The 286074-nt window shown below is 42.8% G+C and overlaps 1 protein-coding gene across 13 annotated transcripts; it reads left to right on the top strand.

Moving 5' to 3' along the window:
* The first annotated feature begins 53027 nt into the window (after positions 1–53027).
* Positions 53028–271119, top strand: FOXN3 (forkhead box N3). 13 transcript variants are annotated; one of them, XM_074868566.1, is made up of 9 exons: positions 67241–67350; positions 68394–68564; positions 133301–133857; positions 161712–161848; positions 192490–192554; positions 242065–242130; positions 253411–253519; positions 261086–261109; positions 263725–271119. In XM_074868566.1, the coding sequence occupies exons 3-9, from the start codon at positions 133315–133317 to the stop codon at positions 264272–264274; spliced, it is 1494 nt and encodes a 497-aa protein (XP_074724667.1). In that variant the 5' UTR covers positions 67241–67350; positions 68394–68564; positions 133301–133314; the 3' UTR covers positions 264275–271119. The 13 variants fall into 13 exon arrangements, with proteins under 13 accessions (XP_074724672.1, XP_074724673.1, XP_074724665.1 ...); XM_074868571.1 differs by lacking the exons at positions 67241–67350; positions 68394–68564 and adding an exon at positions 53028–53047 and having other exon boundaries at positions 133304–133857; XM_074868572.1 differs by lacking the exons at positions 67241–67350; positions 68394–68564 and adding an exon at positions 53571–53679 and having other exon boundaries at positions 242065–242127.
* Positions 271120–286074: the final 14955 nt, after the last annotated feature.

Raw genomic sequence — 286074 nt, 5'->3', positions numbered from 1 at the left:
CTGCTTACCTGCCAGTTGTTAAATTGCTTGGATTAGAGATTTCTTTTTAAACTCTCCAGAAGCAATCCCCTCCTCAAGTGAGCCCACAGACTGTAGCATATACTTAATACAGCTGTAAATAAATAGCAAATAACAAATAATAATGATCAGTAAGAGGAAGAGAGTATCAATTCTACTCTTAAGTCAAGAGAGTGTCCAATTTCTTTCAAATTTTAGTGAGGCATTCCAGAGTACAATTTACAGATGGAGTATTTATAAAATTATGTCTATATTTTCTGTTCCCATTACATGTATGTATTTCACTAGGTACAGGCAAAGTGAAACCTTTCTTTTTTTTCATTCCGAGGCAGATAATATATAAATAATGGGAGGAAGTTGGAGACACTGAATATATCAGCAGATATATCTGATTCTATATATAAGAACCAGATATCCACTAGATGAAATGAGCTGTAAGTCGTATAGAATGCTTGATGTGCTAATCAGTGGAAGTGAACTGGTGTTACCTTTGAAAGACATGCTAATATATTGGAGGTTTTGCCTTAGAAATGCCATTGCCCAATAGATGAATGTTTTCATAAGAGAATCATCACCATGGATGTTAATTAGCAATATGATCACAACCTCTTCTGAGATGCAGGAGATGACTGAATTATTATCCCACAGGGATAGTCGCCACAGGTCTAGACACATTCATGGAAAAATGTATGATGGTTTGCTGTGATATCACTTACATTGTATTTTTTTGGTCGGTAGACTTCAGTTTTTATGGTGCCCAAACCCTGTACGCTTCCTAAACACTGAATCCATGCAGTATTATTTTACTATGATACACTATTTTATTATTATATTTTATTTTACTTATTGAAAAATAATTATTTGGTTCATAAGGAGCAGTTAAAAAGTCTATGGCCTCTTGTTTATATTTCTAGTCCAGCTGTGGTTTGTTGTCTAAATATCTGACAATATATCTGCCATATTGTACAAGTATAGTCTTCTGTTAAATATTATAACAGACAGAAAAGTCTTTGTATGCATTTCATTTTAAGAAATATATGTCTTGTATATATGGCAAGGAACTCTACAGAGAAAAGTGCTCTCTATCATCTCCTTTATTTCCATATGTTCCCAATCCTCATTTTCTCAAGAACTTGAAAACTTGCTATGAACTTGAATTACTGAGAACATAAACTCCAGGAGAGGTCAATGAAATTATTTTACCATGTTGGAATTTTTTTTAAAAAAGAACAGAACTGTATTAATGCATCATAAACATTCCTGTTTCTCTTCCCATGGGGACTGACAGAAAGAAACTGCAGATGACCACAGCTGAGTGGAACTGACTAGGCCCTGGTGACACTCTTCCTACCGAATAGTTGAATAAAAATTAATTACTAGCTAGTGCTTATCTGGGTTTTGCTAGCAAACCACAGAAACACTTCAGCTCTCACTACAAATTGATAAAATAAGGAATGACATTTATTAGGTGGGTTAGGTGATGACCTATTCTCAGTAATGGTTTGGGAAACAATAAAAGTTATAGCTACCCAGCTATTGGATGAAAGAGGCCACATGCTCTTCATTTTTCTATGTTTTCTATTGCTGATGTAACAGCTCAACATGAAAAGATTGTCAGAGCTAAGAGTTATGATTGGCCTTAGCTTACAAGCTGCAACTCTGACAACCCATGTCAACTGCAGAGTGACATAAAATGGGACTGTAACTCATTAGCAGGTTATGTTCTTATCTGAGACATTTCCAAGCGTGTAAGGACATCACTGATATGAATGATATGAGCCCAGACAAGAAGTTTTATTTTGTTTTATGGCTACCATTTTTGGCACAGCCTGAGAACTAAGTTGTGACTGACCCTCCACCACTGAAAAAATGAGTTGCAGTAGCTGTCATAGCTCTTTAACTAATAATTATTCATGTACCCTATGGAACAGCACAGAGGTGGATCTTCAGGATTTGCTTACCAGAATGTTATTCTATCTTTTCCAAGTTTATGAGCACATTTACTCTCTTGTTATGTAGACTTCTTGTTGCTTTCTGACACCTCAGTTACTTACAAACAGGATTTCCTTGTTAGAAATGTCTGTAAAAAGAATATTTACTTTTCTCAAGATTTCAAGTGAGGAATCATCTGTTCAAATTATTTGCAAATGGATCCTTTATACACATATCTTATTGGTACTATTTTATAGCAAATACATAGATTCTATAACCTTAATACTATAAAAGTATACTTGTCTTGTTCCCTTGGGGCTTCTGTAATTCATTATAGCGGTTGACATCTAGTAATTTGTAATTTCCTTCTAAAGGATTTGGATAATTTAGACTTTTTGCCAAGGTCTGTAGTGGCAGGACAAGGGGCAGAGGTTTTAAACTGAAGGAGGGTAGATTTAGACTGGACAAGTTGCCCAGAGAAGTGGATGCCCCATCACTGGAAGTGTTCAAGGTCAGGTTGGATGGGGCTTTAAGCAACCTGACCTAGTGAAAGATATCCCTGCCCATGGCAGGGGAGTTGCACTAGATGACCTTTAAAGGTTTCTTCCAACCCAAACCGTTCTATGATTCTATTATTTTATCAATTGAATGAGCAGTTGTTAAACTATGGTCTTTGGGCAACGTGACATTCCTGGTAGCCTGCACAGTGTAGTATACTGAAATCTTGGGGAGCTTTGACTGAAAAACTAGTCAGAAAATTAAGCCCAATAACAAGATTGTCCTCACTGAAAGATTTTGTTTACTTTTTTTCCCTGGTGTATCAGATAGTAAGTATTTCATCCATTTATTCAGTAATCAGAAGAATGAAAAAATAAATATGTGAAGTACATCATAGAATATGCAATATGTCCCTATAAGATTCCCAAAATAAAACTTAATATAAAGTTAGTACATTAGGTTTGTGGCAGTGTTACTGTGTCTTCTATCTTTAATCAGCTGGGTGGGTGGTGGCTGACAAGTCAAACCCAGTAACTAGCTGACACACAAAATGTCACAGTTCAAAGAAAAGCTTTGGCATGATTCTCATTTACTATAACATATCAGCTTTACACTTCTCTGGCAATGAAACACAGTCTTAAAATTAGGATGAATTACAGCTGCATCCCTGCTTTGATTTCTTAACATTGTTCTTTGGGAAGGCTGCCCAAATGTGAAAGAGTCAGACCTGTCCTGTTTGTGTAACTTTTTGCATAGAGATTGCCAATAATAATTTGAGAAAATACATTGCACCATTGTACATAAGAAACAGGAATAGCAAGTGGGGTTTTTAATCACAGTTATTTAAGGATCCATATCTGAGCCTCTTATTTGCAAGAAATAAAAAATCACTGATGAATTTTAAAAGGGCCCAGAGGTTGCACATTCATTAACATTTTGACTCAAAACATAGTGTGGTTCTGAAGCGAATCCCCTGATCTTCTCCAGTTTCCGTGTATTGGTTCAGTTTGCAGAGTCATTATGGTGCATCCAAATAAAGATTTATTTTGGAGGAAAGTAAACTGGAAAACCACTCTGGGCACTCACAAAACATGTTTCAATACCTAATGGAGACATGAGTCTCAATGATGACTAGTTCATACCACCCTGAAGTTCTCCAAGTGCTCCAGCATATATCAAGCAGTCCAGCTGATCAACAGTCACAGCAGCAAGGCACCCCACTCTTCATGTCTGGTATTTCATTTGAAAGAAAAGCCAGTGTCACTGCCATCACAGTCTCCTCCTGGATTTGTTTCCATGGCTCCACACCTTCATCAGTCCCTTCAATGGGACCTTTGGGTATTGATCAAACTTAGAGTGGGGGCAGAGTTTGGCAACCAGCATCATGGCATCAGCCAGAAATGGGCAGGAACAGAAATAAAGCTGCTTTTCGATTTGAGACTGTAAGGAGACAGGACAGTGACGTACTACTGTCTTCTGCATGAGACAGACAAAAGGATGGCATGGAGTTTCCTAGGGTGGAGGATCCTGTGGACAAGAAAGCCACAGTTCTGTGACACAGCTTCTATTCAGACAACTTTGAACAAAATGTGTGATGAGAACATTTCATCTAGTAACTCAGCACCAATGGCATCATAATACTAAACTACTGCTTTTGCACTGAAGTATTTGCTAATGTAGAGTTAGCCAGGGAGTCTGGTGTTTGAAATTGCTTTGATACCTGTGCTATGGTAAAAATCTCAGCCTTAGTCAGATGAAATCTCTCAGTGACACCAAGAAGGAATATTTCTATGTGCATTTAGATATACAATACTGTTAGGTTAGAGTCATTCTAATTTAAATAAATTTAATATGTAAGTTGAAAATTCTGTTTCTTTTATCACTGACTTTACTAAATACAAGAAAATGTTGAAGAATATAGATAAAGATAGCTACAAACTCACTAGGGAAAAAAAGACACCTACAATAGCACGTCTTAGGATGAGTTGCTGCATTAAAAGACCTGAGATAGGTCTACTGAGAAAACCCTAGTAGTTGCAGAACAATTACTCTAGAAAGGAAATAACTTTGAAATACTTCATCTTTCCTGGAGAAGAAATCTGCGATAGATGTTAAATAATTGTGAAATATTCAGTGACATATTGAGATGTAACAGATGCTATGGAATCATGTCATAGTCAAACATACTAATTTTGTAAGTGTCATATATTTGTTAGCATTCCTATTCCTGGCTAAGGACAATCTTGAGAGATATTAATATGAAATTCCAGTGATAAAAGAGTACAAATAACAAGTCATTTGAAGTTCTACTTACCCACTCTGACGGGGAAGCAGCACACAGACACACTGTCTCACAAGGCATCAGAAAATGAATTACATGAAATTCTGACTTTTGACAGCATTGTTTTGGAAGAGGGAAGCCCTGTTCTAGAACTGATATGCTATGCCCAAAGAGAGCAGTCCCAAATATCCTAGATTTTCAGTCTCCACTTGGAAGATAGGATTTCTTCAAAAGAAAGATGAAAAGCAGAGTCCTGAAACTTAAGGTAAATGCCAAAAAATTGTAACTGTGTACAGGACAGACCTAAGATCCACCTCTTCCTATGTCCAGTCTCTGACAGTTGACAGTAGTGATGATTAACCCTATGGCAGTAGGGATGTAGGAGAGTGGTGCTTCCCTAGCACGCTCTGTGTTTCCAGCAGTCAGAGGTTTACAACTCCCTCCCGTTATGTTCCATACTATAGAATTGGTCCTGTCTCGAATCACACTTGCTCCTTTCTCTGTTTTTTCCAGTCCTACTATGGTCTTTTTGAGATGATCAGAACTGTGCTCACTGCTGAAGTTGTGGAAATAACCGTGGCTTTATACAGCAGAGTAATAATGTTTCCCATTTTATATTCTATAGCTTTCATAATAATAATTTGAGGATTCAGTAGTGAAATGGTTGTACAGTTAATTCAGAAATGATGTTAGGAAGCATTTAGATTTCTCTTTAGTTTTGCCATGATCTTCATTCATATGTTATATAACCTTACTATCATAAATAAAAATACATATGTATATCATAAATAAGAAAAAAAAAAGAAGTCCGATTATTTGCAATATTTAAGCACCTAAATAAATAAGTAGATGGTTCCTGTAATCTGCAAAACAGTTGAGGCAGCTAAATTCTAGCTTCTACTGGAATCTAATAGTTCATGCACTAACTACTTACATAGCTTTAAAAATCCTGCAGGAATCAGCCTGCATTTTTAGGTGTTTAAAATTAAACACTTCATGTGAATAAATAAGAAGAATTTTTAAAATTGGACACATATAATAGACAGTCTCACTCCCGCAGTTCACTAACATGAGGTAGATCTTCAGACTGGTACTTGACCACTGGTGTATTTATACACTGCAGGGCAATGTCATGCAAAATGCTGCCTAGAAGCAAGGTTTGGGTCCTCTACTCTGCTGTGCTGACACGGCTGTGCTGCTCCGAATGGTGGAGCAGTCCCCCTCAGCTTCTGCTGAGAACCTTCTGCAATGCTCTCCCGTGCTTGATCTGCCTTATTAGGCAAGTAGCATTCAGATCTTTATGCAGTGCCACAACCTGGGAGTATTATGATCAGACAGAGATTACTTCATAGAGAGATTTTCTCTGTTCACAGTGATCCATGAGAACAGCTGCGGATTTCTAAACTTAGCAAATCACCTAAATTTACTGAAGCTTAAGAAAAGTGAGTCATGCAGTTTTATTAAAAAATCATTTAATACTGGAACTTATTAGATGGCTTTGACAAAGACTGGTCAGAAACTATGTTTACAATGTTTTCATGATCATAATATTTTGTTCCTAACTGTGAAAACTCACAATCTACAAGTTGGTATGATGTATTAATATCTAGATCAGGAAAAGACCAATTCGTAGACATACAGAACTGAGGACGGTAAGTTAAGGGTGAGAAATCATGTCAGATCTCTAGTTGAGAGCTGGTCATGGCAAAAAGAACAGTAGGATCATAAAGAACATATTTGTAGCTCTCTGATTTGTACCAGCTCTCTATTGCTGTGATTCATCATTGCAATTCTCTATGGCAGTTCTCTAACTATAGTATGGAACAAAAAAATTTAGAAATGGTGTACATAGGCCAAGGGACATAAAGAAGTTCAAACACCTTTGTCCTACTGAAATCATAAAAACTTTAGAAATGCCCTAAGGGGTCAGGTCTGTGGTCCATCTAGTTCAATAGCCTGTCTCCAGCTGTGCCCATGGGAAACACTATTTAGAAAGAGCACACAGGCCTGGACACTACCTGCGGTTTAGTCCCCTCATACTGCCCCATCATCCACAGTCACCGGATTAAGAAAGTTGGAAGGCACACTGCTAGTCTTAAAGTCTTATGAGGGAAAAAAAAAACATTTATTTTACAAAAACTGCTGAACACAGGCTAAGCTAAACTTGAAATGGCTTGAACCCTTCCAAGCATCGTTGAAAAAACAAAACCTAGACTCTGTCACAAGAAAATGTAAACAGTCAAAGGCTTTCAAAGTATATTTATGATCCTTTATAGAGATATGTCATTCACTGTTCTTTTACACATGCTCCATTTTTCTAGGAAGCATACAAATGAGATTAGGTTTTAACTGCTAATTAATAGCGTTCCACAGCCTTCTGACAACAGAGGAAATTCTTCAGTGACAGCTTTGCTCTGCCTTACACCTACTTTCTTTTAAATGACTTTTATCGTGCTTTCAGCAAAACTATAGCTCTTAACAGGGACCTTGGTATCAAAGATGGAAAGATCCAAAGATGGACTTGAACACAGAAGAAGAGGCAGAAAATCCTTCAGTTATACTTTACTTCAAAACCTCTACTTATTTGGGCTGAAAAGAAGAAAATTATTTTTTCTTGATGACATATCCTTGTATTTCACAAAGATGTGCCCAATGTGGTTTGTGTACTGCATCAAGAGTTTAAATGTTGTAAAAAATTACCTGTCCACTTCATTATTTGCAAGTCTTCATTAATATACAAACTAACACAATCTTTAAAGAATAACTTATTAATAAATAACGATTACAAAATGAGTCTTCTAGAAAACAATTCAGAAAAGATTCCTCATAAACTCATAAGTGAGGGTATTTTTAGTCACTTGAATCTCTTTAGTGTATGCTGTGTTGCTTTTATACAGTAATTTCAAAATCCAAATGTTGATTAGTACTGACTCAAATACCTCACAGAGGCTGTCATATCAGAAAAACATTAATATAGTAGACTTGTAATTTTATAGGAAAATCATATCAAGTTTTTTTAACAAGATCTGATTTTCAGAAATGTGTTGATTGACATTTAGTACCATCCTGTGATTTCTTATTGACTGGGTATTGTATTACCAACTCATGCATTGTCTGCAATTCTTATTTATATTTAGGCCATTTTATGTCCTTCTCACACTGCAAAGGGATGTTAGAATGAGTGTCAATGTAGTTTGTACTCTTTTGAACATCCATTTAGAATGAACAAATGAAGAACAGAAGCATGTTTATTTTTAAGTAACTTTGTATGTGTTTAAAGTTGTGGGCTTCTCTGAGAGCTTGTACAGAGTATCTCAGATGCCAGGAAATATTACATCTTCCCAAGTGAAAGGCAATAATTGAAGTACCTATCTTCCATCTCTCACTTTAGAGGTTTTCTTCACTCTTTCTGCTACACAATGGTTATGGACGTGACATCCTGTTATTACATGAAAAAGTGGAGATTTCCCGGAGATAAAATCTCAGTTAATGCAAAGACCTTTTGAGCATATATCCCTGGGAAGTCTACCTAAAAATTCTTCTGAAGGAGAATCTGAAGCCAAGACACGTTAAACAGATTGTATTTCGGTGTTTTCCAGAGGTAGCCTGAATCTTCATATTCTAACATGAATGACTTCAAATTCCTTTCTACTTTCTTTTCTATTTACTTTTCAACAGCATGAATTTGGTTTACACTAGTTTAAGCAAAATTCAGACTTCTGTTGATTGAGTTGTTATACACAAAGAGAAGCTTAGATATGTTACTGTCTTTAAACAGTTCTGCTGATTGTGTAGCAGAAATGCTGAAAGAGACTTGTTAAGGACTCTCTTTTGAAGAATAGAACTGAAAAGGGTCCAGAAACAGACTAGACCAAGCCTGTCAGTGTCACATCAGGCTGACCAGAGCATCTCAGGAGAATTGAGAAAACCTTGGAAAATGACACTAGAAATGCACTTACAGCACTGAGGGAGACACACAAACAAATGAAAATGTGGTTTTCATACAAGAGCTGTTATATAAACATAAAACATTTTTGTTTGATATATTTTTAGTACATAGGCATGATTGTAATAGCAATATTAATTGTGTCTGCTGACTTGTAATCCATTTCACCCAATGCAAATCCAACTCTGACAGGACTACATAGACAATAGTGAAGGTGAAAGTGTTTTTTTTAAAAATATCTATGAAAATTAGTGACATGCCTCACTGAAGTTACATACAGCACATTATACCTTAGGGCTTGACTCGGGACATAAAGATACACATGAGCTAATTTATATCAGTGCAAAGTAGCTGAAGCTAAGCTGCTTTCAATATCTGAGCTAGTTCATCTACTGTTAACTGTCGATGTCTCTATATTGTGCTCCACAGGGGAGAAATACCCTTGGACATTTTTCAATATCCCATCCATAGTCAGTGGGATCAGAGGTGTCAGTGAAGAATTTATTTTGTCGGCAGACTCTTGAATTCTGATGACAGTGCATGAAAACAGTAATCTAGTTACACGTCAACTTCTGTTGGAAGTTTTGTTGGAGGATTTGCAACTATGCGAAGCATCTTTTTACTTACAACTTATAGTTGATTCAAAAATCATTGCTGCCCAATAAACAAGAAACACCACGATATCATTTTATAGTCACTTTTCAGAGCATAGCAGTTAATCTAACTCTACAGTTACACTGTTACTGTATATTACAAAATATATGTGATGTACACTTACCTGCAATATAGGGCCAAGGTTATCTTAAACTTTGTATTTTTATGACATTTAAAGCCTCCATGTTGGAAACTGCATGTAATCCAGTGTAAAATATTTTACTTCCTTTAAACACACTTGATCACTATTTCAGGAATATGTACTGCAGCAGGATCTATCCTTGCACAGGATCCCAGTAGGCAAAGTACTCCACAAACATGTCTAAATGGGTCTCTGCCTCTAAGAACAGGCTACAAAGTTCATCTTTCTTCCTTCTGAGATAATGTCCTTACTCAACTGTTTTCTGACCAATTTTACTTATCTCCAGCTACGCAAATACTGCATTTTTTGCATGTTCTGCAAAACCTGTTAGTGCCCCTTCCTGAATCAACCAACAGAAAACCTAAATATTGCACCTCTGTGAAATAGTCTCTGGTATTATCATAAAAATCACACGGGCAACAGTAGGTTGGCAAGCTATGTTTGATGTTTCTCCTCCCTGTGCCACATAATATATGTGCATAATTGCTCAAGTGCCATCTGGTTGCAACTTAAGATGTGTTGCTCATTGATAATGAAAGCACTGATTTGGTCCCACACATGAAATAGAAGTGTGTTTAATATAAGACTGCATGATTTTGTAGTACCCTCATATAAAAAAAGAGCAATAGTTTGTCAAAATCTTTTAAGAAGTGTGCATTTAATAATAATTTTCCTAAATGAAATTAAAATAAGGCTGAAAATTACCTGATTGTTTTGTGATTGAAAAATTTGATTTTTGCTATGAGCATGGAGCGGCAGTGTGGAGCCTTCAGCCCATTTTATCACACACTACTAGGGCTTCCCTGGCACAGAGAAAATGGCAGGGAAGAGCGAGGGTCAAAGATGGCTGGGGCTCAGGCCAGTGGCTGCTGCAGAAAATGGCAAAACTCCCTTTGACACAACTGTGTATTGCATTGCCCTTGTCCCTCAAAACATGGGAGTGGTGTCAGAGCAATTGGAAAAAATCCCAGGAAGAAGTGAAAACTGAGTAAGGACGTGGTAACATTATTCAAATGCACAAAAGACTTGCAGATATGAAAAAAAAAATTAAATAATCCTTTTCTTCATGTCCATTGACAGTACAAAAACTGATGTGATTTAACTGCAGCAAGTGAGATTTACTTTAAAGCAGGAAAAAACTATTTAATGATCAGGGAGTGACTGGCAGGGGTCTATTGCCTGGAGCAGTTGTCAAACATCCATTAAGAGAGGGGGGGTCTAAGAACAGGATGAACATATACCTGCCAAGAAAAGCTTAGGTATAGTCCATTCTGCCATGGAGCAGAGAGATGAAAGAACAACCTCTGAGATACTTCCAGACCCTGCTGTGGTCCTCTGTATTCTGTGTGAAGACTTCTCATCTTCCATGCCTTTATACCAACATTTGTGCATAACTTGTCATTCAAAGGAGCAATGCCCTTAGCGGTTCTTCCCTTTGACCTGTATTTGAGATGAGAAAACAGTGAAACATTATATATTTTGTTTTTTAAAATCAGTTTTAAAATTTGCTTGTCAAGCTGATAATGTCCATTTTAAACACAGATTACTGTCATTTTAAATGTGCACAAAAGTGATAAGGGAGGTGACTAGAAGCTTATTATTAATTTGCTGCTTTTATCTTTGGGAAATTAACATTCTGGCAAGGAATTTAATTGGACTTTTTTGTTAATTCTCACAGTGATGCTTTGGCTTTTCCTTTTGGGACTGGAGAGAAAAACCAGCATCTGGTGTTTGAGGATGCTAGGGATTTACACCATATTATGTGTAATATCTCTACTGTAAATAAACAAAATGAATAATTAAGTGAATAATGAGGTGTCCTGAATGAAGACTTCTCTGACTGTATCTATGGAGTGTTTTTACTCCTGTCATTTGTTCTCTGCTGGGCATCTTGGTCATTGTGCTGCCCATATGGATATTAGCAATGTATTTTTTCAAGCAGAAGCCAGAAATAATATTAATGAAGTTTGTCAGATATGCAAAGGGACTTTTGCTCCTCAGTACTGTATCTGTCTGTATGAGACGGTAAAACGTAAGAATAATAGAATTTGTGTCATGGCCCTGAGGACACTGACAGGCCTGACTGCCCCTGCCCGGCTTTCCCCAGGGCCTCCCCCACCCTGCCCACAGCCCGGGACCCCATGTCAGCCGCCCCCGGGGAAGTCAGCCCCTGCAGCAGGGCGGGTCTCCATCTCCCCACAGCCCTGCCCTGCCTGACCCTGGGCCCTGCAAAGTTGGGGTCACCTGCAGGCCCATGCCCCAGCCCAGTCTCTGCTGGTCCTTGTCCCCAGGGAGGTGCCTGATGCCCATGGCCAGGGCTGCCCCAAGTGCCCCCCAGCCTACCTGGCCGCCCTGGGATGGGCCTCAGCTGCTAGGCCCTGCCCTGCTGCCCCAGGGAGCCACCAGACCGTGCTGCCTCAACAGGTTGTGAGGTGGTTTCTTTTAAGTTCAGAAGAAATGTAGAAGAGCTACATTGGAACTGTTGTACGGTCTGTCCTGATACAAACCTGAGTTCTGTGAATTGTTGGGGTATTTTTGCTTTCTTGCCATGGGGACAGACCCAAGGGTTTGTTCACCTCCTGGATGCAGACAGTCTCCTGCACCAGGTCACCATGTGCAGTGCTGGGCGGTCACACAGCCCTGCTGTGCCACCTGAAACCATGCCAGGCCTCCTCTCGGGCAGAGAAATTCAAGTCCCCATCTTCACATTCTTAGGACTCCTGAGGTAATGCTGCCATACCCTCATCAGCTCCTCCCAAAACACCAAGACTTGGCAGCACGTTGGACATAGATGCTGTCTTCTGTACATAACAATTTTGCGATGGATAGTGGTAGGAAATATTCAAATTGTTGCTATGTTGGTGGCATGAAGGGCAGCTCTTCCCACAGTCCGTGCATCAACTAAGGACAGAGTGAGAGGCAGGAGGCGCTTGGTTCAGACACAAACCTGCCTCAGCCATTGCCAAACAATTGCTTATTTTATCTATTCCTTGCATTTTTTAAAAAATAAATTGGAGGTAATCCGATTTGCTGATTTCACTTTCTTCTGTAAAAGGTGACAACACGAGTGACTACTCAGTACCGCTGTAAATGTGTGACATTAAACAAAGTGAAGGCATGATTATTTTTTTCCTTTGAGCACTTTATTAACATGCTTGTGATTAGCACTGAACAAGCTGAGATCTGGATTTCTGCTGCTGTGCTGAAGCAACAGGAGACACTTTCCTCAGCCATATTTCAAGTGAACTTTCTGAAATTTACAATGGGGCAAAAGCCACAGGAGTCCACAGAAGAACATCCCCATCTCCTGACCGTTCCTCTTTAGGTAAATTACTGGGAACGCCTGACACTCGGGCAACTGGAAGGTGTGGCTGGAATTAATATTATCTCAATTTCAGCTTTCCACCTTGAACGTAGCTGCATATAAGTAGAATGCAAAGTGATTTTTACGTATATGTGATATGATAATTAAACTTAGCACTTTCTCAGTATTTGCTATTTAGAACTGTAAAGGAAAGCTAAATGAATTGCCAAGGAGACAGAGTGAAAATTAATGATGGGGATAGGACTCAGAAGGGCTGTTGACATCTGGGCTCAGTGCTCTGCTGAACACCCCATCATTGTTTAAAATCTGTTAATATCACCTTAGGTGAGCATCCTCAGCTTTTTCTTGACAACTCTATTGGCTGCTAGCTATGCTTTTGTGCCTTCATTTCCAGCCCAGTGCCAGACGTGCTCTTCTCCTCTCAGGGAGAAGGCTGAGCCAAATTGTCAGATGACTGTTGCAGATGTTCCACCTCCTTGATCTGTCCCCAGGAGCCTGTGCCCACTGCCAGTGGCCAAGGTACCTGGTTACAGGTGTGCAGTCCCCCAACTTCCTATCGGCTGCTTAGGGAGGATAAACTTTAACACCTATGCCAGAAAACATCCGAAGTTGTAACAAATAATGTCACTGTCAGCGACGGAAAAATGCATAAATCTCACTCTGAACCACAACTGTACAAAAACAAGTCAAAAAGCGCTGGTGCTCTGCCACATCATCACTAAGATTTGATGAAATGACAGTTCTTGAAAAAAAAAAAATTCTTATGTCTGCCTTAAAACACTCATAACAACTCATATTCCCAGTAACATGGTATGAAACCCTTAGACATCACAACTACACAAAGTATGGTTTGTCCGATGTTAAACCACCAGCAAGGACAAACTATTTTTAGAGCTGTCATATATTATTGCACCTGAGCTTTATCTGTCTTCTGATTAAAAGAGGTTTTCCTTCAGAGAAGTTCACCTGAATTTTATACTCATTTGCTAAGTCTTACATTCCTATTCAATTTATTTTAAAGCAGATTCTTTGGGGAAAATTATAAAGCTAATTTGAATTGATTCTTTGGAGATTCAGGCTTAAATGAAGTGCCATAAAATTGGCAGTCAAAGTTAAAAAATAGAATTGAATTTTATACTTGTATTACTCAATGGACACAGGCACCTTGCACTTTACTGCTGCTGAGTGTTTTGATGTAGTATATTTCAGACGATTTAAACACACCTAAGCATTAAACTTCACTGAAGTTTTGGTTACTAAGTAACCACAGAGTTTTCCTTGTTCAAATATATTTTATCAGAGTATAAATTTATGACTGGCAGGTTCACAAAGTTAGACATTCTCTCCGGTTTTTTAAAACTAATTCTATAAAGTTCTAGTAGTATTAATCCTAATTTTGGGTAAGTAAAATCAAGTCCTGTATCTGTAGGACATCTGGAAGATGGTACTTTAGCATCTAGTTGTGGACTTGTCAGAGTAATGTTCCCCTTTCTCCATTTCCAAGTCCACCGGCTAACATTTGAGTAAAAATACTGAGCTGGTTTGGGTGTTCAGCAGTTTGGGCTTCCAAATTAAAACATTTAGTAAAAGGTCTGACGTTTGGGTGGCAGATGTGTGGCTTTTTTCTGAAACCAGCATATTCTTTCAGATTTTAGGATCCCATATTACAGGCTATCTAAAATCATTAACATTTTCAGACAACTTAGGCCACTATGGTAATGCATTATCAAATGAGTAAACATTTGGTCTTACAGGTTTTCTGTCACCAGGTTAATTCTGAGGGTTTTTTCCCATAAAGCCTGTAGACATACCTAGAAAAATGAGACATTTTGCTTAACAGAATTTATGTTTTTCTGTTACTGTTTGATGCATTTACAGCTTGGGAAATTCACACAAATAATGGCCGAAGAGCTGGTTGTTCAACTTCCTGTCACATAAATTACTGGGTAGATGTTCATTACTCCATCCCAGCACTGTGCTTCCAACATAATCGGAAGCAGAAGTGAGGATATGAAAAGGCATGCTGGAGAAAACTCCAGTCTGCTCTATTATTTGCTCCACACACATGGTCCTATATTAGAAATGACTGTTATTTTGTATGAGTAAATAGATCAAGAAATACTTAAAAAAAGAAAAAAAATACTGCTTTGTTTCAGTAATCTTTAAGTGAAAACAATTTTAGTGACAGAAGCCTTCATTCCCAGGATTATTACCTGAAGTGTTTTGCTTTCCAAAAAGTATTAGTCAGGAACAGACATGCTTATTTACTTTGGCTCCCATTGTAAGTGTTGGACACCTGAAGTTAGACACCAAAGTTGATATTTAAATATGGAAATTAAAAACTCCCAATCTTTCACACATGCTAAGGTGCTACAACCCTCAACAATCTCAGTGGGAGCTGTGGATGCTCAGCATTTTGAAAATTTTGCTGTTTAAAGTGAGGTGCTAAGTGAAGGAGATGGATATCTGACTGCCTTGATAGCGCTCGAATGCTCCCTGGAACTGGATGGAAGTGAGGGGGATGCGATGCTGCTCTTGTTTGCTGTGATGCTGAGCTGACGGAAACCCACGGACTGCTGCCCCCTGTGCCTCCGGCTTTCTGAAAGCAGAGCTTGGCACCTGCTATCCAGAAAACTTTCTTCTACCCCCTTTTTGCTTAAGACATTGAGCAGAATTTGCCAAGATGCTGCCAGTTACAAGCATATCTAGTTGTTGGGCTCTGGGAAGTGGCACGTGGTGCGTTACCTCATTTGTAGGGCAGAATTTTGATAGACTGAGCCGATCTCTGGATCAGTGGAAATCCTTTACCATCTGTAATGATTACAAAAAGAATAATGCTTGCCCAAAGACAGAGACCTGTCCTCAGTTTATATGAATGGCTGAGAATCTGAAATTTTCCTTTATCAAAAATAGGATTGTTTCTGAGTGCTGCATGCATTAAGAATGTAGCAATGTGAAGGATAAAGAAAAAAATAAGAAAAGTAAATTTTATCCAGTTGTCTTTGCATTGCATTTCTGTTCTTACTCCACCAGAAGCCTGAGTCTCTCCTCTCCATGCAGAGCAGCACTTTGGGAACTAGTGCAGTGGCACATCCCTGTCTTTCTTTGAAGTGAGCATGTGAAAAGACACCAGCACTGTCCTGTCCTTAAAGCTTTGTCTTATTCATATGCTATAATATTAAACTAAAGCAGGACAACTTTTTTCAATAGATAAACTCAGCTTTCTGGCCCAAAATGGAGCACACGGTTTGGAAAACAGCCTCCCTCTTACCCCTCTCTCCCTGCAAAGTACATCCTTCCCTCAAACCTGGCTTTCCATTCCATGATTTTCAGTGGCTTTTTAGGCTGAGCAAGCCCATGAAGCTCTTCCAGTTTTGTGGGGAAACCTGTTGCTCCCTGGGTCCCCACAGCTCTGGGTCTGACCCCTGCTGCCAGCACCCCGATGTCCCCAAGGGCCCTCCTTGTGGCCCCATCTTATGCCCCCAAGCTGAGGAGGCTTCCCAGCAAACTCTTCTACCAACATGTGTAAGATGTGCAATGATTTGTTAAGGATCCTTTTTGGTTCCTGTTAAATTCAGGGTAAATTACAAGTTTCCTCATTCTACCCATTGATCTCACTGACGAATTCTTTCTTTTCCTGGAGAAGGAAGATGACTGGCAGTTTTGGTTGTTACTCGGTTGTAAATAACAATGTAAACTGTTATTTACATGATACTTATCTGCTGAAGATTAATAAAGGCCTTTTAAGAACCCTCACAGGTTTAGGGGGATTATTAAAATATATGGTAAAAGGATGGATCTATACCTGATTCTAAAGGGGCAAACTGATTTCAGTTAAGGTCTATAGAAAGTATACAAAGAGAAGGAAAGACACTTCATATTTTTTAGAAATAAGTTGCATAAGAACAGGAACTCATTGTAAACAATTTAAATAGTTTAAGCTTTTTTTCTAATTAGACTTTTATAATTTCAGTGAATTGTCCCTTTTGCATAACTGTGTCTGAGTCTCCTTTCTGATCTGAACACTGTTCCTCAAACAGGGGGTCTTGTGTCTTATTTGTCTCAGGATGAAAATTCATAGTTTTCCCAGATTTATATCAGAGTTAGGTATAACCATGTCTATCTTCTAATCATTGTTTTAAAAAGTCCCAATTGTATTTGCGTATTTATTTGATCTTGTCACCAGAAATAGTAAAAACAGGTCTGTTTATTAGCTGGTGGAACTAAACCTTAGATGATATAAGCTCAAGCAACAAAAGAGCTCACATATCTATTTAGCCTCATCCAGTCCTATGCTTTGTTACAGATTAAAATAGATAAGTTTTCTCTGTGAAGCAACAGCAGATGCAATTTACATTCTTTTAGCCAGCACAATCATTTTCTTCAGAAAACCTTTTGGAAATGTTCTTTTAAAAGGTTCTGACTTTTTTTGTTCTCATGTCTCTTAGGGGCAATATGAAAGAAATAAGGGAGGAAATTTAAGTGCAGGAGGAGAAAAAGGAAGAAACTCAGGAGAAACAGAAAAATGGAAATGGAAGAAATCTAACAAACCTTTTCATAGGAAGCTGAGCAAGTACACATTGTTTACTTCAAAACTACCTATAGAAATAGTAGCATAAATGAAAATATTTGCCATCATTACCAGTTCCGCTTAGGCAGTCTTACCGTAATTATTTTACGCCATGTATAATGCTGAGGTATCACATCATAGAGATAAGTACTTTAGATATGCCAATAGATAGATAGGCTTTTGATACTAAATCACAGAGTATTCAAGGTGAGAAACAGTACAATGGAAAGGGAATTGCCTTTATTTGAGGACTGGGAGCACGTCTCCATAGCAGAGCTGAGGGCAAAGCAGTGCATGCATTGCACAGCGCTGTGTTCTTGCTGCCCATGCTGCCCGTGAGCAAAGCGGAGAGCCTGGGTGCTGCTGGCACCAGTGTGCTACCCAGCAGCTGTGGTGTCCCACGCCTTTGCAAGAGCATTGGCAGCTCATACTCTGTGCAGACAGGGCACTTTTGCTCTCTGATGCTTTCCAGGTATAATTACAATGGGACATCAATATCCAGTTCCAGCCACAGCTACCTTCTCTCTTTTTTAATTATCTGGTGACCTTGATGACTCCATTTATTTTATTATTTTGTGTAGCTATCAAACAGAAAAGTAAAATCTGACAAATACATCTGAAGAACCAGAAAATGTAGACAAAAGCCACATTTGTAAAATCACTACAGATAATTATCTATCACAGCATTTACAAAACAAGACTTAAAAGCAAGGAAATTAATACTTAAAGACTGTGCAAGCCTCAGAGTAAATCTTGTAGGTCAATATACATAACAAACATAAAAGCACTGTCATGTCAAGTAACAAATTCCCTTTTACTCATCACATAGCAAGACCTCTGACTTGAGCTGCCCTCCAAAATAGTCTGACTTGTTCTTTGGTTGTTGACCACATTAAATCCAGCACATCAGTTTTGACTTTTAGAATTAGTTTGACATTTTATTACTAATGATAGTAAGCAGAAAACATTATCAATGGACTTCAACTTAAGTTACTTAACTTATATTGTCCTACCTGACAATGAAGACATGCATCTTTAAATAGCCAAGTGTATTCCAAGATGCAGAACATTTTTAGTTCCAGAAGTCTGTTCCCTTTCTTAGGGCTAGTACAAGTAGCTGAACAAACTGATCTCCAAGGAAGCCTGAGTCACTTCAATGGTTTTACAGTAAAGATAAGTTACAGCTTCTTCTAATCTGATACATCCTCTGAAAAGCTGAGGAGATGAAAGACATGATCCACTAGACTAAGGTAAGTGCTCCAAGGAATGTGAAAGTAAAAAAAATTATATGTTTCTGTGACAAAATGCTACACACGTCGTATTTGCTTAATTAGCAATAATAGCTTAAAGATTAGATTGATTTTATTAGATATAATTATTAGATACAAAACTAGAACAATAAAGAAATATCAGCATGTTTAATATGCTTCATTCACAGAACTAAGTGTAAGCCATGTTTGGGCATGTTTGAAAACTTGCCCTGCCTTCTGTATTTATAATATATGGAGGATCCAGGGTGCCATCACTAATACAGGTGCCATCCCCCTTAAATTGCCTGGTCACTGCACCATGTAATAGAGGGCAGAAATGGACCATGATCTGTCTGCTCGTATATGTCAGCAAGGAATTATCTATAATGATCCTTTGCCTGTTTATCATTTCGTAGAAGATTTTGCATTACTTTCTTCAACTCTTATGCATGCCCACTCCACAGTCATGTTTGCCCTGTGTTTCGTTGGCATGTGTTGAAAACAGTCATTAGCACACACTGAAGACTATCAAACGGGATGTTTGCAGCTGTCATTTCACAGGATTATCTTTTGCTGTTACCTCCCATTAGGCCTAATTATGTCTGTTGTCACCCGGCAGTTGGAGGATTGTGTAACAGGGGCCAAATGCAAGACTCTCTTCACCAGACAGTATTTAGGGGTAGGAAACTCAAGGGAAATTAATGCAGAGGACATGAAAAGAGCAAATAAGCACAGAGAAGGAATAACAGAGTTTTGTTCATAGCTGAGTGATGTTTGATAACCCCAGCATAATTTGGCTTTTTGATGAAGCTAATGCTTCATTCAATTCAATTTCATTTTAAAATTATCTACAAATTCAAAATGATCTGACTACATCATCTGATCTGACTCCTACATGGCAAATATGGCTACGAGCAACTCCACGTGGCTATGGCACTGCAGCCTGCAGCTGGGGAAGCCTGAGGCATTTCCCCAAATTCCCACTGAGGTGGCCAGGAGGTTTCCCTGAATGAGGGAAATGAAGTGCCTGTGATCAGACTATGCTCTCCAAAGCACGGGGATGTGCTGGAAGAAATACCCTGTATCTGAAGGCTTGTCAAAAATACAACCCACAGCACATGCTGTATTTCACAGCTGAGAGCCAGATGGATGCTGGATACCCTTCACCCAGTCCCCTTTCTCCACCTTTGTTTTGTCTCAGATGTTTAAGGCAGAGAGAAAAGAGTGAGTAAATAACCATACGTAGGCTGGGAGAAGTGTAGGATATTACACTCAAGGAGTAAAAATGCTCACAGGCACTTGATGACTTGCTGCACTGAGAACTACTCACAAGTTGCTGCTCCTAAAGTCCAGCCATATGTGTTAGGAAAGCTAGTGTGAAGTTGTAATGCGCAAGTAGATAGTTAGACAGGCACATTAATATTTCATGGAAAATTGTTAGACTCAGATAAATATGAAAGAGCCTTTTATTCAGATCTAAATTTGCCTTTTCTCAGGCATTGAATTCAGTAGATGAGGGGTTCAATATTTGATGCTTGAGTGTAGGTATCCATATGAATTGATGCTTCTCAGTTAGATAGTGGGTATTGCTTTAAAATAAGTCCTCAATCTAATGAAGTCAGTGTCACACAGGACATGCCGCAGGTAGGAGAGCGATAAGACAAGTATGGCTCTGCATAACATCTACTTTTTTGTATTGTACTCTTCAGCTCTTCAGATTTTGTCTGCAAGAGAAGTTTGGGGCAATCGGTCACTTACAGGACAGTTCTTACAGGAAGACAGAAATTTGTTGACACTAATAATCCTCCTTAAGACAGAGCTTTGTACCACTGCTCCCTCGTCTCCCCCTCCTCATCTGCCAAAATGGCAGCGAGCATCAGTGTAGGTTCCTGCAGGGAGCTGTTTTGGCTGGAGCCTGGCAGCACAGATGGAAGACAAGCTGCAGCCCCCGATCATCCTTGGCTGAACAACCATGCTGGGTCATCTAACGGAACCTCAGCAGCCAGCAAGAGCACCAGTTTGCTCTGAACCATGGCTCCCCCAGTTTCCTTGGGCTCACAACAACAGGCACATTACACCCTCTCAGACAAATTCTCTGCTGCCCATTTCAGGCTTGTGGCAAGTCTCATGGCTTTCTTCTCCTCTTTTTCCTCCCACACATGGAGCCATGAAAAAGCCTCTCCCCCTTGCACCCACCACTCAGCTTCCAGGTACTGGCCCTCTATACAAAGCATGGGTCATTAAGCTAATGTCCTGGGACTCCAGCTGATGATAGTACCTGCTCCTAAGAAGCCTGTGGTCATAACTGTCAGGGCAGGCCCATGGCATAGTCACAGCAGGTGCCCAGGCACTGCAGATGCCACCAGCCCACCAATATCTCCCGCTTAATGCACATGGTTAGGTGAAGGCAGCTGGAAAGGAAAAGCCATGGGAGAAGGGGCAGCAACAGGAAAGGCAGGGCTGCTGTAGAATAAGGGGGGATGAGGGGAATGTGGGCACTGTGGGAAGGCTTTTAATATGGGAAGCTTGTGACAGGGAGGGGACCAGCTGGAGAGAAGAGCAGCAAGGACAGGGAGAAGAAAGTCTGTTCAGAATAGGGGACATTTGAGTGCAGGGAAGGCCTCTGCCACAGCGGCTGCATTTCTTTCTTCCCTCCTCTCTGTTTTGTACATCTCTCCCCACCATATCCAGCCCTGCAGTCTCCTTGCCCATGCTAGAAAAAGGAGGAATCTGTGATAATAATACAAGAGTGTCTTGTGACTATGACGCAATGGTAGATGGCTCTGACAGCAAAATTATGTTGAAGACAGTGGAATTGAGCCTTTTTTATCCCACAGCTGAGAATCTGACTCCTATTTTCAAAAGATTAATTCTTTTCAGGTTTACAGAAGTCAGCCAATGTCTACTTCTTGCTGTTGCTTTTTCTTGTCAAAGCACTTTACATTTCTGCACTTACAACAATCTTTTTATTTGGAACAGTGAAAGAGTTTTATAAGAATAATGGTCTTGTGTGTGATGCTCAATCAATCTAATTTTCAAGCCTCTTCAAAGTTTGCCAAGCTCTACAGCTTAAAAATCGACACTTCAGCTTCTCACAGCAAGTGTGAGATGCTGCCTAAATTTCTGGGCAGTTGGAGCATTTGCTGTCCTCAGGCAACGTCAATTTGTCCATTACCACAATGAGCCCAAATTGCTCTCTGTGGTTTGATTCAGTTCCAGGGGCAAATTATAAGATTTAGGCACAACTGAGAAAATATAGGTGGGAATTTCAGAAGTTCCTCCAGCACATACAAGCTCAGCTCCCCTTAAAACTCACTAGCACTTGTGCTCCAGGTCAGTCAGTAACAATGTCTGCTCACATAACACTTTATTATACCTCTGCTAAGGTGTGTTAGGAGAGCCCAGCAGGCATACTTCTTATTTCTGAATTGACTGCAAGTTAGTGAATAGATGTGATTCCCTCTACTCTCCTGAAAAGCCATGCAGGTAATTTCACCTGCAGACATGCAGATGAATATTTACATGGCGCAGTCAAACTACTTACATCTGCTACATTATTTCTTTTGGTTATTTTTCTGACATTGTCAGAAAGGCCTTTACATTTATTGACTAAAGCACCTCAAACAATAATTCTGTGGATAAAATGAATATGGACAATGAGCTTGAGTGATTTGTGACCATGTTCCCAGTCAGACTAATGAGAGTGCACATTCCTGCCATATGGCCATTGCTCGTGCAGGTATATATTCTTCAGAGGTACTACAATGTGGTTTTTGCATCAAAAAAAAACCCCAACATTTTGTCATAAAACACATTAAGAGGAGCAATTCCTTAAAGTTTATGCAATGAAAAAAGAATTTTTAAAATGGTATTAAACCAAAAAGAAAAGTATGTATTAAAAAAAGACAAAATATGGTTTGCTACTGTGGAGCAGAGGGCTGGAGTACTGAATTTCAACCTAATGAATTCTAAAATAGAGGCTTCTCTGTATTTCTGTGCTATGAGAAATAATCATATCAGACAACACATTTTAGAGCTTCTGTTCTCTTTTTCTTGTGACACTGCAGCTTAGAAAACAGATCAGGTCTTAATCCCCTTTTACTTAGCCAGTTTGTTTACTCTTTTACATTTTTGCATTTAGTAACATTGCACTTCTGTTTGTATCTGTTTTCTGTCAACGTTACTTCCAGGCTTTGATGTATCAATACAATAATATTTCCCTGTTCAATTAGAAAATACTGTCGGGACATACTTATTTGTGTTTAAACACATATCAGTAGAAAGAATTAAAAAAGAAAGCCGTTAAAAGCATGGCTGTTGATCTCTGATGATGCGAAACATCTTTTAGCTCAATTGTATCTCAGATTTGTCCCTTTAACATTGCTTTTACAAGAACAGGAAAGAATACTATTCAAAATGCATTAAAGAATAGGGAAACAGCTGATATATTCTCTTATTATTCAAAAGATGTCTCAAGTATAAAACAAAAGATGAAGAATGAGTGAATATTTGAAAAGCACAGAAACACAGAATCTATCTTTTTATTTAAAATGGTCCCATATGTTGAGGTGCAGTGGGAGTCCCAGATACTGTCCACTTATGAAAATCAGACCAGACCAGTTTAACCTAAATACCCAGAAGTGGATTTGGTACTTTCACACCTTTGAAAGCTCAGCAGTAAAGTTCAGCCAGTGCCCCAGAAGGTGCCATAGGGGAGCAGCACTAATTAAGGCTTTAGCATCCTGTGTTTTCGCTTTTCCTTGTTCTTGTCTTTGGGGGTAAGGCTGAGATTTAGTGCATTGATCACATTTCATCCCTTGGCTAGAGCACCACATGTTGCATGCCAACATCTGCGGGTCCCTGCTCTGTGGGGGGATGGGAAATGAAGCTGTAGGTAGCCATGTAATAAGCACTGAGCTGCAGAACATGCCGCATAGCCTGGGATCCCCAAGAAAGCTCCCCAACACTCCTTGCCCCAGGAAGGCTTGCCGTGAACTCCTCTTTCTAATCCCACTCATGGATGTGCACTGTAGGGAAAGGTGTGGGGAAGACACACCCCAAGGCAGAGCCTGACAGTGATGGCAGTGATGCTGAGCATATGAAGAGTGACCTGGATGCCCTGCAGAAGCTGTGCCCATGTTTTTAGGGCTGAAAAGATTGAAACAGCTGTGGAGTCCTGTCTTGTAGTACCCATGCACTGGCCCTCGATGGATGATGCTAAAGCAAACATGCTCCTGTCGGTCCATTACTCACCTGTAAAGCAGCTTCCTTTTTTATTTAGTTCCCTGGGCAAACTGATCTCTTCTGCTCTGATATGGTCCAAAATATTATGTATAGGTAAACACAAGCCTGAACTCCCTTCTGTGATGGGATCACTCACCTTTGCGTTCCTCTGCTCTGTGAAACAGGGTCAGTAACACCTTCCCTCCCTAGACACTGTGCTAGTGTTTCTGAAGTGCCTCACACACAGGTGATTTTGTAAGGAAAGGTTTTAGAGTGACCATGGAACATGTCTGTTAAGGAGTATAGATCAGGTTTTGCATATCAAATACCAGTCTATGCAATCATGCATTGAACTGTTTCTGTTCAACTCTTTATGGTGTTTCTGCAGCTCTAGAAATAGCCTGAGTCAAGATGCCAGCACCTTGTGTACCCCGTGCTCCCAAGGCTGGTCTGCTGAACTACAGCTGTATCTGCTCTGAGGACCATGTGAGCCCCACATGCAGGTACAAGCTGCAGATCCAACACCTCCTCCTCCTTCACATATTTCTTTCCATGCAAAGAAAACTGGGCTTGTAGGAGGCCAGAGTGGGTTGTGGAAAACCACTGCAGTAACCCAGAGACCAGATGGCAGGGCTCACTGCAAAGTATTCATGCCCACAGAACAGAGGCTACCTTGGCACTGAAGTGTCCTTAAGAGCCAATATTTAGAAAGCGAGTTTTTTGCTTAGTTTCTGTATAAACAGTGAGCTTCTCACACCATTACTGCACTTTGTGCAATGACACTTGCACTAAGGGAATTTAGTAATAACTCCCCATCTCTAAGGGAGGAGCTCTAGTCATTCCCCTCCTTGAACACCATCTAACCCTCTTTTTCCTTCCTTGAACCCTCATCCCAGTTTAATTTCTTTGTCAAAATTAGAAGAGTTATTTTTGTGCAATATTCTTCCATGCTACTTCTTCAAGTAAAGGGCCTAGCCCTGGGTTCACGAGGAAGTTCATGTGTGTCAGGCTTAACAGCCTGGGGCTGTGGCTGTGGCACATGGCCCAAACACCTTGAGCAGGTTGCTATAACTAGATTTTTTCATGTGACCAAGATACTCAGGTTTGGAAAATAACCACTGGAGCATGCAAAGTAGGTCATTCCATACACTTTGTGTATGCAGCAATGAGCACATGCTAACTGTAGTAAAAGAGATCTTCATACACTATTACTAAACCCAGCAGGAATTTATGAACCAAATGCTTTGTCTTCAAAAGGCTAAGCGGATGAGTGGTCTCTCTGGCTACCTTTACACTTTCTTATCAGCTTGGAGTTGAACACACCCTTTCCCCACAGCCCACTTGCATTTGCCATTTCTGCATGTTTGGTTTTTCATTGCAGTATGTTTGTAAGCATCTAAACCTGTGCTGGTGTGGAGAACCTGGCTAGTGCACAAGTCCCAGCCCTAAGCATGATACAGGTGCCAGCAACACCCAGCTGGCTTGACCCAGCTCATCCACACCTTCCAAATCTGCCTTCAGAGGCAACTAGAAACACCTACCCTGTTTGTGAGTTGTTGGATGTGTAAGGGCTCCTGCTGATATACTGCCTCTTTAGTAGGGCACTCAGGGCTGAGCTTTGGTTAAGGTGGCTGTGAGCACCTCTGGTGTGAGAAGCTGGGCAGTCTGGTACTGTGATTCTCTTCATGATACTACCTGCAGCAAGAACAGGTGCTGGCTTGTGGCAAAGAGGCCAGAAGGTACTGCCACGCAATGTCTTGGCTGTATTAGAGTATGTGAAGTACCCTGGATGTTCCCCAGGTCCTTTGAACTGAGGCAAAGCAGTACATATTTTATTTTCTTTTTTGTACATACATAGCACTAGGCTCCTCTGGGCAGACTGTAACAGGTTACTGATACACGTATGATGCTGCTAACATAGTTTGCAAAGTTATGTTAAGTGAAAGCACCATGTGTTTGACAATTGTAAACACTGGGTGGAATGGTGTTGTCACGTCCCGCTCAGATGAGGGAGACAAGTGACTCAGTGTTGCAGACTTGCAAATGCATCTTTTGCAATTGTGATGGGTTTCTTCTCTCTATGCTGGGTTTTGCCAATTTGAGGGTAGTTGTGCTGCCTAGGGCAATAGCAGAGTCCTGACACGGGAGTGGCTTGTACTTTGAACCTTATTCAGAAAAAATGCTCTGAGCTGACCTCTCAGTTGGGCACCTCTGTGCTACAGGGTACCTGCTTATAAGGAAAGGGCCATCTCTGTACTGAGAGGCTAAAGTGGACAGGGCATTTGTCAGACACCATGCTGGAAATTTGGGGCATGACACATGCCAGCTGCATGTCTCTGCGTGCAGAGACAAGAGGTATGGGAGATGGGAGCCAGCCTGACAAAATACTGCATGCACCAGCTGCCAGAGTGTGTGGCATTGATGGGCTTGGGCCCCGTGGTCCAGTGAACCTGAGTCTGAACTTCGACCATTTTTATAGCCAGGAAAGATGTAACCTGTGGTGTTCCTGGGCAGAGCTATTTGCAGATTAAAATTGGTAATCTTGGTTTCTAATAATGCAGTACCTTTAAGGCTAATGTAGCAAATCTAAGCAGTGAAGATCTTTCAGGTGACACTTGCATAATGATTCCTCTTTAAAAATAAAGTATGGATTAGAAAGAACATATTAGTTCAAACATTTTGCAGCTATTTAGGACTTGACATCATAATTCTCCTGAATTAATGAGGGTTGTCTGTAATATTCTGGCAAACCCTTCCTTCCCTGTTCCTTGTTTCTCAGCTCCATTGTACCTTGTCATGTTTTTAGTCTATGCTAAGAGGCTAATCGAAAGCCAGATAAAATAGACTGAAAGATCTCTGCTGATTTCAGAGGTCTCTGGAGCAGACTGTAATACTATTAATCTCTTAGAATAGGGACCCAATTTTGAAGGCATTTATTCTGATGGAATAACTGCTTGCTTCAGGAAGTTATTCTGCATTTCCATCATTTAAACTCTTCCCCTTTTATTCACCTGTGCATCACCAGGCAACACGACCATGCTTTATAAATAAGAGCAAGTAACAGACAGTGATTGTATCCTCATGCCCTCTTACAAGGATTTTATTTTCTATTAAGTTCTAAGCAGTTCTGGATGTGTAAAAGCTTTATGCTTCAGATTTACTTTTTATTTGTGTTACTTAAATTTTTCATCTATACAAAGTCATTGTCCCTCTACAGTCCTTCCCAATCCCCTCTTGCCCCTAGCTGCTCCTCGGCATTTTAGTCAATAGGAGCTTCATTGGTGCAAGCACATAAAGAATTATCCCAAGAGCAAGTGTGTTATGAGAAAGGAAATAATAGGAAATAAGAGAAGATAAAAACAAAGGAAGGAACCAAGTATACACTGAGCAAAACAAGGACAACAGATAAGTACCGGCGCGAGGAGGGAAGATCTGTTAAACTTACATTCAACTCGGTGAAAAGAGAATGGGGCCAAGACATGTAGTCTGTCTGCAATTAGCATATAGTGCTTTGGGACAGTGATTTCCAGTCTTCTCTTTCCCATTTTGTTTAATTTTTAATTCAAATTGTGTACTAAAAATAGGAAGTATTTTGGAGCTGAAAAGATGTGAATAGCATAGGGATAAAAAACAGAAACTGCAAGAGGAATGCTGCTGCTGTTCTGCTGGGATTTCTAGCTTTGCGTCTCAGTCAGTTATAGTTACAAAATGCAGATTTGCCTTATCTGGGTCATTTTGGCTGAGAGAACACATGGTAGTCCCTCTGTGAAATAAATAATAAGCCAGAGTGAGTGGTCGTCTGTCTAACTGTTTCTGTAGCTACTGCTGTTCCCTTTTTTTGTGAAGATGTTTGTATAGCTTATTATTAATAGCAAAAAGCTTTTAATTTTGTGGAAGTTTTATAAAAAATGCTGGAGTCTCCAGTTTTCAATTACTATCACTACAGCATGGCTTGTTTGTCCAGAACTGGAAGGTCAAGAGACTTTTATCTCGATAAAATGATGAAACCTTATGGTTATGCATTAGCCTCCTCTCCAGAGAAGACTGGAGAATTTTTTGCCTGAAGTCGCAGTTCAGCCACTGCTCTGAAGAGATCCCTTAAAAAAGCAGAGATAACTCTTCCCTAGGCTAAGCAAGAAAATCAGCTGAAAAATCTGAAAGCAGCCTCATCTAATTCTTAAATAGTTGTGCTTCACAAGACTTAGAAGTCCTCCAGCATGAGTATATGTATGTGGTGTAGGAAGCGCTCTTTCTAACAGCCATTTGAGGTGATGCTGCCACCTCTGGCTTTGGGTGTGTCATCTGTTGAGACTAGCAGCTTCTGCTTTCCGTAAAACAGCAGATTTGGGGTGATAAAGACACAAACCAGGAAACTTTCAGAACTTCAGCCTTTTTTTTAGGTCCAAGTTACCCAACATTTTGTGAATTATAATATTTGTAACACCATCTCACATCTTTGCCTAAATTTCTGTGGACTTCTGTTTTGCATGATGAAATGCATTTGTCTATGTCACATATTAAATCTTATATCCAGGGAGGCTGAAAAAGTATTGATTATCCTGAATTCTGCAAAGCCCCATCATTCTTTCCAGAGAATGGGAACTGTAGAGCTTTTTTAAGGTTCTCCAACCATCCTTCCAACTGGAAGGATTGTTACACCCTAACAAAGCATCTTCTCCCTTAGAAAATACTGGCTCATTTAATTAGAGAAAAGGGTATTTTAGAAAAAATGTTCCATATGTTTCCTTTTCTGCCATTTTTAAATCTAATGATCAATTTCAGTTCAGGGTAACCAAGGAAAACTGAAGGGATCTAAGTGCTTAAAACAAGATTGGACTGTACTTTTCTGATTTACAATGACATTGATAGAAATTGGTTACCAAGAGATACCACCAAATATACCACCTCATGCCTGCTTCTGGATCCTACTTAGCTTTGTAAAATCTGTCCCCCTGAATGTTAAGACTGAGTGGAGTACTTGAAAGCCCTCCATTGCACTGCCAGCCAAGGAATTAGCTTTCTTCTCCCAGAAAGCTTAGAAGAGGTTTGTTTGGGGTTTGGTTTTTTTTTTTTTTTTCATTTTTCTTTTATCAAACTTTTCCAGTTTCTAATATGCTTTGGAGATGACAGTTGTTTTGGAGTTACAATCAACTGTAAGCATCCAGGGTCGGATGAGGATTAATTCACTTTTTAAGAGAAGGATTTCAGGTCAGAGGTGAGCCAGGTTATATTCCAGAAGCAGTGAATTACGCCCAGTCCCAGTGCGATGGACCGCTGGCATCTGAGCTGCAGTTTCTACATTACAAACATTTTGTGATTATATGTGTATAGAAAGGGGTACTACAGATAGGTAACCTTATCTTACTCTGAAATTTATATATGTCTTTATACGTGAATTGATTTCCAAACCTGAGAGTCTCTCTTGTTTTCTGTCACTGTTGGACCAGAGATACTGGGAACAACTGAAAGCAAAATACTGGTGTGTTACGTATGGCTGGAACTGAGCAGTCAGACACAAACCGAGCTTCAAAGCTGTTCCAATTGCATCCTGATTCCCCAGAAACCGCTCCATGGAGGTGTATGTTTTGACCAATACAGCATGTTGTCATTGCGGAAGAGGAAGGCAGGGCTAGGTGTGCTGCATCTGCTCTTCTTGGCATCCTGGCAGCATGATTTCTCCTTCAGTAAAGTGTGTTGGAAAGCTGAAATAAACCTTTCAGGAGCATGGCTCATGACACAGTGTTGGGGCAGTGGGGACATGGCCCATATAAGTGAGGGAAGCCTGGGATGAAGAGAAGACTCTTGAAATAATTCCTCAATCAAGTTTTAAGTTTAGCCCAAGTGGGGAAAAAATAACTTGCTGTGTAGGATCACCTGAAGTGACTGTGCCTTGCAAAGCAAGAAGTAACTCCTTGATATCCTGGTGACACATCAGGACAACAATCCTTTAACATTTACAGAGTGTTTTTTATCTTCAAAGCTTCACGAACATTAGCTAATTAATCCTCACAAAGCCTGAGGGAGTTACGTATGTATTGTTACAAGCTATGGGCCAACAAAGGACTTCACAGTTGTCACCATGCCTCATGCTGTGGCTACTGCTGGCATCAGTCAGGGCAGAAATTAAGATCTTCTTACTAAAAAGCACTCTTCTTTCCTCCCTTAGCAAGTGGCAGTTCAATGAGACTCTCCACAGTGATGTAGAAACTGGGATTCAAAATGAAGCTGGGCAACTCCTATCCACCACAGTGTAATATAGCCAGTCGCAGCTATTGCCTTTTACCTATCAGGCTGTGAGCTACAGCCCAGGGAGCTGAGGCGTAGAGCCTCCAGGGGTGTTGCACAGTCAAAATTCCAGCAAGATAGTACCAGATTTTACACTGCTGGAGCCAGGCTACAGCCCTGAAGTTTCATCTTTGCACCTCAGGGAAATGCAGAGGTAGATCCATGCTAGAGACGCACAGAGAAACTGAGCAGTGTCGTGGTAGCTCTGTAGAAACTGCAGCTGTCTGGCCTCTCTTGCTGGTTCTTCTAGAGCCATGGTACCAGGGGTGAAGCAACAGCCTTGGAGCATCTTGCTGCCACGATAGAAAGAAAACATGCTCCTCCTTAGCATAGATAAGGGCCATCTGTGCATGGCTGAAGTGAGATAATGTTTAGGTGCCTCCCAGGATACTAAAGACTGCTCTTTCTTTGATGTCTTGTGCTCTTCAAGCTCATGGCAGTGCTTCCCTTGAACTTGCTGTGTTTTATAGCCCTCCCCACCTGCATGAACTGAAATAGAATGCAATGGTTTGTATAAATAATGCGGCTCAGGGAGGGCGCATGTAACAGTATACAAGCTGATATGAGCCAGTTGATGCTTGGACATTACAGGTGTCTGTGCAGTGTACCAGGAGGTTTGACATCTATGTTGCTACATCTGTCAGTCAACAAACCCTATGCTGCTCACCTTTAGAGAGTGAGTTACATGTGGAGAACTGTTCTCTCTGTAGTCACCGGGACTGAGACAGAGCACTGGGATTGTAGAGACCTGCATGGGAACTGCTGTGGTAGACATGGCTTATGGAACAGAGCTAGATGTGGCTGCAAGGCATCAGTTTTCCACTTGACTGAAAGTCAGACTATGCACCCTGAAAGATGTTTGTTTTAGCCTGTTGTTAAAGACTTTCAGTGGTGACTCCACTGCCGCCTCAGTGAATCTCTTCCAGTGCATCTCTATCCTGTTTATGGTTTTCCTAATATCTAACCTAAATCTCTCAAATTGTCACTGTTGCAATTGCATTCTTGTCTGTTACTTCTCTGCAATTACTTCCTGTCCAATCCATCATGGGCATGGAAATTACTTTATTTTCTTTCTCTGTGCAGCAGCCTGGTTGCACTTAAAGGGTGCTGTTGTGTCCCAGCTCAGACTTCCCTTTAGCTTAAACAACTCCAGTTCATCCAGCTTGTACTTGCAGACTGTGATTTCTAGACAGCTGATCTCTTTTGATCCTGCCATCTGTTATGTCCCTGGTTGTTCTGGGTCCTCCTTGGGACATACTGGAGATGTGACCTCAGCAGTGCTGAACCAACAAGCAGGAATTACCTCATATGGTTTTAAGGTTACCCAGTGAGAGATCTCTGCTTTCTGGGTGTGTCAGTGTTTACTGGGTGCCTGGGATGGGGACAGACCCATGTGTCAAGGAAGGACAGCATTTACCAGTGATCCAGAAAATATTTCAATGATATATTTCCATCCTATTTTCTGTTCTTCCCTTTATCATTATATCAAGGGCAGTAGTAAAGGAAACTTGCCTCTGTTAAGAAATCTCTTCTCTTGTATCTTCCAAGTTTAGGATTGCTAAAATACAGCAGCACTAGTGATGATATCATAGCTGTATTAGAAAATTCATTCCAAAATTAACATACTCAAGACTCCACCAAGTGAAGCAAACTTACTGTGAGTCATGATATACTGTAGAAAAAAAGGGAGTTCAGGATATTTAGCAGAAAGACCAAAGGTCACATGAGAAAGACGCAAAGGTCAGTATGAGAATAATTATAACATCTTAACTTTTGCTCCCGCAGAAAGTAAATAATATAATTCTAATTGAAAGTTAAATACAAGTATCCTTTTGGAGAAAGACAAAACAAATCAAATAGCAAGACACAGGTACACAGAAGTATGTAATTTGTTACCAATATCCTGAACCTGGCCAAGAATTATTACACTGATAAGTGGCTGCAGCTTGATCAAGTAAAATCAAAGGCACATTTTGACTGGGAAATGTAAAAAGGGGAAAATAAACATCACTGTAAGAGATAGGTGATGGTGTTTTATCAAAAGCGAGGTGTTTTTTGGTGACCAGAAAATGTGGTACTTTGGAAAAAGTAAAGGGAATCTGAACAATAGGGCAGTGACCTCCAAGTTTCAGGTACTTCTGCCACTTTCCCGATGCTTGCCAAAGAGGCTGATGACCACTCCTCCCTACATCTGTCACTATGTGTTGCAGGAAATGAACGTAACAAAACTCACTGTAAGACCTTATGAAAAGGGAGGGTGATTTTATTTTAAACAAATCTATTTCCAGTCCCTCACACTCATGCTCTCAGATTGCTCATGTATGCACACACACGCATTTCTCACATGTGTTAACACCCACTCAAGAGCTGTCTTCTGTCTGTGCCCAGGGAGGCAGGGAAAAGGGATGCTGAGCCTTGAGCCCTCACCATGTCTCTTGGCTTTCTCTTTTCTGGCAATGATGAACTCCCTTTTGCATAGTACTTGTATACTTTCTAGGAGTTGAGAAATTACTGTGATGTAATACATCGGCCTCAGATCTTGCTCAGTCCTTGTTCCAAGGATGTAAAGTAAGGTTGCTGCCCTTTGTTTCCCCATTTTAAGATTATAATCCTCTTTCCTGTTGAGACAAAAGGAGGACAAAGGCAAAAGAGTTGTGGTATATCCTTGCTCCCATCGTGTTGTTACCAAAGCACAAGACATCTGCTGGTGAATCATCTCTGATGGGGCCTTATTGCAGAATAGCCAACTGGTCTTAATGGGATCACACTCCCCGGCATTTACAGCTCAATTTTTGCCAACCACATCCTTGGTAATCAACATGAGATATTCCTTTAAACCTTGCTCTTGTTTCTTATGGTGCTTTGGCACACGGGCATTTCTATTCATATGTCAGCTAGATTAATCTTAATATATACATCACAAATGTCCACATAGTTGATAGCCTGCAGCCAGGACCTTGCAACTTGAGAGATGTTTCTCCAGACTCCCAGAAGCTCCTAACCCAGCAGAGGCTGCCAGATGGAGAGAGCAGCCTGATACGGCCCAAACACACCTCGCATCCCAGTGAGGAGGGGAATCATTGCTGCCACAGCACTTGCTGTTGGTCTCATAACTGGATAAGATTGGATAAGAAAAGCATATGTTTATTTTATTTAGGTAAAGCAAGGGCCAAAAATGTAGGCTGGCAACAGTGAAAGCTGTTACTAAAGAAAAGAGCTGTAAGAAAGAAAAAAGCAATTCTGCATTATCAGTTAAGATCTTCCTAAATTGTTTCACCATTTCCTAGCCCAGGAGATCTGCCTCCTCACCATCCCACCCAGCCCCAGGACGGGTGCTTCCCCCAGCTTTCTTAGGGCCACAGCTTTCCCCTCCCTGCTGCTGAGGACACCTCTCCCCAGGAGGGCAGATGAAGAGCCATCCTTCTTTTCTCTTCCTCTGAGTCAGGCTATTTTGTGCCTTTTCTCCTGGCTGCCAGGCTTCTCATGTTAAGAATACAGTGGTAAAACTTTATAAATTGCAGCCCTTGGAAAAAAAAGACATTTTACAATTACTTTATTAGAGTTATCTATCCATCCTACACTGAGCTTTTCTTACAGATCAGAAATGATGTGGCTGTTTGCTAGATTAAGCATCCATCTCTGTGTACCTATACAGTTAGTTTTAGGGTGACACTCTTAGTCAGGTCCATCAGGAGGAAAAGGATAATACACTATTAAAGTTGCAATTACTGTATTAGGTCCAAAATATAAATCCATATACCAGCTGTTATAACCTAGCTAAAGAGGGGGTAGGAATCTGGCAAATTATTTTTTGTGAAGTTTTATATAGCTACTCATAACAGTGAAATTAAATGAATGCATGTGTATGTGTGTACAGCTAGATTTATAGACTCTCCTTAAAATGTAAGTATTTCAGGTCCTGATGAAGTAGCACAGAAACAGAAGCCAGGATTGTTTCACCTGCATAGCTGGCTTCAGCTCTCATGTATTCGGATATGCCTCACGCAGCCTTTTCTTGGGGCAGTTGTGAAAATTTGGGGATTTGAGCCTTGGAGCACCATGAAGCAGGAAGGAAGCTAACACTGTAAAAAGCATTTCCTTTGGCAAGTACTACCCCCTTCCCCATGCCAGGACTCCTCAGTGAACCAGAGCCTTCAGGGCACCAGTGCTAGCTACAACACAAAGCCCTGCTTAATATCTGGGTTTTTTTCATGTATTTTTTCTCCTCCATTAGATTTTTTTGGCTAGATCTCTAGCCAGGGCAAGGTAATATAGCTTTGCTGGTTTGGAGTACCTGAGGATGTAACCCTCAGTCAACAGAAATGAAGTGCCTTGTTCAGCTGCCAGTATGTTATTCAAGCTACTGGACAATGTATACCTGGAATTATGCACAATAAGCAAAATAAATTATAAATACACCAAGCTTCATTATTTGGGGTGGTGGAGAGGGAAGGGAGAGATTTCAGCCAGTGTCCAGTCTGGCCAGGGTCCACGGCAGGGCAGGTGCTGCAGAGAATCCAGCCTGGGCTCTGCAGGGCTTGTGAGCTCTGGCTCAGGCACCACTGCCTCTGTGCCTCATCCAGCCTCCCAGAGTCATTGTATCTGCACCGACACCCTCTCCGAGGGGACCGCTGCCCTGCAATGGCCCTGCACAACCACCCTGCAGGTCTTGAGGTCTGCTTGGGCTCGGCAAGACCAGCAGCAGCGAGTCCCATTCTGAAGGACTTTTCCTTGCTCCTATCATGTAGCCCTGCTGAGTCTGGATGGCTTCACCTCCAGCATTGCCCCGTGCACGACTGCTTTACTTTAATATAAGGAGTTCTCCTTCATATTTCACTTTTTTACTGTTTTCAATCCTCCCAGCTTTGCCTTTCTCTGAGCAGAGCAGCCCCCACTCCTCCAGACTCCCTGTGCAGGACAGGCAGACCTTTGGGCCTGGCTGGAGTCCTTCCCCATCTGTTCAAGTCTGAATTCCTCTTCATGTGTCACCTGCTACCTGAACAGTATGGACATCTACAGGGGACCCTCCTCAGTGTCTGCAATGGCACAGACACTTCTCCGAGGATGAGAAATAATATTTCTGAGTCCATTTACAAAAGTCTAGGAGTGCATATAATCATCTTCTAGAAGTACTCACCCTGCAACTGAGTACCCTGTGATTTTATCTTCTTTAATTAATTTTCAGCTTTCCACCTTACCACAACAGTTTTGTCACCAGCCTTTACTTTTTCAGACAAATTCAGCCTATTTCTCTTTTTCAAAGTCATCTAGGTCTTTCTGCATGATATTCTGACCCTTTGCTGCACTGGCAACACTTCCTAAATTTGTAACATCAAAACATTTTCTTAATAGAAATAAATATTCAAATACGTATTAATTTAACTTCCTTTTTTGTAAGTGCCTCTGACAAAGTTATGTACAAGAGCAGTCCATGAACATTACTTTCAGTGCTTCCCTGTGCAGAAACCTCTGTCAGCATGGTCCTTCCTTCTTCAGTAAAACCTGTGGCCCTGTTGCACTGACCAGATCATTGCCTGCTCCATGATTGTGCTGTGCATTGCACATGCTGATTTAAATGGTAATTTCCCACATAACGCTATTGCAAATGCTTAGCCAAAGTCCAGATAGTTATAATTTTTTTTTTTTTCTTTCTCCAGAAGAATATATTTTTCGGTAAGCTCAGGTTACATTTTATCCCATCTATTCTCATGTCCTCAACTTTTACTTTATTCAGAAATTGACCTAACAAGTTGCACAGAACTGGTCTCAGGCAAAGGGACATGTGATTGTCCAGATTACTTTTGATTTTCTTTCTGTAGGTGCTACCAGTGCTGTTATCCAGGGAGCCAGTGCCCCTTGACAGCATCATTTGGTGTCCTGGTTACTGTGCTGCATCGCTCAGAATCAGGGAGGGACATCAGCTACTCTCTTTCTCTCTTTCCCTGCCTGAACACACTACCTTACACTTCCAGGTAAGGACCTTCTTGCCTGTTGTCCATCCAGCTTTCTGCCATTAAATTCAGTATTGCTGTCATTACAGAAAACCAAAGTAAAGTATTCATTTAAATTTGGAACCATTCTTGAAATACCTTTAATCTTCATATCATTCCCATTTCAGAGCAGTTCCCTTTTTCCTTGTTCTCCTTTTACTTATATAGCTGAGGAGCCAGGTGTTACTTTAATTTCCTTTGCAATGCTTCACTTTCAACATTTTCCACTGTATTTCTACACTTTCTGACCTCCAAGTCAGTTTTCACTGCTGATCTGTCTCTTTTTTCATTTCTTGTAAGTGCTTTGATTACTTAGACTTTGAGTAATTAACTTTGCTTTGTTTTAAAAGGGACATGGGGTCTTGTGGCAAGAGGTACATCCCTTGTGTTGGGGTGTGTGACCTGGTGAGGGGCTGAAGTAGTCCTTGTCTTTCTGTTGTGTTGGCCTTGGGAATGGGTTTGTTCTCACTGCCTGGAGCGGACACAGGGAAAATTCAGAGTGTCTCAGAGATTTTTGCCAGGATATATATATAGGATAATTTATATATTTCAGGACAGCTCTGGCAATCTGGGATGTCTGATCTCCCTATGAGTAACAGCCATTTTGAAGTGATTATTCATCCTGTTAGATGTTTTTTTCCCCCAACTTACTTGAAGGTTTCTTTGATTTAAATGTCAAGCCCTTCCTAAATTGAAGTCCTTGAGTTATTTGGTCAACTTATTTCCACTAGTTGTTTCCTGGTAGTTAGTTCAATAAATAGTAACAGGTCTATTTTTGTTTATTCTTTGATTTAATTTTAACTGAGCCAGCCCATGCCCGCTCACTGCAAAATTCTTGTCTATGATTAGCTCTTGTGTGATGCATTCCCTGCTGACCAAAACCAGCTCTTAACTGCCGCTCTGCATATTGATTCAGTGGCTCTTTGATGAAGAAATCTGAGTGTCCTGATCCACAAGTATTTACACCGTAATATTGCTGGCAGTGTTTGTTCTGCAATTGAGGCAAGGGACATGATATTTCTGTGAGAGCATTACAGAGAATGATAACATTTTCTGATGCTGTTCCTGGGGGCCATTAGAGATGCAGTAGAACCGGCCTTTACTGTCCTTCCTCACATTATTTTAGCCTGAACAGATTGCCTTCTATCCATGTTGCCTTTTCTCTTTCCTTTATGAACTACCGCATCATGGCACTACAACGTTAATCTGCCATGATTATCTCTATTTCCACCTTTCTTGAACAGCATGTACCTTCCAAGGATTTGTGAAACACAAGCAAATCGAGTCATTTTTAGGACAGCGTTTTCCTTAGGCCTTTCAAATCTTTTAATTTGCACTAGTAAAGACTAAGTAGCACTTTCTCTAACTTTTCTTAACCTTATCTTCTGCCTTAGGCCAACAGGGAATAGAGGCACATACTTCCACCTGTGCACTGAATCATGCAGATTTTCAGTTACACTCTTTCTTTTGATTCTTGCACTGAAGCTTACTGTGAGATCCCAATAAAAATAACAATATGTTAACCATTTTTTCTCTTTCTTGCTCTCTCTCTCTCTTTTTTTAAAGCTTGGTTTCTAGATTAAAAAAAAAAAAAAAAAAAGGCAGTAAAATCTTCTCTTGGAAACCTGTTTGCCCTGTATGAGGAACAGGTATTTCAGGGTCTTTACTGGGAATACCTGAGCTGAACAGATACTACGCTAATGTTCACCGCCCTTCTGGAGGAAAGGAGTGCTCTTAGCATGTTTACCACATATCATCCCTGCCTGAGGCATGCCAGAGACACCAGCCTCCTTGGTTTTTCCTCATCCTTTATTGTGTACTACGCTATCCATCCATATGAGTCACTCATAAACCTAACCTAATCATGACAAATATGTGAAGAACTAATTTGCAGTTCATAAGATGAACTGAAGTGGATTGAATAACGAAGGCACTGATGCCACTAACTTGTTTTGATTTGTATGTGTTTAGACACATTTTGAAGTCAACAGGGAAGTATATACAACTTGCTGAGCTCAAATATTTCCTGGTTTATTATCTTCCCCTTTCTAATAATCAAATTCATTTGCAAGTAACCACAAGCAAGAAACCCAATAACAAAAGATTTATACCACATTGGCAGATGAAATGGTCATTTGATTTCCAATGGGTGTCTGTTGCCAGGTAGATCCTCAACAGTGTTTCTCATTTTCAGATCTACCTGTTTATGCAATCTTTATGATTTACCATGTCACAGAGAAGAACCCATTACAGTTCCTGCAAGTAAGCTAGATGCTACATTAGATAACCAAGTTTCCTAGAGCTATTAGCCATATACATTCCAGATAAATTGTTTTCCTTGTGTTATGAAATCAAAGTAAACCTGCTAAAACAATAACACTATATATCAATATCCTAAATTTCCTATTAAGTTCCATTTTCCTGCAGCTCCTCCAGCTGGAGGAAGACTGGGTTGAACCGCTCAAGAAAGTAACATTTCTAACATCCTAATGCAAAATAGTGCAGGGCCATAGTGTGAAAGTGAAGTTCGTGTGTCATGAAGAAAGTAATGTTTTATTGAATCAAGAACTTGATGTAAATTGTGCTTTTCAGTTGTGGAAGCCTGTTAGTTATTGCAGCAGCACATTTTGTGTAAGTTCCTTCCTGATTTATGATGATTCACATTGATAGACTTCTAGTCTATGACACTGCCATCACAAATGATAATTTATAACAGCTTCAGCTCTGCTCTTTCAGTGCTGGTTTTCAAGGACTAGAACCAAGATCTATTCACCAGAAGTAAATCTGGAAGGAAGTTCACTTACTATGAATATTAATTAATGTTTATATACTATGGTTTATTTTGTTAAGCACTGATTTAATTCAGAACATTCAAAATAGTGCTGTATGGGTGAAAGGAATCAGCAGCCATGTGCTCAATTCATTTCAGAGATAAACCTGGTTCCATTCATTTTCTTTTATAGTGAAACCTGAAAACAAGCTTTAGTAAATGTGGCAGAATGGAGAGTGCATAAGCCAGTGACAAGTGGTGCTTCTCTGTTCTCTATAATTATGCAATAAAGAGACGATGTTCAGCTTCACCTTGAAGTCCTTCTCCTGCATTGCTCTTCCTACACAATGGAGTGAACCTCTTCACTTTGCTACTTTCCTTTTATTCAGACTAATCATCTCTTTGTGGAGATAGTAGTGGAAATGATTGAGACTAAGGGGTATAGTATCATCTTGATGATGAAGAGCATTCATGGAAGCTGAGTGCATGACTCCCCAGAAGAAAGAGAGAAGAATACATAGCAGAACAATATTTTTCTTTGTCTGTAAGAAAAACAGCAATGGCCAAGTCATTACGGATCACTAGCATGCTTGTATTTTTCATGTTGTAGCATATAAAGGTAATCTCTTGTTTTACATTTTGTTAATACAAAGCCTGCAGTCTTGTGATCCCTGAAAAACTTCTGGTTTATGAGGTTATGCACTCTAAAGCACTCACATCAGTTCATGTTATGAGTAACAACCCCACTGGTGGAGTGGTAGCCCCAACAAGTCTCTTCTGGCACCAGCTCTTCTCTCCCTGGAAGTATAACCGCAAAGGCCAGTACTCCTCATTGAAGTGGGATGAGTGCGAGTGGGTGATGCTGCTACTCCCCTGCACCAGCTGCCTGTGTCGCCTTTGTGGCCAGGTTGCACTCCCCAAACAATGTAGCTGCTGCTTTCCGAGCATTCACTATGGAGTGGTGTGGCAATGCTGCTTTATAGCCTCCCTCTCTGCTCCTCGTCCCCCATCTACCAGCAGGCACGACTGGCTCTCCCTCTCCTCAGGCTGCTCCACAGAGCCACCTCCGTTCTGGATCAGCACAAAAATTCTGCACTCACACAACACAAACAGGCTTTCAGTCTAGCCACGGTCCTCCTTCACAAGCCAACCCCAAGTACAGCTGTCTGTTCAGCACCAGACAGGGGTTCCCGAGGCATGCCAGTTAGCAGAGCCTGGTGGGTCTTCTTCATAAGAGGGTGAAGCAGCTGCAGTCCCCGATAGCTGGTGGCCACTGTGCTGGGATGCCTCTCTTCCCACCAGCCCACATGCAGAGCACAGCCCCTCCTCCGACACCCCTTTGCAACTGGTTTTTCAAAGGGCCTCCTGCTTGCTGCTGCTCTGTGAAGCTGGTGTTGCTGGCTGCCCTCACCCAGCAGGCACACCAGCCTAGCGAGACCTTTCCTTGCAATTTCCATGCATGGTACATGTTAGATAAGCCTTAAATAGATTGCACCTACTTCAGTAAGTAGCTCGAAAGTGTAGCATACCACAGCAAAGAAGAAAACCCCTTATTCCACTAAATTAGGTGATAGGCATAATATGAGCTTCATTCCTCCTTCATCTACACCCAGATTTCCTCACTGAAGTCAATTGGAGCTGCACTTTTAGGATTAAGAAAATAATTTGACCCAGTTAGGTGTCACAGAACAGACTTCAGTGCATCGCACAGACTGAAGAGAGAGCAGAATGTTGCCCATTGTATTTACTATCATGTTTGTTTTGGGAGCTAAATTATTCCTCCTAATTCTGCTAGCAGTGTAATACGCTGTCTCAGTAATGGAAAGCACATGAAAGCAAGCAGATGGTGAAAGCAGAAAAAAACCCCAGCATGTCCTGATAATGTAGTAAGCAAGTTCATTTTTTTGGCATTAGGCTTTCATAACCAAGGCATGGTGATAACAAGTACAGACACATTTTTAGAGCGCAGTTCATCAAAAAATATAGCCAGTTTCACTGCAGGGCAATGGAAGATTACTTTTTGAGACTTCTATATAGATAAAAGCTAGATGCGAATGTTGTTGAATTAGATCCATCATTTATTATTGCCAGAAGATGAGTGACAGAACAGAAACTGGTCAGAGTGATTCCATCACAGCTCCTGTGATCTCTCATATCATTACAAATGTAGAGTCTTTCACCCATTGATTTGCAAATATGCAGCCATACTGCATTCCAGAAATTCCACAGACACTTTGATATAGGTTGTTATCACAGTAGGCGATATTGGAAATTCCAAATATTTTATTTTGCTTTATAAGTATTTTGAAGTTCAAGGTTGTTGCTTCTTGGATATTTGTGTGTGTTTGTGTCTCTGCATTACATGAAGCTCCCAGCCAGTGTCTCCTTGTTTATCCTATTCATATGCCCCATCCTTCAAGAGCGGAAAGCAGAACAGCCTTAGTGGGAAACTCTCCCATTTGTTTAGCAAGTCTGAGAAAACAGAGACAACCTTGAATCACTGGTTGAACAAAAGGACCTGAAATGTGGTTTCTGGGGAGGACACTATCCAGCCTGGTGATTTCCAAACTACAATTTTAAGTCTCTCAGGACAAAACATGGGCAGAAACGAGGCCAGATTCACTGCTTATCATTTTAAGATTCTTCAAAGAAGGGATAAATTAATCTTTGTTATAATTTTCATTTGAAGCAATGAAGCCATATCTTCATGTAGCTGCAACACAGACCTTCCTTCATCTTCCAGGAGTTTCAGTTTCAGACTGAACAAGGGAGGAGGAGCCATGAAAGGCTGCAGTCCTGAGAGCAAATGCCAGTGTACAACTGAGGGAATACACTCAGATCTGAACACACCAATCTCTTCTGTAGGGAAAAGGAGTGAGAAGAGAGAGCCCCATTTCCCATTAAAGCATATAATTGCTTACAATGCTCTTTTTTCACCATGCAGTAATGCAGCATGCTAAGTAATGCAAGGGTTTGGGTTTTTTGTAACATTTCATATGCATCTGGTTCATTCCTGACTTGAAGAAACAAAAGCAAAAGAGTGTTTTTGATTGCTTGATCCCTCTGTGGACCCTGTGCTTGCTGCTTCCTGAGGAAAGTTGTCTCCCTTTATCTTTTTCAGTAATGGCTTGCTGATTTAATGTCCCAGGAGATAGTTTTTTTCTCTCGGATTGCTTTTAGTATCTCTGGGAGGTGGTGGGTGGCATCATTCAGATTTCTTGACATCCCTGTGCCCTTTGTTTCATTACCTGGGCAGGACTTGTAGCAGGAAGGAAATAGGATCAACATCACATCCCCAGGTCCCAGCTGTTTTCCCACTCCTCTGCCTGTGCCACCGTCTTTTCCTGATGCCACCTATCTTTGCAGCTCTTGGGGACATGGTACAGCAGCCAGGTTACCTGGGGCCCCCTTTGCTGCCGGGTCCACACAGCTCTGGCAGCCTGAGCTGGGGTGAAGCCTAAGCCTTTCTCCCAGCAGAGCCTCAGGCAGAGACTGACCTGGGGACAGGCCCCAAAATGGCCAGATCAGCCCCAAAAGCCAGGCTGGGAGTGGGGCAGTGAGAGGCTCAGCTAAGCTGCTGGCTGAAGCGACTGGCAGGTCACTGGCAGTGGGTTGTATCAGTGTATCGATTTCATCTGCTGCTCGGCCTTTCTGTAACCCGTGAATCTCTTTTAGGACAAGAGTCTGAGGTCCCTCCTGCAGTGAAATAAGACCTTGATCCCAAAGTGCTTAGACTGAGGTCAGCAAGTCTGTTTCCAAAGCAAAGCCCTGCTCTCGTGAGTAAATCTTCCTCTTAATTTTTGCTTCACAATCCCGCAGCAAATGGTTTTAAATGCAGTGTCTGTATGTAACTGCTCTTTTTGGTGCGTTTCCCGTAATGAGCCATAACATATGTGTTGTGTCTTTACACACCTCGGAACAATGCTGTGCAAGCATTAGGAAATTTTTCTAGCAACTAGCAAATGTGCTGCTTTTCACAGCTCACCCAAGCACTTGTGGCTGATAAGCCTGGCCACCGAGGCACCGTTATCTGTATTTCTAGGATCAGAGGAAAAGCGAAAAAAGGTGGGAGGCATATCTGAGTATTTTAAACAGCTAATTCTGATGGAAACAAGTTGTGCAGAGGACACTTCTTGGACAGGGAGGCCTGAGGAGGTGTGTTTGAGGAGCCATAACACTGTCCAGAAAAGAAAGTTCAGTAAGAAGTGCAGAGCCCCAAACTCTGCTCCTTCCCAACTCTGCTTCCTTGAGTGATTTGTTCAGTTTCTTCCTCTGGCAAACACAATGCCAGTATGTCCGTAGTAATGCTCAGACATTCTAATTCACAGTAAGTGAATTAAATCCACAGTAGCACCATGTGTACCTCACATGTGTGTATAACAGTGCAGGAGCAATATTTGTCCCAGTGATGTCTTGTCTTCATTAGGGGAGTGAAGTGCAGTATGCACATGGTGAAGAGCCGTTACACACCACAGCATGAGCAGCACCTCCAGAGGTGGGCAGCTGGCGTTCTCTCCCTAAGTCTGACTGCCCACACGCTCCTGAACTACCCCTGCTAGAAATGACCTAGCCCTGGGGCTCAGAAAAATCTTTCTGAAGAATAAGATTTTTGCTGTGTTTCTGATTTTTACCTGAAGCAACCCAGCCTACACTAGCTAACAGGCATTTTTCAGAAGGAACTTTAGGCCGAGTCCCTCATATTTTGGTAACAGAGCTGCACTGTTATTCAACGCATTGCATTTTCCAGAAATAGACATTTCCAGGAAAATATAGCTGTATGGTTTTGCCCAGTGGTGCTTCTCAGATCTTTGGTTACAAGCAAAAGATCTTTCTGTAGTCCATGCTCCCAGTGAGGATGAGTCCCTGAGACATGGTGTTCCTTCAGGAGAAGCAAGAGGGGAAACCATGCCTGGCGGTGGAGGACTGCCTGGCCGGAAAGCATGCTTGCTGGGCAAAATATCATGTGCATCTTTGTTGGAAGATCATCTAAGTCCAATTCCAGCTTTGGCAGGCACACAGCATGGTCATGAATTACACCAAACCCCCAACCATGCCTGGTGCTAGCACCAACTCCACAGCCCTGCTCCGCTCCCAGCTGGACCATGTCACCCTGTGCAGAGATTTTTGTCTGGACCAAAGTCAGGAAATTCCCAGTTATAGTTCCCACACAACCATAAAACCAGGTATTCAGAACAAATACTGTAAATTAAAACTCTGAAGTTAGCTCCACAAGTGTTTCTCAGCAGGCACACAAGGGCCCCCATGGTCTGGTGGGTTGGGAGGTGCTGCCTTCAACCTCCACGCCTGCCCCTGCAAAACCCGAGCACAGTTGACGGAGGGGTTTGGGGGTAAAACCTTTCAGTGGCTGATGCAAGGCATCAGATGTTCTGGGGTAGTTGTGGAGTTTCTGGTGATCTGAGGCTATAATCCTGGTATTGAAGAAGATGGTGACCCATGCTGTATGTCAGAGCTGGTGAGCAGCAGTTGTTTGCTGAATGTTGCAGTGCCAGGGGCTAACTGGCATCCTCACACAATGCTTATCTTCTGCTCTATTTACCGCACTTAAGTGGCCTTCATCACTTTGGTAGCTGAGGGCTTCACACTTGTTAACATGTTTATCTGTGCAGTAGGGGAGAACTGTTATCCCCATTTCACAGGGAGGGACTGAACCAGCAAGAGGCCAAACATACACCCCAAGGTCTCAGAGAGTCTGCAGCAGAGTCCAGACATCCCATGTCTGAGAGTCATAACGTCATTTTCCTGTAGAGACAGAATAGGATACAGAACCAAAATTTAATGGGTTAATAAGTGCCAGCACCTGCTGGCTGATATCCACAGTCTGTGACTTCCCATCTCCCTCAGCATTGGTATTTTCCTCTGTTATTTCAAATATTTTATCATAGCATTATCTTGTCTAGACTAAACAATGGTCCCACTTGCTCTTGAGAGTTGTACTCTGCAAGGGAAAATGTTGACAGATGTTATTATTCCCAGTGTTTGGACCCAGACACAAAGGGGTGGATGCACAGAGTCAGGACCCCTCCACCCCACTGCCAGCCCCAGCCTGCATTCTGTGTGCAGCCTCAAAGTGCGAGAGCCACCAACCAGCCAAAGAGACCCTTCCCGCCCGTGTTGGAGCTGTGCTCCTTCCCCCAGCACAAGGACACTGCTATCTTTGTAGTGTGGAGGAGCTGTGTGGCCTTGGTGGCATCACTCCAGATAGATGTTAATCGAAGATAAGAAAGAAAACTGGCCCCCATGTTCCAAGATGATCCACTGTAGAGAAAGAATGAAGCTGTGATGCTCCTGGATATGCCATCTCTTAAAACAGGCAGTGGTTCGGATCTCTGGCTCCATTTCAGTCCTGTCCCTTTATAAAAATGCAGGTGCTACTGAAAGAACTATCCATGTCTGCTTTGGGATGTGAAGAATGTGTCACTTGCCTCATTGCCTTAAAAGCAATAAATCTCTCTTTATCTTGATGGTCACTTAGTAATGAAAACCAGTGGCCACATCAGTCATCTGAAAGAGGCTAAATGACAACCTGCTCCACACTCTATACAAATCAGGCAGATAGCTCCAAAGCCCTTATCGGTTCCACGTGGCTGGATATATACATAGTGGCCAAAACAGGCCAGAATACAGCGCTTTGTCATCCTGGCACCTCCTACCCCTCCTGCTGCCAGCCAAACAAGGACACATGGGGATTTCTGAGTTTCCACTGTGATTAGACACAGCGCCCTGTAACAGTTTATGAACAAACAGCAACTGTATTTAATCATTCCTTAAAATTTGGTAAATGTCCCACCCAGCTATCTCAAAGCATTTCACAAGCCTGGTCCTTCTCTTGACTCGTGTATTCATTGCATTGGGTAAGACCCTTTCACAGGGATTTGCTTGTGTTTCCATTTTCCACCTGCAAATTGGGAAGAAGGCTATTCAGCCACCTTTGCAAAGGGCTTTGGGAACTCTGCAGGGAGAATGCTATTTAGGTACCAGATATCTGTAGCAGCATGTCACATCGAATTCAGCTGAGGAATGGCTGGCTCTGTTGTTGCAACACTCGTTGAGGATTCAACTCCCAGATGTATTAAGACTCCATGTGTGACTTAGTCTTTTTGCACCTTCATGCCTCACCTGTAAAATGGAAACAGTAATGTTTCTTTGATTGCATGAACGTTGGGAAGTAGTACATTAACGGTACTGAGACCATCACCACACAAATACCTGCCATGGATAATTCTGCAATAGCTGCAGACACAGCATGCATTTGCATTTTTATTCAATGAACTATCAGAGGAACCAGACTATTAACACCCCAATTCTAGGAGGAAATGCCTGGAGACCCAGACATCCAAGTGTCACTGAACTTCATGGGGTGCGATGTCCAAACCTGGGTTTGAATGTAGATTGCACAGCTAATCCCTACTTAATTTGTAATAGCCCACACCTCAACATGAACTCCAGCCACTGACTTACTAGAAATCTGAGTCTGGATTCAGCTGCCCATTTTGTAGCTTGGGTCTACATCTCGAAATTACCCCATTGTCTGCTTCAATCTACTCTGAAGCTGAAGATTTATTTCTACAGGAGGGAGGAAAACATAGTATGTTGCCAAACTACTTCCAGTCTTTTCCAGAATTACAAGTCAGAGGATGGTGGGTAAGTCTTGTGATTTCCATCCTACAATCTAAACCAGATGGGCTACCCTTGCAGCAGAAACATTTAAGCAAGGAAAGCTAAAAATTGGCAAAAAAAGTTCTGTTTTCCGATTAACTGCATTATTATGACTTACACTATTTAATGAGATGCACATAAAGCTAGTTTACAAGATAACTTGATCATTGACTTTTATTCATCCCAATAAAATGTGGAGGTTTTGTTTTCTCAGGGACAAGGAGGTGACCATAGAACAGTATAGTGGTTGTGCTTATTAGAAACAGAAAGCTCTCAGCCTGCAGAAGGAAAGACTCTCTCACTAAAGCTCATGTTATATTAAGCCAAATACATGAACAATTAAACGTGATCCAGCAAAGCCATGTTACTAATATCAGCCCAGGTGAGATTAATAGAACAGAGCACAAACTTTGGAAAGGGTTTTTTAAAATGCCTAAGAAGTATCGAACGTGTAGCTGGCATATTGGATGAATAGGATGGTAGTAAAAATCTCTTTCCTGTCCATTTATTCTTTACGCACAGAAAAGACAAGACAGTATCAGAAGCAGAGAAAAAAAAAAAAAAGAGACCCAATGAATCAGATGCCATTCATCTCAGAACTTGAAAGCTAGTGAAATAATCAAGATGCTGGAAAAAAAATCTGCCATAATTAAAATGGCTGACTGGTGAGTGCCCTGATGAAGGCCAGTGTATAATCTGTCGGGAGCCTTGCTAAAAACATTGCTGGAAGGAGCCAGATCTACATAACTGGGAAATGCAAAGCCTGAAGATGTTACAGGGGAATTTCAAAATGCAGGCTTGCAGGACGAACGATTAGCCTCAGCAGCACACAGCAAGTTAGCACACCACCAGAGCAGACCTGAAGCTGCTCCTCCACAGCCCTGGGCACTGGTAGAGCTAAAATTGCCATCACCCACCCAAGCCAAGTCTTGGGAAACTGCCAGACACAGCCATCACTCCAGGTGCAGCCCCAAGTTTTGACAAATCCCGAAGTAATGGAGATTAAGAGATTAATGGTCTGATTTTCACTCTTTTGGCTTTATGCATGTCCCACTCTATCCAGGTCTGAGGCACTGTGGTAGCCCAAAGCCTCTGTGACGGATTTGGGGATGGGGCAGACAGATTTGCGGAGCTGGCAAAGAACTCTGGGAGGTCTGTTGGGGCAGCTGCAGAAACCACTTGCAGAAGCATGGTAACACTTTCTGTCTGCTCCTCAACCACAAAGAAATGGGATGATCTATATTTTTAATCCATTTCCGTGCTAAATAAAGTTGATTTGCTTGAACCACCTGAAAAACTGACCTGGACTTTTTGCTCTGCTGTCACACAAGGTGTGATGGTGGCTCAACAGTGTCACTTCAGAGGGGGAGCAGAGCTACACCAAGGAGCAAAATCCTTAAAATTCCTAAGTGAGATGCAGGAAAGTGCATCTGCCAGTGCTCAGCAGCACGGTGGGAGAGCAGCACGGAGGGGCAACCTGAGAAGGGCAGGAAGAAGTGGGAGAATAGGGAGAGGGGGAAAAGGCCTGGGGAGCAGATGCTGATGCGAATGAGGAGGCAGAGTGAGCATCCCTTTGCCCTAGACTAGACCTAGAACAGCCAGAAAAACTGAGTGAATCTTACCGGCATGCTTGCAACCAAAGTAACACCTGTAACTACTGTGTAAATTCCAGGTTGTTTAATCAAAGAATTGAAAAGAAAAGGAAAACTAGTTTTACTAAACTTCGCAGACTACCATGCTTCCAAGTGATCCTCTCAGACAGACAGGTAGGACTAAGTTTGGCAGTACCAGAACAGCTTCATAAATGTTTTCTGGTAGTGTTACATTATTCTAAAATCTGCCTCTGAATAGTCATCAATCTTTTTTCCGGTGGCAATAAAACAGATGCTGTCTTGGATCCTAGTTGCATGAGGTTAACACAAAACCTTATTTTTTGCTTTCAGTCTTTCAGCATTTCTGCCACTGAAGATCCTTTTCTACAGCTTCATGTTGAAAAATCTTTGCAGCAGATTTGGCATTGCCTGTAATAATTTATGAATGTGATGTGTTGACATGTTTATTGTGTGCATACATTGAGCTACTTCAATAGCTGAATTGTCAAGACGTGTACCCAGGAGAGAGAAGATGGATCCAGGCATACATTTTTGAGGAAACACTTGGGAAACAAAGTGAGCGCCCTTCACTGTGATGTTCTGGCTGGGCCCCTCCTGGGCTCGCTGGAGAGATGTCCCTGGGAGGAATGTGGGCGCCTGGAAAACAAGACATGAAAGACCCCAGAGAATTTAGAGGACCATTTAAACAGAGGTTTTTGAGAGCAAGACTCCAGAAGGGGTCAAAAGTGCTCAGATCTGTAGATGTTTAATTTAGTAGATGTTGGCAAGACTACAAGATAAAGTGGACGTGAAATATTTTTTTAACCAACATGCTTTATTTCAATGGTTAAATGGCTCTTCTGTTTTAAAAGCATTGTTTGGGTCATGCAGGAAGGCTGAAGGTCTCTGTCTTTGCATATGTGTGTGAGCTTGGAGAATGCATGGGGTACATAAGCTGGAGCTTGCTGTGAGCGCGTGAGAATCAGATTATCCCATCCATGGAAAGGTAAAAGCTCAAGGCCTGGCATAAGCAGAGGGTAAGTCAGAAAGACCACTGACAGCCAGAGATAGAGCAGTAACCATAACAACACCATCATCTTTCTTATAAGTCCTCGCACGTAATTCTACTAATGACTTTTATTAAACATTTAAGCCTTAGCATTCAAGTGATTCATATTTGTTACAAAAAACCGTCCCATTAACACAAAGTACAAGCTGAAACAAAGTTAATGAGCCTTAATACTTGCAGGATAATTCAAAGTTTAAGGGTGATATTAGCAAAAATAAAATAAGGAAGAGTAGAAAAAATCCGTTTTCATTGTCCACCAGAGAACCCGAGTTTTATCCTTTTGGTTCATAAAATCAAATCTATTGCTCAAGTGACTCTTACACTGTTATTAAAGTAGTACAAGAACACATATATGTGCATAATTAAGTACCCCTCTGTGACCATAAAAGGTCTGTCTGGCTGTCCATGGGGAATGCGAGTGGGCCTTGATTCATAAGCATGAAAGAGGGAATGTCATTACCGTAATCCCCCTGTATTTCACTACTTTGTCTGGGGCTCAGCCTTACATGGTAGGGTGGTCGGGTGTACAGCACTGGAAACAAGAGTGTTTCAGTGCAGGGTCTGGGCTGTATTCCCTGTACATCTAAGAGGCAATAGTAAATTGACCTGGAACTGCATAGGTTAGTATTTGTCCTATGAAAATTTTAAGTATAACTCAAGTCAGGCACGTAGAACACTGAGGCACCAGGTATATCTGAAAAGTGAGATGAATATTTTTTTATTTGCCTTCTGGTTTTGCACTGTCAGGTACAAATGGCAAATGGGTAAGTGGAAGAAAGTCACTGACATCTTCCTGCCCTTGAAAACATGTGATCTGGCTTAAAGCACTGGCATTTTAATCTTTGTGTTCAAATGAAGAGACTAAACATGTTCAAGAAACAAAAAGGGTAAAGAGCACAGCTCTGAAATGCCATTTTGGAAGTGATGAGAGAGAAGCTGTATGGTGACCACTTTCATATTCACGTAGCTCCCATTACGCACAATACCTGGCCTGGGAACTCCCCAGCCATCCCATCCTCGAGAAACAATTTGGGGAGTGAAAAAAGGGAATGGGTAACAACATAACACAATGGAGTTGCGGAGCAGGGCACGCACGGGAGCATTGTGCAAATCTCCTGCAACACCTCCTAACTCTGCTCCCTCATAAATAATCACATGGGGCTACAGCAAGTCCTTGAAGAGACATGAGGGGTTTTACAGCAGGACCTACAGCTACTTTGTAGATGCAGTCACGCTCCTTTTGAGCTGCCTTGCCCATGGGACTGGAGCCGTTCCCAAGAGGGATCCCTGTGGCAAAGTGCTTCACATCTGCCTGTCCCCAGAGCAAGCACCACGTTGTGTCGGCAGCAGAGAGGAGGCAGCAAGGACATTTTTTCTTGAGACAGGAGAAGAGCCACCCCAGGGCTGCTCTGGGGCTGTAAGCTCTTGGGCCAAGGGGCCAGAAATAACCCCGGAGCATGACAGCTGGAGAGCCCATATTTACAGACTCTCCAAGAAAACAAGGCTTAATGAAGAACTCAAAGGAGCCTAGACAAAATGGGCTGACATGGACATACGAAAATGTTCTACAGGATAAATCATAAATCCTCCCCCATTTGGAGAGGTAAGAATTTCAACTCCATTAATTTCATCTGGCAGATACAGATAACAAAGCAGCCCTCTAGATGGGAGAGTTAACAGTGCTAAGATTGATATGGAGATTTGAGATGCACTTGTAGACATAGGAAAAATGCATCTCTGAGAAAGTTTCCACTATTAATATTTTTCCCTTGTAAATGTGGGTCTTCTAAAACACTCTTTTCTTTAGGAAGGATCTAAATGAAAAGGAGGTGGGAAGTAGAGCTACAAAGCATGTAAGAAAGCCTCAAATACATGAGTGGGAGGAAGGAGGAAGAAATGAAAGAATAATGAAGCTTGCATCACTGGGAGCAAACAACAGAAAAAGGGAAATGCACGCACTTGTGGCTAAATTTTCCAGGAACTTAGGCTGAGGTTTAAAACTGCTGTGGTTAGCATAGATACAGGCACAGAGTAATTCAGATGACCTGATCAAAGGACAAAGAAACACTACTACGGATTTCATTAGGAAAATTACCTGGCTTAGAGTTAACGGTTAAGCACAGGAAAATCTGCCTTCTTCATAGTGTTGATACGGAGTAGCCCTGCAATGAGTAATCAACACACGTAGTGCCTATGATGATTATGCGATTTGGGGATTCCCTCAATGAGGCCGGGATTTTGCCCTTCATGGAGACTCCTGTTGGCATCTGTGGGATTTCCCTATGTGGTGATGTTGCAAACAGGTTTTTATATTTTAAAAATTAATAGATGTTTTGTTATTAACATGGTGCTCAGGGTCCCCAGCTCTAGCTGCATCGATAGTTGAGCCCAAATGCTCAGCTACTCTTGGGGTGTTTACATTGAAACTACATCAGGTGTTTCTACTTCAAGAGCATCTCTAGTGGCTTCCATGCCAATGGCTACCCATCTGAACTAGGAAACAAGCCTGGAAAAGGATCCCGGGGTTGGATTTATTCCATGCCTTCTGATTTTTTGTCAGTGCTTTGCTGTAAGAGCACTTACAGCGAGCAGGGCTGATCTCCTGCTGCAGTCTCAGGCATGTTGCAGAGCAGTCAGTAGAAAACTTTCAACTGAAGAGAACGAGGGACCTGTGTGTCTTACGTGGGATGGGAACGCCTCCATCTCCATGTCACCAAAACCAGCTATAAAAGGAAAACTGTAACTTTGCTCAGGAAACCCCAGGGTTTTATATTCACTTTAGAATAAACTGAGCCTGTCCATCCATTGAAGATGCGAGCATCAGGGAATCAACAGGAGGTTATGGCCATCTGCACAGGACGAGCAGTGCCCAGGGATATAGCTAGGACCAAGGTGGGGGCAGGGAGAAGTTTCATGCCAGCAATTTTACGAATGAAAGGACAGAGCACCTACTTCAACCTATGCTGGCTTTTCAAAATCCATCCTGAGACAGCAAGAAAAAAGGGCAGAGGAATGACATTTCTATTCCCTTCAACCAGTAAAACTGTATTTGATACAGAAAAACATTACTTCTTTTTTTCAAATCTTATAATCAAAATTCAGAGTTGCTATATTGTTGACCTCTGAAGGCTGCAATATACTGGTGCAGAATCTGGGTTTCTTTGCGTCACTCCCACACCAAAATGCATTGGGTCTGGTGTTGGGAGCCCTGTACAGTTGAGCAGTGGAGTTTGGGTAGGCAGGGAAAAGGGTTGGCAGGACACAGCTTTCCTTCTGCCCTCTGTCCAGCCTCAGTGTCAAGGAAAGGATGTATCCCTCAGGGGAAGAAAAATCTCATCCCATCCCAAACCAGTCATTCCCACATTATGGCAAAATAAATATAAAGGGACAAATCTAGGCTTTTCCTATAATCACTACAGCAGTCACACATACCTTGAATTGTCACTCTATAGGGTTGGCTGGAGAAAGGTAAATTTACAATGAATAATTAAATGCCCTTTACAGGCTTGACAGTTCCCCGGGCATGCGGCAGTGCTGGTGGCGCCAGCTCCGTGACCCTGCCAGCCTTTGCGCTCACAGGCAGGTCCCAGTTCAGCCCAAAGCTCCCTCTTCCCTGCTTTTATGGGAGCAAGGCGGGAGAGGCAGCAGGAGGAGGCTGGGATGAGGGTTGCAAAGGGGTAGAGGAGTGAGGAGGAGGAGGAGGCAGGGTGCACCCCTGGTACTGCAAGGACTCCTGGCAAGGGGGAGTTTTCTCTGTTTTCAACTGTAAAGAATCCAGTATAACGACGTGCCAGGCCTCGGTTGGAGCTCCCGGCTGGTGAGACGGTAACGAAAATAACACTTCCGCGGGTCTCAGTTTTCAACACGTGGAAGCCCGGCTGCAGGGGCACGAAGGTCGCTCACAGCTGCAACGGGAAGGCCACGGAAGGCAGCCGAGGCGTGCGGGCACGCACCGGCGGGTCGTGCCGCTCCCGGGCGGCGGGAGGGGCGGGCAGGGCGGGCGCCCCCGTGGGACAGCGGGCCCGAGCGGGGTTTCCCCAGCGCGGAGAAGAGCAGAAAGCGCGGGAGCGGCCACCCGCGCCTGCCCCCAGCCCCGGGGCAGCTGCGTCCCCACGAACCCGCAGGAAAACACCCCTCGGGGAGCAGCACCCCCGGCCCGCCCTCCGCACTCCCCCCCGCTCCCGAAGTTTCCTTCGGGGAGGCCCAGCCCGGGCGCCCGCCGCCGGCTCCGGGGGGCGGCCCGGCGGGGTGGGGCGGGGCGGGCGGGCGGCGCTAGGGCCCGGCGGGGCGCGGCGCCGCCGCCGGGGGGGGTGGGTGGGGTGGGGGGCGGCAGGCGGCGGCGCGGGCAGCGGCTGCTCCCGCCGCGGGGCGCGGAGCGGGGCCGGCCGCGGGGAGCACCCACCCCCGCGGCGGCGGCGGCGGCGGCGGCGGCGGGAGCCCAGGGCCGCGGCGAGGAGGTAACGGCGGCGGCGATGGCGTTTCGCGGTGTCATTGGGAGCGTGTGCGTGGGTGCGGGTGGTGGGTAGGTGGGTGCCAGCCAGCCAGCCCCCGCCCCGGCAGCCGCCGCGCCCCGTCCCTCCCGGGGCAGGGAGCCCCGGCCAAACTTTTGGGGCCGCTGGGCCGTCGGCTGCCGCGGGCGGGCGGGCGGGCGGCGGCGCCCCGGGGAGTTAGTCGGGGCTGCCCCGCACCGCCCGCCCCCGTCCCGCCGCCGTGCAGCACCGCCGGGCGCGCAGCACCGCCGCGCTGGGGACGCGGAGGGCGGCCCGGCGGCGGCAGCCCGGCGGCGGCAGCCCGGCGGCGGGGCAGGGCCGCATCCCGGGCGGGCTGTGCCCCGGCAGCGCCGGCCCCGGGTCCGCGGGGGCGCCCGGCCGCGGCGGGAGGCGGGGAGGGAGGCGGCTGGAGCCCCGGCCGGGCCCCCGCGGGCGCTGGCGGGGCAGCCCCCCGCCGTCTCCCTTTTGTTCCTGCGTGCCGCCGGCTGTTCGATCCGCGCCCGGGAAGGAGCCGCTCCGCACCTCAGGGCTCCGGCTGTGTCTGCACACACGCCTGAAGGGCATCCTCTGGTAGGGCTGCTCTGCCGGAGCCGCCGGGAAACGTGGTTTCTTAATTTTCACACCAGCTCCTCTTTGCTTGCTGTTCCTCAGTGCTGACTCTTAACTTATGTGGAGTTACGGTGAATTAATTTCTTCACGATATATGCGTGTGTCCCTGCGCCCTGCAGAAGGGTTTCCTTATTAACCTGCCGACTACGCTGCGGTCGGTTGTTATTTATATTATCAAAAGCGTCTGTGAAAATCTGTTTGCACGGCTACGGCACGACTGCGCTTACAACCCAGTTTACTGAAACTTTAATTGCAGCAGGCGATGTTTTACTGTGGAGCCATTTACGTCAGAGCAGACCGGTACTCCGGTGGGATAACGGCGTCTCTTAGACGATCGTTTTTCACGCAGGGAGGGCTCGTGCTGTTTCATGGGATGAATCAGAAACCAAAATGAGCAAACAATGAAAATGAGTTTGTGTGGTATTGAAAAACCCAAAGTGGTATAAAGTCTGTTATGGGCACGGTAAATCAGGCAGCAAACCCCCAGTTTTCTCCAGCGTAGCCCACGTATCACCCAGTAAACAACATAAACTGATCACTTTGCAGCTGAAAATATAAGGCCTTGGAGCCCTGGCTGCCTAAGCGTTACGTGTCATTAAAGTAGCTCTCGTGGAGGAGAGGGACTGTCCCAGGAGCTGTAAAATCTATAAACACTTTTCTGATTGGTTTAAAAATTTAGACACAGGAAGCGGATGGTATCTAATAACAGACAAGTGGAGACACTGTTGTCATGGAAACTGAGAAGACTACCCCCCCTCCCATTTATTTGAAAAAAAAAAAAATAAAAAGAAAAAAAGTCTGCATATCATCAGAAATGCCTGCATACCGCCTTGGCTGCTGTTGCCTTTCCCACAGCATCTGTTGAAACCTGAGAATGTGCCTGTCAAATCAAGGTCATTTTACAATAAAACCTCATTCCGCTGTCTTCCCTTTTCCCTCTCTGGACGTTATCCCGCACTTTCCACCCAAGGAGGAGTTTGGGCGACGGAGCCCGCCTGCCCGTGCCTAGGGGCTGCCCTCCATATGGTGGGTGTCCTGCCCCAGCCAGGCCTGCAGCTGGGCAGCGGCTGCTGCTGGGGGGCACGAGGAAAGGCTCCAAGCAGGGAGATCGCGGGGGTTAAAACCCAAAAGTAGTGAGGGATTACTTTTTTTTTTTTTTAATCAAATGACCAGGCCATGTTCCTTTTTGTGGGAGTCTGTGAACCTGGTAGAGAAAGCTGGGATTGATTAGATCTCCCTCTGTTCCTCCTTATTTCAAAGTTATATTGTAATGTAATGATTTTGACTTGAATATTAAGGCCATTTCACAACTCTGCCTCACCTGCAAAAAAAAAAAAAAAGGCAAATAGCTATGGGAAACCCTGTGCAATTGCTTTTAATAAAAAAAAAATCACCATTTGGTTATAGCGTGCTATTTGAGGACAAAAGCAGAGATATGAGAATAAAATATACTTCATTACTGATGAATGCAGCATGAGAAAAATCAGACTATTATTGTGGTAAATTGAAGTTTTACTTTGCTGGACTATTGGAAGTTTATTGTGTGTGAAGGGAGAGAGCTATTTTGCTTTTGGAGCAGGAGAGAAGTATTTCATAGCAAACTCAAGAAAGGTTTTAGTGTGTTTGCTTATTTTCTTGGGCAGCAGTCACTGATTTCAGAAGTTTGTGATGGAGAGATGTCTTTGAGTATTCACTGCATTTTCTCGGAAACATTTCATTTTGTTGCTCCCTTTAATCTTCATTTTGCAGTGACCAAGCTGAGAAAAAGCACTTGAATGCTTCACCCACTGTATAAATCATCAGTTTGAAACCTTAAATGACCGGTTTGACCTCTGTGCCTCTTTTCTTGTGTATTTTATTTTTTGCATTATTATTTCTTAAGAAAACCAGAGGCTAGTGAGCAGGTCTTGTGGATCAGGAGGTAAATCCTGTAGGGTGCTGAGGTGAAGGTGCTCAGTGCCATTTCCATCCACACCTTTGGATCTTGCCATCTGAAAAAACCAGGGCCTGGCTTTAAAATCTGGCTCTGGGCAGAGCAGCCTAAAGGGATGGTAGAGCCAGAGGGAGCAGCGCCTGCTCCTGCTCGAGGAGGCCCCGGTGGCCGCTGGGCTGGGACCACAGCGGGGTGCAGGAGCTGGAACCCCCTCCCTGTGGTGGGGAAAGGCTTAGGGAGTCGGGCAGATGCGTGTTTAATCCAGCTGACATCTGATTAGCTATATGCTGCTTTTAATTGATGTGGAGTTCAAATGGAGAAAGTTTGGCTCGGTAGCGAAAGCGTGCTTGCTTCTAGAAGTGAATTTCCTGTTGTCAGGAGCACCCTTATCTGCAGGAAGGTTCGCCGGCAGGAAGTGTGTCAGTTACTTGTTTTTACATAGTGAAGGAAATGAGCTGCATTAGGTACTTTCTAGATTTACCCTTCATCGTCCTCCGTGTCTGTGCTACTCTATTTCTCTCTAATAGTTTTAGTTTGTAGAAGTTTTATGATGTAAGTCATTCCCAAGGGAAATGCAGGAAGTTAAATGCTTGTGTTGTCCAGCCATTTTTTTGCTATTATAAAAAAACACCCCACCAACCTCTCAGGGCCACTTTTTCAAAAGTATCCAATTTGCAATTTATACCTTTTGAGCCTCATTAATGATACTCAGATAGGCTTTTTTTTTCTTCCCCCGCCTTAGAATGAAAGATCAAAAAATGCACCAGTTATTTTACTAATAGGAGCAGTCCTTACACTTCTGAACTGCCTTTCATCATGGATCATAAATCACTTTACAGAAATTAATTTTTTAATATCCACAGAAGTTGTATGAGCATAGGAAGCCCAAACGTAGCATTTCACATGGACAGCCCAAAGTTGCAAGGCAAATTAGGAGCAGAGCTTGGAGTCAAATTAATTGCCCCTTAATTAGCAATTGCTAATGCATTAAAACTTTGAAAATGTGTCTGCCTTTCCAGAGTGCGCTCATGCTAATGCGCAGTGCAGCGTGTATGTACTTGGGATGTGGGGTTGGGGGAGAGAATATAAGCAGTGGTTCCAGAAAATACCAGTCATTTACTGGTCCCTGTCCAGCCTGGTGTGGCTGGGATGCCAGGTTGAAGGCTTGTAGGATTAGGCATGGCTTTGGACGAAGGTCCAGACTAAAGCTGAGGTCTGGGGTTTAGATCTTTGTGTTCTAGTAAGCAGGGAGGTTCAGGGAAATAAACATTATTTCTCTGATGTCGGCTCACAACAGAGTACTTATGGTGTTAAGCTGAACTTTCACAGAGCGTTTTGAGGGGGAGACATGGAAAAGTTACATAAACTTGTAAGAAGCTGCCTGGCACGCTGAGCAGCTTCAAGTAGTGATTTTTGGCATAGGAGATGTCTTGGTGTTAAGAGCTGTTCCTGGCAGAAGAGGCTGCCAGGGCTGTCCAGAAGCCTAAGCTCGGCTGGAATGGGACCATCCTGGCTGATGCCGGAATTTGCCAGTTCATGACTTCAGATGTAACAGTGCAGCACAACTTTGGCCACAATTTTGAAATATTTCTAATGAAACTGCATTTGGCTTGTTACCTGCTCTCATGGCCAATCCAAAGTAAAACTGTAACAAAATAAAGAAGGAAGTTAAAAAAAAAAAGGACTCCAACAAAACGGCATTTCATTTAAATGTAAAACTTATGGCTGTGTTTTTTCAGAAGCGATCAGCTGGTTCTGGGAAACCAGCCTGAAGCTCTGGAAGGCAAGGTAGTTTTTGGGAACCGACTCTCTCCTAGGCACTGGAAATCCTGCTCCATTTAAAGTGGCCGAAGTTGAGCTGCCAAGCATCAGGGCAACTCAAACCCTCTTTAACTTCACTGTAACAGTTGAGGTGCCTTTAGGAGCCTTGGGACTTATAATTGATCTGGACTGAAGCTGGTTGTCTAGCCTAAAGTTTGCACCTTGGCTGCCTGCATAGCCAATGAAGGAGTGAGGCTCCCTGTGCCCCTTGAGGCTGGGCACAAAGCATTGGGATAGCCCTGCTCTGGAGGTGGGTGGTGAGAGGGGCCTGGGGAATGGCTAAAACTTGCCACAGCTGGACACATGACTTTCAGGTGGTTCAGGTCATGTAGGGCCACCCTCACATTAGCCCAGGTGCTGGTGGTCACTTGCTTGTCGGGGGTCAGTTTTCCCCCACCTCTCTTGGGGAGGAACAGAAGTGACATGTTACGCTCTTTCAAAATTCTCCCAAAAGCTCATCTATTCAGTAATGTCTGCAAAAATTGGACATGCTAAGTCTGCTGGAGGTGAAACCTCCGTTTATTATGCTGGACAGTATCTTGTTGCTCTTTCCTTTTATTTCTCCGTCTGTAGTCTGAGTCTCTTTGCAGGAGATGGTCCTTCTCTGTGACAGCACTGACTGCAAGACAGACAGATGGCAAGCCTGTGACCTGTGGTCAGGGTTGGTAGGTGCCACTGAATGGAAAGATCTTCCTAGCTGTGTGACACTTGTAAATTCCTGCTAATGTAGGAAAAAACCATCAATGCTAGCCAATACAATAAAATTCCCAACACTGGATGTTTTTATCTTTTACTGAAAATAGGTTAAAAACAAATAAAGATAGGTATTATTTAAAGACTGGGATGGTTTTGGCCCACACTGACTTCTTCCTCTGCCAACCTCCCATGTGCTGGGTTGTGGTGGGACCCTGTACGTGAATTCTGTTTGCTCCGGCTGAGTGCAAGGTTCCCTGGCAGGAGCCTAATTGCAAACTGCTTACCTGTCACCTATTTGCTGAAATGGCCCACTCACAATGTCTGGGCGTACTTACTTTTGTTGCAAGGAAAACACACCAGACTTCCTAACAGACGGGGTTTTACGTACAAGGCAATCCAAGCTAGATTCTGGAAAGCATTTCACAGAATGCCAGCTTTATTGGAAATTGCTTCTTAATACTGTACAGCAAAGCTGTTGCTCTTTTTAGTGTAGTTCTTTGCAAGACCTGCACCCACCCCGCTGAACCGAGCAGCAGCCTCATGTCTCCTGTGACCCTGCCTCCTGTCTTGCTCATCAGGCTCCCCTCTCCAAGCCCTGGCAGCTCTGTGGCTTCCCAGTACAGAGCTTCTTTTTGTTTTTTCTCTTGGGCTTTGTAGAGAGGCCAACCTTTTCCCTGGATAAAGTCGGCTTCTGGCACAGCAAGCAGATGTGAACTCCCCAGCCCGACCCATCCTTGCAGAGCTGCGCTTGGTGTTACTCCCCTCAGTAAGATCTTCTCATTGCCAATTTAATTGCTGGCTGTGCTTGCCGTGGAAAGCAGCAGAGGCATTAGAGGGGTTATGAGAGGTTATTAGAGATGGGAGGAAGCTGAAGGTCTGACCCATCCAGATTTAACTAGATTAAATTTCATTTTACCCCCAACTCCAACTTGTTTTGATCTGGATTTTACAGTAGATAATTTGTAGAAGCTACTCAATTAATATGTTAATTTTAACACCAGATTTTGTAAAGCTTTTTTGTTGGAGGTGGAGAAGGGATCCAAATGTTTTGATCCTATTTTTATCATTTTCTTCACTGAGTTTTTCTCACTCTGTGCTTTGCAGAGAGGAGCGAAATTTTAATAATTCACTAATATACTTTCACTTCATTAACATTTTATCATTCTGGCATTGTGCATATGGTGAACTTCTTAGTGCTCTCATTAAGGGCCTGATCTTGTCCCCATAATCTCACGTCCCTCCAGGTGTGGAAAACCCTAAATGTAGGCACTGTTCTGCATTTTGGAAAGAGCTTTTCTCTTTTTCCAATAGATATAAACTGAACAAAGCATGCAGGTTTTTTTGGGGGGGATTGTTTGTTTGGTGTTTTTTTTAATTACAAAATGGAAACATTTATACAAAGATAGCAGCAATGGAACCACTAAGCGCCAAGCCTCCAGCCATTACAAAACTTAACGGTGTGGTCTAGAGAGCGTGAAGACACCAGATGTTGGGGTGTCTTTTGCATCATTTTACACTGTGGTATGTTTGGTTTAAGCAGAGGTTTATACTGGTATTAAAATGGTTATGAAACTTTCAGGTGCCTTACCTGGGTTAGCACAGTGCTTGGTATTAGCACTGTGCTAATGGCACAAATAACATGTAACACTTCATGCAATCTTGGTGATTAAGTACATAAGTTTGCAGGTCTGTGCCCACACTGTGTTAAACAGGTGCTTTTTAATTGTGTCCTAATCTGAAATTGGGTGTTGAACTTCCCTAGAGACTCTCCTTCTTTTTTTTTTTTTTAACATAAAATAAACCTCTTGAATTAGTACATGATTTGTTTCTGCTAATTAATACTGTTAGCACACCAAATTACTTCAGGTGTATTCAGATGACATAAGAAGCTAATCATGGCTGAGAAGTGGACAGTGGGTAGATACAGGAGGCTTGAGAGTGGAAGGGAAACTTCTGGGTTGTGAGCAGTGGAGAACTAAGGGCCAGGTAAGAATTTTGGAAGGTTATGTGTATTGAAAAGAGTGTGGCTATTGAGAGATTGAAGGACAAAAGATCACAGTAATAAATACAGGAGATGTTGAGGGACCTGACTGAGGGTTTTTACTTGTCATATAGAATATATTTGCTTTTAGAGTCACCAGGACAGAAACTCATCTCTTGTAAATTGGTGTCCTGGTTTCAGCTGGGATAGAGCTAATTTTTTCTTATTAGTAGCTAGAATAGTGCTGTGTTTTAGATTCAACATGGGATTTGGTATGAGAAGAATGTTGATAATACACTGATGTTTTCAGTTATTGCTAAGAAATCAAGGAGTTTTCAACTTCCCATGTCCTGCCCATGCGCAGGTGGACAAGAAGCCAGGAGGGAGCATGGCCAGAGCAACAGACCCAAACTGGCCAATGGAATATTCCATATCATACAGCGTCATGCTCAGTATATAGAGGAGGGTTGGTTGGGAAGCTCTTGCTCTCTCTTCCAGGATTGTGGTTTTGGGATTTTCTGCCCTCTGGGATCACTAGCAGGAAAGGGGCTGGGCATCGGTCAGTGGCTGGTGAGCAATCACATAGTGCATTACTTGTTTGTAGATTCTGTTATTACTATTATTTTTTTTATCATTATTATTTTAATTTTATTTTATTTCAATCATTAAACTGTTTTTATTTCAACCTACAAGTCTCCTTACCTTTACCCCTCCAATTATGTCTCCCATTCACCGGGGCGGTGGAAGGTGAGCGAGTGGCTGCGTGGTGTTCGGCTGCCAGCCGTGTTTAAACCATGATAGTTGGTATAATGCCATTGGAGTTAGTGGAATTACACTGACTTACACCAGCTGATGGTCTGTCTGGTGGTATTACAAGAACAATGAAGATATGAAGGATGTGGGAACTGGAAGAGGTTATAGGCTTGAGCAACAGGGAGAGTGAAAGTTTATTCTGAAGTGATAGAGAGGCTGGGCAAGTAAAGAAAGATCAGAAGGTCCATTGCAGCTATATTGGGTTTGATTTGATGACAAGACACCCAGCCAAGAGATGTCAGCAAGGCAGGCTGAGAGATGGGCTTGGCTGGAGAGGAGAATTGGTGACAGAAAGTACATTTCTCATTGGCACGGTAGTGATTGGTGTGTGAGTGAATAAGATCACGCACGGGGTGCGGGGCGGGGAGCAGACCAAAGCCAAGGCCACAGCAGGAGCTAGGGAAGAGGGTGTGGAGATACAGAGCAATTGTTAGACAAGGAGGGCCAGAACATAGTGTCTCACAAATCCAAGGCGGGACAGAAGTCCTTCAGTCTGGAAAGAGGAATAGAAAAAACAAACATTATTTAGGGTTGGGAAGAGAAAGGGAATGACATTGACTTTAGAGACTTGAGCTGTAAATAATCTCTACTACAATTAGTAAACTTTGAAAAGCTGGGCTATAAATGATCTATGTCTTAACTGGTGTGTCTAATTTTTTTCCCCCTGCCTTCTGTTGGTGCAAAGTAGTCTCAAGTAATGGTGCAGCAGACCTTAATGTTCTGGGGATGGTTACGGCAGGATCGTTAATTGACACTGTGCTGTACGGTGCTGCTGTGGCTGCTCTGTGCAGAGCTTTGCTCCTCCCTATTCCGGGGGGTGAAGTGGCCATGTCAGCCCTGGTTTACCCTGGGGGCCTCCAGCTGGGTGCAGTTGGGGTCCCAGGGGAGATGTTGCAGTTAGGTTATTGCTTAGGAAATTCAAACAGGTGCCGGGAAGTCACTGGGTTTTGCTTAAATATACCGGCATTGTAGCTGCGGTTACCATACCCCAGTTACTAGGCCCCATGTGGGGGAGCGGAAGAGTGTTGAACCACCCATGGGCATGGGAGGAGCAGGGGGGAGGCGGCAGATGGGTTCCCCTCTGGTCTGTGATATCTGGTAGGAGCAGGGCTGGGGTGTGATGAAGAAGGTCTGAGGAAAAAATCTCAGCTTCAGCTTGTTTTGTGACCAAGCAGCAGATCTCACTCTGGACCTACTTTGCCATGCAGTAACTTTGTGCAAGGAGAAAGAGAACACAGATGGGGAAAAAATGAGGTAAAATGTAGGAAAAATGAGGAAAAATGTAGAAATTAGGCATGTGTGTTAGGATGGTCACCCTTGTTCACAAGCAGGTCTCATTACAGGAGCAGCTGCAACCTGTTTACAGTCCTGGGGGCCCACTGCAATGACTGCAAACAGCCTGACTAGAAATAAGACTGGGTTAATTGTACCAAGACAAGAAAATTTTAAAAAACCCAGCATCCAAAGTGGAAAGGAAAATGCATTTTAAAAATCCTTTTTGGTTTTGTAAGCCAGGGTGCCATTTCTGATGGGTGGGGACATTCCCATTCCCTGTTCATGACTCTGGTGATCTCCCTGTCCGGCACCTCAGAGGCAGCCAGCCTGAGTTGAAAAGTCAGTGTCTTTAGAAACAGAAAACATTTTGGCTTTCAAGTGGAATGATTTTTTTCTTTTATAGTTGTATCGAAAGCATGTGATGCTGCTGTTGCAGCAGTTTGAGGAAAAAAAGCCAAGCATCTGGAAGCTAAAATAGTTGTGAGATGACTCCTGGGGAAAGCAAGGAAAGATGTAGAGGGCTCAGAGGCACAGTGATGGGATGCAAAGCCTGTCACCACAGGTCGCTCAGGTGGGTTATCTCCAGAAAGCAGTAGTTACCCTCGGCAATGGCTGTTGGTGGTTGCAGAGCAAAGGGGTTCGCACCCGCTCCTGGTCCTGTGCAGCTGCTGGGGTGTTGAGGGCTTGTGTGAGCTCAGGTGACGGCCTTGCTCTGGTTCTGCATGTGCTGGCAGTGAGGCTGTGCACTCTCAGAAATCACCCACGCTGATTAAAGACCGTGGCTGTAGGATCAGGGGTTTGTGCCTGTACTGTCAGACTGAAGAGTTGTACAGAAGTGTTGAAGAGATACAACAGATGGGGGAAGGGCCAGGCACAAGTATATAGCCCTCGAGCCCCTTATTGAGGGGATAATTTCACAGTGCTAGTAGCAAAGGCTTTTTTACTGGAAAAGCTGTGTTATCTTTTATCAAGGGGCTGCATGAAAGAACCTTTGCTATGCTGATGATACTAATAGTATCGGTCTTGCCCACTTGCCCTTTCTTCCTGAGAGGGATATGTCCCAAGCTGGTGGACTCTGCCCACTCCCCATGTGGGCTGCGCTTGGTTTATTCAAGCCAGGCTTCCTCCCTTCTTGCTTTTTTGTGTGAAATGCTTTCTGCTCAAATGAGGATGCCTGTTTACAGTGTGATGTGGGCAATTCAGGAATTGCTTTGAAATCTGGAGCAGGATTTTTTTTTTTCTCATAGTAAATTTCATTCTGAGTTTGTGTTCAGTCTTGCTTACTACTATTAGCTACTGCTAACTGTGTGGGGGTAAAAGCTGGGACCACAGAGAAGCAGGGATCCCAAGCACCCTGCTCTGTCATAGACATAGCATGGAAATAAGGTTTTCTTTCTGACCCCAAAAACCTGCAGCCTAAATAAGTTATTTGGAGCAAAAAATACTCCAATATAGTAGTCTTTACACCAATATAATTATTTGTCCTGCTTTCATATTTCACATGCTTTGTTTAAGTTCCTGTCACCTGCTAATAACATATGAACATTGGGGAAATTTGGAGGGTATGGACAGTATTATTGGCATTTCTTGAGTGGCTGCTACTGGCCTGCTTATGTTCAGTAGATTTCTTACTGTCAAAAACACTTCCAGCACGTGAATGAATGGGCAGGAAACCACCTAAATATTGCCTAGTACAGACAGAAACTGCCTTCCCACCTCTTGCTCATTCAGAACAACGACGACAGTCAAGCAGCAGGATTCAGCTCAGGGACTGTTGGGAAGAGCTTGTTTTATTTCAGAATTTGTTTTGATGGAGACTCTCAGGTACTAGTGCTAGGAATGAAACTTCTGTTTCCAAATGCAAGGGACAAGAGGTTCGGCCTGGGTGCAACATCTTGTAGGTGAGGAAGCACCTCGACTTCTACAAGTGTTGAAGCAAGCAGCATGACACTTTGGAAAATTTAGCCAGTTGTCCTTTCTGATGCCAACATGAGCATGAATGCTGGCAAAAATTGAAGCTAGTCTCTTTCATGCCAAAATCTATTGACTCTGATTGTCTTAGCTGATTTCAGTGAAGATTTTGCCTGAACAAATAGCTCCGTATTTAATCATATAGGTGGTTGATGTCTGAAGTCCACCTTCGTGTATTCATGGGAAGCCCCCATGGGATGCAGTGACAGTTGTGTCTGATTTTATGGATGGAAAATTTGATGCTCCTTTGCCATCATTGACATAATGATGGTGATAATGGTTTGTTTATTTGTATTCCAGTGGTAGATAAAGAGTGTTAATATTTGGCTCTTCCCCAGACATCCTTGCTCTCTCAAGTGTGTCCTCCATTGTTACCAAAAGTGATTTATGTGAGTATTCCCACTCTGGCAGTGAGAGTTATGCACATACAGCTCTTTGGAGCCAGCAGATGAGAAGACCTCTTTATACACAGATATGCTGCAACATAGATTTATATTGCTGTAATGGTGAAATCTATATCTTGTTATGAGCAACACGCAATCCATTACTTGTTTGTGCAAAATTCAACATTTTACCAGCCATTGAAGTGAGGAGCAGAGGGCCAACCCCAGCCTCCTGGGTGCAATGTCTTGGCCTTTACTGACTTGCAGACCCTTAAGCCCATAGACTGATCTCAAAGTCTTGTGACTATGGGAGCAAGTGAAGATGGGTTGTCAACACATTTGTCTTGTGGTGATAAACTCTGACGTCTAATGACTGAACCCAGGTAGAAGCTTTTCCCCGAGTTAGCGTACTCATCAGGTCTCTGTCTTGGACACTGTGCTTTACAGAACTGCAAGAAGCTAGTTGTCTTTAAATTTAATTGGCTAAACCTGTTAAGGAGGAGACAGACAGGCAGACAGATGTGGACACCAAGATGATTGAAGCCTTTCCTAATAGCCAACAAAGCTAGCCTTCTTCCCCTAAAATGCCTAAGTAACAGCCTAAAGAGCTGTTTTGTGAGCTGCAGAAGGAGGAAACAAATGCATGTAATGAGTTTATTACAATGCGTTAATTAGCACTGCCAATAGTTATCCTTCATTATTAAAGCAACTTCCTTTAAGATAAAATAATGAACCATACATTTTCATGTATCTTTGTCAGTCAGAAGCTCAAGAAGAGACTCCTGTTCCACTTCTGTCTTGTGGTATGAAGTAACGCAACTCCACTGAAGTCAGAGGTAGATAGCTGGGGAGAAGGCAGCTTCCTTTTTTACTAGAGAGCTTTAATGCAACATTGTTTTATTTCTTCACATTAAAGTTAATAATACAGCAAGTGTATTTTGAAGTTAAGTCTTTCTAGGATCTCGATATGTTAAATAACTGCGAACAAACTTTATAGTCACTCTGTAGGCCCTCATGATATATCATTTTGAGCTGCCTTCTATCTATTACGTTTTATCTGCCTGCAAAATCCATTTCTAATTCTGGCCATATCTCCTTTGCGATCACTTGCCAGAAATCTATTCCCAGGATTCTCCTTATTTTAGTGAAATATCTCTGCTTCAGCACCTTTCCCAAGGTGGCTGATCTAATCACGGCACTATCAGTTATCACTTCTCATTTCCTTTGCTAGCTCTGTCAAATGCAATGCACAGCCTAACAAAGTGACATTCAAATACTCTCAGTGACCAAGGCTATTTCCCTCTCTTTTCCTCTGCAAAACTGAAATTGTATGGGGCTTCTTAAACATATGCCCTTCGCTCTAGGAATGTGACTTGTAAAGCGCACTGTGAGAAGAGTTAATATTAAGCAGATGAAATAGCTGCCTCTTTATTTATCACAGATAGGTTCCATTTATAGTGACCATCTGGATATTAAACCCCACATCCATGACCTCTTCTTTTCAGGTAGAGGAGAGCAGTGCTTCATTCCTGCCACCTGGCAAGAGAGCCCTACCTTGCCATCAGAGAAATAAAATTTGTCATCTCCCTGTTCCTAACCTCCATTCTTGTCTGTTTATATATACATGTTTCTCTTTTAAATATGAGTGTGACTGTATGCAAAGGTCAGCATATACCAAACAGGGTGCTTGTGTTTCTCAAGTAAGGAGTCACCTGCATAGCGGAATCCTCTGTTAGGGTTAAATGTGGTTTCTATGGACACAGGTTCAGCAATAGCATCTTTTTTTTGGCCTCCATTTTTTTTTTTTTCCTTGGGTGACAAACCTCTTAGTGTTATCTTAGATTGCTATCACAGACTAATACTTGTTTTAATAAGTGTGTGGCTGACTACTCCATCCGCTCTGGAAGATAAAGTTATCCACGTGTGTCCTCACAGCCCTTTCTGCTTTGCACCATTTAACACATGCTGTCATGAGCCCTGCTTTGCTGCAGTCTCATTTCTCCATTGGTTTTTGCGAGGGCTGAAGCCTAAATCTATCTTTTTCAGAGAAAGCAGGGAGCAGGCTTTCACCCGACTGGCTAGGAGTGTTGGGAGAGCCCTCTCCATGCACCTGTCCCAGCTCCAGACACGAAGTGCAACCTTGCATGGTGCTGGGAGTTGACCCTGAGCAGCACGGCTCTGGATTTCTTCTGAAATCGTACAACCTGTTTTTTGTTTTTGCCCCTTCCCTCCCCCCGCCTGCTGCCCACCGCCTGAATCAAATAAACCTGTCTTGCAGTCTGCACAGCAGATCAACATGCATATTTTCCCTGTAGCCTGTTACGGGTTGCAGAGTTGAGTTTATTTGTTTCAGAGTGAGGGGGAAAAATTAGGAAAACAAGTTTTAAGCTGACAGAAAGAACCAGTCTGGTTTGTTGTTTATGGCCCAAGGTACAACCAAACCAGGTGCTGTGCATTTCAGTTCTTTGGCACATATTTTGATGAGCTGTGTCACAGCCTGGCAGCTTCCAGGGCAAGGTGTTTGCAGTCCCTCCTGGCTGTCCCTTGGATGCTGTCCCTCTGGTTGGCTGCAGAGGTGCAAACCGGGGAGTATCTGCCCTTACAGGGGATGGCAGAGAAAGCTTCTGTGTGTCCTTAAATGGTAATTTCCAATATGGCTAAATAACAAGGATGGTGTCTAATGGCTTAAAAAGCTGCTCGTTGCTGCATTTTTTCCTAGCTATTTCTTCACTGTAGGAAGGTAGAGAAATCTGTGTTAAAATAATAATTAAATGCTGACAGTACTAAATTTCTACCCAGCGTGAGTTGGCAGCAGTTGCAAACCAAAACATTAGGTCATTAAAGAAAAAAAAACCTGATTAAATACCTCTGTATGTTTTTCTGATTAGCTATTCTTAAAAAGAGCATGTGGCTGTAATAGAAGGGTGTACTTGACAGCAGCAATTGCTTTTTTGGGGAAAGGTAAAATACTCAAGTTTTAATATGTATATATGTGTGTTTGAAAGGATTTCTTGCTGATCTTAGCTATGGGGATTTATATCTTACTAATCATCCATTTTAAAAAGCCACCATGAAATCTCCCTGCCAGGAAATATGTGAAATCCCCTCAATATTATGTTTCTGGAAAGAACAGTTAACAGTGACTAATGCGCTCGGGGTTTTGTTTTGGTCTCTTTTTTCCTCTTCTCTGTCTAGACAGAGCTGATTTTGCACTTGAGAGTTGAACAGCCGTGGTGGACCTTACTGTAGCATTGATGGTGTTGAAGCACTACGAGACTTGGGCTGGCTGCAGTGCGCATCCTGCAGACACGCAGATAAAAGGGTTTCTGCCCCAAAGAGCTTGCTGTGATGGGGAGGTATGTGAAGTCAGGTGAGGATTTGGAAGGGGGAAAGGGAGTGGTGTTGGGAACAGAAACCCCCATTTACCCCATGCCATGCTTGTGGCCAGAAGTCCACTGCTCTCAGAGGCAGGCTGAAGCTGGCTCTCTTGACTATATTTTATTAAAGCACTGTTGACTGAGGAGACTGTAATGTAAAAATTGTCAAAAGGTGCATTTATAGCCTGCTACTTTTTACCACCAGTTTCTTCCTTCGATGCACTCTACTATATATTTGCTCCAGTGTGCTCCATAGCAATGTTCTAGGGCTGATACCTACAGTACACATATGTCTGGAGCTCCTTCCAGGTCCTCTTTTAAGGGTTGTTGCTGGAGCTAGTGAGGAGGTGAAGATCTGGTGCTGGTGGGGACTTGTGCCACTGCAGGAGAGTTGTGGCTGCCACTGACCCTGTGGGAAGCCCTGGAGCTTGAGAGTGGTCGGTGGGCTGCTGAGCGTCCCCTCTCCGAGTGTCATGAGCATCTCTGAAAGCTGTATGACCTCTGTGGCCAAAACACACTTCCCAAGCGCATGCTGAGTGTGGAAGGATGGCCTGGCCGCTGTGGCTCCTGCTCCCTTTGTATCAGAGCAACTCATGGTCTGTGGTGTGCGTATTATGGTGTCAGCCCTGCGAGGCACAGCAGAGTCATCCTTCCTCCTCCCCTTCTTGTGGCCCTTCTTTCCACACTTACATTTGAGAAACTGAGGAACAGAGTGGTTGAGAGAGATTTTGTAAATTATTTCAAACTATTTGTTGTTTGAAGATGTGGTGTAGGGTAATAAAACATTTTGTTGTAGTAATATATTCCTGTCTGCACCCCAAAGTTGCATATGAACAGTGGTCTCACAAACATAATTTCTGCTACCTGAAAGACAGGGAAAAGGTTTGTCTGAAGGAGTTTGAAGGAGGCTCAGCATCATGTGCTTAGAGATTTACTCAGCACTTTTAGTGGACTCTTTTAAGGGCAACTGGGATATTCATTTTTCCCCTAGGAGCTGTATAAGTTACATACAGGTTTTTTTCTTCACTATGCATTCCAGAAAGCAATTTCTGAGGAAGAGTAGTTCAAGTTTAATCTCCAGATTATCTGTTGTTTCTTTTTCCCCCAAGATAAAGCATCTGAATAATCAGCTAACCCTAATTCAGGCAGAGCTGGGAACTATGTATGGGCATATGTGTAAAGATCCAGATTTGAGGAGCACTGCTTTAGGTTGCTGTATAGCCTGAGTGCTCCAGTGAGCCTGGCCACTGCTCAGGAGTTGGGTCCTAAGCCCTCTGGAATCACCCCGCATTTGAAAAGCAGAGCAAAAGGCATATTTCTGCGAATGTTAGAGTGGTGATTTTTTTGCAATTAAATGCAGTGACCAAGAGCAAGAGAAAATTTTGGCCTTTATTTCTCTCTTGTAGGAGGATGTGCCAAGCAAAGAACAGATGGGGTCAGGGGGCTGCCTGCATTTGAGTCTTGGGCTGTCTCCATCCTGGCCCTGGCCGGAGACAGAGTGGCCTGCTCTCACTTACGTTGAAGCTCCCGCCTCAGTCATGGTCCTGCAGGGTGGCATGTGCGACATGCCCTGGCTGAGAGATCCCTCTGCAGTGTGCTGTGGGGCAGCTAAAGTCCCTCTGCGTGGGGACCCTTCCTCATGAGAACTGGCCACCACTATACCTTGGTGGCAGAAAGTGACTCTGAGAACCTGGCCCTCATAACTCCGAGTTCATTGGGTCCTTGTAGTACTAGCACTGGGTTGAGACAAACTGTTTCTCTGCTGACATTAATGTACTTGACCCTGTAGAGTGCAAGGTAGCCAAGCAGTTACAGGCCATTAATCTCCAGTTGCTCTTGTTGGGTGTTATATTCATTAATCCAGGGCCAAACAGCGGTTTAGTTGTCAGCATAGACCATGATAAGATTTTTTTTAGCTCCTGGTTAGTGCCAAGTTAGTATCTAGTTAGTAGTTTTTGCAACTGTGTGGACAGGTGCCCTTGAATTTCACTGGTTGCTACACCAATGCTAGGGCTCAGCACTGATTCATCCACTAAATGTGCTTTCAGAACCAGCCCCTTTTCCTGTGCTTGGATGGCTGGTTAAGTGATAGCTGGCTGCTGCTCAGGTACCTGTAATAGGGGCTGCCCGCTTTCAGGTCTCCTATGTAGTCCACCACATAGCCCAAGATACCCAAGAGGCAGCTCCCAGAATGGCTGGGCTGCTTTTTCACCCTGTGACCTCTTTGGGCACAAATAGGATAGGGAAGGTTGTGTTATTTCACTACACATTCACACACTGATTTTATTGCCTCGTTTTGCAGAGGAGGAGCACTCCTGGTACCCTGTGGCAGAAATTCCCCTTATTCTTGGAAACCTCTCAAGGGTTACTCATCAGAACAATAACTGCTAAAAAATAACAGTGCTGAGCACCAAGACTTATGGAGTGCTTTGGTATGCCAGGCTGTGATGATTGTGTATAGAGGAGTGTCCTTTTGTAGGTTGAATTGCTATAAAAGGCTTCAATAGCCTTTCTCTGGCAAACTGCTGGTACCCATAGTCAGGAATTTGTCTGAGCAAGTTTTGCAAGCTCAGTGCTCTGTACACATATTGATCTGCAGCTGCTCCTGAGGTGAAAACTGTTTATGTATTAATACATTAAGTTTTGCTTGCACCCTTCTGTATGGAAGTCTTGTTTTGAAAGTAGAAGAAAACCAAGAAGAAAGAATATTGAGATGTTTTAACACAGCAAAAAGCATTTCCTTCCTACACAGTGCCATTTCAGAGAGGGAACAGCCTCTCCTCCAGTTCTGTTTTGGTCTTGGTCTCTCTCTTCTGAGATTTAAACATATGCTTATATCAGTTCCTCAGCTGGTGTGTATCTGTTGACATAATGCACTTTCTGTGTTTACACCTGATGTTTTTGGTGTGGGTCTTTAAACTTAGTAGATTCCTCAGGTTTTAAACATGGTCCTTAACAAAGCTGTGACATGGGGGCTTTAGGTTTTTTTGTTTTCATGAGAAGAACATTGACATAATTACCAACAGGAAAAGAAAAAAGACTAGGAAGTTGCTTTTTATCCTGATGTCTGTAGAATTTCTTAATGTCCCATGAAGCAACTGCTCTTATTCAGCAGATGGGGACCGTGATGCTCCAGGTGGCTGGATATCACCTGGCAGCTTGTGGCACACCTGGAGCAAAATCCAGATGTGCTGGGTGTCTGTAAATTGTTGTCACTGCAAGGTTTACCTTTCTCTCAGGAAGCTGTCGCAGCTGGAGACAGGTCCACACTGGTGAGGCACACAGCATGCTCTGGCTTTGCAGCTGGTGCCGCTTCAGATCTGGCGCAAAGCAGGGATTTCCCAAAGTGCATAGGTAAAGCTGGAGCACAAATCCATTGAAAATCCATGTGTGTCCAGGTAAGCCACTGAGATCACTCGCAAACTGTCACTCTCCTCAGCAGAAACAGAATGGAGCATGTTTGGGAACTGTTGGGGCTGCTGTGCCTGGCTGTAGGAGGCTTTGCTTTCAGATTTTATTTGTTCGTGGGATTTTGTCCTAGCTGAAATAGCATTGAAGGAGATAGAGTAACAACTTTAACCTCTGTTCAGGCCATCTGCAGAAAAGTTGTTAATTATCGGAGACTGAGATAAAATCCTGGTCCTAATGAAGGATCTCAATGACTTTTGAGGATCTTGACCTCATCACCTCTGTTAGATACTCTGAAAGAGACTGGCAGGCCACAGGAACATAGTTCTCTAATTTTTGTTCTCTTGATTGCTCCTGTTGTCCTGATTTTGTTTTTTGTTTTCCCCTAAATCTAAGCATTATTGTGTTTTTCATCCTATGTCACACGCATACATTCTTCCACTAATGAAGGAAAGGAAATGGTCATGCTCAGATTTCGGTCTTCAAAAAACAAGAGCATCTTGATTTTGTTGTTTTTGAACAGACCACAAGGGATAAAGTTGAACTTGTCTGAGCATAAATGGATACTATCATACTGGAAGTTTACTAAGTTGAAGTGATTTAAAAATAAGTGGGTTTTTTCCTATAAAAATTAAAAGCATCAAATAAGCTGAAGTGATTTTTCATGCAGCGCTTGGGATTTTTTTTTTCCCAGTTCTTCAGTTCTGTGTTACAGAAGAGCCGGTTTTTGAAACTATGTTGAATGGAAATAAGGAGTGCCTAAATTGTGTAGTTTCGGTATAAGACTTTAAGTAAGTTCAGCTGTTACTAGGACCACTCTTAAATAAGTCCTTTAGGCTGATGTAGGTGACTTCCTGCCATAAATACCATGCAGTTTCTATTTTATGTGGTTTGATTTGATTACAAACTTTCCACTCATTCATCTGCCTTACTGTGATTTCTTTGTGTGTTGTTTAAAGGAACATCCATCGCAGTTTTTTTGCAGGCCAATACAATATTAACTTGGTGGTTGAGACCTGCCCTCATGCCACAGTTGTTCCGCTCTTAGGGTAAGGCAATCATGGAGGATTCCCATCCCAAGGGTGTGTCTTCTGCTACTGCAACTTGGGGACTGCAGTCAAACAGGGTGATTTCACCTGGCTGGGTCCATGGGGGTGCACTGACTTTGGTTACAGTACTGGGGACTCTGCGATTGGCAGTTGTGGTAATGAGAATAAGTTCTAGGTGTTTTGTCAAAGCTGACAGTGAGTTGCCTGCTGCTTGCTTTTTGTTTGGCAATTCATTGTAAAGCCGTAGCTACAAGTTTCACTTTCCACAGTCATGTTCCTTTTTTTTGCCTCTCCCAGGCAAGATAAGTAGAAATCGTTGGAGCCTGCTCCTATCTGTGGCTCATATCTATCATCATGCTGTAGACAGACATCCTCTCCTCTTTGAAAATATGCAAGATTTCCAGTTAATTGTGTGGAAAGAGGGGAGGGGGCGGGATTTTTTCCTACCGTCATCTTGTTACTCTCTCATGTACAGCTCCTCATTGTTTTGCATTAACTGTTCATACTTGAAGATTTCTGAGAAGAGGATTGATACTGTGAACCCTTAAAGAACAAGATTAGACGAGGTGGAACTGGCTTTGATTGCTGCTTTGGTCTATGATGCTGTACTCTTTTCACTGCAGCACAGATGAAAGTGTATGTTTATTCCTAAAATAAATGATAATCTGATGCTCACCTGAGTTTAGCTATTTACCTGGAGGAAAAAAGTTTCCTTAGAAATGAGAAGGCTATTCAAAAATCTGTGTTGGGCATTTTAATTGCAGCATGCAATGAATCCTTTGAAGTTTTATTACCTATTATATCCTTGATTCAGAAGTTGCCTTTTGCAGTAGCTTAAGGTTTTTTATTTGCCTGAGAATATTAACATTTCTGTTTCAAGCTTTGAAAGAACAAACTTTTTGAGCATGGTTATGAACATTAGGTTAATGCATAATCCCCACTCAGAGGTTCTCCTAGATTTCCATGTGCTTGTTTAGAGGCTGTTCAAAGGTGCTTAGCTTTAATTGCCATTATGTGAGCACATAGAAATAAGGACCCAAGAGTCTTATCAATTATTCTGTTCACAAATTCATTTTTAGATCGTCTCAGAGTTGTTCTAAGTTGAATTTACATTGAAGTTACTGGGAGGTGTAAAGGTTTTCATAGAAATGGGGAAAAGGTTCTTTTGTCTCCTTATTTAAATGCTCAGCGGTTATACCTTTTTTGGTCTTAATGTAATTGCTGAGGATTTGTTTTGTTTTCTGTGACATTGTTTTTTGCAGGTATTTTACCTGCCTTGCATATGCATGTGCAAACTTTTAGCTGCCCACATAGAAATAATAATACAGGTCTGTTTAGAAATGGCATGAATGACCAAGTTTCTGTGGCTTTCAATCAGCTATAAGATCTTAAATACTTGAGCTGGAATGGAAAAAGGACCTTGCCTCTTAACAGCCTTTGAAAATGCTACTTGGAGGGCCAGAACTGGGGCAACAGAACTGAAAGGTGGCTGGACCTGCATTTTCCACCATTCAAGAGAAGCCTTTCTGTAGTCACAGTTCCCATTTCATCATCTTATCTAAAGAACGGTGAAGTCCACAAGGGAATTTAGAGTGAGTCATTGTCGAGTGAGAAACTGGAAGTGTGTTTCTAGAATGCAGGAAAGGACTGGTGTGTGGGGAAGAAGAGCTATTTGGTGCAGCCTGCCCAATACCAGAAGGTCACAATATGACCGAGAGAAGAAAAATCAACCGTCTTGTGAATTACACTGCAAAACAGAGTAGAAAAAATATTTTTACATGGTTGTATTACAGAATCAAGAATTGACTTCTAGAGATCATACAGAAATACCCTTTACTTAATGCTGTGGGTTACCCAAATTATGAACAGCTTTCTGGCACTGAAGATACTAACACCAGCATCAATAGCAATAAAACACAACAGGCTAAAATCTGTTGCATTAGAACAGTTCAAGTGGTCTCTGACCATGCTTGTCCCACCCATGTGCATCAGCTGTACATGGGGTACTCCAGAAGTCGGGCTACACGGATCTGTTGTCGCTTAGCTAACGAGAGCCAATAGTCCCCTTATATGTATATTGAAATAAATAATGTGTGCTGGCGAGGAGTACAGAAACACTGTTCTGAGCCCTGCCACAACCAGATGTTAAGAGCACGAGAAATGCCCCAGTCAATTAAAATGAGTTTGTTGAGCCCAGTGCACTGCCATCAGCTGGGTGGTGGGAGGTGCCGCCCGGGATCCTGCAGCCCTGTCCCCACTGGTGGCCCCAGCCCTGGTGGTGGGTGTTCATGGTCCCCCCCAGCCCAGTACCAGCAGTAACGTCCCTGCTGCTGCCTGGGGCCACTTGCACTGCACCTGATGCCAATCTTGGAGAAATAAATAATGCACGTGTGGTGTGGTTATCCTCATCAGGTTCCTTGGCCTTCCTTGCAGGCCTGAGTTTCTTGTCCTTGAAGTTACCAGGTTCTGCCCAGCTCCTTATTTGTACCTGCCTAAAGCCTTGTCCGTTACTGTATCCTCGGCATGGCATTCACCCTGCTGGCACAGTCTGCTGCCTTAATCTCCAATTCCGATTCGGCTCTTAGGTAGTTTTCCATTTTGCCTTTCCATCTTTTTTTTTAAGAACTTTTTTAAACTCAGGGATAACTAACCATTTTATGTTTCTTTTTTTTACATTCAATATTTTTGGTTTAGTTAAAATTCTCCCCCTTCCTGACAAAACACCCTGTGCGTCTTCTTTGGAAGAAGGTTGGTCAGTTTTTCAATAAAAAATTTCAGTTAAATAAAGCTTTTCACTTGCAAAAAACCTTAAGGTTCTGTTTTTTGGTTTGCAAGCTTGGTACACATTTCCAGGGTATCATAAAAAGAGTCACCACCAGATTTTCAGAGTTCTCCAGGAAAAGCAAGTGCAGTTTGTCATGAATCCTAGTTAATTTATTCCCCATTCCATGAATGTTATCCCCTACCAGTCCAAAGGCTGTCATTACACTGCTGTCATCAACCATCTGTTTAGCATGTAAAACTCCTCGGGGCAGGGATCATATCTTTGCTTTGTACTGTGTAAAGCTGAGCCCATAGCTGACACTTGAGAAACAATTAATGATAATGCAGCTCAGTAGGGTACTTGGATACCAAGCTAATAAGAGTGGTATAAATGCCTGGCTGGATGGGATTAGAGGGAACTTCTGTGTCCCAGTGGTGAGTCTCCAGCAGGTGAAGGGAAATAGTCTTAAAACATCATCTGACAAGGAACAGTGGAAAAAATAGATGGCATTTCTGAAGGATGTGAAAGAGTCAAGGATGCAAGAGAATCACAATTTGGGCATGTATCTGTGCTTTGCTTTATTATTATATTATGAGGTTTTACCAACTAAATATTTTTCTCCACTATAGCATAGGGGATCACTTCAGAGGATTAATCTTATTAGTGCCTGCATTTTCCTTTGCACGGTCTTCTGCACGCATTATAAGTCGATGCTTTATCGTATTTTCCTTTGTATCTTAATGATCCCTGTGTGTCGGGGGGAGAGGGAGAGAGAGGGAAGCGCAGTAGATTTTCATCTTATGTTAATCCATCAAAATCAAGTTAGTTGCGAGTGATGGAGGAGGCGCGTGTGTGCGTGCAGACGTCAGCGCCCAGCCGAAAGCTTGCCAGTTGCCCAGCAACCTTCCTGGAGGAAGATGGATGTCCTGCCACCCGCTCCGCTTTTAGCTGAGCCGCAATATATTCCTGGTACCTCATCCTCCGCACACACAGGGGATGGGCGCGCGGGTTCAGCTGGTGGGGGACGTCGAGTCTCTCAATAGTTGGCTCTCGGGGCAGGGCTGGATAAAATGTGTTTCATGCTATCCTTGTTAAAACTGTTAATTCAGTTGACTACATCACGTCGGTTTGGGAGCAGGTGCTGCGAGCTTGTTCACATCGCTGGCGTTGCTCTTCCCCTCCCTCAGGCTCTTAAAGCCATATTGCCAGCATCATTTCTCCCTCCTTTTTAGAAAGGCCCTTATCTCTAATAACAAATAAAAACACGGGCTGTAGGAGCTCAGCAAGTTCTGTGTGTGGCACTGACCTCTTGCTCTTTGGTAGTTTCTTTAGTTCCTGAATCGGTGGCAGCTGGGGCAGGGTGAGGTCTGACCTCCACTTCAGCTGTGCTTCCCTGTTCTGTGGTTGTCTGGCATTAGGACTCCCAGCCATGCATGCAGTGGGACAGGCACTGTTGGGATGCAGCCTGAGAAACCTCTGGAGAAATCAAAGGGCTCTTTCTGTTGGACAGTGTTGTGTAATGCCAATGTTTTGAAGCCAAATAAGACCTGATGATGTCTCTTTAATTTTATGGAATATTTAATTATTATAGGATGCATTTATTCACTGTTTGGATTTCTTTAGAAGATGTACCAATCTTGCAATCTAGGATGAATTTTAAATTCTTGCACATTTACAACAGTTGGAGCTAAATCATACTGAAAAGCTCACACAAAATCCTACCTGTGTAATCACAGATATCTTTCATGGTCTGGCTCTGGTGCCTTTATTTATGTTGACAAGCTCTTTACTTAGGGCTTGATTCAGGAAAGCAGTTATGAATCTACTTGACTTTAAATCTTTTAATAGTCCCGTTGAAGCTAATGAACCTCTTGACTGGTTTAAACTCGAACATGTGCTTTGCTGAATCTGGATCTGTGTGAGCGGTGTCAGTGAGCCAGCAGGACCTGGGAGCCCAGGGAAGACAGTAAGGGCTGTGTTGACTTGGGTGCCATTGGACAGGTTCTTTAACCACTGCAAATTAGGGTATAGAAACACGAAATGTGTTTCAGGGAAAGCACCAGCTGCCCTAAGGAGAAAAAAAATTTGCAGCTACATGATGCAGCCAGCCCCTTAAACTGACATAAATCTGCTCCAGCCCAAGAAACATTGCTCCGGTTTCCCCTGTGTTTCTCCCTCCATCGCCCCACCAGGAGCAGCTGTTTGTGGTCACGCAGCTGCTTTGAGGCTCTTCCTTGCACCCCTGTCCTGGGGGTGAGGCAGTCCATATGCCCGTGACCTTAGGGGAGCAGGCACTGCCTCTGAGAGATGGTATTTGTACTAGCAGGCAGGGAAAATGTGCAGCAGCAGTGAGCTGCATGTGGAACGTTCAGCATGTCTCTTGCTTACTCTGTGCTTATATATGTGGCAATTACATGCCGTTTCGAATGCACTTTCTGGTGGCAAGCTATTTATCAACTGACTATTGAACTTGTTATTTCCTAAAGCATATGGTGTGTGGCTCCTGATTGAAAAGCTGCTGTTCTGTCTCCTCGTTCTTCCACCTTACATGGATTCTTTCCTATTCGTTTTGTTAAAGTCCTTCAACTCTAGATTGATAACTTCCATCACCTGGATAGTGGAGCTTTGTTCAATGACAGTGCTGTTGTTTTTGTCTGTGCTCTTTCTAAAATGGCTGTACACAGGGTGGCAGAGAGAAGTACCTGGAAGCAGAGCATCAGATGTCTGAAATTCAAAAGGAGGAATGTTTTCAGAATGCTGATGTGCTTATTTGTTGGGAAATGAATAAGGACTATGAAAAACTAACATTATGTATACCAGATGGGAGCCTGGATGGGAGCGAAAGGCTACATACTAAGGTTTTAATTGAATGTATCATGGGTTGTTGGTGAGAAACATTTCTTACGATAGAAAGTGTGATCAGTGAACAAGTGGTCTTGCTCCTGTCCCAGTCCAAGCAAAGCTGTTGCCGTATTCACTCTTAATTATGAGAGATTGCTGTCTGTCTGGTCCTCTCTTTAGCTGAGTCCAGCAGGGATGAGTCCCACTCCTTTTGACAGAGGTAGTGGTTTGATGCTCATGGGTTCCCATTTCAGGGAAAGGTCAAAGAAAGACTTTCCTTCCCATGGTTAGATCAACTTTTTTTTTTCCCCCCCTCACTGAGGAGTCAGATGGGAATGTGCTGTAAGCTGCATACTGGGGAGAGTGTCGGTCGGGGTCTCTGCAGGGGAGTCTGCTCATCCTTAACAGTGCTGATAGTAATGAGTACATCATTCATTTGCATTGTAAAGATTCCTGATGAGCCTGCTTCTGACCTGTGATCCTGCCATTACTCAGTGCTGTGTTCACACAAACCGAAAAGGACCATTTTCCACCTTAAAATATTTACAGTGTAAGAAACTACTGTGTAGTACGAGCAGCTATAGATTAGAGCCTTTATTACAGATGGAGGAAGAGTCTCAGCTGTGCTTTTTGTCCTGTGCAGTGGGACTCACCTGGCAGGTGTGGTGTTGATGCCCTACATGCTGCAAGCAGCCACCCCTCTGTAGTCCACAGATAGAAACAAGCTCTTGGGGTGCAAATCAGCTAGCGGAATGAGTGCTTCTGACCAGGTGATTGCCTCCATGAATGCTGCTCTGCCTCTCTTCTGGAGCTGAGGCGACCAGTGCAGCTGTAGGCAGAGGTCAGCACTTTGCAGCATCCTAGATTACCTGATACGGATCACAGATGTAACACCAAAACAGGCCCACAGCGTCATTTCACTTAACTGGGGTATGTGCAGAGCTTGATTCTGCTTGATGCTGGGCATTTCTACTTTACCTTAGGACAAGGAGGAATTGAGGTCACCCTCTGCCATCCAGTGTGGTGTCCTAGGGAAGCATGGAGGAAGGGTAGAGAAGCTAGGTAGCTGATCACAAAGAGCTACTAAAGCAGCGACAAGAATATCTTCTCTTATTTGAGACCATTTAATCTTTCTGAGTGAGTAATATAATATTTATAATATTATAGTAGCTGTAATAACTTACTTAAAAATTAAAAATAGTTAATGGGTGAAGTGGAATAAGTGTGTTTAATGCTTCTCACTGAACTGCTGCTGTACCTCCTGCTAGAAGAGTTTTATCTAAATGCATAATTTTCTCCCATTTTAACAACACTGACTAGAGCAAACACACTGGCTCTGTATTCCCTTCTGGATGCACATCAGGCTGATGGTATTTATAAAGCTCCCTGTCTGGTATGTGTCCTAGCTATCTGGAGCACCACCTCCTGCTGCCAGCTGAATTATCCCAAGGCAGAGGAGGGCATTTCAGCAAAATGCATTGATCTGTCAGGTCCCTTTTTGGGATGCAATATTAGGTCTTTTGTGATAGGTGAATTTTGTGTAGTATTTCATGTATTATTAGGTAAGATTTCCTTAATTCCTAGGGGGTTAGCACCAGACAGCCCAGCTCTCAGGAAAGTTCTGTTTCCTGCACTGCTTTCCCAACGCAATAGAAAGTTCGGCTGTGCTTGAAGATCCAAACTGCTGACCACAGCCCTCAGTTGGGCACTGTTGGAGATACTGTAGACAGCTTGGACCCGTTCTGCAGCGGAGTTGGTAAACAGGAGAAGGCAGTGATCTGGATTTGATATAGTTGGGTGGTACAAAGCTTACAGGACACACATCTTGTGTTGCTGAAGAGGTGCGCCAAGGCATTTTGTACAAGTAGTGGCAGTCTTCATAGCACTGAAGGCTTTATGCCTGGGTAGGTTGCATGGCTATTGCTAATTGAGAGCTTATAAAACACAAAAAACTGCAGCAAGGTCATCATCTGCTAGAATGGGGTGGAGATTCCTACCCAAAGTTGATAGAAGTATTTATTGCTCATAAAGATTGCTGTGGGATAGTTGTCTTGGTGTGAAATGTAGGCCTGGCTACAGACTGGTTTGACTGAGGGGGATGTGTTGCAGAGCAAGGGAGAGCCTTCCTTAAAATGAAGGGACCTGTTTAGTGTGAGCAAACTCTTGAGAGCGCTGTCCTCCCACCAAACTCATCTTTGCCTTCTCAAATCTTTGTCTGGTCGGTCTTAGCGAATCAACCCAGCTGTGCATGTGTCGCATTTAAGGTGATGAATTGATTTGGTAAGAGATGAATCCCCTTGCGTTCTAGCCGGTTCTGAGAGATTAGAGGGGCTAGGGGTGGCTGGACTTATCCCTTAATAGGTATGCCAGTTGGGGCCATAACTATAGGTCTGACCCAGACGCCCGAACAGCCTGTATGCTGTAGGTCCGGTGGCATTCAAAAGAAGCAGTCAGGTTCACGAATAGTATGTTTTATTCTTATGCAACACCTACAGATTCTTTTAGATTGCCTATGATAAATGCCCAAACTGCAGGTTGACTGTATAGCACTACAGACAAAAAAGACTGCAATCACCCACTTAATTCCTGGGTAATCACTCAGCATAGCTGAGGGCACTAATCTTACTAAAAGGCATCCCTTGTGGGGGGAACGGCAAGAAGTGCAAACCCATCGATCTGTCCCTCCAATTTGATACCAGATTCTCATCCTTCCAAGTTAGGTAAGTACTACCCAAGTTTGTATCTAAGTGTGTATGTGTGAGTGGGTGGGGCTGTGGTCAAGCCACTGTTTCTTGAGTAATGACACAGCACATTCCTTGGTGCAATGTGTGCGCAGTTGTTGTGGGAAAAGAGGAAGAACGGGAGATAATATCCACAGAGTTGTGCAAAACATTCCTTGAGAAAAGCGGAAGAGCAGGAGATAAGTCTATATAGTTGTGTCAGATATTCCTTGAGAAGAGTGGAAGAACAGGACCACGCGGCCTCCACCTCGGTTCGCATTCCTCCTTGGTGCCATGGCAACACAAATCACCGGATCTTCACCCCGTCCTGTGTTTGTTCTGGGCACCATGTGTTAAGGAAATGTGTGTTTTGCAGTTTTTTTGCTATTTTGCATTTCCCACACTTCCAACACTTCCACCCCGTGACTACAGTCCCACCCACTCACGCATACACACTTAGATAAATACTACCCTAGGTTTGTATCTAACTTGAAAGGATGAGAATCCAGTACCAAATCGGAGAGACAGATCGATGGGTTTGTGCTCCTCACCCCCTCCCTCCCCAGAAGGGACACCTTTTGGTAAGATCTGTGCCCTCGGGTATGCTGAGTGATTACCCAGGAGTTAAGTGTGTGATTGCGGTCTTTTTCGTCTGTAGTGCTATACAGCCAACCTCCAGTTTGGGCATTTATCGCAGACAATTCAAAGAATCTGTAGACGTTGCATAAGAATAAACCGTACTGCTCATGAATCTGACTGCTTCTCTTGAATGCCACCGGACCTACAGCACATGGGCTTTTCGTGCATCTGGTGTCAAGCCTATAGTCACAGCCATAATTGATATACCTATTCAGAGATAAGTACAGCCGCCCCTAGGACCAGCAAGAATGCAAGGGGATTCATCTCTTACCAAATTAATTTGTCACCTTAAATGCAACGTTAAAGCGTGGTGAAGGCTAGATAGAGCTATGTGTCGTATTCACAGCATGGGCAGTGCAGTTTGTACAACATGGTGAAGTGAGATAGAGTTTAAACGTTATCTGATGACTGGGGCTGGATAACTTGTAATCAAAAATCCTAAAAGAAGTTGATGCAGAAGGTCCTTGGTCTGCTTCTGTTAATTTCTTACACCTCTTGGAAATTCACGACGAGTGAATGTGCGCAAGAGGAAGATCCTGAGTAACTGCAGGCAGCTTAGCCTGACATCAATCCCAGGCAAAAGAATAGAAGAACCGATAGAGGATTTAGAGAATTAAAGGTAGGGAATATAATTAATGCCATTCAACATTCTTTATTGGAGAATATGTCTTGTCAAACAAACCTGATTTATCTGATGAGATTGCAAGTTTGGGGGATAAGATAACTGTGTAGATATAATATACTTAAACTTCTCTAAGGCGTTTGATTTTATTCCACATGACATTATGATTAAAATATTAGTACTATATACTTTCACTGAAGCACATGTTAAATGTATTAAGAACCTGGTAACTGACAGAGCTCAAAAAGTAGTTGTCAATAGGGAATCATCACTGAATGGGAACATTTTTAATGCAACTCTGCAGGGATCAGTCAGAGCCCCCATGCTATTCATCATTTTTGGCAGTGATCTGGAAGTAAATATAAAATTATTTCTGATAAAAGTTGTGGGTGACACAAAGATTGATGAAGTGAGAACTAGGGCAGTAGGATACAGTGCTCTTTGTCGCTTGGTTAATTGTTCCTATTGAAACAAAATTACAAAATTCCTTTAATTAAATGAGAAAGTTTTCGTGCATCTGGAGAGGAGTGCAGCACAGAGCTGTTGCCCAGCCTGGAAAGCAGAAGGTTTATGAGAACCCTTTCAGTCTGCTGGCCTCTCTGGAGAAATGGAGCATCCCTAGGGAAGAGGCTGTTTGCCTGCAGGATTCCTCAGCCTCTGTGTGACAGTGGTGGTGGTCCATAGCTCGGCAGTGCTGCTGTTTAAGGAGCCTCCCTTAGGATGATGCTGATAAGAAACAGCTCTTCATCCATGGTGCTGTGGAAGGCCTAAGAAAAATGCAAGTTTGGGACTGGTTGAACTTCTGTGTTCAGCTGTGTATGTGTGAGATCTTGAGTACATTTACTCATTAACCTTTGTCCACTGGAGGTATTTGAAGACACCCCTGTGCCTGTATCACAGAAACACAGGAACCAGACTTATCAGTAGATAGTCTGAATATGGGGCAGGGTCCATCCTGGTGGGACTGGCTTGTAATTCTCTGTTAGCACGTCCAGACTTAAACTAGACAACAGCAGCAAAGGGCATACATACAGCAGTGAAATGAAAACATAGAGGTATTGCATGCCCGTATCATGGCTATAGTACATTAGTGGTTTAGCTTGTAACAGAGGCTCTTCTTAAAGTGCATAAGCTCCTTGCATCCATGGTTACTTGCCCTCCACAGGTGCACATGTGTGCATGCTATGACATGCCAAGGCTTTTCCACCTGGTGAGACCGAGAGAGAAGTTGTGAACCTGGGTGCTGTGTAGTGCACCCCATAGGGGTGTAAGGTACCACATTATGAAGACAGCCATACCAGTGCCAAGGGCCTTCAGCAGGGCCAGAGATAAACGCACAAGAATAAGATTCTGGAAACGTCTTCAGGTTTGTTACATTAGAGATTTGAAAAGGCAGAGGAAGTAACAACTCTTCTGCTACACCTTTTGACTTTGGCTGAGACAGATCTACTTGTGCATGTAGCGCCGGGACCTCCCTTATTTTCAAAACCTGAATATAACATCGCAGAATTACAGAGTCATAATTTAGACTGGAAGGGAGTTCTGGTGGTGATCTGGTCCAACAGCCTGCTCAGGGCCAACAAGAGCCCGTTGCTTCCAGGTGGAGATTTCACAGCTTCTCTGGGTGGTCTGCTCAAACACTTGACTACCCTTTTTTGTATTTTTTTTTTTTTTTCATGATCCAACTGGAATTTTCTATGTTCAGCTTGTTTCTGTTGTCTTGCCCTGTTCCTTTAGACCTCCAAGGGAAATCTGGCTCAGCCTCTTACACCCTCCCATCAGGTAGTTGTAGACGGTCATAAGCTCTCCCCAGAGCCTTGTCTTGTGTAGGCTGAAGAAGCCCTGCTTTGTCAGCCTCTCCATGTTTGTCCTGTCCTCCAGCACTCTGACCTTCTTAGTGCCCCTCCACAGGAGGCTCCAGTATGTCGCTGTTTCTGCACCCAGTGGTCTAAGGTGGTCTCACAGGTGCTGAGCAGAAGCAAATGGTCATTTTTGTCAACCTGCTGTTATGCTTTAAGAGGAGAGAAATGAAGGAAAAAAATTGGCTTTATTGCTGTAAAGCTTAGCTTTTCTCAGCAGGATCCCAGCATGTGGCTGTTTTAAAACCCCTAGAAGGAAAGTGAGGTTCAGTCAAACCAGAACAGGGTGAACCTTGGGGCCAACAAACCAGCAGCGAAGTGCCCCCTGGCGAGGTCCACCTCAGAGTCAGCTGTGGCTCAGCCAGGCCTCTGGGATCCTCAGGTGCATAATTACTTTGCACCAGAGGTACAGTGAAGATAGAAATGCCTGTGATGATAGGAACTTCAGGTCCAAATAACAAAGTGCATCAGGTCATGGTCTGTCCTTCCCTGTACTACACCGCTGCTTAATGTCTGATGCACACAGTTTCTCCATCACCATTTGAAGAACTGGGAGCCATTCATAAACAGACCAAATTTTAGTGTAGCTTTCCAGCCACAAGTTTCCCTAAGCTAAAAGTAAACAGTGTATCTTGCTAAATAAATGATTAGACGTCAATGATTTTCTGCCTTCTAGAGCAGAGTTATTTGGAAGCATGAAAGGAAATTGCTGCAGCAGTATAAAACCACTGCCCTTTGCACTTGCATCTTTCCCACAGAGTAATCCTTCATTCATTGTTTACTTAATGAGAAAAGAAAGAGGTTAATTTATAAAACCAAATAAAAAACAGACAGAAGACTTTATTTGTGGAACAAAAAACTGAATTAAATGAATAGTCTGTCCATTAATGCTGCTAATTGTGCCGTGTTCCACTGAGGAAAATACACAGGTCTGCTAGTATTTTGCTCTTGCTGGTGGAATCCACAGGCCCTCTCCAGTGAGGGTCCAAGCCAGCACTCTGGGGCAAGAGTTTCCTAAAAACTTTTCTTGCTTGGTGAATTAATTTCAGCTCCCAGTCTGTGACAGGCTCAACTTCTCAGGGGTTTCTTAAATTTAATGGATAGGTGTAGGAATAATTGGCAGAGCTGATCTTGCTGGTGAATACTACTGTCTGAATCATTTGCAAATTCTCGTGAATATCCGCAGAGAGCTGCTGCAAGGAAGAGAAAGAGGGACTCCTTAATTCATTTTCCCTGCTCCTGAGAAGTCTGTTATACCCATGTTATAATTTAGCAGTTTCTAGGGTATTTCTGTTGACTAAAGGAAGTTGCAGAGGTTGGAATGAAACCCAAGTGGGGGACAAGTTTTGCATTTCACCCGAGTCTCCCATGGTAGCCGTTTGTCTTTGCTAGTTGGTGCAAGTCTGAAATCTCCACCACTGTGATTGGGTAGAGAAAGTTAATGGGGAGGGGAGCAGGGTAGCTGTGTCATGATCTAGGTGGGGGTGGGTTATATCTGCATGGATGATGGCTACTTGATGTTGAGGCCAGCTGGAGGCTAAATCTTCCTCTCTTTCCTGAGTAAGCCTGCAGAGGAGCCAGGGGGGCAGGGGAGACCTGGGCAAGGGTGGGTCTGTAATGGCTTGGAAAGTTCATGAAAGATGTCTAGGAGTAGTTCATGAAGACACCTAGGAATAACATTTGATTCCCATTGGGAAGCTGGGGATTACTGTGAAGTGTAGATGAGGAAAAACACATCTGGAAAAAAAAAATTAAAGTTGTTTTGCTGGAATTCTCTATGATGGTTTAGATTTTGTGTTGGAAAAGGCACTTTCCTCTGGACTGTGACTAAAACTAAAGGAAATACATAAAGAAGGTTAATCTGTTTACTGAACTTTACCAGCTACCCTGTGAATATTGAGGCTTCATGGTCTGTTTTTACCTGATGGGGCATGAGGGCTTGTAAATCCCAGCCGCTGACCTGCTGAAAGGATCCTGGGAGAGTTTGTTGTTCACTAACTTCTCATCACTTTCGTCAGCCAGTCCTAAACCTTGATTTTCAGATTGTGATAGCAAGAGTAAAATGCTAATTGTGAAAACAGTAAAAATTTAAACCAAACTGGTACCACAGAGCATGTGCAGATTTTAATGCAAATTCCTTCCTGTCAGGCAGATTCATCACTCTTGAATTTAATCTACAATTTGTTTTATTTCTGAATTGATAAAATTCTACTTCTTAACTTTGAACAAGACTTGTTTCTATATATATGTATTTTATGTGCATATATAATATATATGTATAAAGTATATGTGTTTATAAAATGAATCTGTATGTATTATGAGTATATATATGAAAAAATATGTAGTTGTTGCTCTGACATAGTTTACTGGCACACAGAATTATATGCAGTCTTTGGAAAGTAGATTTTTTGAAATGCAGCCGTCTCTTTGTTAAGTATTCAAAGAACATTGTAATTATTGCTGTGAATATCTTTTAAATGCTCAGTGGAAAAAGTTGCAAACACTTTCGTTAGAACATGTATTTGTTTGTAACCTGTTCAATACATCACCTGTTTTATGCCAGCTGGCTTCCTTTCAAAAATGTACTATTGAGAAGATTTTTTTTTTTATCATTGTGATATATTTTTACGCTATTGTCACACTTCAATGAAGAACCGACCCTTCCATAGTATCTTCTTGAAATATTTGAGAAACATAAGACTGTGCTTTTTCTGGATATATTGGCAAAATTGTTCTTGGCTTCAGTTTGGGCATGCAAGTGATTTTTTTCCTCCCAAATCAAAGTAACGTAGTCGTGCTTGCCAATGGTTACATTAACACGACAGTGTTGTTCATTTTGTCTAGAAGGTACGTAAGCTGTAATGTCTTCATGTCTGAAACATGTAATGTCTTTAATGGCTTTAAACTCCAACGGGGGAGGTTTAGACTGGACATTAGGAAAACATTTTTCACAGAAAGAGTGGTTAGACAGTGGAATAGGCTGCCCAGGGAGGTGGTAGAGTCACCATCCCTGGATGTGTTTAAGGGTGGTTTAGATGAGATGCTGGGGGATATGGTGTAGGGGAGAACTTTGTAGAGTAGGGCTGATGGCTGGACTCGATGATCCCAAGGGTCTTTTCCAACCTGAATGATTCTGTGATTCTATGAAACTGTGGCTCTGGAATGGGTTTGGGTCCTGGGTATGGACTGCTGGGCAGGTGTTGTCTGTGGCTGATGGCAGCTTACAGAGTGAGCTTTGGGTTGAAGAGATGCCTCCAAGCACTGTGTGCTTGCTGACTTCTCTTTGTCTTCCCATGGAGCAACCTGTGGTTGTGGTTCTTCATTTGATGACACTGCAAGCTGCTTGTGCCACACTTGAGGTTTTGAACATTTCAGGACACTTGGCATTTTCAATGTTCGTGTTTAAACACAAGGCTGCAAGTTGGGAGGGAAGAGTCATTTTACAGTATAACCACCTTCTGTATGTGAACATCATTTCGAAAAAAGGTCAAGGGTTGTGTTGATAAAGCTGAACGCTCTCCTGGTCAGCAGTAGCCTCAGCTTCTGCAGCCTGCCCCCCTGCCTGCCTAGCCCCTTCCTGCTGAGACATGGGCCACCACGTGGTGTGACTGGGCGAGACCTTATTCTAGTGAAGCCCAAATCAAAGTTAGGATCTGTAAGGAATCTCCACTGGTTCCCCAGCCTCTGGGCTGGGGCAGTCAGCTGCTTTGTCCACTCAGTTTTGGTTCTTAGCTTTTATGGTTCATTTCTGAGAGCAAGGACAATGCATTTTTTAGTGGAAGCTGAGATTCTTCTCTGTATTGTCCTTCCTGCAGAAGTCCTCCAGGGCTGGAGGCTCTCCAGCGCCAGAGGTTGTTTGACTGGTAGCTCTTCCCCTTTTTCTGGTTTTCCCTGCTCACTTAAAAAGTGAAGCTGGCCCCTCTTGGAAAATCACCTTTTCCGTGTTAAAAAGACATAGCTGTGCTTTCATGCTTGTGTCCTTCATGGTTGTTCAGAGCAACCTCTGAACAGGGACGAGGAACACACCTCTGTGGGGGGCTCAGGCACGTCCCTTCTCCTGAGCTCTCCCTGGACTGTGTTGTAGTCTCGAGAGGGAGGCCATGGTGTTTTACAGATGCATTTAAAAATGGCTCAATTTTTTTGTAGGCTATTCTGCTTATATTTGGGAGAAAACCGTAGTAGATCAAAGTAGCTAAAATTGCCTGCCTGTAGTTAGCGTGGCAGGGGCTGTGGGCAGGATATCCTCGGCCCCCGCTGGCCGGGCTGCGTCATCCTGCCACAGCGAGCAGCCGGAGTGAGAAGAGAAACCCGAGATACACAACATGTAAATACTCCATAAATACTAGGAATTTGGCAAGGAGGCAGCAGCGGCTTCCTCTCTCCCTGAAGATACCGCCATATGCCCAGAGATGAATCCGGTTATTTCAGCAGCGTTGGCAAAACTTAATTTTGACTTCCTGCTGCTCCCAGGCTGGCATGAGCACCGACCCTGTCTTTGCAGGGCCGGCGGACTGCAGGGTAAGGGAGGACCAGAGAGAGCAGGGAAAAGCACTGCTGTGGGAGTGCCAGGACTCTGGTGATGGTAGCCAGGGTGTGGGGCAGGCAAGGTGGTGCATAAAGCAGCAGGCTTGAGTGAAGGGTAGTGCATCCTCACACACGCTGCTCCCCCGACCAGGTTTTGGGGTGCAGGGTCGGGGCTGATGGCGGGGAGGTGAGCAAGTGCTGGCGGCAGGATGCGTGCCCAGGCGCCTCCTGCTCTCATCCTGCGCCGCCTCCTTTGGGTTTTGAGATCTGATGGGATCATGGCATGAGATGGAATAGCTGCAGGCAAATCATTGTTATGACAGATATATTACTGCAATAAAATTATAAATTTATGGCAGTCAGAGATCTAGGCATGTGCCCATAACTTTTCCTCACTTCTGTGTGTTGTCCCAGTCAGGTGGTATGTAAACTAAACTGAGCCGTAGAAGAAGGAGGTGATATTGGGTTCACTGCGCCCTCCTGCTTAGCGCCTTGGGCCCTGGCACTGAGCCCCGGAGCGTGGCACTGAGAAGGGCTGCTGGAGCGCCGAAACACAATGGGGGCTTTTGTGTGGGTTTGGATAGTGGGAAACAAGCTACTTCTACAAGCACCTCTTCTGAAAGACGTTATTTATTGGCCCGTGGCAAACCTCAGGCTCATGCTCTTCAATGGCAGCACTTTTCTAGCCCCACGTTACTGCTACAAATGTAAGGTGCAAGCCATGGGTTTTGTTTTGGGGCTTTTTTGTGGTTTTTAAAATTTTTTTTTATTTTCTCCTTCATGAGGGGAGGAGCTATTTCAAAGGGTGGAAATGTCAGGGGTAAAAAATTCATCCAGCTCCTGGCTCCACTCTTCTGTACATAGCCCTTCTCTCTCCACACCATCTGTCTGTTGAAATTAATGCTTTCATAACCTCTGCAGGGTATCGCTGCTATTTATTTATTCCAATGTTTAAGTTTCTTTTTGACTTCTGGGATTAAGCTGGAGTGCCCAGATGTCCTTGTGGACTATGAAAATCCCCAAGCTGGAGCGTCACAGGCTCTTGAAAAGGAGGAGAATGTGGGAGATGGTGGTTTCTCCTGTGTTTTACTTGGCTTGCCTTCCTAGCTACAGCTCCCAGGGCAGGGGAGGGGATCGAGGCCCTAGTCCCTGTGGTGTCACCCAAAGCAGAGGCAATACACAGTCTGTGATGCCCTGGGTTCCTGATGGATCCCACCTTGTTGCTCTTCTGCTCCTGGCAGCCCTTCTCTGCCTGCTGCTTTCTGGAGTTCAAGCACAGTCTCCCTGGAGTAACCCTGGAGCTGCAAGTCTTCTGATTTACATGTTTGGGTTTTTTTTCTTCAGAGGTAATCAGAGCCTGAGACCACTCCACAACAGTACATCTTTAACAGCAGAAGAATTAAAAGTATCATAACCCAAATATCAACAGGCCCTGCATTTCTCATCTTGCTCTGCAACTGGGAGCATCTCCTGTGTTGGGCTCGGGGTTGTCTGGATCCCGCCTGCATCTGCAGTGCGTCCCAGGAAACCTCTTCCTTTCTACTTTCCATAGTTTGTTGTATCCTGTTTTCTATCTGGGGGCGGGGGGGTTGTTTGGGCTTTTTGGCTCCAGTCTAGTACATGACACAGCACTGCTGCCTGTTTTGTTCTGCTTCTGGTCTCTGCATCTCGGAAACCTTGTGGCACTTCCAGCTGATACCACCAAAGTGTCTCACTCTAAATCCATGGCTGCGATCTTCCTACAAACCACCACCATCCTTTGCCTTCTAAGGTCTTCCCTCGGCCATGCCAGCCCATGGTGGATACCACGTTTGTCTACAGACCGGTGTGCTCGTTAGCCAGTGATTGTCACACTAATCACTGTGTGATAACTACAAGGTATCCAGCGGGGTTCACACAGACAGATTCCTCTGCTTATCCCACACCTTTGTCTGTCCTGGCATCCTCTGGATGTCCACTCGGCTGCCGGGGAGCTTACCTCCTACCGTCGGTTTGCATACTTGGAAATGGTGCTTTCGTTCCCATGTGTGTGGATAGAGTATGTCCTTTTTATTTTGCATCCTGGAGCCTTTAATTACTCTCAACAAGTCCCTTTCACACTTTGAAAATCCTGTAGCAATTTCAGTTTGAATTGCTTTCTCTGAGGTTTCTGTTTAGATGAGTGCACCTGCTCTGGGGTCCCACTGGTGATTGGGCTGTAATAGTTATGATCCTTTAAATGCACTTAAGGTACCATGAGCTTTAAGAATTGATAACGATGCAATCTGGCATCTCAGCACCAGTTTCATCTTGTCTCCGAGCTGAGCATTTGGTTTTAATTGTATTGTTTTGACATTCGTGAAGATTACAAATATTCGCACATTGTAGAACTTGGACATATTTAATTAAATGCTGCCCTGCGCTCACATACCCATCCCACAGTCTGAATCCTGGGCTGCTCCTCAGTTCCCGCTCTGCCAAACCCCTGCTGAGCTCAATGGGAGTTTTGCCAGAACAAGGCCCTAAAAAAGAAGTGTGGCTCATCTGAGCAGTTGTGCTCATTTGTGCACCAGCCTAGGCTAATGTTAAAAGGGTATTAAATAAAAAATACTAAAGAACCTACTTGTCTTGTCCTTGCCCAGAGCAAACCTTTATCCTGGGACTGGTCCAGCAGGTTAAAGATGGAGTTTCCTCTGGTTCATGTATTACCTAGGATTTTGTATTGTGGATACCATGAATAGATCAAAGCTTTTAAAGTTCTCTGCTGCCTTAATTCCCCTCTAAGGAGAGGGGAAAAAAAAAAAAGATAAAGACATCTCTCTCAGGCATGTCTCAATACAGTAGCAAGAGGTGTGTAGCCTGTAGCCTGCTGCTGCACAGAGAATATAAAATTTCCAAAATTACAAGTTGCAAGTGTGATAATGAACTGAAAGTAAATATGGTTCAGTTTGCTATGAATCATTCTTTGGGAGTTTAATTGGACTCAGATGAGCTGGCATTGTTGCGGAGCAAGTTGTTTCAGAATTAGACAGGCATCGTTACTCAGCAGACCAGAGCTGCAGCATCCGAGTGGCACTAGGGAAACCTTGCCCTCAGAGAGGCTTCCCAGGACGGATCAAGGAAGGTCTCCAGGCGGGGAAGGAGCCAGCAGCTCCCGCCAGCCCCTGAGATCCAGGAATTCGCCTGCTGGTACCAGAGGCTATCTCAGCTCTTTGTATTGCTATTAGATGAACACTGTGAGTTAAGGTTGTTGCCGTGAGATGGAAGGCTTTATTTCACCCTAAAAGCCCTCTGAACTCTTCTGTCAGTGAAAAGGGGGCATGAAATGATAGTAATTGGAACCGCTATGATGGGACATTACAGCAAATGAAAATAAGCATTTTGTGCTCTTCCTTCCGGCAGGAATTTAAGATCCCAAAGCAGAACCATCAATAGCTCAGACAATGTGTTGCGTCTGGGTGGGGTCAATACTTTCCTTAGGAAAACATATGCAGTTTGGCTCCATGAGAAAGAGAGAGAGCTGGGATGGTACCCTAACTTGGTGTTTGACTACCGTAGCTTGACTACACTGGGGATGTACAGAGAACTTGAACATAGGAACTGTCCTGTAATGGGGAGAGATAGAAATTGTGTATTGCCCTCTTTAAAGCCATGATCATGATTGTGGGATGAGGTTCTTAACCTGCTGCAAGGAGATTTATAGAAGCGATTCTCATTAATGCCAGTGGGAATTACTCAGAACACTTGTATAGACAAGTGCATCACAATAAGAAATGTGCCTTGGCAGTTCACTGTTAGTATTTGAAGACAGTACAGACAAAGTCTCCTCTGAGTCAATTAGGCAAAAACTAGTTATAAATTTGGGGAAGAAAAACCAAAACCCCTTATTTTAGTCTTCTGAGAGCTTATAGGAAGGTGAACCATTCATACTTACAGGTCCTCAAAAATAGGGAATTTCTTATATATGTGGCACGTTAACTATTTCCATGATTATAACTGGAGATGCTTAACTACTGTCTGCTGGTTACTGATGGGCAACAGCCCAGCTTTGTTTTTAGGTGCCGCTGACCATCTCTGATGACCCACTCAGTCCCAGGTCTTCGGTCCCGTCTGTTGCTCGCCATGGGACAGGAAATGTTGGTCCCATTCTGCTTGCAGTTACATCCTGTGATAAAAAAGGATGGGGAGACTGCAGGCAGCAGAAGAAAGGCATAAGCAAAATCAGAATTTGTGATTTTAGTCTAGTGAAATATCTCAAAGAGCTTACTTCTTTTGAAGTGGCCATTGAAGTAGGTAGAAAGCACTGTGTATTTATGTGAGGTACAGAGAGAGGCAGACATTGACCTCTACTTGATGTTTCCGAGTTAGTCATTATTCCTCTGTTCGGTTTGTATCAGTAACAAGCTTTCAAGTTCGTTTCTTCAAATTTTGGCTTTCTGGTTTTTTGGCTAAAGGTAGCATGAAGTTTGAATCTTAAAATCTGAGTTCCAGCAGCAAGTGCTATTTTAGGTATGGGTCCTGTCCTGCATTGTACCAAGTATGGCTCCACAGCCTTCACCTCTGGTTCACCTACCTCCCGTGGACAGCAGGGCCTGGGCTGTATCTCTTAGCAGCGTGTTGCTGCAGTGCTTGTCCAGTCCCCCTAAGACCTGCAGCTAATTGCTGCCATGATGTTTCAGCTGATTTTCTTCATTATTCTTAGCATTATTTACATAATTTTTCATGAAAGCCCATTTCACTTAAATGAAAGAAAGTAAAATTTACTATTCCTGACTGATGTCAACAGCTTTGGAACAATGCAGGACATGGTGATTGCGTCCCAGCAATGTCACTGGCTTGCAAGAAGGTTCATCAAAGCAGTTGAATCTTGCCTCTTGCCCTACAGATGATAAATGCCAAAGCTAACCTTTATAACAGCACATTGCAGGTGATGGTCCACCCTGAAGCCCAGGGTTCCCTGCTGAGAATGTCCTTGCTCATGGCTGCACAAGTTGAATGTAATCAGTTTTCATATTCCCAGCAAATAACTGGTGAGGTAGAAGTTGGTGTTATGGATGGTGCAAACCTTCTTCAGGATTATTTTGAAAAGTTGAGGGTCTTGGAGATCATCAGCTGCTAGATTAGTAACACCGAGGATGGCGGTATATGCCCTCAGGGTATACTTCAAGTCATAAGGGGAGCGTGGAGCTAGAGGACAGCTACAGGGAAAGTGCATTTCAGTTTTTCAGCTGAGTGGTGGCCAAATCCTGGCCCAGTATGTATACATCTTACCACCCCTGTATGGGGCAGGTACCGTGATAGAGGGTTTGGCATTACAATGGTATGTGCTGTTTTAATACTTCAAGAGAGACAGCAGAATACCTAAATAAACCCTGTTTGATGCTTAGATAAGGATTTCATCCTGCTATGTCTGTAGGCAGATACCAGAGTTTATAATTCACTGTCCAAGGAACTGATCGTTTCTTTCACTCTTTCGCATTCCAACTTACAGTATTTTAACTGCATAGAAATTACTGGAAGGAAATAAAGAACATAGTCACATAATAGTTGCACAGAATGAAGTCAGCAGATAATAAGGCATTGGGAACCATGGACCTAGGAAGGTCTAGTTACTTGCTTAACCTAAATTTTGTATTGGACATTAAAAAGCAGAAATTCTTGAGTGTTCACTGCTTTCCCATCGTTAAAAAATAATCAAACGTGAGACCAAGTGAAGGTACATGTCTCCCCTGCCCTGCTATGTGACAACAGTTATGGGGTGTTTTACAAAAAATTCCCAGAAGACCCTACCACTGTTATAATCTCTGCTGTTTGACAACTGTTAGCACCAGCCAGGCCCAGCCAGGAGCACTGGGCTCCTAAGGTCAGGGCAACTTTTAGACTACTGTGCTAGGTAAACCTGACTGAAGCTGAGCCTAACTGCGGGATGGGTATGGCCTCAGGAGCCTAGCTGAAGTGTGGTTTCCTCCCGAGTGCAGGCGTGGGTTGGTGGTGGCAGCTGGGGACAGCTGTAAGCACCAGGAAGGGAACTCAGGCGAGGGCAGCTGGGTTGTTCGAAAGGGAAAAAGATATTTTTATTCCAGCAGCTAAAACCCTTTTGCATTTTGGTTTCTCTTAGCAGCTATTTATCCAAAACATTTGGGAGAGAAGCTGTCTCTTTATTAAATATTTAACACCCTTGCCTTCAGCTGTGGGCTGAGAAAGCTCCCAATCCACATGTGAGTCACCAAGAACTCCTCCGACAAAACCAGAGGAAGTCCAGATTGGAGATCGCTACAGGAAAAAAAAATGTTTGCTGATTTGGAAAAATCCCAGAATGTTTCACATCTTTCATATATCATAAAATGAGCACAGCAGTCACTGTCATTACATGGATGAGGACTTGCAGAGTCCCAGATTTTAAGTGGAGAAGATCTCAATATGCTAGATAGATTCACACCCTGTACAGCACAGACAAGTATTGCACCCAACGACTGGTCTTTTGTTAAACGCTGTTCGGATTCATGTACTGACATGTTGGAGATGACAAGACATAGATCACTTTCCCTTAGTAGTTTGTTCCATTGCTAAATTATTGCTATTTTTAATCTCAGTCTACTTAGTTTTCATCTCCAGCCATCAGTTGACATGCATCTCTCTGCAAAGCAAGTAGATCCATGTTTTGAAGGTGCCCTGCTCTCTCAAGATGACATCATGGGACTTGTCTCAGAGAGCAGGAATGCAGGCTCCTGCAAAAACAGTGTATGGTAACAAATTGTGATAAAGTGAATAACAAAAAAGGTTACTGCTAAAGTTTAAGCTATCCTAACACTACTGGTGGTGAGTAGTATTGTGCACTGTGCTTACATGCGCTATGGCATGTTTCTCCCTTTGGCCAAATTACTTTTCAAACATCCAAATGAATTATTTGCTGTAGAGATAGGTGGCAATCTGTCCCTTAGCCAGTTACAGAGACATGTCTAGAAGGGGTTTTACACTTCTTTCCACTGTGGACCACTTAAAAATTTTTCCTGGTGATGGGGGTTCCTTGTATAGCAAACATATACCTACTGATAAGAGGTTTACTCCTCCTCATTACTACTTGCACATACCTTAAATGGGGTTCACAATATTTTTGCTGATAGAAAATCGTTAGTCTGTGACACAGGTAGTTTCTGTGCACTCTGAGATCACTTCTACAGGGAAGACATAGATGTAAACCACTTTTTTAGGCTATATGCTCTGAGTACTTTTAAAAACAACTGGTGGGCCTGATTCTGATTTCAAAGTAGTGTTTATATGTCAACTTGTGGTAAGGTTATTCCTGATTTAAGACTATGAAAGTAAGATCCTTTTTTTCCCAGATGTTGAGCTTAGAAATACAAGCCTTACAGCCTTCTCTGCCTGCTCCAGCATGGTGCTTATTGGAAGCTGAGAAGTAACATCAGTAATGTCTATTAATGACACATCACCAGGTGAGCAGCACTAATTGGCCAACGTATTATGCTACAAGTCACTTGGCCCCTTTGCTCCTTTGATCTGCCCTGCCTTGTGCAGGTCGGACCTGAACAACTGTGTTTTGTATGTGCCTGGCTTTGGGTAGCCAAGGTTAATGGATATGACTCTTTTTTCTGTAGTTGGCCCATGCTGTCCCCCACTTTGTGGGAGGCAAGAATGAGATTGCTGAAAGTCAGTTTGAACATTAAGTACTGAAAGCAGTCAGATACCCCTTTGATGGGCATTCTGCAAATACCTGGAGACAAGGCAGCCTGGGGACAGTTTGTACCACCATTATGGAAAATGTTAAGACCCTTTTTAAAACTTGTTGCTCAGATGTGCTGCAACATGTACCTGGATGAACACGTGCATAAGGGCTCCTCACCAGGAAGAGGTGGCATGGCTATCCACCTGCGCATGAGCTGGCTGATACAGCTGCCAACCTTACTCCCTACCCATTGCTCAAATTGCCTAATATTCCAATTGCCAGCATCTTTGATGAAAGGCAGGTTCATATATCAGGTTGTTGAGCATTAGGGATTAGATTTGCAGTGTAATCTTCCAGTAACATTCCTCTTGATCCAGAGACCGTGCTTTATAAAAGAGCTGTTTTCTCTCTGACATTGTGATGGCCTGCTAAGGGATGACTATCTTCTACCTTCATTTGGAGATAGTAAGGCTGCGACTGACCTGATGTTCATGAAGGTCACAGCTGCACCGGGCAAAATTAGTTCTGTGCAGGACAGTTAAGTAGATTAGATTTTCTCAGTTGTAGCTGATTTGCTTTCATCTGGGTTCCTCTTGCAGAGCCATTTAAAGTCCATTTCTCTCTGCCCCCCACTGCCTGTCTCTGGGAAAAGACTGAAAGGGGGAGATTTCTGCCTGGGCTTCGATTCTGCTTCAAGCCCTGTTCTCACATCTTTCCAGGAAGGTGTCTGGACAGAGGCTGGGCTGGACTTGGTAGTTGTTCTGAAGCCTCAGACTGTATTTCATCTTGTCACAAAAGTTGTAGGGCCAGTAGGGGTGGTCTTCCCCTGTGCCAGTTGACTGTAGCTTTGCACTGTCTGCTTTGGATCCAGGACCCCGTGGGGACCCTTTGGCAGATTCCTGGTCATGTCACTGCAGCTGTGGCTGAGCCCCTTTCCAGTCCAGATTTTTTCTTCTTGTGGCTGAATGTCCCTCCAGATTTTGGAGCCTGATGGAGCCAGTTAATTTGGGTCAAGAGACAGGCAAAGCCCGTGACTTCTAATCAGGGAAAAAAGCTTATGCTGAAGTCATTTGAGCACCAGATTTGGCTGGTTAAGTCTGGTCACTAGGAAATGTGTAAGATAGCTGTCTGTATGGGCAAAACATAGCATATGGCTGTGCATGAGGAGGCCGTTCATTGTGAGCATGGTGAGACACAAGAGGGAGAGTGATTTCCACCCAGGTGCATTTCACTTCAGTGACTTTGCCAGCAGGATGTTAATTATGGTGAAGCTTTGCCTGTTGCCCTGGGTTGCAAAGCAACCACTGATGGAAAAAGCCTCTCATTTTCCAGGCGTCCTCCTGGCTTCACTCTCTTTCATTGTATGTTGTGGTGAAACCTGAAGTCTGCAGCAATTGCTGCCTGATGAGTTTGGGAAGTGATACTGGAGGTTGTGGCAGACAACTGATGGAGAGAGGTCTATGTGATAACTGGTGATGGACTGTGTGATCCCAGTTCAGCTCTGCAGTGTGAATGGGGAAGATTCATAGGGAGATTTGCTCAAGGGCCTGAACAGGGGTGTATGGCCTGTGAAGGCCGCCTTCCCAAAGTCACCTTCAGCTTGTATCAAAAATCTATGCTGCCTGGGACTATGAAAAGGGGATATGGCTATAATTGAAGTAAAAGAGAGCTGCTGTATGATATGTTCCCTCCTCCCCAAAACTGTAGCTGATGCAGAGTTAAAAGCAGATGAGCCTTAGCTGCTCCCAAAGCTCTGTGTCTCTCCTCTCTGGATAGCAGAGCTGCCCTGGAGCAGCGCTGGCACCACCGCTGGGTCCTGCGCAGCAGGGTCTGGCACACCCGGGGGAGCCAGGATGGCCACAGAGAGCAGATCTGTGTCCCTGTCCCCGGGCCCCTGCGTGTTGTGGTCTCCCCATGCCAGGCAGGTCCCCTTGCCTTGGTCGTGCTGGTCAGCTGGAACACAGAGTCTGTCTGACTCCAGGATCATGGCATGCTGCAGACCATCCCATAACTGATGCTGCGATGTCCTGGGGTAGAAACTGTTACAAAGGAGAAGCACCAGATCACTTGATTATAAATGCAGCCAAATCAAGATTTTTGGGTTCCATTTTCTTTTCTAAAAGCTTTGGTAACTATCATTTTCCCGTACTGCACCGAAAACATGCAATGACCCTGGTTTGTCTTTGGCATTTTCTATTACATCTTATTGACATCTCCCTTTATATTGTGACAGTATATCCTGTACTGGCTTACAGGTATAAATGTTGCTTCGGGGTTTGGGCTTTTTAGTCAACACACATTTGGGAAAGGTGCTAGCGACTGTCAAGGGGTCAGTGTGCAGCATGTGAACGTGCAGTCATTGGAAACATCAGCATCCTTTGAGTCTGTGTTTCAGAACAGGTCTGAGGTGTGAGGATTTTGGGTTTTCAACCCAGACAGCATTACATTAGGGGTATGAAGTATTTGACAGTTTTTACCTTTACTCTTAATGTCAAAATGTGTCACATCTGGTATTAATTGCTGGAAAATTATGGCTCTAATTTACCAATTTGATTGTCTGGGAAAATTGAAGAGTGTAACATAATAAATGAATGCCTATTAATCTTTTAAATTTGTCTGTTTACCACCAACTACTATCTGCTAAAATGGCTTGTTATGCAGTGCTGTAAACAGCTTTTCTGAAATACTGGTATTCACAGAGAGGAATTACTACCTGGGAGGGCCGTGGCTGATGCATTCCAGACTCGTTAAGGTGAGGATGGGGCCCAGAGAAGTCCTGGGACCAGTGGTGGCTGAGATCCACCTGAGGCAGGGTCTCCTCCAGGCTGTCCTCTCCTCTGGGGGAGGAAGGAGGCTGCTATTCGATAATAACCCTGGGGGTGTGACGGCATGGAGTCCCCATTCCTGCATGCATGCTGGTCCCATCCCCTGCTGTCCTGGGTGCAGGGACGGAGGAGCAGCCCGTGGGGGACATGGCCTTTGCTCTTCTCCTTCCCTCACCTGGGGCTGTCTTCTATGTGTGGGTTTCTTAGTCCAGGGCACAGGCTGTCACATTGTTGATGCACATCACAAATAAGCTTATTTGCCCACTGTAATTGTTTTAATAATTATTAATGAACATTCATTATTTCCAACCAGAGCACTCCAAAGGCCGTCATTTTTTCAGACTTGCAACAGAGAAGCATAGGCAAAAGAAGTTGGGTTGTTCTTCCTGGGGTTGCAAATGAAAAAGTTTGTCTCTCAGGCAACATGTGGATCAAACCCAAACCGCTGATAAACTTCGGCAAGGCACTGTCACTGTCCTGACAACCCCAGCTCTAATGAGACGTGTCGCCGCTGCCTTTCCAACTGAAATGTGGACAAAGCAAAGGAAGTCGGTGGCCGTGCACTGTTATTTGGGTAGCGTGTGTGAATGGTGACAAGCCTGGTAGCTTTTCTATCAAAAGACACCTGTGTGTTTGTGAAAATACATTTTTGGAGGATCAAATACCAGGTGCTTATTTTAGTATCAGAAAGCCCTGAAACATGCCAACTCTGGAATAAGCTGATTCTGAAAACTGACATATTCTGTATGATTATTCCAGTATATGCCATCTGTCAGTAGCATATCCAAATATTTATGTATTTTGATTATTCTAACTGTTATGAGGAAACTGAAGCTCATAAACAATTGCATTTTCAGCCATCATTTTATTACTTTTCCATGGTTTGATAATAACGTTTTGGATGTGCCTGTTCAGGCTCTGACACAGGGGACAGAGTGACAGTGTGGCTATGCAGGTGACACCCTTCACACAAAAAGCCTGTGGCCGGGGGACGCCTGAGCCCATGTCCCCTCCAGGTCTGCACCAGCTCTCACTCACTTCATCCCCTTGGGCTTCAGACCGCGCTGTGCTTTCATTCAACTGCATCCTGCCTTGTCAAGTGACTATGCTTAGATTGGCAAATGATATAATATGACTAATTATGTTTAATACAGATAATGTCTTATAATCAAAATAAAGAGTGGATTGCAAACAGATCCTTAAAGGGCACCAGGCACAGAATTGACACCGTATTTATTACCAATAACATCGCTGAAGTGCTAACAGCTGCTTGGCTCCAGCAAGTGCAGCCCCTTTGCAGAGTTTTCCAGAAGAAGGGCTAAGTGCATCGGAAGCACGTTATTGCTGATAATAGTAATTAGTTCAGTAGAGCTTGAAATGTTTTGTAAAATACTATTATCCTGATTTTGCAACTCTGCAAACCCCAGCACGGAGAAACAGCCTCCTGGGCTCAAAGGAGTTGCTGCTGGCTGTGGGGATGGCCCTGGCCCTGGGTGCAGGGCTGCTGCCCCTCTCCTTGGACCACGTTGCTCTCTCCAGCTGACTCCAGAAGTAGAAGGGATGTCCCCTCCGTACGTCCACCTTCATTTTCGCAAGCGTTAGCAAAGAGACTTCAGTAGATGGAGAAATGCACTGATGTGAAAGCAGATTTGGGTGTTACATTTTTGAAAAGCCATTGTTAAGCTAAAAAAGGAAACCGCAAGCTGTAAAGGTTGACGAAGCTCCTCTGTAAGGGACTCTTATTTTGCTGTGTACATTTGTTTTCTCTTGCTTACTAAAGGGATAAAGTGCAATCTAGGTTTCAGAGAGAGATGGCTGATTAATCTGTCTGCCAGGTACATATGGAAATAAATTAGCAAATGGTGCATCTGGGATTAAACTACTGCAGAGATGATAAATTATTGCCATCTTCCATGGCTGTATTACTGAAGCTTCACTGGGTTCCCAGTACTCAGTTACTTGCTATTCACACGGTATCACCGTGGCTGTGGAATGGAAAGCCTCTACATTTGAAGCAATTTCCTATGATATGCTAGTTTGAGAACAGATCTGGCCAGACCTATAAGGATATGCAGTATACTTAGATTAAGTATAAGTGAAGAGATTTGATTCGGTCCTTCTGCTCTGCATGAAATTCTGCTGGTTTCTGAGGGCACGAGTGCTCAGGAAGGGGAAAGGCAAGATGTGCAAGAGGTTTTTCCACTATCTGCAGTCACCTCCCACCCTTTATCCCAAATAGCAGAGAGTTATCTATGATAGCACAAAGTTGTGAGAGCCTGGAGGTAAGCATCCTCTGGCCTGAACCTCTCCCACACCCTCGGTTTGACTCAGATGTAGCTCCAGATTGCACAACTCCAGCTTATCTCTGAGATCAAGACTGAGATGAAACACCACAGGGGCAGACAGTATTTGCATTGAATCCTGATACAGGCTTCTCAGCTGTGTCTCTGCTTCTGCTGCATTTTTCATGCCCATTTAAACTGATGTATAGCTGATGGGCTGGCAGCTGAGTCATGCTGGTGATGCCTACAACACGACATGCAAGTGGAGTAAGTGTAACAGCAGGCACATGGTATGCCACATTTCTGGAGGAAGAAAGGGTCATGCAGATGTTCTCATCAAGGCTTCTGCATTATAATACTTAGCAAGATTATGACTGTGTCCGCAGTGCTTGTTGGGAGCTCTCTGTGGATCATCTATCATTTTCTTTCCCATCCATGTACCTGGGTTTCATTTCAAAAGAAACAGGGACAACTGCAGAGATGGTACAAAAAACAGCAGCAGTACTTGTTCAGCCAGGAGAGGTGGTTCCTTACCTACACAAAGAGAATCTATGATAGCAGTGCAGAGTAACAAAAGTTCTTGTTCTGGTTTCCTTAATTCCTGAGGCCTTCACTTGGGTGCTTAACATTTGCTCTGGGGTTGCTCTTCCCTAGAAGGGAGTTGAGGGAATAAAGCAACCTCTGCAAATGGTCACAAAGAAGTTGAGGAGGAGGCAGGTGGGAACAGTGTTGGACACAGAGATAAATCAAAGATGAGTTTTGCTTAATGTGCCTTGGGTTTAAATGCTTGTATTTTAGTTTGAGAGCATATCAAAAGAGTAGCTCGGCTTGTCCTAGGGCAGGTCTGCATTGTGTAGCAGCTGTGGTGCGGAGGGGCTGGATCCTGTGGCACGCTGGTGAGCTGTGGGAGTGGGGGCAATGTTGCTGGAAAAACTGCAGCCAGGCTTTCGCAGGGAGTCTGCAGCCTGGCATGGAGAGCTGGTGTCTCCACATCGACCTCCCTGGTCCTGCATGGGCCTGCCAGGTCTCCTGAAATCAGTCGCTGCGCAGGGAACTCTGCTGAGGATGAATGCTGCCGACTGACCCAGGGGTGCTGGGTGGAGGTGTGCGGGATGGAACGCTTGCAGAACTGGGAGCTGCCAGGCACTGATGGCCCGTCAGCTCCCGTCGGTGGCGATGGTGAGCGGACGCGAGCCTGTTAAAGGGCACGGACAGCCATGCGACGGGTCCACTGTGTCTTCAGGCTTGGCAGTCAGCAAGAGCTGGGCTTGGGGGACAGTTATTGGGTGACTGTGCCCTCTGGTTTTATTCTCCGAGTCACTTGTCATAGTCCGTGAGTCAAGCACAATTAGGATATATGAGTTCATAATTGAATAATACTAATGAGAACAACGTATTGAGTTACAAGATGCATGGGTAGATGCTAGGCTGTAAATTTCAGCTAGCAAGGACTAGCTCTGTTCAATTAATCCAAACACAGACATATTTACTAGAAATAAATATATCTTCCAATGACTTTATTTGCAAATTTTGGTTAACAACAACAGTTTGCTGGTAATATAATCATGTCAAGCAGCAAGTGGGACTTACTGTCGTTCTTGGCCTTTCCCTTGAAGTGTTTGGAGCAGAATGCGGAGTGAGTCAAAGGAAGCACCAGCTGATGGATGAACAGATTGCGGCACAGTCATCTATTCAACTGCGCACTTCCAGGGAAACCCCTGCAAATTAGATGTGTGGTTTTTAAATGTACAGAGAAAACTAAAGAAATTACATTATGAATGAAAAATTAGATGGAAATGTCTATTCCTGTCTCATAAACAGTTCAGGAATAACTCCCTCTAAAATATTCTGCTTTAAGCACACATTTAATTTGTGCTCTGGGAGCAAAATAAAGTTGCTAAGATAAAACATTCTAATAATGATTTATGTAAATTTATTTGAACAAAGCAATGATGTAGTTGCCTGTAGCAAATTGTTTGGAATGTGAAATGGTATTTACGAGCTGCTTCTCTCTATATGAATACAATAGATGATAGGAGATGCTACATAAAGAAAACATAATTGTATGTTCAAAATGGACTCTGATGCCATGTTTAGTAAGCAGGAAAGCCAGTTGAACAGATTGCTGAGTGTCTGATAAAATAATCTCCAGCTTGATTCTTCCTAGGCTATTTATAGCATGTGTTTAATTTAAAATTTAGATATGTGCCACAGATGACCGTAACAATCATACCAGGGCCAGGTATGATAATACAAGTTGTTTGCCTCACGTTGCACATATGCAAAAACCTCAAGTTGCTTTGCAAGCAGAAAATCAGGCTCCATATCCTCAAAATATGGATGCAAAGAGGAAAACAATTGTAGTCCCCAGCTGCTACGGGCATATGGGGCCAAATTTATCCTGTCTGTTGAAGGTTATGGAGTTCCGCCAGGGATGACTTTGATCCCGTATGTCTAGCAAAGTGGAACCAATATGTCAATATAAGACATCCTGCTACTTCTGATGTTCTCCCAATAAAACAACATCATTCAAAGTGGCTTGAATTTCCCAAGTGCCTGAGTCACAAATGTGATCAAGGAGGATATTTCAAAAGCATTCTGATTCTTGCTATGTTGATGTTAAAGCAGTGAACAGCAAATTGTCTTTTTTGTCAATGAAGGCTTAAGCCTAGGAGTTGCTGGTATAAGTGAGTGTCCATCAGCCCTAGGCAGAGAAGACCAAGGGCCATTTGAAGCACTTTAACCAAATACTTCAGGATAGAGTGCTGTTTCTGCATTCAGGTAACACAAAGCACGTTTCACTTGAAAAGCTTTTTTCAAATCAGGAATGAGAATGCCATGTAGAAATAATAGGGTTATTTACTGTATTTGCTTTGTGGCATACTAAGTCATCTCTAGATACCTGGTGATGGGCTGAACCACAGAGTTTGCATTCAGCTCCAGCCATTTACAAGTTTAAGAGACATTTGAATCCCTTGCTTTGAGCAGGACTGGTTTCCTAGTCCCCAGCAGCTACTCTCTTGGGGACATAAGGTGCTTGTAAAGTAAATTCAGGTGATCACCATGTGAAGATACGCACAGCTGGCCATTGTACAAGAGTTGAAATGTCTGTGTGCAAAATTGTGCCTGTGGGAATCCTAGAGGGATTCAAGTAAATAGTGCTCTGTCATCTGGTTAGGGTTCAGGCAACATTTTTGCAGAGTTAAGTTCTTCCAGGTTTATTCTAGACTAGCACTAAGTGCCCAGTGTAAGAATGCTATGGCTGCTGCTCAGGACTTCACTGGTGTCGATAGAATGGTCTGTCCAGCACCAGACTGGCATATTAAAGGCAATAATGAACAGAAAGTAACTCTCTTTGGTTCCATGCTTACAGCTGTTCTTTTGGGCCCTGCATGTGTGTCTGAGTGAGGCTAGGAAAATCATATAAACACTGGCGTGACGAGCCTGCAAGTGAGAATCTCTGACCAAGCTGGTGTTTATTTCCAGCGATGCTACATTGGGCTGTATGAAAGGCAGATCTTGGTAAACACAGTTCCTTAGCATAACTGACAAAATTTTACATAAAATGATCCTGGGAGTCGATTGTAGAGTTTAAAATTTAGCTGCTGACATTTGTAATCAAATTACTTTGTGCCCATTCAGTATATAGTGCCTTGTCAAGAGGATTTTGAATGGCTGTGGACAGAGACACTCCAGTCTCTGTTTATAAAGCACGTAGGCACTGTTACCCCAGAGTGAAGAGGTATAAAGGTACAGTACACTCGCCACCCAAGCAGCAACTGGAAGATATCTATTTTGCTCTATTTATTCCTTTTTGACCACTCTCCTCTGCCTTGGGCTTTCTCATCTGCACACTCTGCATTACTTATGGACTGCCAGGCCAAATTGCCAAAGACATCTGAGAAAGCCTAACAGGTTCACTCTCGAATCTTGATCAGTGCTGGTGTGATCTCCAAATCAGAATTAACTGCGCAGTCCGTAGCCTGTGGAAATTGGGGTGAAGCCATATGCGCCTTTCTTTTTGCTCTTTGGGAAGCCATTCCTTTACCACAGGAGCTCAAAACCAGGGAGATCACCAAGTCACTTACTGAGATGGCACATCTTCCTTCAGAAATGTGTAGGACTCGGTTAATTTTAATAGCTCGCCTGTTTAATGTGCTGGGTTATAGCTAACACTGTCTATTACATGTAATGAACTAAATTGGGACATCTCTGTCGCTTGAGGGTGCTACAACTGCAAGGAGGGTTTTAGAAAAAGCTCTTCATCTGTCAGTGGCGACCACAGCTCAGGCGTTTTCAGCTGAGATAAAAGCTTTGTTTGGTTAACAGGATTGAATTTTCCTCAAAGAAATAATTGAAACAATAGGAGAATCACCCAAACCTGTGCTGAGCATTAGCAGATGAGCTGTTTTGAAATCGATCCATTTGGAAAGGAAATAATGTGCAGATTGGTCAAGGTAATGATGGTATTGGATGATAAAGTAGATGCAGGGGTGGAGAAAGCTTGTAAGGGATATAGTGTCACCTAAAAGCTTTGCAGAAGTGCTTTTATTACCCTGAATCAGCTTGGCTTTGCACTGACACTTAGCTGTTTGCAAAAGAATTATACCTGCTTCTGAGATAAATACATCTGACAGTGAACTCTTAACCCCTCTTTTGCAGGCCCCTTCTGGGTAGTAGCCGTGGAGAACTAGATGCCTTCAATTTTTTTGAATACAGAGTTAGACAAAATGGGGTGCAAAACTATGGTACATAATTTTCTAGTGAGCAGAACGCTTCAGGAAAATTACAGTCATTATTGAATGTAATGAAACCTGACAAATTAGAGTTTCATAGGCCCTCCTTGAGATTAGCGTGATCCATTAAACATGCTCTCTGACTGCTAAATGGCATTGTCCTATTTCACCATAAGAACTTGAGAAATCCTGAGGTAGCTCTGGCTAACAGCTGATTGAAAGCACCCAATCAAGAGCTCCTTAAAGTAAGAGGAGAAATTATCCTGATTATTTCCAAGAAGGTACTCTCTGAGTAGGCTGTAAATTGTGTTAGAAGCATTTGGATATTGCAGGGAAGACCAAATTTGACACTGAAGTGGCCACAAAGTAATGTACGAAGTGGAGTGATCAAGGGAAGAACATTTTGTTGATTGTGGTGGGAAAATTGAGTTACTCTCAGTTTTATAGCTGTTCAGAATATGTACATTAAAGTGAATGATACTTAGTTTAAAAGAAGAGCAAGCAAATATGAAGAGCAGAAAAAGCCCCTATCCCAAATCCTTCTTGCCTCATGATTTATATTTTAAGAATGTTTTCACAGGGAATAGCATGTCACGCTGGTCATGAATACGTTATCCATTATGCTAAGACATCGCAGTGATGCAAACTAAATCAATACAATAGTATTCCTTAAAATGATTGCTTTTTCCTTGACTGATTGTGCATTAAAAGCAACCTTTAAATGATGGCCATTAGCACCTGAGACCTGGCCACTGGTGCTGACTGAGCTGACATGAGATAAATTGCAAAGGATCTATGTGATAGTTAGAGTTGCTATAACCCTTCTGAATTTCACAATGGAGCCTTCAAACTGGGAGTCAGTGAGAGCACGTGTAAGTCGCCAGTACGGGATAGAGGGTCTTTATCCTGTGGAAGAGGTAGCACATAGATATATGCTAGTGCCCAGTCCTTCAGGGCACTAAGACCACCTTAGTTTTTATAGGTATAGCCACAGACTGTAGGTGAGCATGGTAGCATTCCAGCAACAGATTAACCTTTCCCTCAGTAAACTGTCTAAAAATCCAACTCCCGTTTCTAAAAACAGTGTATAGCATATGTGCACTGGAGTGATAGAACTGCAATTTAGTTTTGTTTGGTTCCGTCTCTTGGTCTCACCCATCAGCTGTCCATGTCCCAGTTTGGGAGGTGCTGCACACTACTAGGCACAGTCTGCAATATCTTTCTGAAGCTTCCAGTGCAATGATGCATGACACTGAAATGCAATAAAAATTAAAATCTGGAATAATGGCAGGCATTAACAGATATTTCTGTAGTTCTGAGGCAAAGATTTAAATGAAATTCTAAATGTCAAATTAAAAGAGCCACCTGACTACAATTTAATGCTAGGAGCTGTCTAGTCTGGTAATGTCATCTCATTTCATGACATCCTCAATGCTGATCCAGAAGATTGATTATTGGTATTTTTCCAGGATCACTTATTAAAAATGGCTCAGTAAGTGGTGCTTTGGGTGGTGTTTCAGCCAGAGCAATGGGCACTGGTATAGTGGTAGAGTGCCATCATGGCATATAAAGAAGAGTTGAAGCAAGAAGCATTGAAAGGTTGGAAAGGAAAACAAGCACTTGAAATACAAGTAAGATTCCCATAATCTTACCTCTCCTAGAAGAAGAAGTCTGTCAGCGTGGCTGATGTGGTGCAGAGCAGAACGTGATGAACATGAACGCAATCCCAGAGAAGTTGTTTATTTCCCCCTAATCTAACTGCTTATAAGCATTTACGGTGCCCATCCCTGTAATACCTGAGCTATATTTGACATTGTTGTTCAGGACTGGCAGCTCATGTCTGCTATCTGGAGCAGATCTTTAAGGAAGATCTCTTTTGGTTATGATGTAGCTTATACATAAAAATATTTACGGTAGCTGCTTACATCTGTCCTCTTCTGAAAGATAGAGCACTTGAGTGCACACTGTATGCCTGCTACCTTCTTATCTCCCTGACATTCATTATAAACTGAGAAGCTAAGTTTTTTAAAAGCTATTTAGATGTTTTGTGCTGTAACTTTCTCTAATAGATATATTCCTATTGATTGCAATGAAACACACAAAGTAGAACAGAACGGATCAATTGAAAAGTAAAGTTAAGACAGCAAGTACACTTCTTTTCCACTTACCTTAATGGAAACAGTTACGGCTGGATCTATCCCAGGTGTAATGTTGCTGAAGTCAATGGAGTTGTATCAGCGATGAATTTGGCTCCTAGTGTTTTGTTTTGACCTTTTCAGAAGGTTGCTCTGCAGGAGTGAAACTATTAAACACAGCCAGCAATACCTTAAGTCGAAATATAGAAAAGGCAAAGCTAGAGTGCATAGCACCTTTTTCATTAAGGAAGAGGCCTGACTTTTATAGAGTGAGGGCGAAAGAATTGATTCCAGATAAGTGCTAAACTTAGTTTCAGCTTTCCTTGGTGAATAACAATCCCAAGTTGGCCTCAGACTTGGACATCTCCACATTCACACATGGCTCTCTGGAAGGGACTGCATGGTCTTTCTGTACATCTGTGCATCAGGATGGTTTTGAGTTAGACGTCAGTTCCTACAGATACACTATTCATCCAGTCGCCTAAGATCCATGTAAACCAACTGAACATACTAACAGTTCTAGCGTCCTGAAACTGCCTGGCAGTGCTCTGTGTGATGATCTTTATTTAGCAAGTATTTTTGGATTTCATTAGTCAACACAGATCCTTCTCATGCTGCAATTGTCTCAGGAAGGCAGAGAATAGCGCCGTGACTTGGGAGTATTTTCAGCCTCAAGCCATTCTGGTTTACACCTTTGGGTGCACTAATCCAGGCTAAGAGACAGCAGCGAGTTGTATGGCAACTGACAGGCAGCAGTGCAACTGAGCATGGGCCCTCAGTATTGGCACCATCTCAATCCCGCAGCAATGCCCTTTCGTTCTCCACAGAAATTTCCAACGATCTCTGAAAGCAGTAACAGTGAGCCATCCACGACGGGGGCAGAGGCTTTGCTGACAAGGAGGGAGACAGTCAGAAAAGCTCCGTTTCTTCCTCAGATAGCTGAATTTGGAAGGATAGCACAAGTCCAGAGAGGTATATCAGAGGTGTGCCCCGGGAGGTCCCCTGGCCTGCAGCAGGGCTCAGGGCATATGGTGCTCCCCACCTGTGTTTAAGATATTGTTGGCACCAACCTGACGTTTGCAGACTGCCAGTCTGCTCATGCAGGGTGCTGCTGTCCTCAGCCCTAAGGTGGACTGTGGGCTTTTGGGGGCAATGTCTGATCTCGCCTGGCTCAAACAGACCAATGCCTCCCCTTCCCCTTAGTTACCTGTATAGTAAATAAACTGTAACAACTCCTGATTTTCCTGGTGGGAGAGGGAGGAGGGGTAGGTCTAAAGATTCCTTGAGTCACTTGCACCTACTTACCATCCTGCACATGTAGGTAAGGTGAGAGGATTTCAATGCTGACAACTTAGAATAAGGCTGTTCATGTTAATGGGAAGTTTTATTTATGATATTGCTCACTGTTTTCCATGCTAAATTTTGTTGTTTTTTTTAAAAGTCAAAACAACCTCAGATTCCTCATTTGCCCTAATCCTTCCTTGAGGCTTGAGTCCCTGTCGCAGCAGAGGTTTCAGAGCGGGAGGCCACAGAGCAGTCTCCCACAGCAAGGGCTTTCTTACTTTTGTAGAGTCTGCTGCACTATGTTTACTAGTTTCTTCTGAAGTGTTATCATAAATAATTAAAGCTAAATTGTGCTTGTTAAATAAGTGAGGAACGCACATGTTCAGATGCATTATCTATGCTTTAATTGCACTCATTTGTTGAGGCCTTCCTCCTGCAAGGAGGCAGGAGCCTTCTGCCTGAGCAGAGGGCTGCGGCAGCTGCAGGATCTGGGCTGAAGTACTGGGCCTTTGCTTGTTTGCCCAAGAATTTTTAAAACACATTTTTAGCATAGTGTTGAACGTCATCAGTTGTGGCAAGATGATGTTCCTGGAGGCAGGTGATGTCCTTTTGCTATGGGCTTCAAAAATGTGGAGAAACTATTTCATGGGGTGAAATCTCTACAGAGGGAGTTTCTTCCATCCAGGCTGCCGTTCAGCATGTACGGGACAGCAGGGGAATCCAGCGTCTCTCGCATTTACAGCCACACAGGTTCGTGCTGAGCGCTTTGCAGTGCACGCTGCCCATGCCTGCCCTTATTAGCCTCCCTGGGGCTGGGCTGCAGGGCTCCCCGATGCATTTCCCATGCCACTTCCTGCACATGGGTCTCTGGTTGTTTTAATTTTTCCTTAAATCTTCTCGGGTGCTTTTAGTCCGTCTGTGCTTACATAACACATACACGCCAATGCACATGCTGCATATGACCTAATAGGTCCCCGTAAGTTGCCACTGCACAGCTGTAGGCTGTAGCATCCCTTGCACAAAGCAGTCCAACTAATTGCTGCATGGAGTCTCACAGCCATCCTGATTAGTGATTTAAAACTTCTGGATTCAGTAACTCTATCTTCATTAGGAAGATCTGTTTTTATAATAATTGTCTCTAAAGAGGACCTGAGGGATTATTAAGAGATGGCATTCATTATCAGTAAAAGTACTATGAAGAAATTTCCTAGACGAATGTTGATGTTCCGAACAATGTTAATTTTTTTCCACAAGAAAACAGAATTTTATTTAAAAAGCATAATTATCTTAATAACTATCTTGAATGCTAAATTGGATTTTAAGGCTTAGTCTGTGATTTAAGGCTTGGTCAGTGATTTCTAGTTGGTTGACACCTGCAGAGCTGAGCAGCTGGGAGAGGCTAAGGCTGGTTATTTGGGGAAAAATACCAAACAAAAACCAACAGAAAAAAAGGGTGAGGAGGAAGAGAAGTAGTAGTGTCATTGGCAAAGAAAGGCTTTGGTAAGATCTGATATTTAGGAAGCAGGCTGAGGTGGAGAGAAGTGAACTCAGGCAGCAGAAACCAACTTTGGACCTTGAGGGCTGAATGCTGGGAGAACATAGCAGATGGAGAACAAAGGGGTTTTTGGGATTTTTTTAATTTATTTTTTTTAACTAGGAGGGTTACAAGAGAGGCTAGTAGCTAGAAGATCTGCTAGAAGACCATGTGATGACTCAGCAATTAGCAAGAGAACTAGCTGGTAGCAGGAGTGAGGCTGGTAGGTGGAGGTGCAGTAAGGCTGTCCTGGCTTAGGAAGAGATGGGCAGACCAAGATGATGAGCAGAAGGAATGGTGGGTGCTGAATTTCTGTAGGTTTTCTGACTTTACAGAAACCAGATTTGGTGCAGATCAAAAGCAAGAGCTATACTGATAGAAGGCAGCTGTAAGATCAGAGTCAGATGTCCGTCTCTACGGTCACCAAAGGAACATAGGTATTGCTTAGATACTTCTTACAGCATCTAAAATGTTTTTTATTGAAAGACTTTTGTCTGTATAGAGGACATGGGTATAGAGCAAGAGGGAATGAATAGATTTGCTTTTTTTCCTATACCTCAACTTTGCCTTCTTGATGTTTACTTTGGCTATTGTGGCTTCTGTGGCTTTTAAAATTAGTGTTTATTTCTTAAACAGAGTGCCAGTGAATGGTCCAGAATCTCATGTCCGAGGCTTCAGAAAATAATGTTTTAGTGAAAAGGAGTAGGAAAGTGAATTGACATAAGTTTTTGAATGATTGTTTGTATCTGCATCTACAAGAAAGGAAATTAATATTTCTTATGGCAGCTGAGAGATGGTCATGAGGAAAAGGAAGCCATTATTAATTAATCATCAATTATTATTTTAATATTTATGTAACACTGTGTGACTGGTGCCCCACAGGGAAAGAGGATCATCTCTCTGCTTGAGGAGCCTACATTCTAAATTTAACCATGGTGAGGGCTGCTCATGGCAGATGATGTGTTTTCATCATTCCCTGCTCTGCTTCAGCTCTTCAGTTGAATCCCATTTTAATTCCCCGTCCCCAACAGAGGAGAGCCTGAGCTAAGCAGGAATGGCGAGATCAGAGTCTAAAAGAGCACAATCAATGCAGTAAACAGAGAGGCAAGATTAGAGGTCTGATCTCAGAGTTACATCTTGCAATCCTTACCCAGAATTGCAATAATGTAAATAAAACCTTTCCAAGAATAAAGAATGCAGGATTTGGTGCCAGTTTGGAAAGACCTGCCCTTCCTGGGCCCTCAGACTGACATCCAAGTAAAGTTTTCTGTTTTTTTGTCAAAGTCTTTAAATTGACACACTTAATGGTGAGATCTGGCCTGCATGGGACTGGTGACAGCAATACGGGGATGTTTCTCTTATGGATGTTTGCCCTGACCTTACCTCTTGCTGAAGTCCCATTCTTATTTCTGTGCTTTGAAGCAATTGTTTCTAGATGCTGTGCCTGTACCTGACTATGCTCATCTGGAAGCAGTCAGCAGGGTGATGAACTCTGATAGATGTATTCTGATAAAACCCATATATTTAGTTCCTAGTAATTAGCTGATAAATCACAAGGGTTGTATTGTAAGGAGGTAGTTCTGTGAAGTGTCAAACTGAACCTTTTGATTCGAAGAATATGTATATGTTGCAGCGCACTTGAAGTGGATTTGAAAGGGCAACTGAAAATATGTAATACTGAGAGAAACCAACGTTTATGTAAAGTATCTATGATTGTCAAAGCATGGTGTAGTGGCTACAACAGAAAATGGGAGTCAGTCTAAGGTCTATTTTTGGCTCCAGCATATCTTTACTGAAGTCAAATTAATTGAAGCTAAATACAGAGATCTCTCCTTATATAGGATTTTTGATCCACTTTCAGAATTCTGTAACAGGGTTGTGCTATTTTGTTTTTCTAGAAGATGATCTAAAATCATGGAAGGAAGTAGCTATATTTTGTATTAATGTATGCAAGATTTTTCCCTAGCATCTGAGTTAGCATCAGACATATGACTTCTGTGCTGTGAGGGATGAGTCTGTGGAAATCTATAGCTATTGCCAGATGCCAGTCTTGATCAGAAATCTGTTGGCTTTACTGAAACTTGCACAGATATTTTCCCATCAGGTGGCCTATTTAAATAGAAGAAATACTGTATAACAGTCTTACAGAGGTTTCTGGGCAGAGAATCCTTCTTTTGCAGTGTAGAAACCCAGAACAAAAAGACAACTTTTCATTTATTAGTACATTTTCCTTTCTTTAAATAAAAATTAATATTTTGAATGTGACTTATGCTTGTTAAGAAAGATTCTTTAAAAAACCAAACCAAAACAATCTGTTGTCTCCAGGGGCATGCCTGTCTAGTGCTCTGTAAAGGTACCTGAGTGCTGTCTGAAGGTATCCCAGTGAACGCCAGAGGAGCTCTCTCGAAGAAGTTCAGCCACCTGGACTGTGAGTTTATCTTGATTCTAGCGTGGGGGCATTGTTTACAGGACATGCTGTAGTTTGACTGTCCCTACACCGTACTGCGCAGGGGGTAACAGATATATCCTTAGAGATTGCCACATAAGAAGACATTGTGATTCCCCTTTGTTTCAACTAGCTTCCAAATCTAGATGATTGCTCATATGTGCTCCCAAGAGTGGAGGCTTGCTAATAGTTGTGGAGAAGAGACAGTCTAAGCGTACAGGAAATGTACTCTGCAGAGACATGATTTGGCAGTGGTTTCATCCTCTGGACTGGCTCAGGTCTCCATCACACTGAGCGTGCTCTCTCAGTCCACACAGAGCTGGGCCCGTCCCTTTTAGGGATCAGTACCTCCTAGGAGTAGGACCTAAACCAGTACTTGCAATGAACAGTCCTGAAATAATTCAGAGAAGAAACTACATAACAGGGTGTGTTACCATCTCATCTATCTGAATTAGAAATTAAAAGTAGAGGAGAGGAGGAGGAGGGAAATAAAAATCAGAGGAGAGGGAGACACCAGTTCGGTTGTCTGCATTGCTGTCTCCTGCCAGCTGTGGAACAGGACAGGTGCAAGACTTAGCAGCCACAGGCAGTTTGGCCATACTGTTTTTTGTAATGTCTGAGAGCCAAATATACCCAGGATCACACTCATTTCTGTGCAGGATGTTGCCCTTGGGCAAGGCAAGCATCTTGTAAGATGAATATCCCGCTATATTTGCCCTCTCCTCTCAGAGGCACACTGTTTCGGTGGGGAGAGACAGACAAACCTTTAGGCAGGATTTTAAGATGAAAGTACCTGAAGGCTGTAGCAATACTAACTTCACTGAAAGTCAATTAAAAGTCAGTGAGACTTGGGCTTCTAAATCTTTCCAGCACTCTTCTTACAAGTTACCATCAGTACTTGAAAATCTAATCTGTTGGCTATGCCTCCATTGCACCATCCATCTGAAGATCTCTAATCAAAGCTGTAAATATCTATAAATCTCTAATACTGTATGAATTCTCTATATTGACTTGAGTTTTGGGATGTTTACTGTATGAGTATATTGATTTAGATTAATAGGAAAAATAACCCAGTCAGTAATAAAAGCTGATGATAAATCACTTTTCCAGGAGTGCAGTTTGGGTGGGTGACAGGCTGTGTGAGGATGGAAGGATCCTGCAGGCAAAGGCCAGCAAGTTGGTGTGAGCGGCTTGTGTGGCCAGTCTTTCACTCACTGTGGCAAGGGAGAGTCCAAGGGAGACTTGCTTAGGGGAGAGCAGAGTCTCCTCAGGAGTTTGTGAATGAGTTGGATATAGCCACGTTACCATCGGGTGACACAAGATACACCTGCCTGCTCTTCTTTATCTGGCTGTTAAGTAACAGCTTGGATTTAAAGGGACTGTTGTTACCGCTGTCACAAGCCTCTGACAGAAGTCCAGCGGAGTCCTCGCAGTTTGTTAGATAAGCAGGGTTCGTGCTCAGGGTGCTGCTTCTCAGGGCTGCCTCTCATGGTGGGAGCACCTGCAGGATTGTGCCCTGGGAAAGAGGGTGATGCCTCACATCCGAGGAAGGTGCAATCAGAACAGCAGATGTATCTCTGACTGCAGCACGCTTCACCGATATCCCATGCTCATGGAGGAAAACACCTGTAGGTTATCCCATCCAGCAGCTGGTATGGATCTGTACCATTTTGCCTGAAGCCATTCTGTAGACTGCAGGGAAAAATATTAGTGATCTGCAGGAAAAGCCAGGCTGTCTGACGTGGATGTATCGTTAGGCTTAGCCACAAGACTGGGAGCAGTAGAATTTGTAACCAGAGTATGTTTTTTCTGGTCAAGCTCCTTAGGATATTAACTCACATTGTTCTAACTCAGTCTCTTGTCCTTGTGGTTTATAAAGCAAAAGAGCTTTTTTTTCCCTGTTAATTTCCTGAAGCACAGTGTATTGCTTTCTTGTTTTAAATAAAGCTCCTGCTCTATTTTTGAATAACATAATGAGTGAAAAATGACTTTATCCATCCTGGTGGCAGGACAGCAATTTGTTACGCTGCCAGCTGGAGGACCTGGATCAGAAACAAATTTGGGTTCCCAGGCTCTGGGCCAGAAGAGCTGAGACATATTTTTGAGGTGATGTACTTGGACTCTAGGGGGAGATTGTTGACTGAACTGAGCTGCTTTCAAAAACATCCTGCCAGCTGAGCTGCAAAACACTGCTGGTCTTTGCCTCAAAATGGACAGGTCTCCTGCCCCACACTGTGCGTGGTGGTTAGGAAGTGCTCCCAGTAGCTGGAAGAGCAGGTGAAGAATTCAGCATACTTTGAGTGGAAAATAAGTTTCTGCATGTATGTTCACTCTTGGTTATTATTATTGCATCGATCCAAGCACAAGGAGGTAATGTATAATGATGAGTGCAGGTTGTTGGAGGGTGTGTTGCCCTTCTCACATGGGGCCAGAGCTGAAACTTGAGTACAAGATGATGCAAGGCCATTGCTTCCTATATTACCACCTTGGACTCGACCTAGCCCCATGCCACTCTTTGAAAGTACTCTGTCCCTTCCCTATAGCCCTTCTCACCACACTCCATGGTCCTTCCTCATCTCCCAGGTCATTTCCACCTTGGCCGTGCTCCTGCTGTCTTAGGCAGGTGCCAGGTGTAAGCCAGAGGCTGTGACTTGCACTGGAGCCCCCCTGAGAAGTTTGGTAACTCTGAAGCTGCAGCTTTTTTAGAGGACTGAACCTGCATAGAGCCTGATTCATTACAGCTTGTTTCTGTGTGAGGCAGCATCTTCCAGCTGTTGTCCTCTCCATGGATAAAGATATCGTCAGCTGGAATGATCTGCTTCCACATTTTGTATGGACATACTAAGTGCTTGGAAAAGCTCCAGGTACTTCAAGTGAGACTATAAAGGGAAAACCACAGAGTGAGACAACAAGGGAGAGCATGTGGTAAGGACCATTTTATTGAAAAAAATACCCTTTTCTCCTATCTGGGTAGACACAATATAATTATGACTGTATGATTAGATGGTCATTGATAGGTATGTTTATGTGTTATGTTTTATTGTTTATGTATACCTGTAGTCACTTCAATGAATGAAATAGAATTAAGTGTACTAGTAGCACTGCCTGAGCAGTAAAAAGGCACTATAAAATCAAGAGAAGTCTACATAGACATGAGCCCATGTCCTAGATATACAATAATTATCATAATGTGAGAAATGGGGGTTTCAGTAAAGCTACCAGGTGGCAGGTTTAAAGCAAAGGAAGAACTTTTTTCACAGTAATTAAAACATGGAACTCCTTGCTACAGGCTGTTGTTGATACTGAAGCTTACATGAACTTTTTTTAGACAAGTCAATAGAAGAAAAGTATCTTGGGCTCATAGCATAACACAGCATCTAATTGCATCTTGAGCTGAAGCTTTTAAGCAGCAGGACTCTGTAAACAGAAGAATACTGTAGGGCATCACTGTGCGTTTGCCCTGCCCTTCCTTAGGATATGGCTGGAACCAGGATGTGGGCAAGAGGAGCTTTGGTCTGACTGTCTTCTTCAGCTCTTACAGTAAAGGCTAAATGGAGTAATGTGACAGGGGCATAAAAGGAGTCATAAAGGTAGAGGGTTGGATGCTTATTTAGTTAGCACTGGCATAAATCTGTGGGTGCTATCAAATAGTGCATGAGAGCCACAGTGCACTGGGGTACCTGAGAGCAGCTTCAGCCCACCTCCCTAAGACTCTGTAGGCACTGGTATTGCACTTCCCACTCCATAAGGCAAGCACAGGCATAAATTTGTCTGGCCACTTTCAAGATCTTGTTCCATTTGCCTGACCTATGAAAGAAAAAACCCTGCTCAAGTAGAACTTGTTCACTTTGGAAAGGACACCCTCTGGGTACTTGACAACTAAAATCCCAGTCTTGAAGAGACTTGTGCACATACTTGCCATGGCGTGCATGCACACACACACCTCCCTGCACACACGTGCTTGCTCACTCACGCAGATCAGCTGCTTAACCGGGGCTGTTCTGCAAGTCCGGAGGGGTTTGTAGATGCCAAGTCAAAGTGTATATGTGTGTTAGGAGAGCCATCAACAAAATCCAGTAAAAGTACACAGTCCTTGTCCAAATTCAGTGTTGCACACCTAAGTGGCTAAATTTGCCTTATTGTCCTCTAGTTTTCCTGTTGTCTCTTGAAAACTTTGCTGATAAGCATTTGAGGTGAGTTGACCCTGGCTGGACACCAGGTCCCCACCAAAGCTGCTCTATCACTCCCTTCCTCAGCTGGACAGGGAAGAGAAAGTATAACGAAAGGCTCATGGGTTGAGATAAGGACAGGGAGATCACTCAACAATTACCATCACGGGCAAAACAGACTCAACTCGGGGAAATTAATTTAATTTATTACCAATCAAATCAGAGTAGGATAATGAGAAATAAAAAGCAAATCCTAAAACAACTTCCTTCCACCTCTCCCTTCTTTCCAGGATCAACTTTACTTCTGATTTTCTCTACCTCCTCCCCCCAGTGGCACAGGGGGGCAGGGGATAGGGGTTGTGGTCAGTTCGTCACACACCTCCAGCGTGGGTCCCCCATGGGGTCACAAGTCCTGCCAGCAAACCTGCTCCAGCATGGGCTTCTCTCTCCACAGGTCCAGCCAGGAGCCTGCTCCAGCGTGGGCTTTCCACAGGTTCACAGCTTCCTTTGGGCATCCCCCTGCTCCATTGTGGGGTCCTCCCCAGGCTGCAGGTAGAGATCTGCTCCACTGTGGACCTCCATGAGCTGCAGGAGATAGCCTGCCTCACCATGGGCTTCACCATGGGCTGCAGGGGAATCTCTGCTCTGTCACCTGGAGCACCTCCTCCCCCTCCTCCTTCACTGACCTCGGTGTTTACAGAGTTGTTTCTCTCACATATTCTCACTCCTCTTTACCGGCTACTGTTCCCCAACAGTTTTTTTCTTTCTTCTTAAATATGTTATCACAGAGGCCCTACCACTGTCACTGGTTGGCTCAGCCTTGGCCAGTGGCATTACTGGACATAGAGGAAGCTTCTAGCAGCTTCTCACAGAAGCCACCCCTGTAGCCTCCCTACTACTAAAGTCTTGCCACACAAACCCAATGCAGCATTTTGATGCAGAGACAGTTGCTCTTTCTTTGCTTGCTCAGTACATTATACCACAGGCCCTTGGTACATATCTAGGGGGCATGTGCTGGGATTACTTTCCCAGAGCAGCTCATGTGCCAGGGACCCCTTCCCACGCTGGATTTGTGGGGAGTCTCCAGACAGAGAGTGTCTTTAGGCCCAGTTGCAGTCCCATGTTTCACGTGTGAGTGCAGCATGTCTCTGTCTCCCTAAATCTGATGGGTGTATATGAGAATCCAGAGTCAACCATGGCTGTGTACAAGGATTGTGCAACACCAGCACAGAAGAGCAAGTAGTAAGTTACTGATGGCACTGCTTGTTCAAGCCCATCTGTTTTGCCTTCTCCACTACTGCAGTAGTTGTGACAATAGAGAGAAATAAGTAAAAGTAAGGGTAATAAACGTATTATTCTCTGGCCTTATCTGGCCAGCGCTTAGGGACCTTCTCATTCTGTGAAGCTGCACTCTCCCACTGACTACCCTGTAGCTACTGGAGTGTGTAAGTGTTAGCTTTCTTTGGATTAGGACCTGCGTGTGGTCGTAGATGAATAGAGAAGCCTTTGAGTTGAGTATAGGAGTTTTTTGCTTTGCGAACATCTGAATTTGCTGTTTTCTGGTAAGAAATAGCAACACTTTGTTGCAATGATTACCAAAGCGCAGAGGAGCCCAACCTTCCTGACAGATGCATACATACTGGGGTCTCGAGAGCCATGAGATTATGGGGTTTGGAGAGCTGAGGGGGAGGAGGAGTTGCAGAAGCAGTTTTCCAGTAGAGGTAACAGCTGTGCATGGCTGTGGATTGGACTGAGTTTGCCCTGGTACCCAGCATGATCCAGCTGCCTTCATTTTAGCAACATCAGCTGGCCCCAGGGTGGTGGTGAGGATTACCCTGTTGACAGGCGCTGGCTGTGTGCCCTACCCATGGCATAGAGTCTTGCGTGAATTTGCTGAAACCGGTGTCTCAGGAGCGCCCCGGTGACCGCTTAGGTCAGAGCCATGCATGGCACCCTCAACAAGTGTAGTGGCATTCACCAGTCAAGAGATTCATTGGCAGTTGTAGCCAAGTGTTGGCTTTGCTGCACAGAGTTAAAAGCTGTACCGTCAGTTTGTTTGCTCATCCTCCCCCAGATCTGGCATTCCTCTGATTTTGCAGCCAACTGTAGGTTGTTTTTATTTGGACCAAATCATGCCTGGGGCAAAACTGACATCACTGCTGGGCCTCATTAGGGAAATGAGGAGCAGAGTGTGGGGAGTCGGCTGCAGGAAGCGCCTCTGTTTCCCACCACTGAACTGGGAGGTGAACTCCGCTTGCCAGACAGGTTAGTGGGGTCCAGCATGTGATGGGGTTTCAAAGCAGCCCTTTGCCAACACCCTTCAGCTATGAGAGGCTCAGGAATCTTGTCAGGTGGAGAGCTTTTGATAAGTTAAGACTTGCATGCTATGTGGTGTAGGCTGCTCCGTTGCTGTCTTGGTGTTTGTCAGGGCATTTGGATTTTTTTTTAATCATCATTTTAAAGAGCAGTACTAGCAGGGCAACAGGGTTTCTGTGAGTCTCTGGTAAATTCAGAATTGTGGATGTAAATAAATGAAGACTAGCCACATGGTTGTTGGTAGGTGGTAAAGTACTTTTCTTCAAGCAGTGCAGAAGTTCTTACTCTGCTTAGCTACAGTGTTTCCAGCTTGGAAGAAACAGAGTGATTACTGAAAATTGCAATGATTATTTCATTTGTGAATTTCCTTTGCTAGTGCCTTTTTTCCTTTGTGTTTAGATATCACTGTGATGTTGCCTTACATCTCCCACACTTTACCTTGTTTCGTATCTTACACAGTGACTGGACTTCAGCAATGTAATTCCTGGATTTCCCTTTTATCTAGTTGTTTCTGACCTTTGGAGTTGAGTTGTGTAACTAAAGGTGTGAGTAATGTTTTTCCACTGAAGATCAGACACATGTCATATAAGACTGTGTCTTTAATGTCACTTCGTAGTTGCTGGTTCAACATGCCACAAGTTACTAAACTTAACTTGTAAATATTGTGAGCAATTTATCTTCCAAAGAAAAGTACCATTTGAAGAAAGCCAGTGCCTGTTCCAGCCACCAACCACCCCAGCAGCAAACAGCACTGCTCACGCTGCTAACATTGAACTGTAACCTGGCTCCTATTTCATGCTAAATAGGATAACAAAAGTCTCCTTAGAAATAGGATGTTTCTAAACATATGTCCTGGTTTTGGCTGGGATAGAGTTAATTTTCTTCCTAGTAGCTGGTACAGTGCTGTGCTTTGGATTTAGTATGAGAATAATGTTGATAACACACTGATGTTTTAGTTGTTGCTAAGTAGAGTTTATCCTAAGTCAAGGACTTTTCAATTTCCCATGCTCTGCCAGCCAGGAGGTGCACAAGAAGCTGGGAGAGAGCATGGCCAGGACAGCTGACCTGAACTAGCCAAAGAAATAGCCCATACCATAGGATGTGCTCAGTATATAAACTGGGCAGTCAGTTGGGAGGGACAGATTGCTGCTCGGGGATTGTCTGGGCACCACTCTGCAGATGGTGAGCAATTGCATTGTGCATCACTTGTCTTTCTTGGGTTTTATTTCTCTCTCATTATATCCCTTTTCATTACTATTATTATTTTTATTTTTTTAATTTTTATTTTAGTTAGTATATGTTCTCATCTCAACCGATGAGTTTTACTTTTTTTTAAATTCTCCTTCCCATCCCACCAGGGGTTGGGGGATGGAGGAGTGAGCGAGTGGCTGCTTGGTGCTTAGCTGCCGGCTGGGGTTAAACTGTGATGACATATCAAAAGCTTGTTTGATCCAGCACCTAAAAAAATGTGTGTTTTTTAAAGTCGTCTGTTTTTATTTTGGCACAAAATCGTTGATGTTCATAGAAGTATCTATAAGCACAGGCTCTGGAGATGGGCTGCTTCTCATTAAACATGCATGTGCTGTGGTCTTCTTACTTCTTTAGACCTGGCCTTCATTTTGAGGTCAGACTTTAATTTCTGAAGAATATAATTTAAAGCTATTTATAGCACTTTGTGATTACCTGCAACTACTAATGAAAAAGACTTGGCAACAGAGAAATAAATATGTAGCAGCTGCTTTAACTCCACGAGAGGTAGTAAAAAAGAAGGCCTGAACAGCGGAGCGAGTTTAACAAGGGGCAGAAGCAAGTGAAGTGTCTGTTTGATTGCAAAAAGTTTTACAGGCAGAAGCCCACCACACAGGAGGCTCCTGATCCCTGTATTTAAAGTTTGCTTTGCTGTTTGTCTTGAGTGGGGTCAGTGTTGTAGTGAATAATTTATAGGCAGCATGAATGAGCTCATTAGTCACCTTTTCAGAGCTTAAATGAGTTTTGCAGTTGTCATTACATGGGCCTTCTGTTCAACAGCATGGCAAAAGGATGGCTCCTCGGCTGCTGGCTGGCTTGTGGCAGGACAGCCTGTCTCCTTCCAGCCTTGACTGGCCTTTGTCTTCTACTGAAGCCCCCACTCTGCTGCCCAGTGCTGGTCTAATCTGCAGGCGTTTCTCCAGTGGTAGTTTGGGTTGGGGGTTTTTTGTTATATATGACGTTTGGTTTGATATTGGGTTGATTTCATGTTGTATTTCTTTTTTCCATTATGGAAAAAAATACTGAAGGTTATGTGACAAGTGATGTGGAATAAGTAAAACCCTCTACCTGCATACAAGCAGTAAAAGTGACTTTTCTCCTCAAACATGCTTCAAAATTTTGTTATAGGCATAGCATTTTTTTGTCCTTGAAATGCTTATGGAAGTGCTAAACTCTGCTGGAACTACCTGAACCTTAGAGGGAGGCATAACTATCAGTGTTTACAGGACTGCAGATTTAAAGAAAAAAAATTGCCAAGATTGTTTCCTAGTGTTTTGGCTGCCAAGGCCCACTCCATTCTTGTGGCATCCCTGTGAGAAACCTGTGGAATGACAAATTTGCCTGCAAAAAATCTGTGAGGTGTCAGATGCACCGTACCTCCCAGATGACCGCAGCTGTTAACTGAAGTTACCTGTTGCCCAAAAGACTGGAGCAGTGCCAAAAGTCCCAGCATAAATTAATGCCCCAGTGGATGAGTCAGCCATAATCATAATGAACTTCTGTCACCATGGAGAAGCCAAAAGCTACTTGCAGGGAAACCCACCTCACAGGACATGAATGTGGCAGCCAGAGGGTGGTTCTCTGGCCATAGCTGGCAACAGAAGTTGCTGCTGGGTTGCAGGTAATTTAGTTGTGCTTTTTTTTTTCTGTGCCAGCTTTCCTCCTTCCTTCCCAAATCTTGTTTATCTGTTCTGCCTGGCGGCTACTCTCTGGTTCAGCCTTGGAGCCGGCCCTGCCTGTGGCTGTGGAGGGGGGCACAGGACAGCGCAGAAGCCTTCTGCAGGTGCTACTGAGTCGTTTTAGTCCTTCCACTGCGGTTTTTCATTGCTTTACATTTCTTGCTCCCTGATGTGTTTGGTAGGCTGATATGTAGTACTAAAACCACACCAAGGATAGAAGTCTGCTTAATCATTTTATGACACTTTGTTTGTTTCCCAAAACCTGCATCCTCTCAGCATGCCTTTGCAGACACAACTGTAGGGTCAGCCTTGCTTGTGCTTCATCACTACATCACCTCAGACAGGCTCTCGTAGCTGTCTCTGCATTGCCGCAATCTGGGAATCTGGACCCGCATCTTACAGGATTTCCTCTGGGAACAGTGTTCAAGAAATGTACGGAAGAGTAGCACCGAGTGGTGAGTAGAGGAAAGCACCCTGGAATATGCTGTGCTACAAAGAGCTGGAAATCAAGCTGGGACCCAGTACCATTGTGGCTAGGAAACCCACCTGAGGCAAACAAATGGTCAGAGGAGAATAATCGCCTACTAGCTTACAGCTCTAGTGATACCAAATTGTGTTTAGTGTCAGGTCCTGAGGTCCTCAGCTGATGAGATGTGAACACAGACTTCACTACCTGTGAGGCCCTGTTGCAACTTAATTTTTTGTGCGTAGATACACAAATAAAGAACAGACTCCTGAAGTCTGTGACGAAATGAATAGCTTACATTCAGGAAACCTGAGGCAGGACTTGAGATGTTGTCCTGAAAGAATTTTGTCTTAGTTTTAGAAATACAATTTGGCAGTACCGTTTGGGAACTTTATAAAAAGAACTTGGTTCTCCATTATAGTTTTCCCCCAAACTTCTGATCTTTACTTCTGTGTAGTGTTGGCTGCTGCTTTTCCTCCACCTTGCTTTTAAGAACAAAAATTCAGTTGATTTCTGGTTCTGCTGATTACTTGTATGTTTGACTTCAGCTGCCAAATGGTGAATACTAATGTTGAGATAATTCAGGCCACATTTTGCAGCATTACACCTGTACAACAGATAGCAGGGTCTGCGCACCAAACCCCAGAAAACAGTTCTTTCTTTTTTCAGCCTCTTCAAACGCTGCAACAGTACCAGAAATACTGGCTTGTATTGAAATGAATGTACCAGCTGTGTTAGGTTAGGTGTGATTTCAGACCAATATAGCCATTATAGCTAAAGACTCCAGTAAAGATATGTTTATCCCAGCAACGTTTTACTTCCCACTGGCTGGGCTACTAAAATAAGCTGCACTGGCAGAAGCTTCCGTTTACCACTACAAGCCTCGTTTGTGCTTGGGGTGCTAGTATGTTGGTGTAATTACAGTGGAAAAGCATCTCTCATATGGACTTCTGTCCTGGCTTCAGCTGGGATAAAGTTATTTTTTTTTTTTAGTAGCTGGTACAGTGCTGTGTTTTGGATTTAGTGTGAGAATAATGCTGATAACACACTGATGTTTCAGTTGTTGCTAAGTAGTGCTTATCCTAAATGGAGGATTTTTTCAGTTTTCCATGATCTGCTAGCAAGGAGGTGTACAAGAAGCTGGGAGGGAGCATGGCCAGGACAGCTGACCCAACCTAGTCAAAGAGATATTCTATACCATAGAACATCATGCTCAGCATATAAACTGGGGGCACTTGGCTGGGAGGGATGGATTGCTGCTCGGGGTCTGTCTGGGCATTGGTCAGCAGGTGGTGAGCAACTGCATTGTGCATCGCTTTTTTTTCCTCCTTTGGTTTTATTTCTCTTTTTGTTATATGCCTTTTCATTACTATTCTTACTATTAGTTATTATATTTCATTTTATTTTAGTTACTAAACTGCCCTTATCTCAACCCATGAGTTTTACTTCTTTTTCTGATTCACCTCCCCATCCCACTGGGGGGGCGGAGGAGTGAGCAAGTGGCTGCATGGTGCTTGGTTGCCGGCTGGGCCTAAACCACGACAACCTGTTTTAACAAATGTATGTAGGACAAACTAGCATGCATGATACTCTCCTCCCACTGCACTCATGTACAGAAACACACTTGTCAGCTGTATATAATTTTAGCGCTAAGTATACTCATTTGCTTAGAAGCTGCAAGTAAGTGTTACTACAAGAACATCGTAAATGTGCATACATTATTTTATAAAGGAATTATTTCATTAAAACTCTGGATTTTTATTGTAAGAAATTCATTACATTTTAGCCTGTAAAACAGAAATGCTGTAGACACTTTTGTTTGCTTGCACTTCTGACAAAGCTTCATGGTGCTTCTTTTCTCACCTATTCAGTTCTGTTTCTGTTGGGTTTTGCCAGCTGGGGCAAATGAGAACTTGAAGAATAATTAAATGAAAGGTTGGAAAAATGCTTTGTAAATCTGATTCCATGGTCCCAAGTGAATAAGCAAAAGATAGAGATCTCTCATCTGTAAGCTGGGCCTTCATTGCGTGTGCAGCTTATATCTTTAGCTAGTGCGTGGGGTGGGAGAAGAAAGGGGGAGCGCATGCTTGTAGAAGACATGGGGCAGGAAGGCAGGATACAACTGCGCTCAGAGCAGCTGCAAGGCAAGAGCTGCTCTTTTTTTACGGGAGCAAGGCACTGTTTGTCAGCAGGTTAGGTGTGTTACCTCTGGCCGCGGCAGAGACTCTGGCTGTTCAGGTGGGAATTCAGATACGGCTGTTTCTCTGCCCCAAAACTGGGCATAGTGCAAACAACAACGGCAGGTTGCTCTGCCGTGGTTAAAAATAAAGAAGTGTTGATACTGCTGGTTCTGTATGAGGGACTGGAGAAGAATGCTGGGAATGGGAGTTGTGAAAGAGGAAATGAGCAAACACATACTATATTCATGATTTAGTTCTTAGTAGTACCCGAAGGTGGTCCACGTGCTTCTGCTCTGTACAAGATTAAATCCATTGCCTCAGAGAAAACAGAAGTTTAGAAATGGCAAGATTGATTGGGGGACACTGGTCATTCTGCGTGGGGGAAGAACGGGAACAAAGCAAGATGGCCAGTGTAAAGTGTTAGAGCCTGGGATGCATCGCACTGGGGAGATCTGATCACTGATCACAAGGGGCAGCAGCCCTGTCCGCTTCAGTCTATGAAAGGTACCTTGCACCCTTTCAGAATTGGGAGGGTTTTGTGTACAGCTGCATGTCAAATTATAAATTCTAATGAGCAAGCTTAGTTGGCAAACTTGCAGCAGACTTCAGGGAAGAAATTTGACTCTGATGTAGAAAGAATAAACGTTGATAAGGATGCCAGTCAATGAGAACATGACAATTGGACATCAGGTTAGGAATGGGGTCTTAAAAGTGAGGATAAGAAGTGCAGGTCTATTGAATGGTGAGACTGGTGAGGTCAGAGGGCAGAAAGCAGAAATATTAGCAAGGTCATGTGCCATGGTCGTAATACTAGCAAAGGAAGATGTTTCTAGCAGAGATGGAGATGGAGGGGGGAAGATGAGCTTTGGAGGATTGGTAAAGAGCCTGTGACCCTTGCTGTGCTCATGTGCTCGATGGCTTGTGGGAGGTTATCAGGGATTCCAGTCTAGAGGAGGATAAGAGATAAAGGAGTATAGGGAGATGGCTGGAAATCCTCATTAGATACTGCAATATCTGCAGCTGGTATTCTGAAATTTGAGTGGAAAGATTAGACTGTTGTATATTAGCCCACAAGGCTAAAGTGCAGCTCTACAATGTTGGTACTTCTAATCAGCCTTCGGTACGGCAAATACTTTGGTCTTGATGTACAAACAGTTTTCATCTGTCAGTGTTGCAAATCTTTTCCTAAATGAGTTAGTATTATTGCTGTCTTAGAAATGGGGAAATCAACAGCCTAATAAATTTGGTGGCTTGCCTAAGATTACAGTGAGTTACTTGATGGCTGTATGTCAGATGTTCTGATGCTGCTGTAGTCTCTAAGCCAGCAGTTAATGATCTTTCAGTGGTGCTGTATGAGACTGTATTCTCCTTTCTTAGTCATATTAAGTATTCCAGCAAAGAGTCAGAAGAAGCTGGGGGACAGTCTTCCCAAGAGGGAAGATACCGGTGTTTACCTTGCTGCTGGTATTTTACTGCTCTGCAAGTCAGCAGCTGCAGTTGCTGTTGAGCTCAGGGGTGAGTGGGAGCCAGTGAGAGGCCGCTGCCCCTCAGGGGGTGCTTCAGTAGGGAGCACCGTGCCAGCCCTCTGACCCGGCCTGTGGTCTGTCCCCCTGCTCTCCTAGGCTTCTGCATCACCCGCTGCTGGCTCCTGTGCTTGATCATGCTGGCTTTTCTGCCTACATGGCAAATGTCTCGCAGTGGTCCTTCACTGTAAACCTTAGTGTGCACTCTGGGGAAATTCCTGCCCACCATGGAAAAGATATAAAACTCTGGAACTGGTCTTATTCCACCAGTATTGACGGGGAACTGATTTTGAACAGAGCTGAGCAGTGTACCTGAACAGAATGTGTACATAAGATATTCAAGGTGTAATATTCTTTGCATGCTACCCTCCATCTCCAGAGGCATCCCCCTTCTGACTTCAGAAATACTTCTCATTAGCTGAATTCTTCTTGGTAGTCTGTTCTAAGACACTTGACTTTTACAAGTGATGATAAATGCAATAAATCTTGCTTGCTGATAAAGACACATGTTGATTCACTCAGAAAAACGTCTAAAGCATTTGGAGTAAGTTCAGGTGGGTGGAGTTATGACTTGGTAATTTAGTTTGGCTTTGAAACCAAACGGCCATGAGATAAGAACTGTGTAAACTAATGGTCTGCTGACTGTTGGAGTGTTCGCGCTGGTGGAGTCACAGGGCTGGGTTACCAGTGGGTAGGGGTGATACTCTGCTGCCTGATAGGTATTCTACCCATTCTTCAATCCAGCTGCTGGCATGTCTTCTTGAAAATATGCAAGAATGTGAAAAAGGAGTTCACTGGGTAGGAGAGGGAAAGCTATGGGCAAAAGAAGGTCTTAGCAAGTTATGACAGGAATTTCTAGTCTGAGAGAATCAACGAAGCACTTTTCAGCCCTGCACTTTGAGAATGAGGTAGCTGCCACTCTTGTCTAAAAACATGAATTTCGCAAGTGTCAGAGAGATTAAAAGAGGTAACCTATGCCTTGGGAAATGACTTAAGTACAGACACAGATACGCAGGAGGATACAGTGGTGATCCTGGTTAAGCAGGGTAATATTGACTGTGTGGGCCAGCACAGAATTCCTGCAAGGTCTTGAGACAGCTGTCCTAACTTTTCTAAATAAAATGGCTAAAATGCTTTTCTTCTTGGCTTAGGGATAATTTCTGTGTCCAGAGCTGCATTGGAAACAATTTACCAATATACCTGTATTTCTAACTGGTGTTGTTTATACATTTCTGCAGTAGATCTTTTCTGTACTGAAAGGAAAATTAATTTTGAAGTACGCTAAATCTGCAAGCCTTGTTTACCCAGAGCAGAAAATCCTTGATTTTTGTGGATCAGCTACAAAACAATTTCATGTACTTGTTTTGCGAGTGAACAGCCATACCTTAATTCTGTGCTGCGAATCACTGAAGCTGCTTGAGATCAAGCACATTGCATATGAGAGACTGCACGGCTAACTAGTGCTGTCTAGACTGGGCAACTTCTTTTTAATTTTTAAATCAAGTTAGTTCCCTCCAATTAATTTAACTGATGGTAAGCTTTTTTTACTCAATACTAGTTGTGTCAAGGTATGGTAGCAGAGGAGAAAATGCACCATTCTTCCTAATTAAACCAGGCCTTATTTTAAGGCAAATTTCCTTAGATTGAAGAAATAAACTGGGTTTTTTTTCCTTAGCAGTTACTGCAGATTTCTGTAACGCCGTTCTATCCAGCCCAAGTGAAGGCAGACCCTCGGCGGAGGCCCCAGTTCCGCGGTGCAGCGGGCGGGCAGCGGAGGCCCCTGGCATTGTCCCGCTGGCGGCCGCCCGCGGGCGCGCTGCCCCGGCCCTGCCGCCTCCCTGGCGGGTCCGGCTCCTCACACCGCAGCAGGGCAGCGGTGCTGGAGACCGGCTGGCGGACGCTCCCGGTACCGGAGGCTCGAGTCGTGTGTCGGTGGTGGGCGTGCAGGCTTTCCCCTCCCCGGCAGGGATTCATCGCCTGCTGGGAGGCGTGCGGGACCGAGCCTGTGGTTCGGTGTTGAAAGATGTCTCCCCTGCCCCTGCTGAGGGCGGAGGCAGAAGCAAGGCTCCGGTGTGTTCATCTTGGGACTTCTGGTGCTTGGCGGTGCCTTCAGCGGCCACCGCGTAGTCAACTGCGGTTCAGCCGAGCTCGGTCGGGCCGGGCCGCCCGTCACGCCGCGGGCAGGGGGGAGAGACTCGTACAAGTGGGAGCGCCGCTGCCACCGGCGGGGACCGGCCGCGCTGTCGCTTCTCTCCGCCGCGGGGACTTCTCCCCGGGCGCTTCCCGCCGCCCTCCCCACCCGGGGAACCCGCCCGCCCCCGGCACACGCCGCCGGCCCGGCGCGACCCCGGCGCCGCTAGGCCCGCGGCGCCCGCCTCGGAGGCGACCCCGCGCCGCGCCGCCGGGCGGGGGCTGCCGGGCCGGGCCGGGGCGGGGCGGGCGCCCCCGCGGGAGGACCCGTCCGAGCAGCTGGCGGCGGCGGGCGCCCCGCGGGGGTGGCGGCGGGCCGGGGTCCCCGCGGCCTGCCGTGAGGAGCGCCGCCCGCGCCGCCGCCCTCCCCCACCGCCGGCGGCCCTCCCTTCCGCGGCTTCTCCTGTCTCGGCTGGCCCAGCCCACGTTTTCCCTCTCTCCCCTCCCTCCCTGGTCATGTGTCGCCTTTTTTGTTTGCAGTGGAAACAATTTCTCGCTCTTCGGCTCGCACCGAGGCGGACCGCTGCCCGTCGGGAGCGCGGGGCGGGCGGGGGGCGGGCGGCGGCCGGGCCCCATGCTGGCGGCGGGGCCCCCAGCGCCGGGACCCCCGCGGCACCCTCGGCGCTCGGGCTGAGGCGGGGGGCGCGCGATGCCCGGCTCCGTCAGATGAAAGTTTGCGCCACAGCCATGGAGGGACCGCGGTGAAACCACCGCCCCCCCCCCCCCGCCAGGTAAGTTGTTGTTGCTGTTGTTGTTGGCGGGGATTGCGCAAGGCGCCGGCGGGCCCGCCTGGGGGGCGGCGCGGTCCTGCCCGGCCCGGCCCGGCTCGGCCCGGCCCGGCCCCGCGGCCGTTCCGCGCCACAACTTGGCCAGGAGTTGGTGCGCGGCCGCGGCGTGCGCGCCGCCGAACCCGGCCGGCCGCGCCGCGGGGCCGAGCCGCGGGGCCGCCTCCGGCCCGAGGTGGTCCCGCCGGGGGCTTCCGGGAGCCGCTTGGGCAAGGACTTTTGAATACGCGCACACAGCCGCGCGCACACAGCCGCGCGGGTGTATCAGAAAGAGGCGGAAGGAGGCGCCGCGCGGTGCGCAGGGCGGGCGGCCGGCGGCGGGGCGGGCGCGGGGCGAAGTTGCCCTCTCGGCGCGGCGGGGCCGGCGAGGGCCGGTGACATCTGGCCGGCATTGGAGGTATGCGCGCCGCCGGCCGCCCGCCCGCGCCCGCCCAGCCGGAGCAGTCCCAGTCTCCTAGCAACGGCATTGATTGGCTGCGGCGGCGGCCAATGGGCGCCCGTCCCCCGCCTCCCTCCCCCCCCCCCCCCCCCCCCCCCCCCCCCCCCCCCGGCGCGACAAGTACGGTGGGAGCGCTGCGCGGGGGGGCCGCCCGGTGTGCCCCCTCCCCCCGCCGGGGCCGCCGCTCCCGCCGGGCAGCGGGTGAGGCGGGCGGGCGCGGGGGCCCCGTCGGGCGGGCGGCTGGCTGTGCGGATATCTGGTGGGGCACCCGCAATTGGCAGCGGATTAAAAATGTTCGCCCAACTGCGGGCTCTCATGTGACCGGCGCTCCTTTGTCTGGCGACGGGGCGCCGCGGCAGCCGCCACGGGCCTCGTTAACACCGCCTCACCCCCCGGGCGCAGCCACGGCCGGGCCCCGCCGCCGGGGGGGCAGCTCCGGGCACCCCTCCCGCCCGCCCGCGGCGGCCCCGCTGGGACCCGCGCTCCGCCGGGCCTCCCCGCAGGCGGCGGTGGCCGGCCCGAGGGGGCTCCGCGGGGGCCGCGGCCGCCCCGTCACCCGCGGCATCCGTGAGGACCGCTTCCTGGAGAGGGGGAAAAAGAAAGAAAGAAAGAAAGAAAAAGGGATAGTATGATACGGCCCTCTGGGAGGATACTGGCAAATAAGCAAATTAAACAGAAAGAGAGCAGCATGTTGTCATAGCAACAGTGCAATTAAATTACTTTACTGTCAGCCATCAGATAATTTTCCTGTTTAGAAGCTCATGGGACATAACTTCCATTTGGAGTCAAAGTTGAGTGTGTGGTGTAGGTAGGCGATGCCGGTGCCCCTGGACGCTGGTGATACTCATATTTACCTTCAGGCTGTGCTGGACGCTGTTTTGAAAGCTAGGAAGTGGGACCTACGTAAGTTTGGCCTCCCGGTGTTTATATCTGCCTCGGTATTTTTTCCTCTTCCAGATTCTTGTGTAAAACCACACATGTTCGCTGAGCCTGTTGGGTGATGGTGTGTGTTAACGGGCTTCTGTGCATAAAAGTTCTGTATGTTCCTTTTTTAGCAATGGCTGCTTTGGTATAAAGTGTTTATAGGAAGACTGAGGAACTCTCCTCTTTCATTTTTGCCCTTTTGTAACAGCTAAAATAAAGTCCATTATTTCTCTTTCCCAAAATATGACTATCTTGCTCTTTTTTCCCTGTAGATTGGCGATACGTTTTGTTGTTACCTGTAGTTTTTTTGCCCTTCATTTACAGTGTCAGCTGTGTGACTGCATGACTTCAGGGAACTGCTGAAGATATGTTTTAGATACAGTGAATCATTTTGCTCCTGTTCAATGTTTGTGCAAGAAGTTTCATCATTTTTAAATCCATTATTAACTCTTTCCAATTTTTATTTCACTTCTGTTCACGTCTCCAGACCTAAATCCTGGCTGGCAGTTTTACTGTGTGGAGAAGCGAAGGGAGCCTGTCTCCTGCTTCTGAAGTAGAATTGTTGGGCTCCTGTCTGCTTCTCTTGAGTTGGGCCGGTGCCCAACTTCACCTAGCTTCTGAAAGTCTCAGGTCCTCCCAAATATTACTGCTCGCAGCTGTCCCTCCAGGGCCTGCTGGTGCAGTACCCTCGGCAGCTCATCCCCCCTCTCCCAGGCCACTGTTGAGCATCACGGCAGTCTTTCTGACTCTGTTTTCTACCATGTTTGAAATACGGTTCAGCTTATGTTAAAATCTTCTCTGTTTACATACATTCTTAAAGTGCTCTATTCCTCTGGTGCTTGTTTCCCTGTGTCTTGGCCCTGGTCCCAAAACTACCGTGCATTGCTTTCCCTCCTCCCTTCTCCCTCCCTTGCTGGTTTTGAAGTTCTGCTGTCATTTCTGAGTTTTGTTGCAACTGCCACTGTAGTCAGATTGGATCCTTGTCTGCCTTAGCCTTTAACCAGAGTGACTTTAATCACGGTGCTGTTGTATTGTCCTCAAAAGTGAAACAGCTGAACTTAATCTGAAGCAACTGGCCTTAAGCCCCTTTATTTTTTTATTTTGTAATTTTTTTTTTAGTTCACATGCTTATTAAAGTGATGCAATGGAAGTATTCAATGATTTGATACACATATTCATCGTTAAAGGGACATGTCTTTAGGATTTCCTGTATGGGGCTTCATGTACAAGCAAAATTGAGGTGTATTGAGATTATCATCTTATTCCATCAACTGAAATTTCTTCCCTTGTCCTGACTTTAGATTATTTTATTCAACAGTTGTGGATGAGTGTTTATGTGAGTCTGTCATTTTTAATGCAGATGGCAAAAGGCCGAGTGACCAGTTAGGGAAAAGCTGTCAAAATGCTATGCGGTATCTTTTTACGAGCTAACTTTTCTCTCTGTTTCTTTCTCCCCTTCCTTTGGATTTGCTCTCCCAGCAGTTGCTGTCTAAATGGGTCCAGTCATGCCTCCCAGTAAGAAGCCAGAGGGCTCAGGAGTTAGCGTTCCCAGCGGATTGAGCCAACGTTACCAAGATAGTGATTTATCAAAGGCACTTCATGATGATGAGGACCTAGATTTCTCTTTGCCTGCCATCAGATTAGATAAAGGGGCCATGGAAGATGAAGAACTAACTAATTTGAACTGGTTACACGAGAGCAAGAACTTGCTGAAAAGCTTTGGGGACTCGGTGTTAAGGAGCGTTAGCCCTGTTCAGGACATCGGTGATGACACGCCGCCGTCTCCTGCCCACTCTGACATGCCCTATGATGCCAAGCAGAACCCCAACTGCAAACCTCCTTATTCCTTTAGCTGCCTCATATTTATGGCCATTGAGGACTCGCCAACCAAAAGACTGCCCGTAAAGGATATATACAACTGGATCTTGGAACACTTCCCGTATTTTGCAAATGCACCCACTGGATGGAAAAATTCTGTGAGACATAATCTATCCTTGAATAAGTGTTTTAAGAAAGTGGACAAAGACAGAAGTCAGGTAAGTTTGGAACTATGGAAACCTATCTGGCTCTGAAAATACTCACCTGCTAATCCCGGAAAGTGTCAGTAACAGTGAAATGCAGAATATGCAATGCTGTCCCTGGTAACATAATTCATTAAATTCAGAGAGCCAACATTTCTTTAGCGTGGCTCATTCTGATTTTATTAAATTCATTGTCTAGACATCTGTAAAAAAGTACTCAGGGTATCTGTGTATGTGTGTGTTTTTTCTTTTCCCCCCAGCTGGTGTCTTCATGCATAGTGGTTAAATATTGTTTTTAGTTATCATGCTGTGGTAATGGTTTCCAGCTATACTAGATGAATGTAATCATGTTATAAATAGGCTCCTTGCTGTTCTTGGCTTATACAAATGTATAGTGAAAGGGTATGCCTTATGTAAGAGTCCATCGCTTTTCCCCTGGTCTGTGTTGTAATCTGAAAAAACTTTTCTTTCTCTTAAACAGACAGAAGTAGTTCTGAATTTTGGTGATGAAGCTTTGTTCCATTTCAAGCAGGTTTTAGAGAAACTGTTCGAAGAGAGGAGATAGGTTTGACATCAAAGGTGAAAGTTACTGTTCACCGAAATTTCAATCGTTCTCTCCCAGGGCTCATGTAGCTTCTGCAACTGGTGCGGTGGTGGAAGCCTGGGGAGCACATTTTTGCTTTCAGATCTCTGTTATTGTCGCCTGGTTTCATTGCTGAATCCTCAGCGGCGTCTGCAGGAAGAGGCTGTGTGCGAGGGAATAGGGAAGCGAGCCGAGTGGTGGAGGCAGTTCTTTGCATAGCCTTCTACTGCGTCAGTCTGCCTGGGAGCAGGTATCAGTTTCTGAAGGGGACCGTCTCAAGAAACGGTGGTCTGGATGAATCTTTGGCAAAGTATGAGTATACTGATAAAAATATCAGCTTGCAGATTAATTTCACAAGCCTTCTCACAGGTTAGTGAAATAAATAGCGGGTAAAATCACATCACTGACCGTCTGTCTCTAAAATTGGCTGAAGATCAGAAAGCAGACACTTTCTCCTAGCAGAAACAATAGATGCACTCAACTTTTGTATTTCAGTGAGGTAAATGCCGTGATTGTCTTGTAACTGGTTACCCTGAAACTAGACTTCTGTTGGTGGTGCTGTTCTCTCTATTTTGTGTGCAATTTAACTTTAAATGCTGTGGAATAGGAGCTCGAGTAACTCTAGAGGAAGACTCATACATGATCCTAAACTAGCAATTTTTCATTTTAGGTTAATTAACTTCCTTTTCTCTGGAGCTTTCCTTTTTAAAATGGTTGACACTTTTTTTTTCTTTCTTTTTTAACATGTTCCCTAGAATCTGCTGTCCACATATTGCTGATCACACACTGTATGTTGGTATTTTTATAAATTAGTTGCTGTGAAAGATTGTGTGTGAGATTAAAAAACCTGTTCCTGAACTGGATCTTGTTTTGTGTAAACCAGAGTCTTAAATTCTTGTTTGGAAGTGAGACTGTAATAACAAGTGCCACACCAGACTTTTATGATCCTGTCCCAGACCATAAGAAACCTTCACACAATACACATAAAAAACCCCAAAATATTGTAACTGGCAAGGCATGTGTTTAACATTGCCATTTGTGTTTTGTTCTATACCTCTTCCTCTGTTTACAAGTTGGCTATTTAGATTACAGCTTCCTTCCTATGAGGAACTTGTCTTCATGTCAGTCTGTTAAATATCTGACAGTCTGCTGAGCTCGTATGAACAATGCCACGACGTGCTGCTTCTCCACAGGGAAGTGGCAGAGCACAACGCATGACTAGTCACCTACGTCTCGAATTTGTGATTAGAGCCATGGTTACATAGCTAGACAACAAGGTGTGGTGGGAGGCCTTGCTTGTATGAATAACGAGGTGGGGTTTTATTCATTCCTGGAAAATCCCAGGTTATGAGAAAGAATTTCTTCCATCTCCTGGAGATGCTAATAACTGCAGGTAGCCAGCATCAAGGTGAATGAGATTAGAATCTCAAACGTAAAATGCATCAAAGCAGGTCCTCTAAAACCCCTGCTGGGTTTTTCTCCCGTCCTGGCCAAGGGACAGGACGTGGCAGACAGAGTCCTGAGCGCAGAATTGGCACTTGGTCAGAGTTGCTGAATCAGGTGCTTGACAGCTAATTGTGGACTTGGAAAGCAGTAAACGTCAACTGCTGGCTTTGAAAATACCTCCGTGTGCGTGCGCACGCACACTTGGGGTTGATTCAGGTACCTTGCAGCAAGCATCTCTGCTGTTCAGAAGGAAGGTGTCCATCTGAGGGGTTCTCTGGTTTTGGGCTGGGGAAGTGGGGACTCTCCTCTTTAAGGAATCATTTCATGGTAGTTCTTCCCCTTTGCAGCCAGATTCAGCACACTGCAGGTTTGGAGTCTGCCTGTCTTACTGTTTTTATGTGGAAAAAAAAGCACTTAGCAAATGGCATGTTATAAAATGCTAACAAGATAGGCTCTGAAACATGTACAGTGTGGAGGGAAGGAGTTAATCAGTGCTGGGAATTGCAGGCATTTGCCAGTTGATGTGCGTTGACACATTGTGAAAAGCTAGAAGCTTTTCCTCTCATAGTTGTGCTTTCCAGTGTTTGTTTGTGTAGCCTTTCAGTAATCGTTTTTCTAAAAAAAGTTCTGCTGAACACTTAATTCTTTTTTGAATTCCCTTTGCATAGTAGTTTTCTCAATCTTGGGTTCCACTAATTTATATTCATGGGGCTAAGTATGTATTTAATAGTATGCAGCTTTTTCTGCCTGCATGTGAATGCTTGCATTTCCTGGTTCGAGATTGTTGTAGCGGGGAGGGGGGGGGGCGGGGGGGAAGACTTACAGGCTGCATCACTTAGTTTTTGACTTGCCCTGTCCTGGTGCTTTGAGGTCTGGTGTGGAATGCCAGGAAAAGACGTTTTTCTCCTCGAATTTGTTTATGCACTGCTGCTATTCCACTTCAGCTGCAATGCCATCAAGCTTACCTGGCAAGGCTACAGAGTGACTATTCATGTAACTTTGCGATGAGGCTGATCTCCTGGATCCAGTCAGAGAGCTGGGCTGAAGAAGGGAAAATGCTGAGCCCTTGATTGTACAAACCTCTTTGCATTGAGCTCAGCAGTTTAATAATAGTTGGCGAGAGTATGAAGGATCACATGATGGGGAGTAGATGAGGAGTTCCCTGGCTTTGTTTATACTGCTGGACCTGTGAATTCAGTCATTCAGATTAATCCTATTGTGAACATACAGATCTAAATGTCCTCTAGTGTGTGTCCCATTTAGTACAGCTAGCCCATGACTTCCCTGACTTCCCTACCATCTGGTCCTTGGCTATAGAGAGGAATTTTTCTTGTATATGTGTCTCCATAGCAACGAGTTTGCAGTTGATATGGAAAGTAAGCAGTTGCCCTAGCAACGGAGTTACTGATGTGGCAGCTTCTCTGCTTGCAGGGAAAGGGCTAAGCTAGTTCAGACGCATTATGTAGGTTTGCTGTAATTATAGCTGCGCCCACTAGTGCTGCTCTGGCTAAGGATCTGTTGAAAAATGTTGTTACAAGCCCTATTTTTTTCCCTCTTGAATATTTGTTTTATTTGTGTAGGGATTCCTGCTTTGAACAAAGGCTAGTAGGATTGTATTTTCAGGGCATGTGATATGTCTGTGCCTTTTATGAATGCAAACTTTCTCGATCATTATTATCAAATGAGTGGATGAGGGGAAAGGATATTTGACCTCGCTGGCTTCTCTGCATTTTCTTTTTGTCTCAGTGAGCAGCCCATGGTTATAGAAGCTGAGGCTCTCATCCCATGCTCCTTTCTGCTATTCTGCTGTTTTTTCCCCGGTCTGTGTTTCTTTGGGCATCCATTCTGTCAAGAGGGTTCCTCTTTGTGTCTGCTCTGTGTTGTCTGAGATAGGGAAATGCACACATGCTCCTGACTGTGTGCATGTTGAAGAAATTCAAGTCTCTTAAAGGTTTGTTTGACACTCGTGCTGAGGGGACGTCTTAATAAAAATGTAATGAGGGTAAAGGATATGTTTATGGGGACGGGAGAAAATTCTCCTCACTTGATGTGGAAGTTATTCTTAGAAGTACATGGTCCATAACTGGGTCATGGAGATCCAGCCAGGCTCCTCCTCCGTCTGGAGCAGGCTCTGAGATCTGAGGACTCCTGAGTGGTCCTTGGGCTCTGTGAGAGCTGACGTCCAACTTGTCCTCATCTAATGCACTGCCTCTCATGAGTGCTCTGCCAGGGCACCTGACGAGAGCCGTGGGGGACTCTTTGGGCACAGAAGATTTTTCAGGAGTCCCTCCTGCCAGCGTCTTTCCTCTGATGTGATAATGTCTGGGCTTTTGACAGGTAAAACCCTGCAGAAATATAAGTGCTAGCTGGCATGAGAGGAAAAGGAGCCTGCTTGTTCTTAGTTAGAATCTCCTAATCCAACCTGCATATACACAAAGGTGAGAGACCAGGGACTCTGTCCTCCCTCTTTTAAAGTTATTATTTGAGAAGATCTGTGAAAGCTCGGTGACGCTCTGGGGATAGAAATGATCTCCTCTGTTTTTGATATTGTTATTGCCTAGACTGACCCAAATAACACAAGCATCAGAATTTCACTGCATTCATAACATCTGGTGGAGCTAAAGTGTAAAAAAAAAAAAAAAAACAAAAACACACAACAAAAAACCCCCAAACCAACAATAAAACAACCCCTCAGATTCATGTTAAAGACTTTGGGTGATGTTGACTCCATTAATAATGTCCTAAATAAGCTGGTCCAACTGTTAATTTCCCAAATTGTCAAAAGGAGATGTTGTGGTTTTAAGCTGGAATTCATCTAGTTTAACTTGAAATCCATTTTCATATACCCCAGTCTGTCATACTAAAAAGCTAACTAGTGTCAGAAATTTTCTCCTCAAAGAGAAATGAGGGTCATCTCATTCCAGAGCAATCATAAAAGTCTCTAGAACCATACTGTAATATGGGTTTCCAGATATTAGATGATTTATGGAGAGCTTTTCTTGAACCCTTTCAGTTTTGTATTTGAAGTGCAAACCCAAGAAATTATACAGAATATTTAGATAATAGATTTCCTAAAGCTGTGCGTGGAAATAGCACACTTATATTTCACTGGCTTCCAGCTGGTTGATGTTACATGAGAGCTTACTCTTTGCAGTAGAGTCTGCCTGTATTAACTGGTTTAGAGCTGTACAAAGCATAATCAGTTCTTTTTCAAGTAATGATGAAGAGCTGGCAATATCCAGGGAGGTCTCTGAACCCTGTATCTAAGGTATTACATTATCTTGCTCTTGGTTAAGATGGCCTATGGGCAGGTGCCCTGCTGGGTAACTGGGGTATTAGCTGCACATTGACAGACTGTTGACCTGCCAGAGGGGATTGGCTACCTAGGTTAACTAAACTGGAGTAACTGGCCATGTCTGTGCTCCTAACTCATAGCAAAGATGGTATGAAGTGTTAAGCAGCGCTGAAGGAGCCCAGACAGAAAAGCAAGAGCGAGTTGCTCTTTACCTGTTGGGCTGGGGCTGTGGTGGGGTTGATGAGTCCGTTTTTCAGCCATGGTCACACCTCCCTTGCTCCTGGCGGTTTGCACACCTTCCTGGCATGTGAACTTTTGTGTTTCTGTGACAAACCGTGGATCTCATCAGAGATCTGATCTGGCTGGATTTTTGTCTTACCCTCTTTCTTTTTAATTCTTGAATTGCTTTTCAGCTTAATTCCCCAATTCAGGTCAGAGTGCAGTCCAACAAACAGTTGTGCTGACACAATGGAGGGAGTAGAGATGGTGGGGAGGCTGGGGAACACCTCTGGTTGGGATTGCTAAGGAGGCAAGCCATTCCTGACAAAAGAGAGGAGGCTGGCAGCTGTAGGGAGAGTCGGTGCACAACTGCTTAGTGGGGTAAATGGATGTTGTCCCTACCACAAAGTAAACACTAAGGTGGAATGAGAAAAGAAGTTTAAATACAATGGGGGGCTTTCTTCTGCTGGCAGTGTTTCTTTTGGTTTTCCCCTAGGATCAGGACTGTGCTGTTTGTTGTTCAAGTGGTCTGTGTTAGTGGCTCTTTGAGGTGTTTTAAAGCTGATTTAAAGTGATCAAAGTCTGGGCTGCCACCATCAGACGTGGTCCCTGCCCACCCTGACTGCCTGTTCCCTTTGCTGGGGGATTGAACTGATGCGGGGCTGTACTGCCCAATCCCGCTTGAGCTCATACCGGCATGTGTGTCATCACGCAATGAGCGGCCTGAAAACTATTTGTGTTTATTTTCGTTTGGGTTATTTTTCAGTGGACGAATTTAGTTGGATTAATTTTCAACTCCCTGCTTAGCTCATGGTCAGTGTGGTCAGAGGAGCACCAGTGTCAGCACAGGCCGTGGGCTCAGCTCTGTTTAATCTGGCATGAAACCATGCCTGTGGCTTTCAGCCAGCACAGAGTTGACCTGGCGGCGGCAGCAGAAGACAGGGAGGGAAAGGGGAAGGGGAAGGGGGGGATGCTTTTACCTTTGAAAGCACAGGCTGCACTGAAATCACTGAGGCTGCTTGTACAGTCAGATACGTGTTTGGTGCTGGATTGAGCCAGTATGACATGGGTGAACTTGTCCTAAGAAAACTGTGTGAGGGTGTGTGTGTGCACACACATATGTGTTCTCATCTTTGTGAGGTTTGTTTCTTTCTGTCTCCCGAAAGTCTTAATATTGGCAGTAGAGGTGGTTCTGAGTGGAGCTGTGCTGTGGATCCTCTGAAAGGCTATTATGGAAGAGGGAAGGATGTCCATAAAATCAATTCTCAGGCTTTTCTGTGCAGTTGTCTTTACGTCCCCGTGACCACCTAGGTTTCTTCCTAATTCTCGGAGACCTAATGAACTGCCATTGTCACTGCCAGCAAATGAAGCATGGATCCTGGGGCCGGGCTCTGGTTTGAGTGCAGGAGGCCTTGCTGATGATGGGATTGGAGTACGTACATACACAGGAGCACTTTACGTGTCTGTTAACCAACACTGGCCCGTGGGGGATCACTGTGAAACCCCTGTGGTGGTAGGCAAAATGTGCCCCTGAGCAGGCCCACGATGGCAGCTCTGCTACCTCCAGTTGTAGCTGAACATCAGAGATGAACTGGGCTTGGTGGTCTGGCCAAGCATGCGCTCTTCTGTCTTGTGCTTAAGTTCTTCAACAAAACATCTAAGAATCCACTTTAATTACAAAATATGTGTCCCTTAGACTTCCTCCTTCCTTTCCTAAAAGGGAAGTGGAGTGTTTTATGTTGGCTGAAAGGGCACAGTAAATTGTGCTGTGTGGCTTCTTTTCCTGGGTGAAGACCTCATGAAATAGCATTTAAAAGACTTGATCATGACTGAGCAGTTGAAAATAATTGAGTAGTTGAAAATACTCTTCAGGAAGCCTGAAGTAGCCTTTGAGTTGCCAGAGAAGCTGCCTTTCCTTGCTCTGCTTTCAGGCAGTTGCTGTGTCCCATTTGCTGACCCAGGCAGCTGAAACCTTGGCTTCTTCCTGCGGCAGCTCCACATTTCTGGTAAGTCATTTGAATGACTGGCCCGGTGGGGTCTGAAAAGCAGTCTCCAAGCTGCTCATACCTGCTCCTTCCATGTTATTTTCAGCTAATTGGTGTATCTTCATCATTAATCTGCTTAAAACGAATGGTCCAGGGTAACACAAGCTGGAATCCTTATGAAAAAGCAACCCCGTGTGACTCTCTCTTTAGTTTCTTGGTATTTGTATGTTGGTCAGTGGTGGTTTAGCATATAAAAGTAATTGACTTCTGTCATTTCAAGACCAGGCAGACCATTGCTAGATGAGGTTGTGGTGCAAGCACAGTATCTAGCTATAACAAAGCAATATGTTATGATGCAGTTAATCTTGTGAACACAGATTTGCTTAAACACCCCCCCACCCCACCCCCACCAATGTGGCTGCCTCTGCTTAAGCTTTGCTCAGTAAGCATCTAGGAAAAGACTGTGCTGCATGCTTATATGTATTTTTTAAGCTAATAAAGATTTCTGTCTCTTAAGTAGTCACTTTTGATTCATGATCTGGTATTTTGAACCAGTATAAGTCAAGTCTCATGTCTTCTAGGTAAAGGAAGATATTGAAGAAAGTTTGCTTTAATGAGATGCCTGTGAATCTTGCTAGTTTTCTGGTACTTCTGGTTTAAGTCAGTCTGATATTAAGTAGTTTAGAATCGTAGAATGGTTTGGGTTGGAAGGGATCTTAAAGATCATGTAGTTCCAACCCCCCTGCCATGGGCAGGGACACCTTCCACTAGACCAGGTTGCTCAAAGCCCTGTCCAACCTGGCCTGGAACACTGCCAGGGAGGGGGCAGCCACAGCTTCTCTGGGCAGCCTGTTCGGTGCCTCATTGTTTAAGAACAATGAGATTTTGCTTTCTTCAGTAGTAGCAACTGTTTTCTTATGATTCAGTATTTAAGTTCTGGTGTCAAGGAAAAAAACTGTTTAATTTTGCTTCCTAACATCTGTCATTCAGTCTAATTCCCACTTAGTTTCAGTCCCTCTCCCAACTGTTCCCTACCTGCTTCCGTGTCTCAGAGCTGGCCAAAAGCAGGGTACCCCCTCAGCTTCAGAGCCAGGAAATTGTTACAGGTAGGCTGAGAGAGAGAGGAGGTGCCAAAATTGATTGTCTGGCAGTGCTTAATTGACAAGCAGCAGAGAAATGCAGGCAGTCCTTTCAGGTGCGCATATGAGTCTCTGTCCTTGATGGTTGTGCTCTGATGTCTTTAAAGGTAAAGTGGATCTTCTACATCTGCTTGAACGTTTATCAGTCTTGTATCTTACTTAGTTCTTCTGACTTAATTCCTGTGTGTGTTTTCTCTGGTTTGGAAGAATTTAGGCACAATGGTAGTACTGTACATTTTCTTTAATTGTGGAGACAAAGGTGGCTCTTTTGAAGGAGCAGAAATGTTGCTGTTGGACAGTGGCCCTGTGGATGGATGCTGGGACACTTGCCGTTCAGCAGAGTCTGGCTGGCCTGGGACTAACTGGCCTCATATATGGGGGAAAGGAGCACCTTCTTCAGCAGTGCTGCTTTTAGTGAGCTTCCTAAGATGTTTTCTCTTTAGGCAAAACTAATGTTCCAGGACTGAAGTTCATAGCAATTCTCACTTTTAATTACACAAGGGAGTGCAGAATGCTTCATTCCTGCCATGCCATGGTGTCTGTGATTCCTCTTAGCCTGCCTTCAGATCTTACTGGTCAAGTGGCTGGAGCTGCTGAGATGCCTGATAGTTGAGATACTGCTCCCACACGATGCTCATCATCGCTGCCGTGTCTGGTCATTTAGTGCAGATTATTGCAATGGCAATAAGACTGTGGTTATCTTTTCTGGACAATAAGCACATTTATAACAGTCTGGATGCTGACAAGACTTATCTACTTGCTGGCAACTCCAAACTGGCTTCTAAAAGGTTGTAAATTTCTTGTAGCTGTAAGTGGTGTCAGACTCATTGTAAGATAAGCAGCAGTGAGGAGGAAGAAGTTGAGTGACCTTCCTACTCTGACATAAACTTTTTTCCTCCTGAATTTTTGGGAGGTCACTATTGGCCCTTCTTAGCCTGAAATGTTACTTGATCTCTTCTCCCACCAGTTTGGACTCCTGACTTCAGAGGGACTGCTTTTGATTTACTCTTGGGTAAAAAACAGCAGAATTGTGACTGAGGGCTGTGGAAAGTAGGAGATGTGGCCATAAGTGATGACTCTGGATCTTACTCAGTTACCCATAATAGTAATTTTGGAGACAGTACGTTTTAATTCGTTAGTTATGTTCTTTAAATTCTGTTCTGGGTGTTACAGAAACTTTGTCCTGGGCGCTGATGTAGGAATTTGCGTGAGGACTCATTCCAAGGATCGTGAATGTGAGTGGGTTTTTCCTTGCTACAGTAGAAAAGAAACCAAATTGCTGCCCTTAGCCAGTGACTTAAGATACCAAAACACTATCTACGGCGTGCTGAATTGCTATATTTTGTTGCAGCTGTGAACGGTAGCAATTTACCACTACCTGAGTACTATCAGGTTTTTGAAACACCGGTGTAACTTGGTGAAAGACGACTGTTGGTAAGCAGAGGAATGAACGGGCTTCTGTATGGGGAAGTCTCAATGGCATGGAAAAGTGTCTGTGGCAGTGCATGGAGCAGAAACTTATTGATGGGATTTTGCATAAGAGAATTTAGTTGAATGCTGAATTCACACTCATTCAAGCTATGAGCAGAGAATTAGGCTCTGCTCCAGAGCTACATTTATGAGATCCCATGGCTGCCTACTGTGGGAGGGTACTCATTGAGATGAGGCAACTATTGTAAATGTTTTTCTGAGTTTACAGTTGAAAAAAAATGCCTACAGAGCAACTTACAGAGGCTGCAGGGGTTAATGCAAGACTAGGGTTAGGTACTCATACCTTATCTCAAACTTTTGTTTACATGTTTTTATCTCTTTTCCTCACCCTTTAGGGTGGAGAGTGGGAACACACCTCTCCTTAGGTTATGTGTGTTCCAGTAAAAATGGGGAAAAAGTTTGTGAAAGGCTCTGGTTTAAGATTAGGGGGAAGGGTGCAAACATCACTGTTAAGGGTAATCGATACAGAACATCATAAACATAGCAGTTTTGCGGTTAGATCTGTTTTCTTTAAATCACTGGGGAGAGCTAAATAGTTCTTGCATGGTTCATCTTTAGGAGTTCCTTGCTATGCAGGAAAAACTGTATTTGTAAGATTCTCCTCAGTACCACTGCCTTGCACTGGCAGTCTGCATGCAGCTTTCTTCAGCCCTCGAATAACACAGAAGCACTGCACTTCAAGAGATGCTCCTGGGAGCACTTGGAAGGCTTTTGGAGAGGAATGTTTGACGGCTTTAAGAACTGCATGCTGCTGGCTCAGATGGAGCTACAATTACATGTAGACTTTGAGAGAAAATGGTGCAGAGCTCTTAGGTCAAAAGGTGTTTAGTTCTGCAGGAATTCCCTTCAGAGATTATATTTATTTATAAATATAACTGGAAATAATGATATGATTCTTACATAATTCCACCCTTCCTGAAGTACTTTAGGACTAAGGAGCTGTAGATGAATAGTGTAAGTAGTTTGTTGGCTTGCCCACATAGCTAAGGTAGGAAGAAATGCATGGTGTGCACGGGAAATGCAGGTTTTCAGTCTTTAGCTGAGAGGGATGGGAAGTTGGAGAGTCAGGATGTGGCTGAGGTGGTTCGGAATCAGACAGATGCTGGTGCTTTTAGCATTGTATGGTTTGTTTTGAAGCAGTTGGATGAACTTGTCCAAAATGTTTTTTTCCTGTTTTGGCAATTAACGTCACGCATTTATTGTTACATGATTACCTTGTTGCACTAATTTATTTGGATTTTCTCTCTCTTACCCCCTTTCTCTAAAGATGTTTTCCTCCTCAGTGCTCAGGGTTAAATATACAAACTTTGCTGTTGTAAAAGATGGTAGATTTGTTTTGTACAATTTATATCAAGTTCTAATACCTTCTATGTTTGGCTGCATGGCAGAGAAAGAGGAAAGAAGCTGTCATAGAGACAAATTGCACAGAAGACACGGTACGGTGCTAGCTCCCAGCTATTGAGACAAATGGGATTTTATTGTTCGGGCTGTACCTCCTTTTCTGCTTAAATTAATTTATTTTTGTATTTTGCTATCTGTATATGTGTGCGTGTGTACACAAATATATTTCATATATAAAAAGCGTTACATAGTCATATTGGTTTTTAGATCATCCAAACACTTTTAAGGTAAAATGGGAGTAAAAAGTAGGATGGATTTGGGTTGTCACACAAAGCTTTCTGTCTACTTGCATCTCTGCACTAGGAAAAGATGCTGTCATTGTGGTACATCTCTGCAAAATTTCTTTAGGATAGACGTGTATGTTACCACACCTGGCTACCAATTAGTCTTAAACAGGTCACTAAATTAAGAGTCTAACTAACCTGAACAGTCTCTCTCGTTTTTCCCAAAACAAACTAGCACTTAAAATTTAGTAAAACACTTCCACTTTGATTAATTTTTTGTTCTTTCAGGTTTTGTTGAAACACCTGTAAGACATCACTGCCTTTTGGGCAACACTGCTTTTGTTCAGAGGAATAAAGTTCCCTGTTCTTGGCTTAGCAAGTCCACTTTGATGTGTCATTTGCTGTTGGCTTTTAGAGCTAAGTAATTTTGAATTTGGAAAAGCAGAAATGTAATTACGACCCTTTCCATTAAGAGACAAGCTTTTCTGTCATACTTGTTTGAGAAGAAACATAAAATTTTCATTTAGAAAGCTTGGATTTTAATTTGTAGTACTGAAATTGTAGGAAAGATCTTGCTTTCTCATCCTGTTTTTCTGCTTACTAGGAAAAAAAATAGGAAAATGTCCTCCCCCCCAGCTATAATACTTGCATTATTTTAGTTTCAAAGTAAACATGCTTATGATCTAACCACTTTTGCTAATTACCATCTGCTCCTTCACCAGCACTCGAGTCCCACTCACCCTTCACTGTCTAGGATGCCAAAAATGCGTTTGCCTGGGCTTGAGCTGATGGGACAAGAGTCCGTGTCTTAATTGTGGTAGAATTATCCACTTGTGTGCCACATCAACTTCGATTTATTTCCCTCATAATTTATAAAACAGGGTTCACAAACTTGTTGGATTTGCACTCTGAATCTTTAATTTAGAAATGCATTAAAAAGAGAAGGAATTTTCTTCATCGGTAAACTCTTGGGTTTTTTTCCCTGTTTTGACTGTCGGTCTATTCCTGTTGTTGGCATCAGGCTAAACCGTAAAATGGTTCCAGAACTGGTTTAAATGGCTTTTCAGTCCACGCCATCTGTAGTCTTGGTCTTGCACTGTGTACAGAGACATGCTTTTGTTTGGAAATGGAGGGAATTCTGTAATTGCCCAAGTAAATTCTCTGTGTTTGTGTTGCATGGCTTTTAAGTTAGACCAAGTAATGTTAGTGTCTAGGGGCGGGTGTGTGTGTGTGTAATAATACAGATGGATATGATAAGGATGGTGTGTGGGGCTATTTATATAGAGATTTGGGCCTTAGGAATTAATAAATTGGCTTAAAAATCCTATTGTTATTTAAAATAATGGGGGAGGGGATGTGCGCCTTATTTTACAACCTTTAAGATCTTTTGCAGGCTCTTTTACAGAAGTGAAGACAGCTGGAAACATTTTGATTTGGTGGTGCACCCCCCCACCCCCCACCCCCCATTTTGCACCATCTCATGACTTTCTAATAGAAACACCTAGAACACCAAATATGCTAAAAATGTTATGAATCAGCAATATTAAATTCAGATTCTGGAGGTTACAATAAAGCTGTAATCTGTCAAATTTCTTTCAAACTCTTTTGGTGGTGGTGTGTTTAGTATTGCCCAGGAGAGTCGTCTGCAAGAGAAACATAGCAATTACAGAAATCCTCTTCTGTACAGTGCAGATGTCAGCATTTGTGGTCACTGGGTACAACTGTGAAGAGAAGAAGGACCCTTTGGAGGATGCCAGCCTTCTTCCATGGGCTGGTGCTTTGGAACTGGTATATCTGGCTTCCTTTTGTGAGGCAAGTGATGGTGGATTTTCACACCACCAGCATGCTCAAGGACTTGTTACTGTTTTTCAGCAGGACTTCGTACATTATGCAGCTTTGAAAGGTAAGATTGCTGCTGTCAAAGTTTTTCATCACCAGTAGGATGAATGGAGTCAATTATAAGGTGTCCCTTTTTGCTCAGTCTTTGGATAGGGCCTTTAGCAGTTTGGATCTCATTTTCTAGCTACGCATTTTTCTCCATAAGGGAGTTTGTACGTTATTTTTGGTTGCTTTTCACATTCAGGTATTCATTTCCGATTGCTATTTTTGTGGTTTTTTCCCTTCTTAGTTCTCTCTTTTCTTACTTGCATCATCTAGAAATTGAACTGTTCGTAAACATCTGAGGAACGTGTGGCAGGGGCAAGTGCTGTTGCACTGTGCTTGAAAGTGCATTTGCATTTCGGAAGAGAAAAAAGTTGCAACCTTTTTTGAAGCAAGATTTTAATTTGTAAACCATCTGCTATTTTTGGTGTGTCAAATATGAAGGCTTCCTGTGTGAAACTGATAGAGAAAAAGATCACAGGAGATCTGGAACAGTGACTCAGGTCACAGCAGGCCTGTTTGCATGACACCTGTGTCATCAAAATAGCCTTGCTTTGGCGTCCTTAAATGAGATTTTCTTTTCCTTTAGATGGTAGATCTGTTCAAAGGCATATTTGATCATGAATAATTTGGAGGAAAACAATTTTCCGTCCTTCTGAGAATATCATACATTTTCTCCTCCTTGTTACTTCTGAACTCTTCACAACATCAACATCTGATGTTGGGCAAGTTGTCAATTTTCAGTGCTGGTGTCTGCTCAGAAATTGTTTCTCCCCGTTTCCTTCAACTTCAGGCATGTTAAATCAGATAAATTCATACACAGATGTTTAATCACTGGGCACTAATCACCCTTGTGCAGTATTGATCAGCAGCCTTTTTGCAGACGATGATCAGAATGAGTAATAGCTTGCTAGTAAATGCCAAGGAGTGAGAGGATGAAGATGGTGAGTTGGTCCAATGTAGAAGTTGATACAGCTTTTTGCATTTCCAGATGTTTCTAGACTCCATCGAACAGTGTTGTCTTCTCCCCTGCTCTGAACTCCGTTTTTCTTCTTGTTTTCATGTTCAAGTCAAGCAGTAATCCATCCTTTCTGTTGATGGTGTGTCTTTTGACAAGTGCCCTGGTCCCTCTTCTCAGGGCTGCTGGTGCTACTGAGGTTGTCCACAGTCTCATTTTCCTGAGGAGCCTGTCATTTCCCTTCCTCGTCCTCCCAGTACACTCAAAGCATGTACAGGCTTCCTGTGCAGCTCTATTTTATGGGGGCTGCCTGTGAACACTGCACTTGAAAGCCACTGCTTGCGAGATAATTCAGTTAAAAAGAGACCGGGGAAAACCCAAGTAGGCAGACCTGTGGTGTGTGGGTTGAAAGCTTTATTTTTTTTCTCCCCCTTCCTCCTACTCTTTCCTTACTGGGTAAAAGACCTGGTCTGTGCCTGAACTTGCTATTCTGAATAACCTCTTCTCTGCACACAGTGACTGATGCTCACATCCTGTTTCCTACCAGTTTAGCTGAAAGAGCGCCCTGAAGAGTGACATTTCTATTTCTGTTGGGTTTGTTTCAGTGAGTTTGCAGGCTGGCTCTCTGCTGCTGCCTCTGTCACGTGCCTTTCGATTCTCTTCTGTGAATTTGAGGAAACCTGCTTTTCCTTTGCTTTTTGTATGAAATAGCAAAATCACTGTGGGATTTGGAGTCGCATCTCAAAAAATGAAGTGGACTTTAAACAGAGGAAGAATATATTTTGAGTCAGGATCCTTAAGTATTTAGAGTTTGATTAATGCTCTGCTAATGCAGAACTAGTCTGCCTGGGAAATAACGTGAATAAACCTGTGAATCCTCTTCTTGCCAAACTGGGTTTTGATCAGGGACTTTCTAGCTTCCTTGGAAAAAATGTAGATTTAAATATTCATTTTTTTGCTTTAAATCCATGCACACCAGTGAGTCTATGTCTTATTTCTCTAATGTAATCACTTTGCCATGCTTAATAAACTATCTGCACACTTTCAAATCTGTTTTACTGGTGGAGGTACTCAGGGAAGCTGAAATGCAGTATTAATTATCTGCTCTAAAATATGCTTGATTGAGTGGCTCATGCTGCAGAAGTTCCTCATGCCAAGCTTTGTTGCATCTGCTGCTTTTAGTGTTTTACTAGTTGCTGCTTGTAAAAATACAGGTACCTAAAAAACACAAGGGAACAAAAAACCTAAAATTGTCAAATTTATTTTTGAGATGCTGCATGGAGAAAAATAATAAAAAGAGTCTTCTTACAGATTTAATGAATCTTATTGTGAATAAAACTTTGAAGGCTAAGCAAGTTCATCTTACTGTTTTTACAAGCCTGTGCTTCTGCAGCAGACTTAAAGTAAAAATGGGAGGAAATGTAAGCACATCGGAATTAATTGCTGCCACAAGGATAAGTTCCTGTGTTCTTCCTTTTAACTTAACTTCACCTTGAGGATGACTTGGATGAGACCCTGCCACATAGCTTTCTTTCTCCCCCTGCCACCATACCCTTCTGCTGAAAAGAGCAGTTTCTCACCTGCTTCTCCCTCCCGGACCGTCCTGGTAGGATGCTCATCCCCTGGGCGGGTCGCAGACTCCCCAGCTATGGCACAGTGGGGGCCGGTGCTGTACACCTGCAGGGAGCGCAGGGGTGGGAGGACACGTTGTGCTTAACCCACACACCACGGTGTCTCCTGTTGCGCTTCTGGTGACCGTAGCCCTGGCTGGCAGTCTCCTGCGCTGGTGGGCTGGGGCATCTTGATAGCTGGTGCAGGAAGAGCCTTTGTGCACTTCTCCACGCAGGTGGTCAGCAGGGCAGCTGCCAGAGGAGACCAAAGTTACAGCTAGGATCTGGAGAGGGTGCTTTTTAGGGACCTGCAACGTGGTAGTGGGTGGGGCCAGGCAGGCAGCTTAGCAGCCCGCTCCCCATCTCTGCGTGGGTATCTAATTCCCTTACAGTCTTGAGGTCAGAGCCTCGCCGGAAGGCTTTAATGCAGTGGAGATGTGTTTCTGCCTCTCCCGGGAAGGGTTCTATGGCCGGCTCTCCAGGAGGTATGGGAAGAGGTTGGGGCCGAAGGTGGTGGTGCTCTTTCTCCACAGCTGTGCCTGGTAGGGGCTTGCTTGCTCCCTGGGCTGTCTGTGTGTCAATGGTGTGGCTCTCAGGTGTGATTGTATTACAATAAAAACAAGATACCAAATCCCACCAGGTGAGGGAAGTCCCTCTCCTGCAAGCACTGCTGTTCTAGTCCCACCAGGGTTCCCGGTGCCTAAGAGGGAGCGTTCTTGCTGGGGCAGCTGGGTTTTGACATCATTGCAGGAGGCCAGCTTGCTCCTGGAGTTAAACTGGTCTTGCCCTGGTTCACCTTCATTGGCTGAGCCATTGATTTGCTGACTAATTTAGGAGGTGTTTCTCCAGAGCCTTGTGACAGTACCTGGTGTTTGGGAGGAAGGAGGATTGGTGTAGGCTGCTTGCAAAGGTACTAAGTCATGGTGAAGTCCCAGGTTTTTCAGAGTCTGTGAGGTTTGGACTTGTGACATTTGGGCTGTTGAGGCTCCTGAAGCCAGGCCCTGCCCTGGTGAGTTTGTGCTGATTTGCGCTGTGTGAGCAAGGTGAAGGCTTCAAATGCAGTCAAGAAGTTGCCTCATTTTGGAGGATGTTTGCGGCATTGGGGGATGTTTTGTTTTGCTTTCTGGGGTTTCATTCAGCTGTGAGAAAGAGGAGATGGAAAGAGAAATGATAGTAAAAAGTAACTATCTCTGAACTTAGTGTAGAAATGGGACACAGGCAGAGTAGATCTTCAAGGTCCCTTCCAACCTAGATGATTCTGTGATTCTGTGTATGTACATGGCAGAAATAATTTGTGTTTGATAGATGTGCAGTAACACTGAGGTCTCTGTTGCAGGAGGACATTTTTTCTTAAGCACGCGCCTGCTGCAGGTGATGGGGGATCTGTTGAGGCTGCTGAGCAGGGCTCAGGACAGAGCGCAGCTTTGTCTCCCTAAAGAGCCCAGGGACAATTGGAAACCCTACATCAGGCAGCCTCTCAAACCATTTATCAAAGTGCCTGTTTTCCCCCCCCAGTTCATCGTGTGAACCAATATTAAATACTAAGCAAGAAAAAACCCTACCTTAAATAAACAGTTATGGGCAAAGTGGTGCAAATCCATTAGCTTTTGTCAGGTCTTCCTTATTTCTGTTTTTATTTGTCACTGCTAATGGACTAATGGATTTAGTGCAACCTACTCCTACCCATCTCTACTAGCTGTTAACCCCTTCCCCTGGAAATTCACTCACTGGCTTATTTCATCATTAAGACACTAGTAGGCAAAAAATGACCCACAAACCTTTAGCACAGATATAAGTGTTGAATAATTTTTATAGTATCTGTTGTGTGAAGGGTTGTGTTTTAAAATTGTCACTAGGTTTTCATATATACAAATATGACTATATATTTGTAAGAAAAGGGAGTTTGTGTCTTTTCCCATTGTATAATCTAGATAACATGAAAAGTATTGGATGACCAGTGGGTATTTAAATAAGTGCCCTTCTGACACGAAATTAGCACACCCCACTAAATGGGATATTGGTCTGGAGTCTCAGGGATTTTTTTTTCTCTTTTCTTTTGCCTTTGACTTTATAGGTGACCTTGAGCACTTCTTTTTTTTTTTTCTTTTGTTTCTGTGTCTCCTCAATTTTCTTTTCAATAGAGTAGGGATAATTACACTTTCCGTGTATACACAGAAATTCTATAGGCTGAAACAGCATTATTAATGCTACTTGCTACCTAATCTCCTTCAAGTATGCCATGTGATGGCTTGTCATGCTGACAGGCTTGTCTTCTGGGCTCTCCTGCCTTCCCAGCCCAGTCTCCCTGTGTTTGATCTTGCACTTTGTTCCTCCCTAGCAGTGTCACAGCCTGTTGTCTTCAGCACCTGGACTTTGTCTAGCCTGGGGTGGCTTTGGGGAATGTCTGGGGTTGCTAGGCACTAGCATGAAACAACGTACTACTTTATGTAGGAGCCAAGCATTGTTTAAGGGCAGTTAACAACACAGCTTTCTTCAGTTGCTTGCAGGATTTCCATATGGCAGCCTAATAGCTTTATAGGATGGTTTGTATATAAACTCAACAAGGAGATATTTAACAGGCTAAATACGACTCTTGAAGTTGGGTGACAGAGTGCAACACCTCCTGAGCCTGTTGGAGGAATCATTTTATGATGAGAGCAGTGGGAAACTAATGTGGTGTGGCAGATCCACTGCCGGCTGTAAGCAATAGTGCGAGCTTACCTGTGCTAATGGACTTAGATGTGCTGGTGTGCTGGAGGAGCTAGAGGAGGAGCAGTGGACCAGCTGTGCCTGTGGTATTGTCTGGCAGTGGGTCACCGTGATTGAAGTAATGATAGAGAACTGTTCCAGACCTGGTGTTGAAGTGCCCCTTGTGGGATCAGGAGCCTGGACTCTGGGGACATGGCTTGGGTTGGTAGTCTTTGGCAGCAGCTCAGGCTTGGTGGGTGTCTAGGTCATGCACTAGAAGACGTTTCTGACTTCTCTGTACTTGTGAGGGGGATTGCAGAGGTTAAAAATTGCTTAAAAGCCTGTGAACGCCTTCATTTGTGTAAAACCTGAACGGTCCATGCAGTAACTTGGGTGCTGTCTCACAGCCATTGCCATGAGATGTTACCACCGTTTCTTTGCTCTACTGTGGCAGGTAGGCAGGGCTATAGGACCTATGCCTGTAGCTCTACTTATGGGGTGCTCTGGGGGTTTGTGTGGGGGCCAGCTTCTATAGGCACCGGTGAAGGGAGTAGGGCCCTTCACTCTGATAGCACATACAAGTCCGAAGGTATAAAGAAAACTTCTAATATGTCTTGTGCTGGTGAGACTTGAACTCCTTTAGCACTGGAAGATGACTGGACAGTGTGCGTTTCAGTAGCATTTTCTCGTGTTGCAGGATCTTGCGCTGCATCTTGCCTGTGAAATAGGTTGGGTTTCTTGACTCTACCACAGCCTTTCCTCTTCTCCAGCTGTTACTTGACGTCGCTGGTCTGGCCTCTATTCCTGTAGCATTGTTTATTTGCGTGGTTGACTTCCCATTTGGTTTGGGGGGTTTAGTTCTATTTCATTTTAAAGCTAAGTAGTCCTTTTCCACTATAGCCATACTTCTCATTCTCAGTGAAGTTACTTATCCACTCAACCTCTCCAGTCGGAAGAGTAACTGCCCGTCTTGTAACTGGAAGGACACCAGAGGCATGGCAATGGTTAATGCCCGTGCACCACTTGGGGCAGAATCAGGCCACTTCCCTAAAGGCAAACCAGGGATTTAAAAGACTGATGGCTCTGATGGTGTCTGGGGTAGCTCACTGAGCAAGTGAGCTAAAATATTGAGAGATGAACATGAAAGCAGTGACTTGGACTTGTGTGATTTCAGCTAATGGATGTTTTTACTTGAAGCAAAATAAGATTTAAAAAGCCCCAATCTTTTGTTTTCTTGACGAAAGCCAGTGATTTCTTGATGCAACTGATTTACTTAGGTTGAACGGTATACTCCAGCAAGCTTCCTGTCAAACCTTGAATTTTATGCATTAAATGAGCATGGATTTATGGTCATGTAGTTGTGTTTTAGCTAGTCAGAGCTCTTTTTCAGCTTTGCGCCTGAGCTGAGCTGTGACTGCTAGCTTACTGAAAAAAGAGTTAACACGCAGAAGAAGCTGGTGTGAGGGTTTTGTTATGTTGCATGCCAGTATAATTTATCTTTCTCTTGGTGTCAAGCTGTCACGTAACATTGCCAAACTTTCCTCTGAAGAGCAGGGGACGTTTCTGACTCTTTCGAGTTCATAGGTAGGGGGGATTTTGTGTGAGGGTTTCTGAAAATTGAATGTCTATCATGTAGTTGTTACTGTCGTTAAAATTTCTGTTAAGGTCTATAGTACAGTTCTTTAAAACTAGCCATATAGAATCTCACTGATCTGTGCTAAAAATATTGGAAGAGAATGAAGAAAATCTACCCTTAAACTGCACAAACAGTGATTTGTAATTTTTATGTGAGATTACAGTGGATCTAAGGACCGTGTTTTACAATAATAGCAATCGTTGGCAGTGGCTTTGTTTTTCTTTATTTAAGAATTCCTTAGCAGTTGTATTTCTTTCTTTTTTTTTCTTAAACTAGCTGACCTCAGATGATTCAAATGCTCTATTTGTGTCTTTCAGCGAATTACTTCATTCGTTTAAAAAAGGAGTAACTAGAGAACCCACCAGTCTCACCTGTAAGGTACATACCTGTTAAAGGGGTTAAAGGTTTCCTGTTATCTGTGACCACTCATAAAAACTATTAAAAACTGGAAAACCAATGTAGGTGAGCAGAGCAAGCATTATGTCTGTCTTGGTAACTTGAAATATGAATGAGTGAAGATAACCACAGAGTTTTAAACAGACCAGCAGTCCAACTTCGGCATCTTAATCTTAAATCTTCCTATTTGCCAGCTAAATAGTTTAAAATTTGTTATATACTATCTTTGCCCATTTTTGATACTAGGCTAATTCTGCCCGATGTGAGTGAAGGAACTACAATCCTGAGTTAGTCCTATTTTAGCAGTGATGCTCTTCATTTAGAGGAGCACAATACTAACGTGCAGGATGGGCAGCTGAACTAAAAAAGTAAGGTGCACTCTTCTCGGCATTGCTGTCTACAAGTGAATAGCACAGAGCTGGCCTTTGAGTAGTGTTCCTGGTTGCACAAGTTCTTTATGGATATTGAAAAGCCTCTCTGCTGTTGCTGTTGCAGTGCTGATTCAACACAGCATCAGTCGTTGTAGTAGGCTTTCGTTTTCTGGTCTCTGTGAATTTTGTAATTGTGAGCCACTTTTTTCCCATAGTTCCTGCCCAATGTTTTCAAACCTACAAGAGTAGCGGCATATTTGGTGAAGGGTGTGTAATCTATGTTGTATTGCGGGATGGTTTTTAAGTCACTTGGCAGGTGTCTCTGTGTAGTGCAAGAAAGTTATTTAAGGATGTCATTCTTTTCTGAGGTGTATTTTGGAGTAATTATTGTGTTCCTCTTTGTGTGTTTCAGAGTTGAAGGCAGGGTGTCATGAGGTGCCACTCAGAAAGTATTTTACTTCCCTTTCTCCTGCCTCTCCATCTCCTCACAAAAATCCCTCACTTTTCTTATGAAATAGATTTTTTCATAAGGTGAGAAGAGAGTCTTTAGGAGGAATTCTTGATGTTAGGTTGCTGTCCCTGGGAACCAACCAGAAACCTGTTTTGGTCAAGGTTTCCAGCATCGCTCTGTGTTTTGGGTGACTGCAGTGTTGGGTGGTGAGTGAAATACCCTGCTTTCTTCATGGGTAGATGTTTCGATGGTGCCAGTTCTCGTGGGAGCTTGTACAGGTCCTTGCTGCCTCACAGCCCTGGGTGTGCTCTTGCCACCCCAGAGGGTTCATACGCAGAGGTGAGCAGTCAGCAGTTGTTCCAGAGACACGGCCTCTGTGAAGAGGAGGCTGATGACTTTGTGCTGCCACATTAAATGTGATGCAGACGTAGAATTTGAGAAATGTTCTTGCTTGTACCTTATGCACAGAAATCTATTTGTGGTCTAAAACAATTACTTTTTCAGATTCTGGTCCTGGCTGTAGTTACTGAAATGGTTGGTTTGAATTCCGTGGTGACATCATGGGTATTTCTATCATCCAATTCTTTTTGATCCTATAGCAACACTTCTGTGCTTGCATGGCTTACTTGGACACCTGTACAAGCTGTATGGCATTCCCATGGATAAACTTGGTGGCAAATCTGTGTGAAGGGTTTGTGTCAAGCCTACTGTTGCAGGGTAACTGGGCACAATGAGTTCACGATAAATATTTTTTTAGAGTAAGAACCTTTGATACCCAGTAATCTCTCCGCTATTACTTGCAAAGAGGTCATTTGCTGTAACAATAGTAGATTTCATCCATGAGAGCAAACCCTTAGATCAGTGATGGTGAATACTGACACAAAAAGATGTCCTTGGCGTTACTCGCAGATTGTGTTAATGACTGCAACAGTTTACACTGAGCTAGGCAGGGACTGATAAGTCACAGTGGTGTGATTTCAAGATTTGATAGCTTGGGACTGCAGATGCTAGTTGGAAATGCCCTTTTTTGAGTAATAGGAAATTTCTGGTTTTTCTGTTGGCTTTTACAGTTCCTGAAGCACCCCTGTAACCTGCGTGGCATATTTCTCAAAGACTGTGTACATCTACACCACTTCAGCCTGGGTAGCTGCCATATGCCTAATTCATATTGCTGACAGTTTTGGTTCAGGAGAGTCTAGCCATGGCCACTCATCTCCTCCCAGTTTGGTAGTGGAGAAGAAAAAGGACAGATCAACTCAGTGGGGAACTGTTGGCTTGGTTTTGGTTTTGTTCACTTGTTTGAAGTAGTAAGGTTCTTAACTCAAAGAGTTCAGTTTAATAATTCTCAGCTTGCTGGTGTAGCCTGGGCACCTGTGCAGAGCTGTGGGGTCACTCATGCACTCGTGGGTCTCTTGTTTTTGTTCCTCTCCCCCCAGTCTCCGAGCCTACACCTGTGTCAGTGCACAGCATCTCAGTGTGTCTGGTCTTGGCTGCACGCTCTCCTGGTCTTTCCCTCAGGGCCGTGTCTGCCAGCCTCGCTGCTCAGCTCACCCCAGCTCTCCCATGTACTGCTGATCTGTCACAGTGGTTTCCCCGTTCCTCTTCCCAGCTGCTTTGTATCGAGCCAGAGTCCTGGTTTTCCTGTCTTGGTGTGCTGTTCTAAGAGATGCATCAGGGTGTCACCATGGCTCCTGCTGCAGAAGGGGAGAGCTCCCGTTCCTCTCCCTGGCTCCCCGCATCCATCCATCCCCTGCTTTGCAGCAGCATTGGGTGCTCATCAGATCCTTCATGTGAGCCAGCTTAATGAGTTTAAATGACATAAAATTGTGCCAGCGAAATGGTTTTCTTAAGGAAAATGACTGAAATGGGCTTGTGGAAGAAGAGCTGGGCACAGGCAAGACAGGAGAACAGTGCAGCAAGGACCAGGAAAGAAGCAGCTCAGATACCTCCATCCCTCTCGGTGGTGGTGCTGCTGCGAGGGATGTGGGTGCCTGGAGCTGCTCGTCCCTGGTTTCAGCACACTCCCGTGTGCATTCAAAGTGAACATGTAACTGAAGCTTCAGAAGGTACAATTTGAAATTGGCCAGCGTCCCTCTGAGCCCGCGTGTTTTGCGGTGCCTCTATCTGCTCTCTTCGCAAAGCTTTATTTTGGGCAGACTGTACAGCAATGAAAAGAACAACCCTGGAAAGAAGTTGCATTCCTAACACATTTCAAATCTATGCTAAAATAACCAGGGAACAAAATTCCTCAACTAAAGATTTTTCTGGATTTTTTATATAGACAGGGTATGTATTTTTTCCCAGCCATTGGTCTTGGAAAGAGCTCATTGTACAATTTCTTTTATTGAACTTTGGGCAGACAATTGGTGATATGTAAGGCCAGGCAGTTAATTGTGAGGTATATGGAAGCAAAATCTTTATAATGAAGAGTTTTAATAGTGGATAATGCTGTTATCCCCACCTATAACAACTGAAAGAGCCGACAAGCAGCATTTTAATGATTTTATTTTTAAATTTCAAACTTTTTTCCAATTCTACTAAAAGACGACCAGACATTTTTGTTTGGATTCTAACAGGTTGTGTAAAGTAGGATTTTAAAGCTTTTATATTCAGTCCATTGGGAGAAAAGGCAATTGGATGCTGACTGTATCATGTACCTTTTTATGGCAATCGACTGCTTTTACTTCTTGGGGGTGGTGGTGGGGATCAGATTTGTGTGTTTGAGATATGAGAAAGAGCAAATGAATTAATAAGTTGGGTTTTAGTACACAATATCCTGATAGATTCTACATATATATTAAGTGATAGAAAAAGGCGCAACAATTTCTTAATAGAAAAGATAATCAGGATTTTTTTTAAAGAAGAGATATTCAGTCATAAACTTTTACGGGGTAACTCTGGGTGTTGCTTTCTCTCCCCACTAGTACCTCTGAAATACCTTACCTGCAACTATACTTTGGACAAGGTGAAGGGGACTCGTAGTAACGCTCCCCTTGTTTTTAATAACCGTAAACATGAATGCAGAAGCAGAGTAACCTGTGATCCGCAGGAGTGGGGGAGGGAGGTGGCTGTGCCTGGCCCTGGGAGGAGACGGCATGTGGGGAGGTCTGAAAGCACTCCAGTGCCGAGATGATCAGGGGGCTGTTATCCACTCCTCAGTCACTTGTTGCCTGGGAGACAAATGTAATCCAGGGATTTTTTTTTTCCCTTCCTTGCTGATCTTTGATTGGAGCCACTATTGACTTTTGGCTTGGAGGAGGTAGTGAAGCAGCACGCCAAGTGTCATAAGATGGAAATTAATCACTAACCCGTGGGTCTGAGTTCCAATGATTTCTTTTCCCGTGATTGCTCTGTATATGGTAAAACTAATGGCACATCTAAACAGACAGTTAACGAAGCTCTTCACACCTCTGACAGTCAAGAAGGACTCTTAACCAGATGACACTTCAGTTTTCTTTTTATTTCTTCTCCCTTGTGTGATTGTGGAAAAACAAAAGTAACTATCTTAAAAAAGGAACTTTGCATGGTTGGAGAGCTTTGCCTTAAATTGCATTTGTTTTTGCCACTAAATTATAAGTCAGCCTAGTTGCAGTGAAAATATAGCAAATCTGCCTTCCCAGTGTTTCTTTTAACAAGGAGTATACTTCTCAATACTTTTTGTGTGAGAGAGTTTCTGTTTTTCAGTGAGATTATTTTTGGCTTTTGCAAGAATATGGGCAAGCCAAACAAATTTAGCTTAACAGTAATGAAAGGTTTTGAAGTTACTCTTCAGTAGTGACTTCATCTTGTAAGGCCCTCAGTTTGAACTAACGCTGATAGGTTTGGGGGAGTAATCTCTTCCAGGTAGATGAAAAGTCTGTCTTGGAAGTAAATGAAAAAACAGAGAAGTTTGGAAACAATATGTTGTGTTCCAGTCAGTACAAATAAGGTAGATGGTATTTAAGTGTAACTTTTTTTTTTAAGCTTATCCCATGCTGTAAGGAGTAAGGAATCCAGCAAAGGTTTTCTCCTGAAAAAACGTTCCTAGTTTTGCGCATTGCTTGCTTAAAAGGAAATTTTATGTTCTTCTTGCCCTGGTTCTTGGATGGAGCATGGAAGTGGAATTTGAGATGTTTGGATTCTATTTTTGACTCTGTCCTTTGCCTAAAAAGTCACTGACTAGGCTTATCATGTCAAGTCTCTGGCTCATTGTCCCATGTTTAAGAGGGCTAAACATAGCAACTTCCTTTTTGCAAACTGGTTGGAGATGTGTGGTGCACAGCTTCCACCACTGACAACAGTGGTGGATCTTTCAGTCATCTGCTGTAGTGCTTTACTGAGATGAAACCTCAAGAGTCTTGCTTGTTCTCTCTCTCTCTAGCCCCTTGAATCATGGGCTTTTTGGCCATGCAAGGGCCCTGCTTCATCTCAAGGGCTGGAATATGTCTCCCCTTAGACTGTTCGGTGGCCTTCTGGTAGGGCACCTTTGGGAAGCAAGGGCGGAGATGGGCTTGAACCATGCCGTCCTGAAGAGGCTTGACCCCATGTTTCTGGTTCCACCAGAGCAGCATGCAGAAGATGGTTTCTCCTTCATCCCCTCCAGCAGATGTGCTTGTTTCTGACAGAAAGAGGTCATGGCTCCTGCAGGTTGTGCCAGCCCCTCTCTGTTTCTTTCAAGCCAAGTCTCACGTGGTGCTGTGAACTTGCTAGATGCTCTCACACAGCCATCCACTGATGTTGGGCAAGACTTTTCCCTTTTTCTATTTTTTGCGGGGAGAATGTAGTGCAGATTTGCTGTCTGTAAGCTTGGAAGGAGGTCTGTAAGTGCTTTGCATGTGCATTGTGTATCCTAAAGCCATCAGTGAGACAGAGGAGCGCTTAGGATTTGGTAGGGCTCCACAAAGATGACAAGTTTTTGAAAAGAAGCAAGTGTCTGCTTTTGGTCATCCTTGTGGCTTTAGAAAATAATATCCCTCTTTTGGTGTGATTTTTGTGTGTGTGTGTGTTTCTGTTCTTCAACACATGAAACAGAGAGCCTTGCTCCACTGATAGAAGTTGGAGCTGAGAAAAAGGATGGCCCTGGGTTGAAAAGCAGCTAGAGCCTGCCCTGCCGGTTCCAGAAAACGTCAACATTTACCATAAACCTTATCATAATGCCTTGAAAGCTTGCCAGTGGAGTTCAGTCAATAATTAGGATTGGTGTTTGTTTTTACATATGCTCAAGCAGACCAAGGCTGCTCCTGGGGTACCATTTTGTATGCTTTCATAGTGGAGGTGAGGGAAAGTTGTTTTTCTGTCTGAGAACTCACACAAAACAATTCAGAATATCTGCACCCTGACCTCTGATGGGATTGAGACAACTGAAATTGCACTGCTTGTAACTTCAGAATAATTACTTAATTTTAGTATAGTCTTCACATTACAGATTGACTGCTTGAGTTGCTCTGTGTGTCCAGAAAGGGTAATTACAGTAACTGTTGTTTTAACTGATCACAATTTCACAACACCCTTAAATGGTTTAAACTCTGATTATACTGTGGACGCTTTTTTGTTTGTTTGCTTGGGGGTTTTGGGGTATTTTTTTCCCCTTAGGGGAGAAAAGATGATTAATTTCCTCTTGTAGTATAATGGCACTGATGTCATGTGGGTTGAAGGATTAAGTCCTTTTATTTTTAAAACAGTTGCTAGGGTGTTTAAACCCCTCCTTTCTAGCCCTGTTTCTTGTTAGCGTAACAGCAAAAGGAAATCACTTTCAAAAATAATCTATTTTTCTTCAAAGTTTCCAGTTAACAGTAACTGTAGCTTCTTATTTTTCCAATATGGGGTACCATTGTCAGATATTATTAAATCATATTAACTAGTAACAAGGGAGGGGGGAAGAGCAACCAAACGTTCATTCTTACTTCCACACCCCCCCCCCCCCCGAAGTGTGATTTAAATCATACAGTTGCAATACGTTATTAATGGAGCAGTAATCTCTGGCAAGCAAACTGTGTTCACTTCTGTCAGACAAAAACCCCACACCCACTGCTTTTCCTGACAAATACTGCTAAATAAATAAGGCTATGCCATTAGATTAAATATTTGATTTTTTTTTAATTCTTTTTTCTTTGCAGAGTATTGGAAAGGGGTCCTTGTGGTGTATAGACCCAGAATATAGACAAAATCTTATTCAGGCTTTGAAAAAGACACCCTATCACCCATATTCGCATGTGTTCAATACACCTCCCACATCTCCTCAGGCATATCAAAGGTAAGAACTAGACGCATTTTACAACTCTAAATGCTTTCATCCAGTGTTGCTTGTCAATCTTGGGTAAGACGTTAAATGTAATTAAGCGATGCAGTCTGGAGACGTGCTAGCGAAGAAAGCCCGGGCGGGTGGGCGGCAGCGGCCTGGCCTGGCTGAGCACACCCCTGGGACGCCTTACCGGGATGCCTCTCTGCGCGACACCCCCCGCCCCCCCCCCCGAGCAGAGCTGCGGTCCTGCTCCTCTGTGAGCCAAAGAGCCTTTTAGTGAAAGAACGCCTGAAACTAAAATGCATATAAGCAAACGGAGCGCTCTGAAGTGCCCGCGTATCCCCTCTGCAGTAGGTGAAGGCGCAGTGCCCTCGCTTGGAGGAGGTGGGCTGGCTTTTTCCCCCCCAAGCGAGCTGCAGGGCCCGTGTTGCCGGTGCAGCAGCAGTCGGGTTTCCACGCCAGCCCAGCGCCCCGTGACTCGAACAGCCTTTGTTGTAGCTGCGCGCCCTGCGCGGGTGCCTGCCCTCGGTTATCCCACAGGGGCGCGGAGAGAGCAAGAGCCGTTTTTCTGCCTTGCTTCAGTGAAATAGGCGTGAGGCAGGTTTTTTTCATTTGCTTTGCATTTGGTTTTGATCTGGCTGTTGCTTATGTCTAACACTAGTGAAGGAAGAGAGGTAATCTACCACAGCCATCCGCCAAGCGGGGAAGCAAACACCGGGTTTTGACACAACTGCTTCCTCCTCGCTGCTAATACAGAAACTGTTTTCTTCACTTTTTCCAAATGTTGGCAGCGCATCACGGCCGGGGCAGCAATGCCGGTGGTGGCCAGCGCTGTACCGCACCCCACGAAATCAGGAGGGTGACTTGAACCAGCCGTGGCAGGGGCCAGCAGCGTCACCAGGACCAAGAAGGGACTGTGGTGGCTCTCGCGGGGTTTGGGGTATTTTTTCGCATTATGTTTTCTCCCCGGAGCCGTTTCAGCGTTAGCGGGGAGGCGGGCGGGGCGCAAGGGCCGGGCCGAGGCCGCGGGGCTGGCGCGGGAGAGGCCGCCGCCGCCCGCCCTCGCCGCCCGACGAGCGTGATGGTCGCCATAGCAACGCGGGCGTCTCCCTGGCAACGCGTAGCCCAGACAGGTGCCGTTGCGTCACGGGGCCGCGCGGCGCTGCCTGGCGAGAGGACCGGCCGTTGGGGCTCAGCCGCGCCGTTGCCGTGGTAACGGGTAATCCTGCGCAGCGGCGGCAGCCGCGCCGAAACTTTTTTGGCGATCGGGCTCCTGTACCGGGTTTTGTGTTCCGCGGAGATCGGGAGAATCGCGGGCGCCGGGGGTTCTTGGGGGGTTTCCCTCCTGTTTTGAAATGAGTGGCTGACTTGGGGTCCGCCAGCAGCGAGAGGAGGCAGGAGTTCGGGGTTTCCTGAATCAGCACAACACCAGCGGGTCACTCTGTCTTGTGGTTCATGTGGAGCTCTAGAAAAATATTTCTGTAGTACCACCTTTAGAAGGGATTTTTTCACTTTTACTTTTCCCATGCTCCCAGCAATCCCACCACTACTACTGTGCTTTGCAGAAGGACAGATAAATCATTTGATTAATAGCATTAAAATTGTAATCTGCATGTTTGAACGGGGCTTGTTTCCAGAGCCTGGCTTTATCATTTCTGTTGCCTTTTTAAGAGTATTTTAATTATGCCCATACAGATTTATTCAGAGATTCTCATATTGAGTAAAAGCGTAACGCACATCTGACATAGAAATAGAGGGATTTTGATCCCTTCTAATCCCTGCAAACAAAAAAATCCAGTGCACACATGCAGTTGAAAGCAGGAGGCTCTCTGATTTTTTTTTTTTTTTTTTTTAAATGCATGAAGTGACTGTTGACTTAATGGGTCAGGTTTTCCAGAACTGCTGTGCAGTTTGCTGGTGGACATTGCCTGCAGGAGCTCACAGGGAGCTTTTCCAGGTTAGGCTGAAGGACGCGGTGGAGCAGCACTGGCACGAGCAATCCTGGCAGGGATGAGCCCATCAAGATGCCGTGGCTGGGCGCTGGTGTCCGGGAGCCTGCCTGGGGCAGCTGCCCTGCATCCTGCACAGCTGTGTGCCCGCTGCGCTCCCCTCCTCCCTGCCTGTGGCAGAGGATCCCTGTGGAGCCGCAGACCTTGGGCAAAAGTCGTGCTGACCTCTTCTAATGGGGTGGGTGGTCAGAGCCTCATAGCTCCTTTTCTCATGTGTGGGGGAGGAGAGGTGTACTGGCACGTGCCAAACAGCATGGGATTTAAGAAAGCGTTTTGAAAAACTGCCTGCTTTCGCCAGTGCCCAGATGTAGCTGGGCAATTGACAAAGCTGTCTTCTGAGCAAGAGAGAACCCCGAAACACCCACAAGCGAGTCACAAAACTAAAAAGGAAACTTCCTCTCCTTGGAAACCATGGGATGTCAGAGCTGCTGCTACACTGCTTGTGCTGCCAAGTGCTTTCAAGTCTTCCTTGTAATGACTGTATCATAAAACAAAGGGCTTGCATGGCTGCAGGAGCAACTGCCTCGCAAAGAGAAGCCCACAGGAGGCTGGGTTTAGTATGAAGAAATTGTGGTCTCACTGCTATTTTTAGCTGGATGTCTTTCAGCATTCCGCTGTCAAATAAAAATCTTCCTATGGTCTTCTAAAATATTTATTTATTCATCTACTAATGACTGGCGAAACATCAACACGAGGCTGGTCTAGGGCACTAGTGACTGCTGCATTAATTTAATTATACATTGACAGTTACATAGCAAAATCATTTTTTCAAATATATTTCTGATATAGTCACAAGGACTTGAACATTCCCTGTGCATTTGGAAAAACAGTAATCCAACAGTAATCCCATATGTACGTGATTGCTTTCTCATATGTACAGAGACTTCGGTAACGGGTAGAAAATGTAAATCCACTCTGCCGTGGTTGGATCTCCAGAGCAATACATCGTCATAGTAACAAATTCCAAGGGAAATTTTTCTGATGAAGATAATATGTCTAGAAAAAATCCTTGGGTGGCAGAGATTTTGCTGTCTATGTCTTATATAACTGAAGCCCACAACTAAGAGAAACTATGTCACCTGATATTAATGAAATATGTCTGGAACTACATGATTCACCAATATTACTCCTGCCTCTAGGAATGGGATTAATCGGAGGAATTACAAGGTTTATAGGGATCAGTTGGTGCGATTCCACAGGGGCAAATTGACCTATTGCTTGTCTTTATCAGATGTTTTAAAAGAATAAGGATACACAAATGAATCACATGTTCTATTTAGTATCTGCATAAGCAGTTTAGGGGTGAATTGAGCACAGAGTGGAGGAATGTATTGTAAAAATATCCCAAGCAAGATGATCACTGAACAGACAAATTCTCATTTTCTGAGAAGAGTTAACTACATCAGATAATTTAGCTTTACAACTTCACTAGAGCATCCTGAATAAATGTAAGAGGCAGGACCTTTTATGAAGGAGTTTTATGATGTGAACCCATATGTTTGGATGGCTCAGTCAGTGTTACACTAGTATCATTTGAGACTAGACATATGACTCAAACCAGGAAGTTTGGATTAAACTGGGCTGCATGTATAGAAGACCATAGTTTCTGAGAAAAGAGCAGTCTTGCAAGTGTTTACGTAAGAAGGAACTTCAGACTACAGTTGTCTGAATTGCTACAGCAGTTCAGCTTGAAGATTATCTGTAAGATGTAAGAAGAAAAATAATATAGTAATGTGGATTACTTAATTTTAATTGGATTGGATGTGTATTCTTAAAAAACAATACTCATGCCAAACAAAAAAACCACCATGGTTTTTTATCTGATTCTTCTAATTGAAGTATATATTGTGTCATTTACAATGAATTTCAAGGGTGAGCTAACACTGATACACAGTGTTGTAAAGAAAAAATGCTCTCCTTGGTGTGGAAAAATTGTGCTTTAGTTTAATGTGTTTCTTTTTAAATATTTACAATTGTGTTGGCAATAGCAACCTTGAAATATATAGACACAAACTTGGCTAAGTAACTACGTAAGTCAGTGCCCTGGTATTTCATCTGTATGTTTTATTTCCAGTTTTTTGACTCTTAACTGAAGGTGGGGTTTTCTCTTCTAGTAGAGCTTCAAGAAGATCTTGGAACAGATTTTTCTTTTCTCTATATGTTTTACACGGGGCTAGTTCTCAATTCTATTTCTCCTTCTGCTGAAAACTATCAGGAAATGTAAAATAACAGAAATTATTAGTTTCACAGATGGATAAAAAATACTTGAGGATTTGGGTGACCACCTCGGAGTATTGGCTAGATCCCTTTACAGACTTGTGGAGCGTTATTGCACTGCTTTTCATTTTTCCAGTGTGTTTTGCTATTGTAGTTTGTTAAACGAGTCACAAACATTGACGCATCTGTCCTAAGTTGTTGTGTAAGTGATGAAATTGCAAATGTGCCCAAGATAGAAACTGAAGAGTGGTTTCTTTCTTGGGTTGTCCCAGCCTGCCTGTTCATAAAGGCTTCATTGGGTTCCTTGCTGGTTTGCTCCTTCCCATTGGAACAGCTCCTTGGGTGAGCTTGGTTGATACGTTCTGCTTCAGGAAGGATTGAGACCTCAGTTTAGTTCTGAACTAGATTTGTGCTCGGCTTTGGACATGGAGTCCACCTGTGCACATCAAAGCACTTTTATCAGAAAAATACCTCCTCTGGTATATACATCGCTGCATTTCAGCTGAGCTCCCCTCTGTGGAGAGGGCTTGAGCCGTGCAGGGCTGGAACAAACAGGAAGACTCAACTGCAGTGTGATTTCAGTTGTTGGAGAGCAGAGTCGATCCGCAGTCAGTGAACATGGCGTCTGCTGGTAGTTGGCAGAGTGGGTGCTGCAGAGCTGCCCGCTGCGCTGCCAGGCTCCCGGCTGGTGGTGCCGCCGCCTCGGCGGCTGGGGGGACCAGGCCCTGCAAGGAGTCAGCAGAAAACCACCTCTACTTCTTGTGGTAGAGTCACTTTCCAGAACAGTATTTCATTTAAATGAAATTAAATCAAATGGCTTCATGATCTGGTTTTCCTTTCCCCTTCCCTTGTTGAAGTGTACGGTACAGGTGCAGGCCAGTGGATCACAGAGGGCCTGCAGGTATGTGAGTGACCAAACTGTTTAGGAAACTTAACTGGCCTGGGATTTAAAAAGTTTGGAGTGGCTTCTGATTTATGGAATTCAGTGTCTCTTGCCACTATTTCCTGCTGCTGCTGGCTTCCCTAAAAATGCTATTAGCTCCTTAAACGTTCATCACTTCTCCAGTGTCTATTCTTTTGATACCTGTTTCAGATCAAAATATATTTCCTTGTTCTTTATCCTGAGTTAGAGATTAAGAAAAGGGGCCTTTTTGATTATGAACCCCTGTCTAACTTTTGCAATTCATTAACAGAGACACAATGAAAAATTCACGAAACTTGGATCTTTAGGAAAAAAGCTTTAGCCGCCAGGACCTGCCATCGCTGCAAGCCCTGTGGTGAATGGCAGGGGAGGTGGCCTGGGCACACTTACATTTGGATATGAACTAAAAAAGATTGCATTTACTTATTTTGAGACTGAAAACACACGGTCTTACCACTCTTAGTCCTAGTTTTCTGCTTCCACCTCACTAGTACAAGTCCTCCCCCCGTGCAGCGAGGAGGGTGAGGGGCGGCTGTGCGGCGGCAGCTCCCGGGGCAGTGCCTGTGCCTCCACGCACTGCTGCAGCAAAAACTCCTCGAGCAGCCACTGCTGCGTGCGCCCGGTATGCAGTTTGCATACAGCCCGCTCAGGATGGGGAACTTCGAAGCTCTTACACGGATGCGAAACAGCCAAGTGTTCCCCACCCAAGACGGCTGTTGTTGATTGACTGCTTAGGAAACTGCTGTTACTGGAACAACTCCTTCAAATATTTGCCGGTTTTGGCTTACGAGCTTCACCCTTCTGCAGTTGTTTATTGAAGCTAAACCTGCATCAAAGTCTATGTTGTAGGTTGTCTTTTTGGACAATGTATAAGCACTTCTCTTACCCGTACACTTTATAAGTTAAGATCAGAAATGTTCTTCTGTGGCCGTTTGGTGAAGCTGGTGAAACAACCTTTTCCCATTCACTGAAAACTTTGAAGCACTGAAAGATGCTGCAGGGCATCTCCCTGCAAGAAGGGACTTAGAAAATAAATTAATCGGTTGTTTTTTGCAGTCTGGAAACACGGATTTAATTCTGTGTTATTGGTTTTGCTTTCAGTAGGAAATGAAGCTGACTATAGAGCAGTCTAATATTAATTTCTGTGCATGTTACAACCCCTTTATCAAGATCAGTCTAGATATTTTACTTCCTGGATAGAGTCAGAATGAGTTTTCTTCTCTTGGTGTGGTGATAAGGCAGAGCCTTTGGGGAATTGTGTTTCACTGTTTTTGTAGTTGAGAGATCAGAGAACACAAGTTCTTCCAAATTGTGCCCTCTGACATCATAACATGTCTTGATTTGAAGAGCATCTCTACTCTGGGATTATGCTGCTTTATTTCTGTTTTCTGGCAAGTTAGAGAACATCTGTTCCGCTTGATGCCAGGTAGGAATAGCAAAGAAAAAAGAACTTTTGCTTGAGTGGATGTCTGTAATGCTATCAGTGTATAAATATTTGAGGATTTGCCCGTCCAGGACTTGTTTTCTAACATCTCTTTTCAGCTGTCTAGCCAGTAGACTTCTGTGATCTGGGAAGTATCCCACTGAACATAGTTTCAGAAAACAAAACAGATCAGCTCTTACCTCTTAAAAGGAATTTTCTTGTACATTATAGTATGAGAGAGGCAGAGGGGAGGGAGATGAATTGGGAAAGGTGGCAGCATATACTGGACAGAAAAAGAAGAGCAGAAAGTCTAAGTCTGCCCTCTTTCACACAGCAGTTTCGTGCATGCTTTCTGCAGCACCCTGGTGCTCAGCAGGAACAGCTGGTGGAAATACAAATAACCCTCTAATCATGTCTTCATTCCTCTCAAAATTAGATGAATGCTTCTGAGTCTTCTCAGCTGAGATGTTTTCAATTCCTTCTCATCCATACCCCCAAAATAGTACAAACGTCTTGTTTCCCATTTGCCAAATACATAAAGATTTGGCTGAGTCTTTGTTTTGGCTGCATGTTTACAGACCTTTGGTAAAGAACTGTAAAGCAGCATCCTTAGCCTGTCGAGTGTCTCTAGATACCGGGCAAACACCAGCTCCTTGCTTTACGTTGTTATTATTCATAGTCCTGCTTGTTGAACAGTCTTCCCAGTTCCTTGGCTTTTTCATTTTGTTTGGGTTGTGGTTTTTTTTTTTTTTGTCCCCTCCTCTGTGCCTTCTGTAGATAAATATAGCCTTATTCCAAAGATAGCTTGGAATGGTACCATAGATGTTTCCACTTCGGTTCATGGGAAAAGGAAAGTCTAGGGATGTGTTTTGAAATTTTTGTTTGTTTGTAAATCCCTCTCTAGCCCTGGGTATTTCCCTATGAATATTGTTAGAGTAGCCTCATTGACAGAGCTGTGAATTGCTGACGGCAGAAACTTGGAAGCAGGTGGGTACTGTGCTTCTGAAATTGTCTTCTGCAACTCCCCATCCTTCTTTGCTGTCCCCAGGGTGTGTTCTTGTGCAGTTAGGCCATGTGTTGTGCGGTACAGGAGCCATATGGTATAGCAAAAAGCAGAGAGCGTGGGGCACACCTCTCTTTCAGTTACTTGGTAGTGTTCAGTCCATCTCTCATTCTTCATCCTATTAATGGCCATTGCATCACTATTGCAACTGCAGCAGTTGAGTGGATGGGGAAACCTGTGTAACGCAATTCAGTAACAGTTCACTGAAATTGTCGTAGTTGAAAATTAGGAACAAGTGTTTGTGTGATGCACAGTGGCTGACATGAGCATCACGTTTGTTAATCATACAGTATTATAGCAGTGGAAATCAACTGACTTCTGCATTTGAAAACAGACTCATGAAGCTTGGGAAGCCGCAGATAGCATCATAGTGTGTCACATCTTACTGCTGTTAGATTTAGAAAAGTTTCTTTTATTTACAGAATTATTTTTTTTTTCCATTTTAGATTTTCTTCACTTTTCTATTAGTTATTGGACTTCTTTCCTTTGGTGCCTGTAGTAAGAAACATTTACAGGGGAAGTCACCTTATTTTCAGTTCTGCTTTAAGACTGGCATTCTTAGAACAGTTTCTAATGTCATATTAAACTTTCTATGGATAAAAAAACCCATAATTTCAGAATTTCAAACAGTAGGGAAGGGATGGCTTTTCTGTAATAGATACTCTTGTGATTTTAAGGCATTTTGCAGTTTAACTCTTCATTATTTATTTAATATTTGTTTAGTCTCAAAGTAGCATGCATTGAATATTTCCAAGAATTGCAGGTCTGTCTTAAAAACCTGCATGGACCTTTCACCCCTTTACCTAACACCTGAGTGTACATTGGGGAATAGAGAACATGTTTAAAGTGTGAGGGAGCTGTTGCAGTTTATGGGAAACTTCCAATATTTGTGTACCCAATTTGTTCCATGTGTAATATCCTTCTGAGAATGTCAGTTCTGCACACAGATTCAGTGGCCTTGGCTAAGGGAAGGGGCCAAGCATACTTGCTTTCAACCCCTCATCATCTTGGTACAGTCAACCTGAGTCCAAGAGCTGAAGGAATTGGCTGCAAGTGACCCAGCTTCTCCGCAGGTCATAACAGAATGTGACAACTGTACCATAAAAACACTGGTTGTCCATAGAGAAGCATCCTAGGAGATGAGCATGGCCAGTGGGAATCAATTCCTTTTTTATCTGCACAACGTTAGTGAGAAGCAGAACATAAGAGGGTCCCATTTCGTTGCTGCTCATGGTGTGACTGTGGAAAATCCTAACAAGGTGGGGTCCAGGTGATCAAGGTGGCCCATCCGGTCTTGGGTTACCCATCAGAGGTAAGAAACTGAACTAGATGGTGGACCTAAGGGTCTGGGCTCTGGGATGGCTGGCAGTGGATTAGGAGATCTTGAGCTTCAGGGGAAGCTGGACTGACTTTCAGACCTCACAAACCAGCTAGTCTTTGTCCTGAACAAAATCCTCTCTTGTTTCCTTATCTCCAGTCATAGAGGCCACTTGTGTACTAAGCCAGGCTTGTTGCAGTAGTGTTTCCAATTATTTTATACATCTAGTTAAAAGAAAAGTGCAGTTGCTTTTCATACCTGTCTTAGGTGTCCGCATAATCCCTGCCTGTGTATCTGACCCAGTATTTCTCAAAGCATCAGGCTTTCTGCAAATGATTTTTGAAAAGCACGGGTGTCCTCAAGTTCTAGAGCTTTTCCACTGCCATATTGCAGTGCTGATCTTGAAGTGAAAGCAACTGGGTTTTGTACAAATAACACTATTTTGCTAGAGTTGTTTCCTTTCACAGGAACTTCCATGGCTCGGAGGAATAAAAACTGAAAGGGCTTAAATGATATTAAAATATCTTATTCTGAAGTTTTGGAACAAAAAGCATAGTCTTTTTTTGTACTGAAACTTTTTTACACTTCGGTTTTGAATTTTGACTTGGAAAAATCAAGCTGCTTGTTTCATCAGAATGAAGTACTTAAATAAAAACTGTTGTTTAGAGGAGGTGGGGGGGAGTCCTTAGTAGAGAAATTTCCATCCTCAGCAAAGCCCTGTATGGCTGGGAAGGGGGACTGTCTACCTCACATGTTCACCTGTTTGTCCCAGAGTAAAAAGACAGGAGGTGAGAGCTATGGCTCTTTGTCTGTCTAATGTGTTTTATGCTACAGTGGCCTAATAAAATGTTCTTTCCCCTTGCAAAACAGAATTGCTCAGCACTTGCACTTCTTGTTCTTTTTCAGTAAAGCCATGGTGAAACTCTGAAGGTTGTACTTGATGATCTATATTGTATTTTTTCACAGATGTCTTAATTTTGGGAACCCCACAGTTGTTTAAAGAAAATCTGTAAAGCAATTTTGCGACATTTAAACATAAATGAGAACTAAGGGGCTGTGTTTTAGATAGATTTCAAGAAACTCTTGTTGGGTTTCTTTCCATTCCAGGTGGCCCCAAAGGCAGTGTGTATGCGTGGGGTGCTCATCAGTGGCATTTGTTCTGTTTCTAAATTATCAAACTGTTTGTAAAATGCAGCGTTTGCCTTTTTGTTTTGTTTTTTTGGTTTTTTTTTTGTTTTTTGCTACTGGTTAAAAAAAGGGGGGTGGGAGAGTTAGGCAGTGTATAAATTAGTTAGTGGAACTTGCTACCACAGGAAAATCCTGAGGCTGAAGACCAAGCCACAGTCCCCCAAAAGGTGGAGTTTTGTTTAACTACCATGTTCAAAGCTAATACAAATGCATCTGGAAGAGGATACTAGACCTCGTGTACATCAGTCTCTCTGCTATTTTAAGTCTTAGTGGGTTGTAGTAGCAAGCACAGATTTACTGTGCTATGCTGCTCTTCCACTTTCTGTGAACCTTTCATCTCTGGCACTGGGTCATAGAAACTCTGGACCAAACAGGCTGTTGGTTTCATCCAGTTTGGTGGTTTTCATGTTGTTACACTTTTGATAAGATTCCTTGTTTTGCATCTGAGGCTTTTTTTCCCTATGACTGCACATGGTTTTAGTGATAAATGTGCAAACCTCTGGGGGTTTCAGTGCACAGGTATGTATGTATACAGTGTACTTTTTATGTCAAAAGGCAGTCTGGCTGCCAGGGAAGCTGCTCTTTTTTGCACTCAGAAACAAAATGTACTGTTTTAGTGCAGGTGACCTATTTTCATTACAAAAGAGTAAATACAGCAAATGGTGATACGAGAATTGCTTGAGACAACTAGTCTGAAGTGGGTTTGTGTAAGCAGTTTGGCTAGCAAACACATCAGAGAAGTTCATGTTGATGAATAACTTGTGGATACCAGAAGAGGAGCACTGGTAAGGTGCAGCCAGCCTCTGGTGCTCGGGGTGAAGTTGGTTGGGTTTTCATGTACACTGGTGTATCTGTTTACAAAGGAGCATGGTTTCCGCCTCCATGTTTTAAGATTGTTTTTTCCTTTGTGAAAGGGGAATGACTGAGAGATTGGCCAGCTTAGATACGAGTGTGGATCAGAGTTTTATAAAAGATCTTTCTTTTCTTTTCATCCTGATTCGTTTCTGCTTTGTTGGCAGTCTCCTCCTGTTAATTGCCAGAACTTGCTCTGCGGGCTCATGTGTATGCTTCAGTTATGTATGGTAATTTTTCATTGCTCTGCTGTTACAGCATCCAGGATTGCACAGCCAATGGGTCTTGCTAATACAAATGTAAATGTATTTCTTTCTTGGCTTGCTGCAGCATGCGTGCACTTGTTAAATTTTCTTTTCATTAGCTTGTATGACATATTTTTGGTATTAGAATCAGTACTACATGGACTTTATTTGTGAAAGTGGAATAACTGTAGTTTATTATTCTGCCCTTTTCAAAGGTAGTAGTCAGTGTCCAACTTCATAAAGCTGGTGGTTTTTTGCATTTGTTGCTTATGACCCCTTATACCTGACTGCTGTTGCCAGTGGTTCTCTGTGCTGCAGTTTTTAACCTCACTGATGGGTTCTCTATGTTGTCTGCCTGGATAATATACATATAAGCCCCTCACTGCTCTTTTCTGTAACTGTTTTTATCAGGATTCCATTATATATCCTTCCAAAATAAATTCTGTTCAACCAGTGGTTACAGGCTTGATGAAAAACTTCCTAAGATTAGTTTGAAAAACTAAGATGCTTGGAACAGACTCTTTTTTTGACACTTTCACTTCAGTGTTTAGAATTCTGCATTTTAGTCTTGTGTGAGTGTGGTGATGGGGTTTTTTAAAACAGAATGTGTGAAACTGGGAAAAATTAATTGCATAGTAATGCAGATACTGAAGATTGAGTTATTAAAAAAGTAGTGATGCTTTAAAATGTCCATGCAGCGCTGGGAATTCATAACTGATGGCAGTGCAGGATGCAGGTTCCACTAAAAGTATATGAAAAAGAGATGTAAATTTAGAAAATTCGGCTTCATTTGGGTTTCATTAATTTTTATGTTTAATCTGGATTAGCAGATGAAAAATGTAAACAAAAAGGAATTGGGTTACTTTTAATTATGTATAACTTTCCTGGAAAGACTTTTTTTTCCAGGCAGCTGTCTGATCAATGGCAAAATTCATAACAGCTCCCCAAGTATTTAAGATCTCTATTAATTGGACTTCCTTCTCTGTATGAAAAATTGTTCTCTCATTAGCTGTTTTGCATATGAAAGATGAAGACGACCATTTTTCTCATGATATTAAAATAAATAAATAAAACAATTAATTAGAATGAAATAATTTTCTAAACTTAAGGGAATTAATAACAAACAAAGCTTCTGGAGCAGCCAGCTTTTATTTTGGAACTTGCAAGTATAACTATGTAAAAGGAAGACTTTATACAAACACATTTATTCCATGATAGTTTAAGAGCCATAATCAGCTATATTGCTAAAGCAATGTAGATCTTCTGGTTATTAAGTATATTTTGCTGCTTTTGCCTTCAGATGTAGAAATAGACTTGCTTAGATTTAGGGGAAAAAGAGAATGGAAATCTGTACTGGAAGTGCTAGAGCTGGTCTTTTTCTGTCTCCCTGGGGATATTACCATCAAAACCCTGCTTTGAAAATAAGGGGAAAGTTATATTGATGAGCTCTGCATTTTGTGATGATATGGAGCAAGAGCTTTAGGAGTTCAGTTTGTGTTGAGTGGCACTGCCCGCCCCCCCCCCCGGTTCATTTTTGCCTATTTCTGTGCCCATTTGCTGTTCTCGGTTTGCTATGGTGGGTATGAGATGCCCCTGAGAAGAGTGGCTAGCACTGTGGGTGGTACTCTCAGGCACTACAGTTAAAAACCCCACTAACATTTGCCATCTGATCAGTTAAACCCCCCTCGAACGAACAGAGAAACTTCACTAGCTGTTTGGATTTGCCACTGAGTTTGCCCTTTGGCTAGTCTAAGACAACAAAAGCATACTTGAGCTTTAACCATACCACATGTGACAGTGGCATGCAGCAGTCTCCAGACTAGCTCTCAAACAGCTGCCTGCAGACCCTGAGAGCAGTATCTTCTGATTGCTCAGCAGAGGCTTGGGTTTGGGTTTTTCTGTGGGTTTTTTTTCCCCCTTGTTTTTGTGTTTTCTTCTTTTTCCTTTGCAAAGTCATTTTAAGATGCTGTTGCTGCCCTTGTACAATAGCAAACTGTCCTCTCAGTTGTGCTGGTGAAGACGATTGTGTAGTTGCACTGTGAATGGGATGCTGGTGATTTTTTTTTTAAAAGGGTTTGGGGCTTTTCATGGAGAGGTAAGGGCTTTCTTAAAGCATTCATACCAGAGAGTATTTCATTGAACCATAATCTCACTGAGGCTACTTAGATGGCACAGCGCTCCGCTCGTAAAGTTATGCTCGCCTGGCTCCCAGAGCAGAGCTTCTGCACAGAAGAGCATGGAGGAGGTGAGGCATCATCATGCTTAGTGTTGACTCGGGTGTATTCTGGCAGGTGAGTGCTACAAACCTGCCTTAAAGGTTTCTTGACTTGCAGACCTGTGTTCTCAAGTTGCTCACGTGCCATAGAAAAGTTTTCCAGTGCCAGGTAAAGCAACAGGCGGGGAAAGAGGTGCTGCGCCTCAACTTCATGATTCTTCAGTCTTCACAAGCTTGGTGAGAGGGTAGTTCACGTGGCACAGTTCAGCAATCTGCTGCATCTCTCAGCCCGTGACCTAATGCAATAGCAGTAGAGCACCTGGGCTGGCACAGGAGTTTAGACTGCACCGAAGTGGGCAAACACTACCCAGGGACGCTGACCTGGGGAGAGGGGACTGGCAACAGGAACTGATCTTCACTTGCTGTCTTCTGATTTTCAGTTTTCAAACTGCAAGGTAGAAAAGGGAGATTGCTTTCATGCTAGAGGCAAGTTAACAGTATCCATCTGTGAACGTAGGTGCTCGATTTTTACGGGGGTGTCTCTCTGGCTCCGTTCTATTGCTGTCGTGAACGGACTTTGACACTTGGATGGAAAACTTGCCATTTTAATAGCGTGTGAGGAGTAGACAAGTACACAGACTCTGGCTTGTCTTTCGTTGGTCACTGACCAGGTGCAAATAATGAACTTACTAGACTGTATTAATCTCTTTAAGAAAGTGGTCTGAAATCCATCTGGTAGAGTGCTGAAAAGCAGACTCAATAAAATCCTAGAAAATTGACTGTAGGAAGTTTTCTGTTGGCAGAAAGCTGAATTGGATGACCTGAGGAGAGTCCTCTGTCTGAAATTTCTGACGCAAAGGTAAACAGAAATAAGAGATAGATCCTGAGCACAAGGTTTGCAAACTGCATTTTCAAGAGATGGAGAATTTAAAGGCACTTGTTCCAGCTGATCTTCTGTAACATGGTTCTCTGAGAGAGGTGTCATGCAGTAGGTGGCTTTAGTGTGGTGGGGAACCCTAACATTCAGAGGGTGGTAATATGCACAGAGCTAAGCATACTTATTAGCCATCTTAATTCAAAAGCCATGACACACCACCTCGTCTCAACCTATGGTGCAAATGAAGAAAAATCATCGGTAATCTCGGCTCAAACCACTATCTCAGTTCAAACCCACTATCGATTTCTGTGACTGGAGATAAATGACAAGTTCTTACTGTGCAGCTGTACCATTTCAAGAGGGTACCTGCAGTAGCAGACTGTGCTTTTTGTCTCCAGTGATAGTCAGGTGCTGGTTGAGCGTGCCAGAGAGCATGCCTGTTTACACAAAAACCTTTGGTGTTGCCTCTTTGCACTAGCAGTAGTAGCTTCCCTAAATCTAGTGAGACCTTGTGTCTTGTGTGCTGGCTTCTGCAGGAGTCTTGGCACCTGACAGCCCATCTCTTATTCATGCTCCACAAGAAGAGTTGATCTCTTAAGAGAGTGAGGTGAGTTGTGTCTTTCTCTTCTTTTAATGCTGAGGTATTCTTCATAGCATACCTGCTTGCAGATGCCTGAAGGCGTGCACTAGTGAATGAAGGTGTGGATGTGGTGGCATTTGAGTTTAAACTCCAGAGCACTCCTTGGGGGTAACATGGAAGCAGTGTATATCTCAGATGGAGATTCTTGTGTTGTCCTTCAGCTTCAAGAGAGTAGAAGACAGGGTCAAAACTTTATGTGAACTCTTGGTGATGCGGTCCTACCAGCTTGAAAAACTTTTGAAGCTTTTGGCTTATTTTTCCTGAATCAAAGCTCAAGGTTAGCCTTAGGTTTGCTGGAACTGAATGTCCATTGGAAATAGCTTTTTTGTGGTTTTGTTTTAATGCACTTGCTAGATTGAAGTTTCCAATTACAGAAAAACTAATGTTGCTTCTAAGTCTGGCTGGGAAATGGTCAACACTGATAGTCCCTTAGTAAGAGAAGTCATTGTTCCTTTTTGGCACTACCTGCAAATACAGTCATTAACTGAAAAGTAGCAGGCTTTCTTAAATCTCCTCTTTGCTCATTATTCTTCAGGGAATTGTATTCTGGAATATTTCTTAAACAAAGGCTGTCCTTTCACCACACTGACTTGGTCCCGTCACGTCGACACATTCCTTGGCGGCAGCAGTGCCGGAGGTGCGCTCTGCTGGGTGCTCCCTCGCTTCCCTCCTCCTGCCCGCTGCCGCTGGGGAAGCGCCGGCGCTGCCGGTGCCGCCCTGCCCGCTGCCGCTGGGGCTCGGGAAGCGCCGGCGCTGCCGGTGCCGCCCTGCCCGCTGCCGCTGGAGCTTCCCGAGCCAGCTGTGTGCGCGGCTGGCGGGGCTCGGCCCGGCCCGGCGCCCTGCGCGCTGCCCATCTCTCCGGCCTGCACATCGCCTGTGGTGCTCCTTGAGCAACAGTGAAGTAATTCTTTGGCTCTTCAAAATCTTGCTGCTCATGCTGTGCAATTTAAAGGCAAAATACTTCCTGCTAATTATTAACAGTTACTCTGTGGGAACAGACTCATTATAGGGGCACTGAACCCTGGCCCGCCGTCCTTTTCAGCACCTGAACAATGCGAGAGGGAGGGGGAAGAAACGGCGAGAGAAACTGGAGTGCTGGCACCAATTAGTCCCGAGATTAGTCCTGAAAGAGGATTGCAATTTCAAGGCCAAAAAAAGTAGGGAGTGGGTAAAAGGATTTGAAATGAGATTATAGGACCTAAAAGCGCCTTTCTTTTGTTAGGGAAATAATTCCGCAGTTTTGCTCGAGCCAGTGAGACAATCCAGTTTAGTGGCTGAAGTAGGAGATGTGTGTCCTGTTGCTTTTTAAGGTTCTTTAACTAAGTTGATCCCCGGTTGCATTTGTTAGTGCTTCCTGCAAAATCAAAGTGTTTTCAACAAACAAACAAAAACACGAAGGAAAGCTATTGCCTCATCAAAAGGCCCGTTGTTTATCAGGAAGCTTATTTGTATTCTTTAAAAGGGGAGCCAAGGAAAGGAGGCAAATTGAACTCCCTTTTTTTCTTTGGGGAAACTTTTTTCCTGGTGGTTACTATGAGACTGGCACCGGCGTCACCCTTTCACCACCCATCCTACAGATGAGTTTCAGTGCCCGTTTTTGTTCGCTGGCCTGCTCAGAGATGCAAATCAGGCAGTTCCTACTTTAATTAAAAGCACCATCTCCTGTCAGTGCCATAGTGGTGTACATCCTTCTTTTCCTCTGGGAGGGAAGTGGACACTAAGCCTTGTTGCCCTATTGAAGAGACCATGGTATGCACTCATGTAACTAAGCGTCTGGAGCTGAAGACTGAGCTTGCTTGGAGACAGCAGAAAGAGGTCTTCCCCCTCCTTCTCCCTCCAGAAGGAGAATTACAAAAGGGAGAACTACCGAAGAGAATTAGAGACATTGTGGATTTAATAGGAAATGTTTTGGTTTAGTCTATTCATGCAAGACTGGATGAAATGATGACTCTTTTTCTGCCCTTTCTGCCCTTCCCAAGAGAGAAGCTGTTTCTCTTGGGGTGGCTTGAATTCAGAAGGTATAGAGGGATCACGAAGGTTTCTATTATCAGATTAGTTTCTTCCTTTCTTTCTTCCTTTCTTTCTTCCTTTCTTTCTTCCTTTCTTTCTTCCTTTCTTTCTTCCTTTCTTTCTTCCTTTCTTTCTTCCTTTCTTTCTTCCTTTCTTTCTTCCTTTCTTTCTTCCTTTCTTTCTTCCTTTCTTTCTTCCTTTCTTTCTTCCTTTCTTTCTTCCTTTCTTTCTTCCTTTCTTTCTTCCTTTCTTTCTTCCTTTCTTTCTTCCTTTCCCTCCCCTCCCCTCCCCTCCCCTCCCCTCCCCTCCCCTCCCCTCCCCTCTCCTCTCCTCTCTTTTGTTTTTCAGTGGAAACACCTATGTAGGCAGGCTTGAAAGCCTTGCTTTCAGTTTGCCCACAAGTTTAGGGGAGTTTCTCGGCCTGAAGGAGTAGTGAGTTCTGCCATGCTCTTGATTTCCCTTACTGCTGCCTTTCTCACAAGCCCTTGTTAAACCTGCTTTCACAGGCAAGTGCTTAAAGCTGTCTTCCAGTGTGGCACTGAGAGGTTAGCAGGCATCATCTTGCCACTCAGGCTAGTGTAGCCTGAGTAATGGGCAAGATTGGGTCGTATGGGAAATACACTGAGAAAAACCTCTCTATTATAGAGGGTACCCTTTTCCTCTAGACAAAACCATTAGAATAGGGCATTCTGCATACTGTTCTTGGAGTTGAGTTGTTCTCTTTGGACTTGTTTATAAACAAGTGTTTTAATTCCCATCCAGAGTGCTTGTTAAATGCTAGAATTTGTTCACTTTTGTTTTTATTCCATTACACTGGACCAAGAGATGAACCCGCATCAGCAGTTTCCATGCAAATTGGTGAAGAAACACCAACTCTTGTCCTGTCTATGGGGCTTGTGTAAATTACTTTAATAAGGCTTCAGTTGTGAGGTTGTCCCATGCTGAGATGCTAAAGGCTCTCCAAAATAGCCATAAAGTTTCTGAAATAGAATAAAGATCATAAAACCCAAAAGGGATTCAACAGAGGAGCTGATGTGGAGGAGGAGACAGTTTAAGCAGGAGTTGGCAATGACAACGGAATGGCAAGTCATTTTAGGAGTAGGACAGAAAACTGGTTTGAAAAGGGTAAAGAGTGCAATGGCAACAGTTTCTACTGATGGCATCCAAGTCTTGTTTTACTTCAAGTCATGTTTCTCTGTCATCTAAAATTTAGGTGCAGGGATTTCTAAAAAAAAGTTATTGGTTGAGCGTGTTCTAGTTGAGTTAAGAACCACAGGTGGTATTTGCTGCACCTAGCAGAGGCAGCTGTCTGGATGGATTAGTGCTGCAAATAGCTGGACTTGCTGCTTTCCAATTTACGCATATTTACTTTCAGTCCTTTGTGTGTTGGCTGGAAAATTCAATGATGCACTGTACACGACATTGAAAAAAGAGACTTGACTATCAATGAAACCACCAACATGAAAATTAACTGGAGTGGTTTGGCAAAGTCGTTTGTTCCATTTTTTTTTCCCCCCATGATTTGTCAGAAGCTACATTAACACGTGAAGAAAATATTTCTGCTTAATTGGTTGTAGTAAACGGATGCGCTATAAATTAATTGCCTCTTTAATGTTTAAAAGGTTAGGTCCCGTTCATTTTATGACTGATTAGTATCATTTCACTAGAATGAGCAAGCTTGAGGTCATCTGATGTTTGAAAAGCATAGTTTGTTACTTTCTGTGATTTGCTGCTTTAGAGGGCTCAAATGCTATCTGGGGATGTCACAGTGTCAGTGTCTCTTTCTAAACACCAGTGAACCATAATTAATTGTTTCCTGTAATCTAACTCATTGATTTTCTATATTTGAGGTGATCCAAGGAACAGCTTTACTCCAGGGATTAATTACAGAGAGAGAGTGAGAGTGTACATACACTCATGAACATATTTTTGCTAGTTAATACTAATGACAATTTTCTGCAACTGCATGGCAGATACTGATTCAACTGGAAGGAGAGTTACACATTAGCTGACAGATAACCATGCACATCCTTAGCAGCTCCTTTTGGTGCCCACAAAGATTATGCTCTTCGTTAGTGAAATACCTCAATTTTTGGGGTTGCCCACCAGCAGATGGATCTCCCAGAACCTCTTGGTTAGTCGAGGAAAAAGCTTGTGGTCTCCTCCACTGGCTGTTAAACCAGAGCTGTTCAGCAAGGGGCACAGAGGATTGCTGAATTGTCGTATTTGGTTTTATTCTTTAAGTTTCTTGAGCTTTATCAAGAGAGAGTGAATGGTGTAGACTCTCTCTACGCTTCTGTGTTTTGGCACGAGGTTGTTACCAAACTGCTGTTTAGATATATCATGTGAAAACAGTAAACTTGGATATTTGCAACTTTTTGTGACCTTTTTTTCATGTTCATAACGATTTTTTTCAACCTTCCTCACATGAAGTCGCAGCAGATAAAGCAGAGGTGTAGAAACGAGCATCTCATCACAAAAGCAATTGCCCACCTTCATGTTTCTTCATACAGCCTTTATTTCTACACCTCTGCTTTCTGCTGCAAATCCCAAAGTGAAGAGCAGAGTGTTTAAGCCCTGTCTTCCTGAGTCATGTCCAATTTCTGCACAAACAGATGAGGAGAAGCAGCAAACAGAGGGGAATTTAGACCATATCACAGATTCCACCAGGGAAGCTGAGATTTTTTTAAAAAACAATGCTGTAAGACAGTTTCTGGAAGAGTAGTCTCCTTCTTGGTAGAGATACAACTTAATCAGTCATATGAGGAATTGCCAGCTTAAAGGTAGAAGGGTGACTTCTTGCTATAAATTATGTGAAGGTCAGCTTTTCCTTAGTGAGTTCCTTCATTCATGCAGGTAATACTGTAACTTGAGAGAATTATTAGAATTTTATTAAGTGCAATGTTAGTATTCTCAACAGGCTGAACAGCTGTTTGGAGAGGTAAGGATTACGGATAAAGATGCACACTGAATTTTATTTCCCATTACAGGTGGGAGGTTTATTTTTCTGCTAAGATGAAAGTGGCTAAAGATAATTTTAAAATGAGTCAAAATGAAGTCCTCCGAGTATTTGTTTATAGTTAAATTTGCAGAACGTGTGAAATTCATTATTTGATAGCTCTGCTTTGAAAATGTTAAGTCGAAGATATCAGGAGTTGGGTGCTGTGGTTATTGGTACTGTAAAAATAACTAGGAGTGCTCTCGTTCTGGAGACCAGAGAAGTACAGATCACATACAGTTCCCAACCACAGTTCAGTGAGGCTTCTTCGTATTGGCAGAGGCTGTGAAGAGGGAAGAGACTTCTGCAGTGTAAATACCTGTGAGGTCTCATCTGCCCTGCCCCTTGAATTGGAGGCTTTGTAGTTGAAGACTTTTCTGGAATAAATGAAAAATGCCCATCTTCTCCTGACTGGATGGGTTTGATAGGATGGAATTTAGTCAAACTTCTGTTGTTTGCTTTAAGTTTACTGTACAGTGGAAGACATATTATAATTTTGTTCTTAATTTCCTCTGCATCCAACCTGAGACATTTAGGAGAAACGCTGAACTCCTGTAGGTGCAACTAATGTCAGTTAGTGATGAGAAGCCCTAATATGATAGCAGGGTGTGTTGTCAACAGGGGCCTGGAACTGAGAGGTGGGGTGTCTGGGGGGCTGGTCCTGCTCTGCCACAGTTTACTGAGTCTTCTGGAGGGATGTTGTTATCTCTGTATGTTTTCCTTTCTGTGAATGGAAATGGTATCTCTATAGCTCTGTGGGTGGGAGGATTGATCTAGGTGATGTCTCTACAATGCTTCTGAATGCAAAAAATACTATATTCTCTTCCTTCTTTTGTTACCTCTGTAGACCCAGACTGCAAGGTGAAACAGCCAGGTGTTAGGTGCTGTAGTTTCATGTGTGTGTTGGTCTGTCTATCCCCCATCCCTAAAATACAGCTCTTGAGTGTTTCAAACTGAGTAATCACAGGAATGTGAATGAGTGAAAACTGATAAATTTTGATTCTAAATTTTTTATGCCATAGCAGTTTATTTCTAAAAATGTATCTCTAAGGATAACTTGATATTTATGCGTTAAACTTTTGTGTTGATGATAGAAGCACCCACAAACTGCCTATCATTCATCTTTTGAGCGCCTTGCGTGCTGTGCAGTATGATCCTCAGGCACTGATCTTCTGGGGGATAAGAATGTGACCATTCAGTGCAGGACTCATGTAGCAGATATGCATGAAGAGGTAGCATTTTGATAATCAAAATATTTAATTGGGACTTTGCAAATACATGAGTACTTCTGTTTTGTTGTTACTATCATCATGTTTTCTTCTTTTATGTAACTTCCTGACATGCAGCACTTTGGTGTGTGGCCCAGTGACTGCAAATCTCTGCACGCTGCTCTGCATCAGTGCTGCAGAGCCTATAAGCACATTAAGCTTCCCAGGGAAAAATACCCTCGGCGTCTGGGAGAGGTTAAATGTTCCAGGGGAGAGGTTAAACATTCGTTTTGTCCTCTGCTGCTGTAATTCCAGAAGCCAGATTAGTTCTGAATCATCTAAACCACATTCATTCAAGATTAATGAGAAAGACTCAAGTATGGAAAATTTCAGCTGGTAAGCGCCTTGGCTTTGAGCAAGTGATGGAGGGGGAGTTCATACTGGCAGCAGCCTGTGGGTCATGCTTAGTTTTGAGTTTCTGTAGTACTTAAATTGGTGAAATGGGGAATCGCACCATACCGGATAAACAAGATTTTCAGCAAGCAACATGAAGCATTTGTGGGGGGACTTAAAGGCCTCCCCTTCCTTTTTCCCATCTATTTCTGTTTCATTGGAGATCAGATTTGCCCTTTAGCATATGCATGTTTATAACTTTGTGCGTGTTCAAGGTACATTGGTGTCTTTAAAATTAACAAGAGGCGTATTCTCACTAATGGGTGACAGGCCATTCTAGCAGAGATGTGTGTATTGTTAATCTCAAGTCCAGTTGACTGACAGGCCATGGTTAAACTGTGGTTAGAAATGTGAGTGGGAGCCTCATGTAGAAAGTATTTATGAAATACAGGCGGGTCTGCTAGCAAAGCTGATTGAAGTTTTGCAAAAATAATAAACGGAAGATTCAGGACTACAGTAACAGAAGTCAATTGGGTGACCTTGAGCTTTTTAAAAATTTAATCAGTTTCAATTTGGAAGAAATGCATCTTTTAGTAGAGCTTTACAGTGTTGTGCCTGGGTGGCAGCTCTGCAGTTTCACTGCGATTCAGTTGCTCAGTTGTCAGTGTGAAAGTTCTCCAGGCCCTTGTCAGTGCTGTCGCATTAACTATTAGAGCAGACTCTTTACATCAAGTTGAAAAGAAGGTAAGCCTAGATATAGGCAATTGTTAGGACTCATTTATTTTCTGTAATCTGAGATTAAAGGCATTTTTCCTTCCAGCACAATTCTAATCAAGTAAAACCAAAACAGAAATGAACCTCTTCTTTCACTTGTTTTGCAGCAAACAGAGGCTTTTGTCAGAAAACTGGAGGGCTCCATTTCTGATTTTGTAGAATAGCAAAGAACCAAACTTCTCCCCACTGGCCAGGTCAGCATTTGATGTTGCTATGGCCCAAAACAGCCCACAGTCCTCTGTGGTCTCAGAGGCCAATGGCTGTCCATAAACAGGATTTTATTATTCGTCTGGGCTTCAGGGAGAAGCTGTCACAGGCACGCTTCATAGCACATGAGCAAGTTTAAATAACTGAAGTTACCCCAGCCTGATGACCACCAGTTTTTCATCCAGTGATAATCTAGGAACCATTTAATAGCAGTTGTGAAATAAAGAGAAACACAGCACTACAGCATGTGAAGTAACCTGCAGTGTTTTACCTTACTTCAAAATAAGGAAAGCAGGAACAAATAACAGTCCATGCTGTAGAAGTGAGCTGTGTTGTTCCTCCTTTAGCTATACGCACTTCAAAAGACTATTCTTTATTCCTCCCAGAGATATGTAGACTATGTCAGTAAGAACTTTTTTCTGTTTGTAACACAAAAGTAGAAGAGTAAAACTGAGACAGAAAGGATGAAATGACTTGCCTGAAGTCACTGTGTGATTCAGTGGTAGAGGCAGGATTAGAACTGGAGGCTGATAGCTGGCATCTCCCAATTCCCAAAGGAGACAAATCTTTTTTAATTAAAAGTAACATGGGACAGTTGTCTCACCATGAATTTTCAGATATATCTGGACTTCTTCCTATTTCAGTATTCAGCCTAGAATTACAGTGTGTTCACAATAAATGTGTTAAAATATTTAAACACAGATTAGTGAGAAATTTGCATTTGCACTATGTCTGGCATACCTCAAATAGCCATCTCTCAAAACAATAACTCTAGAAATTATGATCTTTTTATTTATTTAAAGAACAAATCCTCTGTTGTTGTCCATAAATATATCTTCAGCTCTTGGCAAAGATCAGAATTCTGGCTGAAGGGCTACAGAGTCTCACCAAGGGGACAAGAAGGCTTCGTATATCATGTCAGCAGTGAGAGGGGTCTTTTGAACACCACAGAGGAGTCGTTGATGGGCTCCAAAAGACACATGACCGTGTTTTTCTTGAAAGTAGGAATTACCGGTTTTATCCCTAATTTGAGAAGCTTTTTTTATTCTAATTTTGTTTTTCTCTCCCTCTCTGTTGTCTTGCTTAATTACTTATTTAAGTGGAGGCAATGGTAGGAGAATGGCTTTGGCTGTTTGGAGAATGTAGAGATTTGGCCAACTTTCCACCCCATCCTTCAAAAAGTAACATTAAATTTTATTTTCAGGCATTTCATTCATGAATAGCTTTCCTGAGCAATTTTTCTTTTGTCTTTAATAAAAATTTAGGTGTAATCCCTCTGGCAGTTTTGTCATATAGAAAACTCATTTAGAGTGCGCAAAAGATCAAAATTTTATTATTCACTTGAAAATGTGTTAGACACCCTAGAGAAACCAGGAAAGACTCCATCTAGGAGCTTAAAGTCTCGATCCCACATGTTGCAGTAAGTGAGAGATACCAAGAGACAATAAAAGAGGGAATTGCAGAGGAAAGAGAAGCATTACCAGAATATTAGATCAGCCTTCATAAATTAAAAATTACTATTGTGAATTCATAAATCTCTTTAAGAATAATGTTTTGTCAGTTATGGAAAATTCAAGAAAATGGAGTAATGGGTTTATATATTTAAAATCTCTAAAGTAATCAGTTTTCATTAAAATCAGGAAATACCTTAACACGTACCTTCCAGATATTTTCCTATGTATTGTCATTAGCCCAGGTTAGTAGAGGTTTTTTCCCTTTGATTGGAGAGGAAGCTTGCTTGCCTGTTGCTAGGTGATCGCTAATTGTGATATTAACTGCCAGCAAACTGCTGGCAGGCATTATAAATTTTTTTTCCTTGTTAACAAAACGCATGTGTTAGAGGTGCAGCGGTATCTAAATGCTTCTATATTGCTCAAAATTTATAATGGGAGTGATAAATTCTTTAATACAACTATGGTTATGTACCCAGGTATAGAGCATTAACCCCTCTTTGCAGTGCAGTAGTCTCGTTAGCCCCCGTCCACTAATGGCATTAAAGTTGAGTATAGAAAACAGAGCTGATAAGGCCATAGATCAGAGCTCTCCAGCGCAAGCAGTGTAGAGCTGACAAGCATTAGAGGAGTCCTCAGCCAGAATGAGATTCCGTGTGTCCTGTGTTCACGCTGGAAGCTTGTGGCAGTGCAGTTCGGACCAATGCCATCCAAGAGCCACTCTGCAGACCACATTTGAGCAGTGTGGGAGCCAAGAAGGCTGCTTGTTGCCGTAATCGTGAATATTTGTCATGCCTTACACAAGGTCACTGCCTTAAGGAAGTAGTATTCATCTTCCAGCATCAAGGGATGCTCTATTCCCACAGAAGTATACTTCTTAAGCTTGTTTTCTCAGTTACCACCCCATCCTAAATTTACTTCTCAAGGAATGGTAAAAATTATAATCTTCCATCTTAGCTAGTTATGCATACCTATTCCTTATGGTAGCAGTCTGAGTCCAGCTTGCATCGGGAGCTGAATGTACTTATCAAGAGCATCATTCCCTGCTGCCACTAGGTACAGTTTCATGGGCTTCAGCCTGATAAAGGCACCTACAGCTATTGTAATCTCAGCAACTTGAACATAGGAGTAGTTGTGGTTTAGTTGCTTTTCAGAAACTTTCAGAGGTGAGTTGCTACCTGCAAGATGTTCTGTTGGTTACTCTGACAGAATGGTTTGTTGTTTCTACGTTTGGTGTCCTTGACATTTCCTTCAGTTCACTATTTGTTGGTGTTGGTGAGACTAGCAGTGAAGTATTTTGCGCTGTGGGGTCGGTAATGGAGTACTTACGGCAAGGGTACAGCAATGCCTTCATTCCCTTCTGGCAGCTGCAGCTTCTGCTCCTGGGTATTTTCAATTATATTGCTGATAACTGCTGTCAACCCAGGGCAAAGGGTGGTGATTGCAGCGAATTGGGTGCTCTCCCATCCACTTGTTCTGCATTACTGTGCTTGACAGGAGGAGAGGAGTTGTATTTCTTCCTGCCACACCTTTTCGCAAGATCTGTGGGCTGAGCTGTATGTAGAGGCACTTCAGTCAGTCATCTTTGTGCCCATCATTTTTGCCACTGGTAAGGGCTGGAGAAGGGATCCTCTGTGTCACTGCAGCCTGTTTGTGGTCTAGCAGCTGTTTGCTTACCACAGTCTCTGTGTTGGGTATATTGTGTGCAACAGCTTGTTAGCTTACAGCTGACATGGTTCATCTTTCTACCCCTTACTGAACTGTCTTGCCCTATACTCCAAGCTTTCCTGAGAGCCAGGGCGTGCTTTGGCACCAGCTGTGCCCCAGCAGCTGAGCCCACCGCCTCTTGGCCTTGGTGGACTGAGGTGTGTGTGGAGCATCTTCCCTGCCTCCCTGCTGAGCCTTCCTTCTTTGGGCTAATAGCTCTCAGCTTTGGGGGGCTTTGAAGTGTGTGGTTGGGGGGTGGTGGTGGGGGAGGTGTTGGCTTGTTTGTTTGTTTTCCCCCCTTTCTGTGTCCTCCAGCTTACCATCACCCTCTGGACATGTTTGGTAACACAGTCACTGGCCTATATTTATTGCCTTTCTTCTGTGTTTTCATCATCTATTAATTGTGGTGTGTAGCCCCACACAATTGAATTTGTTTTGAATTTTTAGTTGTTTGGGTTTTTAAAATCTATTAATCAGGCCTCTCTGACAAAGAGGCCTGTGAGAGTTTTTGGCATAGTTGTGAAATACTGCAACTGCAAGAGAGAATTCATACCCTGTCTTTTTTTTAGTGCTTGGCTTTAAGAACTGCAGTCTCCTTCCTCTAATGTGAATTCCAGAAAACAAAGGATTTGTATTTCCTATTTTAAGTCTCTTGAAGCCTATGCACCTTTTAAAGATTTTTATAAATGCGTGGCATACGTTTTGGTAGGAATAATTAATCGGGGAGGCTCACATGCATTGTTGCTCTGTGTGCCCTGAGAGCTCCTGGTTGTGCTGGCTAGCTGCCACGAACCCTTGCTGGCTGGCCAGCCAGCCCTCACGTTGGCCTGGTTTCCAGCACAAGTGGTGTCCAAATCAACACATTCCCATGGAATGTTTTAGATTTCAGCAAAGCAGCATTTTCCTATGGAAAAGCTTTCCCTCAGAAAAATCCCTGCTAGCCCTCAGTCAGGTGGCTTCCCGTGCCCAGGGCCCTGTGGCGTGATGAAGTTTCCTACTGGTTGTGTCATCAGAGGAAAAACAGTTCATCACATGCCTTGAGCGGAAATCGAGTCCCACTCATCAATCAAAAATCAATAGTGAATCCCCAGGAAAGATTGTGTTTGATCAGGGGTGGCTCCTAGTTCCAGGTATCTTATTTCACATGAGCAGATGCTCATGGGTTAAACAGTTAGCTGTTAGTTCTCTCAGCTGCTGGTTTTCAGCAGGCATGTGAATACTTCATTTGCTCCTTGTGGTGGTGCACGTATGCTGCAGTGACAATGACTGTGCTTCAGCGAGAGGTGGGTCCTGCACTGGACAGACATGATCTTGCACCCCCAGATCCTGTTTTATGCGTTTGCTACAAATACTGTTGCAACCTGGATATCCCTTTGGCTGAGGGTATGCTTGAACCAATAGTATTTTCTGCAGATCAAACTAACAGTCCTTGACAGGTAACTGTTGGTGTTTCACATGTCACCTTAGCCATAAACTATACGAATTTGTGTTCTTTCAAGATGTTCATTTGAAATCTCAGCTCTTTATGATTGATCCAAGTCCATCTCCCCACCACCCCCAAGTGCCCTGTGCTCATCTGCTGGGAGTTAATTCAGTCCAAACCTGTGCATAACAAATATATTAGGCCACAAGTTTCTTCACACTGATGTAAGAGTTCAAACTAGTTACGACTTTTCTTCTATTCTAGTAGCTGTGTGGGGATTTATTAGAAATGAAATATTACTTTAGTCAGTGTGTCCAGTTGGTAAGTTTGGGGAAGAATCAATAATGCTAATTGCATAAATACTAATCTTACAGCAGATATTGATTACAAAAGGAAATGCTAAAACCAGATTCTGCATTTTTATTTTGCCAGAAGACAGAATATGCTGTTACTTCTATAGGAGAACCAGCCACTCCTCTCCACCGGCTTACAGATTACACTGAAGAAACAATTCATTTGAAAAAACACCTGGGATGGACCAAATGTTTTTTTATTATAGGTGGTCTTTAGAAGAATGAACTTCTTCAAATGGTTTCTTAATGTGGAACAGGGAGGAAGCAGCTTTTGAACACTTTAAGTTGAGAGTTTAACCCTGTCATTTCTCAACTTGAAATATGTTTTAATAATTAATACCATCTGAGACTTCGCATGCAAAAGTTTGGGAACAGAAAGAGAATTTATCCAACACAGACCAGACATAGCTAAACTTCAGCAGAGCCCTGCAAACACAGAAGTTTGTTGTTGGAAAGGCTTGACCGTTCACTGCGGTACATTATTTACATGCTTGAATTCTTTAGCTTCCTTCCCTGGGAAGGCACAGTTAATTTTTTCAGTTCATGTGGGTTTGTGCTGAATCAGATGGAGTTTTTTATGAGAGCCTTGGGCCTTTTTTCAAGTTGGAAAATAAGATAAATCACTATGGCTTTGTTTCTCTAGTGGAGACATTTTGTCTATTCAAATATATACACTTTTCCCTCATCTTTCTTTAACCCTCTTCGACCCACATACAAGCATACGCCAGCCTGGAAGTAAATTTTTTCTATGGCTTAATTTCAGAATGTCACCCTTTTTTTCTTGGCCTTTTGAAGGGCATATAGTTGCCATGTGATTTTTGTGGCAGATTTGTACAGTATGAAGACTACGCTGTGGCTTTCCACTTGTAGCTTGATGGGTCCTGTCCCAGAGATTATTCTGGACTTGGATGAGCTATAAAACTGTGAGCCTATCCTACAGGAGTGTGAATGCCCTCAACAGCTCTTGACCTTCATGTGAGTTGAGGAGCCACACTTGAAGAGCTGGCGCTTACTATAAGGAATGCAAACAATCGGTTACATTAAGCCCTATGAAGTGAGCGTGTGTATTCAGACGAGTGCATGCCCCAGCGCACTCCAGCACTTGTGAATGTAGACCTGCTTAACTTCTTTTTGGTCATTTTGCGCGTGCTCTCTCTCAACTCTGCTTTTTGTTCATGGGTATTGAAGGCTTTTATTACTCATGTAATTGCTTTGGATCCTTTTACAGTCCGTATTTTAACACAGTGAAGTTTTTATACGTTAGCACAAGGGTCTCTGCAGAATAATTGTGAAAGCAGTGTGGTTTTTTTATATATGGCATTTTATCAGAACTTTGCTAATGCTGTCAATGTAATAGACAACATCTGTTTTCCATTTCATTGCATTTTGTGTAGTGGTAGTCAACTCAAGAAGAGACAAAAGTAACTTTGAACAGAAATGGTGTGTGGGGCTTGGTTCACAGTTTGCATCCAAAGAGGAAGGTGGATTACCTTAAAAGGCAGAGTGCATTACAGTAATCTTACTGAAGGATACTTAGTCCCTTGCCTTTAATTTGTGCTCAAATTTGGGTATAGGGCAATTACTTATATATTGATAACATAGTTTCATGATACTAATTCCAATAAAGGCATAGTATATTAAAATACCTGATTGTCTTCAAACTTTAGAGGACTTTGAGACCTGTTTCATGACTACAGGAATGACCCCCTGGCAATCTGTCACTTTCACCTGTCTTGACAGTTCTGCAACAAATCTTTTCCATGTTTTCAGTTATTTCTCCTAGGTACTGTGCATTTAAAAAACACTTGCTGTGCCCGAGCCCTAGGATGCGATCAGTGAACTCCTGGAGGTAGTGTCTCTCCCACCAAGGGCTCCCCACAGCACGAGTGGCACACAGCGGCGGTGGCACTCTTGCTCTGGGCAGCACCGCCTGGGGATTTGCCTGGGCAGGGTGAGCTGTGCGGTACTGGAAGGAGGGGTGCGCTTGGCCCGCAGTCATCTGCGCTGTTAAGAAAAGAGCAAGGTTGCCTTTTATGTCCAGGAAGTTTGGTCCTTCTGCTGACAGACACAGCTGTGGGCAGCTGCCATAGGAAGGAGAGCTGTTCTGGTGTGGTGGTGCCCAGGCAGCGGTGCTCCCCTGCCTTTGCAGGAGAAGAGGGGTGTGGGCAGCCATGAGGCACTTCCTCACAGCCTCCTCTCCTCTGACTGGCCAGCGCTGCAGGTTGTTGGAGTGGGTGCTCCACAGCCCTATTGCCCACAGCACCGTGGGGCTGCTCTGGGGCACCGAAGGAAACAAGGTTTAGAGGATCATACCCATATTTCCTCCTCTTCCCTTTCCTGCATTTGGACCTGTTCTTCGCCTTCAGCCACACTTGTCACAGGAGAGGCCTCTCAGGGGCCATTTCCATCAGGCAGCCTCTGTGCGAGCAGGAGGCGAAGCAGGAGGCGGTGGCCCCAAGTTTGGGGAAGGGATTCAAGGCCAGCAGGTGCTTGCACATGGCAGGTGCCCCAGGGTCTGCTGTGGCCACCACCCTGCCGGGAGTCTCACGCAAACCGTCATGGTCACAAAGCACGTGTACGTGGCAGAGGCCAAGCTTCATTAGTGCTGGTGCTCACGGGAGAGCTCGTTGACTGTGTGTTTGCTGATGCGGCAAGGTGACCTCTGCATATGAGGGGGTTTGGTGGGTGAAGTGCTCTGGTGGAAGCACAGAAACTGCCCAGTGTCTGGCCAAGGCTTTTCCAGGTTGATGTGTTAGCTGGGGTAGCGTGTTGTTATGGCTGAGTAAAAGCCATAAAGCATTTGGTGTTTTAGCAGATGGCTTTGGGGAAAGGCGTATATGTTGCTGTACTGAGAATTCAGTGAATATTTTTGACATTGATTTGTTTTTTTTTTTAATTATTTATTCCAAATTGCTTTTTTCTCTCTTCCTCTGAGTGTGGGCGTGTGCTTTGCAGAGGAGGTTTTTCCTTGTGAAGAGAATGTGAATCTTGAATCAAATTAACCTATTTTTAATGGGAAATTTTAGACCCTTGCTTGAAGGCAAAAATGCCGTGATGTTACATCAGCTTTTAAAAACAAAATGGAATTAATGCAAATGGTAACTTATAATTGTTTAATGTAAATGAGATTTTCTTTACACTTATTTCTTATTGCCTTTAGCACATCAGGTCCACCCATTTGGCCAGGAAGCACCTTCTTCAAAAGAAATGGAGCCCTTCTACAAGGTAGGTGGTCAATACTACATCTTGGTGTAACTGTTCTACTTAACAAATACCCCTTGCAAATTGCACAGCTTTTGTAGTTTTCACTGGGCAAGAAGTAACCAAATGTTTTTTGTTTCCTTTAACCTGTCTCCTTTATTGCTCATCTGATGCCTTGAAAATGACGATTTACTACATACAGTGAGTGTAGTCTATGAAAGTTGCTGCCTTTTTTCTTTCCTCAGATTATTAATTTGCTTACTGTAAAATAGGGCAAAGGGTGGGTTGTTGTTTTTTTTCCTTTGTGTGAATAAAGAGTGCCCAGAAGGAAATGTTCAAGGAACACTGCTTTTAGCTCTGCGGATGAAGCAAGGTGGTTGTTTGAGAGAGATCCTTTCTTTTACTTCCTAATTGTGCTAATAGCAAAATGTACCCAAAGGTAGGTAGTGGTGCTGTAGTAGGGAAAACAGTGGCAGAGTATTTGTCTCAAGGAGCCTACCGTGTTAATGGTTCATAGAGGAATGTGAAACATCTTACTTCCATTGGATGGACAATATAAACAGAAGGTATATGACTGCAGTTCTGATAGGTGGAGATTTTCAGTCTGTCTTACCAGACTTTTTAAAATCATTATTCACTGCTAACTATGTTTATATTTCTGCCATTGAGTGCATAGAACTACCATTGCCCTTAATGGCAGGGTCTTGGTTACACAGAAGGCTGTTTCCCCAGACTGCATGCGTTTGTCTATGGTGCAAAAGTAACTTACACCATGTAGAATGATTTTATGGTCTTTGCAAGTATTTGCCTGTGAAGTGTCTCAGTTTTGTCTTCATTTTCATGGTGCCAAGAGTCTTCTGACCTTCTTTCTGGCAGAAAATGCTGTATAATGTTTACCAGAACATTTATCCAAATCACCTAGGATGGAGCCTTACTCACAACTAGGCTCACGAGCCAGTACTGCTCACCTTCCCCACACCAAAGTAATCCAGCATCTGTAGTTTACCCAGTAATATTTTTCAACTGATTCCTTGCACATATGTAAGAATTTGCATCATTCTGTTATCTAATATCTATGCTGAGATTTGTTCAAACAAATTTTAAATACATTAAAACATTCAGATTATTTCTTAACACTAGAAGATGGTATAAATTGTAGAGTTTGGCAGCTTTTGGCTTTAGTCTTGATAGGATAGATCTACTACCTTTGCAGTCCTTCCTAATGAAAAGAACTAGATTTTAAATTATTTTTTTTTAAGGAAAAAAAGAAACTATTGTGAATGGATATGCTTCATTCATTTTCAGTTGCTCAGCAATTCCAGTTTTAAATGTGTACCTGCACATATACAGTCTTCGCGATTTGAGTTTGTAAAATGTAAACTACTCTGTCAAGTCTGTGTGGCACAAATGTTTTACCTCTGCTTATGATACAAGATATCTAGGAATTAAGAACAACTATTTTGTAGTCCTTCCTATCTCAGTTGTTGCTTAAAGCTTTTCCCAATAGAGTATGCTGTTCTCCACCCTCTTCTCCTCTGCCTTCTTCTGCCTTACAAATTGGTGAAAAAAAATCATAAAAGCCCAAAACATTTCAGCATATTAAAGGAATAGAGAAAAAGAGTGAGATGACTGCCTTTTCAAGCAACAAAGCCTAACAGACCTTTAACAGAGTTGGCATTCTGCATTGCCATTTCAAGTGGAAAACCCAGCCAATTTGAACTCTAATATGCATGATACGACTGAGGTTGGAAGGATGAGAGAGTGTGGAGAAAAACCTCACTAAAGTAATCTTTTAACACTTTCTGGTTTTAATTCTAAAACAAGAAGATAACTCAACCAGGCCTTTCTTTTTTCTGTCTTTCATTTTTCCCTACAATGAGCTCTTTTCACATACAGGCTTCAGCAGGTTGTATGGAAATAGTGCATCCACCTATTTGCTGCTTCTGACTGTCTTTTTTCAGAAGACCCATGTAGAGGAATGTTAGCAGGTTCAGGGAGGTGTGAGATGAGGGGGTGGAGAGGTTGGTTGAGTCCTAGCTTACATGACCATCTTTAGTCTCTTTTTCCAGTGCTTATATCCAGTTTAATGCAAACAGGAGAATGAAGAATTGGCTCAATTATCGGTTTCAAGTTATAGTACTGCCTTTTGATTGGCAGAAGTTTAGATAACAAAGGGATCTTAAATTATTTTTACTTGATAAACGTTTTGCTACATTTGAAAAGAATGTTCAGCATGTGTTATAGACAATAATACAGAATAATTCTGAAATTTTAGTAAATGTGATATTCATGCACACTTGTCACACCTCATTTCTTCTGAGTTGTTAAGGAAAATGTTCTTTTTCTGGTCTGGGGAATGAAGAGAAAAAAATTCCACAATGCAAGTAGTACTTTTTTTAGCCAAGAAAGACTTGTAGACGCCCCTGCTTTCCATTCATTTTATACCTGAACTATTTGGCAGAGTAATCTTAACCATTGTAAAGCATTTAACATATCTGTCCAGAGAAAGTGACTGAGAAACCAGTTATCTGTGTACCGCAAAATAGCAAAGGAAGAGAAAGGGAAGCTAAAATTCATTATAGCTATTCTGTGTCCTTAATGTCTTTGACATGAGCAGCTTTAATTCTCTGTTCCTTTCTGTCTGTCTATGCTTGTACTTTGTTGAAGAATTTTGAACAAAATGTTTATATGCCATTTTCCTTTTGCCTATGATTTCATTAGATAGGAGATGGCTACAGCAGTTTCATCTTTTGAGGATCATGGTACTGTTGTTCCTAGCATTCTCTCTAATCAAAACAAATGAACAATAACTTTACTTTTTGTGTGAAGTCACCTGCTCAGGTGCTTTTTGAAATGTTGAGCACCTTCTACTAGGTGAGGATTGCTCCTTATATCCTTGCGGTCTTTGGTCTTCTCATGAAGTCCCATGCAGAGCTTAATATAGGTAGGACCTTCAGCCTTACCAGACTCTGATACCTTCTCTCAAAACTTGATTGTATGTCCATGGAGATTCCCAGATAAAACAGGTTTTTGCTCTTACTGCTTTGCTTTTTCTATTGGTTTTTGTAACTTGTTATTGTACATGCTGTGTTTTTGTTTCCAATCATGGCTTAATTTTTTAAACCTGCTGTATGGAAAGCCTTTGTTCCCACTATTTTTTCTGTTCTCAGCTGTCATAACACGTCCATTTTTATTTAATAAAATGTATGACAGGAAAAAGTCTTTACAGTGGAAAAGATTTAGACATATTGAAACTCTTCAGGAACTTGTGCTGGGTGAAATAGGTGGGGACATAATCACATTAACTTCAAAATCTTGAAACTGATGCCTTGTATTCAGATAAGGTCAGTTTTGTTCCTTCTGCTCTGGTCTTGGGTATTAAGCTCATGTTATAGACTTGAGGATGCAGCTGCTCCCAAATCAGTGGTAATAATAAGACTTCTTGCTCTCAGTATATCTAACGTCCTCCCTGAATAAATTAAAAATACACCTTCAAATTAACTTTAGCAGCAGTCATGTAAATTCCAACTGCTGAGTGCCACCTGTAAGATGTAACTGGACTGTGGAGGGGTTTGGTTTTGTTTCTTAAAGATATTTTGAGGAAAAAAAATTACTGAGCTTACCACTCTGTCTTATTTGCCCTCACACTTCAATAAACTAAATACAACATATTACCATGTCTTCTTGTATCGAATTTGTTCTGTCCTGAGTTGCAAGGAAGTTTATGTAGAAGGTGCTTGTGGGTATAATTACAGCTGGCACAGAAACAGTATGCCATACAGTGAAAACAGTGATCTGTATCTGCTGTTGCTGCTGCAGTGAGGATTGAAATGAGTTCAAGAGCTGCAGGAGTTGCCCCAGAAGATGCGAGAGCCCCGTGACTGGGCAGCAGCTGACATAAAAGCAAAGCCTCCCCTCTGGTTTACAGCAAGTACACATCTGCCAGGCTTAATGCCATTCTTGGGTAAGCTTCATGAGTTTCTAGTCAAAGCCTGGCAGAAGCAGGCCGTCGTGGTAGCACAGTTAGTGATTCTTCATCATCCAGGGAAGGAAGGTGAACCTGAGTCATCCAGTCCCTATTGCTGTTGGAGCTGAAGACAGAGACGGCTCTCATCACTGTGACTAGATGGTCCATCTTGGATTGCTGCTTCCAGCAGTTCCTGACCAACTGGAGGTACAGCCATGATCCCTGCCATGCTGTCCTGCTTTCTTGTGTGAGCAAGGTCCTCCGCTTCCTCTTCTGACGATCAGTGCCAGACCCAGACTTATACCTGCAAACAGGACTGCAGCAGTCAGTTAACTGAATTCAGACTGCATGGCTTTCCTTTGAAGCCACGATTTTCTTCTAATTAGGATAGCAAAAAAGATTGGTAAAAATCCCTTCCCATTTGCAGAACACAGGAGGGGAGAAGTGAGGAGTTGCATGTGGCCTCTGGTCCCTCTTGGCTGAAGGAACCTGAGAAAAAAGGGATTGTCTTCTCCAGACCTCACAAGTTGCTTTCTTCTATCTCTGCCATTGGCTGCAGGGAACAGGCATGCTTATGTTCCAGAACAGAGCAAGTGATAGGATGCTTACATGGGGATGGCTTGGCCTCTTCTCCTCTGGGAAAGCACTGTATGAGACACCTTAATCTCTGACTGATACTTCCAGCAGCCCATGTGTTATTTGCCTCGGCCTAGCTGCCATGGCTGTAGCTGGCACTGCCTGTGAGGAGCTGTGGCAGGGAAGAGTTGGAAGACACTGTCTTCACACGGTCAGGTATCACCAAAACCAGCATGAGACAGTGACTCTGCAGTTTGTTGCAGAGTGGAAATGGAAACTCTTGAGTACTGCTGCTGCATTAACCCTTGATGTCCTCAATCTAAGATGGTGTCTTCCACATTTTAGTGCACTGAAATCTGATATCTGACCATAACGTGAAACTTTCAGAAGATTGCCAAAGCACACGGATCACTTTATTCTTGGTTGAGAATGTTGATTTACTTGAGAGAGCAAGAAAATCGCATCCCTAATTCAGAAAGTTTATTTTGTACGAAATGTGGACAGACCAGACCTGAGAAGTCCTACATAAAAAGATGGGGAACCAGCTAATTTATGAACACATGCACACATTTGTACAGAGATCTTTTTCATCTCTAATAAGCTTGAGAATCCTTGAAATGATCAAACAGGCTGCTTAATCCATTGTCCATTGAGTAGCTGTAAGAAATGAGAAAGCAGATTTGAGACTTCACATTTCCAAGTGTTAGCTATTAATAGAAGCACTTGCTGAGGTGGAAATAAGCCAGCTGGGAGGAGACAGAAAGGGTGCAACTGTTTTGCTGGTTTCCCTTGAGAAGGCTAAATTAGAACCATTAGCTCTTATAAATGAAGACGTCCAGCCTGTGTTTTTATGTTAATAGTGACATTAGGATAAAAATATAACAACAGCAGGGACCGGTTTCTTTGGACAAGTATTGCCCATACCAGCTACTCAGTCTTTTCTCTGGAGAGGTTTGGGAGGAGTTGTTCTCGTTATCTTCAAGATGGAAGTTGACAAGAAATTCACAAAGATAAGATGCCTGTGTGCATGCAGCCACACACATTTTCTCTCTGATAATGTAAAAAATTGGGATGCATTTGTCAGCACCTGCCAGCAAATCCTGAGCGCCCCTGCAGGCACAGTGGGCTGCTTCTGGTGGAAATTCAGTTCATCTGCTCTTTCCACTGCACGAGAAGAACAGGTGCAAGTCCTGATTGTGTGGGGGAGAGATGCAGCCCATCCTGGAACACAAGGTATCCGTACCTGCTGGTGGTAGGGGGGTGAGGTAACGGGGATGAGGAAAGGAGGAGCAGGGGAGAGCTGAAAGATAAGAGGATTCGGTAAGTTTTGCGTGCATTTAACTTAGAGACATGCTCTGTTTTCTTCTACTACCTGCAGGTGCAAACAAAGCCCAACATGGCAAGGTAGCATATATATTACAGATATTTTAATATTATGTAGTACTTAAATGTAGTGATGACCATAAGAAGAAAGGCCAAAAGGGAGGCAGACAGTCCAGCCTTAGGATGGGTAGACTTAGGTGCTGTGATCTATAGCACAACCTTGCGCAAGACCCTTATGCCCAAATCCAACTAAACATTAGTTGCCTAGTGCGTATTTGACATCTCACATTCCCCAAGAATCTAAATACTGTTTTTGCTTTGGGATTATAATTCCTTGGGTTTTTGCTCTGTGAAATGAGTATAATAATAGTGCTTCTCTCTGCCCAGGTCTACAAAATATTGGCCCTGTATCATATTCTAGTAGTCCACTAATGGGAGAACCTTAAACAGGGGGAACCTAACTGTACAAAGCAACGGTGCTGTTCATTAGATTTTGCAGGGGATTGTGTTTCAGGTTTTGGGGTTTTTTTTCCCATTTAAGTTTTGATTAAGCTACTTACTTTGAAAGACACACTTGGAAATTGACTGTTTAACTCCATAAATGACTGTTTTGTGTGGAGAACTGGGGTTTTGAGTGTCCAATTGTGTTCCTATTTAGTTGCCTTCATCAGAAGAGCACCAAACCTTTTGACTTCACCATGTTTTCTCTTCAAATTTTGCTTCTCTGAGCTCCCGTTCCACCCTTTTTGAAACTGTGGTAACAGTCATGCTCTGTGTTTGCTGGTGACTTGTCTTTGGTCAACCTAGTGAATTAACAGCAAAGCTGCTATCGCTCCTTGTTATAATAAATCGCTTTTCATTCACCTGGCATTATTATTTAAATCAGCTTTTTTTTTTTTCCCCCCAGATTCCCCCCCTCCCGCCCATGAAGGGTACCTGACAGTCTCTTCGGGAGTTTCTTTTCAGGAAGATGATTCATGTGGTGCTTCCGTAGAGACTGAATATTTGAATAATTTATTTATTGTTAGCATTCAGTGTGTTTGTGGTGGTATTATTGAAGAAGTAAAATTAAGTCAGAGGGGTTGTGCAGTGTGTCCCTAAGGGAGTAATTTGAACAACAGAGCTTGCCTTTGTTTGGGAAAGTGGTTAAAACCCTAGTGGGGCTGCTGGGGTCCTGAGGGTGCTGGTAAGGGCTCATGTTTGTGAGAGGATTTTAAAATGGCCTTAACACCATGCATTCAATAAAAAATCCCAGTGAGAGACAGCCTTTTGCAGTGATTCATACAGAAATGGTCACTCTGGTGTGACATCTTTAGCACTGTGTTCTGTGTAGGACATTTGTATATAGGGTGCTATGCATTAGCTGTGCAGTATGTATATAGTGGTTTTATTCCTATTTTTCTAGTTCAGTGTGTAAGACAGTGGCAAAATCTGTAATTTATTAAGTGCCTGAAGTGTGGTCCTGTTGATGTTAGAGCCAGTAGTAAGGAAATGTGACTGCTGGCTGTTATAGTCCCTGTGACCAAAAAGTCTGAGCTACCTTTGGCCTCTAAAGTTGAGAAGGAAGAAAACTGAATTGTGGTAGACAGGTTTCACTAATGGTAGATCACATTGCAAAGTACACAAAGATAAGTTAAATTCCTACCATGTTTAAACTCAGTGACTTAGATCTGCATAGGTGTCTTTGGTATCTTTACCGATAACTTTGCTTGCTTTGTTTAACAGATAACTTTGCTTGCTTGCTTTGTTTACTTTCCTTGACAACTGGAGAGTGTGGGTGAGTGCTGCAAGGCAAGTCCTACTGTGGTGCTAACCTTGGGCAGAGGAGAGGATACATCTGTCTGTAGCTGCCTGTTTTACCTTCAGTGTCAGCTGCTGTGTGAGCCATGGCAGTGAAACAGCACTTTGCAATACACACTGAAGAGAGAAGTAACTGCTTCTGCTGCAAGTCCCTGCGGTGTTGGCCTGGCTACCTCGATAACTGGTGTAGAGCAGGAAAGAACAGGGAGGCTACCCAATGCATGGAGCAGGTGAGGAGTTGGATGGTCCTTGCCCAGACAGTTCAGTGCTGAGGTAATCTGCAGGTAGTGTTGCTCTAAGGATGCTGCTTAAATGGCTTCAGATATGTTCTTAGCTTCTTTTCAGGTTGGTCCTGCAGGTGATGTGGCTGTGACTTTGTGGTTTGAACACTGGAATCTACTTACTTTAAATTGTCCGTATCTGATCTCAGCTTTTTTAGGAAAAGCATTTTCTGTGACTGGCCGTTCTGTAGGTATCAGCACAGGTGCTTTTGTCCAGATATGTGTCCCTTTCCCCTCCACAAACACACATATGGGACCAACTTAGAAATGGAAAACTGTCTGTGCTGCCCTGGGGTTTCAGTTGGGTGAAGGAAAACGTAGACTAGATACAGCAACAGAAATGGCAAGTTCTGGTTCAGTGGCTTTCTTCTTTACAGGAGTGCTGTACATCTAGGATTCCTCCAGTGTTTTCCTTTCCCCACCAGGAGCTATAGTCTGCTCAGAGCATGGGGGTTGTTTGCCTCTGTCCAGGGTTTCTGGATGCTTGGTGGCACAGTGAGAGCATCTTGTAAGGGCCTATCATGTAGCTGGGAAGACCTAGACATGATCATTGCAGATTCAGAGACAAGTCTGGCAGCAGTCAGTGTCAAACCTTTTCTGTGGGTGGAATTTGGGGCCAGACCACCTCTGGCTAGGCTGGGACTTAGACTAGGAAATTTCAGTGGCCTATGACTGGGATGTAGCATACCACCAGTTAGATCTCATTTTACAACAGCAGTTCTCTGAACAAGTTACGGTTAGAAAGTAGTGATAACATTTGTATGGTAACTTGGAAAATGGTAGAGTATTGTCGTGGTTTGAGTTCAGAGGGCAACTGAGCACCACGCAGCCGCTCGCTCACCCCTTCCCCCTCAGGACTGGGAAGGTGAAAATAAAGCAAAAGGCTCAAGGACAAGGAGGGATGACTCACCCATTACGATCAAGGGCAAAAGACAGACTTGTTAGGGGAAGAAAAAGAACATCAATTTAATTCAGACACTAACAACAACACTTAACAGACGGAGTAGGACAGTGAGAAGCATTACCGCATCTTAAAAACACCTTTCCTCCTCCCTCCCTTCTTCTCCAGCTCAGCTTTGCTCCAGATTTCTCTACCATCTCCCCTGAAGGGGGCAGGGAATGGGGGTTGGGATCAGTCCTGCTGCTCCTTCTTCCTCAGGGCGAGGACTCCTCTCATTCTTCCCCTGCTCACAGGAGACAGACCTCCATGAATTTTTCTCCAACATGAGTCCTCCCCATGGGCCTCAGCCCTTCCTGAGCTACTCTGGCATGGGTCACTCCCACGTGTTGCAATCCTCCCAGCACCGAACTACAACAGTGGGGGCTTCTTTCCACAGAGTCCTGGCTTTCTTCGGGTGCAGATGCCTGCTCCAGCATGGGGTCCTCCACAGGCTGCAGATGGATATCTGCTCCACCAGTGACCTCTGTGGGCTGCAAGGGCTCAGCCTACCCTCTCACCACGGGCTGCAGGGGAGCTCTGCACTGCACATTCCCTCCCCTTCCTCTTCCTTTTTTTCAGTGACCTCGATGTTGACACAGACGTTCTTCTCGCAACTCCTTCTCACAACTCCCACTCCTCCTCCCAGATTCCCCTTCTTAAATACATTATTGCAGGGGCATGGCCACCATCACTAACTGGCCTTGGCTAGAGGCAGGTCCAACTTGGAGCTGGGGGAGCTTCAAGAAGCTTCTCACAGGGGCCACTGCTATAGCCCCCGCCACTGCTACCAAAAACCCCCACCACACACAGAAACCCAGCACAAGTATGTAGATTTATTTTCTGTAACTGTGGAATTACTGTGATTATTGCCATCAAAATCTCTGGGCTGATGAGCTGGAGCATATGCTCCGTGCTGAGAGCCTGTGAATGTTTGGCATTCCTAAAATGTGAAGGTGGCTGATATTAGAAGTAATCTCGTCTTTCATAATTCTAGAGTCTGAGAACACAACTATGAGAGAGGCGTAAGCCTGTACTTTACATGGAGATTACTAAAATAAGACTAATATTGCAGTTGTGTTGCTATGAGCCCTTTTGGTGATGTGCAGATTGCTATGAGCAAGACTAAGCTGTTGTCAAGTTGGGCTGTTCCTTGACTACATGTTATGTTTCTTGAGACAGACCTATATTGAGAGAATTAAAACAGAAGCTCTAGGAATTTTTAGGATGCTCTCTTGCTATGACCTGCTTGTGTGATGGGCACACAATGGTTTTGGATCCCTGGGAAAGCCAAAGCTTCATAACTAGTAAACAGAAGAAAATGATGGGAAAAGCAGTAATGGTGATTGAGTCCAAGCAGTGTTTGTGTCTTGTGGAGTTTTTTGTGGTCTGTGTTGATGTTGTTCATGGTTAACATTGGCAATAATTTTTCCTCTCTAACATGCTAAGGATTTCTCCCTGTTGGTCAGAGCAGATCTCTGTGCTGATCATTAAAGATTGGTAAGTTCTTGTTTGTATAAAAGGCATTTCTTAAAACGTCTAGAAGAAATGGCCAAATTAATGGAAATGGCATATTACTAAGAGAGCTTCATTTTACTTGAACAGTTGAAAAAAAAAAGAGGCTGTCTTAAATTGGAAGGGTGATCAGTGGCTTGCACATTTCACTGCTGTGCATTATTTAAGTTGGTTTCAGATATTGGAATAAATCTTACCACTAGAACGTCTTCATTTGTACACTTCAGAGTATGCAGAGCTCTGGGATGGCCATGTTTGTTCTTACAACTGTGAATGCATCACTTGATTTTCCTGCAATTTATAACAGACTCAAAAGTGAATTGGGATTTGAAGAGGGAAGGAGGCAGGATTTTTTTTCTTTATCAGTAGAAGTACCATGTGTTCAGAAACCCCCAAACCAAAGCTAGGTCTCCTTTTGAGGTAAGTAGTGCTTCATGCTACTGGTTTCAAGCTACTTGAAGTACACCTGCCAAGGCAGTAGACCGTGACTATGAACCTACTGTATACAGCACTTCTTCCTCGCATCCCCCCCCCTTTGCAAAGGAAAGATAAGTTGCATCCGGATCCTGAAGGATGAACTTTTACAAAACAGTCCTCTCTAATCAGCAGAATGGAATAAACTCTCTCATTTTCTTACAAAGGTAATCTTTGGGAAGAGTCCATAAGACTTCTAGACTGGTAAAAGAATTTATCCTCTCTTTAACGCGTTTAATATCAACCACAAATTAGCAAAGAAAACATGACTTTTCTTTAAATTATTTTAGGACAACCTCTGTCAATTTGGAAATACCATTATGGGATTCTTAGCTTCATCTTACATGTTATTTCTCTTAGTTTCCTTTCTCTTTATAGGTCAAAGTCTCACAGTGCTTGCAATTGCATACAGTAAAGGTAATAAATTCTCTTTCTCTCTGACAATATGTATTTCTATGTCTAGCCTGTCATACTGCTCTCTAGTGCACGAGAAGGTGAAATTGAAATTCAAATTGTTCATATAGTGATGGGAAATTCCATTCCTGATTTTTACATATATGCACAATTCGAACTAAGATACTAAGAACACTTCCTGCGTAGCTTTCATTTTCATATTTCTACAGTACAACCCTGCTTTGACGCTTTTAAACATAGTTTATTTTGTGTGAATACATATGTTTTTCTTTATAATAAAATAGGATATGCTGCTTTGTGAACCACATGCTGAGTTTCAGCACTCACTGTCTGATACTAATATATTAAGTTGTTTCTACTGAGAAACAAGAACAATAAGTTGTTTCTTCTGGAGATGAAAAATAAAATAGCTATGGCCAAACCACCTGATCAGCTGTATGTGTACAAGTATGTCTGTGCCTGTGTATATATTTAAATAAATGTATTTAAATATAAATATGTATGGTTATCTAATATATTGAACATGTACAAAGAAATACACAGTTATGTAGAAAAATATCCCTTTTTGTGCTAGAGACTTGATGCATCTGCCCTGTTCTCATAAACTCTGAAACCCATCCTTGGAGGAGAAATTACCTGTAAATATGTTCCAATGTTTTTCTGGGAAATCCAGGTATTTCCATTCTTGTTTGGAAATATTTTCTGTGTCTTCCAAATGCCAGGCTTGAGATAACAGTACAGCATAACAAAAATTTTACTATTTTTTTGGAACAAATATTGTCCTTCCCACTACCATGTGTTCTATGTCTCCACTTTTTTGCAATTTTTTCTCTATAAACATTTTCTTCTCTCTGGTATTTTGTGTTTCTGTCAGTCCTCCTTTTCAGTCCTTTGGAGCAAATCTGAAGTTGTTCCCTTAATGATTATTCCTCCTCTCTCCCCTTCAATCAGTTCCAGTTTTGGTCACTGCAGTTGACATTGCTAATGCTTAAGGCAACTTGCAGTTAAAAAAGTCAGGAGTATTGTAAAATTGTTGGGGTTTGGATTTCTTTAAAATAAATTAGTTTAATCTTACACTACCATCAGTTTGTGTTGACTTTTTCCCCACTAATTCCCCTGGATGTCAGTATATCAATAACAACTTACTCAATTACCAAAGATAGATTTCCATATGTGTCTTAGGTAGAAGACACCTTATTTGCTGTATGTTGTCTAGAGAGGTCAAAGGTATGCTTCTGGATCTGAACAGTGCTTTAGTGGCTGGTGAGAGAGGAGATTTTTTTGTTTGTTTTTAATAATATCACAACTTGCCTGATAAACCACAAGAATAACTAAGTCTAAGTTTTCAAACTTGTAGAAATGTTAGTGACTTAAAAGCATAAAATAACAAATGCTGACCAAGTTGCATGATCGATTAAGAAATTAGAGAACTTTATTTATTGGGTTGTAGTCAGTCTCTGAGGTGTTCTGTGTATTTGGTTTTGCTTTTCAGCTTTTCTAGGTGATTCCTTTTACTGTGTCTGTAACTTAACTGCTTCTTTAAATGGGTTACAGTATCTTGCACAAATACAGCTGTTTCTACCCTTCCTTTACAAATGAAGTCGGTAAGAAGATGAAGCCTGGAACATGTGAACTGGTGTCTGAGTAAGGGTTTGACACGGCTGGTATGGAGTACAGCACTGATGTTTGTTCTCAGTGCTTTGGGGACAGTATTAATCACTGACGAGGCAACCTGTGTACGACAGGAGTGCTCAGAGTGCACTTTCATACAGAAAGTCAAGAGAAGCAGCTTGGTACAGTCTACTCAAATTGACACTAGCAAACCCTTAATTTCCCCATACCATCTGTTGAACAGCTTAATGCTTGGAGGCAGAAATGAGACAGGGCAGAACTGGATGGGGACAGAACCTAGTGAGCACACGGTACGGCAAGGTCACGACTCCCTGGCTTTTCTGTTCAGTCACGATGGGGCTACTAGAGCTCCAATTACTTCTGAAGAACAGGATCCAGATTTACTGGAAGATTTCTGAAATGAATCCTTCTGAAATTTTGTTGCTAGGATCAGCAGTCACTCTCTTGCCAGACTTGCAAATGCATATAGGTCAGTGGCACCATGATTTATTTTGTAAACATTTCATGATTTGACTGCTATATTTAGAGATACCCCCTCTGTCTACATGTAGATGTTTTTCTTGAAGAGCAACACACATTAAACTCTTCCAGGTAGCCCTTAGTTTCCACTCTTGGGAGGACAGTGAACAAAGATTATAAAACAAACATTGCTGAGTTTTTCACTGATATTTTACTTTCTCTGTGATTAACTGCAGCAACAAATCTTAAATATTTATTTTGCAAGAGGACGGAAATGAAATGTAAAGGTCCAGAATGAGATTTGCTAGTACATGAGCCTGCTGAACAGCTGTTTAGCAATCCACAGATCGAATAAAATAGCTTAAGATGATGATAGTGAACTACGAGTCTAACTATAGTCACCTCTCATTTTTTTTGAGTTTATCTGAACAAATAGAGATGTTGTGGCAGTACTTTGAGTGGAATAATAATCTTTTCCACTGAAGATTAGTTTAAAATAATAATAAGGAAAAAATGTACCTTAGATCTGTTATGTGAAAACAGATCTGAACGTATACAATTCCTCTAGATGTTTTATTCAGCTGGTAAACCTGGTTTATAAGCTGAAATTCTTTTCCAGATAATATCCTAGGGGAGTGCGGTCTGTAAGCCTGGCAGGAGGAGAAACAGTTTTATAGACCTGAGACAATACGCGAAGAATCTTAAAACTGCTTCTTGGAACAGCCGGTAACCTGCAATTTGGGGCACACCCAAGTGTTGCAGTGGCTGGCCCGGAGAGAGGAGAGGAGCTGTGAGCTTCAGCAGTTCGTGCTGCCTGTCTGCTGCCTTGGAAAACTGGTTTGAAAGAGACTAGCTGTGGTTTCATTTTGAACTCTTAACTCATGTGAGCAACGTGTCTGTAAATGTGTAATCCCTCTGCTATACCTTGCACACATTTGAGGTTATTTTACATATATTACTTCACCAATAATTTGATAAAAAATGGAATATTCTTATCAAAGGACATGAATTGCATGAATCACTGTGTGGCAACTGCAGTTAGCATTGTGAACCTCCACTTGTATGTCTGTGCTAGTTAAAATAGCCATCTGCACTGCTGTTTGGGACTGCCTGATGTGTGCACCCAATACGCTTGAGGCATTGTCTAATTACAGGTACCTTTTTCAGCACCTCAGCTTTCCTGGGTTCTTCATTTAGGTTGCTTCTTCAGTATTTATTAACCAAAAATCAGGAAGTGAAATACTGTTGAATTTACATAGGAAGCCAACAAGCTGAAGCCTGTAGAAGTTCTTCCTTGCGGGCACGACGTTTGGTCATTCAGAAGCAAAAAAAGCCTGTTTGATAAGTAGGTCCAGGTATGCAAACAGCATGCAAAATAATAAACGAGGGTTTCCCGTTGTCATCACTCATTGGAAAGTGGCAGTTGCCTTTGGCCAGGAGACCGGCCGCTTAGGGTTACGCGGCAGGGAGCTGTGGTCAGCCCTCCCTGGGGAAGGTGGTGATCCTCAGCCCCTGCAAAGGGCAGAGCAAGATAGCCTCTGTAAAAGGAAACAGTCTCAGTTTGGTCCCACAGTTTGTGTGAGCAGCTAGTGTTTTGAAAAGAGGCAGTTTGAAAAGCAATGCTGAGAGCCATGAAAGGGGAAACCAGGTGATGAGGACTAATTGGGGTAAACTATGGTTAGTATTAAAGGTGTCTTTAGAAATGCCCCATTGCATCCAACTCACCTGTCTGAGAATTTGGATGTATGTTTTTCTGTGCTTGGATTCCCTGAGCTGGCACGGGATAGTTTGACATTGAGTACTAAGTTTCCTAAATGACTTGGGATTTAAATAATTCTCATGAATTCAGGACAAATGCTGAAGTTTGGGAAGATTTTGACATGCTGTTCTTGTTATACCAACACAAAGATTTGTCCCAGCTTTCACTGCACTGCTTTGTGGTGGTGGTTTCACAAGTCGTATTTCTTCTACACTAGCTGAACCCCATCAGGCTGCTGTTCTGCCATAATGTATTCTACTGACAAAGCTGTCAGTCACGTTAATTAGCTATTGGTAGCGATTTGTCTACTACAAGTAGAGTATAGGCTGGGGGAAAAAAAAAACTTATATCTTTCCATGCAATTTTAATTCAGCTCTCCTGTTATGTGTACTTTAGGATACAGATCCTCTTATTATGTAATTGCTTAATCTTTTTTTTTCCATTAGTCTCCTGCTTTATTCAGTGCATTAACTGTGGAAACTGAGATTTGGGGGGCTACTGCAAATCTACTGAAGCACAGCATTTCCTAGCTTTTAGGTGCTTCATCTTTTGGTGGGTGCAGTTGGGTTTGGGGTTTTTGGTTCTGACACCTTCATGCTTTTCATTTAGGTTAGTTATTTGTATATGTAAGAAAATCTAGACTACCGCTTCTGCCATGCTTTTGCATGCTGCATGTCAATTCTGTATGACATGGAATGAGTTTGGCTATTGTATTATAAGAGGTGCTCAAAAAATAATAAAAAAGGAACTTTTGAACACCCATTCTAAAAGTTTGAATGTACTTGAGAAGAGACTGAGGGTATCCATTTAACAGAACTGCTTATTCTGTTACTTAGTTCTTTAGTCAGGGGTTTGTTCCCCTTGCCTCTGCCCATTACACCTACTGGTGTCATCATTTATTATTTCCTTCACTACAACTGAAACTCTGGGTCAGTTGCTGTTATCAAGGAAAAACATTTGCATTTTTTAAGGCTTCATAATCTGGTCACTCTTAATAGAAGTATAGTATATGATGCCTAAGTTTATTCAGGCAGTACTTTTCTGTAGGTGGCATGGCACTTTGCAGAAAATCAAAATGATAGGCCTTTGCCCTGCAGTATTTAGCATCTAAATGTAGTCTAAAAAGGACCCCTTAGATATTTTTTTTGTCTTGAAAAATTATGAATATTTTCAAGAACAGTAAATTCTTGGATCATGATAATAACTGAGCGGTTGCCACATATAGCACTTCTCATCTTCAAAATACTTTAAAGTATTATCTAAATAAATCACACAGCACCCTTTTTAGTGGGTTTGGGTGAGCACCAGTATCCCTGGTTTAAATGGAGAGTTTGAGCAACTTCCTCAGGGCAAGCCTGTGCCCATCAGGTGTGGCAGGAGCCACAGGACCCCTGATCTCTCCTTGGTTCCTGCATACTTTTTTAAAATCCACTGTTAAGTATCTGCCTGTATGTTTTGGACACGGAGTTTTGGAGGCCTATATGAATAATTGCATGGTCTCTCAGTTTGGTAGGAAATTTGCTATAGGTTTTCTTTGTTGGTGATGGAGATATACTGCGAGATTGCTTCACAGAAACCAGAGATAGGCCAGTGGTAAAGGGGATGAAAGACCTTCTGCACTTGGCCAAGTGAGAAAGTGTACGTCGTGACCAAGGAGTGGGGAAAGGAACCGGGCAATAACAGATTATCTGTGTGAAGTGGTTGTAAATCCCATTAGTATTTCCATGGCTAGAGAGAGTATCTTTTTATCCCAATAATCTGTACGACTCCTCACTACAGGCATGGCTGCTGTGTAAGATCTGGACTAGCTTCCGTGTGACAAACCTCAGTGCCATCTTCTGCTGTGGGTTCCTGAACTTCCGCATATGACCTCTCTGAAATTTCAGCCAGGACACTAAGGAGATTTCTCAGGTGTCATTGCTCGGGTGTCTGTACTGGCAGCTGGGGCTGCACATAGGCGTGCAGCTCACTCTGTCTGTACAGCTGTTGGAGCCGTCACATAAGCAAGTATGAGGTCTGTCATTTCCTGCAGTATTTTCTCGTATTTAAAGTACTTGAATTGCAGAGCATGCAAATTAAGCAGTTCATGCACTTTGGAATTAAAGAGACTGCCTTGGAGAAACTCTCCTAACTGCAGCTGAATTAATGCTAGCCAGGGCCTGAGGATTGATAGAAATAGGAGCATATGAGGGGCTGAGGAACCTGGCAGAGTTTCAGAATGCAGGGGTGGGGTGGCTGGGGAGCATTATCTTATCTAAATGGTAATTTCTATTCTGTATGTTAATTAAAACACATAGTGTACAAACGAGCGTCAAACGAGCGTTTAGGAAATCTTTTGGAGGATCTTTTCCTAAGGGGATGTTTGGAAGTATATTGTGAGTTGTGCATGCCTGCTCAGTGCTCTTAAGAACTGTAGTGAAGTGCAGTCCAAATTATATGTCCTCTTTAAGCAACAGAGGTTTATGTATATTGATAGTTTGGGTGGAACTGTTTTTATTTTGCTCTTAATAATTCTTTTGGATGTCCTTATTCTCTCAGAGAAGGAACAAAATCACGTTTGTCAAATCAGTAGAGATGAACAGTGTGAGATGGAGGAATCTGGTTCAAGAATGCAGAAAAGAGTCATCCGTTTTAAAAGAAAATTTTCAATTAGCAGTTAAGAAGTTTTACTTACTTATTAGTGATTCTTCTTCATGAAGACTACTTGAACAAACTTACCCAGGAACCTGTTTGGATAAGTTAAACCTGTTATAGGTGGGTCTGATTGTGTATTTCTGATAAGTGTAGAAACAACGTTTCCATTTAGTAATCAGAAAATGTTTATTTCGGAGGCATGGTTTTTGTTATCTTGTCAGTTTTGCTTTCTTTGCTGTCTTATTCTGCATTCATGACTCTGATTTGTATGCACCTTTGCTTCTGCATAACATCCCATATTCTGCGTCTCGTGTGGAATGATCTCGTGCACTGGCAGAGGTGGGTACTGCTGATACTTTATTTGCTACTTTGCCTTTTTATGGAACACAAGCACATACTGCCTCAAAAAAACAACAAACCAATCCCCCTGCAAAATATTTCTCACTTGAAAAATTGTAGAATTTCTCCAGTTCTTAGTAATTGCAATGACCTCAGGTGTAGCAAATGAGTAACAATGAAAGCCAAATAACAGACTTGTGCTGGGTTTAGAGGCAGGGATTTTGTTTTTTAAACTTTTGCAGAGGGACAAATATTTCCTATTACGGGAAAAAGAAGTTACAAATGCCTGTGGGGAATTAAAAGGGATTTGGAAATTAAATGAGACCCTGTGCCCCAAATATGAAATTGCATGTGGTTTGCCTGAGCATTTCAGTAAATCCACTGTCTAATCTAATCCAAATAATTAGATTTTGGATTAAGGTAGGCTATAATCATCAAAACCAGAACAGGTAGAGATAATTTTTGTCCAGTCTGGACCCTCTTTTATTATGCCTAGGTTATTTCTCCCCTTTATAAACCTCTGTATCTTTCCCTTCAATGATTAATCTACAGGCAGAGTGCAAAAGTTATTAAGGCTAGAAACAGACAAAAAGATAAATGCTGACCTTTCTAATTGGCTCTTGAAACCTGAAATATTTACTGCTGAGAGGATTAATAATGTTTGTGGAATGATTTGTCATCCAAACTAAGTATTTCTTGCTTCTTCATGAAGCCATGCTAACCTCAGATAAATAAATATCTGCTGGTGCCTACATGTAATGGATTTTTCGACATCATCGTAGAAAGAAATCTTACTTCCAAGCAATTCACAATCAACTTCAGTAGCCAAGCATACTTTACTGTTGGTTCCTTTGCTTGCTTTGCTAAGTGCGATCATGGCTGGAAATGAATGGTTTGCTTCTTTATCTGAAGTCTTTGGCACCAGGAATCAAGACTTAATCATTCTCTGCATTGATGGGTAGCAGAGCATAACGGCTCTCTCAAAGCTGACAGGGTGGTATTTTGTTCTTTGCTCATGTTCTCTGGAGTTAGTGGAAAGGGCTATAAAACCTGTGATTCTTTGCTCCACTATGGATTAGGGCTTTTCAAGCATAACTCAGAGATTTTTTTCTCCTGTTAGTACTGAAGCTGAGATGTCTGGTAGTTCCCTAGAAAGCATAACGGTTGCCACCAAGAACGTGCTTGTTTTTACTGAGTTCTGCAAGCTGCGTAGGATTAACTATTTGCATTGCGCTGTATTACAGCAAGTTTTATTAGCAGAGGATAATAACTTCAGCATTTCACTGGCAAATCTATAGTCTCTCCTCACAATAAGGACTCAGTAAATGTGATGAAACGGATTGCCTTTGTTGGAGTGTTGGTCTATTAAAAGTGACTGTGAAAAGAAGAGAATGCCAGAAAATACTATACTGTTACAAAGGGGGGAAAAAAAGGCAAACATAAAAAACCGAAAAGGCCTGTCCTGTGGCTTTGTTGCTGTGATAAATGCAGTGGGTTCCAGGGGCTTCTGAAAGTGAGTCTTTAAAACTGGCCTGACACACGAAAGTGCAAACACTGAGCTAATCTTGAAGAGCAAGTAAAATCACATTGTATTTTACTTTAAAAGGAATGGTAAACTCTATCCTGCTGCGCCCCTGATGGATAAATGAACATTGATGTTTCAGAACCAAAGTAGCCCATGTAAATTCAGTCTTACATGTTATGTAACAGCTGAGGATTTTAGGAGAATTATGACGTAAAAGCCTGATGCTTATTTAATAAACTGTTCATTAATTACAGTTCACAATTTACTTCTGGAGTGAAATGAAGAGTAGCTTTGCAGCTCTTTTCATTTTAATTGCAGCATCTGTTGCAAGCCTAAGTTTCTCTTCCCTGGCAGAGTATTTTGCTGCGTTGATGCTGTGTGCGTATTATTGGCAGCGTTTTAGCATAGCTTGGTGGTTTATTTTGGGGGGGGTGATATGTGCCTGCTCCATGGGATGCTGACCAGTTTGCTCAGGACAGACAATAGGAGCAAATTGGTGATCCACTCTAGCTGGTTTTGATCATGGTTTCCTAGCTGGGTTTTTCCTTTTTTTCCTCCTCTCTCTTCTACTACGTCCAATTGAATGATGTAATTGTAGAGGAGGGGAGATATCATTGTACCAGCATTATAAAAAGATGATTTTAGTAGTAATTTTTGACTAAATTTGCTCAGAAGCTCTGCTGTGGCTGGTGGAGGAATCTGTCAGTAGCTAGCAAGATCTCCAATTAAAAGCCTCAAATAAGGTGCCAACTACTTAAATTTTGGGACCACCTATCAATTGCACATCTGAATCTGCCATGTACTGCGGCAGCCACTTCAACTTTGAAGTTGTTGCTCTGAGGTGAGAAGTAGGCTTGCACTCTCAAAATGTTTGAACTTTTGAATTGCCTCCATTTCTGCAGCAGCCACTGACTGAATCAAAAAAGAAGAATGGGTTTTTCATGTTTACAGTTTCCAAGGCATGGATGTCCTGTCCGAGAAGAGAGATTGTGGAAACAGCTGCAAGTGTTGTAGAGAAGGAGGAGTTAGTTCCTGAGCTGCTAGGTAAAAATTAAAAAATCAGCAATGACCTGAAACACTACATGGGAGGTAATTAAAAAAGAAAGAAAGTCAGTGTTATCCGTTCGAACTAAAACCAGAACATCTTATAACATCAGTGCTTCCTGAATCTTTATTTACCAAGAATAATTAACCCCAAACTTTGCAGCGAAGAACTGAGCTTCTTGTTGTCCAGATGTGTAAATAAAGATTACATTTCCAGAGAGGGTAAACAAAATCAAGATAATGATGCTCCAGGTTTGATGATAATTCCTGCAGTCATTTTCTCCTGTGGCCATTGGCAGAATAAAGTCAAACAGGTTCCTCTTACTTGAGCCTGTGGTATAAGGCAGTGTTCACAGCAAGCAGTGCTGGGTGTTGGCAAGAGTAGTCTTGGGAAAATTTTTAGGTGGAAAATCTGATACTTTCTCCCCTAAGCGTTTGACAGTGTTGATTTTTTAGTTTTTGGTGAAGTCCTGACTTCACACAGACACATTAATTAAGAAAAAAAGTTTGCACAGGATTTGCACTGTACATATTTACTAGTGTTGATGCAGAGAACAGTGTTCCAGTGTTGCCTTGTCTAAATACAGGTTTTAATTGTTTTCCTTCTTTCATACGGGAGCAGTGTATCAGCTATACAGCAGAATAAAAGCTTTCACGTACACAGTTTATGAAAACTAGTACTAAAGCCACTTCTTTGTTGCCCATGCGTGGAGTCCTGGTATCAACCTGTGCGTCCAGTACACACAGTGCAGTGTGATCGCCCACCGGTGGGCTAATCTGTAGATGAGGGAAACACCAGCAGTGACGTTCAGCTATGTCACATTAAGAACCAGTTGTTCGGCCCCTGGAAGTCTGTTGAGTTACAGGAGCTTTCACCAAAGGATTTCAGACTGCTCGTGTTTTCAGTGAAGGAAACGTAAAGAAAACTTTCCCATAAAGGCTGAGAGTTTGCTGTGGGAGTTAGTGGTGACAAGTCCCTTTCATGTAGCCGTAGTTTGAACAGGCAAAAAAGAGCTTGTAGCATAAATTGGGGGCTTTAGGCTTAATTAGGGCATGTTGTAAAATGAATTGCAGGGGGGAAAAAGTTTCCACCTTATTTTTAATTATATTTGTACAACTTTTTATACAGTAATTATGTGTTTTACTCTGAGCATCAAGTTATATTGGGAAGTAAATGGTATAGGCTGAGTCTGAATTTTAAGCGTGAGCAATGTTTAAAAAGCAATTAGCGCAGAGAGGTGTACTGAGTGATAAATGGGGGAGGAGGCAAGCAATTGAAAGTGAAATGATCTTGCTATAACAGTTTAATGTTCAAGAGATGCAGTAGGGAAGTGACTCATGCATCGCCTGAATTTCTGCTGGGCTTTTGCACAAGGCAAATCCTGTGGCAGCACAACATTTGTATGCGAGGCTTGAGCTGGCAGCTTTGACTTTCCCAGTGGCTTTACTTTGCCCACAGTATTGACAAGTGTTTAATTACATAAACATCACTTACTGAGTATAATATAACTTTAATTATAAAAAGTTTAGGTTTATTGTGCTTTTGGAAGATGTTAAGTGAGATTTCTATCTAAGTTTTCCCCTGTGCAGCACTGATAGTTGTACAATTTACAGCTGGGGCACGTGTTCAAAAGTAAACAGACCGAAACTCTGAAGGGGTTGCAGCAGTACTACCCTGTTATCTAAGGGGCCTTTTGACTACTAGTCAACTTAAAATTTGTCTTTGTATGCAGTTCTCTTATCCATGCTGGTGTGTCTGACTGCCAGTCACATTACTGGAGGCAACACATGTACAGTAGGAGGAGAACAGCCCCCCGTGGCTTTTATTTAGTTGGATCATTCAAGCAAGCATTTCCCTTCCTCCCAGAAACGACAGACAGAACCTGAGTTAATAGAATGTGTGAAGTAAATTTAGGGACATGCAATGTGTGTTGAGTCATTACTTCGGTTTAGTTTCTGTATTTTAAAATGTATTAGTTTGTAACCTAAAACTCTTCCCAAATGTTGGGCCAGTTTTAATCCTTTCCTGTGTTCAGGGAAGAGAGTGATTTACCAAAGTTAGGAAGGGTAAGTTATGGTATGATTCAATTTGCCAAAAGAAATAAAGAAAAATAAGTTTCTGTACTGTTTTGAAAACTCATTTCTTTAAATACCTTCCAGATCTTTAAACTTCCCTTACAAGTGTAGTGCAGTAGAAATGATTTAATGTGCAAAGCAGCAATATTTTGAAATATGAGTAACTTTTAAAAGCGTCATTGCAATTACTATATTTAAAATAATTCAGAGCACTTTTTCTTACTTGATGGGTTGTGCTATTTTTTGTTCTATAAGAAATGCACAACTGTCGCTATACCTCCTGAGCACTAGGCTTGAGCACATTTTGTGTTGGTGAGGGTTTGTTAATGTGGTTTTGTAGGTAAATTCTCCTTGCAAGAACACTGTGTACCACCAAAAAGCATTTTTGGTGGCACAGTTGCATTTACTAGCTAGAGTATATCTTCAGAGGCATCACCAAATACAGATTGTCACACAGTGACTTCTGTGTTACACTGAAGCAGGGCTCCCTCATCAAGCCTGGGTACCTGCTGAGAACTGACTGCGGTCCAGTTCCTCGGGGGTGTGAGACGGTGCATACCAGGATCATACCCTGGCCCTGCTGCACTCTGCTCACCCCTGGTTTCATCCAGAGGTAATGTGGATGTTCCCTGGCTGGTGGTGGGGCAGGATCCTGCTGCACTGGGACATGCAGCAGTAGGTGAGCACTGCCCTGGGGGACCCCACCAGCATATGTCAACTATACCTGGGCAAGAAGTTGGAATTCACGAGTGTGTTAGTGTATTATTTATCCTTATTAAAACTGGACAATTTCTTAGCATTATTATGGCTGACCAGCTTCATGGTTTTGAGGATAAGACTGCCTTTCGGGAAAGAATTGCCACTGTTAAAGCATTTGAGAGCACAGTGATAGTATCAGCAATAAGCAAAACTCCATAGCTACAGATTAGATCACACCTGTGATGGAAAGATTTTACTGGGAAGGACTGTTTCTTCTGGCACAGTGCTGCACATCTTGCCTGTGTTTGTGTGGTTTGTTGGCTCTCTGCTGTCTCACAACAAAAACTAATGCAGACCACTGTTGCTATTGTTGAAAATGGAGCACAAGTCTGAAACCAAAAGGCTTTCTGTATTTCAAGTTCCAGCAGTCACTGAGGAGGGCAGAAAATCAATGCCGCCAGTGGCAAAGCACCAAACGAGCAGGAGGAATAAATCCAACTCTAAGGCTCAGAAAAGGAGGTTATGAGGATTTCCTATGCCATTAGTTATGGTGGGTTTTATTTAGGAACAAAGACTCCATGTACATTTGTAACCAGTTGCTTATACTGTAGGCCACTTCTATTTTCAGTAATACTCAGAAATACCTTGTAAGTTGGCATTTCTTTCCTGTAATTAGTTTAAAATACAGGCATAAAGGAATAGGTTTTGAGGGTTTTTTTTTTTTTCAAGTCTTTGTTTCTTAAAAAGTTGCTTATATCAAATATGTTTAAAAATGTTTTGGTTTATATTGCCAGTTTGAAATGCAGATCAAGTCAGCATTGCAGCCACCACCGTGTATAGATGTATGAAGCACATCTTTTTGTAAATATCAGTCGATACATCTTTGAGTGTTTTATGGAACATAACATAAAAGGCACGTTCCTTGCCAAAACTTCCTTTGTGCTGGGTTTCTCTCTAATGTAATTTCCATCAGTTAAAGAATAAAGAGAGCATGTTTTTGGGCCCGTTTTGCTTGGCAGTGCACAAAGAAAAAGAAGGGGGGGGGGGGGGAGTGAGAGTATTATTTCTCAGCTACTTCACACAAAGAAATACTGTACTGCTTTCAGAAATCTCCTAGTACAGATGCCTCCTGTCACAGGCAATCAGTGTTACACCATTTTGACACAGCTGTACGGGATAGTGCAGCATGTTATAAAATTGTTGTCCTGGACTCAGTACAGGAGGGCTGAAACTGGGCAAGAGCCATAGGTCTGATTTTCCATACTCATGTGGGTGCTACTTGCGGAGCGAGAATCATTTCAGTGAGTAGCTGTTCAGAAATGGCGTTGCCTAACGCACTGCACTTAAAGGGTGAGGCTCACCTAGTGCAGAGCTGCTTGGAGAGAGGCTGGCTTGGAAGGGCTGAGGGTGTCTGTGCCTGTCTTTGGGTCTGTGCAGTCATGCGTACCGTCTTAGAGGAATGGGTAAGAGACATCCTCCATCACTTGCGCAGCACTCATGTTGACTTGGCCTTCTGATTTTGTCAGTACATCTCTATCACAGCCTTGATCGTTTAAAATTGGATTGGTTATTCTTTCCCTAGTTCGAACTTAAACACAACAACTTGGTTGAATGCTCCATCTTAAAAGGGGTCCAAACAATGTGGAAGGGCTGGATGTTTTGGGGACTTCCTATGTCAAGCCTTTGTATCCATAGCAGTAGTTGTCCTACCAGTGCGTTATCCCAACCTGAAGAGTTTGACCATAGAACACAGAATGCGTGGCTCTGTCTTCTGCTGGTAGAAGTGTTTTCTGCCAGTTCATTGTACCAGGAGCCAAGGTTTGACTGGGAAAAAGAGCTGAACCCTCGCTTCAGAGGGGTGGAGAGGGAAGAAGCCAGAGAGCTGCAAACTCTGCCTAGAGTGGGCAGCACTGCTGCCCAAGAGGGAATGGCCCTGGCAGCCAGCAGTTAGCCTGGTTCAGCAGCTGCCTAAAGATGTCGGGAGGAGAGACTCTGTGCTGCGTGCTTGGCATGCACTGGAGTTGTTCCGCTGTCATAGCCCCGCACAGGGAAAAGGCAGAAGGTAAAGAGCTGAAGTTCCCCATGGTTGTTAGCATAAACATATGCAAACGGACGTGCTTCATGCTTGTTAAACTTAAACCCCTGTTGCCCTCTTTCAAATGATCTGTGTAATACTGAAAATGAGATAACAGTAAATAAAATGTTCAGCCTACTTTGCAACTGTCAATAAACAAATGTCTCCATTTTATGTTGTGTGCACACATTTGGTTATCAGATGTTTCCTGCAGTCCTGCTGCTTGATGCTCTTTGTATGTCTCTCCTTTTGGGACTAGCATATGAATTTTGTCTCCTAATTACAATCTTGCACTGCTTAAACTAGTTTAGTAATGATGAGAGTGGCCATTACTTCATTAATGTGTAAGAAGAAAGTAACATTCAACTCCCTTGACTTCTGCTGGTCATGAGTACTTTGAAGGTAGGTGACTTTATTCCCACACTTAAAATTTGAATATACTATCTTTTTTATGCTTGAAACATCAGACTTCCTCATTAGTAGACTTACTGTGAGAACATTCTCTAGATCTAGATCTTTGACTTAAAACAGAAACTGAAAATTTTATTGGACTTTTTTGTGTTATACTGAATTCCTTCAGATTTTCTTGGTGTCCTTACATTTTTCAATTTTCATGAAAGTGGTTCGTTTAAAATTCAGTTTTAAGAGGTAGTTTCTTGATGTTGGTTCAGTATTGCAGCCTGTTCTATTGTAGCATGTCTCCTGTACATGTCCCAATACAGAATGGTGTCATACTGGGGAAGGGGATGATGTGTGGAGATTGGAGAGGAAGCAAAGGCCTGTCTGTATGTTTTCATGTTTGTTTGGGCTTTTTTGTTCAGTTCTAATTAATTGCTTTTTAATTAGTGTGAGCCATTCAACTTTCAATGCTAGGTTTCTTTTTCTGTTCCTGAAGTTGAGGAAACACATCAGTATTTGTGATTGTAACACATTTTGAAACAGAGTTGGCGTATTTTTTTGATAGTATATTCTAGCAAAATTGCATAGGCATTTCACAATGAAAACAACTAATTTTGCCTCTGGGTACCATTTTATTTACAGTGAGAAGGGGAATCCTGATGTGCAAGTGAAGGGCACTCTGTATTTGCGTGTTCTGCTGATCAAGGATGCCAGTTAAACTCAGACACCAGAGTGAAAAGAGTAGGCTTATTTTACTGTTAATAATTAAAGGATATAACCAAGTAACACAGAAAATAAGCAGTAAGAAAAATACAGAGTAGTACCCTTAACTATTACTGCATACAGTTAATTATAGAAAATAATAAGCAAGGTAATTCACCTAATCATTGTTACACGATGGGGAGAATAGTGGTTAAGAAAGATACATCACCATGTGCATACGTTACCATCATCCACATCCACAGACACTGGGGAGCCCTGGTTACAGCGAGGATTTGGAGAGCCTTTCCCTGCAAGTGGGAAGTCCTACGTGATGTGTCCGTCCGTAGGTGAGGCATCCAGAGTCGCTGCAAGAGGGTCCAGCCTTATATACCAAAAACCAGCAAGCCAGAATGACTTGCACTTTTCTTTGAGCAGAACCATCTGGTTTCATCCTCCTGTTGGATTCCACCCAAAGCCTGGCCAGGGCTTGGCGGGGAGAACCAAGGGATTTTCTAACAAGGCTAAACACTTGGGTTCTCAGCCTCAAACACTGCTAAACAAGGAAAGTTGGATATACATTCTCATGACATTTCATCCTCGCTACTGCTTACATTTTGCCTAAGCTACATCTTTCACTAGTGAGCATACATATTTCGTTAATGATTAGATACTAATTAATAAACGCTAATGGTAATACAGGTTTTATTGATTAACAGATACCAGTAATGGATAACGTTTGGTTGTGAGGTTCCTCTAGAGGTCAACTTTGTTTTGGGGCCTATTATTCAGGCCCTAGCACTACAATGCGTAAACTGTTTTCTTTTTTGGTCTTTCAGTCTGATGTTTCCCTGCTATTTTGTTTATTGCAGACATCTGTACGTGGTCAGTTTAATAGTTTCCTTCAATAGTTTCTGAGGTTTTCCAGGTTCTTTTGGGTGCCTACTCTTGTATTTCCCTTCAAAAGAATCTTTGCCCCTCTATAGATAATTTGGCAGCTTTGCTCAAACTGCAAGGTCACAAGTTCTGTACCTTCAAGTGAACTGTAACTTTGTGTTTAGCATGGGTCAGGTTTTAACTTTGTTTGCCTTTAAACATGGTTTCATGCTTTGCTTTCACAGTAAAGGTGCCCTCGCAGTTCCAGTACGTGGTGTTCCTTTATATTTGCTGTTGGTGTGGATGTAGTCTACTACCAACAGAGTAAGAAGCAACGTTTTTATCGATATTTATATAAGGTGTGTGGTTTATTTTCCCCGTTGGATGTGTTTTAAATATCTGGTAAGTTTGTAAAAGTACACACATCACTTGAAGGACGAGGGTTTTTTTTTTTTTTCCCTAAACTGTTGCATGGAGAGTACTGTTCAGCATATAATGTGTTAGCGACAACAAAAAATGTGTTCTCAGGGTGGAAAGAGAGGGATGTATAACACTCTGGTGACATGTATATAATTAGTTCTGGGGAAGTGAAAGAGAGTTACGGTTTGTGGTCATCTATGTATTAAAACAGGTTTGTGTTATTTCGTTAAACAGATATAGAAAGCTTTAACCAAACTGAAGTAGTCCTGGCAGTGCATTTTTCCTTGACTGGGGTGGAGGCAGCCTGCACTCTGAGAGCAGAAAGGGATGGGTGCAAGTTACCTTATCATAGCACAGTAAACAATTATTTGTGCCTGCATATTATGTAGCTTTGTTTTTGGTCTGCCTTATACTTGGCTGAGATGTGGGGGGCTTTCTGCTTTCTGAGGCAGTCAGCTTCTCTGCGCTGGGTCTTACTTTGCCGCCAGCTGGAAGCTCTGTGAGAGGAGAGACAGGTATTTCCAAGATGGGTGGTGACTGCTTAAAAGTAGAGGTAAATGGTTAAAAAACAAAGGCAGCCTCCCGTGTGGCTGACTGAAATGAGGCCAGCTGGGTACTTCAGTCAAACAAAACACCTCTCTCAGAGTGATTTAAAGCACAGTCTGCAGCCGAGCTGCAGGGCGAGGGAGAGGTTTGTGGTGAGCAGCTCATTTCATCCAGCATCTGGGAGAGTCGGGGTCTCTTGCACTCTTCTGTGTTGTTTTGTCTTCAAGGGAGGTGGCTTTTAAGTATGTCACAGCATTTCCTGTCCTGCTGGGGTGATTCGATGCAGTCCTCTGTGGTGTGTGGACCACTGCTGGTTGCCATGGCAATAGAAAGCCTCCCCAGCCAAGGACCAAAATGCTCCATCTTGATGTCTTCCCTGGGAAATGGCTACAGTGGCAGAGACATCTCATCCTGTTGGAGAGCGGAGCTGCCTTTGAGTATCTCATCGGTGATTGAAATTTACTGACCCTACCTGATGCGATTGGGGATCATAGGATGAGGGTGTTTTATTTTTAGACTGAAAGGGTATCACGGCATATTGAGATACATCTGTGCTCTCCTGTGAAAAAACAGACATTTCTGGTGTACTCTGTTCCTTCTGCCTAGCAGGGGTGCTTTCCCCTCACCTGTTCCCACGCGAGAGCACGAGTACCACATCAGACTTTCTTAGCCAGATCAATCAAATCCTGTACTTAGTCGTCTTTCTCTTGCTTGGTAAGTTACATTTCAGTATACCATGAGCAAGTATAAAGACAATTCTTATATAAGCCATTTTAATTGAGTTTGTTGACTTTAATATCACATTCTAATCTCATTTGCTGCTCTTCAACTTCACTGGCTTCAGCAGAACCATTTCTGATGCACAGGATTATAAGAGAGGTTCACATCTGAAACACCCAAGTGCTACAGTGAGGGGAGGCAGCCTGGAGCACTCCCTTGCATGTTGCTGTTTTCATGATATGGCCTTTCCGTCGGAGAATAATCCTTGTCTTCACATGATGCAAATATCCATTGGTTAGATGGGAAACTGATAGCTGTTTCTGTCTACAGACAAACATGTTCTGAGTTTCAAAGCTGTTGTATTCCCTCACTCTCTTTGCACACATAGGAATTTCATATAATTAAGTTCATAGACCATGGCCTGTATTTTTATAACTCTTTTTTTACCTCATCTAGCCTGCTCTGGGTTCTGCCACAATATAAAAAGCAAGCAATGAAGGGAATCTTCAGTAGGGTGTGTTTGAAAAGCTTTTATAATAGTTTATTTTAAAACCTTGCCACTATGTGGGTAAAATGTAATTAAAGCAAGAGCTGCATTGCAAATGATGCTAACTCTGAAAATACATTAAGTATATATCATCAAAGTTTTTATTTCTGAAAGCTCTAATTTTGTAAAAATACTGGAAAGCAATGGAAATAGAAGCCCAGTTGCATTGTAAATAGTGCAAAAGTATTTTAGTAACTGTAGTACTAATGAGCAGAACTTTTTTTTTTCCCCCTTTAATTTTTTTAAATGGCATTAGTATTCCAAACAGCAAAATCCCTGGCTGGAGAATTGCAGAAATGATGATTGCTCATTAGCAAATAGAATACAGATGTTCTGTTCATTTTGCCTGAGTGCTTCACATAAACACCTTGGGGAGTGACTGGCACAGAGTACAAAACTTGATAGCATAACAGTGTGCTAAACACTTTGGGGCTGGCAACAGAAGCAGAAGCATACCGTGTAATTTTGTAAAATTTCATGTAATTTTTAATCATTTGTAGTGTTTATGTAATGCGAGAACCTTCGTGTGGGAAGTGGGGGGAGGGGTGTGCGTCTCTACAGGGCTGTAATCAACACCAGAAACTAGAGTTGGGTCAACTTTGTGGAGGTCTGTTCATGTCGTTTTGGTTGACTTTCTACCTTCAGCTTACAAAGGAGCAAACTTCTGTCCCATTCCAGGTTCATGAATCTTGTATCGGTTGTACGTTTTTGTATTTGCCTGACCAGTTGCCCAGAATTTCTTGGGCCTCTGAGGCGGCATCTTTTTGGTCCTTTTCTCATACGTCTTCAGGTGGTGTTACCAGGTAAGAAATTTGTTGTTCCTCCTCTCCCCTTATTCCATTCCTCCATCATCCCCCTTGCCCCTGACAATAATCCCAATTACTTTTTAAAAAAAAAAAAAATTAATCATATGGGTGCCATGACTGTTTTCAAGCACATATTAAATAAGGACTGGAGTAGTAAGGCACTGTTAGGGACTTTCTGATAGTTGTGTGTTAGTGGCTATGGGGTTTTACATCCCAGCATGATGTTGCTGAATTCACAGTTCTCTGCCAATGCCTGCAGTGCTTATGGAATATCTGAAAGGGGATATGCCCCTACTCTGATGGAGGAGCCAAGTGAGTTAAGCTTCTTTGTGTCCCTTGCTCTTGGACTCTGCCTCTTGCAGAATTTTGTAAGAGGGAGAGTTCCCTTTCAGTGAAGATGCAGGAATTGTTTGGTTTTTAAAACCCATGTAAGAAATGCTAAATCTCATTCGTGCAATTGGGTGGACTTTTAAAGAAAGGGGATTCCTAGCTGTGATATTACTCTGGCCTCTTTCCATGGTGTGTGTTGTATTTGTTTAGTTGCCAGGGCCAGGCTGGGAAGAAGCTGAATGAGCTCTGAAGGTTTCAAAATGCATTTATTTTATTGAAGAATATGTTAATTCCAGAGGGTTCTTTGGGGTGTTTTTTTGGTTTTTTTTACATTGGGTAAGAAGTCTTCAAATTACTGCCATAAAGTCATGGAGCAGTAAAGTTGTGCTTCAGAGCAGTACCTCTTTCAAACTGTAGCTGAACTACCGTATGCCAGACCTGATTACCTGCTGCAGCTACTCTGCAAAATTATTATGCAACAGTACATCCTTGGCAAGAAATTATTAAAAAAATGCTTTTGTGGGGTTTTTTTAACCATTTAAAGGAGCTTTTCTTTTCCAATTTAGTGGAAAAGTCTTAAAAGTATTAAACAGTGTCAGCACTGGGAATTGGTCAGATGATACAAATAAGAAGATGGCATTAGGCACCCAGAGAGCTGTTTATAACTTCAGGGTTTGTTGGTTGTGAGCTTCCACCCCCTTTTTAAGTAAATACTCAAAACTGAATGGAACTTATTAACATTAGTTTGTCCTGCTGAGTTGAAAACAATCTGTCTAAATGTAAAAACCATAGTAGGTATCAAAGTTAAACCACTTCTGGAGGCAGAATCAAATTAAAGTGAATTGAAACAAGTTGGATCAGCATGAAGTGACTCTGTTTGTAAAGAGTACTTTGCATTTCTATATCTTTTCACAGCCATAATTGAGAGAAGAATATCGGCAACTTCACTTACAAAGCTGCTGTTTGCTTCCTCCTTTTGCCCTAAAGCAAACAAAATAGGCAGGCTCCCAATTTGGAATCTATTGAATGAACCCAAATCACTTATGTTCTGTTTAGTTGTCGTGGCAGCAAGGCAAATAGATGTGAAAAGATTAACCAAACAAAAAGGCAAAAACCTTGGCCCTGTTGTAAGGATTTGGAAACCCAGTTAGTAGTTCATCAGTTGTTGAGGCTGAGGGATAAAGGCATGTAGGAAAAAGCAAGCTGAAAGTAAAATGCCTCATCTGTGAGAAGTGTAGGAATGGAGGGATTCTTGGGATAAAGTTTTAAGTTTTACTGTCATCTCGTCCTTTCTCTTCCTGTTTCTGTTTCACTGCAGCATCAATATGCATTGAAAATCACATTAACAAATAGCAAGGGTGTGAAGGAAAGCATATGAAAGAAGAAAATTGGTGATTATATTACCTTAATGATTGAGACACTGCCCTGTTTTGCAAAGAAGATGTATCTGAGAAAGGTGTTAGTGAGGACATTAGGTTTATTATTCAATTACTTTAAAAAAATCTGAGACACTGTAGACTTCAGGACAACTACAGCAGTTATTGTCAACTGAGACACATGTAGTAAGAGACTGTCTTTGCCTCAAAAAGCTTGCAGAGTGAGTACACCAGCCGGGCAGCCCATGCAAAGAAGAAAAGTCAAACTTCATGCATTTAGAAGGGATGATGAAACACATTACCTGCAACCACAGTGTCTGCATGGAAATAGGATGTGAATTTGAGGCCATGCTTCTCCCAAGGTTTTGTGGCATAGGTTTGCTGGATGTAGGTATAGATGAAGGACTGTTCCTGTATGCCCTACTGTAGAGTCCATCCTTGAATATAAGCCCAGGGCTTAACGCAGAGAGTCCAGATGGATTGAGCCTTCCATCTCCCATCACTGCCTTGAGGTCTGATGTACTTTACTTTGAAATTGATAAATGGACTGGTAGAGAATTGTTGCTGTGATATGAATTATTCCCACTGTTATTAAATAATAAACATGACCACAGCGACCTACTCACTCTCTAGACTGGATTCCTTCTGTGGCTTAATCTTGGTAATGGCTTCATATTTGAACTACATAATGTCACAGGTGAGCTGTGGGCTGCCGAAGAAAGGGGCAGCAGAAGGAAGTTGGTAGATTGATACCATATCATGTGTGTCATAAAGTAAGGTAGTAAAAAGCCTCAGGAAATTATATTTCTTAAGTAATGCAATCAGAATTGCACTTAGACAGAGAAGATTGCATTGTATTTACTAGCTGTGTTTACTGCTTTTTCTGATGTGCCTAAATAGGAAAAACAGGTATTTGGAAACTTCAGGGAGTGGAAAATGGAGTTCTAGACCCGAATCTGTACGGTTACTTTTGGGAATAACAGAGCAAAATGAGTGAGCTTGATTTGCTGCACAGCAGATGCCAGGATTATATGATGTGGAAGGAATTTTTTACTTTTAAACCCTTTCAGTGTGATGAAATGCTGGGGAGAGGAAGGAGGGGCTGACATAAGTGCCCTTTTTTTTTTTAACCTCTTCTGTGCTCTGAATCTAGAGATACCAGTTGATTCATGCAAGCACAGCCAGTCTGCGTAGGTGGACTCTACCAAAACAGTAATTAAATGTAGTGTATGTTTCTGGACTAGATCTAAAAGGGAACAGAAAATAATACTATTTATTCTGTGGTTTAAAGCTGTGCTGCTATAAACAGAAAATGCAACAGAGAACTGAGTTCACATGAAAATTGATGAAGAGTACAGTGTGTCTTTTTTGGTATTTGTGCATTATTTAAAACAAGTTTAGCAGACTATAAAGCTTTTGCTTATAGTCAGCTTGTAAGTGTTATGCTACGTTGTGCAGCGTCTCAAAATAAAATGGACCAGCAGTTGTTTACAAAAGCGAAAGACTTTCAGGACCAGCTCATGGGAGGACCAGATGGTGTCTGGGCATTGTGTTGTGGTCTTGCAGTCCATGCAATGCCATGTTGCGCCAATTCATGGATATCCATTTGCAGAGGCATCATCGTGAGCTGCTTCATTGAGAAGAAATGTTTGAATTAACTTTCTTGTCTTTTGCACTGTATTTAGTAAATGCCATTGACTACTGTTATATTTAAAGAAAATAACAAGAGTATATCAGAGCCTTTATTAAACCAGTGTCCTTTGCAAGCAATGATCCTTCCATTCAGGAGAGCTTTTTGTATCACCTGTGAAGAAACCATGTGGGTAAGGTTCAGCGCCAGGTTTTTATGGTGGGATCACGCAGGACTGTGTCAGTCGCCTGTGGTGGGCCTGGCGAGCGGGCAGCCCCAGAGTGCTGCTGCTGCACGAAGGCCCAGCGCGTTCCCTCAGCACGTTTTGCTCCAATGTCTGCTGCTTTGTGCAACTGAAACCTCATGCAAACCGAGAAGTGTTCCCGCACCCCTGCAGGCAGGGTGCTGCCCCCACCTCCCCTTCCCACGGGTACCTGCATGCAGCCCGGCTTCAGGCAGCAGAGGCTTAAACGTCTCAGTTGGACAGGAGGGAAGTGTTTTTCTCAACTAACTTAAAGAGAGTCAAAATACTTCCTTGCCAAAGGGAGAGAAAGGGAGGGAGGGAGCTGCAGTGAGGCAGGGACAGCAGTGAAACAGCAGGTGACAAGGTCTTTGCAGTGTTTCCCTTTTAGGCACTAATAAAGCTCGGAGTGACTTAATATTCAAAACCTGTTGAACCTGTTGGCAAGAACAGAGCCCTAGATCCTTCTTGTAGACGGTTTGTTTGTTGCTACCAACTGCATTTCAATTGCCTAGTGATAGTGTTTGTTTTCTTGGAATTTGCTTTCTGGTGCAAGGTTTCAGCGTTGCTCCTGACCACAGCCCTGCAAAGGCGGAGTTGCTGTGGACCAAGGCACAGCGGGGCTGCAGGCACCCCACGGCAGAGGAGGAGTGTCATGGCTTCGAAGGCGGTGAATGTGGGAAACGGGGGAAAACTGCAGTCGCTTCCTACTCCTGCTGGCAGGCACGGTTGGCGTTAAAACCGTTGCTTTTATAGGAACAAGCTGACCTACTTATTAACACATTGTATTTCAGTGTTCAGCTATGGCTGTCTGCCCCAGAGGGGTTGTGTTTCCAACTCCGCCAAAAGTTGCTGTCCCAGCCTTTCTGAGGGTCTTGGGCAGGACATGTTGGTGTGTTGAGGAGCTCTGGTACCATGGCGATGGGGCGATGGGCACCATGCACTTACCCATGTGGATAAAGGCAAAAAGTTTGCTGGAAGGACTGACACGTGCCAAAGAGGAACAGGAAAAGAGAAAGACAGGAAAATTGGAGGGGAATGATGTATTATGAAAGGTTTTGACCAGAAACATGTTTTCAACTGCTTTCTCTGGGGTAAAGAGGGGCAAGCCACTGATGGCAATAGCTGTGGGTACGCTTAGGGTATCTGAAAGGAAAACTGTTTGTTTTGCCAGCTTGTGAAATTCAGAGGTGACTGTAGTCAGCTGCTCTTCCCTAGCCACATTCATGAAACAAGGTTAGGGCTGGTTTGATAAGAACATGTGCAAACGAGCGAATTTTAAGACTAAACATCTCTTTGGGGTCAGTGAGGAGCTTCCTCTAGATTTGGTCAGCTGGTGGCACTGTGGTGGTGTAAGATTTGTGCATCTCATCTCATGGAGGTGATGGCATCAGCCAACATGGGAGGCAATCCTGCAGCTCGTTCCAGCCAGGGCTTTGATCTGTTTTAGCAAATCCAGATTTCTGTGAGCAAATGACAAAAGCATGGTGGTGGAGAAGATGGGACAGCACTAGGAAATGTCCTTTCTGTGGCAGACCGTTACTTCTGCCTCTGCTCTGGGGGCCTTTCAGTTTTTCAGAGCTACTGGATGACTGTTTTGCTAGGCCAGTGAGAAATACCTGCTCCATCCACCAGTAACAGTGGACTTAGACCCTCTCTGTTGGTCTGCATGGAGTATATACCCTTATATGACTTTCCAGTAAAAATGGATTTGCTGCTCTGACAGAATCCTTCAGCTGATTTAAAAGAAAATTTGCTGCTGTGTTATATAGAGGTTCTTAGGAACGTATCTGTTTAGTTTCCAGCCTGGAAAACCAACTTAGTTGTCCAGATAGTCAAAGGTTTCCAAGAGATCTCCTCCAGTTTTGCCCCCTGAAAAGCTGTGACCTCCTTTGGTAATTACATTGCAGTATAGGCTTAGCTTTGAGGTCTGTGGAAGGTGGAGTTCATGTAGGATATACTCTCAGCCAGGGTGTTACTACAGGTTTCACTGCAAAATTCATGTTTCTACTTCTGGTGCTTTTTCTCCAGTACCTTGTACACATGTGCATGTCTCTTTTTCTCTAATGTACAAATATACCCTTAGTCAAACTATTTAATCTAAACGTTCTGAAAGAGAGAATTTCTGTGTTTAAATTCTTGAGAGGCACTCAGCTACCATAATGATGGAGCTGTAGGACTACCCAGAGATACAAAATGACAGACATCATAGTTAATACTCATCAGCATCCTTTCTAGCAATCTCAAAGCAGTCCTATCAGTAAAAAGCCTAAGCAAGCTGTGCTGCATTATCATGATTGAGGGCCAGATCAGATTTGATGTTGCTGGCTGACATGAGAGGAGTAGAAAAGAAAGTTTTCCCACTTCTAAAACCAACTTTATAAATAACCTCTCTGTAACATTGCAAATACATCCTCACACTTCTGTTAAAATACCCAATAATGAGATGAAGACCAACCTCAAGCATGTTTCCAGATGCTTTGCCTTGAAAGTAAATGGGAGCTGCTTACATTCATCCCTGATAAAGGGGTAAAGGGAATGTAGCTTAGTGCTTTCCCAGCATTAAGAGTTTGGTGGTATATGAATTTCACACCCTTCCCAGCCAACATCAAGTCTAGCAACATTGATTTTTAATCATGCATAATTACCACTGTTAGTCTCCTCTGAAACAAGTGATATCTCCAGCCATTTTAAGGCTTTACACTGTTTTCCATATCTGTCTTATCATTATATTATCTGGCACTTGGTTTTCTGCACTAAGGAGTGCTGTAAGTACCAGGTCTCTAACTTTACTGGAATTTCACTGACAATTTTGCATAAAATAGAAATATTTTCATTGGTGTGTTCCCAGTGGAAGAATACTTGTGGCTTTTATAACAAAGGCTCTACAAAGACACTAATACAGACCATTAGCATGTTTGTTGCACCGGGTGAAATGTTGCACCAGATTTATGAATAATTCTTTCTAAATTGGGGCATCAGGTCTATGTTAGGGGCGGGGCAAGGATCCCTGTAAGGTTTTCAGTTCTGTTCCTGACTCTGTGGAAGACAGCTGTTCACCTATAAACAATGGTATTAAAATGAAAAATAAATAGGAGCTTTTTTCTTTTTGCATTTTGCTTTTCTGGAGGTCTGCCACCATATATGCTTCGAGATTTTTCTACTCCCTGCTGGAGACAGGAAGGAGCAGGGTGGGTGCTTAGAAACTCTCCATCTTCTGGCTGTGATGGTGGTGAGATGAGTCGGGAGGGCCTCTGCACGGCGGTGGGCAGCTGTCCGTTTGACTCGCCCATGAGAGGGCAGGCGATCATTAATGATCAGTGCGCAGAGAGACAGAGATGGGGAGGGGGGCCAAATGAATGTGTTCTCTCTGTTTGGTTTTGTTGTAATCGATCTGATTACCAAACATTATTAAGATTTGTTTCCCCAGACAGCCAGTGCTTTGCTCTCACAGACACACAGATCTGACGCACAGATCATGCTAGTAAATTGAATTTGAGCTGGCAGAGTTAGTATGAACTGTTTGCTGTACGTACATGAAGCAGAACTCTAAAAGGCCAGAGAGATGCTTGTGTGCTGCACTGACAAGGATTACAGAAACTCGTGCTTAAAATCAGTAAACCAGCTCTCACTAGAGTTTGTTGAAATTTTGGAGTACAAAAAGAAATGTGGGGTATTTTTTCTATTTGGTTGTAAACACAAAATTGACAAAAAGACTTCATACTTACCAAAAGAAAGCCCTCTCTTTCTTCGTGGCAGCTTCTGTCATGCTGCCAGCTTGGCTGGAGCGGCGGCCATTCCTCCCCAGCAGGGACACAGCCGCCTGGGATGGAGAGCTACGTTGGGGAGCTGCAGGGGAAACGCAATCTAGCACCATTTAGAAGGTGGTTTCCTCTCCAGCCTTGCTGTATGCCTGTGAGAATGGCGCAAAATACACTTGTGATTCTTGTTAATGAAAACACTAATTTTTTCCAAAACTGTACTGAGTTATAGTTGAGCTGCCCAGCTGTTCCAGTCTGGGGCTCAGCCCTGCAGGATGCTGGTACTCTGATCCTCTTCCATGGGCACTACTCATTCTCTGGCTTGCATACACATGTAAGTGCTTTCCTGGATTACAGCCACAGCTCTCACTACTATCTGGATAAAGCTTCATTTCATTTTCTTTTTCTTAAATGTCCAGGAACTTCCTTTAGGCACAGCCTGTGCATGTGGTCAGTTTGAGTCCCTGTTCACTGCATAAAGAGGATGGGACAAGAGCCCCTTAGCTTACCCACTCTGTTTTGTGAAGTAAATACAATTTATACCTTTCAGCTGAGGATCTGAAAGAGTTTGCAGAGGATTTCTAGTTATATCCTGCCCATTCCTTTCTCCTTCGATAACCTTGCCTGTCAGGTAGTGGCGATTCAGAGTCCAGGGAGTTTGAACAGAATCATTCATAGCAAATCAGAGGTAGACAGAAGTGGAATCCTGTGTCTCCCCTTCTTTTTTTTAATTAAAATTTAGCGGATAATACCATTTTGGATAGAAAGGAGCTACGTGGTAGCAGTTTGGCACATTAGAAGCATCCAAGGGACCTGTAAATGCGACTTAGCTGCAAAGCCTTGCCTTAGTGCTCGCTCTCTAGAGACTCCCTCACTACATTTCAGTTCATGGCATTTCATATTTCCTCTGGTTTTGAAATGTTTAAGTAAAAAATTCCAGTGAAGCCAATATTTAACTTACACGTTTGCTACTATATAGCCCAGATGGTACTAAATCTTTGCATTAACAGAGTGTTTAGTGGAAGATCTGAGATGCATATTCAACTGAATTCAAGAAAAATGTAAGCAAAAGCAAGTTTGATAGTTTTTTTCAGGTTTGCAACATATTTTCTATAAAATCTCTTCTATGAAGTCTTGAAGTAAGAAACAAAAAAACCCTTAATTACTAGGATGTAATGTTTAGTCTAAATAAACTGTGTTGCAGTTGTTTTAAATAAATCCTATTATTATGTATGCTATATAAGCTCAGTGAAAGCCCCAACCTAAGACTGACTAATTTCACTCGCTAACATCAGGCAGCTGATGTTCACTGTGTTGTTTTCAGCAGGAGCTTTCACTAAAAAAAGCCAATATAGTCTCAGAATATCTACTGTTGTAGTTAGAAAGTAATTCCACTACTCCATTGGTTATCTTGTAGACGTCTGCAGTGGGATTGCCATGATCTTCAAAGGCTTTCTTTGTTTTCATATTTCCTGGTAATAATCCTTCAAAAATGACATTAGTTCCTTCACTGCCTTACCACTCACTGGCCTGCGTCTCATCCTTCAGCCCACTTGAGAAGCTCTCCAGCAAAAAAAGTCAAAAGGCCCTAAACACCAGATTCCTGCTCTTCTGTCGTTTTCTTTATTTGAAAATTAAAGAAGTTTAGAAGGAGTAATGCAGGAAGAGTGGAAGCAGTTTTGTCAGATAATGGCAGTGTTGCTGGGGCTGTCTTCCTTCCTCCATTGATTTCCTTTTGAGAAGCAGAAGAGCAGCTTGTTCCAGCCGTGTTGAACATCACTCCCTGTGGAAAGTGCTCAGCCGTCATCCACAGACCTGGGCAAGTCTCTAGCGTCTCCATGAACAGGCTGGGGCTGGCTCACAGCAATGCAAAATAACGATTGTCAAGTGCTCTGATGGAAAATACGCTTTAGTCTGCTTCCCTTTGGTTGGGTAAGTTTATGTCTAGTCCTCTTGGTCTTCAGTGGGGATACACTTGCAAAAGGTTGGCAAGGGAGAAACAGTTGCTCCAGCAGGGTTTTCCAATGTGTTTAATAGTAGGTTTTCAAAACTAGTAATTTGATTTATTTGTTTATTGATTGATTCATACTAGTGACTGTTAATTGGTCTCAAGCTTAGGAAGAAGTAAATGGTAGACTTTGAATTTTTTTTTTATTTATAGTATGCCTGCCTGTCTTGGACATAACTTTACAAACAAAAAGTGATTTGTTCTCTCAGGTGTAACTTCACTCAAGAATTAGCACTAACACACCTCCGTTTATCCACTGTCCCTCCTGGGGAAGGAACACCTAATCTGTAACTGGAGAGCAAGCCTGGTCTGGCTGTCATGGCTGTATGGTGGGCACTTGAGCCCCAACAGACTGCATGCCTGCCTGTCTGTGTACCTGCTAGTTGGTCATACTTATACTGGGTTATTTTAACATACTTCTGGTGGCAATTTTAGCTGTCCCTGCCTTGAAAGCCAGGATTGCACAGTGTACATCAGAGTGGGAATTGTTGGGCTTGCAGCCACTTTTCCTAGCCTTTCCTAGGCTCACGAAGAAGCCCCTGTGCACAGACCTGCCTGAGCTGTGGGCCACCATTCTTCCCCTGCGCTCCTCCCAGTCCCCCAAGTACGAGGCTCTGCCTGCTGGCACCTCTCTGCACCTTCCTCCCTGGACCTGCTCCACTGTCCTGCAGAGGAAAGCAGAGAGAAGGTAGGAGTCCGAACAAAAGTTTATATGCAGGCATGGGAGTGCAGTGGGGGAGGTGAGACCAATTGCAAGCCAGGTCTCACATAGCTTGTTCACTGGCTTTTTTTCATAGTGCCATGGTTCAAGTGCTACTGGAATAACCTCTGGCCAACTCCTCTTCATTATACCAGGAGTCTTGCTTACATGTTTAAGGCTGCTGCCACAGAGCTCAGGCCAGCTGCTGTGACAGCAGTGGTCTCACATCACTGGTCTGCACTGCGTTGACTGTCAGGTATGAGGCTCCAGCTCTGCACTGCACTCCTCCAAGTGCAGATAGCTACCAAGCTTTAGGCATCCTGCCTGAGTTCAGCAGCTCAGGGTACATCACATGCCTGAAGCTGATAGGCATTGGGTCATGTGCATCTGTAGCACTGCCCATAAGCATTTTGCAGGTCAGCTTTGTCATGAAGTGGTGTGAGGTCTGGTGCTGGAGTGTCAGACATCATCCTGGTGCTTCTGCAGGTTTATGTAGATGAGCCTCTGTGCAAACAGGCTTCCACTGACATAGTTTCTTCCTGACTGTGTCTTTGTGTTCTTTACCTCTCTGTCATAGAGTTTTGCAGAGGACTTACCTGCCCTAGAGAAGCACGGTTTAGAAGGCAGTTTCTGGAGAGTCCCTTTCCCTGGGACACATTGTGAGCAGCAACACTGCATAAATACTTCTGAAAACTCACATTCAACCTTTTTATTTTGTTCCAGCTCCTGCTAGAAGGGTTCTCCCAAAATACCATTGCTCTGTTGTCTAGAAATGTTCTGGTTACCAGTCTGTCTTCAGCCAATGTTGCTTTACTGAAACTGTCTTTCAACTTAATAGTTCTATTCCTTGCTTTTCCCCTCTGCGTCCCATGGTCACTTCATTGTGTTGATAGTCTTACTTCTTTTCTGCCTTTGTTTTGTTTAACTGAGCAAACCAAGCTCTGTTTTCTCTCCTAAAGTCAGTTTCCATGTCGGTTCAGCTGTCCAGCTTGGGTTTTTAGCCTTTTAGTTATTTTTTTCAAAAAATGAATTGTTCCTGCTTTTCTCAGGATACAGGTTGGAGTGAGCTCTTCATGCAGTGACTTGCAGAAACTGCAGCCTTCCCCAGGCTGAGGTCTAGAGTTCCTCAGCCCAGTCTATTTCCCAGAGGGTCCACAGGAACCATTTAGTTCATCAAAACTTGCTCTTTGGAAATCATAGATCTTAAATAAAATTAGGCTTGCTGTTATCCTTCCCACTTAATCTAAACTGAATCACTTTGTGGTCCCCTGTTCCAAAGTCATCGTCATTATTTAAGATAGAGCAGAAAAGAATCTATTCTTGTTCACGCAGCAACATGGATAAAGAAACTTGTCAGCTGTCACATCCAGGAATAACTGGCCTTACTATGGTTAATAGCGTTTGCTCTCCAATCTGTACTGTAAAGTTAGTCTCCTCTGTTGACATAATTCCCATTTCTTTAATGATGCAGAGCTCTATCCAGATCCTTATTTTATCTCGTGCAAGAAGTCAAGAGCAGACCCAGCGTCTCTCTTAGAAGTCTTCTCTGACCATCTTTTGACAACATTTCCAAACATTTTCTGTTTTCTTCTGTTTCCAAAGTCTGCTGTTTCATTATTGCATGACAGTGTCCTACCACATAAAACCCGTATTTCTTTTCCTTGAAAAGCACAGACCTTTTGACACCTGTTTCAATAATAATTGCCGTTTCACCCTGTTTGTGAATTTTCCTGTAATAACACTAGTGCCTTGAGTTCCTCTTTTATTATGTCAGTCTGCCTGTGTTATTAGCACACAGCTATTTTAGCTGCTGGGTTTTTCATTCACCTTTTCTGCTCTTGTTTTTGGTTTTAGGCTGCATTTGGCTCCCTAGTTAGACTGTATACAGTCCTTTCACTGTCAGTGTCACATGCCTGACCCCTTTTCTCATCATTAGTAGCATTTTTTCCTTCAAATCACTGAAATACCTTTCTCATTGTTGTTTTCATGTTTATCTGATGTTTTCCCCTTTGCTTTCTGGATCCTGAAAAGGGTGTGGAATTCATGTTCGTCTCCCCAGGCCTTCCCTGTCTGTGTTCATGCTGTGGGTTGTGCCATGGTGGTTCCAATAGTTGAGATGTTTGCCTGAAGCCTTCCTGAAGACTCATCTTGCAGTGAAAGTACCCAAAAACCACCTTTTCCTGCAGAACCAGTGGCTGAGAGAAGGAGGGACTGTAAACATTTCCCCAGGGGTCACTCGGGCTATGTGAGATGCATCGGTTCTTTTCTGGTCGGCATGTCCTGTGCTTGCTGGACTGAAAGACATACTCGGTTCTCAAGGTCTGGTGGACACAAATGTATTTTGAAATAGCATGAGAAGGAAATGAGTGCTTACAATGAACACTTGTATGGGACAATAAGGTATGGTTTATTTAGTCTCAAATGGTCAGAGTTTTGTAGAGGGCTTCCTCCTGCCAGGCATCCTCACACTTTGCTGAAAGAAAAACCTGTTGTTAGCAGCAGAGACATTATGAAGGCTTGAGCAATAATGACCTTGATGTCCCAGTTAGAGATAACACATATCTTCATAACTGGGGTCAAAGAGCATGTGTGTTTGTGTGTATGTGTATCCTTTGGTCAAAAAAAAAAAAGGTGCAACCTCTTAAGACTGCAAGGAGTTACAGCCCTCATAATCCCATCTTCCACTGTAGAAGCTGAGGCTGCAGCAATCAGTTAAGAAGATGGTTGAAATTCCTGATCACAGATTAGGTAAGTACCTGACAGAACAGCAAGTTGTTTCTCTCTTTCTGTGCTAGGGTTACCAGGTAGTGCTTTCTTCAGGTGATGTTTTCTGTTCAGTAATACAAGCTGCACATGCTGGATGGAGTCAAAAAGGACTTTACTGTTGCCTTTGTGATGGGTAAATTTTCTTTTCACATCCTTCAGCACTGAAAATTAAGCTTGCCAGTGATATATACCAAAATTTAAAAATATTTTAAAAAATAAAGAAACAAAAACAAAGCAAAGATCTCCACCCTGTTTTTAAGCAGACAATGTATTATAATACGCCGGTTTTATGTATGTCTATCTCATCTCTCTTTAGTCAGCTGTCTCTTAAAAGATTTTTATGTTGCACTGGTAAAATATGTATCAGTGTTGTGAGTCTTCAAACAGTTAATTGGTCTTAATCTTTACTACTGAGATGAAAAATTAGGATGATATGTTTTGGTTTCATACAGCTTTCCAAATGACAGATGAACCTCTCTGAGTTTGTGCATGTGCAAGACCTTCTGTAACTCTTTCTCCTACTGTTCTTTTTATTAAAGCTAATATTTTTAACAAAAATATATGTTGTAACTGTTTATACAGTTTTTCAGCTGATAAAATGGTATTGTTCAGGAATGGAAATTGTATGTGTTAGCTTCATGACAATACAAATTAACAAAATAGAGGAGCAGGAAGAAGGTTTCTGTTACAAATTCTGTATTTTTTAAAATTAGACTTCTCAGAATAATTTGTACTGTAGCTTACTTGGCAGTGCCGGAAATTAGCTTAAAAAACAGGAAAATTATTGGTTCATTTAGACCCGTACCTTTCTTCTTCTGTGTCTCATACTAGATCCTTTCAAAGGAGTGGGGGAACCACTGTGACTGCCAGACCACTTTTGTATTGCTAGTGAAATTGCTTCCTCCTGGCCTCTATTATATAGCTTCCAGAATTCTCATTCTTGGTCTTTCATGCACTGTTGTTGAGGTATGAATATAATTTCTTGTTTCTTCCCAAGATCTTGGTTCTGAATCGTATCGGTTTACCATATGCTTCCACAAGTATTCTGTTCATTTTAAGAGCTCTTCTCAACCTTATTTAAATATTTCAGAAGTGGACACAGTGGCATCCTACACCAAGGAGTTTGACAGAGTTACAGTACTTACAGTTTTCTTCAGGTATTTTTTCCTATCTTGCACACTGCAATTTTATTTTAACATCTAGGTTCTTATTCTGTCATCAGGCAAAATAAATTAAAAAAATAGAAAAAAGGGGAAAAAAGCCTTCACTCTACTATTCTCTGTGTCTTTGACCTAACCTGACTCATACCAAGGTTACCCATCACGATGTGGGAAGGGAAAAGGCACATCTATTACCAGACAAGTTAAATAGGGGCAAGCTGCTATTTGCTCTGTTGCGGTTTAATAAGCCCAAAGGTAAAAGGTGGAAGACAGAGTGTTGCTTTTGCAACATTTTCCGGCTGCCAAAAATTTAAAATATCAAAGAATCAAATCACAAAAAATGTGTAGGAATGGGCTATGCTAGGAATTGAGGCAGGGAGTAAAAAGACTGATCTTATAAGAAAAGAATAAACTGGACTTACATCTTCTGAGTACAGTGACAGTAAGTTTTATGCATTCCAGCTACAGTAGAGCATTTGAATGGAAAAAAGTAGTGGAGGATGCTGAGGTTAAAAAGTTAGAAGGGGCTGAAAACTAGCATACTGAACGGTGAAGTGAAATTCTTTACAAAAATAGTTCTATTTTATATGTAGTAACTTCAAATTAAAAGAAGATCTTATAAATTCCTTCCTGATGAGATAACATGGCAATGGTTGTAGTGTACAGATGGTGCAGTTTATTTACTAACTGTATTCTTTACGTCGTTTGGCAGTAACATTTTAGTAGTACCTAAATATGCATCTTAAGTGCCTCTCTCTAGGCATCTGTGCTGGAAAATTCGGCCATGGTTGCTTTGAACTGCTTCAACTGCTATTTTCTTTAAAACCTTATAGTACGGCTGTAAAAATAAATACCCTCTAGCAAAATCAAGAGCGACTCTGTTACCCTAATTTTTATTACAATTTAGTTGGAAGGGGATGAATTTGAAGCATTCAGTGAAATCAGATGAAAGTTTTAAATAAAAACATCAAAATAATATTATTATAGAACACTTCCTCTCTCTATGAAATTAACTCAGATCAGAGATCACAACATAATAAAAGGACAGCTGTCACATCCAGCTTTCTCAGGTACCTGTTTGGTTTTAGTTATTTTTTGTCAATTCTAGAATAAACAGTCTGTCACCTGAGGGTTATCCTCTGCTTTGCTGCATGTATGTATGTAATCTCATGCTAAAATATTTCATGCCTACTATTTCTCCACTTCACATGTCTGTGCAGGACAGATTCTGATCTATACAGGTAATGTGCAGTGTGAAGTCTGGCTCAAAGCACGTCTTGACAATATACACTAGATCATAATTCCACAGAGTGATAAATTGTAGGTTAGTTCCTCAGTGAAAGAACTAGATGCTGTTTACTGATTTGGTGTTCACTTTTGAACACTTCGCTGAGTAAGGACTTGAATCTAAAATGCAGCAAACAGACCTGCCACGAGGTTTGTGAGTTATCCTTTGTTGGTATCATCTTAATCAAAAGAAGTTTTCTCTTCGAAAGCAATGCTGGCAAAAATAACAGCAGGCTCCCACTGCAACGGGAGGTACTGCAGCTGTGGTGGAGTTCCTGCCCCTTGTTGGCTTTGAACTGCGTTGGGATGTATGCTTTCATGCCTTACGAGTTTGTGTAAGTGCTTAAGGTTTCTTCCAGATCCTTTCTGATACCCTGTGAAGGACACTTGGTGGATGAGGGACCAAGCACTGAAACTTCAGATTGTAGCATGAAGCACTGAGTGTATAGACCACAGTCATCTGTTAGGGAGAGCTGTGGCTGCTGGCAATTTTTTGTCACAATTTTTGTCACTCTCTGATGTTTCCTGTTTGAGACTTTGATGTACCCTTCCTTCTTCATACAACATCCACAGTCCTTCCTTTTCTTTGTTGTTCCTTACTTTCTTCTTTCACTGGGAAAGTTGGGCATCTTCTATATTCCACTAGCAAAAAATGAACATAGAGTTTGTGTATGCAGTCAATTCACCACTTTAATTAACAAAAAGAAACCAGAATGCATTAATTTAAATACCTAATTTTCTAAATTCCAAAACTTTGTATGTAGCTATTTTTAACCTGGTTTCCTAGGGAAAGATGTTCCTGCAATCATTTTTCACTAACCACCCACTGTTAATAACTTCAGGAGCCTTTGTGTTGATCACAGACTTCAGGTAGGGCAGAGATCTGTTATGAAATCCACAGCTTCATGAACACAGACAGGCAGGTAGAAGGGAGAGGATCCAGTTACCAGGCTGGTCGGGCTGCCACGCAAGGTCATCCCTTACTGCTGGAAGTGAGAGGATCTGCATGGAAGAGACTTCACGAAGATGTCAGCTGTGGGGAAAGGGCCATCAGCATGGGGGCACTGGTGGGTACCAGGAGTCTAAGCAGGAAACGCCAGTCCAAGCAAAGGTGCCCTTCATGCATCTGCCTTCAGTGCTACTCCTTATGACTACTACCTGGCTCTTCTTGACTGATGTCCTTCTCAGGAGACTATCTCCAAATCATGAGCGTAAATGCTGCGCAGGAATGAGCTGGCCTTTCAGTTTGCCCTCGGACATTGCTTCGGCACCTCTTTGTGTGGTCTCTGACTGCTGGTCCTCAGCCCTTGTCTTCCTTGTGTACCCAGTCCCTCCTTTTTCTTTTCTCTCTGCAGAAGGACAACGCAAAGCACATTACCCTGGATCTTACTGACACCACCCTGGGTGCGTGTCTCCAAGCCCTCTTACCTCTGCCAAGGCATTAATGGAGTAACTGTCTGGTTTCTTCAAGAACATACCAGTAGAAACAGAGCTAGACACCATAGCAGGTGTGGATGGACTTGAACCATGGTTGTGCTGTGGAAAACAGCTGCTGTGGATGCAGTCGTATGTTGTAAACAGCTTGTGTTACAGTCGTGAAATCATCACAGAAATGTGGTGGTAGCATTAGTGGTCCGAAGGCTAAGAATGAACCTTTCAAGATAAACCAGTTACAACAATTTTATCTCAAAGCACAGAGTTTGTTACACAAAACATGAAGTCAGCAGGAAATGTGTTTTCTCTGGCTGTGTCCTTTTATTCTTTCAACAGCAAAATTAACGTTATGCTAATGTTACTCAGTGGTGGGACCTTGTTTAAAGTAAAACAAGAAAACAAAATTTAGGAACAGCCGATAAAGAAGTGCTGAAGTTGGCTGTATGAATTGTGATACAGTAAATTCAACTTCTAACAGTCTTCTGATTTTATGGTATGAAAGAGGTGGAAGAATTCTGGTTTGATTTAGCTTTATTTCTCAGGCTTCTTTGCTTTTTGTCTTGCTTTTTAATGTTAGATTATCCCTCTTCAGTTTGACTAAAGGGAAACTGGCTGTGTGGGCTGTGTGGTGTGTGGACCCAGTCCTGCAACATGGCGCGTGTTCGGGAGTGAAGCTGTTTGGAAATGGCACTTTCAGCATAGACACTTGCAGCAGGAATACTGCTTTTGATGTATCTTCAGACTTGAAGATGAACATAAGTTGGTGAAGCTGGTTTTCTCAGTAGTCTGTTGGTGACTTTTGGAAAAGGGTATGCTGACCTGTCCAGGAGACAGACAGGCACCTGCTTTCCAGTAGGTGGGCACCTTTTATACTAATTTAGTCTGCTGCTGCTTCAACTTAGTTTTACACCTGCTACACTGTTGCTCTGTTTACTGTTTCAGCAATTAAATAATAGAGTAGCCATTGGAAGTGTTTCCAGCTATTCACAGAAAAGTAGTACATACTTAAACTAATAAAAAAATGCCTTTTTTTTTCTTAAACGGTCAAGTGAATTTCTGTTTCGCTTAAGCAGATATTGAAATCCTCTCTACGTCATTTGTATTGTTAATAAATTGTAGGGCTTTATACCACATCACATTACTGGAAATAGATTTGAAATATATAAAGGTACAATATACATCTATTTTTAACAGTGAAAAGTAATTGTCTGACATAATAGCCAAAATAAAGTGCCATGAAGCTATTAGTAGTAAATTGAATTTTTTGGTATGTAATTTAGTATAAATACTGACAAGCTGAAAAAAACCCAAAACCCAAACAACTAACACATTCTCATTAGTCATTCAGTTTAGCAGCACAGAGGCAGCAGTCGGCCAGGGCGTGCGTTTTTATGTCTGCTTCAATTGCACACTTCATTTATTTGGACATGGCATAGGCGGCTTTCTCTGTCACACGGCATCACTGCACGATTAGCAAGTTGCGCCCCAGGGCAGCTGGGACGCTTTGCTGGGGCAGATGTTCTTTTCAGCTTATTCAGTGGCCGTTGTGGGGTTGTTTACTGTTGTCATAGCTACCTACATTTCCATAGCAGCCGAGCTGCTGTGTGTGAAGCAAGTGAATGTAGTTATAAAAGGATCATATTTTGTTCTGTCTCTATAACTTACCATCTGTCAACTGTTCGTGATGGATTCAGAAACCAATTTAAGAATAACAGCAGCCAGCCGATGATTTTTGCTTATATTAAAGTGACAATGGATGAGGATGCAAATAAGTTGGTGCTTCAGTGAAATGCTAGGGTTTTTTTCCCTTAACTGTAGCAGTTTGGCTTCCAACACTTTCTCAAACATCGCTGAAATCCTTATCAACAAATAGAAATGACCAAGTGTCATCTTCTGTGCTTGCTCAGGTGTAGGTGTTCCTTATGCTTTCCCACTCTACTGTCAGCTCATCCCTGTGTGTTGCTTCCAAATTGTGATGTTGCATCTGCTTTCATAGATCCTTTGTAATGAAATCTAAATACTCTCCATAGAATTAAACAGCAAATTCATGAGGCTAACAGAAAAGGTATCATGCACACATGAGTATGGTTTGGTGACATCCATTCACTGCGCTCTACTTAATAGTAGCAATGGGATCACATGCAAGTTTGGGGGGAAATTCAATGTGTGATCAACGAGCCCTCCAAATAATGAACTCATACCTTTTCACTGCAGAGATTTGGTTGAACCTGTAGTTTAGCAACGGGGGCAAGAAGATTAGCCCAGTTGTAAATAATGTATTTATTGGTTGATTTTTCCAGATCCTGACATTGATGCTGCCACTGCCATGATGCTTTTGAATACTCCCCCTGAGATACAAGCAGGTTGTGAGTAGATATTTCTATAGCATATAGCAACATAGACGTGTAAAGTTAATATTCTCTTTTATAAGTATGCAGCGTACCAGATAAAAAGGAAGATTTAATGAAGAAATATAACTTCCCTTGTAGACCTTTACACTTCCTTGACCCTTACATGAGTATAATTTTGTGATTCATATTACATTCTTTGTTACATGAATAATAGTAATCCATGATCTCTAATTGAAAAGAGGGGTTATTGTTATTCATGACATACACATAATTGAGTAACATACTATTATCTGTACTGATAGAAAGACCTGGGGCAACAGCCAGGAGAAAGGCAGGAAGAGAAAGAGAGCAAGAGAGCGAAGGGTACATGGCATATGGTTTTGTTTTCATTTTGTTTTGATTTGACTCCCATCGTGTGAGTTACCACAGCCATCTGGATACTTCCCATTCACTTGGGCACTGTTTCAACTCCTTCCTTGCACACATCCTGCCCAATTTGCTTTTTTACTCTGTCTGATGCAAGGCAGTAGGCAGGCTCCTGGGAGCAAGGAAAGGTCTCATTTCCTGCCAATACTGTCCGTGTTCTGTGAGCAGACCCGAGGTTTTGATGCTGTGTATTATCAGAGCACCGAAGGGGCCTTGGCCCCCACTGTTCTGGGCTGTGCAAATAGTGCAGGAATCATCCTGCCGCACAGAGCTTGCAGTGAAGGTATTAGAGGAATCCGTAGAGGAATACAGCTGCACAAAAGCAGGGAGTACAAGAAAACAAACATATCGCTGGTCAGCAAGCATGGTAGTAATGCCAAGTGACAGGCAGCTCTAAAAAATAAAGGCAGAAGTTAAAATAGAAACCATTATCAAGCCTGCCTGGCATCACTGCTATTGTTCTAGCTCGGGCAACCAAATCCAAATTCCAGGGGAAGCCTTGATTCGCACTTTGATACTCTGCCTGGGGAAGAGAGTCAATTACCATCAAAGCATTTCCTGTGCAGCGGAGGAAAGCTATTGTCAGCCTGCTTTGTGACCCTGCCAGAGAAATGCCTCTTGAGAAGCTCCTCTCCGGGGAGAGCACGATGTACCAAGAAACTCTTCCGGGAAGATAGAAGAGTGGTCCTTGTCCTCCTCTCTTAAACAGCCTTCAGGGGTTGTGCGCAGTAAAAGGGTGAGCAATCCCAGCTACATGTAGGTAGGAAAAACGAAAGATTTTATCGGGGCGAGGAGGTTATTGTTGGGCTTCAGGGGAAAGAATAAAATGAGAGATCTTCAAAGGATCAGAAATTTAAAGAAGCTAAATTTGTGGGGTGGAGAAAAGGGGAAAAGAAGTTGGTGTAGAATGATAATGCAGGGGTAAAAGGGCATGTGAAAAGAGGGAGGGAGACATAAAGCAGTATGTGCACAGGAAAGGAATGGGAAAACACAGAATAATCTGAGCCTCCAGAGGAACTGGAGAGCAGGAGAAGATTGCAGACAAGAAAGGGAGGAGATCCATAGTAAGCTGCATGTACTAAACATGCTGCAGATTTTTATCACGTGTGCATGTTTGCCAGCATTGCAGGTGTTTGCGTGGAAGTGATTTGGAGACTTGGGGACTGTCATTTCATAGAGATCATAGCTTGCAGGTTGGCAAATGGCTTATTGCTATTTTAGTTTGTAGAAGGCTAGAATTTCCTTCCTCAGAGCGACCTCTACGAGTTTGGCATATCTCTCCCTCCACGTCACCTTCTCAGTGGGCTGTTGTTGCAGGACACCAAAAGTGAGAGTGAGATGAAAGCAGAAAGGTGGCTTCTCATTCACATTGCTCCCTCCTTGATGTCTGCAAGTAATGAGGCCTTCCTCTGTGCCTTTAAACTGACATGTAGGGTCTGCTCAGAAGTTCATGCATCCCTCCAAATGTTGGCTAGAATTGGCTGGTGCCGGGAGAAAAGAGCAGAAGTTTTTATCGTAACCTCAGAGGCCCTCTAGATTACAAAGGAGAAATATTTGTGTGTGTATGCGAATGGATACCTGAGGAAGTAAATCAGCCTGTCCTATGAATTGCAGTTGGGTCTCACCTACCATGTTAGGAAAATCTTAGGCAACTTAAAGCAAATTAATTACTACTGCACATTAAGGAACAATGGCATAAAAAATCACATTTAAAATTAGTTTTCAAATAAAAGGCAATTGGGCTATAAGAATTTCATTGCAATGCTGAGCATCATCTAGAAGCTCACAGTTCATTCTCTGTTCTGTCAGTGAGTACAGTGGTCTGTAAATCAAGCTGTGAATGATCAGGGCAATAAGCATGCTGGTACTCTTTGATCCCTTGAAGATTTAGAGTTCTGTTTGTCATATTAGACTGTGGTGTCAAGCATGTGCTCAAGCCATCAGGGCTGCAGAATGCCCCATCTTCTGAAGACAAGCTTGCCTGAAAGTGATTTGAAGAGAGGGAGACATAGTTTACAGTTTGGCCAAAGGTGTTAATAACCTGACTGAAAACACCCTTTTGGTCTGAGAGTCTGACTCCAAGTTTGCCAGTTACTTCCACAACAAAGACAGTCAGATGGAGGCAGAACCTGGGTGTCATTTCACAGTACAACAACTTGACAAGTCAGAAAATTTAAAACTCCAGTCCCTTAAGGCCTTTGCCCATCCTACAAACATTTAACCATTGTTGTGAAACATGGATACCTCCAAAGCAGATTGTGACAGAGTTTGAATTCATGTTTGTGTGGATGGTTAGTGGGCTTTTGACTTTGAAGGCATCTTCTTGGATTAAAAGCTGTCTTTCCAGCAGGATAAAAATCCATGCTTATCTAGGCAACGTGGATGCTAAAAGCATCTTTAGGATGAAGATAGCAACAGCCTTATTCAAAGTCTTATTACAATTTATTCTTTTAATGTAGTCTGTCAGAAAGGAATCCCATCTCAGTGGCTTTAGAAAATCCGGAGTAAACTATTCCTGCATTGTAACAGATTGATTAATTAGCTTTACAGTTTTAAATGACCATTTAAAATTCCATACCCATGTGTGAAACACTACTAACAACCACATACAAATTTTAAAATCAGTTTTTGCTTTTATATGAAATCCTGAAATGATGTCTGAGCTGGCACGAACACTGCTTACTATTTACCCCAATCACATCGTGCTTTGGTTTTCATGGAAAAAAAAAAAAGGCAGAATAAAAGAGTAAAACACTGTTGTTAGGATTATTTTGTGTTTGTGGGGATTTTACTTTATAGCTTCATGAAATTGATTGTTCACATTGTCACTAAAGGTTGGAAATAATGCAATTATAGTTGGGATGTTGACATCAGAAATCAATTTCTAAAATATTAACACTTGCAGTATTTTCACAGACCAAATATTTCTAGATAGTAACTAAAGACAGAAGTTCAAAGTAACCAGCTCTGTGCGAAAGTCTGCTGAAACATACAGTCCAGCTGACACCAAGAATAAAGCATGAAAGCTTTATTCTAGCCTGTGATATGCTAGGAAAGGGTATGTAGGAACACAGTTTCAGTACTTTTTTGCTTCAGTTTGTAGAAGTCCTTGTATTTCATCACATTTTGTATGGTTTAATTATGTTTAAAAAGAAACAGCAGCTGAAACACCTACTTTCTTCAATAGCAGCTATCGCAGGTTACAAATACTTTGGATTCTTTTAGCAGCTGGTACATGAATATTAATTCCAAAATACATGACTTGCATTGAAAACTGTATTTTGATCTGCAGGGAACTGGGTACTGGCTGGGCCACCTTTGGCAAGTTGCGTCAGATTTCTGGGCCTGTTTTCGTTGATAGGAATCTAATTCACAGAGAGAACAGAGGAAAAGGAGATTGGTGAAGCTCTGTTTAGAATTCATGGCTACTAACTCAGTAAAGCCCATGAGTTAGTTTTGTACAATTGTTAAGATTTTCAGTACTTCATAATGTTTTGAAAGTGTATGTTACCATCTGTCATTCCAGTGTAGCATTCCCAACTCTTAAAGAGTGTAGTGTCCTGGGCATGTCTTTTAGTGTTGCCAAACCATTATGTTTTGCCATGAATAAAATGGAGATGATTTTGGTGGTTTTGCAGTTTATTTGAATTTCCTGAGATTCGAGTCACTGTAAGCATTTTAAGTAGCAATTGGTGAGGTCATTCTGAACTTAGAATCATTTGCTCTTCAGGAAGGACCAGGAAGCAGGGAGTGTGTGTAGTGTGTTGCTGCTGCTGCTACTGCTAGTGAAACGATGCTGTAGTCAAAGGGATTATGCTGGAAATCTTGACTGAATTCAAGAAGCTCCTGACTCAGCAATATTACACATAGCTTCGAATTCATGAGTAGTCCTTTGCCTGTTGCTATATAATTTGGGAGTTGCACGCAAATGTAAGTACATTGCTCAGGCTGAAGTTTAATACTGCAGACACTATAAACAGTGCTTGCAGAAAGCGTTTGGGTAGAAACCAGGAAACTGAGAGTCCTCTCAGCTCTGAACATCCATCTTCTTTTTTCCATATTGCTCACCACTACTCACCCAGGTTAGCTGGAAAGTAGTGGCCTTCAGGAGACTTTGCAGCACTGGTTTTGGTTCCTCAGAGGAGATCTGAAGTGCTGTGGTAAAGATGTTTGAGAAGATACGATCATGGAGTTTTGCTGGGCGCTCCTTAAAAAGCAGGCTTTCCAAGGGTGAGATCAACGTCTGTCTGGTTTGGAAATCTTTATGAATCTTTGTCTCAAAGCATATGGAACCCAGAATAGATACATTTCTTTTAAATTTGTTGGGAGAAGAAGTAATTGCCTAAAGAGATTTACTAATACTGTACCTCTATACTTTTAAAATTGTACCCCAATGAAGTTTGCTTTTTAAGTTAATGCAAGTGGATAGTATACGTGAAAGATATATTTAGAGGAATCAAGAGAAAAAATTGATATCAAACTGTCTTAATAACAGACAGAAATCCTCCCAATAGGATCAACTAGAACATGCTGTTTTCTTGGGACATTTTTATTTTATATGAAACTTGATAACTGTAATGTTCTGTTTGTACTGCTTGTGGACAAGTCACTTACTGTAACTTGACAGCTTCCAGCCTAACTTTTTATATCAGAAAATGATAAATCATTGACAGTAAAATGTTTCTTAATGGTATTTTTTCTGACAGTTCTGTATCAAAGTGAAAATTGGGAAAAGATATTTTCATAGGGTTGAAACTTCCCATTCTAGTTGCTGGGATTTTTTGGGGAATGGCATCCTCAACTTCTATTAAAGAGGAATTTTTTTTTTTACTTTAGTGTTTCAACACTAAATCATTAAAGTGAGGAAATAGAACTGGAAATAAAACTTACTTTTATGAAATGCTTTCTACTTATTTCTCCTTACTCCTCATATTTTGATTTAGCATCATGGTTTAGTTTGTTGTTGAGCAGTTCCAGCATGACCAAAGTGAAGAATCACTAACTGTGTTTTTTTACTTATACAAAAAATAACCCAGAAGATTGAATTATTTTTATTAAATGTCCTTAGACAAGGTATGAGTGTGATAGGATTATCAGGATACACTTCTCTCCCTCCACCTCAAAGTTTTGTTTAGAGTAAATTGCTTGTTGGATGCATCCTTGATTTGCAGCTTGTTACGACTACAGACTATGGAATTTAAGAGCTGTAAAATTGTCCTTGGGCAGTAAAATAGAAGGAAGTTTAGGCAGATGGCATCAAATTTATGCCTGGGATAAGACAGTTGAAGTGAATAAAGTTACACGTTTGGCAGATAGCATTTGCTTTTGGCAGCTTCTGACGTCCCATCAATTATACATTATTAGCAATTTCCTATTTTCAGTTCTTATAGCCTGAGATAAAGTATTCTGGTAAACACTGTCCTGGAAGAGAGATTGGCAGAAAAAAGCTGAAGCTGACAGATATTAGCAGAAACTCAGTATCTCTTGTCTATAATGATTTCTTCTGTGCTACAAGAGATGGGTCAGGGAAGAGAGCCCTGAGATAAATCCATCTGCCACATGATGATAGAAGAGGCAGAGAACCAGTCTGTCCCTACAGGATACCTTCATACTCTAATATTCCACTTTTTTAAAGTCTGTTTTCAAGAAATACTGTTCAGTCTTCCTCACTAGTCTGAATATTGGCTACTTGAGCTAGACAGTTTAATGAAGTGTATGCTTGTTTCCCACATGACATAAAGAACATGTTTGTTACCCCTTTCTTTTTCATTTCCTTGATTTACAACAAATCACTCTCAGTGCTGATATTTCATTTAACTTCCACGTGCCAACATTTAACCAAGAAGTTGGTTTCCTTATTTAGTGCACTGTTGGGGTGTCAGTGTGTCTGATGGCTCTATCCATTGAGTATATTCTCCTTCTTTTGTATTTCAGTTTTGCCAAATTGCTATATTGTGTGTTAGACAACCAAATCTTCAGGGAAGGACCCAGTCTGACATGGTTTTGATTGTTGTGAAGGTCTTGGATGAGGTTGTTACCTCATCTGGATGGGGGAAGTTTGCTTCACCAGCATGTGCACTTGCGGGTGAGAGATTATGGATCCAGTGTCTCAAGGGATGTGATGAAAGAAGTCCATAGTTTGCGATATTCTTTATACTCATCTGATGTGCACCCAAGACCATGCACTGAATTAAAATGGTCCTGCACTGGCTGTTGAGTGATTCTTACTTACTTTCCACCTCCAGAGGCTGAGTACGGGCTACAAAACAACATTAGATTTTTCAGGGCTTCTGTTGGATCAGTTTAACACTATCTGAATGTAGTGTTTTGATGGATCAAATTATGGTATGTTCTCCTACATGGCATTCACTTCATTGTCTGTTAAACTGGTTTGTGAAAGTTTGCTACAAAAGACAGATTATTTTCCCCCTTGGAGAATTTCAGAGATGCAGTCTTGATTTTTGACATTGGATACATTGCTTCTCTCTGCAGTTAGCCAGTGGAGACTTGAAATGTCGACAGATCCTACTCAGGTTGTGGAATTCCACCAGAACACCATAGGATCCAAAAATCATTTTCTCGTTCATGTAGCAGGTTAGGGGCAGATTCTCTGTACATGGCTTAACTACTCCACTGGAGGTATTTCCTGGGTTTAAGCTTCCTGAGAGCAGAATGAGATCCAGTGCCTCCTTGAAAACCTAGCAGTGATGAAAGCTGAAAGGTGAATAATGATTTTGGTGTTTCAGACTCTTCTGCATTTCACTAGGAACATTTTGTGAAAGAGGAAACCTTTATCAAAGAGATGCACAGATCTTTTTGCATTGTTTTCTTGAGCTGAGTTTCTCAGACATAAATATCTTTTGGCACTTGCACAGAAAAGGTGTAAATTACATTTCACACTTCTGGCTAGGAATTGGGAACCATGTAACCTGCCTGTACTGTTGGTTAAAGAAGCATTAGAAGAGAGGAGTCTGGACTGTAAGGTGTTAGTTCAGACTGGCACTGATTGATGATATGGCTTACAGTAAATTATCTTACCTCCACACCTTGAATCTTCAATCTAAAATATAAATACCTCACCTCAAAGTATGGTTTTGAAATGTAATTAAAGCTTGTAAGGCATAAATGTATCTTTGGAATAAAAGGACCATGTATTTTCCAGTAAATAATCCACAACCCTTCAAAATTACCAACATGTGGAAATAATTCTATGGGTAATGAGTAGCCATCTTCATACAGCCTGCACAAAGGCAGGGAGAGTGTCTGTGTACGAGGGACAATGTATTAGCAGTTTATATACATAGATTTTTAAAAAATAAATTACTGTCATTTTGGGAAGGATGAGTATTGATGCTTTAAATGCTATAAGTAGAGATACATGAGCAATAGAGGTAGTCTTACAGTGGCACACTGGTTATGGGGATAGCTAAAAATTAAAACCTTCTACCATTGAATTATTTTGATCCTGCTTTTCATTTTAGGTTTAGAATGCTACAGAAACAAATTTATCAGCAAGTTGTGGGGTTTTGGGTTTTTTTGTTATGGTTCCAGATGTTTACTGAAAGGATACGCTGCATCATCCAGTGTCCTCCTTCAGTTGATCCCTTGCATAGAACCTTTCTGTTTGTCTGTCTGCATAACTTAACTAGTTGATGTAGTGGTACTGCTGCATCATAATTCAGAGAGTTTTGGGAAGCAAAAATAAAAACCAGTAGCAATAACACTGCTGTTGCAAGCTGAAATAGTTATTGAATTCTGCATAGTGATTTCAATATACAGAGCTGTGGTGTACTTCAGAGAAAAGTTAGAATCAGAGAATCATACTTAAGGCTCTTCTGTCCTGAATAGTCCTATTGAAGCCTTTCAGTGAGTGGTGGCAATTGAAGTGAATTTCATAGGCACCACATTTCGTAGGTACCAAGTTGTCTCTTTGCTGATATTTTCAGAGGACAGCAAACTTCTACCTTTTCTTTTTTTTAAAACAGTTGTTAATTCCTGAAGGGAAGATGGGGGGGGGGAAGTGTGTCTGTGTATGTTTTTAAATGTGAAGCTTTCAAAGAGAGTGTTCCTGAATAGCACACCATGACTTACAAATCTGCAAAGGGTCGAGGAAGATGGAGGATTTGTTCGAGTGGGAATGTCAACATATAGAAAGTCTAAGCTATGAGACTTGGCAGTGTATTTTCTATATATAGGAGTGCAGGAAAAAAGGAAACTCAGAGAAGGTAAACAAGGAAAGACGTCGGACAGTATGTTTAGAGAAGTGATGGGTTAGTGAACAGGATTTTTTAAAGAAGCAGTGGGAGTTGTCAGTAAGGCAGAAAGGGCAGGAGAGGAGAAAGGATAAGATAAGCATCACCTAACTGCAACAGACCAGGATAATGAGGTAGCCATGGAAAGAAGACTTTGAGCATCAAGGAGCCTGTTGCTCTCTTTTTGCAGTAGAACTTTCGGTGTGTTTGCTTTCAAGTTTTACATGTGTATGTGTATTTAGGCAACATCCACTGGCATGTGGCTCTGTATGTATACATAAATGTTTCATTTCAATATAAAACTTCATGGTTTGTATCAGAGTAAAGAGAAAATTCACAGATCTTTCTTGGTCAAAACTTCTGGTTCATTTATTTTTAATGGGATTTTGTAAACGTAGAAAAAACTGTACTGTGTAGCGAGTACAAAATTTGTCCCTTGTGAAAACCTGTTGGAAAAACCATGCCCATTGGGAATGGTGTGTTTCGTCGATCTTTTGATATTTAGCAGGTTTATCTGTTGCTTTGAATTTACCTGTTATCTGTGCATTTTAGGTTAGCCATATCCTTGAGCAGACTGCTTTTCTTTCATGACATTGGTATTTTGGCCATCTTAAGGTCATGCTGTTGAAACAAATATAATAAGAAATTCAGATTTTGGAGTTTTTAGCAAGATAACATTCCTCTACAGTATCTACAAACTCAAACATTGGAGCATTGAAAGCCTGATAGTGTCCCCTGAGTGAAACAGATCTGATCGATTTCTCATAATCTAGTGCTGGAGGAAAAAGTGCACAAAGTAGTGAAGTATAAATAGCAAAAAGCAATTTTTAAATTATTTTGGTCATTGAAAGCTGACCCTAGTTGTTATAAAGTAGATTCTGTAATTTTAGCCATTTGAGGCTGTACTTAAGCACCTAAATAGAAATGACCTGTTCTTCAGAGGTGCTCAAAAGCAAGAGTGGGTATAACGCAGTGACAAGATTTGATTAGGGTGGTGATGTGCTGTCACCAGCAGGAGAAAGAAGATTATTTTCCCAGAACTAATCTGTGTGGTCTGGAGTGAAGTAAGGTGAGCATCAGGATAGCAGGAAGGGAGGTGCGGATCTGGCTTGGTGTTGATAGGAAGTTGAAATGCACCTCAGCAACTTAGAAATAATGTACTTCTGAGCCTGTGTTTTTCTGCCTCGGAATACACTAATCTTTTCGGGTGTGAGCATTTGAAATTGGGCATGTAAAGTGTTATGTGTTGATTCTTAGGCTGAATGATTTTTCTACTCTCCCTGTAATTTGTTTAAAAATAAAATTCTGTAGGTGTATATAAAGTGATATGGTTTACATTTATCTTACATGTGTTTATATAATATCTGTATGTTTAAAAAGAATACATCCAGAGTAATAATACATCCAGAGTAATGATCAGCATTATCTTTTTGAGCATTCACCATCAGGGGAAGTTACAGTATGAATGATGACTTACAGTAAAGAAAAACTGAGCGAACTGGCTAGCTGTGGATGTTAAAGAAGCAGGTTCATGTTGAGGCTGTAGAAGGTTACTGTTCCAACCTGAAGGGACATAATACCTGTGCAAACAAATGGCATTACACATAAGTCCCTGGTAAGTGCCTAGGATAAGAACTGTGTTCAGTAGGCCTGCATCCCACAGTGGAGGAGGAAAATGCTGAGGACCTGGAAAGGACAGACTCTTCCTTTGGTGGTGCCTTGGTAGTGCTTCCTCTGCTGTTCCTTCAGCTGAGGGGGTGGCTGCCCTAGGCTGAGCCTGGATAGAAACATGCCTGGATAGAAAAGAAGTACTTGGTTGTAGGTTAAAATCTTGTTGGCCAGAGCTGCAGTTTTCAATATACAGCCAAGTTAAAAGGCCCAGTGAAATCTTTCATCTGTAGTGGCCAGTACCTGGGCAGTTCAGTGTCAGTGGCATCAGTGCGCCGTGTTGAATGGGGGATGTCGGCTGTGACCCGGCCATGTGCTGAAGGCGCATGACTGCTGTCAGGTTGGGTGACAGAGGTCATCGGTGGCAAAAGAGAGGGGCTAATTAGTGGTATGGAGCTAACGCCTTTTTAGCCTCTTCTCTTTCACTTGCTGGTAAATCCACATTTGTAGATAATATTTTATTTTGCAGGAGACAGAGGCCAAGAGATTGCTGCTCAGAAAGTAAGCTGGGATGATAAAAAGCTATGACCTGTGTTCTTGCAGTGAAGTGCTTATATTCTGTTTATCTGTAAACGGTCATTGTTTTCTTACTGTAGACAAAGTAGTTATATCTGTGCTCATAGCTGCTTTTGACTCTAAGCACATGCATTCCCAGCAGAATGGTGATTGCAAAACAAAAGTGATTCTGTTGTACGAGGAATGATCTGCAGCAACTAGGTCAGGCAGTGGCTTCCACAAGCCATGTTATCATTGGTTGCTGTTAAATTTTTTGCCATGAAAATAGCATCGGAAATAGCATGGCATTCACAAAAGTTGAGGCTGAGATATTCAAGGTAAGCAGTGTGTACTACACAATCCTCTCGAATGTTTTCTCATTTGCTCCTACATTTTTCTAACTTTTCCTTTAAAAGAAAAAATGTTGGGTTTTTTGTTTGTTTTTTTCTTTTAGTTCCTCCGGGAGTGATACAAAATGGAGCTCGAGTTCTGAGTAGAGGAATATTTCCTGGAGCCAGGCCATTGCCAATCAACCCTATAGGAAGCATGGCTGTTGCAGTAAGGTAAGAGTGGCTCATTGCGGGATCTTTATGAAATAAATCAGTATTTTGCAGGGAATGTAAAAGTATATGTAAGCTCTGGTCAACAGATACTTTGCTGCTTGCTAGTACTTGTGAGGTTCTAAATGAATAAAACTCTGCCACCTAAAATTCTTGGGTTATCATTCTTCACGAGATAGTCATGACATATCTGTCTGTTGCACACTGGTTTGTAAAAAGCAGTTTTATTTTCACTAGCAAATTGCAGGCAGTTTGTGGTGAGAACCTCCTACAGTGACCTGTTTTTCTAATGCTTCTTCCTGCTCCTCCCTCCCTCCCTCTCTCTCTCTTTGTCTCACTCACTCCCTCCCTCCCTTTTCTTAAAGACCTTTTCCTGGATTAAATACCAATGAGAAGAGTATCAATAATATTAAAGCAAATTCTGAAAGATATCTAAACATATAGCTGTTGTTATTAACATAGGTCTTTGTGAGGCAGTTTCTTTCACTAGAGTTTCTATTTCAAGGTTTCACCGAAACATTCAAGGATAAAAAGTTATTTGAAGATACTCAACTTTTTCAGAAAGCAGGGCAGTAAGAGACATCTAGTGATAGCAATAAGAACTGTGGTTCAGTGGTTTGCTTTACTTAAAGCAGTGACGGTTTGTTGGTGGAAGAACAGTTTGCCTCAGGTGTAGCTCCATTTTCAGTCAGTCACAACAGAGATTAATTTGGTCAAGTGTGCTGCCAGTGCCCTTCTGTTTCAGAACTGTCAGTATCTGGAAAAGCTATTTCAGCTCAGGCCCCTGGGTATTCTGGGTGGGGTTTCATAATTAGCGCTGACCCTGCTTTGCTGGGCTGTTCCAATTAGACCCTCTGATCTCAGTAAATGGCTGCAAGGCAGTGAAATAAACTATGTCAATAGCTACTTACTCCGTTATTATTTACTTGGGATTTTTTTCCCGTTTGCTCTTTTTTTATTCCTTTTCAGAATCAGCGTCTAGCTCTTTCAGTACACTATTTCCATCCAGTAAATGGAGGGAGAGAGAGAGAGAGAACCTATGACATTCATTGACTCTTGATGCTTAAAATGCGTAGAGGGGAAGACACTAATTGGAATAAAATCGATATTTTTGATGGGTAACTGTTCCAGCTGTTTTTCACATTTGCTACACTGAAGGGATGCCACCCTGAGGGTCATCCTCCAGAAGTCTGCAGAGTTCCTCTCCATCTCACTTTACCACAGTCTGGCTTTGCTAGCAGTGGAGGTCAACCGTCTTCAGTAGCTTTGATGCTAGCTTTAGCCAGGGCTTGTATTCTGCTGCAGTGGGGATTGCAGAGCTGTGGGACTACTGGATCGTTAATTACATACAGTTTTTATGAGGTGTCTGAGCTAAACAGAGGACACAGTGGTCTGAGTATTCTCTCTTATCTGCACTTTCTGCTTAGACCCCGTTTCATAATCAGAGTTGACTCAAGGAGGAGATAGAATTGGTTTTCCTTCCAGGCCTCTTGAAAACTTCTTTCTGTGTAGACATCGTCAAATTACTATGCTGTAAGGCTGCATATAGTTACATTTTATGCATTTTCTGAGCACTACTTCTCTGGTTTTTTCCTATCAGGTAGAACAGGATCTTTACCAGCTACCCGCTAATGTAGATTTGGGAAATTAAGGACTTTACCCCTCTCCTGCTTATGTTCTTTTTGCTCGTCTCAGAGAAAAACATTTATAATTAGTTAATGCAGACATTTCTAATTCTTTTTGTTCTCTTCTCCAGCCTTAGGCAGTATGAGAAATAGCTTACTATGATTATATTCCTGGTCTGCATGATGTCTGCTCATATTTAAGGTCTCCTGCAATATCCCCTTTTCTAATTCTTGAAAAGGGGGTAGAGGGTGGGGAGAAGAGGCCTTGAAAGCTTTTGAGAAGTTAGGGGACTCTGCAATAGAGCAAGTTCAGCAAGCAGTTTTGACTTGTTTTTCTCAGGGATAAGATCCAGAATTTCTCTAAGAATAAGGTCAGTCTGGATACACTGCCTCTTAGAACATCATCTGGTCCTCTCAAAACTGGATACTTCTGTTATCAGTTACTGTAAAAATGACGCCCTGTTTCTTGGTGCTTACCCCTCTCTTCAGATACACAGGGCTAAATAGGACCTGTGATGTCGAGCTTTTCATGGCATCTCATGAGAATAACTTTGCTTATCATGTGCAGCAGGCGGAATTTACCACAGCATCCGTGCAGCCACCTTCTGTTGCAGTTAAGAGTAGGAGCACAGCTCACATGGAGCTGTCACTCCTGCATAGGGGGAGATGCTCCAGTCAGGCTGGCACGGAATTTTTTTAGACCTGTTCAGGTGCAGGAAGGTTGATTTCCTCTTCCAGCTTTCACCAGGAGGGAGGTCTGCTGGGAAGCCACAGGAGGTGGTGCAGTCTCCTGTTGGTTATCTGCAGAAATTTTGTGCCTCTGCCTATATATTGAGAAGCCAGACAGCTTCTTTCCAAGTTTTTACATGGATCTTTATTTTCTTGAGAAGAGTTTCTTTGGTGGTCTAAGTAAAAGACCTAAAACCACCTTAAAAAGGTGGTTTTCATTGTGCATATAGGGGACCTCTAGTATTTTCTTGGTAGTGGATCCTTGCATAATAAATTAAACCTCTTAACTGGTTTTCTTTAGTTACCATATGTAGGAGTTAAGGGTTCTTCTGTAAGGTGCTGTCCTGTTGGAATTTCCTTGCTTGTCTGAGCTGTTTATTTAATTTCATATTTATTTCCTCAGTATCTTAATGGTCTTCGGTTTTGTTGTCCCCCAAACTGCATGCAAGTAACTTACAGTATGTTGTTCTGTTAGTGTCAAAACTGAGTAAGAAAAAGTTTGGTCTTGGGTTAAATTTGCACTAGGTGGAGTGTTTTGACTAATCTGTTATTCAGAAAGGAGACCAAAATCATAGCACTGGACTAAGATGCTGAAATCTGTGATTTCTGATGTATTAGCTCCCATCAGTTGGAAAGTTTATTCTGCTATTCTTCAACAGTGTGACAGTGTATTAGCATATTTTGTTCCTGCACAAGGTACCAATGTGTTGCTGTTCCCATGTAATTACATGTAATTATTTTTTATCTATAAAATACAATTGAATTAAGTAGTCTGGATTAAAAAACCCTACTGAAAAGTATTTAACAAACACAACAAATCTGCCACTTTCCATGAATAAAGAATAGCAGTTGAGAGAGAAAACATCATTATGTTGTAGTGCATTTGGCTTAAATTGCACAAATAGGCCTTTCGTTCCAATCTACAAATGGAAAAGGCATCCCACACTATTTTTACTTTGAAAATCATCCTCTGGTGTTAAATCTCCACAGCAGAGAGTAATTGGATGTGTTTTGACAGTAGCTTTTTATTTACTTTATTCACACCACTTTTAGCTTGTTTACCATCCATATTTTCCATGTTGTGGCTGACAAGTCTAAGACCCACCCGAAGACAGCAGGGGAGAATAACGCTTCAAAGCTGCACAGCGTGTAGCATGTCTCTAACATGAGATCCATCATATATATTTTTGGCAGACTATATCCCCATACAGTTCCCTGAGAGATTCTAAAAGCAAATGCAGTGATAGTCTGGATATGTAGGAAAGAAAATACTAACTTACAAAGGTATTCAATGAAAGCAGGCAAAGCCAGTAGTGCCTTACATGCAGCAAGGAGTTGGTTGTGCTTTGAAGGTGACCTCTTGCTATGTACATCCATTGGAAACTACCTTTTAAATGTTTACTTAGGAGGACTTTTGTGTCCACTTTAGTAGGCATAGTCTCTATCAAAGTGGCCGGTGCACCTGCCAACATGCATCTTGGCAAGGTGCAAGAAGCTCTATGATATATAATCTATGTAATCTACATAATCTATATGTAATCACCTTCTACATGAGTGAGGTGTTATCAGTTACACCAACCCTTTGGAAGAGCACAAGCTTGGAAGCTGTTATAATATTAGAGCTATTTGAACTACGATTTAGTGCATTCAGCAGACAGCCTCCACCATGATGCTTGTAATTTTCTTTGGTTATCCATAGCGCATCAGTGGTTTGCGTCTGTGTCTGCATCCTGCCGCAGTGCAGTAGACATACTGAGCCTAAGCCTCACCTGCCTGATGTGGGCACATCCACTGAGGTGAGGTTGATGGAATTTCCACAGAGAATATCACCAGCTGTGTGGCATAGGCCTTGTAATTCGGTCCAGGTTATTCTGCAAAAGATGTTTTGCAAAATATCCTTGGTAATTTTTATGTATTAGGCTTTTTTCTTTTTTTTTTCCCCAAATGTTCACTGATACCTACAGGGGCTGCTGAACAGCGTTCAGATGGGCTCCCAGGGAATCCAGGGTTCATGAAGCACTGGTCTTTAGTGCATTTTGTACTGTGTAGGCCATGCTTCCTCATTTTTTTTGGCCAGATTATGGTGCTGATAGTCGTGGCCAGTGGGGCTTAATGGCCTGTTCAGCGGTCTGTTCTGATGGGAAGGCCAAATAAAAACCACATCCTGTAACACTAGCCAGCAAATGAGTGTGAGATGGAGGTGAGAAAGAGGGAAGAAGAGTTTGCAGCCACCTTGGTGGGAAAACTTAAGAAGCAGGTAAAACCTTTAGGATTTGGGAAGAGCTAAGCAGAGCCAGTCCCAGTAAAGATGCTTTGGCTGGATTTGCCATTCTCTTTGTTTGTCGATGTGTCAGAAGTGTCGGAATGGAGGATAGTGTAGACTTCAATGCCTAACTGCCTTTTTTAGCTCATGTTTCCCCAGAATGAATCCAAGTTATTGTATTCAGCTAGCTGAAAACTTTGGGAAAACTTCTTTATATGCCACTTGTGCCTAGGTAATAGGTTAAATTCCTTTTGGTAGCGTTTGTTAGAAGTACTTTGGTTTTTTAAATTATTGCAGGTTAAAAATAAAAATTAATGGGAAATTACTTGGGGGTTTTTTCCATTTTTTTAAATTCTCCTTTCTCACCAACCACTTGTAGCTTCTCAAGGAATGTCACAACTATCTGTAAATTGCAAACACAAGCTTCCTGGAGAATTTCCCTAAGTAAAAAAAAATTTCTGTTCAAGTTTCCGAAGCAAAATGTTCCCTCTTACTAGGGAAAGCAAGTACATCTGTACTGGCAGAGCTACTGCTCTTCCTTTATTTTGGAAAAAAAAACCCCAAACCAAAACCAAACCAAAACAAAAACCAACCAAAAACCAACAAAACACCCCAAAGTGCAACACTAACAAACCTTACCTACTTCACCATGAGTAGATTCTTCTGCTATTAATGCCACAGTTCCTTGTGCAGCTCCTGATCATTGGGGTGTGACAGGAATGCATTTTGTGCCTAATTTTATTTGAAGATGGAAGATTGTTATTTATTATTATTTTCACTTTAAATTTATAGGGCAATTACTAGATTATTTCTCAGGCCTAACTTTCATTATGGTGACTTTATTTCTGATGCTGGCTTTATTTTTGCTTATTTTTCCCCTCCCTTGAAGCAGCTATTCAAGCAATGATTAAATAAACCAAACATAAGTAACATGTACAGCGTAGATGCCAAAACATAAGTAAAATTATGTACTTAATTATCTGTGAATGATTATTTTTGCTTAGGTAAAGGTTAATTGTATATTCTTAATGTTCTTGCTTATTACTGGCATGATCAGCTTAACAAACACCAAATCATGCTTGTTGCATTGCATTCCCCTTCCCACCTGTAACAGACAGGATGAGTTATCCTTGGGAGCTGAAGGAATCCTTTAGTAACTAAAGAGCAAAAATACTGGCTGACTTGATTCTTCTTTGCAAAATGCAGAGTGCTGCATTTGTCTTAACTTCAGATCTGCTGTTGAGAGTGACGAAGTGCTCTTTCTGCTGGCAGTTCATGACTCACATTTACTGTGGTTCTTTGCATACAATTATGCTGTGAAGTACCTTTGTAAGAGCTTCTATCAGTAGTGTGACTGACTTGTTGTTGACTTCTAACTCAATAACCCCTGATAGAATCTCATCATACAGCAAGTGAGCATCACTTACTTTTCATACGCTGTTCATCCTCCTGTCTGCTGGTATGTAATGGTTTTAAGGGTCAGTTCAACTACCTATAGCTAAAAGTTCTCACTGTCCTGAATTTCCCTTTGAAATTATGTTATCTATACAGTAAAAAAGAGTCTTACCTTTTTTTAACAAACCTGGAACCTGTCAAAATCCACAAACCCAAGTTACCTGTGCTGCTTTCTTCGTATCTTTTCACTGGGTGTTTCCAATTACATACCAAAACTGTCACCTATGGGTATACAATATCTGTCATCCAGAAGGATCAGAGATAGATAAGGTGATATTTAAACTCCACATAGGTTTGCTTTGTTCATCAAAGGAATATACCTGTCTCTGGTGTGGAATACAGCATTTTTCAGCAAAACTTTTTGCCGTTTTTCAAACAGAATGCGATTACCTATCTTTTTTTAAAGCTAGTAGAGAAATTTAAGGGAGATATATCTACCCTTAGTAAAATGACTGAGACTTACTTTCGTCTTACCCTGAGGAAGACCCCTTTGAAAGGGAAAGGCACTAACACTTGTGCAAAAAACGTTATTTCCTTACCAGCTTAATCCAGCTGCTGGGAGTCCCATCTGGCTCCTGATGACATTAGTAGCAGAACTCATATCCATGGAGTCAGGCTTTCAAAAGTCCAGACTTACCTCTGCAATGCTTGAGGGTTGTGTCATTGTGCTACAGCCAAATTGAAGTATTTTGAGAAGAACCTGTGCATGGTACTTTTATCCGTATAACTATGGTTAAGATCCCTCAAGCAAATAAAACAGTCCATGTCAGCAGGATGAAAAGCTCTAGAGACTGTCCCATGGACTTTACTGAAAGGGCAAGCCACTGGTTTAAAACATGAAAATACTTCAGTTTCTGGAAATTTTGAAATAACGTTTTGAACAAAGAAATGGGGAAAAAATAAGGTATTACTTGAAATAAATTTCCCCTCACTGTTACAGTAAGCACAGTATTCTTAAATACCTTTTCTTCCCCTCTGTAATTTAAAAATAACCCAAACATCAGAGCAAGCACTTGTTTTAAAAATCTATTATTGTTTCAGTAACAAACTTAGATTTACAACCAGAACTATGAGCAAAAATAGATCAGCTGGCCAAAATCTGTCCCCTGAAACCCAGGGGAGTTCTGTCCGCTGATGATCTAGATTGAACTAAGTAGATCAGAGATTCATTTCTTAGTGAGTGTGTGACTGTATAAGAGCGATATAAAGCTTCAGAATATCTTAGAAGCATGTACAGACTATGAATGGTTTAGATATTAGTTTATTCAACTCTTACTAAGTTACTAATTTACTAATTGTAAGTAATTCTTCACATCTTACGTTTGAGCTGTTGCATATCAAGATATAAATCAGATTAATTTACTTTCAGGGTGTGTGACTTTTGATCTTGTGAGTATCCTAAAACACTCTGCCTGTATAACTCCTTCTTTCTGCAAATATCCTTTGCTAATTCTCTCCTTGACCTGCTTTCTCTTCCTTTTTTATTTCCCCAAGCAGAACTGGTTGGAAATCTTTCAAAATGTAAGTGAAAACCAAAGATTTTTCTGAGATGCAAATGCTATCCATTTCCTGACCAGTTCCACCATAGATGCCTTTCTTCTGAAGTATATTGGTATTTCCTTTCCTCCCATTTTTTTTTTAACTGATTTATTTTTTGCACCTTTCTGTGGACTTGTTTTTCTTTGTCATCATCCTGTTTGCAGTCACTCCCTGTGGGATGCTAACCCATAGTAGTACACCTTCCCCTAGGACATTGCTTCTGTAATCCCAGGCCTTCCATTCTATTTTTATGCTTTTTTGAAAGGATTGAGATCTGGAGTAAGTCCCATGGGCAGAGCTTTTGAATCCAAATTATAGCCCCTTTATGTAAAAGCAAACACCAGAGACTCAAGAGCGGGGCAAATCAGGGATGTCTTTTTGGCACATGGTTGCTCTGTTCCATGGAACTGTAGCTTTCCTTTTATTGATAGTCTCTCAGTACAAACTAACAAATAGGAGTAGATCTAATAACATAAAAATGGGCATCTTGATTTAAATCCCATCTGTTAGAAGCCTTGTTCACTAATAACCTAGTCAGTAGGAATCCCATTGGAGTTCCCACCTATTCTTTCCTGTGTTTGTTTCCTTGGAGCGAGAATTTATTGCTATTTTTTAATGGAAAATTAGTAGCATGTGATTTTTATTGAGCCACATTGCTCTGACTATTAGCTGCCTAGTAAAATCAAGTAACTTTAATTTTATGCTAATTTATGATAATTTTTAACATCTTTAAATGTAAATTTACCCTAAAAATGAAGAATCTGTCACTTAAAATGCATCACATACTTCCTTGTAATGACTGATCTTAAGGAATTGGTTATAAATTCACCTTACAACTAGTTTAGTATGGATGATTTCTTCTTTTAAGCATTTGGCATCCTCTAATGACAACCCCTGCAGTGGCAAACCATCACAGAGTAAATGCAGCTGGCTTGCTGCACAATCATGAATGACATTGCATATAGTTATTAATAATTGAAGGAGCTTTGTGTATTCCTTCTGGGTTCTGTATATAATTTATGGATCATAAAGCTAGTCGAAAATCTTGGGGAAAATAATTTTGTTGAGCAAAAGAGGTTGGCAAGAGGCTTTCTTTGCTAATAACTGGGCCTTCTATTACATACATTTCTTTGAAAATACTGTAAATAAGAACATTTGGAATGACTGATAATTTGCTACCTTCTAGCATTGTCCTGCTACTGGTTCACAAAAGCCTGCTTCTTGTTTCAGCAAGCTCTACAGACAAGAGCACTTAGATGAATAGGAGCTGTGGAATTATGTATCACTCTTAAATTTTCCACCTTTCAGCCTTACCTTTCAGAAATGGACAATACTTTGCTGTTTCTTCTATAAAGAAGCCAGATGTGAGGTCCATTCCTTGAAATCTAAAGCACTTCCCATTTTTTAAGTAGAAGAGCAGTAATGCTCTGGACTTGCCACTGTGCCATTCCTCTTAAGAAATACCTATGTTCAGTGTGTGCGTTGAACAAAAGGTTTTAATCCAGCACTGCTGTGAGTGTGCAAAAGCACTCTAGTGATAGCATGAAGATGGCAAGAGTAGATTTTAAAGCAGTTTATCATATGATACTTTAAATGGTCTTGCTTGGTTGGGTTTTTTTTCACTGGTAGAGCAGTTCAAGGCTGGTGAATTGGCGGGTGGCAATGATGATGCCTTTACTCAATGATGAGCATCCTCCTTTTCAGCAGGAATTAAGCACTGTACAGGGTCAGTCCCTTCTCTAACAGACTTGCAAGCATTGTAGTCTGTATTGTAGTCAGTGGCAATGTTCTAATATGTTGCAGTGCAGAAAGGAACACTGTTATTTTTTAAATATATCGTGCTGCAGTAGTTCCCACAGCACCAAATGCCATAAAACCAAAGGGGAAAATCACAACTTCTAGAGCAAAACCAGATTTTTTTTTTCCTACTGATTGTTTATAAACAGATTGTAATATTTTGTTGGCAGCTAGTGGCTTAAGATTCTATTGCTTTTAAGATTATTCATAAACAGATCACAATCAGAAATGTGACTGGACCTGGGTTTTATACTTAGTTGCTGCTTCTGTCAGAAGTTCTAAATGGAAGCTGTGCTACTTCCAGGTGAAACATCTCCTACCCTTGGAATGCTAGACCTGGAAAAGAGTCTTTGAGAGGAGGCAAAGAAGTACTCCAGAAAGCTAGTGTCTCTTCCCCACATTTTTGGTAGTATGATTTTCTGTGGAAAAGGAGAGAGGATATTTATGCAACTCATCAGAGTTTATTTACAGTAGATAAAATAATGGGTTTTTTTTCTTTTTAATTTTTTTAGAAGTGTAAACTATTAGTTGAAACGTAAATCAGGAGTGTTCAGACATCATTTATTTGTAACCATCCCCTACTTGGTCCTGCCTCTTGTGCTGTCATGTGTCTTTTGGCTTGTTTTATGTGTTGAATCCAATCCACAAGCAATTTGAGTCAGGCTTTGAAGCCAGCTTGCATGGACATCACTTCGATAGTCATAATTTTGGATTATCTGTCAGTTGGCTTTATCATCTTTTGCACTGAAGCAGGATCACATCTCTGTGGCTTCTAAGACTGCTTTAATTTGTTTTTACAGGAATGGAATAACAAACTGCCGGATGCGGACAGAAAGCGAACAGTCCTGTGGCTCTCCAGTTGTTAGCGGTGACCCAAAGGAGGATCACAACTACAGCAGTGCCAAATCTTCCAACCACAGGAGCACATCACCTGCTAGTGACTCCATTTCCTCTTCCTCTGCTGACGACCAGTATGAATTTGCAACTAAAGGTAGCCAAGACAGCAGTGAAGGAAGTGAAGTTAGCTTCCAGAGCCATGAGAGCCATAGTGAAACAGAAGAGGAGGACAAAAAGCAAAATCGGAAGGAGACCAAGGATTCTTTAGCTGACAGTGGGTATGCATCCCAGCACAAGAAAAGGCAACATTTAATGAAGGCGAAAAAAGTACCAAGTGACACACTGCCTCTTAAAAAGAGACGTACAGAAAAGCCCCCTGAGAGTGACGATGAGGAGATGAAAGAAGCAGCAGGATCGCTCCTGCATTTAGCAGGAATTCGATCCTGTTTGAACAACATCACCAATCGGACGGCAAAGGGGCAGAAAGAGCAAAAGGAAACCACAAAAAATTAGAACAAATCAATGATTTGTTTGAACTTACAAAGTTTTGTTTCAGCACGTCAGGTGAATTCTAATGATTTGTGGCAATATCAGCAATTTTTTCCTTTTTTGTTTTTCTTTCTATTTGTTTTTCGTTTGTTTCTTTCTTTTTTTTTTTATTTTTTTGGACCCTTAAGATTTTTATTTTTAAAGGAGATTGAAGCCATAGAACTCATACTGACACTCAGCTAATTTACAAAAGCTTTTCATTACCTGAAGACAAAAAGTTAACAAAAAAAAAAAGCCAAAATCGCCATTGCTTTCTCCAGCTTGTCAAAAATGCATGGTTGAATACGCAGTGACATCAACATTAATGTGATGGGAGTAAAATTGGGCTCTTGGAAATCCCTCTTATACTAGAAGAGCTGTGCATAATTTAGTAATCATTCAGGCCTGGCCCTTAAGAATTTTTTTTAATGGCCTTACGATTGGGTTAGAAGTGAATGTGAATAAAGAGATTTGGGGGAAGGAGGAGGCGCGTACTTCTCAACACCAAACCAAGAACCATCTAGTGGCACTTGGATACGTTGTGCCATAGAAGTCTTTGGACAGCCACTGGTGGCAGCTGCGCAAACCGTAATGCACTTTTAGTGCTTCACGTACTATATGTGGCTCATAATGTGAAGATTGATAACTTTAAGTTTGGGGAAATTTGAACTATGTATGCAATGGGTTTCAGTGAAATAACGAGAAGAAATGGGAGGGGGGAGGTCACTGTTAGTAGCATCGTTAATCATTGAATTCTGTCTTCTATATTAAATTAAAAGAATGTTCAAAAAGCCATAAGCCCGAAGATTGGCACTGCGTGCAAAAAATAATAGTAATAGGGAAAAACACACTATGTCTTCTAAACTGCCTGAGTGAAAAGCAATCAAGTCTAAGAATATCACAGTAGATATTAAGGAAGGAAATACATCAGAATCTTTTTCTGTGGATCAAATCCTTGATCTAACTGGGGAAACAAAGCTACAAAACCTGCCATTAGTAGTATTCTGTATTTAAAAATAAAAGGAAAGGATATTGGTGAACAGTAAAATTCAGAAGTTCAGTAACAGATCTCCTACACTGCCCTCAGAAATGAGTGTGCAGTTACTGTCAGTCAGGATTCATCTGTGCAAAAATGACAACAGATTTCCAGATTCAACCAGCGTAGCCAGCAGAAGAAATTTGATCCACATTGCATGGATTCCTTTTGGGAGGGGGGGGGAATACAAAAAGCAAACAATTTTTTTTATTCAAAGATGACAAAGTTCTTGTAAGGTAAATAATGTATTTAGCATGAAGCATGAATTATTTTCATATAAATATAGAAAATAGAGAAAAAGGCTATGCCTCTAATTTTTAAGCCCTTAGGCTTAGAGTTTGTTTTTTTGGGTTTTATTTTTTGTTTGTTTTGTTTTTGTTTTGGTTCTTTTTTTGTTGTTGTTGGGGTTTTTTTGAAGCAGGTGTTTAAGGTTTAACCTTCTTCAGGGACAAACACTGACTGTTGGGGAACTTACTCTGCAATATTAAAAAATAAAATCTTCATGCTCTGGTAGGGCTTGGATGGTTGAATTATACTGCCTTGTCTGCACATTCAGCCCCCCTCTCCCTACTTCTGTTTAAAAAAAGAAAAAAAAAAAAAAAGAAAAAAAAGTAAAAGTGTGTCCTTTCTTCGTCTGTACATGTGTAACATGACGCAATAATCTGAGGGCAAATTTAGTAGTGAGTGTGTATGACAGAATCAAGAGAATAATGGGAGGTTAATTGAGGAAAACTCTCTGATTTGATTCAGGAATAAGTAGACAAGAAAATAGCTTTGCTAATTTGCCATGAGAAAATTAAGTTAGTAAAGAGCCTTACTGAGGTGTCCAGAGAAAAAACAGTGTTACAGAGAGTGTGATTCAGGTATACTGCTACTCTCCTGGTAATGACAACTATTAGATTGGAGATCCCTACAGCAGAGGGAAGCTGTGAAATAAATAAGTCTCTCTCACCTGGATTCATGAATTTGGCATGAAAAATTCTACACTTAGAATATACTAGAGGCAAGAAGAAAACCCAGGAACCAACCACTTAACAGAACAAAATGGTCTGTTTCTTAAAAAGAATATAGGTTATATTTATCCCTAACAACTGTCTCAGGCAGAAGTTTCACCAGATGGATCTAGTTTATGAAGAGTGAGTTAGAGAAGGGTTTGACTTCCCACTCAGTGGAGTGAACTAAAAATTGCATTTGGAGATGCGCGTGATGTGTGTTCATTTCGGAAGTGGAAGGACTGAAGGGCAGGCTGGTCTGGACCTGTTTCTGTGCTCCGCAAGCATTTTGTCCTGTAAAGACAGGGCTGCACTGGGGGCAGCATAGCAAAATGGCGCCTCTCCTCCCATCTCACCCACCTCTCCTCCCATCTCACCCAGCATGTCCTGGGATCCAGGAGCTGCCTGAGAGCTGCTGGAGCCCAGCACAACTGCCAGCGGTGCAGATAAGGAGGGAGAGAGCCAAGGGTGATGCAAGGAACAGCTCTGTGTTCCCCTCAGTTTGCTGGGGCCGATGCGTGCAGGGTTGATTCCCAGATAAGTTGGGAGTACATGGATACTAACTTTTGTTGGCTGCCTGCAGCCCTTAAGATAAAGTTGGGGAAGCCAGGAATGACCAGTCCCTTCGCTGGGTAGCACAGAGATGAACGAGCCATAGCTTTTCTCTTGCGTGACTGGACTGGGGTAATTGGCTTCATCCCAGATCCATGCTCCCTACAGCCAGAGTCGGCAGGCAGTGAACCGTGCAACCCTTGCACAAGAAAACTTGGTACTTCATCTTTTTACGGACTTTGGGGAGAGTCATTTAAAACATAAAATACTACAGTATCAATTTACCACCACCTTTGCTCATTAATGCGTAGTTGTACCAACTCGGGAGTGGTTTAATATTTATCAAAAAGCAACGTTGAAAAGTCAAATTTAGTGGCAGAAAATACACTCAAACCATGGCTCAGCCATCTCTGTCCTCCAGAGAAACTGATGTGGTTGTGTGCCAGTGGCCAGATTCTGTCCACAGTCACGACACTAATTCCAGAGCAGCTTCACTGGTTGCAGTGTGTCAGTGCAAATGAGATCAGTTTCTGCTGAACAAGTACCATTCATTAATGTGGACTCTTGGTGGCTAAATATATAATTACCACTAGTATTACCTTAGAAAACAGTCATTTTGCATAAATATCTAATTAGGCAGGTTATCTTTATATTTTTATATATATATATATAAATATAATCTATCTAAGACTTCAAGAACTCCTTTATATACTTGCTGGTAAACCTAAAATGTTGGCAAGCATCTATTTTCATGTACAATTTGTTGCTCCTAGTCTGATCTGCTAAGGAGGTATTATTCAGTAGGAGTTTACAAAGTTATGTTCAGGAACCAGCAGTTTGTCTGACAGCTAATGCTATCAAGAGATCATTTCTGGAGTTTAAAAACAACTTGTCCTTATTGACCCTTACTCTTGACTATTGATGAGAAGAAGTACATAATTTGGATTTATATAAAATATTTAGGAGCCACCTTTTAAACCATTTTTGTGCCTGGCTGACAATGGCAACTTTGTCAGAACTGGTTCTATTCCATCAGAGTTTTTAATAAGAATTGAGACCAACTTGTTTTCCAATCCAGTTATCTCTGCTTTGACTGAATCATGTCAAAACAGAGTGGTAATTGCACTGTATTACGAACTCTCTCACTTGCCAGACATGAAGTGGTTTGGTTTTGCTTGTTTGCTTTCCTTACTAAGCCATTTTGGGGTGAGAAGTCATCAAATCTCTAACTTTCCATTTTCCTCACTCTATCAGTATTGCCAAATTAGCCTTTCTCCAAGACAGGTGTGGGCTAGGGGAATCCCAGTAGGTCAGCAAGCATTCAGTGGCGAGTTTCACATAGGTGTGAATTGTGAGGGTCACTGGACTTCACGGCGGGTTCCTTTGGACTATGCCTTTTGCAGCAAGAAGCTCTTGCAGGTCAGAGCTATTGCCACAAGCAGATTCCACCAGCGTCTGCAGGGAGGTGAAATCTGCTGGTCATGCTTGTGTTCTGCAAGCCATTGGATGCCCTACTGCATTTTGATGCAGATTTTGCCTGCATTTAAAAATTCAAGCACAGGTCTTGAACAGCTTTAATGTATAACCCCTTAGCTGTTTCTGAAAGCAGTCTGATTCTGATCTCCCGGCAAAACCAGCAGTAGTTCTACCAAGATCACAGGGTTTTACAGCTGAAAAGCCTGGTGTAGGAGTGAGGAGGTGTGCCATGTGGGCCTAGAGAACTGTCCTGTGACTGTGTTCTCTTCTCTCTGGCAATTCAGTTGAGGACCATGTTCTGGCTCCTCTCTTACCTTAAGGGGAGAAGGGAATCCCAGGGGAGGTGCATCGGCTCCCAGTGTTCGACCGAATTACTGTCTACCTTTGGAAGAGATACAGAGAAACTGAGGGCTGCATTCTTCACTGGAGTGAGGTAGAGTTACATCAACATACTTTAGCAGAGAATAAAATCCTAAATTGTACCAGATGGCAGCAGGGATAAAATGACCAAAATAGCACTTTGTCCCGGTTTCTCGGTAGCTTTCACTGAGATTTTGGCTCCCAAATCATCTAAAGTTGTAAAAAGGAGCAATCTGAGATTTTCTAGAACCTGAAGGTGTCTGAGCTGCTTTGCAGTCAGTGGAACTATAGACACCCACGTGCTCCTGGAAATCTACCATTTCACTATTACCATTTTTCCTCAAATCTGGCCCTAGGCATTTTTTAAAACATTACTCTCCTGTGCTCCAGGATCCGAATAAAACTATTGAAGGAATGCATTTCCAATTGCAGATGTAATGCAATTTACTTCACTTCATGGAGAATGCAAACCCAGCTCCTTCGGGTATGTCACCACTGCCTGAATAGCTCATTGGCATATTTTACAGGAAATATTTTGAAACATTTTCTTGACTTTGCCACCAAAAGAGCATTTGAACCATACGTCCTCCTGATTGTAACAGAATATCAGTGTTGACCGTCTGACCAGTTAAGTTTTAGTAGTGTTCTTCACAGCCCTCCAGTAATATATCAAACACTGTTATGCACATAATGCAGCACTGTGATCTAATTTAAATAATACTTTTTTATTATTTATACTACTCTATGTAATATACATCAACACTTTGCTATATAACCTAAGTGATAACCCTCTTCTTAGTTATCTGCCAAACTTTGAATTTCTGTTTGGTTTATATTGCAGTTAGCACAGTTACCAAGTTGTAATGACGTCTCTTCCTTTGAAATGGGATGTGTAAGTCAAACTATACATTTTGTGTGTTTCTGTTTTGAGCTGGAGTTTATAAGGATTTACACACAACATTCAGTGTTCTGTATAAATCTGCATACATTTGTGAATTCATCTGTTAATCCCCTTTTATTTAGAAAGTATTAATTGATGGTGGTTTATTAGGGGTTTTTATTTTTGCATTTTTATTTTTAGTACTGGTTATTCTTGAACTAAGCAGAGACTTGTCAGCTGGGTTGCTTTATCTTTGATCTTGTACACAACCTTATAATTCTTCCACAGTTCAGCAAACAAGTACTAGCTTCACTGACCAAAAAAAAAAAGTCTCAAACTAATGTGTCTATGGTGCTGTATTTTGCTGGTGTACATTTAAAACCAGAAATGATTTAAAGGTCACTTTTGAGTTGTTCTAATAAGTAGCCTTTCCTGGTTTGGGGAGTTTGGATTTTGTTTTGTTTTAGCATTGAAACAAGGTATATTTATCTGAAGCTATATAATGGTTTTTCTACTGTATCACATTTCCTTTTGCAAAGAGGGGGAAATTGACCTGATGTAACATCTTTTCACAGTCAATGGAAGGGGGTTTTGTTTCACTTTTTTATTTTCAGTGGATTTTGTTGGGCTTTGGATCAGGCCAGCAGTTATGAGAGCTCATCATCTGAGGGTTTAAGGGATAAATGACAACTTGTGCTGGCCCTCAGTGCTAGAAGGGATTTTACTGGATGCTAAAATTACGTGCTGGATTCTGGGATGGCTGATCACCTAGAATGGGAATCTTTTTCATTTGTTTACTCTGGCCTGAAATCCCAAGACTTTCTTTTTTCATTCAGATGACATTGAACTTGAGTACATTTTTAAGTTACTAGAGCATTGTACTAGTGTATGAGTATGTGTGTGGGACAACAATTGAAAGTCATACCTGTATTTGATAACCAGTTCCATGCCTGCATCATTCACACTCACTACTTAAAACTGCCATAATGTATAATGTTGGGGGGAATGATTTGTGTGTGTATGAAAAGCATTATGGACTTGTACTTTTTTTTATACTCTGATCTGTAATTTCTGAAATATTTTGTTTTACAGAAAAAAGTGATAAAGCAATCAAAAGACCAAGAGGTTTAGTATCAATGCTTAAGGGTCACAGGACCTTAACTGGCCAATAAGTTAATTTAGTACAGTGATAAGCCAATTTTTTTCCTGTACTTGGCATCTGAAACTGCCAATTTCATCAATATTAAAATACGAACTGTGATGGGGAATGAACAGTGATGTTAAGTTGTATTTGTGTTTACCTAAATGAGCAGTCCGAAGGCAAGTGCAATCAGCTGATCTTTAGGAAATATAAAAATGTTGATTTAGAGGCATACTTGCATTTTACATTTTCTTGATGTGTAATCATATTGCCAAAGACAAACTATTTCATCAATTATTATTGTAAATAACACTTTCCCAAAACCTACCATAAAGTTTCTGTGATGTATTGTCTTCCAGTTGCAATAAAAATTACTGAGTTGCATCAATTGAACAGTTGTAGTTGTGTGAATATTGGCTTCAAAATATGCCCAGATGTTAAGGAGGAACAACGGTGATTTTTTTACAAATTCCATCATTATTAAATAGTTCTAGCCTTCATGGGATGTTACCTGTATTTTCACTGAAGTAGGTACCGGCTCCTGTTAATTTGCTATCATGTGCAAATAGCTAGACATACTAAATTGGTGTTAAGTTAGGGCCTGATCTTCCTTTCTCATCAGTTTTGTAGTCTGGAAACAAAGCTGCTTTCACTGGGAATTGTATCTTCTTTTAAAAATTAGCAACAATCAAAAGAGATTCAGTAATAAGACATGTCTAACAGTATATATATAACATCCTGAAAAACATTGCTTTCTAATCTTTTCATCAACCCTCCCCAAGCTTTATTCTGGTTTCTGTAGCACCAGGACTCCTTAATTCTTTTGCCATGTTACTCCTTTACCTTGCAGCATGAAAGGACTGTTTGCAGGAGGAAATCCTGTAGAGCCAAGAGCTTCAAAGCTAGTTGCCTCAACTGACTCAATTGGTAACCACCTAGGAGGTATCCTGCTCTTCAAATACTTGGAGCCTCCCCTGGTCACCTTGGGCTGCTGCAGGAATCAGTAACGCTCTTTGTTCACCAGTGCTAAAAACTAGCCCATTCAGTGCCTCTGTAGATCCAGCAATCCAACCTAAGTTTAGCGTTGTCGAAGAGAGTGCAAAAGTCATCTCTTCAGAGCGTGAATAATAGAGGTTATAAAAAAATTGTAGTTGCCTCATAGCTTTCTCCAATTAAAACTATACTGAATAGTAAAATCTTATAAATAAAATCATTCCCCAGCCACTGTGGTTTGAAAGTGCTCTGTGAACAGCCCTATGTTAAACTTTCAAAAGGATTGAGAAGAAAAAAAGCCCCCCTTTTCTTCTGTCAAACTCCATTCTTTCCTGCATCTGGTTTGAGATGCTGCTGAAGCAGGGGAGGATGGTTTCCCAGTGTAAGGAGAATGTGTGGCTGCTGAAGCTGGCATGCCAGCTGACCTGGAGCTATAAAAGTGTTGCCCTCACTTGTCTCGATGCCATCTTGAGCAGTTGGTAGTGGAGACCATCGTAGTAGGCATCTGAGGGACAAGATAGATGTAAACAGGTCCTGAGGGGAGTGGGGCAGAAATAAACAAGTGTCTGAGATACACACAAAAGAGCCCCAATATCTGACCAGGCAATTGATACTTCGATGTATTGCCTGAAAAAGTTTCAGTTTGTAACCTATCCTCAGCATCTGCTGCCGCTACAGTGGAACAAAGAGAGAAAAAAAATCTCGGCCAAGGAGACAAGATGAGAAGAGACTCGTGAGAAGGAAAAAACACTTAACTGTGCTCTGGACCATCTTCCTCTAATGGATCCCCCCCTCCCATCTGCTGCCAGTTAAGCAAGTATCGTGCAGCACAGTCTGTGGATGGATCCTTAGCGACATGTAGAGGAGCAGGGAGACCCGCAGACTCCACAGAAAGTGTTTTAGCCTTTATACACAAGCCAGCAAGCTTGCCAAGAGACTGGTCTCAGGCTTGTTTCAGCGTAGGGCATTACATGAGGCCCTTAAACCGTTCAGATCAGGCACGCTATTTGAGATCTGTTGAATCCCAGTTGTGCTACAGGCTTTTTTTGCAATCTTGCAATTTGGCTGTCATGGGCAAAACAGTCTCAAGTTGTGAGTTTTACTTCGTTGCCAATTAACACAGACTTCTGATCACTCATCTGGGTATTTAGAAAGGACACAAACAAACAGCTACTTACATACCCCCTGTCCTACCTTCTCTCCAGCCTCAATGATCTTTCCACCATGGGTTGTGCTCAGTTTGTCAAAATGCCTCTGGCAAGCCATTGGGCAGCGTGAGCAGTTGAAGTGATTTACGTACCGGCTGTTTCTGCTGGTCTTGGCCTCTTGCTGGTTGTCCTGCTGCTTTGGGCATACTTGGTTCCTCCGCTGCTCTTTGTTCAGGAGCATCCCTGCTTCAGCATGGGTCCCTCAGACTGCAGTCATTTGCTCCGGGGCATTCCTGCCCTGGCATGGGTGGCCCATGAGCTGCAGTCCCTCAGGGGTGCACAGACCCCTTTTGACCTCAAGTGGGTCTCCAGCAGCCTTCCATTTGCTGCTTCCTGTATTAAGTACACCTGAGGAGGAGCACCCCCTGCTCCTCTGACTGCCCGCAGTGGTGGCGCCCAGCGGGCTGCTCCTGGTTGTTGACCTCAGCTGGCTGGAATCGGCTGTGACCAGCTCAGGGTGGCTCCTGGCCAGCTCCCAGATGGGTGGTTCTGCTGCCCCTGTGCCAAAATCTAGTCCCTCCTGGCTACCACAGCACCTCAGTCCCTCAGCTGTGGTGGTGGTGGTGGTGGTGTTTGGCCCGCTCGGGGCCTGCCCTGGCCCTGACAAACCCAGGGAGCAGGTGCCATGGCTGTGCTCTGGGATGGAGCCCCTGGGGGCTGCACGGGGCAAAGGGGGAGCACCGGCCCACCCTCATGGCTGCAGCACCCATCCCTGGTGCAGGCACCCCCCGGGGCAGCTGCCTCTGTTCTCCCAGCCCCTTGTGCATCTCCTCTTCAGTAGTCCTCAGGTGAAGTGTGATGGCAGGGCTCCTGCCCCCCTCACCATGTGGAAATAGATGTGGTTGTGTAAGGGTGTGGTTGTGTAAGTGTGTAACACGGGGCATGTTGAGCATTTACATCACAAATTTTGGCTACAGAAGTCCAAACAGCCCAGGTAGCACAGACAGGGTGCTTCCCACCGAGACTGCAGAGCCACCGCGCGTCCCCATCCGGATGCCCCTGCAGTCTCCTCGCTGAAGTTCGGCAGCTGCACGGCCAGAGGAGCGAGGCTTGGGGGACCCAGAGAAGCCAGCAAGGCAAACCTCGCCCGGTCAGGGCACTAGCGGGAAACCCTGCGTCCCCAGGCTCACCCGGCCGGCTTGCAGGAGCAGGTACCTAGTGGGTGTCTTGAACCAAAGGGGACCACACAAAATGCCTAAGTCTGTATGGCCTCCATGTTAAATTCCTCTCTTTACACAACATCTGTTACTATGGTCTCCCCTGTAAAGAGGCTGCATTTGACCCTTCTGCTCACGCATGCAGCTGTCTGGTGGAGTTGGCTAGAAAGAAAGAAGAGATGTAAATAACGACAAAAGGCTTTGGTCTATGTACTCCAGATCCTGTATTATGCCAGGAAATGAAATAACAATGGTTTCTGTGATGTCTGCTTCTTAAATAGACATTATAAAGGAATAAATCTTCAGCTTTAACACAGTGTGATGCTTTGACTGGGCACGTTCAATCCACATAAGATAATTAAAGAGTTTTTAAACTTCATCGTAAAATACAGATGATTAACAATGGTGAGAAACTCCATGGAAAACACTCTACAGCAAACATCTGTCAGAATTAATAACAAACATACACTCTGCTTTTAATCTTATGCTGTTTGACATAATTTTGACTGCCTATAAATCTGCAGGTTTTGTTTATATTTCTATTTGTGTTAGGATTGGTTGCTGCTTTGTATTTGATCAGCAGTGCTGCTATGCACTGTGGTGTAAGAAATCAAATAATGATTGTGTATATATAGCAATCTGAGCATTACAGTGCAGGAGACTGTAAACACAAAATTTTTAAATCTCTGCTTATCATCATAAGCGATGTTCTCTCCAGGTCTTTAATGACAATCAATTTCTAGAGGCTTTTCTGAAATAACTGTCATTGAAAACAACAGCATCTTTTTTGGTAGCTTGGTCCTGAAATGCAGGATCTTCCTGCTACTGAGACACAACTCCTTGTTATCTGTCTGTTTTCAATCAGTTAGACAGTACACAAAGATAGTGCCGATATTTTTCTTCTCCTGCTTTTTAAAATGAATGTTAGTACATCAACAAATAGGAGGAAGACACTTTTGCTAGATGCACCTTGGGACTCAGAAGCTGGGCGTCAGGGACACCCTGTAACTCAGCTGCGTATTGTGGGATGACGCAGCAGATTCCTCCCGAGCCGACATTTCCATATGTACACACCCAGTCTTAAAAAACAAATGGTTTATTGGCAAAATATAATAGAAAAAGTAGGATGGGTTAGAATGACAGTGAAGAGGTTGATAACATGGCTGCTTTGCCCTTAATTCGAACAGGCAAACAGAGAGCCTTTTAAAGTAATACAGCCTGCTCTCATTCCTTTGCAGCTCAGTTTTTGCATCTCCAAACCACGGATTGGTCTGTGATGCGGGGACCTGATTTTAATCATCATCTTACATAATCTCTGCAATCATAGTATAGAGCAGTGCTGTTCAGTGATTTTAAAAATAGTTTTATTCTGCTATCAGCATACTAATTAATACACTTGCTTATTCTGACCTAGTTCATTCACAGTCTCAGTTACAGAAGCCACGCTACCTGGGGTGTAATCAAATACAACGGGCTCTGCGTATTACAGTATTGTAAGAAGCAGATCATCAATCAGGAGACACCCGGCTCCTGTTCCCGGTGGCTACCGCCTGCCACCTCCTCCTGGCACAGCAGCGGGGAGGAGCCGTGCCTGCAGCGAGATCTAGCTGGTGATCCACCACGCACAAAAAAAAAAAAAAAAAAAAAAAAAAATGGATTTGGGGAATATTATCTAAAAGGCTGCAAACAGCATTCAGTCAGCCATTTTGAACTGCTGAGCTTTGCAAGCAAGGTAGGGGGGAAGGGAAGGGAAAGGAAAGCTCCTGCTGGTTGCCGAGGAGGAAAAAGTGATAGCATGGGAGGTTCTTGGTGCTGCCTGAGGCATCCAGGAGCCACAGGGAAAGGACTGGGGGAGAAGCCCTGTCAGAAGCGAGTGCTCGGCATCTGATGTAGGAAGCCAACGTGGCTTTGTCTCTGCAAGCCCCTTTTGTTTCTGAGGTACTTCTCCCTCACGACTTTATAAAGCATTTTACCTACTCCAAAGCATCGTGGCCGCCTGTTCTGTGGCACTGCTGCCACCGTCCCAGCTCTGTGGCTGCTCCTGGCTGTCTGGAGCCCAGCTGCCTTCTGTGACTTCCTCACTCAGGTACCAAAGTTAAATGATATTAAAAAACTGCCCGGAGGGCTTTCCTGAACCTCAGTTAGGCTAAACGCCGTTACCTCCGGTGGGTTGGATGGAGACTGATGAATGCTGATGTGAGTGAGAACAAAATCACAGCCTTGAAATTATTCCACTTGTTAAATGACTTGGAAGAGAATCATCAACTGATTCCTGGGTACTGTGTCAGGATACATCTCTGCTGCTGAAAAGTCATGTCTCCATCCTCCTTTCTTCCCCACTATCCTGTTTTGCTTCATTTCAGGCAGCTGAACCATATCCTAGGTAGTGGCAGCTGGCTGCCTCAGCCAGGAAATCTGGGTACTAAGTATCATTCACCATTTTTTCTTATCTCTGTTTTTACAGCTACTTGCAAAGAGAGCCCTCTGACTTAACCCAGCGTCTGACCTCGTAGTCAGGTCTCACCTTACACAGGCATTGTGTTTGCTTTAGTAAGCTGGAGTGTAAACAAATGTGAAAACAGGGGACTGCTTAAATTCGGTGAACAAGAAGCCTAATTGCTTGGGCATTTAGTGCTCCCACGCAGAGGGTAGCTGTTTGCTTGCCCTGCTGCTTTACCACTCCCTTCAAATGAGGCTGCAGTAAAATTAATAGCCTGTGACAATGTATCTAACTGGAAGCAAATCAGTCACTTCCATCAGCATGGTAATATTATCTCCATCGACAGTGGTGTTTACAGTGACCGGAGGGATCACATGGGGACCCCAGTCTGTAGGCCAAGTCACTGCTGAAGAAATAAGAACTGGGCATGGCCAAGTAGCCATGAGTAGCTGGGCTTTGAAGCCTACATTGGGTGGCCTGTTTTAGGGTTAAGTGCAGTGGCAAAAAAAAATGGATTCATTATTTCCAAGAGTTGGGAGATTTTTTTTTTTTTTTAAGAAATTCATCTTGAAACAGCCAGGAAATAACTTGTGCCTGGCTGTGTTTGCAAGGTAGAATTATAATAATTTCTGGTTCAGGGTTCAGGGGCAGAAGAAGAGATTATTTGCTCAAAGGCAGGCAAAGCTTGTATCCCTTGAAGTGCCTCCAGTTGTTTATTCATGCAGACTGTAAATGACACTAAAATACATGAGGGCTCGCTATGAGGACAACTATCTGATGCAAATAGAAAGACAAAACATATTTCATTTTAGAAAGAAGACATGTTACTATGAAATACAGATTTTGAGACAAAATTAGAAGCTTGAAAGTGGCTGCCAAAGGAAAGAGTGGGCTGCCAGAAGGATTAGCCCCTCAGAATTTTTTCACTGGGGCATGGCCAGGGTTTGTCGGATGAGACTTAGCCCACTCCTAATGTTAAGGTTAGGGTTAGGAGGGAGAAAAAGCCTGGAGCCCTGGTGTGACTCAGGCTGCAAAGGGGCTGCCAACGGGAAGGGGTATGTTGCCAAGACAGAAATTTTTTGTGGGAGCCAGGGGTGGGATTCTGGGGCAAAGTCTCAGCCCATGCCTAGGTAGGGAGATGGACAGAGCCTGGAGCTGCGGTGTGACTGGGGATGCAAAGGGGCTGCCAAGGGAAGGGATAATCAGCTGAGAGGGTCCTGCCCTGACAACTTTTTCATCTGGGCCAGGGTGTTTTGTTTGCATCTGCTTACCAGTGAGTCTTACCAGATTGCTGGGTTTCATCTGCTCAGTCTTCTGTTGATGTATGAACTCATGCAAAAGACCCCAGTCCCAATCCCAACATTGAGCAACCTGGTCTAGTGGAAGGTGTCCCTGACCATGAAGTGGGGGTGGAACTAGGTGATCTTTAAGATCCCTTCCAACCCAAACCATTCTATGATTCCATGATTCTATGATTATCCAAGACATCTCACTGCCTATCTTTGGATTTGAACTTTCAAACTGCAAATTTTTTGTCTCTGTTTCTGGCTGTCACAGAGGTGAATACTGTGTGGGTTTATTGCTTCTAAATACACAGCACATGCTGGCTGCGTTTTAGTCACCTCTGGCAATAGAGACTTGTATTTTCTCTTGTACTGCAGCTCACACTCACCCAGAGTCTGAATGTGGAAGTTGTTAGTTACACATCCAGAGAGTTGTGTGGGGATGTGGTACAACATGCAAACCGTTTTCCATTGCTAACTGGTGAGGAAGATCTTCAGCCTGCCAGAGCTAACCCCACTCAAGCTGTGGGGAGGATAGGAGACTGGTTGGTGGGACCCCTGGGTGTGGGTACACAGGTTCTGCACTACATATAGTTGGAAACCTGTCTGTTGGTGCCTAATGGGGAGAGGTCAGCGTGTGCCAGCTGTGCTGTGCTCTGAGCAGCGGAGCTTGGTTACCTCAAGAATGGTACAGGAGGAAGACACCTTCAGGACCAGCCCTGACCCCTCTGTATGGCATTGCTGTGTAGACATCAACGGGACCGTGTAGTTGGAGCATTCATCCTACATTGGCAATAGGGATGATCAGTGTGAGATGCTTGAGATACCTTTGCCCTTCACTCTCCATGGGGGCCTTTTGTGCTGTGCCAGTGGGTCAGCAGGCCAGGCAGCAGCTGTGCTGGTCAAGGGAGTCCTGTAAATGGTCAGAAATGCTTTCTGCATAGATCCTTAACACGGCAAAGGAAGGCTGCACTGCCTCGCATTGTCTTCTGAGCAAACACCTGCACTTCTCTAAGACAACCCACCGTGTGCTATGCTCAAAGTTTTCAGTGCAGGAGTAGCTCAGGGCAAAAGCCTTTTTAGACATAAAAGTATCCTAGCATGCTCATTTCATTCTCTTTATGAACTTTTCCTGTGTTTACCATCATGGCATGAACAAACACCAGCTCCAAACTGAGGTTCTCGCTGAAATGAAAAAGCAAACATTTGTCTTGCACAATCAGATTTAATGTCAGGGCACTAATAGACATTAAGAGCCCTGACCATCCTCATCTGGGGTCTCCACCTACACCCCTGCCCATGGACCCAGGAGCCCCATTTCAGCTCATCCCTGAGCTGTCAGTCTCTGCCTGAGCTATGCTGACCTATGTCATAGTACCAGTCTGCAGCTGTGCCTGGCCATGGGCCCTGTTGATGCAGACCAGCAGCCTGACTTCCCAGCTTGACCCCAGACCTGCCTTGTCACTGTGGACCTGCCCAGCAATCTCTGGGCTGTATCCAACCCTGGTTGCCATCACTGAACCTGACTCTGACCAGCTGAATGACATCCCAGCTTGATTTCAGAGCTGCCTCATAAGTACAAAGTTGCCTGATGAGATCTGGATTCTTGGTAGAACCTGCCTACTGTTTCCAGGTCTGCCCTGCTGACTTTGTTCAGGTACTATGGGGCCGGGCCCTGGCTGGAGAGGTCCCTGTTTCTTAGGGAGCAGCTTGCCTTCACGGCTCGCTGGCACCAAGGTGGAGTCAGGCCTTGTGATGCTCCTTAAAGAGCCACAGGACTCCTAGGCATTGCAAATGGGGCACGCTGTGCCATGAAGCTAGAACACAATTTGCTCATCTAATCTGTTCAGTAGGCTGGAAAACATAACTAATTCATTTAAATTGCTACTGCAAAAAAGTTGTCTAAATGTCTAATCAAGTCCAATTAGAAATCTAAATGGATTATGTTTTCCATCGGGATACAAACGACAGCCTTGTTTCTAATCACCAGTGCTGGTATCGAAGCCATGGTTTTACATTCCCTGCAGCCCTGAAGGCATAGCTCATGCATGCACAGCTTCTTTTCTACCCGAGCAGTTTATTGCTGGAGGTCACCTCCTGTCCACATGGTGCATAGGTGCTGTGCAGCTGAGAGTGGGCAAGTTCTGTTGTCTGCTGGACCCAGGACCTCATGCACTTCTTGCCAAACTGCTGCCCATGTAACCAAGGCTTCAGCAGCCCTTAACCAGAGGGCTGCCCACAGTTCTACCAATGACACCAACGTCATCTGTACTCTACTGACATAAAGCGATTATTCCCTTTGCTGAAGAAAGCAAAGCACTTCTCTGGGTGTTCTTTGATTTGGCTCTCCCCCCTACTTTGCCCTGCCCTGGCCCTCACTTGAAGGAAATTTTATATGTGAATAGCCAAACAGGTATAACTAACTCCGGAGGTGAAGGAAGGAAACAGGAGCAGCAAAACTAAACCTGTGCTCTCCCCCATTATCTGTTTGTACCTGTTGCATGTTCATGTGCTCAGGTGAGAAAAAGAATAATAAGATTATTGTATTTTTAGCATTTCTCAACTATGATCTAATGGTCAGGCTAAAATTTTCTAAATTTTAGTACAAATAATTGTCTTTTTGTCAATATTGGCCCACAAGTACCATGTTGGTAATCTTGTCAGAGATGCTGCCATCCAGGTAATCAGACCATCAGTCCTGGTTCCATTGAAGCTGGTGGCAAAACTTAAATTGGCCAAAGAGCAGGGCTGTCCCTTTAATAATTCAAGTCTGTAGGTATGTCTTTTTATATTTGGTCATTTTTTACTATTTTAAACTAATAGAAGATTCAGTTACTTCTTTTCCAAGCCTATAATTTTCTTGTCATTTCCCCACTCCCTTTTCCTTTACACAGGCTATTCTGTACAACTGCTGCAAGTAATCTCCACAGGCACGTGCCAAAACATGGCAATGATTTTGCCCCTCTCCCCTCCATGCCACGTTATCTCGTTTTGCTCTAAAGGACCATCTTCTGGGCGGGGTACTGCAGATCCAATTAAATATGCTTCTGTATCAACACTGCTCCTAAGCAAAATATATTGATTGGTGAAGCTTTGGACCTACTTTAATCAAGTAATCTAAACAGAGCTTAAGCTTCAAAAGCCTGGTGATGCTCCTAGCTTCAAAGCTTTTACTTACACTGAATTAATTTGTCCTGAATGTTCTAATGCTCCCAGCAACCCTATGGATTATAATGTTAGAGGGTGCAATCATGGCTCTGATAATATTCCCTAAGCTTAGACTGTATTGATCATAACGTAAAGGCAGAAAGGAGAGTGGGGATCACAAGGAGAAAACAAAAGGATTTGATTTGAAGCGGGGGTGAATCTGTTCACCCCTGTAGCAGGCTGCTGGGAAGGAGTATCAGAAGGTGTTAACAGTTGTTTTTTTCTTGACTGAAGATCTGTTCTGATATGGACTGAGTGTCAGACAGTCATTTCCAGACTCCTTCTTGCATAATATTGTAGGTGTATTATGGTATAAATACAATTCTTTGGTAAAAGGAAGGTTGGTTTGGATTTCACATGCAGTAGCTAGCACAGCATTGTTGAACATCAGTACAAGTTACAGTATTAGTCTCAGCTCCACTCTGGGAAATGGGGAATAACTTTCTTCTCCAGACCAAAGCCATTGTGTGTAGCCACCTAATGCTAAATTATGTGCACTAATCAGACAACTGGTGCATGCTCAAGAAATGGAGCTGGTACTGTTAGGTTAACAGTTGGACTTGATGATCTTAAGCATCTTTTCCAACCTAAATGACTGTGTGATTCTAAGACCATTGTCATCTTTATGAACCGACTTGTTAATACATGTAAGAATCAGCAAGGCTCTTCCATACACCCTAGTTGATGTCTTGAACACCTGTGCAAACACAGGGAACTGTCTAACCCAATATGCACTGTAGTCTAAAGATGCCATTAAAGCTCATATGGTTTGGCCTTCATTAGAGAGCAGAGAAACGTGACAGTGTTTGCTTAAACAGACATAACCGCACCCACTCCAGTGTTGACACAGGGTCCCTCAGGGCTGCAGGCATATAAGCCAGTGGCATCTAGCAGTTTTATCAGAAACATACAGGGCTGGCATCTTTGTTCCTGTTCCCCTCGGCAGAGACCCGGGATAGTCTGTATAAGTAGCTCCATCCTGGCAGAATACTGCCTGGTGAAGTCTGCCCAGGGCCTAGGCAGTAGGGCAGAGTTATTGCCCATCAGTGGTGGGTGGCAGAAACCACATCTCCAGATAACTCCCAAAATTTCTTCATTGGCCTTGCCCTGGTCCCTGCCTGTCTTCCAGAGAATATAATGAAAACAGCATATTGGTGAGTGAATTAAAAGATGATTTAAAGCAAAGATAACTTTCACGTTGTTACTGTAGCCAGGTAAAGGCTCATACTATTTTCAATACAGACTATCTCTGGTTTATGAAACTCAAAGCCTATGAAGCGATTTCACACAGAGAGCTCTGATTACTAGAGCAATAATTTCTTCTAACAGCCTTTCAAACCCTTATTAATAGAAAAAAATATCAGTTCAAACTGTCTTCCCATCACACAGAAAATATCAATGTTCACAGTGTGAACTTTAAAATCCTGTCTGATTAGTTAATGCCAACAATTATTAGTGTACTGTCAGTTTAGATTTCTGTTGTCCTCCATTGATCTCAGTCTCCATATACTGTGCAGTGCACACACTTAAAAAGTAACTTTCTTATGCTGACTGGCTAGCGATGATTTTCTGTCCTGCTGTCAACTGGCGGTGAGTAAAATAGGAAACTTTGGCACATTTTCCTGTGACAGGCTCCCACCTCACTGCTTACCACCACTAGGACAGCATCTTTAAGAATACAGAAAGTGGCTTCAAGAAGGGACAAGGAAGTGAGAGAAAAAAAAGTGCCACTTGTTTTTGTTTCTTATGCTGTTCTCTTATTTCATGAACCTTTGGGCACACGCAGATGGCAACTTTTGTATTTTCATCATGACAGGGATGACTGGTACCTCCCATGAGAAAAGACACAAAAAGGAGCTGAAAGGTCAATCGTGGTCTAGGTAAGATATTGATAATGCTGCATCTGGTGTTGGGAAGGCATCAGGGCTTCTAAACTATTCCTTTCTTCTAGTCTGCTAGCGTCAGGAATTGTATTCCTCCAAGGGATAAGGTAAGGCAGCCTCTGGCATTTTGGCATTCCTTCTCTCAGCCCTCATTAAGCTTGAATGCTATTTACAATACTATTTAAATTCTGATTGACTATATTGTGGCCAACCTAAGCTTGCCCCCTTTTGCACTTAGGTTCCAGAATGGATTGGACTATTCCATGGCCACTGATTTCTGAAGCAGGATTAATATGGACTGTAGCTGCCAAGGCTGTGAATGAGGGGAACACACCAGCCCCCACTTCCCTTACAGTTCTCCCACCCTATACTCTGAGATCTCTTAAGAGAGATCAAGACATTTAGACAGCTGCACCCCAGTGGAAGGGAGGGACTGACTTTTAGCTCTGCAAAATCTGCCTCTCAGGTTCACAGGTGCTGGAGAAGACTGAGGGGACTCAGTCCAGCTGATTAGTTTTTCTTAAGGTCATGTAACACAACCTGAGTCCTGAATAAACGTGGACTCCTTGCATACATGTCTGACTCTGTGGCACAGTATGGGTTGGTTTTTTTTGTTTTTTTGTTTTTTTTCTATTTTATTTCCAAAGCCCTTGGAAACTGTATATAGAGAGTAGACATCTGGACTCCTAATTTCTCTCTCCCTGTTCCTGCCTCCCCCCCCCGCCATAGTAATCCCTTTCTGTGCTGCCTGCAGGAGAAAATGAGTCTGCTTGTACCTCCTGTGCACTGCTCCCAGGCCATTTTACGTAAGCATCCTTTGCTGTTCTCCACGGCAGGACAGCACATCCTGTTGGAGCCAGTTGTTGTCTTTAATCTCTGAACATAAACACGCAGATTACATTCCAGTCTGTCACCAGTGTTCATCAGATAACAGACGTGCTGTCATATCTGCGCTGCTTTCCCTGGGCTGTGCTGATCACTCTCCTAGTGAGCACGTGGGACCAGATCACTTGCCATCAATGCTACACAGGCTGGCATAAGTCTTCCTTGTCCCCCTGTTCCCAAGGCTTTGATACCTCAGGCTGCTCCATTCAATCCTCTACAGGAATCTTTAGCATCGTCCTCCTACTCATTCAGGGATAGAAGGACATTGCAATAGGCTGGCTGGGCTCTCTGTGGCTGTGGTCACATTTGGGAGTCTCCCCCCTGCCCTTAGAGTTTTCCAGTGTTTGACCTTCATAGCAGCTCCCCCAGAGTTGTCAGAGGTTGGAGAAGAGGTTTGAGTTGAAATCCAGATGTCACTAAAGCACTGTGTGGCCTGATCGCTCCAAACAGCTTAATGACGATGCAACCAAAATGCCAGAAATGTTTGTCTTGGACAATTCCCCACTCCCAGCCTTGTCTCCTTCCACCGACAGAGCTGCTTTTAGGACAGGAGACAGAATTATATAGCTTGAGATTAGTCAACAGCTGGACTCTATGTGGTCTTCACTGCTAGGGGTAGGTGTGGGAGGGGTCAGTGTGTATCCACATGGATATAGGTGGGGGAATACAAGCTGCAAACTACTATGTTGCTGCAGGCTCCATTTTCCTGTAGATATCATGGTCTGGCCGCAAACTCAGAAAGATGGTGTTACAGGCAGGATCTCAATATGGGGTAAGTCAAGGGAGGGTGTTAATATCAGAGGGGACTGTATCCCAATACATGATCATATCAGACATGCATGTGACTCCTCACTGACGGAGAGCTGCAGGCAATGTGATTTTTTTAAGTGCAGGTTGCTCCCTTCCACCCAAAGGCTGAGGCTTCCAACCCTCACCATGTTTGGCTACACCATGGCTGAGAAAGACTCACATCTTCCACAGTCATTGAAATCCTTGTTGCAGGTTTCTGTCCTGGGTGATTAGCAGCTGCCTACACAGCACATCAGAGCTCATTTTACTCGATTTCCTTCATGGCATGCAGTAAGGGCTTGAGAGCAGTACCAGAAACGATCAAGCATACTGAAGAGGGAATGGGACTTTACTGAGAGGTTGCAAAGCTTTCCGAGTGCCTCATCACTCATTTTGTATTCATGTGCTGCTTTCCAGCAGAGGGCGGCAAGATGGGGGGAAAGACTATGGTTCATTCAGTCATTAATTTCATAAATATAGGGAAAGGGTAGACAAAATTGGCTGTTTCCTTTGTTAATATTCTATCATTTGACCTTTATATATGTCAGGAGATGAAGAATGGTGATGTTGTACATCAGCTGTGCTGGCCACAATTAACAAACTGAATTTAAGGGGCTCAAATTTGGGAATTTGGGCCTCTTCTGAAGCTCAAGCTGAGGCATGGGCAACCGGAATGGTGCTGTGAGGAACATGCCCACAAACAGGAGTTGGTGCCCAGCTCACCCTCACATCAGCATTGCACAAGCCTGGAAAATTCATCAGCTTTCTGCACTGGTGGGATTCAACAGACTGCTTTACCTAACACCACACAAATCTCTAACACAGACTTACTTGCACTGCTTTGAACACACTTACCGAGGTTGAGAAGGTTGAAATAAAACATGGCTTACAACCAGTTAACAGCATTTATTATACAGGTTTGTAGTGGATCACCAATCTACGTTAGTCACACCAGAGAAAATTTTCTAATATAACCAAATCCCAAGTAACAGAGCAGGCTGCATCCCAGGCTACGTACTCAATTGCTGTTCACTTTCTTTCCAAGTCTTTGTCTTTCTCTCATTTTCTCTCTCTCATTTCTTTTTTTTTCCTTTCTTCGTGCAGAGAAGAGAAATGATTGCTAATGAATTGCAAGCATGGGGTATGGAAAGATCAGTTAATATGGCCCAAGTATTCAGTAATACAAATACATTAAAGTGATCAAGCAATGAATGAAAATTGACCCAAAGAGCAGGTTCCACTGAGAAAACATGTGAGAATGTAAATTAATGTGACTTGATGAAACTTGAAATGTCATAACACAGCAGGGCATACAACACATCAGAGGAAATGTGAAAATTATACTTTTTCCTGAAATCATAGTTTTCAAAAATAAGTGGCTTTTAAATTCTTCTAAAAATATAATAAAGGAATTAGTGTCAAGAAAAAGGTTATTGTTGTTTATCAGACTGCAGGCTCAGTCCATGGTGGCCTTTCACAAATATCCTCTTTTATTCCTCTGAC

Source organism: Strix uralensis, chromosome 4 (assembly GCF_047716275.1).
Source record: "Strix uralensis isolate ZFMK-TIS-50842 chromosome 4, bStrUra1, whole genome shotgun sequence".
In the NCBI taxonomy this organism is placed as follows: domain Eukaryota; kingdom Metazoa; phylum Chordata; class Aves; order Strigiformes; family Strigidae; genus Strix; species Strix uralensis.
This window is presented reverse-complemented; position numbering and strand designations above follow the sequence as displayed.

Excerpts from the sequence above, each read along its gene's own strand:
- FOXN3 (XM_074868571.1), top strand. The coding sequence starts at position 133,315 with ATGGGTCCAGTCATGCCTCCCAGTAAGAAGCCAGAGGGCTCAGGAGTT. Across the intron at positions 253,520-261,085 it reads AGCATGGCTGTTGCAGTAAG|AACTGGTTGGAAATCTTTCA; the intron begins GTAAGAGTGGCT and ends TTCCCCAAGCAG. Across the intron at positions 261,110-263,724 it reads GGTTGGAAATCTTTCAAAAT|GAATGGAATAACAAACTGCC; the intron begins GTAAGTGAAAAC and ends TTGTTTTTACAG.